At 41.4% G+C, this 288,358-nt stretch overlaps 1 long non-coding RNA gene and 1 pseudogene across 1 annotated transcript; one reads left to right on the top strand and one right to left on the bottom strand.

Annotated features, from left to right (window-relative positions):
* The first annotated feature begins 30,041 nt into the window (after positions 1–30,041).
* Positions 30,042–30,789, top strand: LOC147458083 (uncharacterized). The gene is made up of 3 exons (XR_015188016.1): positions 30,042–30,247; positions 30,338–30,482; positions 30,584–30,789. It is a non-coding gene; the product is annotated as an uncharacterized LOC147458083 (long non-coding RNA).
* A 188,900-nt stretch (positions 30,790–219,689) lies between these two features.
* On the bottom strand, positions 219,690–220,742 carry LOC147458082 (uncharacterized; annotated as a pseudogene).
* Positions 220,743–288,358: the final 67,616 nt, after the last annotated feature.

The following is a 288,358-nucleotide window of genomic DNA, read 5'->3' as shown; positions in this document are numbered from 1 at the left end:
CAGCTTGATAAACCGGCTTGACTTGTCCCCAACAATCTTCCATGTAGTATATAGGACACTCTTCCAATGTATCAAGTCCGTAGGCAATACTAGTGTCTATTTCCTCCTCACAGCCATCTGCATAAGCAATTGATGGCTCGCAACCTACTTGGTTCATAGGGGCGACTCTTGGATGCGGGGGCTGCGGTCCTAGCACAGGAGGTGGTAGCGGTGTAGCTTGTACAACATTTTGAGATCTAGGGACCATGTGTTGCGGTAGTTGCTCAACAGGTGGAGCAGGCATCAACACAGGAGCTCGAGGCGCATCCGTCCAGGCTACAGGTGGTCTATTTGCCATCATACGTTTGATCATTAAACAATCCTTAGCTTGATGACCATACCTACCACATGCGTTGAAAGTTCCATTAAATTTTACTCTAAACGTAGGGCACTCACTAGTGCTATGTGGACCTAAGCAAATGGAACACTATTGTTGCTCCCTTCTTGGATACATGTGACTATTTTGAGGGGGTCGATTATCCTTAAGAGACTCTTGGATTGCCTTGGTGAGGTCTGTCAAGAATGTCTCAAATACCTTTGGCTCATTGGCAATGGGCTTTGCAGTCATGGGTTCATACTCAATGGCTTGTGAGCTAGTGGATCTCGTGTCAGTAGACACCCTCATGCCTGCTATCATCAAGTTGTCCTCTAATTGGATTGCATTGGCAGTGACATCTTCCCAGGTTGTGATACCTCTAATCACTAGTCCATTATAGATTCCTTCATTCCTCAACCCTCGAATGAATCGATCAAGCAGTTGGTTATTGTTGAAGCGCTCATTTACAGGGCAGCGAGAGTTTAAGTGCTTTAGACGACTAATGAAGTCCCTTACTGACTCTCCTTCCTTACGTTCGGCCTTCTGTAGCTGAGATGCTACACCCCAAAGCACACCTTCTCGTATGTACTCCTTTAGAAACAACCTTCGAAGGGTAGGGTAGATTGTTTTCTCATCCACCCTTAGGGTTCTATACCAATCTCCAGCCTTCCCACTTAATGTCAAGCTTAAGGCATTGCACTTATGTAGTTCATTGCGTTCCCCTAAGGAATCACATACTTGTTCAAACACTTCAATGTGTTTCCTAGCATCTTCGTCCCCATTGAATTTTTGCGTGAGTTTGGCAATTTGTACTGCCTTACTTCTAGGCTCTCTATCAGATGCATGACGCATATTTTCCGCGATAGATCGACCTATGGTTTGAGAAAACGCTGCTAAGTCACCTAGGTGAGGAGGTAGGGCCGGTGGAGGTACTCTTGGAATCATATGTGGGAGAGGAACGGGTACCGGTCTTGGCATATGTGTAGATGATGCAGGATATGGAACATAACCGGGCATAGGTCCACTCGGATAAGAGCTAGGGAGCGGCACTCGAGGAGCATAAGCAAGTGGTACAATTGGAGGTGTGGGGGCCATGTGTGCATAAGGGGCTAAAGGCACATATGGTCGAGGCCCCATATTAGGTACTACGACACTAGGTAGTGGCACTGCGCTAACCGTAGATGTCATCGGTACATTCTCTGTCAGGCTTATCCCTGGAGTGAGCACTGGGTTTTCCTTAATAGAGGGTTGAGCCAAGTTAGGGAAGCTAAAGTTTTCGCTCGGAGGCTCAGATTGCATAGAGACCCCAGGTGAAATGACGTAAGATGGGTCCATGGGGCTCATTAGAGGAGTCTCCATTTGTGATAGAGTAGGCTGTTGAGCCTTGCTCGTATCCAGAAATCTCATGGGGCCAGTTGAGAGTATATTTACCCCTCGGTTTTGCCTTTCTGATTGAATAATGCCATGGATAACATTACAGATCATTTTCTGTTGATCTTCGATGCTCGTGGCACTAGAGGTGGATTGTACAATCTCTATCCATCCTACATGGTAGGCGTGGCCAGAGTGTAGATCCGTCAACACCTCAGTGTGGAGGTCATATGTCCAATGATCATTAATGAACAATCCTTCTAGAGTCGACGTGTTAATGGTTTCTTGTGAGGTAGAAGCAATGTTGCTCCCCGTGGTTTTACTTGTCACCAACGGTACTCTAGAGGGAACTTCTGAAGGAGGCAGCTCAACAGGGCCTTCTTGGTAAGAAGTTGGCAGGATATCCACATGGACACTCTTTGGGGGTGTGGGGTCCACGTGCGATGTGAAAGGAGAGTCCACTTCCCCACCCCCTTCGTGTGCTTCATTTGCATCAGGTTCCGAGCGAGTAGCTCTACCTAATGTTTCCATGAAACGGCTAAACATACTAGTACTAGGCTGTGGAGCTTCGGGAGGTGCATGGCCTTCTGTCTCAGTGTTTTGGGTAGGGTATGCTTCCATGATTTCTGAGTCGGAGGAGGAATCACTAGCGGCTATTTTAGGGTCTTGGGTGGTGCTACCTTGTGTCCCTGCTGAGGGTCTTGATCCTATCGTGGATGGGTAATGGGTGTCCGTATGAACAGAGGCACCCTCAATATGCTCGTGTTCTAGCACCCGCCCAGAGCGTAAGTGCATGTGCTTTTGATACCCTAAGGTGTCAAAAAGCTGCTCTAGGAGGCCTTGTGACTAGTTTTTAGCGTGTTTTTTGTTTGTTTTTTTGCTAGATTTTTTAGAGCGTGTCGTGGAATGGGCCGTGTGATAGCTCGAAACGAGCGTATCGATCAGAGGGTCGTGCCGTGCTTTACAACCCTCCGTTTGGTCACTCTATGCCCTCGGAATCCCTAAAACTGTCAATTTCCAGTAGGGAACTAGGCCCAAACTAGAAAGTCTAAGGGTGCAAGTGGGAAGACAAAGGAGGAGAGTGGAGGACTTGTCTCACATGCTCTCATTCTCTCTTGAGGGAGTAGGGTATATATATAAGAGTGAGTCTAGTATACATCATAAGACTGAGGACTGGGGCCTGGGCTTGGGCTTGGGCTTGGGCTTGGGCTTGGGAAAATGATCCCGATCCCGATCTATCTTTTATACAAACCAACCCGCCCGTTTTAAGAGTCACGTTTTTTATTTTCGAAAAATTTCGCCGCCCGCTCACTTGCGTTTTTAATTTCCGATTTTTTATTATTAATTTTTTTTTAAAATAAAAAAAGAAATTTTTTTTCCCTGAAAAGAAACTTTTTTTTTTTTTTATGCAGAAAATACAGAAATTGAAAACGCAGATATGCAGAAATTTCAGAAAACGCAGAAATTGAAAAAACGCAGAAATGCAGAAAATTGAGAAATGCAAAAATGCAGAAATTGCAGAAAAAACGCAGAAAATGCAGAAATTGCAAAAAATTAAAAAAACGCAGGAATGCAGAAAATTGCAGAAATTGAAAACGCCGAACTTGAAAATGCAGAAATTGCGGAAATTGAAAAAACCCAGACAATAGCAGAAATTGAAACTTGACAGCAAATGCAGAAAACGCAAAAAGCAGAAATCTCCACGCACTCCTTCCTTTCCTTTCCTATGATAGAAATTGCACCACAAGGAAGCGTAAAGTGCTAACCGAGCTTAGTGTAGGGCATATCCCCGGCAACGGCGCCAAAAATGTGCGCTCCTTGCCGCACTGTCGAAGCAAGGGACTTGCCAATACACCGTGTGCGAGCCACAAACGGCTCCAAGCACACAACAAGCCTAAACTAGCAAGCTCAAGAGAACAAAGGGTGTGTCACTCACCGCTCTACGCTCGCCTTCGTGGTGGATTCCTCGCCGCGATGAAGAAGAAGCTGCAGTCGTGCCGTGCTCAACCGCTTCGCCGCCGTCGTGCCTTCGTAATGCTCGATCGCACACACACTCTCCCTCTCTCTCTCTCTCACACACACACACACAAGGAGGTGAAGAAGAAGAAGATGGAGATGGAGCAAGAGCACTCTTCAATTGCACAAATGAGAGAATGAGTAAAAATTAGGTTTAGTTGGCTTTTATAGGAGCTCACCCCATTCACACTTGGGCGCCCATGCTTAACCAACTAATCCCTTGAATGTCCAAGTTAAAGTGCGCCTCTCATCGACGATCACTCTACCTTTCCCTATTGGACCGACAAGCCCGGTACCTGACTCTACCAAATACATAATACGCATCCATCGTAGGTGATGGGTGTCCGTGAGCCGTGAGGGTTAACATGCTTTGAAGATTTTCTTTGAGTGCTTTGGAGAATCCTGATGAAGCCTTTTGAAATTCTTCGGACAATAATTGTTTATAACAAAGCCTTTGGTTGCTTTGGCTTCTTTGTAAGTGAAAACAACCTTCGATCATGGGCCTTTTTGACTTCTATGGGATGTCTAGCTCTATTTGGAACTTGAGTCCCATGGGAAGAGCTCCTTGGGAAGCCGCGCGATCGAATGCTAATGCCATTGGGAAAAGAAAGCTTGAAGCCCTTGAGGCAGCGCGGGAATGCTTGCTTGGTAGGCAATGTGGCAATGTTCCAAAGCTTGGTCAAGGGCGAGCCTTAGCAGGCGTGGGAAGGGGGGCCCCATAGGGGCGGAGTTGAAACCTTTGACAGCTGGCATGCAGCACCGTGGGAAGGGGGCCCCAACAAGCATCGGGCAGTTCTAGCAAAAAAAAAGGCACACACGGGTAGGCTGGCAGTTGCCGGGCAAGCGCGTGACTGTGTTCATGGGTATCTACCCAAGCGGACCCACCCGCGGATTAAATTGCAGTTTACTACCACATTTGAAGTCCATTGCCGGGGTGGGACTCCCTTCTTGCGGACGCGCTTCCTCCAAAAAAGGCCGATTTGAGGTCCAATTGGCGTCCGCCCATGTTGCCCACTTTGGATTAGCCAAATTCAAACTTTGGACCCCACAAGCCAAGAATGGCCTTTCTAATTTGGGCTAGCCACCAAGCCCCACGGGCTTACTTGTGGAAAAGCTCCGAAAAAGGAGATCTTAAACTTAAGTCAGTAGGCCTTTTCCCACACAATCTCACACACACACACACACCTAATAATAGGAAATATTGAAGATAGCTTTAATGGAGTTCTTGGGCTCGGTTTGCAGAGCTTGAAAGCTCTATGGGAAGCTTGCGAGGAAGGCTTCAACATGGGATGATTGAAGCTTGATAAGTGCAAGATCGGGAAGATTAATTGAAGATGCAAACAACTAGAAAATTGACACAAAATGATTAGAAATGCAATAATTGGATACTAATCTTCTCCCTAATCAAGCCTATCTAGCCATGGAGGGTAGTGGCCTCTTGGGTGTGCCAAGGACATGCCCACACATAACTAGATTAGGGCCTAATTAGTGAGATGCAACTAGTTATGAAGAATGTTAATCGGCGGTGACAATGAAATGCTAATCGATCTAATGGAGATACTAATGATTATCACACACTAATGCATAATGAAAATCCTAGCTAGCACACCATGGCTCTGATACCCAATGTTAGGAATTGGATCGTGCTAGCTATGGTGGATGAAAGAGAAACATGGTGCAAGTGTGTGAGTGTGTGTAAGCAAGGTTATCACTCAAGTGAATTAGGTTCCAAGATAGAATTAGCTTGGACTCATAAACACAATCTTGAGTATTGACTTAGCTTAGCACAAGCTCACCATAGACAAACATGTAGTGCTATCATAAAATCTAATATCTAACTAACCCAAATGATTTTCTCATATTAAATTGATCACTTAATGTGGGAGAATAAACGGGAACAAGTGTTAAGATATAGGTATGTGCTTATAGATCTATCTCAACACGGGGCCAATGGTAAAGGGGCCCAAAAGGGAGATGGTCTATCAAAGAGCAAGGCTAACCAATGGAGCATAAGACCTTAGGGTTAGCTTCATTGAAGACCTCCAATAAATGTGTGTAAAAGTCCTTTGACCTTAAGTAAGCTAGGGCTGAGCTTGAGGTGGGAACCTGGCCCAAGCTCGAGGTGCTTGTCATGCTTGAGGTGCTTGTCATGCTTGAGGTGTTTTTCATGCTTGAGGTGCTTGATTAAGATGCTTGAGGTGCTTGACTGGCTCCATGCTTGAGGTGCTTGACTTGCTGCATGATTAAAGTACTTGAGGTGCCTTGAGAAGCTTGCCTGAGATGCTTGTGGGAACACCCCCTAGTTCAAGTGCTTTGTCATGCTTGGTGAGTAAGGTGCTTGATCACCTAAAAGTCAAAAGCATTCCTACAAGAGGGGGGGCGAGCCCTTTTCCTAGGGGCTAGAGAGAGAACACCCACTCACACACACAAGGGAAGCCCAACTTGAAGAGGCAGCAAGGACACATGTCAGGCCCCTACCCATGTTACCTTCATGTGTTGCTTGAAGCCTATTGGCTAGGCTTTAAAGGGGTCCAATGATAAATTACATGAATTATCTAATTGTTTTAGCATTTATCAAGTCCTCTCTCTCAAAGGGGAAAGGGGGACACTTGTCCCAAGGCTACCCATGTTGCTTGTAATGGCTCTTGCTTGTTATTGGCTAGGCCTGGAAGGGTCCAATGAGCTTCAGGCATGAGCTACAAGGGGGGGTCGACCCAAGCAAGCTAGGGGGGTGCCTAGGGGGTATACTCACCCACACACACTCACAAGCACTCTCATTGTGTAATATGCAAAGTGCAAGAGCTCCCTCTCCAAGCAAGTAGAGGTTGAGAGCCTACACCAACACTCTTGGCTATGGAGTGCAAATCCAACCAAGAGCCATGCTTCAATGCTTAAGCTTGCCATATCCTTCTTCTTCATTACTATGCTATTATGTATGCTAGCAACAAGAGTATGATAAGTGAGGAACTAATTCTTTCTCCTACGAAATGTTTCTTCTTCCTCTTCCCTACCCTCATTCCCTGCTAGCTCTCTCCACCTTCGAAGGTGTTTGAGGTCTTGGGACTGAGGCTTGGGATAGTTAAATCTTTCTTCAAGTTTATGTTATGTTTGTGGTGCATGAAGCCTTCCATCTTCATGGCATCACCTAGGTCACAAGGAACACAAAGACTGTATTGTAACAAGTCTCTCTTTATGGGAGAAATCATAATACAAATTCCTATTGGAGAGGGGACCGGCTCCACATAAATCCGGTCCTCAACTGTTGTCATTTTCTCTAAATTCTCTCTCTTGCAAAAGTATTGTTCATGCCAAGTTAACTAATTGCTATGATTATGTTGCTATCTTCAATTATGTTCACCCGCTATGCTCACAAAGTCATTTCTCAAAAGTACTCTCATTAATTTCCGCTACTCTCAAATTAAATAGGCCAATTTCATTACATTGGTATCAGAGCATTTGGTTTCTCTTTTCTTGCTTAAGAAGAGAGGTCCTTAAGTAGCCTATAAATGGTTGATGTTGTTAATTATAATAGAGTAAGTGGAACTGGGATCTAATACCGGTTTTGTTAAGCCCACTATGTGGGGGATGGTGCACACCTCGGGAGCTTTGGACTTAATAATGGAGTCTTTTTAGACTTGCCTACGGCTTTACCATTATTGAGCCATAAGAAGTCCGAAAGGAGCTAGCCCTTGGCAACTCTGCTATGTTAGACCTACTCCTCTACTCTCTATAATTAACCACTTTGAGTCGTGGGTGTAGATACTTAAGAGCCGATTTTCAAAGGCTAAGAGGAGTGGCAACTAAGGTTTTGAATTGCCAAAGCATACACTAAGTACATACATAAAATTTTGTTAACATGGCTGACAATAATCAAGAGAGTAGAATGAACATTGATAGCTTTGATTTTGCACATGAAGGTGCTAATGATGATGCTCCCATGTTTGTGAATTATCTTGTGACTAGGTTGCAACAAGCTATGGGCAACCCTACCTTGCAAGCCGAAGTTACTCAACAACTTCGTGCCTATGGAATTTCCCTTCCTCTCCAAGAGGAGAGAGAGCTTAGGAGGCCTCTTGAAGAGACCCCCAAAAGAAGACTCTCTCCCATTCAAGAGGAGGAATCCAAAGAGAAAGAAAGCAATGAAAGTCTAAGTTCTTCTGAAGATGTGGCTCCACGAAGAAGGCGGTCTAGACGATCGCCTACTCCTCCCAAGAGGAAAAGAGCAACCCATAGTCCTTCTCCTCATCACTCTCAAAGGCAAGAGAGGAAACAAAGGAAGAAAAGGGCTAGGAAGAGGTCACCCTCTTCTCCTTCTTCTTCACCTTCCTTCTCTTCCGACGAAAGTTATGGCTATTCTCCTAGAGAATACAAGAGGGGAGGGCATCGCAAATCATTTCCTGCATGGCGAAGGTCACAAAAGCTAAAGAAGTTCAAGGAGGGAGGAAAGAGTATCTCTTTTCTCACCTACGATGGCACCTTTGGTGCTACCGACAAAGTTTTGGCCTTCATCCAGCAATTTGATGCGGCCTTTGAGGACGAGGGCTTCACAGAGTCCTCCAAGCTACGCCATGTAGCTATGCACTTCCAAAAATCAGCTCGTCAATGGTGGGCTAGCCTTCGTGGCAATGGAGAAGCCCCAGAGACATGGAAAACTCTACGAGTTTCCATCATGAAGCAATTTCTTCCAAGCAATACTAAAGATAAAGTTCTTACCGAATGGCACGGCTTGAAGCTCCTCTCTCATGAGTCTATCAACAAGTATGTAGATAAGTTTTGGGATTTACATCTCAAAGCTACTGTCTTTCAAAAGATATACTTTGCCGAGCAAAGACAGCAATTCTGTGCGGGATTACCTGAAGAGATGGCCGAATATATCAACTCTCAATGGCCCGGTACTATTACCGAAGTAATCCACCACACCATGGTTGCTTCACGCATCAATTTCCATCAAGGGGCTAGACGTAATGTCAAGCCCATGGAAAACAAAGATAAAAATGATGCAAAGGGGAAATCCAATGCTCAAAATAATTCCCAAGGCACTTCCAACAACAACAACAACAATCGGTCCAAGGAGAAGGGAGTTTACAAAGGTAAAAACAAACTCTCTCCTGAAGAGCTTGAAGCTTTTCGCAAGGACCATAAGTGTTTCAAGTGTGGGGAGCAAGGACATGGCTATCGTTCTTGCCCCAAGAAGAATACTCGCAATGAGACTCCTAGGGCTTCCACCATCGAAGCTCCAAAAGAGGATGCTCATTGCAAAGGATCATCACTCTCCTATGCTTGGGGAAAGGTACGAGAGCATGATGCCTTCATCTTGTTTGACCCTGGCTCTACTCTCAACTCATATCAATAGAGTTGGCCACCAAGTTGGGCATTCAAGCTTTTGAGATGGGAGATATAGTAACAGCTGATGCAGCTTTCAAGGGACAACAAGCCTCCGTTACTCCCTTGATTGGGAAGTTGAGGCTTCATGTCCAAAGCTATGTCGACAAAGAAGACTTCTTCATCTCTCCCCTCCAACATCAGGATGTTATCCTAGGGGCACCATGGTTTGATCGCATGGCTGCCAACATGAAGTTCCCTGAAAGGAGAATTTACTTCACCTACAGGGGAAAGAACATGTATGTAGATGCTAGTGAGCGTGGTCGCACTATTCCACTTGTAAATCCTCTTTCTTTTGATAAATCAATGAAGAGCTCAGTTTCTGCGTACATGATTTATGTCAAAGAGTCTCTAAAAGCTAATAATGTTTCATCAAATGAAAATGATAGGAATCAAGAAGAGTTAGACTTGTCTACTTTTCTAAAAGGATTCCAAGATGTGTTCATCGATGATATCCCTATGGACCTACCTCCAAAACGAGGGGATGATGACCATCGTATTGAGCTCCTTCCACGAAGCTCACCGCCTAACAAACCTCCTTATCGAGTCTCACAAGCTCAACAAGAGGAGATCATGAGGCAAGTACAAGAGCTGGTAAACAAAGGGATGGTGAGGCCTAGTTCCTCTCCCTTTTGTTCTCCACTCCTTTTAGTGCAAAAGAAAGATGGTACATACCGTATGTGTGTGGACTATCGAGCACTAAACCATATCACTATTAAAAACAGATTTCCCGTACCTCGGGTAGAAGATCTGTTTGATAAGCTACAAGGCTCTACCTACTTCAGTAGGATTGACCTTAAGAGTGGCTATCATCAAATAAGGATAGTGGATGAGGATATCTTAAAGACCGCGTTTCGCAAAACATTTGGTCTTTATGAATATCTAGTCATGCCTTTTGGCTTGACTAATGCACCAGCTACGTTCAATCGTTTGATGGAGAAAATTTTTAGACCATATCGAAAATTCAGTGGAGTGTTCTTCGATGATATCATCATCTACTCCAAGTCTTTGGAGGAACATAAGCAACATCTCCAAGTGATTTTTCAAGCCTTGAGGGAGAACAAACTTTTTCTCAACCAAAAGAAAAGTGAATTCTTCCTTCAAGAGATTCAATATCTAGGCCATATTATCTCTCACGATGGTATTCGTATGGATCCATCAAAGTTAGAGGTAATAAAATCATGGCCTAACCCAAGGAATCTACATGAGCTAAGAAGCTTTATTGGTATGTGTGCATACTATAGACGCTTCATAGCAAAATTCTCTCAAGTGGCAGGACCACTACACGACTTAACCAAGAAGAACGTTAAGTTTGTATGGACTGCTAAGGAGCAAAATGCTTTTGAAAAAACTCAAAGAGAAGCTTACATCCCAACCAGTCCTCGTGCTTCCGGATCTCTCAAAGCCATTTGAGGTCCAATGTGATGCTTGTGGTGATTGCCTTGGAGCGGTTTTTCTTCAAGAAGGGCATGCCATAGCATATGAGAGCCGAAGGCTCAATGGTGATGAACAAGTCTTGGGCATTTATGAGAAAGAGCTTTTAGCTGTTCTACATGCCCTAGACACATGGAAGCACTACCTATTGGGGACTCCATTTATCCTACGAACCGACCACCAAAGTCTCAAGTATTTCATGACGCAAACCAAGCTTTCTGACAAACAAATGAGGTGGGCAAATTTTCTTTCGCAATTTAATTTTCATATTGCTCACATAGCTGGTAAGCACAATCAAGTTGCCGATGCACTTTCACGACGACCAAAAGTTAATGCGGTGTCTATAGCTACTCACAATGATCTATCCTCTATGATAGATGAGTATGCTACTAACCCTGACTTTAGAGACATAATGTCAGCCCTTGCTTTGGGGAAGAAAGAGGAACCATTCACCTTGCAGGATGGTTGTCTTCTTCACGGCAATAGGCTATGTGTTACCCATTCCCTTCGTGAGAAGGTTATGTATGAATCCCATGCTCCTCCATATGCAGGGCATAGAGGTATTCAACCTACTCTCCGAGGAGTAGAGACGTATTTCTATTGGCCTACCATGAAAGTGGACATACAAGAGTATGTTTCAAAATGTGTAGTATGCCAAAAGACCAAGTATGATAGAGGGAAGCAACCTGGATTACTCCAGCCATTGCCTATTCCAAATTCACCATGGGAGAGTATATCCATGGATTTCATCTTTGGATTACCCAAGTCTATCCATGGGAATACAGGAATATGGACAATAGTCGACAGGTTTAGCAAGCAAGCACATTTTATTCCTGTCAAAAAGACTATTAAGGCACATCAAATGGCAACTCTCTTCATATCTCAGATTTTCAAACACCATGGATTACCCACATCCATCGTGTCAGATAGAGATCCTAGAATGACCAGTAATTTCTGGAAAGGTCTCTTTGAAAATCTAGGAACAAGATTGAATTTCTCTTCGGCCTATCACCCACAAACGGATGGCCAAAGTGAGATAGCCAATCTTACGATACTCGATCTACTCAAGACTTATGTTACCAAAGTAGATCAACGCTCACAATGGGAAAAGTATTTACCGCTAGTAGAGTATGCCTACAATAATACTGTACATACTTCTACGGGCAAAGCACCTTTCGAGATCATAGAAGGAAGACCTAAAAGTCCCTTGCTACTGAAAGTACATGGGAAAATCTTCGCCGCCGATGAGTATAGCCGTGACCTACAAGAATCTTTTCAAAAGATTAGGGAGGCTATAGCCATCTCTCAACAAAGGCAAAAAGCTGCTGCTGATAAGCACAGAAGAGCCTTAATGTTCAAAGAAAATGATTGGGTCTTACTCAAGTTTCCTAAGGCTCGATTAAGGCAAACGACGGGCAAAAATCCTACGGGCCATCAAAAGTATTATGCTAAACTAGCAAAAAGATACTATGGTCCTTTCCAAATCTTGAAGCCTATCAATGAGACGGCTTATCAACTCAAGTTGCCCAACCATTGGCTTATACACAATGCCTTTCATGTAAGCTTACTTAAGCCCTACAAAGGAGAGCCACCAATTGAACCAATTATTGAAGACCCTCCCGAAGTTGAAGACCAAGAAGAGGTGCTACAACCCGAAGCTATCCTTCGGCATGAAGACAAGGTACTACGACATGGTAAGATTATCCGACGGTATCTTATTAAGTTCAAAAATTATCCTTTTGAAGATACTAAATGGATGCAAGGAGTACAACTTAAGGATAGTATGAACCTTGTCAATGCTTACAATGCTACATTAGAGTAAGCAAATGTACAAATTTCTTTTAAATAACTCATGTTTTTGTCTTATATGACTAGTCCTCTTTTTAATTGTGCACAAAATTTAACTAGTATGCATGCTTAGAATCATGTTTGTGATGACGACGTCTCTCAAACACCAAGTAGAATTTGTCACTCTACTTTGGGAGAATAAAATGGACTAAAGAGCATACATGCTTGAGGCAGCTATGTCTCCCAAGTACCAAATGGATTAGTCATCCATCTTGGAAAGATGTCATAGCGTAAAAAGGGATCCTTTACCCGCTAAGTACGATTGACTAATGACTAAGCTAGACTTTATCTTTTCTACCTCATAGTCGAGGATGACTATGATTTCAAGAGAGAGGTAATGTCATAAAATCTAATATCTAACTAACCCAAATGATTTTCTCATATTAAATTGATCACTTAATGTGGGAGAATAAACGGGAACAAGTGTTAAGATATAGGTATGTGCTTATAGATCTATCTCAACACGAGGCCAATGGTAAAGGGGCCCAAAAGGGAGATGGTCTATCAAAGAGCAAGGCTAACCAATGGAGCATAAGACCTTAGGGTTAGCTTCATTGAAGACCTCCAATAAATGTGTGTAAAAGTCCTTTGACCTTAAGTAAGCTAGGGCTGAGCTTGAGGTGGGAACCCGGCCCAAGCTCGAGGTGCTTGTCATGCTTGAGGTGCTTGTCATGCTTGAGGTGTTTTTCATGCTTGAGGTGCTTGATTAAGATGCTTGAGGTGCTTGACTGGCTCCATGCTTGAGGTGCTTGACTTGCTGCATGATTAAAGTACTTGAGGTGCCTTGAGAAGCTTGCCTGAGATGCTTGTGGGAACACCCCCTAGTTCAAGTGCTTTGTCATGCTTGGTGAGTAAGGTGCTTGATCACCTAAAAGTAAAAAGCATTCCTACAAGAGGGGGGGCGAGCCCTTTTCCTAGGGGCTAGAGAGAGAACACCCACTCACACACACAAGGGAAGCCCAACTTGAAGAGGCAGCAAGGACACATGTCAGGCCCCTACCCATGTTACCTTCATGTGTTGCTTGAAGCCTATTGGCTAGGCTTTAAAGGGGTCCAATGATAAATTACATGAATTATCTAATTGTTTAGCATTTATCAAGTCCTCTCTCTCAAAGGGGAAAGGGGGACACTTGTCCCAAGGCTACCCATGTTGCTTGTAATGGCTCTTGCTTGTGATTGGCTAGGCCTGGAAGGGTCCAATGAGCTTCAGGCATGAGCTACAAGGGGGGGTCGACCCAAGCAAGCTAGGGGGGTGCCTAGGGGGTATACTCACCCACACACACTCACAAGCACTCTCATTGTGTAATATGCAAAGTGCAAGAGCTCCCTCTCCAAGCAAGTAGAGGTTGAGAGCCTACACCAACACTCTTGGCTATGGAGTGCAAATCCAACCAAGAGCCATGCTTCAATGCTTAAGCTTGCCATATCCTTCTTCTTCATTACTATGCTATTATGTATGCTAGCAACAAGAGTATGATAAGTGAGGAACTAATTCTTTCTCCTACGAAATGTTTCTTCTTCCTCTTCCCTACCCTCATTCCCTACTAGCTCTCTCCACCTTCGAAGGTGTTTGAGGTCTTGGGACTGAGGCTTGGGATAGTTAAAGCTTTCTTCAAGTTTATGTTATGTTTGTGGTGCATGAAGCCTTCCATCTTCATGGCATCACCTAGGTCACAAGGAACACAAAGACTGTATTGTAACAAGTCTCTCTTTATGGGAGAAATCATAATACAAATGCCTATTGGAGGGGGGACCGGCTCCACATAAATCCGGTCCTCAATTGTTGTCATGTTCTCTAAACTCTCTCTCTCTTGCAAAAGTATTGTCTATGCCAAGTTAACTAATTGCTATGATTATGTTGCTATCTTCAATTATGTCTACCCGCTATGCTCACAAAATCATTTCTTGAAAGTACTCTCATTAAATTCCGCTATTCTCAAATTGAATAGGCAAATTCCATTACAAGTGCAAAATGAAGTTGTTGTTTATTCATTCATGAAATGAGCTTTAAGTAGCTCTACAGCCTTGCTCCACAGTATGTGGGATAAATCCACTCTCCTCTCCTTGACTCACACCTTAGGACAAAGCTCACACTTTGCACCGTCTCGTCGTTCCACTCCTTCAGTGTCTCCCTCTGTTTCAGAGCATTCAGCGCGCTCCGAGAGTTTGGTGTCGACGAGACGATCTACACACTCTTCTAGGCACCGACGCTCTAGTGATGGCGGCGGCGATTGTTGTGGAGATGTCGTCGCGCTAATGCCTCGACACCGCCTTGTAGTCATCGAGGCTCCTTACCTTTCCCTTCTTTGCCCACCCCCACACCAACCACGGCATCGCCATGTACTCCAGGTTTCGCGTGGCAATCGGCGGTTCCTGGCTAGACACCACTCCCTACTTCTCTGAAAGTCACCCCAGTCGTCGACACTCCTCGCTTCGAGGCCCAGACTCCACTGGAACACCTGTCGTCTGTGTAAGACCTCGGGTAACTGAACATAGGATCCTCCTACCTACTGCCCCTTATATAGGCCTAGCTCCTAGCTCTTGCCCTAAGCGGATCCCAAGTCCGCACTAGTCCAGTCTAGGCCCTTAGCCTAGGTCCCTGACCCCCTAGGTTGGGCCTTGCCCCGTAGGACCCTTTTCCTGACATTACTCCCCCCTTAAGGAAGAGTTTTCGTCCTCAAAAACACAAGTAGTAATATCTTCTTAAGAATACTGATGTTTTCTTGACGTCCCATACGTGAGCCACTTGTTTGTATGACCGATAATTGGTGCACTAAGGAGGTTCAATGAAACCAAAAGCAATATCTTGGTTTTCAACATTGTTGTCCTTTTGCAACCACTTGGGTCTAAATGGTAACTCCATTTATAACTCACTTGAGTACTGTAAAGGAGGAACCACAACTAAGAATTGTCCAAAGGCATAACCAGTTTGAAGGTACTGGAATAATGCAAGGAAACCTTGGCGTAACTTTCCATGCAGTTGTGAGCCAGATTTCCTACTCGCCTGAGTATCTTGAAAAGTTCATAGATAGGGAGTGTCCTCTTGTTAGGATTCTGAATAGTTTGGAACACAAAGAACTACATGTTCATCCATAATGAAGGTTACTTGCCAACATACTTTTTCAACACAACTGGTTATAAGTCCTTGACGTATGAAAGTATTGACACAATCTCCAACCCCACCACAACAGGTGTTCAAAGTCGAAAACCGTACTTAAGCAAATTCTAGAATAAGGAGAAAATCATCTATTCAAAACTGCGTTGTGCTAACGTATGCTCTTAGCAGATCCTTCAGCACAAGATTACTCTTTGTAATCCACCTATCCCCTTGGATAACTGACAGTACTGAGGTGTGTTTTCCTTACGGTTTACAAACAGTCGTCCCAGATGACTGGTAAACGGGGAACATTGGTGAGGAATCAACAATGTCTGAAATAACCATCGTGGTTAACTTGAAAAAATCCACAAACTCCCAAACCAAGCCATGACCTCTATTGGTGATTAGTAGACCCAAAAGTAATCTCACAGAGATAGTGCACATAGAGTGCAAAATGCTTTATAAGCAACAACCAGAGGAATATGCATGCCGTTCCAAATTAGCCTTTACTAAACACTAGGGCCCATAACACCTAGTGTGCATACATTTATCAAAAAATAACCCGAACTTGTATATCCATAATGATCCTTGCCAATACTTATGGCAAATGCGATGCGCCTAGCACGCATTAAAAGGAATGTAAATAGTTCTGAAAAGAAACTAAATACTTTTAGTTGCAATCTTTCTCAAGCCTTGCTCAAACATCTGAATCACAATAGAAGATGAAACATTGATCACTTCTAGGTACAGACAATGAAACTTTTTCATTAATAACTTATAGCCTTTCTATATGTATAAACAACCATCTGTAATGTTGTTTAGCAGTACTTGTACCGTAACAATTCATTCTAAGTATTCGACAATTTCTGGCCACAAAATTGCTCCTGATATGTCGTGCTAAAAATGGTCTAGAAAACAGATGGGACCAGCACCTAGGGACTTTGTCGTGACACATAATTGAAATAATGGTGCCAGTGTCAGTCCAGAGACTCATATTCTCCACATGTGGAATATGTCTCATGTAAGGATGTGTAAAAAAGAACATCCTTCAAGTACAAGATGTACTTGTGTGTGGAGGTAACTGCAAACACTCTACGACAGGAGTGAGAGGGACCCTCATTATCCTTGCTCCACACTGGCTAAACTTAACTCCTTCAGTTCCTAGACCATGTTGTATCCCATGTGACAACATGTGCCAAATTGAACCCTACAAGTAGGTTCGTAACAGCATAAGGCAGAAAGAGAGATTGGACACTTAGCCCAAAATACTTAGTGCCGACATGCCCTTGGCATGGCTCTGTAACATTCAAGCGTACTTATACATCTTGAAAAACCGAGCAAAGCATACTAAAAATGGAATAACACCAAATCAATAGATGCGTATTTGGAGATTTGAACGTAATGTATAGTTACCTGTATTCAAATGGAGAGGATCGCGTCCCCTACCTGGAAAAACAAACAGCATTGCACTGGGAACCCTGGGTGTTGCCTTTGCAATCCAAGCCCATGGATTAGAATCTACATAGTCGAACCCCTTGGTAAAACTCTTTGTAGAAACTGCTCAACTAGCAGATAACAGTAACCAACATAGTCAACCGTGTACAGAATGATTGGAATCAACTTGAGAAAAGTGTCCATCTACAATCGCGTGTGGTAGATTGCGGAATTCTTTCCTTGAAAGTATAACTGGGAGAGATCAACTGTGATCCTCAATGCAAATCAAAGTGTGATCCTTAATGCCTATGGGGTGATGTAACAATCACCCACCGGATCTTACCCCAAGAAAGTATGTCCATAGACACGCCGTAGTGCTATAGAGAGAGCAAGAAACCACACAAGTAAGATGTCTAGCTCATATCAATAGCCATGCTATCTCAACTGTGTGCTCCCTCTAGACTCCATGGTATAGATCAGCTGATGTAAGTGCAAGAGTATCAAAAACTCAACTTGAGCATCGCACTAGAAACATATAGTGGCAAAATGACACCCTAATCCTCCGAAATGACAAGAGTCTTGCTCATCCATTAACATCGATATGTTCGATGTGTACTCCACTGGGCAAAGACGTCAAACTCGGAGGGTTGTGTGCCCGGGGTGGGCATGGCCCCTTCACTGCTTTAATTTTCAAAGGGGCCCCCTTGGGTGGCCGCATGTGAAAGAAAAAAAAAAAGTCTAAAACCCTGCGCTGCCATGGCGGCCGCCTGCGCTCTGCCTTCTTTGCAAGTCGGGCGCGCTGTGAAGCTCCACAGCTATCGAGCCCATGTCGAGAATTCCTCCCCAAGGCCTTGCGACCCTAACGAACCCGCCCACGATGGTTTTGGTGCAGGTCGCCCTGTGATGCAAGTACATGCAAGAGTCCCTTCCTGTGGCCATACACTGTCGACTTTCCTCCTTGACGTTCATGTGTATACAAGAGACCATGCGCACGCCACAGCTTTTTTGTTGTCATGTCAACCTCGACCTCCCTTTTGCAACCGAGCATGCATGGCATGCAAGCACGCTCTTCCTCCTCCTTCCAGGCATGAGAAAGAGAGAAAGCCTTCATAGCCTTGCATAGGCACACACAGAGAGAGAGAGAGAGAGAGAGAGAGAGAGAGAGAGAGAGAGAGAGAGAGAGAGAACCATGCCTTGAGAAATCCATCTTCTTCCCGCCATGGCTCCACCCTCCTCTCCACCTTGCTCTGATACCAATGTAAGACCTAGGGTAACTGAACATAGGATCCTCCTCCCTACCGCCCCTTATATAGGCCTAGCTCCTAGCTCTTGCCCTAAGCGGATCCCCAGTCCGCACTGGTCCAGTCTAGGCCCTTGGCCTAGGTCCCTGACCCCCTAGGTTGGGCCTTGCCCCGTAGGACCCTTGTCGTGACAGTCTGTACCCCCATCAAGACGCCACTCAAGACCCCTGCCGAGAAACCTAGGTTCATGCATCACAGACGAGAGGGCTTACCATACTTGATCGACATCAGTGGCGGAATCATCTTGGATGACGAAGGCAAGAAGGTGATCTCGCGCTTGCACGGACTTTGCTCTCACGTGTTTCGACACTATATACTAAACACCTGGAGTGAAGTGCCAAATGAATTAAAAGAGAGTCTCACCAGCATGTTGCATGACGAGTTTCCCGTGTCAAGTCGGGATGAGCACTTCAATGAAGACATGATGAAGGTGCGGATGCGTGAATACTGCAAGCACAAGCGTTCTGAAATGCAAAAAGCAATAAATCATGGGTGGAACAGGCTAGATTGGCTAGCCAAAGAAGATTGGAATAATGCAAAGAGAACAGCGCACGAGAATCCTGACAAGTGGAAGCAACAAAAGGAGGTAGCCAAAGCGCGAGTAGAGGTAGGAGCTCGCACCACTTGGGGAGCGGCGGGTGGGCATCATTTAAGGCCGATTTTGTAAGTGTTTTTTCATTTCCCTTTAGGTTTGGTAGTTATTTCTATTTGTACTTTTAACTTCTAAAATAACGTATTCTTTGTATGTATTGAACAGTGGTCGATGACAAGACGTGACCCCACACCGTACGAGCGCGAGTATGCAGGTAGAAAGGGCTTAAACGTCCTTATGGACATTTTTCAGTTCTTGCGGCGGCATGGTTAGTATTTCATTTTACTCTCTTACATTTGTTGTATTTTAATGATAAGCTAAGAAAATAGATTTTTTTGTAATTGTATGTTTATACTTAAAGAAAGTCTTATTGTTTTTTTCTGTAAAATCCGACAGATGCGCCGCTTGGACGCGATGAGATGTCTGATTAGACGACGTCAGTCTAGCCGTAGTCAGATAGCACTAGTTTTCTTTTGTCATAGCATGTATAATGAGATGACGTGTGTACGTCTTTTTTGTAACTATTGAACAACGATGAATTTTCTCAATAATGACAATTGTGTTGTAACTATTACATTTTGGTCAAAGCTTAACAATCAAGTGATTTTGCCTATGATGTGTATAATTTTGTCATTGTATTACTTTAGTCAATTCACTTCTGTCAATGTTGCATCTTTATTCTGGAAACAATACTATGCATGATAGAGCTGATGGTTATATTGTCTTGTGGGTTACTACCATGGGTCTATACCTTACACTTTCCTTCAAGGGTGAATCTGGGCTTATCCTAGATTCATCTAGGTATACTTTATTCTACAAAAAATGTTCAATATGGTTGATGTGCCCTGCCACCCTTTTTTTTTTTTATCGGGCGTCGCTATAGGCGTCTTTATATAAGGTTCTACAAAGTCGCTATCTACATCGCTAAATTAGGACTGTATGCGGTGCTATATGCATCGCTATTTAAAGACGCATATAGCGACGCTCATAGTGATGTTCCCATTGCGACGCTTTTAGCAACGGTGGTAGCGACACCGAGGGGTTAAAAACCCCATTGTATTTTCGTCGCTACAGCCGTCACAAGTGCACATAACCTCTTGTAGTGATCATCTGACAAAGTTGCAGGTTTCACTTCCAAAAGTGCATTCTCGATCTTTCAAGAATAGGATTCCCTGCATTCTATCCTTCCACAAGTCAAAACCAGAGCCGTCAAACCTCTTGATTTCAAGAAAAGACTTTTACTCACTGCGCGTAGACGCATTAGAGCCCATTTTGGTGCAAAAAGGACAAAAACTTCACAGCTGTAATTTTATGACAACTAGCCAAAAACTAAGGCTCAATACTCAATGTAGAAGAGCAAGGGATGGTAATATAGTGTTACCGGCACTTTACCGCAAGTGTACACCAGTAAAGAATGATAAATTTTAGAAGTAAGCTAAAATTCAGCACACAAATAGGACATACAATCCTTGCATGAGTACTCCCACTTCAGCAGTATAACCAAAGTGCATAGGCATCAACCTCAAGTCTGAAAATGGATTAAAAGCTGCTGCAAAATGTATTTTCAGCAACACATAAACTCAATGGCGAGTATCCTGTATGTAAAATACATAAATGTGCGCAACGTAAACTTTGGATGCGTATACACGTGCATTTTTTTGTAATTTCTTGAAATACTCAAGAATAAAGCTCAAAATCTCTGTTCGAACTATCCACAAATTGTAATACATGCACAAATGTCTGCAGATTTATGAAATTTTAGCAAAAGCGTTTACGGTCTTTTGAAATTTTTGCAAATTTAGCAAAACCCCCAATTTCTCTCAACCTGTAAACGCATTTCAACCTATAAAGCATCAATATGCTATGAAATTGATGAAATTTGAGCATCAATATCCCAGTTGTGTCGCAAAAGTGAGACTCTCACAGTCTCAAAACTTTATAAAGAAGCTGTGGACTGTAGTGAGAGAAGAGAGAAAGAGCGTACGATTGAAAATCGTAGAGAGAGGGAGAGGGTGAGCTGAAATCAAACAGAGAGAAAGCACCTGCTATTTTCTTCCCAATGTGAAAACGTGTGCAAACCGATGCTCTTATACTAGTTTGAAGGGAGTGCTTACTACAGGTGAAGGTAGTGTTGGCTCTGTTCTGCAGATGATGAGAGAGAGAGAGAGAGAGAGAGAGAGAGAGAGAAACGTATGCAATTTTTTGGGGTAGCGTGTTAAAATTTATTATCACGCTCCTTTTTAGATGTTATGTTTTTATTGTATATGGGTACAAGTATGAGGGTCACTTTAAGTGACCCTAGGGGTGGTTCACACCCAAAGAATAAAAATATGTACAAGGGTGGCCAAAGCGCCTTTAGACCCCACATGAAACCACTCTAATTTTGAAACCAATTACATAAATGTGTAATGATGAAACTAGTTTTCCTTGATTGGTTGACTATGTATATGGTGAGAAAGTAAAAAAGTGTTAGTGGTGTGGATTTTACCACATGTAATAGCTTAAGATGGTGGCTCCATAGCATATCTTCTCGAAGCTTTCGCCAAAAACACTCTGACCTAGCATCACAAATGAGATTTCACATGAAAAGATGTGTGGAAGTGAAAGTCTCATTTGTGATGTGAGGTCATAGAGAAATGCATTTCGTGCATTGCCATGCTTGTTCCCAATTAAAGATGGAGAGAGATGCATTTCGTGCTTGTGCCCAAGAACAAAACCATACATATGTACGGTGTGGAGTAGAGGGTACCTGCTAGCATAAAATCCAAGAAAAAAAGTTCGTACCCTCTCGCAGCAAACACAATTGGTGCAGCCACCAAAGCAAGCCAGTGACAACGGACGCATGCAAGATAGCTAATTCCACGTCACAAGGTGGTGGGAGCCAAAAGGTGTCGTGTCAAATCTATGTATACAAGGGGGTGCGTTGGCTATTGTTTAGAACAAAAAGGGTGCTCGGGGTAGTAGCATGAGCATCCGTCTGGATGGCATAGCACAATAGCACAAAATGCGAGTCCGATTTGGTGAGGGTTCAAATTTATCGTCCCTTTTGTAAAGCTAAGAGAGTCAAAATTCAAGGGAGGCGAAGATGGGATCGTGAGGAATCTTGATAATGTTTGAATAAAATGTAGAAGATGCCAATATGGTGTGGAGTTGGCACCGTTCTTGATATTTATATTAATACCGTAGGGAACATGCCCTTCCCCCACCATTTTTATCCCCTCCAATGTTGAAGGGGGACTTATGCTTCTCCTCCAATGTTGGAGGGACTTTTATATTGTGAAAATGCTACAATTATACAAAGAAGAACTCATTAGAGATGTTTTATAAAGACATGTATCCTTCCACGTTGCCATGTGTATTGTCCATGTGTCCCTTTGTTGGGGATAACAAAAATTCTTTAGTCCTTGTCACCTTCAACTACAATCTTTTCAATAAAAATGATTTAAATTAATTCCTTTAATGTATACATGATATACTCTAAGTACTTTTGAGATCACATAAAGAGAATCAAAATACAGAATATATAAATGTACCTTTGATATTGATCATTTGCATCAAAGCACAATCTTGGATGGATCCGCTAATAGACCTTCCTTGCATTGTTCCACCACCTTCCCACTAGTATGTGTTCTGCCATCGACATCCCTTCTATGACTTTTGCCAACACGTCCACTATCATATTCACTTTTGCTATCATGCCTACCATTACCTGCACTACGTACTTTGGTTCGTGGTCTTAGGGTAGACTGAATCTGCCATATTGTTGTCCATAGGCTCACACACACACACACACACATACACAAAGTCACATTCTTTGAGACACCCCATTTGGCATACATATTGATCAAAACATGGCCAAGCATGACATCTTTCTCCAAGAGCCCTCACTTTGCATCTGCTAAAAACAACCTAGAGTTTTTTGGTGCTACCTGGCCTTTTGGAGCAAATCTTGCAATCAAGTGAGTGGCCATCACTTTGAATCTACTGAAAATGGACTAGAGCTATCACTTCAAATCTGTTGAAAACAAACTAGAGATTTTTGGCCTTGACCTTGTGGGGAAAATCCTGCAATCAGTGCATTCCAAGAGTTTGTACTCCATACACGAAACTTTTTGAGAAGTCTTGGTGCTCTCTGAAGTGCACCACATTTAGTAAACATGTCAACCAAGGATGACATCTTTTTCAACAACCCCTGGCTAGCAATATCACTGTGAATTTCTATGCTCATATTTGGCATCTTATGTAGAGCCACATGCCTTCAAGATGCATGCATATGTGATTGCATCAAGAGAGAGGCCCTCGCTTTACATCTATTGGAAATAGCCTAGAGATTTTTGGCCCTGCTCATGTTGTGCATATCCCACAATTAATGCACTCCAAGATACGACGTTTCAGAGAGGAAGCTCCTCAAGCACTTTCTGTGCTTTTTGAAGTGCACCACATTTGGCAAACATATCGACCAAGGCATTGCCAAGCATTACATTTTTTTGTAAAAACCCCCGAACTAACAATATCATAGTGAATTTTTTAAGTGCACTCACATATAGAAAACTTGTCCACCAAGGCATTGCCAAGCATGACATCTTTTTCAACAACCCTTGACTAAGAATATTAGCGTGAATTTTTATCCCATATCAACATCCTGCATAGGACCACATGCCTTCAAGATGCACGCGTATGTGATTTCATCAGGAGAGAGGCTCTCGCCTTGCATTCATTGAAAACAACCTAGAGATTTTTGGCCTTGCTCTTGTTGTAAATATCTTGCAATCAATGCATTCCAAGAGATGACATTCCAAACAGGAAGCTCCTCAAGCACTTTTTGTGCTCTCTTAAGTACACCACAATCGGCATACATATCGACCAAAGCATTGCCAAGCACAACATATTTTTGGTAGCAACCCCAAACTAATAATATCATAGTGAATTTTTAATCCCATATCAGCATCTTGTATGGAGCCACGTGCATTCAAGATGCACGTATTTGAGAACCACAACCCATATCAGCATCTTGCATAGAACCACATGTGTTCAAGATGCACATGTAGGTGATTTCATCTAGACAGGGTCCCTCACTTTGCATCCGGCTGATATTTGTTTTCCTGTGCAATGACACAATATTTTTTCCCAATGCCCTACAACCCTCTTTTTTGATTGGCATGATTCATAAGATACATTTAAACAACTTTTGGTTTGTCCAATAACAACCTCTGATCTTGCTCTTAAGGTTACACTATTTTAGAATAAGGCAATTATCATGTGGTACCAAGGGCGCCAGGTATCTACAATGTATGCGAAAAGGAGTGGAAGTATGAACAAAAAATCTTCTTCTACATAAAGAGAGATGCAATAGCCTCATTGACAGAGGCACAATCTTTTCTATGGAAGCTTTTAAATATTACTCTTATTGCACATATGCAAAGTAGCTGAGAGCAACTTGTGCTATCTTTTAGAGCTTTTATTTAACATTCACACCTTGCAACATAACCACAAAATTCTCATTCTAAATACTACCACCTCCATCACATTCAAGCATTGAGATAAAAATGAGGTATTCCAATGCAGAGCATCTTTGCAACCATAAAGGAGAATTTTCTTATCCTTACAACGATCCCATGTTCACCTAGTGCCAGAATAACCAAAGCAATTTATGATTCAACATCTGCAATTGCTTATTGATGTAGGAAAGCCCTGAAATGTGTTGTTTGGTCAAATGTCTTTTGATATACTTCGAGGCATTCTTGTTCAAGTTGCTGTCTCTATCTCCATCACTTTCTCCAACTTCATCCCATATGTGTTGTCAAGGATATGAAGCAATCCACAGGCTTAAATATATTGACTGCATGATAGCAAGTAGTAAGCAGAAGGGAGGAAAGAGCATTGTGTGGATAGATATGAGCAGGGAGGGGATTGTTGTGATGGAGTAATTATCGGCAGTGCGTAACTGAACAGGTCAAAAGAGCAGTGTAAAGAATGAAAGTATTTGTTACTCGTAAATTGATGATGTGTTATGGACCTAGTTTGTCAAAGTGAAAGACTATTTGGCTAAGGATATGTACGTAGCTTTACCAATATGCATATGAATAGTAGAAGGTGGATTTTAGAGGGAAATGATGCATACAGTTGATGTTGATATGTATCTTTGCACTAGCTTCATTCCACATAGAATATTAAGGGATCCAAAAATTGTATTGATAGTATGTTGTGAGCCAATCGCTATCGTCAAGTAGCGAGGTTTGTTCTTCTGCCCATAAGTAAATGTATTTCTTGAGTATGAAAGTTTGGAGTTGTGTTGGAAAATGGTATTGCTAGTGGAATGGATCATCTAGTTCCATGGATGTTGATGTTAATCTCCTAAATACTGTAGGCGTAGTTAGAATTCTTTGTGTAAGAGTGAATAAAATTGTTCAATCATTAAACATAAATGTATGATGATGTTATTGATGTCAACAACGTAACAAAATGGAAGGACACTCTCAAAAATTACATACACGAGAGCTGAAAAAATGTTTGAGAAAGAGTAGAATCAAGAGGTGGACACATTACCCTAAATAAAGAAAATGACTACATACTATATCTTTTTATGGTGTTTTAAGTAATAGTACTTGGAGCACTTAGGGGGATATCTCTTTAAATTATTATATCCTTTGCTAGAGGTTGCATCATGAGAAAGAATTTGTCGTGTCTCTAGTGCAATAGCACTAGTCCTTATGTTAGTTATGTGCAAAATTTGGAACTCAAAGTTTCATAAGAATGGAGGAAAGTAAAACACATCATCTCTCATCTATTTTGGAAGATTGGTGATGTGTGCTCTTTTTCTAGCGTCAAAATTAGTTGTCAAGCTTATGTAAATACGGTTGTTGATTTTGCATTTGATGGAGTATACTATGTAGACTATATGTAGCTCTCTTGAGCTCAATTGGTTTCTTAATGCTACCTTCCTCACCTTGAGCTACCAAAATTTCGTTGAGGCTTCCATAAGGTGCAGGTACACACTTCATCATATCGCCAAGGGAAGGCCCATTGAAATGAGGGAATATAAGCACCTCTAGTGATTGATGAGAGTGTGCAATGGAACACACGCATACCCCTATGGTTGAGGTCAACACTGCTCTCAATGGGGTATAGTGTGTGAAATGGCACACACTATACCCCTATGGTTGAGGTTAACACTGCTCTCAATGGCAAAAGACTTAAATTGTTTCTTTGTCTGACCTTCAAATTCCTTACAGTAGCACATGTTGGTAGACGAAAGGAAATAAATTCCTTCAATATTGCATTCATGGGTAGCTCCATATGGGCATGGCTTTGTCCACGCTTGATAGCTGCAAATGGAATGCCCAATGTGACAAAGCACAATGAGTTCATCACACCCTCATCATAATTTTTTTAAGATGCACACTAGACATGAAAAATTTAATTTCTCTAAGAATCCCCTTCCGAAACTTCTTGCTGAAAAAGGTTTGTGTGTCAATGTTCCTTGCCCAGTTGCATTTTCCTTCTCAATCTTCCTACAATTATACCAATGCTATAATTTTCCCATGCCTGTGTCCTCTAGCAAGTCATCTTGTAGGTCTGCAACACACTTTGGCATGTTCCTAATGATACTTAGGAGATGGTGCTCTACATTGCCAATGTCAACCCCCTCATACTTGGAGACTGTTGAGTAAACCACTTTAGTTAGAAAAGACAGCAAGCGCCGCTCATCTCGCAACGTTGACACAATAATTGGGTGTGCAATCGTTTCTTCACTTCTAGTGCCTATTCAAGATTAATTATGTGTACAAGCAATGAAATGATTTTATGATGTGATGATATAATCATTTGTCACTTCAAAATCTAAAAGTGGACTTGGAATTGATATAGTAACAAGTGATAAAATCACCAGGCATGCCAGACATAGTAGAAATTTCTTTTTAACATGCAATTTTTCAAGCCCCCTTTCATATGCTTTGTGTAATGCGATCAACTTATATAATTTTCCATATATAATATTAACTCAAGAGTATAAACGCAAAAAATGAAATGCAATTTTGAGATTCTAGCAGTCAAATGACATGAGGTTTTTTCTAAGCACTTGTTTTGATAGGCAAAATAGCGCTTGACAAAAAAATAGGTGTTGTTTTTAGGCCTTGATCTTAGTCTAGATACCACTTTAAAGCTCTACATCTCTAAGCTTTTTATAAAAAAAACATAAGCACAAAGAATTGAATTAAAATAGCACCCCTAAGCTTTAGAGCCCTATGCTGTAGACCCCACTTTAGTAATTCTACATCTTTAAGCTCCAGAGCCCCCTTTACAAATTTAACACTCTAAATCCCTAAGCTATAAATCCCACTTTAAAAGCTCTAAAGTTCTAAGCCCTATAACTCTAGCGCCTCGGGGTGACCCTCCCCCTACCTGAGAGTCGATGTAACCTTTTCACTTTCTTTAATTCAGGTTTTTACCTTCTTTGAATAAAAACTCTAGGTCCTCATTGGAGACCTTACTTTAAAAGTTCTAGACTTAGCTTTAAAATATCTAAAAATAAAAATAAAACATATCTAGAGATTAAGGCTCCAAAGGATAGATCCCTTTCTTATAGTTTAAATTAGCAAAAATATAACTTTAGTATATTATCTCAAGTTTCAACATGTGAAAGAACTTCTCAAAAATGAAAAGGTGACTCTTGAGATTTTTGGACCCACCAATAGCTAAGTCTTTATCATTTAACCCATAAAGCTTTCAATGTTTCATGCTTTCAAGGGCAACCCAAAATCGTTTCCTTTGTAAATGAGGATTCGTTTCATATTTCAAAACTCATTTCAAAACTAAAGACATGCTCATCATCATTAGATTTACACACTCTTCATTTAAATGAGTGGCCACTATCTTATTTCAACCAATCACACTTTTTGCCTATCAAAAACATGCTTGAAAATACAACTCAACCTCTTTTCTATTTTAGTCAACAAAAAGAGAAGGTGTCTCTATTATGTCTTTGCCCTGTAGGCAGGCCAACAATGGGAGCCTGATGGTTACTGAAAAGGGAAAGGAAAGAATCACATTAGCTACTTTGAGAAATCTCTAGGATTGCGGTAACACATGAAAGAATTCCTGGTGAAGACAAAGCCTTGGTGACTAAAGCACTAGTAACATGTATAGTCAAAGGAGGTACATAGCTACGAGAAGAAGAGTGGCAGTGTATCCTTGTCTTGCGATGGAGTTTGTAAAATCTTAATCAAGCTGGAGAGTGTTCCCTTTTGCTGTGGACTATCTTCTAGAATCGAATACCTGGTGGTCCAATCGCTCCTACAGCAAAGCTTTTCATGAAGGAGAGCCTAATTAGCTGGCCATATCGTGACAATTGTAAGTTACTCTTCTCGACACTTTCCACATCCCCGATTCCCTGATTGATCACCTGAAAAACCTTTTCTCTATACCTATATTCATCCACCTCCTTTGTTGAGAGACTCATTCCTTCACAAAGGTATTGCTCATCTTCAACCTTGCTTGTCCCTGGTCTCCTCAAGCTTCTTTTGCTCCCTTGACTTCAAGTAAACTTTCACCGATGGCCTCCCTTAGCATGGGAAATATCTCCTTCCTCTCCTCAATTTTGGAGCATTACTTGACCTCTTCTTGTCTGCCACACAGCTTGGTCTCCATGAGCTTCGAGGTGGCAGTTTGTTTCCTTGGCTCTCAAACGCTTCTAAAACACGACTCTATCCCTTTGGTCTTCTTCCCTTTAATTTCCATTCTCTTGTCAGCTTTTTGCCACTTTCTTGTGTGCTTCGACCTCAGTTGGTAAAATTGTCGTTGTCGCAATCATGGCATCCGAGAAAAGATTTCTCATGTGCCCGACATCCTTATTTGGCAGCATGCATGATGATGCGTTATCATCAGCATCCCCCTGCAGTACACCATTGCGGCCATCAAAATACCGCTTCTATTTTTGGGAGGCAGCTTTGCCGGAGACCTTCATTCCGTAGTTGGGAATGTATGGACGAAGCACTCTCAACAAGGACGGACCAAATTTGGCTCTGAGTAACCCAGCAGGTCCTACAGCCTGACGCCGGAGATCCACTTGCGCCATCACGAGAACCTCACGTATGCACGAGAACCCCCTTTCTTGCAAAGAAGCCCTCTTTTTCCTTCATCGTGCACAAAGTGCGGCCGGCCCTTGCTTACCATGATTCTATAGTAGCAATTTTTAACTGCAATTATCTTTGTCCAATGAGGTGCCGCCGAATTGCATAGGTCTACTTGAAGCATCTTTATCATTATGAGACAATCAAGGTAAAAAGTAAAAAGGGAATGCATGTAATTTGCAAATGGGCTATCACCCTCGATTAAAAGAGGCATGCACCGTGAGCGCACTACTTCTACATTTCACCTTCTGCCGTAGAGCGCATTTCACCTTCTCCCGCCATAGCTATAGCTACTTGCAGGCTTGTTCTCTCGCCAGCAGCTCTAATTTTTCATTTCACCTTCTGCCGTAGAGCTTCGCCCGCCATAGCTATAGCTACTTGCACGCTTGTTCTCTCACCCGCAGCTCTACTTCTGCATTTCACCTTCTGCTGTAGAGCGCATTTCACCTTTGCCCGCCATAGCTATAGATACTTGCAAGCTTGACGTTCTCTCGCCCGCAGCTCTACTTCTGCATTTCACCTTCGCCCGCCATAGCTTATATAGCTACTTACACGCTTTGTGACCTGTGCAAACTTGCGCAAGGCGCCTGAAAGCACTGCGAGGGCTCCCCATTGGCTACCACCTACACAGATGAAGGTGCTGTCGCGCAGTGCAACCCCAGAGGTTTCTTGATTCTGCTGGCCTCGCACTCAACTAACTAGGTCGACGTCCCATGAACTTATAACTGGTGAGTCCAGACCGGCCTCATGTTCTCATTCTTTCTCTCCGGTCTGTTGGTTTTATAGGTTTCTCGCTCGAAGTCTAATTCTGCTGCCATAGATGTTCGATTCTCTTGCCCGCAGTTAATTTTTCTTGTATACAGAGCCCGTATACGTACTGTGTAGAAGTTGTGGAAGAGGCTCTGGCAGAGGCGAGTACTGAAAGCTACCACCTGCTGCCACCCCAGAGGTGTCTTGAATCTGCTGGCCTTGATCAGGCCTCGCACTCACACTGATCAGCTTTGTCAATGATCTCTATCCTCTCAGTTTTTGCACGCTCTCACTCAGCTTTCTCTCCCTTTTGGTTTCATAGGTTTCTCGAAGTCTTATGCAGCTGCATGCCATAAATGTTCTGTCTCCCGCAGTTTTTGTTTGTATACAGAGCCCATCCTGTGTATAAGTTGTAGTTGTGGAAAAGGCGAGTACTGAAAGCACTGCGAGGGCTCCTTGGTAGCTACCACCCCAGAGGTTTCTTGAATCAGCTGCTGCTGGCCTTGATCGCAGTACTCAGCTTCGTCAATGGTCTCTAAGGTCGGCGGCTCAAGAAGTTACGGTTGAGTCCAGACCTCATGTGCGAACCTCTGCACGTTCTCATTCTTTCTCTCCCTTTTGGTTTTATAGGTTTCTCGAGGTCTTCTGCTGCCATAGGTGTTCTCTCGCCCGCAGTTTTTGTTGCATACAGAGCCCGACGTAGTGTAATTGTGGAAGAGGCGACTGAAAGCACTGCGAGGGCTACTGCCTGCTGTCGCGCCGTGCCACCCCAAAGGTTTCGATTCTTGATTCTGCTGGCCTTGATCAAGGCCTCTCACTCACACTCTCTACCTTCTCAGTAATTTCTGCACGCTCTCATTCAGCTTGGTTTTATAGCTTTCTCGAAGTCTTATGCTGGCGCCATAGAAGTTCTCTCGGCCGCAGTATACAGATCAGCTGCCCGTCCTGTGTAGAAGTTGTAATTGTGAAAGAGGCCCTGGGCAGAGGCGACTGAAAGCACTGCGAGTATCGCGTCGACGTGCCACCCCAGAGGTTTCTTGATTCTGCTGGCCTTATTCAAGGCATCGCACTCACACTCAGCTTCGTCAATGATCTCTAAGGTCAGCGTCTCATGAACTTACTGTTTACTAGTTTTGTCTAGGTCTTGATCAAGTTAGGGAGAGGACTTAGGAGGTACCATCTTTTTCTAATTTCATCAGGCAATGCTGGTTCATTTCTAAATGTCTTAATTATTTAAAACGTGGAAAATTTGTTTGTTGCTGTTGCCGTGAAAACATGACTAGTCCACTAGTCACAATGAGAAATGAGACAATTAATCAATGCAACAACTTGCAATCTATACTATATATATACTATATATTAAGGAGACTGGTTTTCCAGTGCCACGTGTCAAAGTTTGTTGCATCCGGTGAGTTCCGATTTATATGAGTGAGGGGGAGAGGGGGAGAGAGAGAGGCTGCTGAAGGCGGCCGACCGTACTAGTGAGAAATAAAATAAACTCCTTTCAGCTTCTAGAAAGTTTATATGTACTAGATTGTTCGCCTTGGTAAAATGGTCTTTGATGGCTTCTACAATTCACACCTGAAAAAAGTCCCCTTGTGTTAAGGTGTAAAAGAGTCTAATACGTGTAGTATGTGAGGAATCCATTTAGAGCCAGGTCTCCCCGTGCGCTAAGAGTATTTGTGACATTATGCCTTGAAGATTTTTATTTCTAGTCACACTATATTTATGGTAGAAGTGGATGCGTAAAGTTAAGACCTAAATATAAACACATGGCTTGAGTTTCTTCCAAATATGGAAAGAGCTAGAACGTTGCTCCATTTTGCAACAAGGAGAATATATTGACGGCTCAACTTTGATCATTTGTTGCATTAACTCTTAGAAACACAGCAAAAAGCTTGAATCTGCATTATTTTTATCATCATGGAAGCTCTTCAAAATCCCTTCATTTTGTAAAATCTTCAAAGTTCTTATGTACTGACATGTCTTAACTTACCAACTTTTACTTAATACCACTTAATCTTGTTAGAGTATGCGGAGACTCGGCTCTTACTAGACTGTCTTTTTAAACATGAATGTGAGACGATGGGCTAGTGGCTCAAACACGATGGAGACGAACGAGTTATATCATAGCCCCAATGAAGAAAGTAGCTATGAGAAGATAGATGTGCTGATAGGTCCTGACTCCTTTGGCTGTGGGCTAGTTGACTCTACATGCTACTATGTGCAACTAGAAATAGTATGGTAAGAAGATATCCTTCGATGATCGATAGATGTGCTGATAGGTCCTGACTCCTTTGGCTGTGGGCTAGTTGACTCTACATGCTACTATATGCAACTAGAACCACTATGGTAAGAAGATATCCTTGGATGATCGAAAATTTGGAAAAATATCACTTTGATTGAGACAAGTGAAACCCAAAGGTCCAAAGAATAAAAGGACAAAATAGATGAGAATTTAAATCCCGACATCTAATTTCACACAATGGTTTCTTGGGAAATCTTGATATAAAAATATAGAAGGAAAGAAAGTTTAGTATTTATAATGATCCCTCTTACACGATGTAACATTTAATGGCCTAAAATCTTATTTGTAGCGGAAATTAGCATGAACATAGTGGGCATTTCATTAGAATAGATTCCTAAGGAGAATTACAAGAGTGCTTGGGTGGAGAGAGCAACAAAAAGCATAACACCTAGTTAGATAGCATCGACAATACTTTCAAAAGAGAGAGCAATTAAGCTATTGACAACAGTTGAGGACCGGATTTGCATGGAGCCGGTCCCCCCTCCAAAAGGCTTTGTATTATGGTTTCTCCCATCAAGAGAGACATTGTACAATACAATTCTTTGTGTTCCTTCAAGACTAGCTAGTGCAATGAAGATGGAAGCTTCATACACCAAGCAAAACACTTAATCAAACACAACTTGAATTATCCCCGTTCTCAGACCCAAGACCTCACACACCTTCGAAGATGGTGAGAGCTAGCAGGATATGAGAGTAGATTGAGAGGAAAAAGAAGTATCTTACGAGAAAGAAGTACATCTCCTCACATAATCACTCATATTAGCATAGCTTAGCTTAGTAATTAGCTTGGTAGAGAAGATGAGCATGCATTGAAGCTTGGCTCTTGGTTGGATTTGCATCCACATGCCAAGAGAGTGTTGATGTAGGCTTCTATCTCACAAGCTTGGAGTAGGTGATGAGCTCTCCATTAAAGCTTGGGAGGAGATAGAGTATTTTCCCTTCACACATGGTCAAGTGTGAGAGTGTGTGTGTCAATGCCAAGCAAAAATCAGCCCCCCCTCTCTCATGGGCGAGCCCTAGCTGCTAAGTTAGTCTGGCTTTTGCCTCATTGGACCTCCCCAGGTCAAGCCAATAGGGATTAAGCAGCATAAGTGATAGCCTTCTGACATGTGTCCCCCTTTCCCCTTTTGTGAGAGCTTTAGATAATTAAATAACTAAACTAAACTCTCATTGGACCCCTTTGCCTCCTGGCCAATAGGAATCAGGCAAGCCATGGGGCTCCTGAATGCTCATTGGACCCCTTGGGAGACTGCCCAATAGTCTTCTAGGACACTTAATTCTTATTGGTTTCTTTTATTAAATGTTTTTAAATTAATTAAACTAGATTTACTCTAGCCTAATTCTCATTGGTCCACTTCAAGGGTCTTCCAATAGGAATTGGGCACACCTTGTGGGCATCTGGCCTAGGGAGCTGACATGTGTCCCTCATTCCCTTTGTGTAAAGGGAGCCTGTGTGTGTGTGTGTGGCTTTCTCTCTCATCCCCTAGCTTTGGGGCTCGCCCCCTCCCATGTAAGGATGTAGAAAGACTTTTTGGGCACACACTAAGCATCCAATTTTCCCTAAGGTTGACCTTTGGACACAACCTTTGAATTTTGGAACCTTAGCATTTTGGAAGTCTTAATGGGCTGAACCTTAGGGTCTTTTTAGCCCATTGTTTCACATGGCTCTTTTGCAGATGGCCCCCCCTTTGGATCCCTATTTTCCCTCCTTTGGATCCCTACTGTGGCCGGTCTGCTAACTTAACCAATATTCTAGCTTTTTCTCCCTTGGCACTTCCCCACATTAAATGATCAGTTTAATATGAGAAAATCATTTAGGAGAATTAGATATTGATTATTATGACATTACCTCTCTCTTGAAATCATAGTCGTCCTCGACTATGGTGTAGAGAAGATAAAGCATATGCATGAGTCCTTTTCTTAGCGGGTAGAGGATCCCTATGTTACCCTACGACATCATTCCATAATGGATGACTAGTCCATTTGGTGCTTGAGAGCCTGAGGCTGCCGCAAGCATGTCTGCACATTAGTCCTATCAGTCTTCCATAGTAGAGTGACAAGCTCTACTTGGTGTTCGGGAGACGTCGTCTCCGCAAACTTGATCTAAGCATGCATACTACTTCATTTTTGTGCACAAATAAAGAAAAAGAGAGTCTTATAAGACAAAAAAAATTTTGTTCATTTTTATCATTTTGTACATTTGCTTACTCTTGGGAAACATTGTAAGCATTGACAAGGTTTAGGTTATCCTTTAATTGTATGCCTTGCATCCCTCTAGCATCTTCAAAAGGATAATTCTTAAACTTAATAAGATATCGTCGGATAGTCTTACCGCCTCTTAATACCTTGTCTTCATGTCGGAGAATGGACTCGGGCTGCAGCACCTCCTCGTGGTCCTCGATCTCCGGTGGGTCTTCAATAGTTGGTTCTTGAGGTGGCTCTCCTTTGTAAGGCTTCAAGAGGCTCACATGAAAAGCATTGTGTATGAGCCAATGATTGGGCAACTTAAGTTGATAGGCCATCTCATTGATTGGCCTAAGAATCTGGAAGGGACCATAGTACCTTTTTGCTAGTTTAGCATAGTACTTTTGGTGGCCCGTAGGATTCTTGCCCGTCGTGTGCCTTAATCGAGCCTTGGGAAACTTTAACAAGACCCAATCGTTTTCTTTAAAGGCTTGGGCTCTTCTGTGCTTGTCAGCAGCAGCCTTTTGCCTTTGCTGTGAGATAGAGATAGCATCCTTAATCTTTTGGAAAGATTCTTGTAGGTCTCGGCTATACTCATCTGCAGCGAAGATCTTCCCATGTACCTTAAGTAGCAAGGGACTTTTTGATCTTCCCTCAATTACCTCGAAAGGTGCTTTTCCTGTAGAAGTATGTACAGTGTTATTGTAAGCATACTCTACTAAGGGTAAGTACTTCTCCCATTGGGATCTTTGATCTACTTCCGTTACATAGGCTTTTAGTAGATCGAGAATAGTTAGGTTAGCTATTTCACTTTGGCCATCAGTTTGTGGATGATAGGCCGAAGAGAAGTTTAGCCTTGTTCCTAAATTCTCAAAGAGACCCTTCCAGAAATTACTGGTCATTCTAGGATCTCTATCCGACACTATGGACATTGGCAAGCCATGGTACTTGAAAATTTGTGAAATGAAGAGGGTTGCCATTTGATGGGCTTTGATAGTCTTTTTGACAGGTATAAAATGAGCTTGTTTACTGAACCTGTCTACTATCGTCCATATTCCCGTATTCCCATGGATAGACTTAGGTAATCCAAAGATAAAATCCATGGATATGCTCTCCCACGGTGAATTAGGGATTGGCAAGGGTTGAAGCAATCCAAGTTGCTTCCCTCTATCAAATTTTGTCTTTTGACATACCACACATTTGGAAACATACTCATGTATGTTCACTTTCATGGTAGGCCAATAGAAATATGTTTCAATTCCCTTTAGGGTAGACTGAATCCCTCTATGCCCCGCATATGGGGGAGCATGAGATTCATACATTACTTTCTCACGTAGTGAGTTAGTAACGCATAGTCTATTGCCATAGAGAAGATAACCATCTTGTAAAGTAAATGGTTCTTCTTTCTTCCCTAATGCAAGGGCTGAAATCACATCTCTAAAATCGGGATCAATAGCATACTCATCTATCATTGAAGATAGATCATTGTGAGTTGCTATGGAAACCGCATTCACTCTCGGTCGTCTTGAGAGTGCATCGGCTACTTGATTATGCTTGCCAGCAATGTGAGCAATATGAAAATGAAATTGCGAAAGGAAATTTGCCCACCTCATTTGTTTGTCGGAGAGCTTGGTCTGCGTCATGAAGTACTTAAGACTTTGGTGATCCGTTCGCAGAATGAAAGGAGTCCCCAATAAATAGTGCTTCCATGAGTCTAAGGCATGTAGAACTGCAAGGAGTTCTTTTTCGTATATGCCTAGAGCTTGCTCAACAGGGTCGAGCCTTCGACTCTCATAGCCTATGGCGTGCCCTTCTTGGAGCAAAACAGCCCCAAGGCAATCACCACAAGCATCACATTGGACCTCAAATGGTTTTGAGAGATCCGGTAGTGTAAGCACAGGTTGAGAGATAAGCTTTTCTTTAAGCTTTTCGAAAGCATTGTTCTCCTTAGCAGACCACGTATACCTAACATTTTTCTTTGTTAGGTCATGTAATGGTCCCGCAATTTGTGAGAACTTTTCTATGAAGCGTCTATAGTATGCACACATACCTATAAAGCTTCTTAATTCATGAAGATTCCTTGGTTTAGGCCATCCTTTTATTACCTCTAACTTGGATGGATCCATTTGGATTCCATCTTGAGAGATAATGTGACCTAAATATTGAATCTCTTGCAAGAAAAATTCACTTTTCTTTCGATTAACATAAAGTTTATTCTCTCTTAAAACTTGAAATATTACCTGGAGGTGTTGCTTGTGTTCCTCTAATGAATTAGAGTAGATGATAATATCATCAAAGAACACTCCAGTGAAGGTTCGATGAGGTCTGAACAGCTTCTCCATCAAGCGGTTAAATGTGGCTGGTGCATTAGTCAAGCCAAAAGGCATGACAATGTATTCGTAAAGACCAAATGTAGTACGAAATGCGGTCTTTACAATGTCTTGATCAACTATCCTTATTTGATGATAGCCACTTTTTAGGTCAATCCTACTGAAGTAGGTCGATCCTTGTAGCTTATCAAATAGATCTTCTACCCGTGGAACGGGAAACCTATTCTTGATAGTGATCCTATTTAGTGCTCTATAGTCGACACACATACGATATGTGCCGTCTTTCTTTTGCACTAATAGCACAGGTGAGCAAAATGGAGATGAGCTAGGCCTAACCATGCCCTTCTCAACTAACTCATGCACTTGCCGCATAATCTCCTCTTGTTGAGCTTGAGAAACTCTATAAGGAGGTTTGTTAGGCGGTGAACTTCCTGGAAGAAGTTCAATTGCATGGTCGTCATTACCTCGTTTAGGAGGTAGCTCACAAGGGATGTCGTCAATAAAGACATCTTGAAACCCCTTGAGAAAATTGGATAACTCTAATTCCTTTTGGTTGCTTTTATTTTCTTTTGCTAAAGCATTAGATTCATTTTGAGAATCTTTAACAAAAATCATGTACACGGAAATAGAGCTCTTTATTGACTTGTTGAAAGCTGGTGTATGTACAATGGGAATGGTGTTACCCATCTCCCTAGCATCTATATACATGTCCTTTTCCCTGAACTTAAAGGAGATTCTCCTTTCAGGAAATTTAACATGGGCAGCCAGACGGTCAAACCATGGTGCCCCTAGGATTACATCCTCATGCTTGAGAGGAGAGATAAAGAAGTCCTCTTTGTCCACATAGCCTTGAACATGAAGCCTCAATTTCCCGATTAAGGGAGTGACTGAAGCTTCTTGCCCCTTGAAGGCACTGTTTGCGGGTAGGATATCTCCCATCTCGTAGGATTGTATGCCTAGCTTGGTGGCTAACTCCATAGATATGAAATTGTGAGTAGAACCAGGGTCAAAGAGAATAAAAACATCATGTTCTCTTACCTTTCCCCAAGCATGGCATAGAGGAGATCCTTTGTGGTGAGTTTGATGAATCTCCTCCTCTTGGATTTCAACCAAAGAAGCTCTAGGAGGATCTTGGCGGTTGTTCTTTTGGGGACAAGCGCGGTACGCATGCCCTTGTTCGCCGCACTTAAAACACCGGTTATCTTTACGATAACGCTCAAGCTCTTCAGGAGAGAGTTTATTCTTTCCTTTGTAAACTCCCTTCTCTTTAGCTTTGTTGGGATTTCCCTTAGGAGACTTTTGGACGTTGTCCTTCCCCTTAGGCTCATTGGAACCCTTGTTTTCCGGGGGCTTATTATTTCTTTTACCCCCCGTTTGGAAATTGATTCGCGAGGCCACCATAGTATGGTGTATTACCGCCGATATGGTACGTGGCCTTTGGGAGTTGACATACTCCGCCATTTCTTCGGTTAAGCCCGCACAAAATTGTTGCTTTTGCTCTCCAAAATCCAACTTTTTGAAGACAGTGGCTTTGAGTTGTAGGTCCCAAAACTTGTCTACATATTTGTGGATGGATTCATTGGGAGAGAGCTTTAAGCTTCGCCATTCGGTGAGTACTTTGTCTTTGGCATCGGTGGCCAAAAATTGCTTCATAATGGAAGCTCTTAAAGCCTTCCATGTTCGTGGAGCTTCACCGTTGGCTCGTAGGCTAGACCACCATTGTCTGGCGGACTTTTGAAAGTGCATAGCTACATGGCGTAGCTTAGAGGACTCCGTGAAGCCCTCATCTCCAAACGCCGCATCGAATTGCTGGATAAAGGCCAAAACTTTGTCTGTAGCACCGAAGGTGCCATCATAGGTAAGGAAAGAGATGCTCTTCCCTCCCTCTTTGAATTTCTTCAGCTTGGACGACCTCTTCCATGCGGCATAGGATTTCCTATGGCCTCTTCTTTTTGATGGTTCAAAAGTTGCACCATCACTTTCTTCAGAAGATGAAGAATTTGAAGAAGGTGGAGAAGAGGGTGACCTCTTTCTCGCCTTTTTCTTGTCTTGATCTTTGTCGTCTTCACCATAGCTTTCATAAGAGGAAGAGGATGAAGAAGATGGAGAAGAGGGTGTCCTCTTTCTCGCCTTTTTCTTCTCTTGCTTTTTATCATCCCTCTTTGAATTATGGCGTGGAGAAGAGTGTGATGGTCTTCTCCGCTTTGGTGGTGATGGAGAGCGTTTAGCCCGCCGTCTTCGTGGAGCCATCTCCGTCGAGGTGGCGGGAGACTCGCTTCTTTCTCGTTCCTTCGGTGGAGGCTCTTGAGTTCTCCTTTGGGAAGGAGATGCATCATCAAGAAGTAAGTTCTTGAGCCCTTCATATGGATTCTCTTCTTCTTCCCGAATCGGAGAGAGACCTCTTTTGGTAGTCTCACAAGGAGTCTTCCTAGGTATTCTCTCGTCATGGTGATGAGCTTGGAGAATCCCGTGAGCACGGAGCTGCCGTTGCACTTCACTTTGGAGAGATGGATTGCCCATGGCTTGTTGAAGCCTAGAAACAAAATAATTAACAAGCATTGAAGCATCATTAGTAGCTTGCTCATGAGCAAAATCAAAGTTATCAACATTAATTTCACTCTCTTTAATATTGTCAGCCATTCTAACAACTTTTAGGTGTAAACTTTTTAGGTGTACTTTGGCACTTCAAGCCCTAGTTGCTACTCCTCTTTACCCCTTTAGAAAAAGCACTCAGCTACTGTACCCGCGGCTCGAATACCATTAATTGCAAGGAATAGAAGAGAGGGTCTTTCGACACCAAAACAGCACCGGCTCCTGTCAAGCTTCTAATAGCTCAATAGTGGTTAAGCCGTAGGCAAGCCCCGTAGGACTCCACTATTAAGACCATAGCTCTCGACGGTGATGCCCCGTTAACTGCACAAAGGCAGGCGCACTGCAAGGCTGAAAAATCCCTATTCTACTTACTCACCGGCAATTAATAATACCAACCATTTGTAGCTAGCTTGAGGACCTCCCTTCTTGAGCAAGAAAAGAGAAACCTTGAGCTCTGATACCAATGTAACATTTAATGGCCTAAAATCTTATTTGTAGCGGAAATTAGCATGAACATAGTGGGCATTTCATTAGAATAGATTCCTAAGGAGAATTACAAGAGTGCTTGGGTGGAGAGAGCAACAAAAAGCATAACACCTAGTTAGATAGCATCGACAATACTTTCAAAAGAGAGAGCAATTAAGCTATTGACAACAGTTGAGGACCGGATTTGCATGGAGCCGGTCCCCCCTCCAAAAGGCTTTGTATTATGGTTTCTCCCATCAAGAGAGACATTGTACAATACAATTCTTTGTGTTCCTTCAAGACTAGCTAGTGCAATGAAGATGGAAGCTTCATACACCAAGCAAAACACTTAATCAAACACAACTTGAATTATCCCCGTTCTCAGACCCAAGACCTCACACACCTTCGAAGATGGTGAGAGCTAGCAGGGTATGAGAGTAGATTGAGAGGAAAAAGAAGTATCTTACGAGAAAGAAGTACATCTCCTCACATAACATAATCACTCATATTAGCATAGCTTAGCTTAGTAATTAGCTTGGTAGAGAAGATGAGCATGCATTGAAGCTTGGCTCTTGGTTGGATTTGCATCCACATGCCAAGAGAGTGTTGATGTAGGCTTCTATCTCACAAGCTTGGAGTAGGTGATGAGCTCTCCATTAAAGCTTGGGAGGAGATAGAGTATTTTCCCTTCACACATGGTCAAGTGTGAGAGTGTGTGTGTCAATGCCAAGCAAAAATCAGCCCCCCCTCTCTCTTGGGCGAGCCCTAGCTGCTAAGTTAGTCTGGCTTTTGCCTCATTGGACCTCCCCAGGTCAAGCCAATAGGGATTAAGCAGCATAAGTGATAGCCTTCTGACATGTGTCCCCCTTTCCCCTTTTGTGAGAGCTTTAGATAATTAAATAATTAAACTAAACTCTCATTGGACCCCTTTGCCTCCTGGCCAATAGGAATCAGGCAAGCCATGGGGCTCCTGAATGCTCATTCGACCCCTTGGGAGACTGCCCAATAGTCTTCTAGGACACTTAATTCTTATTGGTTTCTTTTATTAAATGTTTTTAAATTAATTAAACTAGATTTACTCTAGCCTAATTCTCATTGGTCCACTTCAAGGGTCTTCCAATAGGAATTGGGCACACCTTGTGGGCATCTGGCCTAGGGAGCTGACATGTGTCCCTCATTCCCTTTGTGTAAAGGGAGCCTGTGTGTGTGTGTGTGGCTTTCTCTCTCATCCCCTAGCTTTGGGGCTCGCCCCCTCCCATGTAGGGATGTAGAAAGACTTTTTGGGCACACACTAAGCATCCAATTTTCCCTAAGGTTGACCTTTGGACACAACCTTTGAATTTTGGAACCTTAGCATTTTGGAAGTCTTAATGGGCTGAACCTTAGGGTCTTTTTAGCCCATTGTTTCACATGGCTCTTTTGCAGATGGCCCCCCCTTTGGATCCCTATTTTCCCTCCTTTGGATCCCTACTGTGGCCGGTCTGCTAACTTAACCAATATTCTAGCTTTTTCTCCCTTGGCACTTCCCCACATTAAATGATCAGTTTAATATGAGAAAATCATTTAGGAGAATTAGATATTGATTATATATTATGACATTACCTCTCTCTTGAAATCATAGTCGTCCTCGACTATGGTGTAGAGAAGATAAAGCATATGCATGAGTCCTTTTCTTAGCGGGTAGAGGATCCCTATGTTACCCTACGACATCATTCCATAATGGATGACTAGTCCATTTGGTGCTTGAGAGCCTGAGGCTGCCGCAAGCATGTCTGCACATTAGTCCTATCAGTCTTCCATAGTAGAGTGACAAGCTCTACTTGGTGTTCGGGAGACGTCGTCTCCGCAAACTTGATCTAAGCATGCATACTACTTCATTTTTGTGCACAAATAAAGAAAAAGAGAGTCTTATAAGACAAAAAAAATTTTGTTCATTTTTATCATTTTGTACATTTGCTTACTCTTGGGAAACATTGTAAGCATTGACAAGGTTTAGGTTATCCTTTAATTGTATGCCTTGCATCCCTCTAGCATCTTCAAAAGGATAATTCTTAAACTTAATAAGATATCGTCGGATAGTCTTACCGCCTCTTAATACCTTGTCTTCATGTCGGAGAATGGACTCGGGCTGCAGCACCTCCTCGTGGTCCTCGATCTCCGGTGGGTCTTCAATAGTTGGTTCTTGAGGTGGCTCTCCTTTGTAAGGCTTCAAGAGGCTCACATGAAAAGCATTGTGTATGAGCCAATGATTGGGCAACTTAAGTTGATAGGCCATCTCATTGATTGGCCTAAGAATCTGGAAGGGACCATAGTACCTTTTTGCTAGTTTAGCATAGTACTTTTGGTGGCCCGTAGGATTCTTGCCCGTCGTGTGCCTTAATCGAGCATACTTTGTCTATCAAACAATTGTAGGATCTTGCAAAATGAGCACTTATTGCATTTGTATATATTGTCTTGTACGCAAAGTAGGTATGCTTGATCATGCATACACATGATGTTGTATACAACCGTTAAAGTCCCATAAGAAAGACCTTCTATAAGTATAGAGTAGTACGAGATTTCACCTGATAGGCTGTGCGTGCATGGTGAAGGAGGGCCTCTAGTGTCCTCCTCTTGGTCATACTACTATGTCCGAGAATACATCAACGGTGACAGTGGGAAGTTACAAATTGGATTTAGTTCATAATCCTTGGGGAGAACTTAGGACTTTTAAGAAAACCAATATATGATTTAAATAGGAAGGTTTTTCTAGTTTACGATCCCAAAGATATGTAGTTACTTGGTTTCAAACCCGGGGTGCCCACTAGGAAATATATAAGATAGCATGTGTGAACAAAATAACGGATTTATAATTAAGTATATCTACAAAAAAAGAAGTACTTACATAAAGGGTTTTTTAATTGAGAAAGTGAAAGTTCTCATACATAAGAGCTAGTTTTTTTACAAGATGGCATACATAAGGGATACATATAATACTTGCAAATATACAGATAACATATTATTTAAATACCTCTTGTTCGCACGTGCTAAATGCAATTTTTACATAGTGGAATCCCCTGGATTTCAAATAATAAAATCACAACAATATAGAATCATTTGCAATAGTAAAAACCCAAAAATATAGAATCATTCAAATAGAAAAATGGCACAAAACTAATCCCAAAACTATGAGAAGACATGCAAGGCCAATTTTTTTTTCTCTTTTTTAGTATTTTGTTAATTACAAGAATTTTTAAACAGTTCACAAGTAGCTTTGGCATTGAATGCCATTGTGTTGTTAGAAATCTAAGTTCACCTGTTGTCTTTTGCAAATATGAGAAACATATTTAGTTACTGAGTAGGAAATAAGAATTTTATGGGATTCTTGCCAACATAACAACTTTAACATTGAATAAGAAATGAAGTTGATTTATTGTCAATGTTTCGATTTAGTTTGTATTTTAGAAGAGACAAATATAGACTATATTTTTTGTCTCATAACTAACCTATGGTTAGAAGCAAGGGTAGAAATTTGATTTAGACTTTTTCTGAAAGAAATGCAAATACTTTGGTAAAAAAACATAACGCTAGAGACACTTGAATGCACAATTATAAACCTAGTGTTAAGGAATATGCCAACACAAGAGGACCAAGTGGACAAAAATATTGGGTTAAGCGGGTTCGTATAAGGGATACTAAGGGCCGATGGTCAAAACTTAGTACTAGGAGAGGCTATAAAGAATAATAAAACTTATTTTCCTAAAACTATGTTGAATACCCATTTTTTGGGGAGAAGTTACTTTTGCTTGAGATCTAGTAGCATCCACTTTCACCACCTCTATTTTATCCTTTACTCCATTCCCTCTTATGCACCCTCAAATCCAAAAACATGTTATTCTTTCTCTCTTTAATATTATGCTTTTCAACAACATTCTCCAGTCCCACTTGCCTCTAGAACTCTCTGATCTCTCTAGAACCTACAGGTCACATTTAATTCTCTCTCTACATTTTAAGACTCTTTTTGTTTACTTTCTTCTCACTCCTCTCCTCCTTCTTTGAACTTGGTGCAACAAGTTTTCATAGAGTGAGCTTTCTATGTAGCTCTAGCCTCTCTGTACATACTTCTATAACATCCATCTTCTTTAATTATATCTTCAACAAGAGCCTTTTGAAACTAGAATCATTGCAATAGCTTCATTTCTATCTCCAATCAAATTTAATTCTTCCATGGGTTTGCTTCTTAGCATCAAAGCTTCCTCTTAACATAGGGCTTTTGGCGTATACTAATTTGAACAGGTTAGCACCTCTCAGTCGTAAGTGGACTGTAAGCCAACTCGATCTAGAATCCAAACATTTAACAGTAGCAATGGCCAAGATAGGGATGGACAATTGGTTACAAATATGTTCTTAAAGAGGATGTGAATTACCATGATACCCAACGGTAAAGGTCATTGCTACCACCGCATAGGGCATCACGGCCACCATTGGGAAGGCTCCATGTTGGAGCTATGACACCCTGCACATGGAAAGAAGATGGTCAAGGTTCACAATGTGTACAAAGTAGCACTTCTTGATGAGCAGTAACAATACTCAATAAATTTTAACTACTTTATGACTAAGAAAAATCCATTACATGTCTCTGATGGGTGTAGTTCAGGGACTATGTGTTGTTTTAGGCTAAGCGTACTTTAATCAACATTGTGCTTTGTTATACTGCACATAGATATCTCTTTAGCGGGGGTTTTTTGAATTGGCATTGCTAGAGGTGCTTTCGAGTACCTTCAAGGCATTCTTAGTTTGGGAAGTTTGTGTACACATTAGTGTGGCGCGAAAGCTTCACCATTAAGAGTTTCTTTGTAGCATAGGAACGTATATTGTGCTAACACATTGAAGTAGTGGATGGGAGCCAAATTCCTCATCAATAATTGTTTGCTCCAAATGGAAAATTCCCAAGAATTTATTCATTGGCTTCATGTGAATGAGGGTGGCTTTTGATCTTCAATGCAATAAAGTGCACCTATAGCTTGCACAGGGCTACAATTAAAATGTTTTTGCCTTTTAACATGCTCAAGGGGATTTGTTTCATGTATGTGAGGCACAATGGAATTCAAAAATGTGTACTGCAAGAGGCAAGAGTTAACTAAGGTGAGTTATATTACGCACATGAAATTGAGAAATTATGCAACACAATGGCAATACAATTAGGTATTGTGTGGTTGAAGACACAATTGGTTACAAAGATGTTCTTAAACGAGAGGTGGATTACCATGATAGCTAGTAGTAAAGGGCATTGCTACCATCACATAGAATGTACCCACTTCCAGCAGTCCGTATCCAAGCATGACCTCCACAATGTGGCTAACTTGTTGAGTTACCCTCGCGCTGGAAGCAGCCACTTGCGACACGTGGAATACTGCTAGAATTTGGTGAGTTACTAGTAAGAGGCTCCACGTAACTTGTCAAGTGATGTGGTTATGTTACAAAGGCAACAAGTTATTTCCACGTAGATGCACATGTGGCATTTCCACGTAACTAGCCGAGTAATGTGGCAATGCCAACGTAGGCAGGCCACGTAGCTCAACGAGTTACACGACAAAGCCAACGAGATTGTCACATAGACAGGCCATGTAACTCAAAGAGTTACGTGTTGCGGTCCTGAAAGAACTCTCGACAATGACATGGTATACACGTCAGTTGTCCACGTAACTCATCGAGTTATCTGGTCACCACATAACTCAGCGAGTTACGTCGACACATCTTCAATTGTTTGCATGTCAAGCAACTCGATGAGTTGCCTGGAACTCGGTGAGACTTGCAGAGATGATTGAACATGGACCCACATGGGTGTATGGGCTTTTTCTACGTGAATCTTATTGAGCATCTAACTCAAAGAATGTCTGGATCAAATCTCTTTCACTCCTTGTCTCTATATTGAGACTCTTTTTCCCTCTCTCTCTCTCTCTCTCTCTCTCTCTCTCTCTCTCTCTCTCTCTCTCTCTCTCTCTCTCTCTCTCTCCCTCCTCATACAATGTATATAAGAGTCCCTCCACCACATGATAAATATCATATCATTTTTTTGTAAAATTATATACAAATTCATATTCAAAAATTCATCTATTTTAAACCTTCGAGGGCGTTGTCCTTGAACTCCCCCACCAAGAGGGGGATAAATAGTTGTCACTGCCTCCCCTTGGATCCCCTTGTTGAAAAAAATAAAGAGATAGAGAGAGAAAAAAGGAGAGATAAAGAAAGAGTTTTCTTTTTCATTTTAGTTGATAAAAATCTAGTTGTCCATATCTAATTAGAGACCATTATGGTTGACCATATATGCAACAATAAAGATGATGATATAGAAAATAATCTAAAAAACCATATAGATAAGAATCTAGTTAACCATACAAAGAACCATCTAAAAGGGCTTAGAGCAATCGTATAAGCAACCATATAGATGACCATATAGAGGATCATACCATCAACATACAGATGATCATATAGATGACCAAATGTATGCTTATATAGAAGATCGTAGAACTGACCATATAGACTACCATATACATGTGCTCTATGGAAAAAGGATAGCACTATATTTAAATGACCATATGGATGCCAATGTAGAGGACTACATAAATTTCCATGTAGATAGTCATAGAGACAACCATATTATAGACAATCATATGGTAATCCTTGTAGATGATCATATAGAGGCCAATAAAGATTTCCATAGAGACACTATAAAGATGATCATATCCTAATCCGTTATAGAAAGATAACAATGAAGATGATCCTATTGATGACATTAGCCGATCACATTGATGATTCACATAGACAATCAATCTACAAAGTTAACCATGTATATGTCCATGACTCCATGCTGCAGACAATTGTATACATGACTATAGAGAAAACATTGATGCACTTGTAGAGGACCATATAAACACCCATATAGAAACTATATAGACAAGCATGTCCTAATCCATTATAAAACGATACCAATGTAGATGACCGTATAAAGGTCTACATATACGGCTATAGAGCTAAAGGTCCACATATATAAAGGATACCAATGTAGATGACCATATAAAGGTCCACCTACATGGCCATAAATCTAATCACATAGATGAAAATATAGACAACCATATAAAGACCCATGTACATGGCCAAGAGCCAACAATACCATATGATCATATCCTAATCCATGATAGAAGAGCTAAAATGGGTTGTATGAGCCATATGTCCCATTTTAGGACAAATTATGCCCCTTGACCTCCCAAATGGTTCTCATATCCACTGTGAAAAGTGTCATGGTCATCCTTGGTTTGGGCAATCCCGACCTATACTTTGCACTAAAATGGGTTATATGAGCCATATGTCCCATTTTAGCGCATAGTATGGGCCTTGATATATTGCCCATACCATATCGAATGGCTGTGCAAATTTGTAGTGTTGGGGAAGTAGTTCTCATTCCCACCCGTGAAAATTCTCATAGCCATCCAATATGGTTTGGGTGGTCCCAAATTATACTATGTGCTAAAATGGGTTGTATGATTCATACGACACATTTAGCACATATTATTGGCCTTGACCACACATACCATATTGGATGGCTGTAGAAATTTATAGATTTAGAGGAATGGTGCTCACCCCCACCCATGAAAAGTCTTGTGACCATCCATTTTGGCGGTCCCAAACCATACTATGTGATGAAATGGACATACGACCCATTTTAGCACATAGTATGGGTCTTGATCACCCATACCAGCTTGGTTGGCTATGCAACTTTTCAAGGATGGGGATGAGTACCATTGTTCCATACGTGCAAATTTTCACATCCATCCGATATAGTATAGGCAATCAAAGCCGATATTATGCACAAAAATGGGTTGCATGAGCCAAACGGTTTATTTTAGCGCATAGTATAGATCGGGACCGTCCAAACCATATCATATGGCTTTGAGACTTTGTACGGGTGGAAATAAGTACCATTTTCTTACCCATGCAAAGTTTCAAAGCCATCCAAACTTGCATGAGCGGTCAAGGTCCATACTATGCGCTAAAAGGGGTCGTATCGCTCATACGACCCATTTTAGCGCATAGTATGGGTCAGGACCATCCAAACCATATTGGATGGATATGAAAATTTGTACGGAATAAATGAGAACCATTTCTTCACTCGTACAAAGTTTTACATCCATCTGATATGGTATGGGTGGTCAAAACCCATACTATACGCTGAAATGGACCAGAGATGTACGACCCATTTTAGTGCATAGTCTGAGTCGTGACTGCGGAGACCATATTAGCAGATGGCTATGAAAATTTTCATGGATTATGTGAGCACTATTTTCCCACCCGTGTAACATTGCATAGCCATCCGCACTGCTATGGGCGGTCAAGGTCCATAGTATGCGCTAAAATAGGTCGTATGCTCGTATGGACCATTTTGAGCACATAATATGGGCCTTGACTTCCCATACCAATTTGGATGGCTATGTAACTTTGAAAGGGTGGAAAATAGTATTCAAACCACTTGTAAAACGACTCGTGGCCATCTGATATGGTTTGGGCGATCTCGACCCATGTTATACGCTAAAATGGGTTATATGAGCCATATGTCCCATTTTAGCACATAGTATGGTCCTTGACCGCCCAAACCATATTGGATGATTGTTAAAATTTTCAAAAGTGGGTGAATGATGCTTAAAATTATTCATGCAAAGTTTCATAGCCATCTGATATGGTTTGGGCAATCCGGACCCATACTATGTACTAAAATGGTTTGTATGAGCCATATGTCCCATTTTAGCACATAGTATGGGCCTTGACTGTCCATACCATATCCGATGGTTATAAAAAAATTCAAAGGTGAAGTAATGGTTCTCACCTCCTCCTATGAAAATCCTTGTGGCCATGCGATATAGTTTGGGCGGTCCTGAACCATACTATGTGCTAAAATGAGTCGTATGGCTCATATGGTCCATTTAGCACATATTATGGGCTTTGATTGCCCATACCATATTGGATGGTTGTGAAACTTTGCAAGGATAGGAAAATAGTGCTCACCCCCATCTGTGCAATGTCTTGTGGCCATCCAATATGGTTTAGGACGTCATAATAACTAATATCTAATTCTCCTAAATGATTTTCTCATGTTAAACTGATCATTTAATATGGGAAAGTACCAGGGGAGAAAAAGCTAGATTATTGGTAAGGCTAGCAGACTGGTCATAGTAGGGATCCAAAGGAGGAAAAATAGGGATCCAAAGGGGGACCATCTACAGAAGAGCAATGTGCAAGCAATGGGCTTCAAAGACCTAAGGTTCAGCCCATTAAGACCTCCAAAATGCTAAGGTTCCAAAATTCAAAGGTTAAGCCCAAGGGTCAATGCTTAGAAAAATTGGATGCTTGATAGTGTACAAAAAGTCTTTGCAAGCTCCTAAAGAGGAGGGAGCGAGCCCTTTTAGTAGGGGATGAGAGAGAAACACACACACACACACACACAAATACACACTCATGCAAGCCCCTTTACACAAAGGGCATAGTGGACACATGTCAGCTCCCTAGCCCAATTTTCCCACAAGGTGCATTCAAATCCTATTGGATGGCCATAGAGGTGGACCAACGAGAATTAGGCTAGAGTAAATCGAGTTTAATTCATTAAAAAACACTTAATAAAAAAAGCAAATAAGAATTAATCTCTGTAGAAGACTATTGGCCAGTCTCCCAAGGGATTCAATGAGCATTTAACAACCCAATGGCTTGCCTGATTCCTATTGGCCAGAAGACTAAGGGGTCCAATGAGAGTTTAATTGCATTAATTAATTACCTAAATCTCTCACAAAAGGAAAAAGGGAGACAGATGTCACAAGCCTATCACTTATGCTTCTTAATTATCATTGGCTAGGCTTTGTAGGGTCCAATGGGGTGTCAGCATGAGTAAAAAGCATGAGAGGTCGACCAAGAGAGAGAGGGGGGCTGATTTTTTCACGGCAATATCACACACATGTTCACACAATCTCATGTGTGAAGCAAAGAAGACTCTCTCCTTCTCAAGCTTTAATGGAAAGCTCATCACCTACTCCAAGCTTGTGAGAAGAGAGGCCTACACCAACATCTCTTGGCTTTGTGATGCAAATCCAACCAAGAGCCAAGCTCCAATGCATGCTCATCTCCTCTAACACGCTAATAACTAAGCTATTATGAGTGATTAGGTAAGGAGATATACTTATTTCTGGTAACACTACTACTTCTTCCTCTCAATCTACTCTGATACCCCTCTAGCTCTCACCATCTTCGAAGGTGTGTGAGGTCTTGGGTCAGAGACCGTGAGGAATTTGATGTTGTATTTTATAAGTGTGTGCATGGTGCTTGAAGCTTCCATCTTCATTGCACCAGCAAGTTATTGAAGGAACACAAAGTATTGTATTATAAAATGTCTCCTTTCATGCGGGAAACCTATAATGCAAATCCTTTTGAAGGAGGGACTGGAGGGGGGATTGGCTCCATGTAAATCCAGTCCTCAACTGCTGTCAATAGCTTAATTTCTCTCTCTTTTGAGGTATTGTTCATGCCTATCTAACTAGATGTTATGATTTTTGTTGCTCTCTCTTCATCCAAGCACTCTTGGTATGCTCATTAGGAATCTATTCTAATGGAATCCTCACTATGTTTATGCTATTTTCCGCTACACACAAGTTATTAAGCCATTAAATGTTATATTGGTATCGGAGCACACGGTTTCTCTTTTCTTGCTCAAGAAGGGAGGTCCTCAAGCTAGCTATAAATGGTTGATATTATTAATTGCAATTGAGTAAGTAGAATAGGGATTTTCCAGTCTTGTAGTGCACCTGCCTTCTTGCAGGTGCTGATTTGGTGTTGAAAGACCCTCTCTTCTATTCCTTGCAATTAATGATATTCGAGCCACAAGTATAGGAGCTTGAGTGCTTTTCTAAAGAGGTAAAGAGGAGTAGCAACTAGGGCTTGAAATGCCAAAAGTACGCCTAAAAGTTATTAGAATGGTTGACAATAGTAACGAGAGTGAAATTAATCTTTATAGCTTTGATTTTGCTAATGAGCACGCTACTAATGATGTCCCTATGCTTGATAGCTACCTTGTTTCTAGGATTCAACAAGCCATGGGCAATCCATCCCTCCAAAGTGAAGTGCAACAGCAGCTTCATGCTCATGGGATTCTCCAAACTCCCCACCATGAAGAGAGAGTACCTAGGAAGCCTCCTTGTGAGACTTCCAAAAGAGGCCTCTCTCCGATTCGGGAAGAAGAAGAGGATCCGTACGAAGGGCTCAAAAATTTACTACTTGATGACACATCTCCTTCCCAAAGGAGAACTCAAGAGCCCCTGCCAAAAGAACGAGAAAGAAGTGAGTCTTGTGCCACCTCAGCGGAGATGGCTCCACGAAGACGGCGAGCAAAACGCTCTCCATCACCTCCTAAACGGAGAAGACCATCGCACACCTCTCCACACCATAATTCAAAGAGGGATGATAAAAAACAAGAGAAGAAAAAGGCAAGAAAGAGGTCACCCTCTTCTCCATCTTCTTCATCCTCTTTCTCTTATGAAAAAAGTGATGGTGCAGACAAAGAGGAACAAGGTAAGAAAGAGGTCACCCTCTTCTCCATCTTCCTCAAATTCTTCATCTTCTGAAGAAAGTGATGGTGCAACTTTTGAACCACCAAAAAGAAGAGGCCATAGGAAATCCTATGCCGTGTGGAAGAGGTCATCCAAACTCAAGAAGTTCAAAGAGGGAGGAAAGAACATATCTTTCCTTACCTACGATAGCACCTTGGGTGCTACGAGAACAAAGTCTTGGATTTCAATCAACAATTCGATGCGGCGTTTGGAGATGAGGGCTTCACGGAGTCCTCTAAGCTACACCATGTAGCTATGCATTTTCAAAATTCTACCGGGCAAATGTGGTCTAGACTATGGGCAAAACGGTGAAGCCCCACGAACATGGAAAGATTTAAGAGCTTCCATCATGAAGCAGTTTTTGGCTACCGATGCCAAAGACAAAGTACTATCCGAATGGCGAAGCTTGAAGCTCTCTCCCTACGAATCCATTCACAAATATCTAGACAAGTTTTGGGACTTACATCTCAAAGCCAATGTCTTCAAAAAGATAGATTTGGGACAACAAAAAAATTAATTTTGTGCGGGCTTAACTGAAGATATGGAGGAGTATGTCAACTCCCAAAGGCCATGCACCATATCTGTAGTCATAGACCATACCATGATGGCTTCACGAGTCAATTTCCAAATAGGGGCTAAGAGAAATCTTAAGCCCACGGAAAACAAGGGTTCCAATGAGCCTAAGAGGAAGGAAAATGTCCAAAAGTCTCTTAAGGGTAATTCCAAAAACAACAAAGCTAAGGAGAAGGGAGTTTACAAAGGCAAAAACAAACTCTCTTCTGAAGAGCTTGAGCGTTATCACAAGGATAACCATTTTTTCAAATGCGGTGAGCAAGGGCATGCGTACCATGCTTGTTGCCCTCAAAAAAACACCCGCCATGAGCCTCCTAGAGCTACCTTGGTCGAAATCCAAGAAGAGGAAACTCACCACAAAGGATCTACTCTATGCCATGCTTGGGGAAAGGTAAGAGAACATGATGCTTTTATTCTCTTTCACCCTAGTTCTACTCACAATTTCATCCAAGCCTATGAGATGGGAGATATCCTACCCGCCGATGGTGCTTTCAAGGGGCAAGAAGCTTCAGTCACTCCCTTAATTGAGAAATTGAGGCTCCGTGTCCAAAGCTATGTGGACAAAGAGGAATTCTTTATCTCTCCTCTCAAGCATGAGGATGTAATCCTAGGGACACCATGGTTTGATCGCATGGCTGCCAATGTTAAATTCCCTAAAAGGAAAATCTACTTTAGGTTCAGGGAAAAAGATATGTACATAGATGCAAAAGAGTTGGGTAACACCATACCCATTCTACATACACAAGCTTTTAACAAGTCAATAAAGAGCTTTATTTCAGTGTACATGATTTTTGTTAAAGATTCTCAAAATGAACCTAATGCTTTAGCAAAACAAAATATAAATAATCACAAGGAATTAGAGTTATCCAATTTTGTCAAGGGATTTCAAGATGTTTTTATTGACGAAATCCCTTGTGAACTACCTCCTAAATGAGGCAATGATGACCATGCAATTTAGTTCACTGCCTAATAAACCTCCTTATAGAGTTTCTCAAGCTCAACAAGAGGAGATTATGCGGCAAGTGCATGAGGTAGTTGAGAAGGGCATGGTTAGGCCTAGCTCATCTCCATTTTGTTCACCCGTGCTATTAGTGCAAAAGAAAGACGGCACATATCGTATGTGTGTCAACTATAGAGCACTAAATAGGATTATTATTAAAAATAGGTTTCCCGTTGAGACCGCTTTTGGCGTGTACAAAGTAGCGTTTATATGCATGATCATATGTACAAAAATATGTAAATACATGCATTTGGGGGCTTTGCAAAGTGGTTTCAAGTTCAAAAAAAGGTGCAACGTGTGCACATTGTAAATATGCGTGCTTGCGTGTCGGCAGTCGAGCATATGTACATGCCTTGATAGGGTATCGGGGCCTTGGATATGGTTCTAGGTGGCTTATTTTGGCTCTATATAATGTGTTTGAGCTTTATAGAATTTAAATAATGCAACTGACAAGTGTGGGTACTCTCATCCCGCTCGAGAAATTTGACACATGCGATAACTATCTATTTGCGGCGCCTGATCTGCGGTGATACGTGCATCGCCCTAGAAGTGGTCAAAAATGGAATGTGGGGATTTGGAAATGTTCTCTGGGTATCAAGGATCAAGAGTGCAAAATTTGGTGAATTTTGGAGTCCGTTTGGGGTTTTTCCTGTGAGAAATGCCCGTCAGGGGTCAAAACTGGGCCAAAAAAGGTCAAAAAATGGTCAAAAATGGTGTGAAATGGCTTCAAATTGCCACATCACTCACGGTGCCATGATGGTCCAGACTGAGAGAGGACTTTGGAAGAGCAATATTAACACTTTCACTCCTCTGTGTGTGGGAGGGAGCAGCGTTCTTACAGTGGTCTAGTGCAGTCCCGTTGCGTTCGCATCCTATTTTCAAGTGTGTGGAGGAGTGAATGAGAGATTTCTCTCTTCAATTTGCACTTGGGAGATTCTATGAGAGTTCTGAGGTTTCCATGGATGTGTGTGTGCAGGGAATTGAGGGAAGAAGGTGCGGTTTTCTGCAAGACTATGTGACCACGTATCGGTGCCATTAGGGCTAGCGCTACTCCAAAGAGTCCAACATAGTGGAGTTTGGTGAAGATTTTGCAATGGTTTGAGAGTGGACTTTTGTGGCTGGCGTTTTGGGTTTTTGATGGTTTTTCTTGTATATTTTGGTCACCATCAAGCGTGATTTCAAGTGTTGATCACCTCGACTCACCTTGTAGTGTCTACGAGCTGGCAAGGGTTTGTAGGTCAAGGCATTTGGAGTTTGAATTGAGCTTGTGGGTAGAGTTTTTAGGGAGCTTTTGAGTGGTAGTGAGTGAGGTGAGGAATTCAAGTAAACTCCTTGTGTTGTGTTGAGTTGTCTGGGTGTGTGAGTGTGCACACAACATCTTTTGCTCCATCATCCTTTGGCGATCCCGCTGAGGAGCGGAAATTTGCCGATTGTGCACTCGAGGTGAAGCGGTTTTGCTGTGAAGTTCGAGCTTCATTGAAGAAAAGTGGTGGTTTGGTTGAGGTGCAAGACTTCAAATTTTGTGAAATTACTCACGCAAGGGAGAAGGGACTTCAAAGGGATGGCGTATAGTCGGCCAATGTTTACATGGAAGGAGGATGTGAAGGACTGGATTGCGGACTTTGAATGGCATACGCTTGGTATGCACATTGTGAATGATGAAGCAAAGCTTCATGTATTTCCTCTTGCGCTCAAAGGAGAAGCTCGCGAGTGGTTTGAATGTTTAGAGGAAGACAAAAAGAAAACATGGGAGCAGGTGAAGCTGGCAATTTTTGACAGGTTTGGGAAGAAACTAACCGCGACAGAAGCGACGACAAAATTGAGAGGTTTGCAGCAAGATGTTCATGCTAACTTTAAAGAGTTTTTGCAGCACTTCAAATGAATTTGGGTTCAATTAGAGGCGGCATCCCAAGTACCTCCAGGGGATTTCTTTAAAGTGTGTCAGTTCATGGATTGTCTCCATCCAAGTGTAAGGGAGAAGGTCGATCAAGAGGAGCCTGCTACATTTGAAAGAGCTGTGGAAATTGCCGAGGCCAAGAGAAAGAAGATCAAGACAAGGTGGGAGCAAGGCATGACACACGCTGAGCCACTTGTGGTGCAACCAATGGTCCCTGTGACAATGGATGATAGAGTGGAGCGAGTGGTTCAAGGTCCAGATCCTGTTACGACCCGGGTTCTACATTGTTGACCGCTGGGTCAACAACACAACATAACTCAAGTTTCGTACCAAAGTCTTATCTTTTGCGAGTTATGAAATGTTGCGGATTATGGATATAAACATCATTTGTAATGAGTACTTATTCTAGTTTCAGAAGCCGGGGTGCAATGGCACTTCCAGATTATAAATACAAAGCCATTTGACCCTTTTAACCCCATTTTTGGTTAAACCTAAGGTAGCCTTAGTATATAAGGTACCTAGGTCATTTTGTAAAAGGACTTTTATCATAATCAAACTTTAGCACTTCCGTCTACTGTGTGTGACAGAGAAAGAGAGTGAGTGTGAGCTTCATCCTCCCGCTACGCCTGGCTCGCTCAACACATTGGAGATCCGACTGCACCATAGGTGTAGGCTTGAGGAGAGCTATGCGACGACGCCAAGCATTCCACGCGAGACGAAGCGCACACACCGACGCATCTACGAGCTATTTGTGGCCGTAAGTGTATCAAACGATGTCTGTTTTCTACATGGTAGTAGTCTATAGAATTGTGGCGACATAAGCTACGCATAGGTACTTATAAATTTCAGTTTCGGGCACTTTCAAAATTTGGCTTTGTCATCCTACGTGTTTTTCACAGATGGGTTTAGAGTGTAGAAGCTTAGGGATAGGTGTATCCTAGTGAGGGGATGGTGCTCCTTCAGTTTCGTATGATTCTGGCATGACTAGGTGAGTTACCTTCCGTATGTGTGTATGTGGCTAGGTGGTGTAGTTGAGGGCAGTGAGGTTCTTGATTGTGGTTTAGTTGGCCTTCCAGAGTGTTGTATGTGTAGGATGGTCTCAACCTGACAAGCTTAAGAGATTTCCTCCGTGTGCCTATCGTGTCATCTGTGTCCTCGATTGAAATTATGTTGATCTAGGTAGTGTTTGCATGCACTTCATGGGTGTGTGAGTCGCTCCCGTCCAACATTGGCGCCGCTGCCGGGGACACAAGGACCTAAGTAGGTTTCCTACTAACACTCGTGTGATGGTTTCTTGATTTAGTTACGGCTAAAGAAAGCGTTTTTATTAAGTGGATCCGGAAGAGGATATTCCGTGATCAAGTGGATAGCCAGGAAGCGTGTGTCTTGCCGAGGATCTACGACTAGATAGGTTTAGTTAGGATCTGTGGATTAGAGTAGTTGTTGGTGGTCGAGTGATTTGTGAGGTGATAAAAGAGTTTACTAGTGGCAGTGAAGCATTTTTCTACTCATAGATGCAAAACCCCATATGATTTGTAGGAGTAGATTTAGGTAAGTGATCCGATTCTGATCTAGAGCTATTCAGTACTGAATTATTTGCTAAAGTGCTTGATTGCATTTGAAATCACGGAAAAGTGTGCTTTTGAGGGTAAAAATGCATTAAACAAGCTTTTGTAGATATTTTGTATGACTGACTGATGCTGTGCATATTAAGAGCATTTGCAAGGGTTCTGTGAAGAAAACCTGCAATTCTGTAAACATAGACATCCTACGCATAGGATGTCTCAAGGGGGTTCTGGAGACCAAATTTGAAAATTCTGAGTTGACCAGTGTGTTCAGAGGGTAGGTTTTACCCTAGTAACATATTGACTTGGGTGTTTTTCCCTATTTTTGTTGACCAAAAGCCAAAAGGCGGAGTCAGAAAACGTAAAATTTCAGAAAAGGCTTAAATTGAGTGATTTTTTCATGTTTTTGCAATTATGAAGCATACTTGCACTTGCTCAGAGCATAAGGAAGCATCAGGGACACTTCAGTCTCAAAACATCAGCAGTAGACATCCTACGCGTAGGATGTCTACAGGGTGATCTGGTGGAAATTTTGAAAATCTGAGGTTACCAGTGTGTTTAGAAGGTAGATTTTACCCTATTTTCACATGGAAAGTGGAAATTTGACCAAATTTTGATAGATCAAAGCCAAAAGACGAAAATTACCAGACATCCTACCCAAATTGTGCCCAAGGCATAATTTTTGAGACCAAACCATAGGATGACTCCATAGGCATGTTCTAAATGTTGTATTGAATGCATGTGATAAATTTCATCTCATTTGGGTGAGAAAATTGGGTTTTAAGCATAATTTAGCATTTTTGACTGAAAAAGTCAAGAATAGCTAATCTAAGCATAGCATTGGGTTGCTGACATCAAGGGGAAGCTGTGAGTCAAATTTGGGGCAATTCTAAGCACTTAGACATCCTACGCGTAGGATGTCTTCACCATGATTTAGTGCTCCAAATCAACCTCTAAGCATACCACAGTGATCAGCACCTTAAGGAGAGTCTGTGATTTAAGTTTGGGTTCATTCTGAGCAAAAAGACATCCTACGCGTAGGATGTCTAAGGCATGATTTAGAGGCCAAATTCAAACTGTGGACATAGCAGGGTGTTGTATAGCCTTAGGCAAGCCTTCTAGTCAAATTTGGTCCAATTTGGAGTTGATTTGACTTAGGAATTCATCAGAAAAGACATCAGATTTCTGGAACAGATTCTTGATCATTTGACCAACCTGTAGGATGTCTAAGGCATGATTTAGAGGCCAAACTCAAACTGTGCACATAGCAGGGTGTTGTATAGCCTTAGGCAAGCCTCCTAGTCAAATTTGGTCCAATTTGGAGTTAATTTGACTAAGGAATTCATCAGAACATACATCAGATTTCTGGAACAGATTCTTGATCATTTGACCAACTTATAGGTGTTAGAATCAAAAAGTAAAAATAGCTGTGAGTTTAGCACATCAAGGGGAAGCTACAGTGCAAGTTTGGACAAAATCTGAGCAGTTAGACATCCTACACGTAGCATGTCTCCATCTTGATTTAGGACTCCAAACCAACTTATGAGCACACCACTGTGATCAGCACATCAAGGAGAAGCTAGGGTGAAAATTTCAAGTCATTCTGAGCAAAAAGACATCCTACGCGTAGGATGTCTCAAGGCCATTTTTCAAATCCAAATGAAATTCTGAGCATACCATTGTGTTGATGGACTTAAGGGGAGTCTCTGGACCAAATTTTGTTAAATTATGAGCATATAGACATCCTACGCGTAGGATGTCTCCAGGCCAGTTTTAGGGTCCAACTGTAATTTTGACCATACAGGAGTGTTCACAGTGTCACAGAGATCCCAAATCTTCTTCCATTTTAAACTGCATTTCACTGTTTTGGCCTTAACTTTCACAAACGGTATCGGATCGGAAAAGTTTTTATATAAAAACGTAGCCTGAGAGTGGCTCTACAGATCTTAGAGCAGAACTTGAACTTAATGCAGACCCACGGCCACCATTTAGTTCAACTTTGAAAAAAACATCGTTTAAGGCCTCAAAATTCATCCGCAAGTTAGGGGTGTCTAAAAGCGACAATTTGCGAGAATTGTGATGAAACGGTAGCGGTTTTGGACATAGTTTTGAATTTTCCCTAACCAAAGAACTTGAACACAGTGGACTAAGTCTACTTGAACCAAGCAAAAGATCTTAATCCCAGAAATCATGTCTACCCTAGATTCAAATGTAGCTTACACAAGCTTGGAGATCCCGACGATAGAGGAATATCCTCCCACAATGGATCTTCCAAACTTGCAATTGATAAAGACCCATCTTGTTGAGAGAGTTTGGATGATTGTTCATGAGAGTGAAGGACTGTATAGATACATTGACGACAATGAGTTCAATCTTTATAGGTGCTCAGATCCATACCTAGAAGAGATAACGGATTACAAGCTCTTATATGTCTACACATACGGAGTCGACTGTCAATGGAGATCTACAGTTGTCGACAAGTATGGACGAGAATACAGAGTTGTAGAAAGCACAAATCCACAGACTGTACTAGAAAGAGGTGGATATTTGGTCAATGAAGGACCACAAATGCCTCCACCAAACACGAGAATTCCTATAGGAATTCCAAGAAGAGAGCCACCAGGATTCCCTTCAAGAGCGATAATGAGAGAAGGATTGGGAGAGTCTCTGGTTAGACTTGTAGACAATCGATGAGTTAGACCATCCCAAGTCCAGAAATGGGTAAACAGAAAATTCTCCGGAGATAAAGATCCGAGAGATCACGTAGCGGCTTTTAGAAGAGTGATTAGAGCAGAGGAAGTTTCAGATTTTGCGACACAGTTTGCGGGATTTGGATTGACTCTAGAAGATGATGCAGCTACATGGTTCGACTCTGTGGAAAAATGGGATTTTGAGACCCTAGATGAGCTGTTTGAGGAGTTTATTGAAGAATTCTTGCCAAAAGGCATTGATCACAACACTGTCTCGCAAATCCATAGATTCAAACAAAAAGAGGATGAATCAGTACGCAAAGCATCGTTACGGCTCAAGAGATATGTTAAGCTCTGTCCGAGAGCGGAAATACCTACACAAGCACGACTGATGCTGATCTTTATCCAGGGAATGAGACATGGGGGCCTTCAGAAGAATCTGCATATGATAAGGAGGATGACGCTAAACGAGTTGATCAAAGAAGCTCTTTATCTAGTGGATAATTGTGAGGCATACAAAGAAAAGGACTTAAAGAGTCAAGGAGATGACACATCCTCTCAGCACAGTGTTTCACAGATAAGTGAGTCCATTGCCAAGCCAACGACACCTATTGATCAAGAAAAGCTTATCGACGACTTGGTCAAGAGGTTGATTCCTCTTGTAAGGTCTGATTCGGGAGAGCCAAAGTGGTGTGAAATTGAGAGAAAATGGACGAACCATATGGGGGAAGAGTGCTATTATAGCATGGAAAATGCCAGGGAGAGGTATGTACAACCTGTTCCAGAAGCACCTACTCCACCTAGATACATTACGGGGAATGCGCCAGGACTAGTAGGAGTTTTAAGGCCACAGCTTGTCTTAGGACAACAACCTTTGCTGCCAGGTGCTAGAATGCAGGTAGACATGAGATACATGCCAATGATAAAAGCATCAAATAAACCAATGCCAATACCAACTGCAATGTGGTATAGCAACCAACGTGAGTACTACCCTTCGGAGAAACAAAATGTGAGAAAAACACATGGAGTGGTGAGGCCGGTACAACCTCCACCTCCTGGGTTTCAGTCGAAAGAAAGAAGGTATGAAATGGACGAAAGGACGTTGCGATTCATTGCAAATAGCGGCTTATTTAGGTCAAAGCTTGCTTATAGCCAAGACGAAATGCTAAAAGAATCTCCTCAACCAGAGACAGATTGTCACAAAAGTCGTGACAACCACTTGGTCAAACAATGTTCTCATACGGAGATCATTGAAGTAAATGCCTATTTTCTTGAGTGTGGCATCACTCACTTGATCCCCGATTGCCCGAAAAAACCAAACCAAATCAGGAAAAGCACGAAAAATGTATTAGGGATTGTTCAGCTACCTAGTAGCTCAGAAAATGAAAATGTCGTACCAGTTCAAGTGGTTACGAGAGCACAAGCTCAAAAGAAAGCTGATGAGAATCCAGAGACAAAGAACACGGAAAGTGACATGAGTCCAAAGACAGATGATGGACCAAAGACAGACGCACCTAGTCAGAAAACCAAGAGCAAACAAAATAGTTGGAAAGCTAGAAAGACTAGGATGAAAGCACGCAGGGAACGAGAGCAAAAATCCCTAGCTGAGAAGCTTACCGAAGCTGAGGAGAAGATAAAACAACATGAGGAAAAGGAGGACCCTTCTCTTACACAGATGGTTAAACCTCTAGAAGAACCATCCACGAATGAGAAACCAAGAAGTGCTAGTTGATGAGGATCTGTGTTGGTAGAGAAGGTTAATGAGACATTAGATGCCCTATTGAAAGCCTATGATGTGAGGCTCAAAAACGACCAAACCCAAGAACAAAGGTGGATGACATATCCCTATGCGGAACTAGAAAAGCAAAGGTTTGAAATGTGCCAGAAAATGATTCAAACAGCCCAAGCTTTACTAGAACCACCAGTTGCAAAACTTGAGGATGTGATCTGTGTCATGCCTACACAAGTAATCCCACCAAACCAGGAACTAGCCAGATTCTAGTCATGAGCACAGACCAAACCTCAAAGACCCAGCATTAGAACCAAGGATAGTACTGAATACCACGGATAACTCTTCCGAGGGATTTCACCAAGCTATACCTGAGGATTGTAAAGAGATAGATGGTTTTGAAGAATTGTGGAAACAAGTCAGAGAGGCCAATAAAGCCGATGACCTAAGAAGACGAGTAGACAAGACTAGTGATGAACGAGGAGTGTTTCTACCACCAATAGAGGAATTTGAGACTGGATCTCAAATGATTCTAGACGTGCAATCGTGTTGGGGCGACAAAGGATCTGTACAATCTATGGATAGTCAACCCCATTCGCTAAGAACACTACAGTCCTACATGGGAGAGTACGAGACCAAGTCAGATGTGGTTGCAGTCCCATCAAAGAGACTGCCTCCCAACAAGGCCATCTATTCAAAGGGGCTAGTAGATATTCTATCTACCCCAGTCACCTGTACAATAATGTTAGCCGAGTTGCTCAGAATAAGACCAAACATGTGGGCTAATGTGGGTAAATGTCTAGAGAAATTTGGTGTAAAAACCCCAATGACTCAAATCGAGGAAGGCATCAAAGAGCTTGAAATGCCTCAACTAAATACTAGGCCAGTGCCATTAAACAAGGTAGGCGAGTATTACGAGGGAGAAGATGGAAACACCACCCTTCGTATGGAATTCAATGGTGTAAAAACCCTTGCAATCCTTGACAATGGAGATGGTGTGGTCATTGCAACCAAAGAGGTTTGGAAAAAATGGGGACAACCTGCCTTGATATCCACACGAATGACCCTGCAGCTTGCAGACGGACACAAGGAAAGGCCCCTAGGACTGCTAGAAAAAGTACTTGTTACTTCTTGTGGCATTGAATATGAACACACTTTTGCTGTTGTCGACTTTGGCAAGAAGAACAACTATGACATCATTCTGGGAAGACCATTCATGCGACAATTGAAAATTGGGGTTATGACCATATATACCTGAGACATATGGAAACCATAACAAAGGTAAACTTGAGGGACCATAGCTATAGAGATGTGATGAGAACACCGGTTGAGGAGTTTGATTCCGCCACATTAGCAAGATCAGAACTTCCAACTTGGTTAGGTAAGCCTAAAGAACTGTGGATGTGTGGAGCTTCACAATGTGGTAGCTTGAAACGTGAGGAATGTATCCTAGAGCGAGTTATAGAGGATAGGGACTATATCCCAGAACCATTTCCTGAAGAAGAGTTAGAGCCTTTTGGATGGGAACACATCTTGGCTACTCTGGATGTGTGCGCGGTGGAGGATGCTCCCACAACAAAGTTTTGTGATGAAAATGGCTATGATGTCGTTCCTTATTTTGCACTGAGTGTAATCCAGGAAAACAAAGAAAACCAGATATCAACAAGCTCTCGAAATAAGGAGCACACAAAGAAATGTGGAGAATCAAAAGATGAAGAAGACGACGAGTTCTATGACTCTGTAGAACACTTCGAGCTTCAAGAAAATCAACGACCCGGGAATCAATGTCATTGCTACATGAATAAAGTGGATTCCAAAGTCCTCGATGAAGACACAGCCACCACAAGCATCCTCATACATGGCTCCTAATAAGGATGCAAAGACTCAGCTAGGAGGAATACGACCAGAGCAACGAGCTAACAATGCTCTAATCAATGGGCGAGAAAAGTACTCCAAGAAACTACCACCCCCGAGAAAACAGACAGTAACTTTCCAATACCAGCCAAAAAATCAAGGGAAAGTACAAGAAGTCAACCTTGCTGAGGATAGTAGCGATAGTGATGAATCTTACAACATCCCCTATCATCAACTCGGGCCATCACTATCACCAACCCCTTCAGCAACAACCATGACAGGTCAAAAGAATAGGACAACAAGTCAAAGCCAAAAAGTTCGACAAATTTGGATACCAAAAAGCCAGATCGGCCAAAATAGATATGGATCAAGAAGACAAAGATCTCTAATGGCAAATCACAAGATCCAACACCAAAACAAAAACAAGGAAAGCGTGCACAAACGGGTAAGAATATTACAAAGTCGCAAGCTTTCACAACTCAGGTTTGGGCTCCAAAGAAGTTGATTCAAACACAAAAAAATGAGGAATTCATTTGGATTCCAAAACAACCATAGTATCAACTTTCAACGCCTGAATCTCGTCACCAACCAAGCATACAAGGGCTGAAGCAAAGACCACTGTTGACTCACACAACAAAAAGATGGATCCCAAAGAAGTCTCTTCAAACACAAATGAAGCACGGGCAATTATGGGTTCCCAAACGAGCGTCAGCAACAAAACAACCAATAATCGCAAAGAAATGGGTCCCAAAGAAGAACAACAAAACTGCTGTCAGTGCATCGCCGCTTGAATTCTTACAATTCTTCCTACGATTACAGTACAGTTAGAAGAGAGCAAGTCGCTTCAATCAAGCAACGATACAGGAGCTTCAAAGACCATTACATTGCTTAGAATAGGAAGCCTCGCCAACAAATGCCAATAAGCAAATTGCTTATACCCACATCTTGCACAACATAAATCTTTTCCATGCATTGACTGTGTATGCATAATAGGGCTACATTACAAGGCCTGCATAGGCACAACTTTTAATTGCCCAAGCACAACACATACCCTTTGCGATACCCTGTCCTAAAGGATGACTCCAAATAGAAAGGGGGGAGGGATTATGAATGCGGACCTAACATTATGACTATTAGAGGGCAATGTTTTGTGAGATGCATTGAATTTTTGCGTTTTATTGTGATAATTTTTTGACGAAATTTAGATTATATGCCCTCATAGTAGTGTTACAGAGGAGTATGGGGACAAAATCCATATATGAGCCCCTAGGGACATGTGTATAGTGTACATAGCATTTAGATTTCTATTTGAATGATTTTTCTTTTTTTGAGTTGTTTTAAGATTTTCTTTGTTTATTATTAAGAAAAAAAATTTAAAAATCCATAATCCACATGAAGAAAAGACTGACGAGAGGCCTGAGCACTACAAAGAGAAGAAGGTACAGGAAAACGATGAAACTTCACGAAGTATGTCTCAGCAGCCACTACAACAGCCGAAGAACTTGTCACAAAGTAGTGTCAACATGCAACCGACAAGTCATACAGGTCAGAGTCGAGTAGTTAAGCCACAAAATGAGTGAGGTGTTAGTCCCAAAGCTTCAAGTAATATTATCTGTGGTCTAAGCGTCTTAGCTATTCTAGGTATTGCTCAAGCTGGAAGAGTTGATCATATTTACGTTGTGTCGTTCATGCTGGTATAGGTGAGCAAAAGAGTCGAAGTCTAAGTACTTAAGTCTGGTGAAGTGAAGAAGAAGGTCCAAAAGACACTCACGTACTGAGCACAGTGAGATACGAGTGGAGAAACTTCTACATCGAAAACCCTTCTTGGAAAGGTGGAAGCTATTGATACATCTTTTGATGTCACATGTGCTACATTTATTCCTCGAAGCACCCATCATCTCCTTATTTCACATTGCATGCTTTTGTTGAAAAATTTCTCATATGCATATAGAGTGTCCCATAATTGGCACTTGCATAAGGCACTCTTTTCGTGTTTCACCCAAGCACTCACCTTTCATGAACATGTACTTCACGTTCAACTGCTCGACTCCAATAAGAGCGTATACCAAAGGCATTTTTTTCCCACCGGGTTTTTTCCCTTTGGTCATCCAGGTTTTAGACCCTAATCTAAAGACACCTATCACCATCCTCTTGTACATATTCCTTCTACATCAACAATAAGGAAATGCTACTCAAATCAATTGACAAATGAATTGGAGCACCAATTTCAGATCATAGCATACTTCTCAATGGCGAGTCGAAAAATGGCCTACAATGACAAAGCTGCAGATAACACTAAAAACATGATTGCACAGGAACAAAGAAGTCCCCAATGAAGAAGAGCAGACATAAAAGTAATCAGAGGATCTCAAAAGATGAATGGTTACGATGATAGATGTCCGCTCTAATGGATCATAGTTCTTGTTGTGGTTCGACAAAGATACAAGCAGTGCAACAAATGAAGCCAAAACAACAGCAAAGTGTTGACCGCTGGGTCAACAACACAACATAACTCTAGAACAAAGAAGTCCTCAATGACAAAGGAGCAGACATAAGGGTAATCAGAGGATCGCAAAAAGCTTGTCCTTGATAATGTGCATCGAATGCTCGGCACGGTTTTGAACCTCAAATTAGAATAATTAAGTCCGGGATTCGACCTGACACACATTGCCTCACAAGATCAGAAAGCCAATCACTCAATTATACAGATTGTAGAAGTTGTTTCTGAGAATCACAAATACTCGAAATTCACAGATTTGCTGGAGCAAATGATGGATGGAGCTTTCTCTATCCATGATGATAAGGGTCAAGTTAAACGACATAGGGTTCCTTTTGAATTTAGATTTGGCAGTAGACCTATAATGACAGAAACAGATGTTGCACCTCGGAGAGTGAATTTGAAAGACATAAAGTTCTTCATCAATTATGATTTTCCTGAATCACGTGAAGACTATGTACATCGGATTGGACGAACAAGACAAGCTACTGAAAAGGCTATAGTCTATACTTTCTTTACAACAACAAAATGACAGCAAAGACCACATCGCCATTGACAATCAGGTCATGTCGGGGACGACATGAACGCTAAAGGGGGGAATGTTGACCGCTGGGTGAACAACACAACATAACTCAAGTTTCGTACCAAAGTCTTATCTTTTGCGAGTAGTTATTCTAGGTCCAAAAGCCGGGGTGCAATGGAACTTCCAGATTGTAAATACAAAGCCATTTGACCCTTTTAACCCCATTTTTGGTTCAACCTAAGGTAGGCTTAGTATATAAGGTACTTAGGTCATTTTGTAAAAGGACTTTTATCATAATCAAACTTTAGGGCTGTCGTCTACTGTGTGTGAGAGAGAAAGAGAGTGAGTGTGAGCTTCATCCTCCCGCTACGCCCGGCTCTCTCAACACATTGGAGATCCGACTGCACCATTTTTGTAGGCTCGAGGAGAGCTATGCGACGACGCTAAGCATTCCACGCGAGACGAAGCGCACACGCCGATGCATCTATGAGCTATTTGTGGCCGTAAGTGTATCAAACGATGTCTGTTTTCTGCGTGCTAGTAGTCTATAGAATCGTGGCAACATAAGCTACACATAGGTACTCATAAATTTCAGTTTCGGGCACTTTCAAAATTTGGCTCTGTCATCCTACGCGTTTTTCGCAGATGGGTTTAGAGTGAGGGTTTTGAGTCTAAAAGCTTAGGGATAGGTGTATCCTAGTGAGGGGATGGTGTTCCTTCAGTTTCGTATGATTCTGGAATGATTAGGTGAGTTACCTTCTGTATGTGTGTATGTGGCTAGGTGGTGTAGTTGAGGGCAGTGAGGTTCTTGATTGTGGTTTAGTTGGCCTTCCAGAGTGTTCTATGTGTAGGATGGTCTCAGCTTGACAAGCTTAAGAGATTTCCTCCATGTGCCTATCGTGTCATCTGTGTCATCAATTAACATTATGTTGATCTAGGTAGTGTTTGCATGCACTTCATGGGTGTGTGAGTCGCTCCCGTCTAACATACATGATCTTGCCGGTCAGTTGTTGCAAGAATTAAGAATTAACATAATGAATAGAAACCAAAGAGAAGAGCGGCCAGATGGGAGAGGTAGGGGACAAAGGCTACAAGGAAGATGCTACAATTGTGATGAAGAGGGTCACTACGCCCCTGATTGTCCTGAACCACCAAGAGAGAGAAGAGGGATATACCCCTTATATGGACGTGGTCGAGGAAGAATAGAAGAAAATCATCAAGAGAGGGCACTAGAAGCACCGCCGCGGCCGCAACAACAACCACAACCGTTGCCTGCAAATGGAGAAGGTAGGGCTATTAACATCATTACCCTTGAGCATCAAGATGTGGATGTTTTGGCCAATAAGAGAGCTAGGCATGATAGGGAGAAAGAGACAGAAGAAGAGAGGGAAACAAGAGCAAGAAAAGGAAAGGCTAAGGTAGAAGACAAACCAGAAAGTAGCAAGAGGCGGCGAAGAAGGAAAATTGGTCCAAAGGACTACCTCCTTGGCCAAGGTGTTGAAGACTATGATATTGTCGACGACATACAAAATCAAAAAGAAAATATATCTTTTGGTCGATTGGTGGCTTTGAACACTAAATTGAGGAGGCAATGGACCAAGTGTGTGAGTATGCGGCTTCCTTCCAAGAAGGAAAAGCATCAAAGCATGGTGTCATCTTTGAGGGTTGGTCACCCAGTGGATATGGTGCCAATAGTTGAAGCTATGCTGGGAAAGAAGACGGAAGTGCAAGTATGTGTGGATGGTGGTGCCCAGGTGTGTGTCATGACTGAGGCTATCATGAAGGAAGCAGGCCTTAAGATGTCAGTGAATGCTTCGATCCGTATGAGGACGGCCAACCACAAAAAGGCAAGATGTCTTGGAATAGCTGAAGATGTGAAGATAAGAGTCTTGGGGATTGAGTTCTTGGTTGATTGCTACGTGATGAAAGAGGGTGAGAATGTGTATCCAATCATTTTAGGGAGGCCATGGCTTATAACCCTTGGTGCTAAGCAGGATTGGTGCACGGGCTTGATCACCATCCCTGACAAAGAGAAAGGAAGGACCATTATCTACAACATGAAGACACACGAGAGCCGTACACAGCCCCTAGTGGAGATGCAAGATACGGATTCGACGGAAACCACATCATACGATAGCGATGCTTCTTCTACATCATCAGAAGAAAGTGTAGAGGAAGGCTTCATGCAATTATGTCCTGATTTTTTTGGGATAAGTGTTGAAAAGGAAGCATCGATACATGATGTGAAGGTTAAGGAGGAGAAGGATAGTCCATGTGCGCTTCTTGCCGCACTGTCAAAGAAAGGGACTTGCCAATACACCGTATGCGAGCCACAAACGGCTCCAAGCACACAACAAGCCTAAACTAGCAAGCTCAAGGAAACAAAGGGTGTGTCACTCACCGCTCTACGCTCGCCTTCGTGGTGGATTCCTCGCCGCGATGAAGAAGAAGCTGTAGTCGTGCCGCGCTCAACCGCTTCGTCGCCGTCGTGCCTTCGTAATGCTCGATCGCACACACACTCTCCCTCTCTCTCTCTCTCTCACACACACACACACAAGGAGGTGAAGAAGAAGAAGATGGAGATGGAGCAAGAGCACTCTTCAATTGCACAAATGAGAGAATGAGTAAAAATTAGGTTTAGTTGGCTTTTATAGGAGCTCACCCCATTCACACTTGGGCGCCCATGCTTAACCAACTAATCCCTTGAATGTCCAAGTTAAAGTGCGCCTCTCATCGGCGATCACTCTACCTTTTCCTATTGGTCCGACAAGCCCGGTACCTGACTCTATCGAATACATAATACACGTCCATCGTAGGTGATGGGGTGTCCGTGAGCCGTGAGGGTTAACATGCCCCCCTTCCTGATGTAGATTCCGTCCTCGGAAGCTATTGAGTTGAAGCTGGTTCGTCGAGGTGGAAGAGCATTTGAGATGAATGTCCTTAGCCTTCTTCAGTCACTGCAAAATCCAACAACATTGGCACAGTAATTGCATTCTCTTAAAAAGCATATGCAGTTTTAGGTAGACACATTGATTGGTAAAAGAATTTCAAACAATTTGGTAGCAATGAACATTAAATTTCAATGTAATCAAATGCATAAACAGATGTAAAGGTAAAAAATTAAACAAGTCTGGGGTCGCTAATTTGACGGTCGAAAAGCACTAGAGATCGAATATTAATACTATGGGTAAGCTTCTTAATTTTCTGTGGTCAATTAAGTTGTTTAATCGCGAGAGCCAAGTATTCATGTTCGAGGGCTGACTAGAGGCTATATCTAGAAAACCTTGTAGTTAAGCTATCATAAAAGGAATTTCTCATGAAATCATCGCCTGACTGATTACTTTTTCTTTGACCCCCCAAGGTCTTTTCACACTGATTCAATTTTGATGTGTGTGCTTATTTTGTATGCCTTGGGTTTTTTGCTTTTCAAGGAAAAGCGCCCACACTGGGAACCTCTAGGGCTCTAGTACCATAGGCGATACATGTGAGTGAAGTACCAAATCAAGCCGAGATTTCTTTTCCAGCTTAAAATTTTACATTGTGGCACTTTGATTTTTTGTTTGTTCATTTTCAGCATTTTAATTTTGTAACTTTGGGGGGTCATATAACATTGTTACACTCCCCAGGCTCATCACATTAGTAAACTCCCTTAATAATACTTAAGCTAAAGGTCGATAGGGTTAAGCCACTAGAAAGCCCTAGTACATTTCATACAATGCTGCCTAAATCGGATTAAGAACCTAAGTAACCATTGATTATTAGGAAGGCATTCCCCATGGTATTAAGAGAAGATTTCTAATACCTAACTTGGTCAAACTAGCTTAGTCGGACTGCTTGATTTTTACCCCTAAACAAGTGATTATGACAAAACATTACATTGAATTAAATGTTTGATACTAAGCAAATGCACTGAATATTATGCTACCAATCACAATCAAAGCAGACAATCATAGATGCAAAAAGATAAGGGCAATGCTAATGGACAAGAAACACCTGTTTGTGTTGATGGTCGCGCTTGATTTGAAGGTTCCATGAAGGTCCAAATCCTATCAATAGCAACACGTTCCTGTACACACTAGAAAACAAAAGGAATACCTCCAAGAGGCACATTAGTGGGAAAAGAGATCTTTGCTAATCACTCAACTCTAAAACAGAAACACTCCTATCATACTAATCTTACCTGACCCTCCATCACTCAAGTGATGAGGATCAAAGGTGTTTCATGGCATAGGTTTCTGTTTCACTGTACCAGATGTGACATGTGTAGGTCTGAGTCAATGTTTTGACTTTAATGTGCATACTCGTTTGCTAATTGCTCTTGCTCCTTTTTTTTTTTTTTGAGTATAAAGCTTTATATGTACATTCCCTAAGATTGGAATTGAGAGGTCAGGGAAAAAGGTTGAGAGGGAAACAAATGAATGATGACTGTCAGCAAACACTCCCCCCTTCCTTGGGTAGATCATACTGTTTGAAATGAGCTTGCCACCCTTTGAAACCAATTATTCCAGTTGGTAATAGGTGAGGATTTTTGCCAGTAGTTTTCTATTACCCTAGGTGTCTCGTCAAGTTGTAAGGGTGGTAAGGTACTCTCCCAAGATCGAACTTGAAGTGGTTCATTAGGTGATTCTTGAACACTGGGAGGTGTGGATTCTTTTGTAGCTTCATTGAGGTCCATTACTATAGATGGAGGCTGTGTAGAAGCTTTTACCTCTATGGATGTATTATTTGAGGAGCTAGAAGCTTCATGGGACTCCCCCCTTCATGAGCTAGGTGGAACATATCGTTCTTTCTTTGGTACCCAAACTAGCTCGGGAGCGGGTGTGTAGCGTTCTGTGATTTTTTTCTTTCCACGATCATTGATTCGTTTTGGAGCTACGGGATTGGGCTCACTTGGGTCAGGTGATAGGTAAGAGCACAATCTATGTTTTGGCACCCAGATTTGATCATTTCCTTGATAGTAGCCTAGGGCTTCCAATAGTCGTTTAGGGATCCATCGCAACATTTTCTTACTTTTCTTGGAGCGAGTGGTACGTTTCTTACAAGGCTTCTGTTTTTTAGCACTAGCTATGGTCACTAAAGAAGCTTTAGGGACCCACTTGTATGTTTTCTTCGTTACATTAGGATGAGTCTTGTCAGAAGCGATATGCATTGCTTGTAGCATATTTAAGGGTATCGGCATTTCATCCCCCTCAGGTGTTACCCAGGTCGTCCCCCTATTTCCCCAAGTGTCTATGGTTGATGCTAGGTGGACCCAATCCACATTGTCCGACTCAGTCATCCCCGGTAACACATCCATATAAGGAGAATCTTGGCCAATGTCTGTATCCTTCTTACAAGTGTAACAATATTGTAGTGGGGCCGAGTGAACTGTGGTGTCAGAGCGATGATCAATAATGGTTTTACTCCCTAAGGGGTGTACCTTACCAGTCACCAAATCCACTCTAAGGACAGAGTCTTGGAATTGCAAATAGACATGATTTTTAGACCAATCGTGAACCATTTGTGCTTCCCTCATGAATGGTCATCCTAAAATCATTTCATATGACATAAGGTGTTTAGAGAAATCCATTACAATGAACGTATGTCGTACCTTGTGTCCTAGAACTTTGATCTTAAGATCCTTGAGCATCCCCATAGGTTTGGCTATGGTACCATTTGCCATCTTTACCACAATGTTAGTAACACTGAGGCGGGGTTTTCCCATGGATTCCCAACAATCTTTTGTAACGATGCTAACTCCCGCACCACCATCAAGAATTCCCTTTATAGTTAATCCCTTGGTAGTGATGGGTAGGGTCGCATTAGACTCGTCGCCTTCAAAATACTGCCCTAATTCGTTAATGGGTACCTCGATCACAGACTCGTGTCCATCTAAGTCAAGTGATTGCACATGATTTTCCTCATCAATCATAATCGAGTCAGGCCTATTTGGTTGCGCAAACTGCGGTAATCCCGTTCGTAGCTCTCCGTTAAGGAATGCTCGAAGTGCAAGGAATAACTCAGGATCTCCATACAACTTTGCTATGATCGTGGTTCGGACCTCAGAAGACATGAAGTCCACTAGTTTGGCAACATTCATTGGCGTTTTGCAGGGTGTAGGTCCTTGACTAGGAACTGGTGAGGATGGAATCTCATATTCCTCAATGGGATCAGGTATTCCTTCGTTAAACATCCTTTCCAACAAGAAGGGTGTATGCTCACTTTCTGATGTCCTGTCCTCACTCCCTTCTTGGATGTTACTAGATATGGCTAACAGTCTATGGTTCATGTGGGGTGGATGAACTTGCGTGGGAAACACTGTGTCATGAATTTTGATATGCATGGGATGGAACTGGTGAGGATGGAATCTCATATTCCTCAATGGGATTAGGTATTCCTTCGTTAAACATCCTTTCCAACAAGAAGGGTGTATGCTCACTTTCTGATGTCCTGTCCTCACTCCCTTCTTGGATGATACTAGATATGGCTAACGGTCTATGGTTCATGTGGGGTGGATGAACTTGCATGAGAAACACTGTGTCATGAATTTTGATATGCATGGGTTCTGGTTCTAGTTTCCTTTGAGTCTCCTCGACTAAACCTCTTAGATGTTTCACCTGCTCAATCTCGTCTACTGGGTTTGGGTACGTCCCAATCTTCTTTTTACGATTCTTCCCTTTTTGCCCCTGCGGTTTTTCTTGGGGGTCTTGGATTGGATTTGGAAGCACTTGTGGTGTTTTCAGAGGCTCTTTATGGTTTTCTCTTATTCGGTTTTCATTTGGTCCCATGTTACGGTTTTCCTTGTCGGTCTTTCCCTTTGTGGTATTGGTTCTAGTCTCCATTGTCTCGACTGAATCTGAATCATCCTCGAGGTCATTCATATACACGGGGTCATCTCCTGTTCCTATGTTTGTTTTGGAACTTGGCTTTGAATTTTCCGTATTCTGCGACTTCTTCCTTCGTGTCTTCTTTTTCTTTGCTTGGATAATTGACGCGGTATCTCTCTCTTCGAGGATATGGCATGGCCCTTGAAGCATGGACCGTATAATCGCATAAGCGGGTGCGACGGGTGGTATTGGTGATGTCACACTAGCAATTTTGACCAAATTTAGGGGTGTGATTTTAGGCGCATTTGGGTTATAGGGGCATTGGGCAATCAAGTGATCTATGCCACAACGATTACATGTGAGTATTGGCATTGCAGACGTGCTCCCTTGATTCATTTGCATCTGTGCAGCATTCTTTTGCAGCCTAATAGGGCACTCCGCTACTCGATGTGGTCCACCACACTCGTAGCATTGAAGAGGTGGCCTCCTAGCCTGGGTGTTGATATTTTGACCTCTGGATGCGAGAGCAGCAGCTTGATAAACCGGCTTGACTTGTCCCCAACAATCTTCCATGTAGTATATAGGACATTCTTCCAATGTATCAAGTCCGTAGGCAATACTAGTGTCTATTTCCTCCTCACAACCATCTGCATAAGCATTTGATGGCTCGCAACCCACTTGGTTCATAGGGGCGACTCTTGGATGCGGGGGCTGCGGTCCTAGCATAGGAGGTGGTAACGGTGTAGCTTGTACAACATTTTGAGATCTAGGGACCATGTGTTGCGGTAGTTGCTCAACAGGTGGAGTAGGCATCAATACAGGAGCTCGAGGCGCATCCGTCCAGGCTACAGGTGGTCTATTTGCCATCATACGTTTGATCATTAAACAATCCTTAGCTTGGTGACCATACCTACCACATGCGTTGCAAGTTCCATTAAATTTTACTCTAAACGTAGGGCACTCACTAGTGCTATGTGGACCTAAGCAAATGGAACACCATTGTTGCTCCCTTCTTGGATATATGTGACTATTTTGAGGGGGTCGATTATCCTTAAGAGACTCTTGGATTGCCTTGGTGAGGTCTGTCAAGAATGTCTCAAATACCTTTGGCTCATTGGCAATGGGCTTTGCAGTCATGGGTTCATACTCAATGGCTTGTGAGCTAGTGGATCTCGTGTCAGTAGACACCCTCATGCCTGCTATCATCAAGTTGTCCTCTAATTGGATTGCATTGGCAGTGACATCTTCCCAGGTTGTGATACCTCTAATCACTAGTCCATTATCGATTCCTTCATTCCTCAACCCTCGAATGAATCGATCAAGCAGTTGGTTATTGTTGAAGCGCTCATTTACAGGGCAACGAGAGTTTAAGTGCTTTAGACGACTAATGAAGTCCCTTACTGACTCTCCTTCCTTACGTTCGGCCTTCTGTAGCTGAGATGCTACACCCCAAAGCACACCTTCTCGTATGTACTCCTTTAGAAACAACCTTCGAAGGGTAGGGTAGATTGTTTTCTCATCCACCCTTAGGGTCCTATACCAATCTCCAGCCTTCCCACTTAATGTCAAGCTTAAGGCATTGCACTTATGTAGTTCGTTGCGTTCCCCTAAGGAATCACATACTTGTTCAAACACTTCAATGTGTTTTCTAGCATCTTCGTCCTCATTGAATTTTTGCGTGAGTTTGGCAATTTGTACTGCCTTACTTCTAGGCTCTCTATCAGATGCATGACGCATATTTTCCGCGATAGATCGACCTATGGTTTGAGAAAACGCTGCCAAGTCACCTAGGTGAGGAGGTAGGGCCGGTGGAGGTACTCTTGGAATCATATGTGGGAGAGGAACGGGTACCGGTCTTGGCATATGTGTAGATGATGCAGGATATGGAACATAACCGGGCATAGGTCCACTCGGATAAGAGCTAGGGAGCGGCACTCGAGGAGCATAAGCAAGTGGTACAATTGGAGGTGTGGGGGCCATGTGTGCATAAGGGGCTAAAGGCACATATGGTCGAGGCCCCATATTAGGTACTACGACACTAGGTAGTGGCACTGCGCTAACCGTAGATGTCATCGGTACATTCTCTGTCAGGCTTATCCCTGGAGTGAGCACTGGGTTTTCCTTAATAGAGGGTTGAGCCAAGTTAGGGAAGCTAAAGTTTTCGCTCGGAGGCTCAGATTGCATAGAGACCCCAGGTGAAATGACGTAAGATGGGTCCATGGGGCTCATTAGAGGAGTCTCCATTTGTGATAGAGTAGGCTGTTGAGCCTTGCTCATATCCAGAAATCTCATGGGGCCAGTTGAGAGTATATTTACCCCTCGGTTTTGCCTTTCTGATTGAATAATGCCATGGATAACATTACAGATCATTTTCTGTTGATCTTCGATGCTCGTGGCACTAGAGGTGGATTGTACAATCTCTATCCATCCTACATGGTAGGCGTGGCCAGAGTGTAGATCCGTCAACACCTCAGTGTGGAGGTCATATGTCCAATGATCATTAATGAACAATCCTTCTAGAGTCGACGTGTTAATGGTTTCTTGTGAGGTAGAAGCAATGTTGCTCCCCGTGGTTTTACTTGTCACCAACGGTACTCTAGAGGGAACTTCTGAAGGAGGCAGCTCAACAGGGCCTTCTTGGTAAGAAGCTGGTAGGATATCCACATGGACACTCTTTGGGGGTGTGGGGTCCACATGCGATGTGAAAGGAGAGTCCACTTCCCCACCCCCTTCGTGTGCTTCATTTGCATCAGGTTCCGAGCGAGTAGCTCTACCTAATGTTTCCATGAAACGGCTAAACATACTAGTACTAGGCTGTGGAGCTTCGGGAGGTGCATGGCCTTCTCTCTCAGTGTTTTGGTTAGGGTATGCTTCCATGATTTCTGAGTCGGAGGAGGAATCACTAGCGGCTATTTTAGGGTCTTGGGTGGTGCTACCTTGTGTCCCCGCTGAGGGTCTAGAGCTTATCGTGGATGGGTAATGGGTATCCGTATGAACAGAGGCACCCTCAATATGATCGTGTTCTAGCACCCGCCCAGAGCGTAAGTGCATGTGCTTTTGATACCCTTAGGTGTCAAAAAGCTGCTCTAGGAGGCCTTATGACTAGTTTTTAGCGTGTTTTTTGTTTGTTTTTTTGCTAGATTTTTTAGAGCGTGTCGTGGAATGGGCCGTGTGATAGCTCGAAACGAGCGTATCGGTCAGAGGGTCGTGCCGTGCTTTACAGCCCTCCGTTTGGTCACTCTATGCCCTCGGAATCCCTAAAACTGTCAATTTCCAGTAGGGAACTAGGCCCAAACTAGAAAGTCTAAGGGTGCAAGTGGGAAGAGAAAGGAGGAGAGTGAAGGACTTGTCCCACATGCTCTCATTCTCTCTTGAGGGAGTAGGGTATATATATAAGAGTGAGTCTAATATATATCATAAGACTGAGGACTGAGGCCTGGGCGTGGGCTTGGGCTTGGGCTTGGGCTTGGGCTTGGGAAAACGATCCCGATCTATCTTTTATACAAACCAACCCGTCCGTTTTAAGAGTCACATTTTTTATTTTCGAAAAATATCGCCGTCCACTCGCTCCCTCTCACACACACACACACAAGGAGGTGAAGAAGAAGAAGATGGAGATGGAGCAAGAGCACTCTTCAATTGCACAAATGAGAGAATGAGTAAAAATTAGGTTTAGTTGGCTTTTATAGGAGTTCACCCCATTCACACTTGGGCGCCCATGCTTAACCAACTAATCCCTTGAATGTCCAAGTTAAAGTGCGCCTCTCATCGACGATCACTCTACCTTTCCCTATTGGTCCGACAAGCCCGGTACCTGACTCTATCGAATACATAATACGCGTCCATCGTAGGTGATGGGGTGTCCGTGAGCCGTGAGGGTTAACATGCCAAAAATGTGCGCTCCTGGCCGCACTGTCGAAGCAAGGGACTTGCCGATACACCGTGTGCGAGCCACAAACGGCTCCAAGCACACAACAAGCCTAAACTAGCAAGCTCAAGAAAACAAAGGGTGTGTCACTCACCGCTCTACGCTCGCCTTCGTGGTGGATTCCTCGCCGCGATGAAGAAGAAGCTGCAGTCGTGCCGCGCTCAACCGCTTCGCCGCCGTCGTGCCTTCGTAATGCTTGATCGCACACACACTCTCCCTCTCTCTCTCTCTCACACACACACACACAAAGAGGTGAAGAAGAAGAAGATGGAGATGGAGCAAGAGCACTCTTCAATTGCACAAATGAGAGAATGAGTAAAAATTAGGTTTAGTTGGCTTTTATAGGAGCTCACCCCATTCACACTTGGGCGCCCATGCTTAACCAACTAATCCCTTGAATGTCCAAGTTAAAGTGCGCCTCTCATCGACGATCACTCTACCTTCCCCTATTGGTCCGACAAGCTCGGTACCTGACTCTATCGAATACATAATACGCGTCCATCGTAGGTGATGGGGTGTCCATGAGCCGTGAGGGTTAACAGTGTGCTTCTCACTATTGGAGATGGAGATTACAGAAATTGAAAAAAATGCAGAAAAACGCAGAAATGCAGAAAATGCAGAAATTGCAGAAATTGCAGAAAAAACGCAGAAATTGCAGAAAATGCAGAAAAAACGCAGAAATTGCAAAAAATTGAAAAAACGCAGAAATGCAGAAAATTGCAAAAATTGAAAACGCCGAACTTGAAAATGCAAAAATTGCAGAAATTGAAAAAACGCAGACAACAGCAGAAATTGAAACTTGACAGCAATTGCAGAAAACGCAAAAAACAGAAACCTTCCACACACTCCTTCCCTGCCTTTCCTATGATAGAAATTGCACCACAAGGAAGCGTAAAGTGCTAACCGAGCTTAGTGTAGGGCATATCCCCGGCAACGGCGCCAAAAATGTGCGCTTCTTGCCGCACTGTCAAAGCAAGGGACTTGCCAATACACCGTATGCGAGCCACAAACGGCTCCAAGCACACAACAAGCCTAAACTAGCAAGCTCAAGGAAACAAAGGGTGTGTCACTCACCGCTCTACGCTCGCCTTCGTGGTGGATTCCTCACCGCGATGAAGAAGAAGCTGCAGTCGTGCCGCGCTCAACCGCTTCGCCGCCGTCGTGCCTTCGTAATGCTCGATCGCACACACACTCTCCCTCTCTCTCTCTCTCTCTCACACACACACACACAAGGAGGTGAAGAAGAAGAAGATGGAGATGGAGCAAGAGCACTCTTCAATTGCACAAATGAGAGAATGAGTAAAAATTAGGTTTAGTTGGCTTTTATAGGAGCTCACCCCATTCACACTTGGGCGCCCATGCTTAACCAACTAATCCCTTGAATGTCCAAGTTAAAGTGCGCCTCTCATCGGCGATCACTCTACCTTTCCCTATTGGTCCGACAAGCCCGGTACCTGACTCTATCGAATACATAATACACGTCCATCGTAGGTGATGGGGTGTCCGTGAGCCGTGAGGGTTAACAGTCCAAAAGAAATTGTAGAGCCTGCCAAAGTGAATGTAAGGAGAATGCTAGGAGAGGACTTGACAGAAAAATAAAAAAAGGAGTATGAAGACATGTTTACAGAGTTTCCAAAGCTATTCTCCACTGAATATACAGAGTTGCAAGGAGCTAAAGGAGTAGAGCATAGAATCAATCTAAAAGAAGGTGCCAAGCCAAAGGTTCAAAAGCTTAGTAGGTTGGGGGTCATTCATGAGAAGACACTTCATGAAGAGGTGACGAAGCTTTTGGAAGTAGATTTCATCTTTCGAGTGGAGGAGTCCGAATGGGTCTCTCCAGTTGTTATTGTGCCCAAGAAGAACGAAAGATTTAGGATATGTGTCGATTTCAAACCTTTGAATGCTACCACAAAAAGGAATCATTATCCACTACCCTTTCTAGATGAAATCCTCAATCAGGTTGCAGGTCATGAACGTTACTCAATCATGGATGGATTTTCTGGCTACTTTCAGATCTTGATAGCGATTGAAGATCGATTGAAGACGACCTTCATTACTCTTTGGGGTTGTTTTGCTTAAAAAAGAATGCCTTTTGGGTTGGTTAATGCATATGCTACCTTCCAAGGATGGATGAATAGAGCATTTGGTCCCTACTTGGGTAAGTTCATTCGTTTTTTCATGGATGACATTGGGTGCTATAGCTCAAGGGTCACACATTTGGAGAAGTTGAGGTTGAGTTTTGACAGGCTTAACCAAGAGGGTGGGCAACTCAACCCAAAGAAGTGTAAGTTTGCTCAGGCCAGAGTCCATTTGCTAGGACATGTGGTTTCCCAAAATGGAATAGAAGCTGACCCAGAGAAAGTTAAGGCTTTATTGCTTATGGATCCGCCCAGCAACACAACAGATTTGGCATCATTTGTGCATAATCTCAGGTACTTGTCACATTTTCTCTGGATGCTATGTCAGTATGTGTATCCTCTCCAGAAATTGAGTCAAAGAGTTCAAGGGTTTGAATGGAATGAAGACATGCAACAGGATTTTGATGGCATCAAGGAGATATTGTGTGCTTTACCAATAGTGAGTCCTCCCGACTTGCAGTCGATTTTCTATGTATCTATTAGTGTGGGGTCAGTAGCTTTTGGGTCGGTTCTCTTACAAAAGCAAGGAAGGAACTTGAAGCCAGTTTATTTTGAGAGCAAGATGAAGAATGTAAGCGAGTTCTCCTACACGGAAATGGAACAGTGGGTATTCACCTTGGTTCTTGCTTGTCGAAGGTTTAAAACCTATTTGTTGCCCCAAAAGTTCTATGTGCTCACCACATCGAATCTTTTCCCGGATGTAGTACAACATTTGAAGCCTAGCAAGCGCATCTTAAAGTGGACTTTGGAGCTTCAAGAGTATGAGTTTGAGTTTAAAGTGGATCATTCTGTTAAAGCTTACTTGGCAGACATAGTGGTACACAAGGGGGGGGAGCTTCCATCTTACCCAAGGGTTGACAGGGATGATCATGAAGAGGAAGTAGATATTACAGATGCCTATACAATGATGTTTGATGGTTCATACAGGAAAGTTCTTCAAAAGGCAAGTGGTGGGGTAGTCATTAAGAACCCAAAAGGTGATGTAATCTTTTCTAGAGCTTACAATCTTGATGAAGCTGAAAGTAACAATGAGGCCGAGTATCTCACGCTTTTCCTTGGGTTGACGCAGTGTGTTGAGTTTGGACTGAAGAGGATCATTGCAAAAGGGGATGCATTGCTAGTAGTCTGCATGCTTAGATCAAGTTTGTGGAGGCGACGTCTCCCAAACACCAAGTAGAGCTTGTCACTCTACTATGGAAGACTAATAGGACTGATGTGCAGACATGCTTGCGGCAGCCTCAGGCTCTCAAGCGCTGATAGCCGTTTTTCGGCTCTCCATAATTGCCATAGTGAGTTACCTCACCCTACCAAAATCACCCAAACACTGTGGCTATCCCTACCATTTCACTGTACATAGGTGCGTGTGAGTTAGGGGACTTTTCCCATATCTCCTTACGGAAATAAAAAACCCTCAATTAGCTAGTCATTGGACTAGTTGAGCCAAAAAAATAAAAAATATAAGTATATTATGGCCCATGCGTATGTAAGTATTTCTTTGTATATAAGGCCTAAATAAAAGATTTTTTCATAATTATTTTGGTATTTATTTAAATATTTCTACCTAGGCGTGTGTTATTTATGCTCTGTACATTGCCTCACCATTACCACAATTTTTCTTACCATTTTTCATACTCTTTATTCCATATAGAAATAATTTCATGTAAGCTTCTCTTATATTTGGTGTAACTCCACCCTAACAAAAATCCAAAAAAACTAGTTTTATTTATGTGTATATTTTTTCACTATTGTGATTTTTCCCTTCCTACATCTATTTTGTTTTTTTTCTAAAAACTTAGAACACCAAAAATATTTATCTTTTTATGGTAGCTTCATAATGAGAGAGATTTATTTTGACCCCTTTATATTTTTTCCACTTATATTATTTATATGTGACATGTACATATTTTTTAGACCCCTCAATATTTGATTTTCTTAGTTGTACTATTCACTTATATCATGATCTCAACAATATCTTCAATTATAGACCTACCAAATAAGGTCAAGGGTAGGTGGCATGCATACATGCACTATGGAGGGCTCACTCTTGGAGGTATTCAAAAGAATCATCCAAAGAAGGACCCCACAAGGACCTTGTGCAGTGAAAAACAACGGTCGGTTTTGCTGAATTTTTAAAGTTCACTTGCTCTCCGAATTTGAAAAGGTGATACAAACAAAAGTTGTAGCTCGTGGGCTGAGCTTTTGCCTCAAATTTTTTCATATTTTTTTGAGCTACGAGCTGTGAGCTATGATTTTATTAGTGGACCCCAGTTTTCCCATGCTATGCAGCCACACTCTCTCTTCCACTTTATCACTGTCCTCTTTCACACACACTTCTCCACTCATCATCTCCACCTCTCTCACCACTCCTCTCTGCACCCTACTCACCTTCTCCCCAACCTTGAAGAATAAGAGAAACCATGGTGAACTCATACCTCCCACACACAATTCCATTCCAAAATTGACCACCTAGTCTCATTTTTCCTCCTCCAAATTGCCCATATCTATAAAAAAAACCACAAAATTCAGCCTCTTCTCTTAAAAGACAGCATCATGGTGGTTGATTACTCAGCTTCAATTACCTTGTCTCTCAAGGAAGGTCAAGACACTTGGAGCATCAACCTTGTAAGAAATCCACCTTTTCTTACCTCTTAAGAGTTTTTCTTCCTTATTTGTATCCTACATGGATACTCCCATTGTAAATATCCAATTCCATTTGTAAATTAATACTAACTCTACTAACACTAACCCACTATGAAAAGTCCTATTACCTCCATTTCTCTCCTCTCTCTTTCCCCACCAACTTCTTGATAATTCCAAACAAAAGAAATTAGATAAATTGCTGAAATCTAACCCAACCATGGTTAGAGGAGTAACCCTAGCCTTCAAAATTGCTATAAAAGGAGGGTATAGCTAGCACAAAAGGAGGGAGCCATAAGCAAGAGCACTATGCTATAGCTTGAGAAGCCAAGCTCAACCTCTCTAGAAGGAGCTCTTGAGTGGAAGCTCATTGTCTTATGCACGTGCATGTGTTGTAATAGGGGATTAGCAAGGGAACTCTATGCCATTGTAAGAGAGAGAGTGATCATTCAATTGAGAGTAGGAAATCTATCATTTCTCCTACTAGTGTAAGCCCAATATATGCTGAATCAAGGAGGGTGGATTTGGACTAAGCTTGGATACTTTGTCTCCCTTCCAACGTGAAGTAATGGACAACAATGATGCGTAAGTGTCTTGGTGTTTTTTTGTTATGTTCTTGATAGCTTGTCTCTGGTGTTGTCATCAATCTAGGCATAAATGCCACATACTGTAAGAGGGCGACAGGGTGGAGAGGACTCCCGTAGCCTTAAGACAGTGATTGGGGTGGCTTTTCTTGTGATGTGTTGTGGTGAAATTTACGCAAGCTATGTTGAACAAATACTAATCTCACTATGATTTGTCATGACAGATTTGTAAGAAGGTATTAATGCAACAAGCACCCCCTCCCCCTTTCTCTCTCTTTCTTAAATATATAGTTGTGTTTGCTTGATCATTGCCGATACGTTCCAAAAGAGCCCAAGCACTATCTCTCTCTCTCTCTCTCTCTCTCTCTCTCTCTCTCTCTCTCTCTCTCTCTCTCTCTCTCTCTCTCTCTCTCTCTTACGCGTCCTAGTTCGCATCCAAAACTAGGTGGTGCCCCAAATTTTTGTAGGGTTAGGTTGCGGGTTTGTGTGTGTGTTTGTTGTTTTTCCAACCCCAACCCGATTGAGCAGCACGGGAGCCTTGAAGGGTATCTAGAGGTTGCTCTTCTTGTTGCCCGCCCCGGACCACCTCAGCGCCAAATGGACTAGTCATCCATTATGGAATGATGTCGTAGGGTAACATAGGGATCCTCTACCCGCTAAGAAAAGGACTCATGAATATGCTTTATCTTCTCTACACCATAGTCGAGGATGACTATGATTTCAAGAGCGAGGTAATGTCATAATAATCAATATCTAATTCTCCTAAATTATTTTCTCATATTAAACTGATCATTTAATGTGGGGAGGTACCAGGGGAGAAAAAGCTAGAATATTGGTTAAGCTAGCAGACCCTCCACAGTAGGGATCCAAAGGAGGGAAAATAGGGATCCAAAGGGAGGGCCATCTGCAAAAGATCCATGTGCAACAATGGGCTAAAAAGACCCTAAGGTTCAGCCCATTAAGACTTCCAAAATGCTAAGGTTCCAAAATTCAAAGGTTGTGTCCAAAGGTCAACCCTAGGAAAAATTGGATGCTTTGTGTGTGCCCTAAAAGTCATTGCACATCCCTACATGGGAGGGGGTGAGCCCTAAAGGTAGGGGATGAGAGAGAAATCCACACACACACACACAGGCTCCCTTTACAAAAAGGGAATGAGGGACACATATCAGCTCCCTAGCCCAGATGCCACAAGGTGTGCCCAATTCCTATTGGAAGACCCTTGAAGTGGACCAATGAGAATTAAGCTAGATTAAACTTAGTTTAATTAATTTAAAAACATTTAATAAAAGAAACCAATGAGAATTAAGTCTCCTAGAAGACTATTGGACAATCTCCCAAAGGGTCCAATGAGCATTCACACGCCCCATGGCTTGCTTGGTTCCTATTGGCCAGGAGGCAAAGGGGTCCAATGAGAGTTTAGTTTTATTATTTAATTACCTAAAGCTCTCACAAAAGGGGAAAGGGGGACACATGTTAGAAGGCTATCACTTATGCTTCTTAATACCCATTGGCTTGACTTGGGGAGGTCCAATGAGGCAAAAGCCAGACCAAATTCGCAACAAGGGCTCACCCAAGAGAGAGAGAGGGGGCTGATTTTTGCTTGGCATTATCACACACACACTCACACAAGCTCATGTGTGAAGAAAGAATACTCTATCTCCTCCCAAGCTTTAATGGAGAGCTCATCACCTACTACAAGCTTGTGAGATAGAAGCCTACATCAACATTCTCTTGGCATGTGGATGCAAATCCAACCAAGAGACAAGATTCAATGCATGCTCATCTTCTCTACCAAGCTAATTACTAAGCTAAGCTATGCTAATATGAGTGATTATGTGAGGAGATGTACATCTTTCTCGTAAGATACTCCTTCTTCCTCTCAATCTACTCTCATACCCTGCTAGCTCTCACCATCTTCGAAGGTGTGTGAGGTCTTGGGTCTGAGAACGGGGATAATTCAAGTTGTGTTAGATTAAGTGTTTTGCTTAGTGCATGAAGCTTTCATCTTCATTGCACTAGCTAGTCTTAAAGGAACACAAAGAATTGTATTGTACAATGTCTCTCTTGATAGGAGAAACCATAATACAAAGCCTTTTGGAGGGGGGACTGGCTCCATGAAAATCCGGTCCTCAACTGTTGTCAATAGCTTAATTTCTCTCTCTTTTGAAAGTATTGTTGATGCTATCTAACTAGGTGTTATGCTTTTTCTTGCTCTCTCCACCCAAGCACTCTTGTAATTCTCATTAGGAATCTATTCTAATGAAATGCCCACTATGTTCATGCTAATTTCCGCTACACATAAGTTATTAGGCCATTAAATGTTACACTATATTTACACTACGTGCCTATTTAAAAAACCCCCACCCCCATCTGTATGTATACATTTTGATACATTTTGATCTTTTAATAATCCTCTCCAGTTAACTCACGTGATAGCATACACATTCTAAAAAGTGACCGCCCCGGGGAGTGTGCGCGTGACATCTTTTGCTCCATCACCGTTCCATGGGTAGAAGACCTATTTGATAAGCTACAAGGGTCGACTTACTTTAGTAGAATTGACCTAAAAAGTGGCTACCATCAAAGAAGGATAGTTGATCAAGACATTGTAAAGACCGCATTTTGCACTACGTTTGGTCTTTACGAATACATTGTCATGCCCTTTGGTTTGACCAATGCCCCAACCACATTCAACCGCTTGATGGAGAAGCTATTCAAGCCTCACTGAACCTTTACTGGAGTGTTCTTTGATGATATTATCATCTATTCTAATTCACTAGATGAACACAAGCAACATCTCCAGGGAATATTTCAAGTCTTACAAGAGAATAAACTTTACATTAATCGAAAGAAAAGTGAGTTTTTCTTTCAAGAGATTTAGTATTTAGGTCACATTATCTCTCAAGATGGCATCCAAATGGATCCATCAAAGCTAGAGGTAGTAAAAGGATGGCCTAATCCAAGGATTCATTATAAACTAAGAAGCTTTATAGGTACGTGCGCATACTATAGACGCTTCATAGAAAAGTTCTCACAAATCGCGGGACCATTACATGACCTAACAAAGAAAAACTTTAGGTATACATGGTCTACCAAGGAGAACAATGCTTTTGAAAAGCTTAAACAAAAGCTTATCTCTCAACATGTGCTTACACTGTCAGATCTCTCAAAGAGATTTGAGGTCCAATGTGATGCTTGTGGTGATTTCCTTGGAGCTATATTGCTCCAAGAAGGGTATGCCATAGCCTATGAAAGTCGAAGGCTCAACCCTGTTGAGCAAGCTCTAGGCATATATGAAAAGGAAATCCTCGCAGTTCTACATGCCTTAGACTCGCGGAAGTACTATTTATTGAGGACTCCTTTTATTCTGCCGACAGATCACCAAAGGCTTAAGTACTCCATGACACAGACCAAGCCCTCCGACAAACAAATGAGGTGGACAAATTTCCTTTCGTAATTTCATTTTCATATTGCTCACACTGCTGGCAAGCATAATCAAGTAGTCGATGCACTCTCAAGACGGCCAATAGTGAATGCGATTTCCATAGCAACTCACAATGATCTATCTTCTATGATAGATGAGTACGCATAGTCAAGTAGTTTGCATGAATCACGAAAATTTTTATGATCCCTTCCTTCCCATTGCAAGGCAAAAGGTACACATAATTGTTAGTAGTAAGTTGCAATTTCAACGTGTCATGCGTAGAATTTTAGGTCCTCTTAGGTTGGCCGAGATAAACGCTTCAGTAAATCTTTTTATTTTGCCTCTCATTAGGTACGACCTTAGTTTGGACCTCTATATTTTTGTTTTGTTTTAAGCATTAGGTCATGCATAGACCATGGATAATGGCCCAGGAATAGAGGTTTTACCCTTCCATTTCACTCCACACATTATAATAAACATTGCAATTAGTAGGAAAATCCATTTTCAACAACGTTTGGTGTTCATGTTTGGTGCCCAAAGAGTAGGAGAAATTCTCGCATCACCAAACCCTGTCATCCTACCTCTTATTGATTATCATAGGTCGTTTGATGTGAATATCTTTATTTTGTTGTAGAATAGATTGCAAGCTAGAAAACATAAATCTTTTTAAGAAAGAAAAACAAAAACGGGTGTCACTTTGAAATCAATTCAATGGAAAGCCAACGCCAAATGTCTGGGTATCCTCTTTTCTTTGGAGAGCCTGGAGAGGATGCATAATTATTTTTAGCGAATTTCAAGATGTCTTGCCGTATCAAGAGGATAATAACTGATCAAGAACGTGTAGAAATGTTTGAGGTGGTCTTTAGGAAAGATGTTAGCACTTGGTTTGACTCTTTGCCTGAAGAAGTTAAGGGGAATTACACAGAAGTTTTGAATCGTTTCAAGAAATACTTCTTTGATCCCCAAAACACTCAAAAATTATGGCAAGACATTGTTTCTCATAAGTAAAAAGACTTAGATGACTACTACTTGTACAAGCAAGAGTTTCTACGTCTTTGGGCTCTATGGATACGAAATGTTGCTAACCCTGGTGATGGTGCAGAATTTCTAAAGAAAGAGAGGTTCATAGCCGGACTCTTTCCTGACCTTAAGGTAAAAGTTGAGGCGGGTGCACCTGCTACCTTTGATGCAGCTGAAACTAGGGCTGCTGAGAAATATAGGAAACTCAAGTGCTTAAGGGGAGAGGTTCCAATAGAAGGTCTTAGACCCAAAGGTAAGTCACAAGCATCAACATCGAGGGAGATTCCTGAGGTAACGGCGAAAGTAATTGATAAGTTAAACGATTCTTTAAGCAGCCTGTCAATTCACCTTGCACAAGCTGTAGGTCCAAAGGGACAAGCAAAGAAGTCTGAAGAGCGAGATCCACGACCTAGGAGAGTCTTGCAATGTTGGAATTGTGGAGAGTCTGGACATGGGATGTATAATTGTCCTTGGCCCCGTGGGGAGCCAGGGAGACCTAACTTGAATTACCCAGTGATGAATGCAGGTGAAGGAACTGGTCAACAACCAAGGCTTCTACAAAGACCAAATGGACCAAGACCACCTCCACAACGGGTAGAAGGAGTTCCACCATTGCCAGATCCAACTGTGCATGTGGTAGAGGTGACAAACTCAAATGAGGTTGACATGAAAGCAAATGGCATTAAGCGTGGCCGAGGAAAAGGTAAAGAGAAAGAGGGTGTCCCATCACAGAGTGACCATGGACAAGGTAAGAAGGCAAAGGAGACCAAGGAAACCAAGAGGACTCGACGTCGTATCAACCTCCAAGACTTCCCTCTTGGACATGGCATGGCTCCGTACAACTTGTTGGAAGACATGAGAGGTAAGGGTCCTGATATTTCATGGCCTCAATTTCTTGCATTATGTCCACAAGTAAGGAGGGATTTAACAAGGGCAGTTAGCACTAGGAGAAAGGTAAAAGAGAGTGTGCCTGTTGTAAAAATTGCATAAGCTGAAATGAATGAGGACATTACATCGGTGCTAGACTGTTACATCAAAGGGAGATTGGTTAGGAAAGGTCTAGTGGATGGGGGTGCACAAATTTGCATCATGGCAGAGGGACTCATGCAAAGACTAGGCATGCACATCCATGAGACACCTGAAATCAAAGTCAAGATGGCAAACAATAGCAAGGCTAGGTGTGTAGGCATTTGTAAAAATGTCTTTGTAGAGGCCTTTGACATTAAGAAAGCGGTGGATTTTTATGTTATGTCAACCAAGGGAAGTGGTTATCCATTTATCCTAGGAAGACCATGGCTAATGAAAATGCGAGCTTTGCAGGATTGGGAGAGTGGGAAATTAATTTGGGAGAGTGTAGGAATGACAATCATAAGAAGGTTGTCTTTGACATGAAGGAGCAACGCCAAGAGGAGCTCCATGAAGAATCATCTCAAAGTGAGACGGAAGAAGGTTAGACCGATAGCACTTCAGAAGAAGAAAGTAGCGGCAGCATTACTGAAGAGGAGTCTTCCATCGAAGTCATGGGGGTAAGGTTTAAGCCAAGCAACCAAGAGACCTCTTGTCAAGGCTTGGAGGAGGTAGGTCCTCAAGAGAACGAAGGTGTTCAAGATGAAGGGATGCTGGAAGGTATGCTATCAACAACACTTACAAAGGATGAAAGAGAGGAGTTCAAATGTGTGCTAAGGAAGTTTCCTAGGCTTTTTGCTAAAGACTACACTTGCATGCGTGGAGTAGATGCTGTTCAACACAAGATTGAGTTGAAGCCAGAGGCCACACCTAAGGCTCAGAAGCTACGAAGGCTAGGAGTCATCAAGGAGTAGGCTTTACTCAAGGAGGTAAGAAAGCTTCTAGCAGCAGGTTTCATTTATCCAGTGGAGAATTCAGAGTGGGTCTCTCCCGTTGTTGTCACTCCTAAGAAAAACGGAAAGTGGAGGGTGTGTGTGGATTACCGTCCACTCAATGAGGCAACAAAAAGAGATCACTTTCCCCTCCCATTTCAGGATGAGATACTAAATGAGGTAGCTGGTCATGAGAAGTACACTGTGTGCGATGGTTACTCAGGTTACTTTCAAATAGGGATTGCATTGGAGGATCAATTGAAAACAACCTTTATCACTCCTTGGGGTTGTTATGCTTTTAGAGTCATGCCATTTGGTCTGACAAATGCTCCTGCAACATTCCAACGTTTCATGAACATGGTGTTTCAAGCATTCTTTGGAAAGTCAATTAGGGTGTTCATTGATGATTTCTGTATTTATAGCTCAAAATCATTGCATCTACAAAGGGTAGAAGAAGGTTTAAAGAAGCTCTACGACATGGGAGGTCAACTCAACCCCGACAAGTGCCACATAGGTGAGGATGAAGTGATCTTGCTCGGTCACAAGGTTTCCTATAAGGGCATTGAGGTGGATCCTTCAAAGGCAAAGTCTCTTATTGAGCTCCCATCACCGAAGAGTCTTAAGGAGGTCATCTCTTTCATTCAGAAGGTGAAATATATGTCACGCTTCATTCACTTAGCCTCGGAGTTGCTTCATCCTTTGCAAAAGTTGACACAACAAGTAGAATTTGCATGGTCTGATGAGCTTGAAGAGTAGTTTTGTAACATTAAAGTCATTTTGTCAGAGCTACCAACACTCATGCCTCCTTGTTGGGAGTACACATTCTTTGTTAGCTCTAGTGTTGGAAGGGAAACAATTGGTGCCGTGTTGCTACAACAAGATCCCCACAGTACAAGGATGCGACCCATCTACTTTGCTAGTAGGGTCATGAATGCTTTGGAGAGAGACTACACAGAAGCAGAACTCATGATGCTTTCTCTCATGTTTGCGGTGAGAAAGTTTAGATCCTACTTGCTCCCAAAACCTTTTGTTATCCTCACCGCAGAGAATTTGTTCCCTTGGGTGTCATCTCAAATGAATCTTAGTACTAGGATCTCAAAGTGGATTATGGAGTTGCAAGAGTTTCAATACTCTTTCAAGGTAGAAGATAGTGTGCATGCACAATTGACAGGGATTCTCACTTATAGGGTACATGAGAAGGAAATTAAGGTGCCTCAAGTAAAGACCCTACCATTGCCCCCACCAAAAAGTATTCCCAATGCTTTTACCTTGTTCTTTGATAGAGCTGTTCGACGAGCCACAGGGAAAGCAGGAGGAGGGCTAGTGTTGCTCAACCCAAGTGGAGAGGTGGTCATGAAAGAGAAGGTCAATCTACCACGTTCAACTAGCAACAATGAAGCAGAATACGACACACTACTTCATGGTTTGAAGATGTGCATTGGCCAAGGGATAAAACGTCTCATGGTAAAGGGAGATGCACTTCTCATTGTTAAACAGATTTTAGAAATTTGGGCATGCAAGAATGAAAGCTTAAGGACAAAATTTCATGCCATTCGTAAGATGTTTAATCAATTTGAAGAAGTGCAACTATATCATATTCCGAGGAAACAAAATGAAGATGCCGATTTACTTGCACAATAAGCAGTTATATGTGTTGAGAGAGAAGTGCAGGTGATCATGGTGGCTGCTGCTGTGATGCAACCGAGGTACCAGGGATTGGAGTCATTGGCTCCCATCATTGGCTACATTTTGGAGGGTGAGTTTCCACCAGACTTCACAAAAGCTCAGAAGAGGAGACTCATGAAGAAGGCAAGCACGTATCTCTTCCTAGAAGGCTCCCTCTATCAAAGAGGGAAGGATCAAGTGTGCAGAAGAGTACCAACTATCGAGGAAATTCCAGCCATTCTAAAAGGTTTGCATGAAGAGGCATGTGGTGGTCATTTTGCCCAAGAATCAACTGTGAAGAAGATTTTTCTTGCGGGGTATGTTTGGCCAAGCTTGCATGTGGATGTTCAACATTGGTGTAAAAGCTGTCACAATTGTCAGATAAATGGAAATAGAAGGTTGGTGCATGGCCCGAGGCAAATAGTGCTTGCAAATGGACCCTTTGAAAAGTGGGGCATTGATGCTATGGGTCCTCTGCCTAGGACACAAAATGGTAAACTCTACATTCTAGTGGCTGTAGACTATATGACTAGGTGGGTGGAAGCTCAAAGTGTGGCAAGAGTGAATGAGAGGACAGTTAGCAAGTTTGTGTACAATCCCATTTGTTGCAGATTTGGCACACCTAATTTGGAGATTGTTTCTGATAATGGTCCAGGGTTTATGAAGGGCTTGCTCATAGAAGTTTGTGAAGAGCTTCACATTCTACATCGTCATAGCACACCGTACTACCCACAGTCAAATGGTTTGGTGGAGAAGGCTAATGGTGTCATTGCAGGAATCATTAGAAAGATGGTGCAAAACAAGACAAAATTATGGGATGACTTCTTGGATGGTGCCTTGTGGGCATATCGAACCACATATAGGGAAGCCACGGAGTTCACACCATTTCACTTGGTCTATGGTCAAGACGCTTTGCAGCTTATCGAGCTCAGCATTCCAACAATGCGACTTCATGGCAAAGGAGCACAAGATGATCAAGAGGTATGGATGGATCGACTTCTTACGTTAGTGGAGCTTGAGTGGAAAAGAGAAGCAGCGTATGAGTGCTACAAGAGGAAAGCCACACAAGCGAAAGAAACGCACGACAAGAAACTGAAGGACAAAGGCATCAAGGAAGGAGAGCTTGTGCTAAGGTATGACAATCGACTTGACAATCGTTTTGATGCCAAGTTTGAAACTAGATGGCAAGGGCCATACATAATCAAGAAGGCTTTCAATTCTAGTTACTATCAGCTTATGGACTTGAATGGTAAAGAGCACTCCAGGAAGGTAAACGGGTATCGCTTGAAGCCCTATTTGAGTCGCCTTCTACCAAAGGATCTACCAAAGATCTGTCAAAAGGCCACTGTCTCATATAAGTATTGTTACATGAAGCATGAGTGTAACTCTAGCCAAAATTCTGAGGGGCCAAACAATAAAGATCTCGTCAAGGACTCTGAAGCACTCTCTTTGGAAAAGATGCTCTATGATGGTACATGAATATACCATCATCCTTGGGGAGGGCTAATGATAGCCGTTTTTCGGCTCTCCATAATTGCCATAGTGAGTTACCTCACCCTACCAAAATCACCCAAACACTGTGGCTATCCCTACCATTTCACTGTACATAGGTGCGTGTGAGTTAGGGGACTTTTCCCATATCTCCTTACTGAAATAAAAAACCCTCAATTAGCTAGTCATTGGGCTAGTTGAGCCAAAAAAATAAAAAATATAAGTATATTATGGCCCATGCGTATGTAAATATTTCTTTGTATATAGGGCCTAAATAAAAGATTTTTTCATAATTATTTTGGTATTTATTTAAATATTTCTACCTAGGCGTGTGTTATTTATGCTCTGTACATTGCCTCACCATTACCACAATTTTTCTTACCATTTTTCATACTCTTTATTCCATATAGAAATAATTTCATGTAAGCTTCTCTTATATTTGGTGTAACTCCACCCTAACAAAAATCCAAAAAAACTAGTTTTATTTATGTGTATATTTTTTCACTATTGTGATTTTTCCCTTCCTACATCTATTTTGTTTTTTTTCTAAAAAATTAGAACACCAAAAATATTTATCTTTTTATGGTAGCCTCATAATGAGAGAGATTTATTTTGACCCCTTTATATTTTTTCCACTTATATTATTTATATGTGACATGTACATATTTTTTAGACCCCTCAATATTTGATTTTCTTAGTTGTACTATTCACTTATATCATGATCTCAACAATATCTTCAATTATAGACCTACCAAATAAGGTCAAGGGTAGGTGGCATGCATACATGCACTATGGAGGGCTCACTCTTGGAGGTATTCAAAAGAATCATCCAAAGAAGGACCCCACAAGGACCTTGTGCAGTGGAAAAAAACGGTCTGTTTTGCTGAATTTTTAAAGTTCACTTGCTCTCCGAATTTGAAAAGGTGATACAAACAAAAGTTGTAGCTCGTGAGCTAAACTTTTGCCTCAAATTTTTTCATATTTTTTTGAGCTACGAGCTGTGAGCTATGATTTTATTAGTGGATCCCAGTTTTCCCATGCTATGCAGCCACACTCTCTCTTCCACTTTATCACTTTCCTCTTTCACACACACTTCTCCACTCATCATCCCCACCTCTCTCACCACTCCTCTCTGCACCCTACTCACCTTCTCCCCAACCTTGAACAATAAGAGAAACCATGGTGAACTCATACCTCCCACACACAATTCCATTCCAAAATTGACCACCTAGTCTCATTTTTCCTCCTCCAAATTACCCATATCTATAAAAAAAACCACAAAATTCAGCCTCTTCTCTTAAAAGACAGCATCATGGTGGTTGATTACTCAGCTTCAATTACCTTGTCTCTCAAGGAAGGTCAAGAGTGGCGAAAAAATGTACCGTCAAAGCTAGTGGACCGTCAACAAGCGTCAAAATTGACCCTACTCAAGACACTTGGAGCATCAACCTTGTAAGAAATCCACCTTTTCTTACCTCTTAAGAGTTTTTCTTCCTTATTTGTATCCTACATGGATACTCCCATTGTAAATATCCAATTCCATTTGTAAATTAATACTATCTCTACTAACACTAACCCACTATGAAAAGTCCTATCACCTCCATTTCTCTCCTCTCTCTTTTCCCACCAACCCTAGCCTTCAAAATTGCTATAAAAGGAGGGTGTAGCTAGCACAAAAGGGGGGAGCCATAAGCAAGAGCACTATGCTATAGCTTGAGAAGCCAAGCTCAACCTCTCTAGAAGGAGCTCTTGAGTGGAAGCTCATTGTCTTATACACGTGCATGTGTTGTAATAGGGGATTAGCAAGGGAACTCTATGCCATTGTAAGAGAGAGAGTGATCATTCAATTGAGAGTAGGAAATCTATCATTTCTCCTACTAGTGTAAGCCCAACATTTGCTGAATCAAGGAGGGTGGATTTGGACTAAGCTTGGATACTTTGTCTCCCTTCCAACGTGAAGTAATGGACAACAATGATGCATAAGTGTCTTGGTGTTTTTTTGTTATGTTCTTGATAGCTTGTCTCTGGTGTTGTCATCAATCTAGCCATAAATCCCACATACTGTAAGAGGGCGACAGGGTGGAGAGGACTCCCGTGGCCTTAAGACAGTGATTGGGGTGGCTTTTCTTGTGATGTGTTGTGGTGAAATTTACGCAAGCTATGTTGAACAAATACTAATCTCACTTTGATTTGTCACGACAGATTTGTAAGAAGGTATTAATGCAACAAGCACCCCCTCCCCCTTTCTCTCTCTTTCTTAAATATATAGTTGTGTTTGCTTGATCATTGCCGATACGTTTCAAAGCATCCCGAGCACTATCTCTCTCTCTCTCTCTCTCTCTCTCTCTCTCTCTCTCTCTCTCTCTCTCTCTTTCTTCCGTGTCCTAGTTCACATCCAAAACTAGGTGGTGTCCCAAATTTGTGTAGGGTTAGGTTGCGGGTTTGTGTGTGTGTTTGTTGTTTATCCAACCCCAACCCAATTGAGCAGCACGGGAGCCTTGAAGGGTGTCTAGACATTGCTCTTCTTGTTGCCCGCCCCGGACCGCCTCAACGCCAAATGGACTAGTCATCCATTATGGAATGATGTCGTAGGGTAACATAGGGATCCTATACCCGCTAAGAAAAGGACTCATGAATATGCTTTATCTTCTCTACACCATAGTCGAGGACGACTATGATTTCAAGAGCGAGGTAATGTCATAATAATCAATATCTAATTCTCCTAAATTATTTTCTCATATTAAACTGATCATTTAATGTGGGGAGGTACCAAGAGAGAAAAAGCTAGAATATTGGTTAAGCTAGCAGACCGGCCACAGTAGGGATCCAAAGGAGGGAAAAAGGGATCCAAAGGTGGGGCCATATTCAAAAGATCCATGTGCAACAATGGGCTAAAAAGACCCTAAGGTTCAGCCCATTAAGACTTCCAAAATGCTAAGGTTCCAAAATTCAAAGGTTGTGTCTAAAGGTCAACCCTAGGAAAAATTGGATGCTTTGTGTGTGCCCTAAAAGTCTTTGCACATCCTTACATGGGAGGGGGTGAGCCCTAAAGGTAGGGGATGAGAGAGAAATCCACACACACACACATAGGCTCCCTTTAAAAAAAGGGAATGAGGGACACATGTCAGCTCCCTAGCCCAGATGCCACAAGGTGTGCCCAATTCCTATTGGAAGACCCTTGAAGTGGACCAATGAGAATTAAGCCAGAGTAAATTTAGTTTAATTAATTTAAAAACATTTAATAAAAGAAACCAATGAGAATTAAGTCTCCTAGAAGACTATTGGGCAATCTCCCAAAGGGTCCAATGAGCATTCACAAGCCCCATGGCTTGCTTGATTCCTATTGGCCAGGAGGCAAAGGGGTCCAATGAGAGTTTAGTTTTATTATTTAATTACCTAAAGCTCTCACAAAAGGAGAAAGGGGGACACATGTTAGAAGGCTATCACTTATGCTACTTAATACCCATTGGCTTGACTTGGGGAGGTCCAATGAGGCAAAAACCAGACCAAATTCGCAACAAGGGCTCACCCAAGAGAGAGAGAGGGGGCTGATTTTTGCTTGGCATTATCACACACACACTCACACAAGCTCATGTGTGAAGAAAGAATACTCTATCTCCTCCCAAGCTTTAATGGAGAGCTCATCACCTACTCCAAGCTTGTGAGATAGAAGCCTACATCAACATTCTCTTGGCATGTGGATGCAAATCCAACCAAGAGACAAGATTCAATGCATACTCATCTTCTCTACCAAGCTAATTACTAAGCTAAGCTATGCTAATAAGAGTGACTATGTGAGGAGATGTACATCTTTCTCGTAAGATACTCCTTCTTTCTCTCAATCTACTCTCATACCCTGCTAGCTCTCACCATCTTCGAAGGTGTGTGAGGTCTTGGGTCTGAGAACGGGGATAATTCAAGTTGTGTTTGATTAAGTGTTTTGCTTAGTGCATGAAGCTTCCATCTTCATTGCACTAGCTAGTCTTAAAGATACACAAAGAATTGTATTGTACAATGTCTCTCTTGATGGGAGAAACCATAATACAAAGCCTTTTGGAGGGGGGACTCGCTCCATGAAAATCCGGTCCTCAACTGTTGTCAATAGCTTAATTGCTCTCTCTTTTGAAAGTATTGTTGATGCTATCTAACTAGGTGTTACGCTTTTTGTTGCTCTCTCCACCCAAGCACTCTTGTAATTCTCATTAGGAATCTATTCTAATGAAATGCCCACTATGTTCATACTAATTTCCGCTACACATAAGTTATTAGGCCATTAAATGTTACACTATATTTACACTACGTGCCTATTTAAAAAACCCCCACCCCCATCTGTATGTATACATTTTGATACATTTTGATCTTTTAATAATCCTCTCCGGTTAACTCACGTGATAGTATACACATTCTAAAAAGTGATCGCCCCGGGGAGTGTGCGCATGACATCTTTTGCTCCATCAGCGTTCCATGGGTAGAAGACCTATTTGATAAGCTACAAGGGTCGACCTACTTTAGTAGAATTGACCTAAAAAGTGGCTAGCATCAAATAAGGATAGTTGATGAGGATATTGTAAAGACCGCATTTTGCACTACGTTTGGTCTTTACGAATACATTGTCATGCCCTTTGGTTTGACCAATGCCCCAACCACATTCAACCGCTTGATGGAGAAGCTATTCAGGCCTCATTGAACCTTTACTGGAGTGTTCTTTGATGATATTATCATCTATTCTAATTCACTAGATGAACACAAGCAACATCTCCAGGTAATATTTCAAGTCTTACAAGAGAATAAACTTTACATTAATCGAAAGAAAAGCGAGTTTTTCTTACAAGAGATTTAGTATTTAGGGCACATTATCTCTCAAGATGGCATCCAAATGGATCCATCAAAGCTAGAGGTAGTAAAAGGATGGCCTAATCCAAGGAATCATTATAAACTAAGAAGCTTTATAGGTACGTGCGCATACTATAGACGCTTCATAGAAAAGTTCTCACAAATCGCGGGACTATTACATGACCTAACAAAGAAAAACTTTAGGTATACATGGTCTACCAAGTAGAACAATGCTTTCAAAAAGCTTAAACAAAAGCTTATCTCTCAACATGTGCTTACACTGTCAGATCTCTCAAAGCGATTTGAGGTCCAATGTGATGCTTGTGGTGATTTCCTTGGAGCTATATCGCTCCAAGAAGGGTATGCCATAGCCTATGAAAGTCGAAGGCTCAACCCTGTTGAGCAAGCTCTAGGCATATATGAAAAGGAAATCCTCTCAGTTCTACATGCCTTCGACTCGCGGAAGCACTATTTATTGAGGACTCCTATTATTCTGCGGACAGATCACAAAAGCCTTATGTACTCCATGACGCAGACCAAGCCCTCCGACAAACAAATGAGGTGGAAAAATTTCCTTTCGTAATTTCATTTTCATATTGCTCACACTGTTGGCAAGCATAATCAAGTAGTCGATGCACTCTCAAGACGGCCAATAGTGAATGCGATTTCCATAGCAACTCACAATGATCTATCTTCTATGATAGATGAGTACGCTATTGATCCCGATTTTAGAGATGTGATTTCAGCCCTTCACTAGGGAAGAAAGAGGGACCATTTACTTTACAAGATTGTTATCTTCTCTATGGAAATAGACTTATCTTATTAAGTTTAAGAATTATCCTTTTGAAGATGCTAGATAGATGCAAGGCATACAATTACAGGATAACCGGAACCTTGTCAATGCTGTCCTAGAGTAAGAAAATGTACAAATGTTTAAAATGAACAATATTTTTGTCTTAGAAGATTCTCTTTTTCTTTATTGTGCACAAATGTTAAGTAGTATGCATGCTTAGAATCAAGTTTTTGGAGACGACATCTTCCAAACACCAAGTAGAGCTTGTCACTCTACTATGGAAGATTGATAGGACTAATGTGTAGACATGCTTGCGGAAGACTTAGGTTCTCAAGTTCCAAATGGATTAGTCGTTCATTCTGGAATGATGTCGTACGGTAAGATAGGGATCGTCTATCTGCTAGAAAAAGGAGTAATGAATAGGCTTTATCTTCTCTACCCCGTAATCGAGGATGACTATGATTTCAAGAGAGAGTTAATGTCATAATAACTAATATCTAATTCTCCTAAATGATTTTCTCATGTTAAACTGATCATTTAATATGGGGAAGTACTAGGGGAGAAAAAGCTAGATTATTGGTAAGGCTAGCAGACTGGTCACAGTAGGGATCCAAAGGAGGAAAAATAGGGATCCAATGGGGGACCATATTCAGAAGAGCAATGCGCAAGCAATGGGCTTCAAAGACCTAAGGTTTAGCCCATTAAGACTTCCAAAATACTAAAGTTCCAAAATTCAAAGGTTAAGTCCAATGGTCAATGCTTAGGAAAATTGGATGCTTGATAGCGTAAAAAAAGTCTTTGCAAGCTCCTAAAGAGGAGGGAGCGAGCCCTTTTAGTACGGGATAGTGGACACTCATGCAAGACTCTTTACACAAAGGGCATAGTGGACACATGTCACCTCCCTAGCCCAATTGCCCACAAGGTGCATTCAAATCCTATTGGATGGCCATAGAGGTGGACCAATGAGAATTAGGCTAAAGTAAATCTAGTTTAAGTCATTTAAAAACACTTAATAAAAGAAACAATAAGAATTAAGCTCTCTAGAAGACTATTGGCGAGTCTCCCAAGGGATCCAATGAGCATTCAACAGCCCAATGGCTTGCCTGATTCCTATTGGCCAGAAGACTAAGGGGTCCAATATTGAGATTTTAATTGCATTAATTAATTGCCTAAAGCTCTCACAAGAGGGGAAAGGAAGACACATGTCACAAGGCTATCACTTATTCTTCTTAATTATCATTGGCTAGGCTTTGCAGGGTCCAATGGGGTGTTAGCATGAGGGGTCGACCAAGAGAGACAGGGGGCTGATTTTGTCAAGGCATTATCACACACACATTCACAAAATCTCATGTGTGAAGCAAAAAGACTCTCTCTCCTTCTCAAGCTTTAATGGAAAGCTCATCACCTACTCCAAGCTTGTGATAAGGGAGGCCCACACCAACAACTCTTGGCTTTGTGATGCAAATCCAACCAAGATCCAAACTCCAATGCATGCTCATCTCCTCTACCATGCTAATTACTAAGCTATTAGGAGTGACTAGGTGAGGAGATATACTTATTTCTTGTAAGACTACTCCTTCTTCCTCTCAATCTACTCTCATACCCCGCTAGCTATCACCATCTTCAAAGGTGTGTGAGGTCTTGGGTCAGAGACCGTGAGGGAATTGATGTTGTATTTTATAAGTGTGGGCATGGTGCTTGAAGCTTCCATCTTCATTGCACCATCAAGTTATTGAAGGAACACAAAGTATTGTATTGTAAAATGTCTCCTTTCATGGGGGAAACCTATAATACAAAGCCTTTTGGAGGGGGGACCGGCTCGATGTAAATACAGTCCTCAACTGTTGTCAATAACTTAATTTCTCTCTCTTTTGAAGTATTGTTCATGCCTATCTAACTCGGTGTTATTCTTTTTGTTGCTCTCTCTCCATCCAAGCACTCTTGCTATGCTCATTAGGAATCTATTTTAACGGAATTCTCACTATGTTTATGCTATTTTTCGCTACACACAAGTTACTAAGCCATTAAATGCTACATGGGACCACCCAAACCATACTATGCGCTAGAATGTGTTGTATGACTCATACGACCCATTTTGGTGCCTAGTATGTGCCTTGACCGCTCAAACCATATTATATGGCTATGAGAATTTTCATGGGTGAGTAAATAGTACTCACCCCTTCTTATGCAAAGTCTCATGGCCAGCAAATATGGTTTGAGATGTCTCGACCCATACTATGTGCTAAAATTTGTTGTATGAGCCATATGTCCCATTTGAGCACATAGTATGGGCCTGGACTGCCCATACTGTATCGGATGGCTGCAAAAAATCTACAGGGATGGAAAAATGGTACTCACCCCCACCCGTAAAAAATCTTGTGTCCATCCGATATGGCTTGAACAGCCCCAACCCATACTATGCGCTAAAATGGGTCGTATGGCTCATACATCCCATTTTAGCGCATAGTATGGACATTGATTGTCCATACGAGTTTGGATGGCTATGTAACTTTGCACAGTTATGAGAATAGTGTCCCCTTTAAACCCATGTAAAGTCTCATGGACATCCAATATGGTTTGGGAAGTCTTGAACCATACATGTGCTAAAATGGACCGTATGGCTGATTCGGTCCATTTTTAGCGCATAATATGGGCCTTGACCATCCAAATCATATTAGATATATGTGATACTTTGCATGGGAGGAGGTGAGCATCATTTCCCACTGCAGAGGTGCACATCTATCCAAACAAGCATGGGTGGTTAAGGCTTATACTATACGCTAAAATGGGTCGTATGAGCCATACAACCCTTTTTTGCGCATAGTACAGGTCGGGACCGCCCAAACCATGTCGGATAGCCATGATACTTTTCATGGGTGGAAGTGATTACCATTATTCTACTCGTACAAAGTTACACAATCATTCAAACTAATATGGGTGGTAAAGGCCCATACCATGTGCTAAAATGGACCGTATAGCTCATACGGCCCATTTTAGCGCATAGTCTGGGTCGAGACTGTCCAAACCATATTTGATGGTTTTGAAGATTTTTATAGATAGGAACAAGTATCATTCCTCCACACGTACAAAGTTTCACAACCATCCAATATGGTATGGACGGTCAAGGCCCATACTATGCGTTAAAAGGGGTCGTATGAGACGTACGGTCCATTTTAGCGCATAGTATGGGTTGGGACTTCCCAAACCATATCAGATGACTGTGAAACTTTGCGTGGGTGTGGTTGAAAATCAATACCCCATCCGTGAAAATTTTTACAGCCATTCAATATGGTATGGGGATCAAAGTGCTAAAATGGGCCATATGGCTCATACGGCCCATTCTACCGCATGGTATAGGTTGGGATCGTGCAAACCATATCGGATGACTGTGAAAATTTGCATGAGTATGGATGAGAACCATTATTCTACCCATCCAAAGTTACATAGCCATCCAAACTGGTATGGACAGTCAAGGTCCATATTATGCGCTAAAATGGGACGTATGAGCCATATGACCCATTTTAGCGCATAGTATGGATTGGGGCTACCTAAGCAATATTTGTTGGGGTGTAGGCCAGGTGGCCGTGGGAAACCGCCCCTATTTACACTTTCACCTATATGAATATAGGGAGAGAAAGGGAGAGAGTTGACAACTCTCTCACTTTCCTCTCCACTAACCCCAAACCTGCTGTGTACTGTGCTTAATCTCCCCCTTCCCCATTTTCTCTTCTTCCCCCTCTCTTGCACACACTCCATACACGCACACGTGCACACAACAATTGGTATCAGAGCTACGGTAGCGAACGGTACGCGCGACCGCTCTCCGACGATCGACTCGGAAGCGACAGACCTCGCCGGCTATGACGGAGCTCGGAGCTCAAGCTTGAGCTTGGAAATGGCAGCAGATCTGACACGGATCGGAGCACTCGAAGGGGATCTCGACAACTCCCAGCCACCCGGCGTACGCAGCCCCTCTCGGGTGGAGGGAATCTTGGAAGTTTATTTTTGAGATCTCTGTGTGCAGCAGATCTGAAAAGGAGGAGCAGACTCGGGATACACACACACACACTCTCTGCGAGAGGCAATTTGAGGCAAGCAGCAATAGGTCAAGCAACCAGGACTCACAAGCAGAGGAGTGAGATAACCTCAAGACCTTGAAGCAAGGAGCCAAGCAGGTCGAACGACTCAAATTGAGGCAAGTATTGACACCGTGAACAGGGCTTGGGGGAATTGGAATCGAGTCGAAGGAAGCAAGGGAGCACAGAGAGAGAGAGAGAGAGAGAGAGAGAGAGAGAGAGAGAGAGAGAGAGAGAGCAGACATGTAAACAATGCATGGTTGGGCAGTGAAGAAAGTCGCGAGCAAGGTCATGCTGTAGAGCAACAGAGGGCAGAATCGGGTGCATCAGGTGGAGCTTTGCAAGGGGGAGAATCTCGGCAATGAGTGATGCAATAAGGTGCAAACACCTGCAACGGCAAGCAATTAAATCCAGGAGCTCGGCCCGGGAGCAAGGAGCGATTGGGGGATAATTTGAGCGGCTAGAGCATTGGCAAGCTTGGGCATTGAAGTTGCAGGGGAGGGGAAATGTGTATGGTTGTGTGGTGCTCACACACACACACACACACACACACACACACACACACACACTCTCAAAAGAAAGTCCAAGCACCAGTGTGTATACAGGCAGCACTGCCAATGCTAGCGAGTTGAGCAATGAAAAGGAGGAGCAGACATAGAGTGGGCGGTAGTGGACTGCCCTCGCCATTGAGCATTTTGGGGGCTACAGGGAGCTGGCTTGAAGCAAGCAAACACGCACACACAAACGAAGTCTGCATTTCTCTGCAACACGAAGTCGTCAAAAAGCAAAAAAAAAAAAAAAATGATTTTTTTTTGCTTGTTTGTTTGACACACTATAGTGTGTGCAAACACTTGTTCCCACAAGTAGTGGCGAGCCACAAATCAAAGAACATTCATGTTGCAATTGAATGTGTGTGTGGTAGTGTATACACACACACACACACACACTCTCAGGCGTTGGAGTTGGAGCGAGTCCATATGCCTAGGAATCGAGCACACAGCTGAATTGGGCAGCATTTAGCTTGCAGAATTGAGGAAAAGTAGGGTTTTTTTTTTTTGGTAAGTCGACCACAACAGATCTTGCTCTTGACGAGCGACGTGCACCGACATCGGCGTACAACCATTCTCCGACTTCGTCATCGACTTCTTCGACATCGTCACCTGACTTCGACGTCTGCACACCGAGTCCGACAAGCATGAGAGCGATCTTGACAGATCGAGCGAGATCTGCGATCGATACCGATCTGACGCAGTAGAGACCGCTCAAGCATTGACATTTTACGGCTACTCATCTAGCCACTTCCGCCCGGTGGCGGAAGGCGACATCGACATCGACACCACTCATGCGCATCGGCTCGACACTCCTCATTGTGGCAGATCTCCGACATCCGACCTAGACACCGGGAGCTTCCCCACACGAGCGTGTTCTCGCGATCGACGACCGTGGTTGCAACATGCGCGGTTGAGGTACCTCTATCATAGAGGAGTGACACCCGGCATCGGCACCGAGCGCACCGATCGCCCTGTATGACACAGTTTACGGATACGACACCTTTGGCGGCTATTCGACTAGCATATTTCTGCCCGGCGGCAAAAATCGGCACATAGCGACACCGACACGCAGGTTACAGGCTACAAGGGGGTTTTTCAGCCGATTCACTCACAGATTCTGCAGGTTATCAGATACAGCGCTTTCACAGGCGATTTGGCAATCATTTCGACAGCAGATTCTCTGCAGACACATGCGTTGACAGATGCATTTTGTTGTGAGCACACATAGTGCTACTGAGCTCTTTTGAGAGCAGATATCCCCGCAGGGATCACTTTCACTGCATGCAGCAGTTCTTGGCGCATGTTTGAGCGCGACTTTACTCATGTACATTGAGTTGCGGACACTGCCCACTGTACTACGTGTGGAGCCATTTTTGGCTTATTTGGTAGTTTTTACCGGCCGTTTCTGAGACTCGGACCGGAAGAGCCCTTTCTGAGACTGTGGCTAGTCCATTTGTGTTTGCATTAGCATTTGGAGGGTCGATAGCGTGAGGTTTTCTTTGATCTGGGGTGTGCTCGAATGTTGAGACACCTTCGGTGATACAGGTAGCTGGAGTTCCCCTTTTTCGGTACCCTCGCCATAGGATATGTATCTGGACGGTTATTTATGCTTTTGACACCGAGTTGGCACTCACATAGCAGTTGTTTTGTGCAGCAGATGCCTAGTTAGTGCAGTTGGCACATTTATATGCATTTTGAGTTGAGTTTTGACTCCTCATACAAAGGAGACTGTGCCGGATTTACTTCCAGCGAGTCATGCCTTCCATAGTTGGCACTTTTGAGTCTATTTCGGTTGAGATTTTACTCCCGATACAAAGGTTACTCTGCCCAAATTTCTGCAGATTCTCGCCATAGTTTGGCCCCTCTCAAAACCTCTTGTCAGCGATGGCTTATTCTTCAGAAAAGGAGGAGTATTTCATTCGGAAGTTCGATGGCAGTAACTTTACCATGTGGAAAGAGCGCATGAAGGATGTTTTGATAAACAAAGGCCTCTCAGAACCGTTGAAAGAGCGCGTAGAGGATGATGATTATACACAATCTCAATGGGAGCTTTTGGATGCAAAAGCCATGGCTACAATACGTCTACATCTAGCCGAGTCAGTCTTCTTCACTATCATAGGGGAGAAAACAACCAAGGAACTCTAGGATAGCTTATGTTCAGCATGGGAGAGCAAAAGTGCATCCAACAAAGTGTTTCTCATGAAAAATCTTATGAAGCTCAACATGAAAGAAGGTAGCACAGTTTCCAGTCATTTAAATGAGTTCAACTCCTTGTTCAGTCAGCTGACATCTCAAGGGTTTAAGGAGTTTGACGATAAACTCAAGTCTATCTTCTTATTATGCTCTCTACCCAGTTCATGGGATATCTTTTGCACAGCCATTAGCAATTCGGCTCCGAATGGCAAGTTAGAATTCAATGCTATCACAGATGCGTTGCTCACTGAAGAGATTCGTCGTAAATCTCTCGATAATGCTAGTCATGGAGATGCATATATGGCTCGCAGTTCAACAAAGCCAAGAGGATGTGACAGGAACAAATACAAAAGCAAAAGTAGAGAGCGGAATCCTCGTAGTCCTAGCAGACACAGGAACCAAAGTAGAGACCACAATGCCAAAAATGTCGAGTGTTACTATTGCCACAAGAAGGGTCATTACAAAAAGGAATGTCGCAGTTTCCTAAGAGATTAGAAAAACATGCAAAAGGATAATTCTGGCAAAGGCAAAAGTACAGTAAAGATTGAGGAGCTCAATATTGTTGAGTCTCCCATACCTATCAGTGCAGTAGAGGATGCTCCTCCTCCAGTGACGCTCATTATGCCCACAGAGATTCATGCCGAGGTGACAAAAAATGCCTCAGATGTTCTCATTTTCACTTCAGATCTCACTCTAGATGCTTTTGTTTCACAGGATGAGGGTTATGCACAGAATGGATCCTTGATTTTGGTGCAAGTTTTCATGTCACACCACATAGAGAGTGGTTTTTCTCTTATGCATCCATGCATGGAATAGTCAAACTTGGTGATTCCTATGAGCTTGACATTATTGGCATTGGTGATGTGAAACTTCACATGCATAATGGCACTACTTTTATGCTACAGAATGTCAGACATGTGCCCAAGCTTACAAAAAGCTTGTTTTCTATAGGGCAATTGGATGAACTTGGCTACACTACAATTTCTGGTAATCGTTCTTGGATGATCCGCAAGAACAACCTTATCATGATGAAAGGCAATAAAAACGGATCCCTGTACTCTTTGTTTGTTTCGAGTGTTGACGAACACTCTATCTATGTTGCCGAGCTGCCGTCTCCTAAGTTGTGGCATAGCCGGCTAGGGCATATTAGCCAAAAGGGAATGAAAACACTTCAGCGTTTTGGCTTCTTACCTGTGATAGATTACACGGAATTTCCATTGTGTGAGCATTTTCTGTATGGAAAACAGACTAGATTGACATCTTCGCCATTGAATAAGAAACTAGGCGAACCTCTAGACTTGGTGCACAGTGACTTGTGTGGTCCAATGCCACATAAAACTCTAGGGGGGGCAAACTACTTTCTCACATTCATAGATGATTCCACCAGAAAGGTGTGGGTGTATCTCCTTAAGCGTAAGGAAGAATTCTTTTCGACATTCCAAAAGTTCCTCGCCATGGTTGAGAACCAATCAGGAACAAAGCTCAAAGCTTTTCGCACGGGCAATGGTGGAGAATACGTCTCCACAGAGTTCAAGGATTTTTGCAATAGAAGAGGCATTCGGCGGTAGTTTACTACTCCATACACACCTGCACAAAACGGGATAGCTGAAATAATGAATCGTACGATTCAAGAGCGAGTTGTCTCTATGATGTCTATGGCGAAGCTTACTCCAGAGTTCTGGGGGGAAGTTGTTCTGACAGCAGTGCACATCATCAACAAGTCACCTAGTTCTCCTTTGAATTTCAAAATTCTAGAGGAATTATGGACTGGCAAAAGGCCAAGCTATGAGCATTTACGTGTATTTGGATGCGAGGCATATGCACATGTGCCCAAAGAACTTCGTCGGAAGTTAGATCCCAGATCACACAAATGCATCTTTATTGGCTATGGTGCAAATAGAGAGATGGGATACCGTCTGTGGCACCCAGAATCAAACAAAGTCATTCGTAGCTCACATGTGATTTTCAATGAATCAAAAATGCACAAGAAGCCCATCAAAGATGTTGAGTACAGACGTGTTCGTTTTGAGGATGTAGCCTCCGAACCAACTCAGTTCAGTAGTGTTGCACCTACTCCTCAAGTGCAAGATACTACTATTGCTCCGGAGAGATCGGAGTCCAGTAGTCAAGCACTGAGACTCTCTGAGAGAGTATCACGCGCGCCCGAGCGGTTTGAGTCGAGTATACACCACATTTTGGTCACTGACAGTGGAGAGCCAACATTCTACAAAGAAGCTATACAAATGGAGGATAGCGTTAAGTGGGAGCAGGCTATGCAATCAGAATACAATTCGATTGTGGCTAATGAGACATGGGATTTGGTTGAATTACCAAAAGGAAAAAATGCTTTACCTTGCAAGTGGGTATACAAGAAGAAGTATACAACGGAATATCCCGAGCCTAGATACAAGGCTCGTCTAGTTGCCAAGGGTTTCAAGCAGCAAAAAGGTGTGGATTTTGATGAGATTTTCTCTCCAGTAGTCAAGATGACTACACTTCGCACCGTGCTTGGCTTGGTTGCTATCCAGGACATGGAACTTGTCCAAATGGATGTGAATACAACATTTCTTCATGGGGATCTAGATGAAGATGTCTACATGAAACAACCAGAGGGATTCATATGTGAAACCCAAAAACCAACGAGGACAGAATTGGTTTGTAGACTTAAAAATGCACTCTATGGCCTCAAGCAAGGTTCAAGGAAATGGTATCAAAAATTTGACAAATTCATGCAGTCTCAGGGTTACATTAGAAGTCAAGAGGATCACTGCTTATACACAAAAAGATTGAACGATGGTTCTTTAATCATCTTGATCTTGTATGTAGATGATATGCTTATCGCAGGCAAATCAATTGATGAAATCAATCAGTTGAAAAAGATGCTAAGCACTCAGTTTTCCATGAAAGATTTGGGAGATGCCAATCACTTTCTTGGTATGCACATCAAGAGAGACAGGCAATGTGGAATTCTTGAATTATATCAAGAAAAGTACATTCACAAAGTCTTGCAACGTTTTAGTATACAGGGGGGGAATTTATTGAGTACCCCAATTCAAGCATACTCCAAACTTAGCAAGGAAGACTCTCCCAAGACAGTGGCTGAGAAAGAGGAAATGGTGAAAGTACCATATTCTTCAGCAGTTGGCAGTTTGATGTACGCTATGGTAGCCACAAGAGCAGACATTTCACATGCAGTGGGAGTGGTTAGTAGGTACATGGCAAACCCTGGCAAGAAGCATTGGGAAGCAGTGAAGAAAATCCTTAGATATTTGAAAGGTACAACTAGCAAGTGTTTAAGCTTCGGAAACAGTGATGCATCTATCGTAGGTTACACGGATGCGGATTATGCGGGTTGCGTGGATCGTAGAAGATCCACATCTGGCTATGTGTTCATGTTTGCTGGAGCAGCTATCTCTTGGAGATCGTGTCTCCAAGATTGCACGTCTTCATCTACCACTGAGGCAGAATATGTTGCTACGTCTGACGCCAGCAAGGAAGCCATATGGTTGGCTCCTCTAGTGGGAGATTTGGGCATCACAAGGTTTCTGTACTACATTTTGATAGTCAGAGTGCCATTGCTTTGGCAAAGAATCCAGTGTTTCACTCAAAGTCGAAACACATAGAGGTTAGATACCATGTCATACGAGATGCATTGGCTGGCAAGCGTATCGAGCTTGTCAAGGTTCACACTGACGACAAACCCGCAGATGCTCTCACAAAGAGCCTAGCCTCGGAGCGATTTACACATTGTATAGAACTTATGGGTGTAGGATGAATCCTCGGCAATGCTTCATCAATTTTGTATAGACTAACTATACTAATGCCATTATTGGCCACCATGACCTTCAAGTGGGAGATTGTTGGGGTGTAGGCCAGGTGGCCGTGGGAAACCGCCCCTATTTACACTTTCACCTAAATGAATATAGGGAGAGAAAGGGAGAGAGTTGATAACTCTCTCACTTTCCTCTCCACTAACCCCAAACCTGTTGTGTACTGTGCTTAATCTCCTCCTTCCCCATTTTCTCTTCTTCCCCCTCTCTTGCACACACTCCATACACGCACACGTGCGCACAACAATATTGAATGACCATGAGACTTTACAGGGTGGGGGTGAGTACTATTTTCTCATCCATTAAACATTTCAAAGCCATCCAAACTAATAAGGACAATCAAGGCCCATACTATGTGCTAAAATGGGCCATATGGCTCGTACGGACCATTTTAGCACATAGTATGGACCTGGACTGTCCATACCAATTTGGAATATGGATATGAAATTGTGCATGGGTATAGTAATAGTACTTACTTCCACCCATAAAAATTCTCATGACCATCTAATATGGTTTGGGTGATCTCGACCCATGCTATACGCTAAAATGGGTTGTTTGGCTCATATAACCCATTTTAGCGCATATAGTATGAGTCTTGATTGTCCAAACCATATTGAGATGGATATTCAACTATGTAGGAGTAAGCAAATGGTTCGGATACTCATGAATAGTCTAACAATCATCCAGTATGGTTTGGGCGGTCCAGACCCAGACTATGCGCTAAAATAGGTTGTATGAGACATATGTCCCATTTCAACACATAATATGGGCCTTGACTGTCTCTACCATATCAGATAGCTGTGTAACATATCAAGGACAAAGGAATGGTGCTTACATCCACCTGTAAAAATTGTTGTGTCCATTTGATATGGTTTGGGCGGTCCCAAACTATACTATGTCCTAAAATGGGCCGTATGGCTCATACGTCCCATTTTAGCACATATTATGGGCTTTGATCGCCCATACCATATCCGATGGCTATGAAACTTTGCAAGGGTGAAAAAATGTTGCTCACACCTACCCGTACAAAGTCTTGTGGCCATCCAATATGGTTTGGGCGGTTCTGAACCATATTATGTACTAGAATGGGTTGTATGGCTCATACGACCCATTTTAGCGCATAGTATGCGTCTTGACCGTCCAAACTAATTGGATAACCACAAGACATTTCATGGATGGTAAATTAGTACTCACCTCTACCGGTGAAAAGCTTCATAGCCATATGATATGGTTTGGGCGGTCTCGACCCATACTAAGCACTAAAATGTGTTGTATGAGCCATATGTCCCATTTTAGCACATAGTATGGACCTTGACTACCCATTCCATATCGGATGGCTTTGAAAATTTGTAGAGGTGGGAGAATGATGATGATCATTCTCACCCATGAAAAGTCTTATGGCCATCAAGTATGGTTTGGTGGTCGCGACCCATACTATGCACTAAAATGGGTCTTATGGCTCATATGGCCCATTTTAGCCCATATTATTGGCTTTGATCGCTTATACTATATCGGATGGCTATGAAACTTTGTAAAAATAGATGAATAGTGATCACCCCCTTGTGAAAAGTTTTGTTGGGGCCATCCAATATGGTTGGGGCGCGGTGCTACACCATACTCTGCGCTAAAATGGGTCGTATGGCTCATACAACCCATTTTAGGGTGCCCATAGTATGGGCCTTGACCGCCCAAATCATATTGGATGGCTGTGAGACGTTGCACAGATGGGGGTGAGAACCATTTCATTTCGCTTGCAAATTTTCATACCCATCTAAACTGGTATGGGTGGTCAAGGCACATACTATGCGCTAAAATGGGACGTATGAGCCATATGGCCCATTTTTGCGCATAGTATGGATCGAGACTGTACAAACCAAATAGGATGGCCATGCGACTTTGCATGGGTGGGGGTGTAATACCATTACCCGTTCAAAGTTACACACCCATCCAAACTAGTATGGGTGGTTAAGGCCCATACTATGCTAAAATGGGACGTATAAGCCATACGACTCATTTTAGAGCATAGAATGAATCGAAACTACCCAAACCATATTGGATGGTTGTGAAACATTGCATGGGTGGGGATGAGATCCATTTTTCCATCCATACAAAGTTCCACAGCCGGCGGATATGATGTGGTCGATCAAGGCCCATACTAAGCACTAAAATGGGTCTTATGAGCCATACAATCCATTTTAGCACATAGTATGGGTGACAACCACCCAAACCATATTGGATGGCTGTGAGAATTTACACAGGTGGGGGTGAGTACTATTTCTCCACCCGTGCAAAGTTACATAGTCATCCAATTTTAGGGTATGTCCGCTATGTCGGCGCTATTATCCTCAATCGGCTCTATCAGGATGCAGTCGATGTTGGCGTCGCCTGCTCCGTGCTTCAAGCACGAGTCCGCTTGTCCAAACCCATCTCTCCCCTCCATCCCATCATTGAAGTGTTGGATAGACGACCCCTTGATTGTCCTTCCTTGACATAGTCGGCCCCGTCGGTGCATCTGACCTCAATCAGCCTTGTCATCCACGGTGACGTCGTCCTCTTCGTGCTTCACGTACATGTCGGTCCTCGTCAACATACTCGGAGCATCAGCCCAACCATCGGCCCATGCCATCTTGTCAACGTGTCCATGCCCTCAATCGTCCTCTGTTGACGTAGTCGGCCACGTCACGATGGAGTCGTCGGTGGCTCCATCAAGCACCCGTCGGCCCTCAATCGTCCTCTATTTGACGTTATCGGCCATGTCACAATGGAGTCGTCGATGGCTCCATCAAGCACCCGTCGGCCCTCGTCGGAGCACTCGGCTCCTCACCCCACCACCTCGTCGTCGCACCGAGTGTCGTTAGTGAATGTGCCATTTGCACCGTCAACCATCGCATCCTCTCATGGAAAACCTTCTCTTGGCCTTCCCCAAACAAGGGGATTTCCCCCGTTTGTCGGCCCATGGGTTGAAACACATCATCCCGCACCAGGTTTCCTAGGACCGCGGGGTTTATGGGTGCCGTGGGGTTTTTCGAGACCGTGGGGTTGCCATGGTTCTTAAGGGGTTTGCGGGTCTGCATCAAATTGTGTGCAACTATAAGGGTAGTGATGCTCGTTGAGACAGGAATGAGGCGGACCGCAGAGCGAAGGATGGGTGAGGTGAGGCGATGAGTTCCCCGTACCCCTCTTGTGACATTGAGATGCAATCCCCTCCCTTTGGTGAATTCTAAGGATACCTTCTGCCGAGGGGATTGGCTACTTTCGGGCCGTTTTTTGGATCTCACGAGATTCGACACGCTCAGGGTATGAGTGATGATAGGCGATGAGTGACAGCGGACTGTGTCTGGGGCCGGGGCACCGACTATGGCGAGCTCTCGCATGGGCCATGGTGTGATCAAGAAACACGGTGGGTGTTTTACCCACCGCGAGCTACGTACGGCTTGCATCAATACGGAAGGTCCCGAACCTGGGTGCATAAGTAAACCAAAAGCTATTTTTAAAAAATTATTTTTTTGTGATCTTTAAATAAATAGAATTTAATTATTAATTTATACTGTAAAAAATAAAAATTATATTGATTTTTTTTTAAAATTGTCACCTAAATAATTCGGTTGAGGTATCTTGATTTTTAATTTATTTGTATAATTTTTTAAAGAAATTAATGACATGGCTATTAAGGTGGCCATGCATGAATAACATGGTCATCCATGTGGCAAGCTGATGTGGATGATTGATGACATGGAATGCATAGGTGGAAAGATGAGGTGGCGAATGGGATCCCCACATCTGACATGTCATATGATGACATATAATAATTAGGTGGAAAAAAGGAGGTGATGAGTTGGCAAGGTGGCATGCTTGGTGGCTCATGAGGTGGTGATTGATGTGGCAAGCAATACTTACACATGGCATGTGAGGTGGTGGATGAGATGGCACTTAAGGTGAAGTGGCATGCAAGGTGGTAGTGGAGGGTGGTGGATGAGTTGGCAGCTAGAGTGACATGGCAAGCCAAGTGTTACAATCAAAGTGTTGAATGTGGTGATGTGAAGGTGAGATGGGATGATGACATAAACCTTTTGTGATGTGGCGGCCTCCTTGTATGAGGTGGACCAACCAACTAGGATTGGGAGAGTAGGACCAAGCCATGGTTGGTTGACAAGTGTCAAAATTTTTAGGTTTGGTATCTTACCAAACCTAAGGAGGCACACCTCAAGTAAATGGTGCAAGTAAAAAAATTAAAACAATGAAAAAGTGTCAAATTTTTTAGGTTTGGTATCTTACCAAACCTAAGGAGGCACACCTCAAGTAAATGGTGCAAGTGAAAAAATTAAAACAATGAAAAAGTGTCAAAATTTTAGGTTTGGTATCTTACCAAACCTAAGGAGGCACACCTCAATCAAGTAAATGGTGCAAGTGAATAAATTAAAACAATGGAAAAGTGTCTTTCCGTTACTTAAATTGACTTAATCTTTTTTCTATGAGGACCTTACACTAAGAGTTATGACATATATAAAAACCAAATTGAGTGCTACTGTACATTATTCATCAAATTTATAAAAAGAACTATATCAAGGTCCTCTAAGCAGCCTTTGTTTTTTTCTAAGGAAAATCTTTAAAAAAAGAACCGTTGAAGTTTAAATTTGTTTAGATGGTCACATTCCTTGGTTCATAATCTATCAAATGACCGTTCATCTTGCAAAATAATTTCTACATCATTAGATATCTGGTGTAAAAAAAGTAGATTTTTTGTAAATAAAAATTCTATCAAATAAAAATAAATATTAATTATGCACAGATCTAAAAAATTATAAGTAAATCAAGTCAGATTTCTTGCCAAGTGAACATTTGATGTGCAAAAGGGTATGTAAAGAAGAAAAGCCCATAAAAAGTTATAAGTAATTCTTCATCAAGGTCACAATGATGTGACAAGGTGTGACAGACTAAACCAAATAAGTCCTTGCACAATAAAATTTCCATTTATAAGTGAAAAAATGAAGACTAGAGCCTTCCATTGTGTTTGCAACTATGTGCTTTGTGGCTACCAAATCTTGCCTCTTCAAAGTAAGTGCAACCAAGTCAAATATATGTAGGAGTGGCAAAAAAGAGGCTGTTTTTTGGTTGTCTTGGTGGAGGAAACTGCTAAAAGTGAGTACATCTTATCATACATACATCCAAACCTAGTGTTAAGTAATATGCCATCACAAGAGGGCCAAGTGGACAAAATTATTGGGTTAGGCGGGCCCACATAAGGAGTATTAAGGGGTGGTCAAAGACTCGATACTCCATCAAATACAAAAATATGTTTTCTTTCTCTCTTTAATATTATGCTTTTCAACAACATTCTCCAGTTCCACTTGCCTCTATAACTCTATGCTTTCTCCATAACCTACAGGTCACATTTCATTCTCTCTCTACATTTTAAGACTCTTTTCTCTTCTCAATCCTCTCCTTCTTCTTGAACTTGGTGCAACAAGTTTTGGAAGAGTGAGCTTCCTATGTAGCTCTAGCCTCTTTGTGCATACTTCTATAATGTCCATCTTCTTTAATTCTATCTTCAACTAGAGCCTTTTGAAACTAGAACCATTGCAATAGCTTCCTTTCTATCTCCAATTCGATTTGATTCTTCCATGGTTTTGCTTTCCTCATCGAAGCTTCCTCTTAGCATTGGGCTTTTGGCATATACTACTTTGAACATGTTAGCACCTCTCAGTTGTAAGGGGACTGTAAGCCAACTCGATCTAGAATCCAAACATTTAACAGTAGCAATGGCCAAGATAGGGATGGACAATTGGTTACAAATATGTTCTTAAAGGGTATGTGAATTACCATGATACCTAGCGGTAAAGGTCATTGCTACCACCACATAGGGCATCACGGCCACCATTGGGAAGGCCCCATGTTGGAGCTATGACACCCTTCACATGAAAAGAGATGGTCAAGGTTCACAATGTGTACAAGTAACAATATTAATAAATTGTAACTACTTTATGACTAAGAGAAAGCCATTATAGGTCTCTGATGGGTATAGTTTAGGGACTATGTCTTGTTTTAGGCTAAGTGTGCTCTAATCAACATTGTTGCACAAAGACATCTCTCTAGTGGCATTTTGTTGAATTTGCAGAACTAGAGGTGCTTTCAAGTACCTTCAAGGCATTCCAAGTTTGGGAAGGTGGTGTACAAATTAGTGTGGAGCCAAAGCTTCTCCATGAAGAGTTTAATTTTAGCGTAGGAACGTACATTGTGCTAACACATAGAAGTAGTGGATGGGAGCCAAATTCTTACCAATAATTGTTTCCAAATGGAAAATTTTCAAGAATGTATTCATTGGCTTCATATGCATGAGGGTGGCTTCTGATCGTTAATGCAATAAAGTGCACCTATAGGTGTTCAAGGGAATTTGTTTCATGTATGTGAGGCACAATGGACTTCAAAAATGTGGACTGCAAGTGGCAAGAGTGTCCTAAGATGAGTTCTATTATGCACAGAGATTATGCAACACAATGCCAATACAATTAGGTAGTATTGTCTGGTTGAAGACAAGATTGTGGTGCACACTACCACATTTTCAAGGGGCAATTATTAATCAACTTTCTATGCATATGGTGGAAGCAGAGCGCATGCCAATGGGAGCCACACTCAAACTTGCATGTTTGATGCGAGTGATAAAGTTTACGACCTCCTTAAGAATGATAATTGATCAGTTTCAAACTTACAAGAGTTCTTGGTGCTCCAATTAAGGTGAAAACGAGGAAAATTATTTTAATGAAAGAAACCCCTTTGGGAAAATGTAAGGAGATCCATTTCCCTTGATGTATGTTTGTTCAACCAATCTAGGCCTTTGTTGCAATATAACCATTATTGAAATAAATGTAACGCTACTTTTCATTTTTTACTCTATAACGTTCTTCTTAATTGGTGCCATATTTTAAGGGTACAAGTGTTGGCGTGTAATCATGACCTTGCTTTGGTATTACAAATATTTTGTGGGTATTAAGTGTTGATCGAGTAGTTGATTACCTTTTGACAGCTTTTAAGTATATCCAGATGAAAATGTTACATTGTGGCTATGATGGGACTTCTAACTCATACATTTTGCACTTCTTATCTTTCCCTCATTGTACTTCTTCATGCATGTTACATCAAAGAATGCTTTGATTTTGTGCTCTAGAGCAGCTCGCTTGAACCTGCAAAACCACCCCAATGTTCTTTTGCTATATAGATATGGTAAAAGACTACATGACTTCACCCAGATACCTTTTATGAACTCATGGATTACATGTAGTGCATGTTAAAAAGTACTCCATTAATCTTTGCCGAAACTCTTGATAGATGGATGCGCGTTGAGTCTATAAATAACATCTACAAGGCATACAATAATTGAGGACTCATTTGATACACTTTTGAAAGGCTTAACAAGGAGAGAAATATACATGGGATGTTATGGACGTGAGCGATGAAAACATATGCCATTGCAAGGATGTAAGAGCACCTTGAAAGGTGATGAGATAATAGATGGGAAAGTCTTAATGTGGAGCTACTTCTGCCTACTATAGTAGGAGTGGAATTCTTCAAGATTATATTGGGCTTTAGGGAAGATGGAGCACTTTTTGCCTTGACATTGATTCCCAATGGATGGGTAAGACCACAAACGAAACCCCCAACTCATACAAAGATTTACATTCCAAAGGACTTTCTATCGAGTGGCCTTTTGCAATGCCATTTGTCCGCTCCCCCCTCCCCCTTCCCCCTTGAAAGAAAGAAAGAAAAAAAAAAAAAAAAGTTCTCTTCCCTCAAGCTCCTCCGGTACTCCCATAGTTTCTATGATCAACATACCCCTACATGCCACCATGATTTCTAATCAAGAGACAAAGTGCAATCTATGCAGCTAGTTTATATAGAACACCCCCACAATTTACACAATAGGCTCTTGCTTGCAAATGGCTTTATAGCCATTGGCCATGAAAAATTAAAACAGGTTGCAAACCTACTTGAATGAAGAGACTCACAAGCGGACAAAACCCTCCCTCGAAGGCACGCGCGTGTGCACACACACACACACAAAGAGAGAGAGACTATAGTATCATCCAATTTTAGCATGTGGTCCATGGGTAACCCTCGTCATACAAGGCGTCTCTGGCAAGGCGATGAAACGTAGGCGGCGCTGGGCTCATGCCGAGGGGAAGGGAAAGACCACATTCACTCTCGGTAGGGAGCCTTGCTGCAAATGACAGTAGGGAGCCTTGCTGCAAATGACATATATAAAACCAGGTAGCTCCATGAAGCTTTTATATAGGTTTTGTTTAGCCGAGCGCAAAGTCGAAATCATGTCAGCAATGAGACACTAATGTAGCAGGTTAATATGCCAGCTTGACAACTAATTTTATGTGTAGTGTGTTTCAAATGAAAGAGGGCTTGATAAGCAATGCATGTAGGTATTTGGACTCAGTGTCTCCAGTTTCCATGGAGTTTTATCACAACAAGTGCAATCAGGTACAATCATGAAAATGCTAGGGTAGTACAATCATGAAAATGCATCCAACTATCCAGCTCCATCTTGTACTAATTTGCGGGTGAAGGATGTGGTACCTGCATGGGTGGATTTGGAGCAAAGGGAGCTTAAATGAGTGCGGCTGGGTACAATGACTTCAACCAAAACCGGTAAAAGATCCTTTTTGAGAGACACAAAAGTACTTTTGGAAAAGAACCACTAGCTTACTAACCCCACCACTCGATCCTAGTAAACAACCCTAATCAAGTTGAAACTGATTTTTAAACTGTCAAAATAAGTGGACTCTCTATATCCCACTCTTCGTCTAACGTGGTTTTGCCATCCATGGTCATGTTTATTGATTTTGTTTGTATTGTTTATCTCCTTCACACTTTGTCCTCTGGTCCATGGTCAAGTTCATGGCTTGTGTGTATGCAATGCATCGGTAGGTAGGTTTCTGTATAGTGAGTGTAGTGTAATGTGTGTGTGCCCGTGTATAGAGAGATAGAGATAGAGAGAGAGAGAAGAAGAAGAAGAAGAAGAAGAAGAAGAAGAAGAAGTAGATTTTAACGTCGAAGGAAACTATCTCAAGAGACCTCTAAGATCTATCCTACGAGAGTTGAACTCAAGACCTGTTATTCAAGAGGGAAATAGCATAACCAATCTACCACACTTGGGTGATAGAAGGGTTGTACCATTTTCCTCTTTTTATTCACACACTCTGTAACCAGCTTGGACACTCCGAGCGAGAATTCAATAGCAACACATGAATAGAAACTTCATAATCATTGAACTTTAATGGAGAGAGAGAGAGAGAGAGAGAGAGAGTCGACATGGCCCGACGACGTTCCGTGCCTAGAGGTATTGGCCCCAAAGACTGGCGCCCCTTTCGATATTTCTTTTTATATTAAATCTTTGAGCAAAGTACAATTGCCCGCAGGTGCTCGCTCTCAGACTCTACGTCCAGATCCCCTACAAAGTGAGCGCCTTGGGTTTAATTTAAAGGTTACAAGGGCTACTAAAAGCAAAGCCCCAAAAGCATTAAAGTTTCAAAAGCAATTTGACCCAAAAGCATTTTTAGGTAGAATCAGCCAGGAAAAGCAGTCAACACCAATTGCGGAAATCTATACAGTATGCCACATCAATATGTCAGCGCGAAAAGAGAAAATCCATACTGCTGGTCCATGTCGCATGCCGGTGTGAGTTTCGGGCGCCCGTACAACTGCCACATCATCTGCTGCCAAAGGCCGTACAGTTTGTCCGGGTAGTACTGCCATGTCATCAAAAGTGTGTGCAGAACCGAGTTTCAGCAGGAAGTTTCAGCATCACTGACATGCACATCCTATACAAATCGAGCACTCTTTGTCGGTTCAAGTTCACAATCTAACGTACTGTATCAATTATTTTGGCGAACCATGTGGTTTCTTCGCTAGTGTACCAATCTTTCGGCACCAAGTTTAAGCTGTGCGTATTACAATCATTGGCAAAAATGCGTATTACAATTCTTTGCGTTGTCCATGACTACTTGAACGACATGTTCAACACCAATTTCTTTGATTACATTAATCAAGACCGTAGAAATTTATTTGCCACTTTTAATTGCACCAGAACTATCAATCGTCTTTATAAACATTTATCCCCTTCTACAAACCAGCATTACATTGATCAGCGGTCTTCTCTGAACATTTGATCGGTCATTACTCACAATCGTACATCCTAAAAGCGAAATATTCCCAAGTATTATTTTGCCAATACGCTTTTTGACTTCGATGTAACATTTGTCCAAAAAAAAACATTTCTTATCGTGTGATAAGAAGGAGCTGAAAATCCTGGACCAAACTCACCGAATTTCTTCCAAGCAGCCTTCCAATGATTGCTGTCTACCATGACCAAAGCAATGCCATTAAAGAATATTGTTTTGGCGAGTGCAGTTTGTACTTTTTCTAGAGACTGCACTCGAAAGCTTTGGTGTAATGATTTTTGACGCATTTGACAAAGTCCAGCTTCATTCTGACGTTTAAAAGGAACACTCCCTGGAATTTCCTCTCCTTGCACAGGTTGTTCTCCAAGGTTAGTTGGTGTCACTATAAGATCTGTGGAGTTAATATTTGGCTCTGATAACTCTTAACTCGAAGCCACAAAGCTATATATATGTTTTCTCTTGCCACCCTTTTTGGTGAGCTCTTCTCTCAAACGCTTTGCAACTGCAGGTGCCTGAGGATGTTCAGATTTCTTACAACTGTTTTTAGCGCTACCTAGAAAATGATCGTTAATACGTGGTGCACCGCCTGATTTTGTTGTGTGAAAAAATCTACATTGCCACTCCATATATCGGCCGCATACGTTGTGAGCATAATCCCACTCTTTGCCAGGAGCTTTTTTATTCTTTGGCTTCTTCGTACCACTTGTGCCCACATTTTGCTCCATTGCTTTTAAATTAAAATTGAAGACAAAAGAACAAGATGTTCAGTTTTTGAAACATTTTTCTTATTTTCAATATATATTATAATTTAAAAACCATTCAATATGAAAGTAACCATGATGCACAATATGAGATTTTCAATGCAGGCTAGTCAGTCCACATATCTATCACCTATATTATGAACAACCATACACATTACAAGGTAGTCTATGCATGGCATAATAACTATAACAGTGCTATGAATCTCTCTATGCAATTATTATTATAATGATTATTTATATGTCCACTTTGATTTGCAAACAATAAGACACATCTAATTTCAATTGCTACAAAAAAACAAACAAAAGCAATAAAATCTATGATTGGTCATTTCATGCACTAATAATCTATCGTAATACATAATTTACTCTCTGTATAAACCAATACATGAACTAACGTAAATAAATCTTCAATATAATCACTCAATTGAGGACTACTTGTACCCAGTGAAGGATTGTAGCCCACCCATGCAACCAATTCAATATATAAAAGCTATTTTAACCCAATCAAAGATTATACTCTTATATTGTGGAGTGACAAGTTTAAATCAACTCAAATGCAAGACTTCAAGGATCTTTAAATGCCGGTACACTAGTATAGGACATCCGACCCTTGACTATCGACTTGTGATTTACATATGCTCATCTTCTAAAACCAATTACAGCCCTCATTTGGACCAATGGCTTCTTCGCAATGAACATGATTCTCCAAGTTTTCAGTTGTTTTGGTTTTGTACCTTTATGTCGGTAAACGAATTAATTTTTTTTAGAAGTGGTTAATTCAAAATTACGTTCAGCCCAAAAAAAAGGACCTGTGATTCTGTAACCTTAGGTCAACACAAAGAGATTGTTAGGAAATAAGACGTAGCTAAATAGATAATTGAGTAGATTACTTAATGGAAAGAGACAGATTTATATACACGAGATTATAGAGTAGAGAGAGAGAGAGAGTACACATGATATACGCGGTTCACCCAATGTGGGCTACGTCCACGGGAAAGCAGCCACTCAATGGCTTTAGTACTTCAAAACAAGAAGTAGTTTACAAAGGGATTATACCCTTAATGGAGCTCCCGCCTTGCTTCACTCTCACCACCTCACACTCACCTTGTTGCATCAACTTCACACTATGAAATGTGTGTAGAAATGGCCTCCTTTTATAGGCCAAAAGGGCTGCCCTCTCTTATGAGAGACAACCATGTGTAGCTGCCCTTGTGCGGATAAGTCCAAATCGGACCCTCCAATCCGCCCATGTGTGGCCGCCCTTGAGAAGACAAGTCCGCTTTTGAATTCGGCCACCGGCCATTGACTTCCGACCACTGGCCACCAGCCATTGACTTCCGACCACCGGCCATCGGCCATTGCCTACCGGCCACCGGCCAACCGACCGGTTGTTTTCCGACCACTTTTCGGCTGCCGGCCGGCCATAATATTCCGGCGAAAAAGAATATTCCGGCAAAACAAAAAAGTCTCGGGGGCCTCCGCCCCTGAGGTCTTTAAAGTTGCCACTGATTCTTGTTCGTGAAAATTTTGGTTTCCGGTGAGTGATTTTCCTTCACGCACGATGGCTTCTCCTCATAATGGGGGCCTTACAAATGTGCGCTTTTACCACAGAAAATTACAAGGGTAAATCAGGCTCCATACTTAACAATCTCCCACTTGGAGACTGATCTCCAAACCAAACCTGTGACTGCTTTCCATTCTGGCTTCTTATCCTTGAATGCCGATTGAAGATGAGCAAAAGCTCAACTTCCCCTTGTTGACCACCTTTGTAAACATGTCTGCAGGATTTTCACTTGTATGCACCTTTCCTAGCTTTAGCTGTCCCTCTTCCAAAAGAGTGCGTATGAAGTTTTATCTCACCTCAATGTGCTTTGTCCTTTAATGAAAGGCTGAGTTCTTTGCAAGATGGATAGCACTTTGGCTATCACTGTACAAGACACAATTGTCTTGTTTGAATCCAAGATCTTCTATGAATCTGTGAAGCCACAAAATTTCTTTGCTTGCCTCCGTCATTGCTACATACTCTGCTTCCGTGGTAGAAAGTGAAACCAGTTTCTGCAGCTTTGAAGCCCAGCTTACTGTTGTGCCTCCAACCGTGAACACATAGCCAGTAGTGCTCCTTCGAGTATCTTTGTCACCTTCCATATCTGCATCAGCATACCCTTCTAGAAAAATATCAGTTCCTCCAAAATACAAAGCATTTGTTGTTGTCCCTTTTAGATACCTAAGTATCCACTTCACAGCTTGCCAATGCTCTTTACCTGGGTTGTCCATGAACCTACTCACAACTCCCACTGCATGTGCAATGTCTGGCCTTGTCCAGACCATAGAATACATTAAAGAACCTACCGCTGCAGCATATGGAACTTTAGACATATAGGCTATCTCCTCTTGTGTCTTTGGACACATATCCTTCGTTAGTTTAAAATGACCAGCCAAAGGTGTAGAAACTGGTTTTGCATTTTGCATTGCAAACCTTTCTAGTACCTTCTTGATGTAATCTTATTGAGATAGCTTTATTGTCTTCTTCGTCCTAGCCCTTGATATTTTCATACCAAGTATCCTCTTTGCAGCACCTAAATCTTTCATTGAAAAAGATTTGGACAGCTCCTCTTTTAGGTCTTTGATGTCCTGCATGTTAGCACTTGCAATCAACATGTCATCAACATACAACATTAGGATGATGAATTTCCCATCTCCCAAATTCTTCGTGTAGACGCAGTGATCCGAGTTACATCTTGTGAATCCATGATCCAACGTCCATCGATCAAACTTCAAGTACCATTGTCTTGATGCTTGCTTTAAACCGTACAAGCTCTTCTTTAATCTGCAAACCATTTTCTCGTTAACTTTTACTTCATACCCCTTTGCTTGGAGTATGTAGATTTCCTCCTCTAAGTCACCGTGAGGGAATGCCGTATTTACATCCATTTGCTCGAGATTTAGATCATGAACAGCCACAAGGCTTAAGACAAGCCTAATTGAGTTCATTTTTACAACAGGAGAAAATATTTCATTGAAGTCAATACCTTTCTTTTGAGAAAAACCTTTTACCACAAGCCTAGACTTGTACGTTTTCTTCCCACCTTCTTCTTCCTTTAGCTTGTACACCCATTTGTTTTGAAGTGCCCGCTTACCTTAAGGCAACTCAACCAACTCCCATGTTTGGTTGCGATGTAGTGAGTCCATCTCCACTTGCATGCTCTTCGTCCATTCTTCTTTGGATTCATGTTGCATAGCTTCTTCATATGATTCCGACTCTCCAGAATCTGAGATCAAGAGATGGTTGAAGGAAGGAACAAACCTTTCTGGAGGTCTACTTGCTCTTGTAGATCTTCGGGGAATAGGTTGAGGCTCCTCATTTGGTTGACGTTGTTGCACATTGTCACCGTTTGTAGTCCTTGAGTCTTCACCATCCTCAAGCTCCATGTACTCATCACCTGTTTCTTTTGTTTGTTTTCTTTCCAAGTAATCTTTGTACATATTTTGTTCGTTAAAAATTACATCCCTATTCCTTAAGATTTTACCATCTTCAGGATTCCATAGGCGATACCCAAAGTCTCCTTCTCCATAGCCAATGAAGAAACACTTTTTGGACTTTGCATCTAACTTTGATCTTAGGCTTCTATCTATGTGCATGAAAGCCTCACACCCAAACACTTTGAGAAATGCATAATTCACCGGTTTACCTATCCATGCCTCTTCTGGAACTCCCCCATCCAATGCCGTTGAGGGTGACCAATTGATTAAGTACACAGACATACTTACAGCTTTCGCCCAAAGCTCAAGTGGCAGGCCTGCATGTAGCCGCATGCTTCGTGCTCGTTCTATGATTGTCATGTTCATCCTTTCCGAAATCCCATTTTGTTGAGGTGTCCTTGGGGTTGTCCTTTGCCTCTGAATGCCATTGCTAGCACAAAAGCTTTCAAAAGCTTGGCTGCAATATTCGCCTCCATTGTCGGATCTGAGGCATTTAACCTTGGTACCTGTTTCATTCTCCACAAAGGCTTTCCACCTTTGAAATATGGAAAATACATCGGATTTATTCTTCATGACATAAACCCATGTTTTTCTAGTCGCATCGTCTATGAATGTTACATAGTACAATGAGCCACCAAGTGATGGTGTACTTGCAGGACCCCAAACATCAGAATGAACCAACTCAAGTTTTTTATTTTTTCTTTCATTTCCTGATTTTTGAAATTTTACCCTCTTTTGTTTACCATAAACACAATCTTCACAGAACTCTAAGTCCACTTCTTTCAAACCTGGTAGAAGCTTCTTTGTTTGAAGGATTTGCATTCCTTTGGCACTCATATGCCCAAGTCGGTAGTGCCACACCGCACTGTCAACGTCTGTAGTTGCTGCACAAGCTGAAGGTTGAGTGTTAACAGTACACAAGTAAAGTGTACCGACTTTTTCACCCTTGGCAACCACCAAAGATCCCTTTGAGATCTTCCACCGTTTGTTTCCGAATGCAATGTTGTGACCTTCATCGTCCAATTGTCCTGTAGAGATCAAATTTTTGCGAAGAGAAGGAACATGACTAACATCTTTAAGCTTCCATTCATTTCCGTTAGCAGTTTTGAAAGAAACTGTACCTTTTCCGACAATCTCACAAGCTTCATCATCTCCCAAGTATACATACCCAAAATTACCTTTGGTGTAGTCTTGGAAATGTTGCTTGTGTGGTGTCGCATGGAATGAAGCCCCGGAATCTACTATCCAGGAATTAGACACATTGTCTAATGAGAGAATTAGAGCATCTTGCTCTACTTTACCTGCCACATTGGCCTCCGATGTTGGCTTGTTGTCTTGAGACTCTGTCTCCTTCTTCTTCTTGGACCAGCAATCCTTCTTGATGTGGCCCTTCTTGCCGCAGTTCCAACATTCAATAACTGACTTTGTGCGTGACTTGCTCCGCCTTGAGCGATCACGACCCTTTTGGTTTTTGAACCTCTCCTTAAGCCTTCCTCTTGTTTCCACTGATAGTGCAACACTTGATGATTCTCCTGTGCTTCTCCTTCGCATTTCCTCGCTTAGGAGAACACCCACAACATCATCAAACTTAAGAGTATTTGTGCCAGAGATAGAATTACTTATAACCATCACAAGGCTGTCCCAACTATCCGGTAGAGATGATAGTATAAGGAGAGCTCGCACTTCGTCATCGAAATTGATTTTCACTGATCGAAGTTGACTTATGTTTGTGTTAAAGTCATTTAGGTGTTCTGCAACTGAACCATTCTCTGCCATCTTTAGATTGAACAAGCGCTTCATAAGAAATACCTTATTGGATGCCGATGGTTTCTCGTAGAAGTCGTCAAGCGACTTCATCAAGTCCTCCGTGGTCTTCATCTCCGAAACATTGAAGGCCACCATTGACGCCAAGCTTAACCGGATTGTTCCCAAAGCCTTTCGATCAAGGACAATCCATGCTTCGTTTGCCATTGTTGCGAGCTTCTTCGCAAGACCGCCTAGTGGCAAATAGAGGTCCTTCTGGTAGAGATAGTCTTCAATCTGCATCTTCCAATGTTGGTAGTTTTTGCCGTTGAACTTCTTAATCTTGAGCTTCCCTTCCTCCGCCATAACTCCCACTCAATTCAAGGAATCCTTTCCTTGAGATAATTTAGCTACGAGAAAACCTTGCTCTCATACCAGTTGTTAGGAAATAAGACGTAGCTAAATAGATAATTGAGTAGATTACTTAATGGAGAGAGACAGATTTATATACACGAGATTATAGAGTAGAGAGAGAGAGAGAGAGTACACACGATATACGTGGTTCACCCAATGTGGGCTACGTCCACGGGAAAGCAGCCACTCAATAGCTTTAGTACTTCAAAACAAGAAGTAGTTTACAAAGGGATTATACCCTTAATGGAGCTCCCGCCTTGCTTCACTCTCACCACCTCACACTCACCTTGTTGCATCAACCTCACACTATGAAATGTGTGTAGAAATGGCCTCCTTTTATAGGCCAAAAGGGCTGCCCTCTCTTATGAGAGACAGCCATGTGTAGCCGCGCTTGTGCGAATAAGTCCAAATCGGATCCTCCAATCCGTCCATGTGTGGCCGCCCTTGAGAAGACAAGTCCGCTTTTGAATTCGGCCACCGGCCATTGAATTTGGCCACCGGCCACCGGCCATTGACTTTCGACCAGCGGCCATCAACCATTGACTTCTGACCACCGGCCATCGGCCATTGACTACCGGCCACCGGCCACCGGCCAACCAACCGGTTGTTTTCCGACCACTTTCCGGCCGCCGTCCGGCCATAATATTCCGACGAAAAAGAATATTCCGGAAAAACAAAAAAGTCTCAGGGGCCTCCGTCCCCGAGGCCTTTAAAGTTGCCCCTGATTCTTGTCTGTGAAAATTTTGGTTTCCGGTGAGTGATTTTCCTTCACGCACGATGGCTTCTCCTCATAATGGGGGCCTTACAAATGTGCGCTTTTACCACAGAAAATTACAAGGGTAAATCAGGCTCCATACTTAACAGAGATGACTATAGCCGGTACTTGGATACACTCCCCAAGGATTTTCCTATCTAAAAGACCGCGGTTAGCACACATTTACTATATATAATTACTCCCGCCGGGCTTTTTTATTTTTCCGACGAGCTCGCCGGGCTATTGCACATACCCGACGGGCCCGCCAAAAAAATGGAAACCCGGAGGGCTAACTGGCTCTATAGGTTTTTGCAGGTGGGTGAAAGCATGTTAACCTGTCGCGCTTTTTGTGCTAGTTAGCAGTTTCAAGTTAGCACGTCTTCGAAAAGTTGGGCGTCCGGTAAATTTTTTACAAATAATATCAAAATTTGTCGGAGGTTGTACATTTGGATTCCTTGTTTCAAGTGCTTTCTATTGATATATCATATGTCATAGATCTTGGAGATGTAGCTCAAGTTATTGTACTAGTTAGCATATGTCAAAATTGTGCTAGTTAGCATTGTCCGGGACATGAAAAAGCATGACAGGATAACATGCTTTCACCCAGGTCAAAATCAAAGTCACGTTAACAATTAACGTGATCATATGATTTTTTGTGTAAATACTAAAGTTATTGACGTAATCACCCGATCGGGATTGCGTTAATGAAATCCCTGATCGTGTGCAATCGAGGGTATATGGCCTAACCATACAGATATCAGCCTAACATGGCCCCAACTCAAAAACCACCAATGGGTATGGAAAGACCTTAACCCGTGTTGGATCAACAACCTCCATATCCAGGACATAATGTAGTACTTGTAAAGTACATGCATCCAGAGGGATTCATAGAATGAACAAGCACTAGTTCCTGTTACACCCTATGTTAAACCTAGTCCATCTACAGTAATGGTAGAAGGAGATTGGTATAATTCACATCCACCACCAATGGAAGAACCTGTGACTTATACTCCACCAGAGCTTGCACCAATGTACTATGTGGCTAATCAAGGTGTTAGACCTCCTATGGTAAGACCCATGATTAAGCCAAGAACTGGAAACTGTCATAACTGTGATGAAGATGATCATTGGAAAAATGAATGCCCAGAGCCTGACCAAAACCTCAAGCCAGTTCAAGCTTATTGCATACAATGTTGCAAAAAGGGAGTACACTTCCCGGAAGATTGTCCAAAAAATCCTTTAAACAAAGGTAAAAGAGTAGTGAACGTAGTCCATGTGATACTTAGTAGCTCATCTCAGAGTGAACCGATTGTTTCAATCAAGGTAATCACCAGAGCCCGGACTAAGAAAAAGAAACATAACTCCTCTGATGATTCAGAGAATACAAAATTTCCTCTCGAAATACCAAACGAAGAAGAAACAAAAGGTATGAGATGGGAAAACGAAAACAAAACGCTAAAATCAAGAAGAAAGTAAAGAAGCTATTATAGGAAACTGTGAAAGAAACTGGAAGTCAAATCAAGGAAACCACCATGAAATTTGGAGGATCAAGTTTGGTTGACAAAATTGATCCTCCAAAGCAGGTTAAAGCAGGCCAAAACATGGAAAACAAATGGAAAAACTATCCTTCTCCAGACATGGAAGCAGCTAATCTTGAAGCTTGTCAAAATTTGGTAAGAATCACGCAAGAGATTCTAGAAAAACAAAAACCCGAGCTCGAAAGTATGGCAAAACCTGAGGAGCTTGTGGTAAGAGACAATCAAGAAAAATCCGAAGTGGTGGTAAAATCCCACCTTGAAACAAAAGAGCCAGAACTTATAGCGCCGGACAGCGAAGATGCCTTAGATGCAATTCCATTCGTAGAAGAAGACTGGCCAGGACACTTATGGTAAAATGTTAGAGAGATCAATGATGGGAGCCTAACTCTAAAGTCATCTCCTATAGAGGAAGTTTGGTTAGACAATCTACCTCTTGATATGGACATGGATGTACAATCCTTGTATGGGAATTGCGGATTTGAAGCTTCAGGAATGTCTAAACCATTGACCTTGAAAACATTACCCTCTTACTTGGGAGATAATGAAGATGAATCCATGTGTGTAAAACCACTCAAGTTAAAAGAGCGGAACAGACCCTAGAAGTAGACAACATCCATTCAATCATGTCTACACCCATCCAATGCACTCTTACTTTGGGAGAACTATTAAAAATCAGACCATATTTATGGAATGATCTATAGAAAAATCTAGAGAAGGTGGGAATAACGGGGCTAATCGCAAAAATTTGAAAAAATTGAAACACAAAATGGATATCTGTCATAGTAATCAATATCTAATTCTCCTAAATGATTTTCTCATATTAAACTGATCATTTAATGTGGGGAAGAGCCAGGGGAGAAAAAGCTAGAATATTGGTTAAGCTAGCAGATCGGCCACATTAGGGATCCAAAGGAGGAAAAATAGGGATCCAAAGGGGGGGCCATCTGCAAAAGAGCCATGTGCAACAATGGGCTAAAAAGACCCTAAGGTTCAGTCCATTAAGACTTCCAAAATGCTAAGGTTCCAAAATTCAAAGGTTGTGTCCAAAGGTCAACCCTAGGGGAATTGGATGCTTTGTGTGTGACCCAAAAAGTCTTTAAAAATACCTACATAGGAGGGGGCGAGCCTTGGGAGTAGGGGATGAGAGAGAAAGTCACACACTCACACACAGTCTATGTGTGAAGTAAAGAAGAATATCTCTTCCCAAGCTTTAATGGAGAGCTCATCACCTACTCCAAGCTTGTGAGATACAAGCCTACATCGACATACTCTTGACTTGTGGATGAAAATCCAACCAAGAGCCAAGCTTCAATGCATGCTCATCTCCTCTACCAAGCTAATTACTAAGCTAAGCTATGCTAATATGAGTGATTATGTGAGGAGATATACATCTTTCTCGTAAGATACTCCTTCTTTCTCTCAATCTACTCTCATACCCTGCTAGCTCTCACCATCTTCGAAGGTGTGTGAGGTCTTGGGTCTGAGACCGAGGACAATTTATGTTGTGTTTGCTAAGTGTTTTGCTTAGTGCATGAAGCTTTCATCTTCATTGCACTAACTAGTCTTGAAGGAACACAAAGAATTGTATTGTACAATGTCTCTCTTGATGGGAGAAACCATAATACAAGCCTTTTGGAGGGGGGACCGGCTCCATGCAAATCCGGTCCTCAACTGTTGTCAATAGCTTAATTTCTCTCTATTATGAAAGTATTGTTGATGCTATCTAACTAGGTGTTATGCTTTTTGTTGCTCTCTCCACCCAAGCACCTTGTAATTCTCATTAGGAATCTCTTCTAATGAAATTCCCACTATGTTCATGCTAATTTCCTCTACACACAAGTTTTTAGGCCATTAAATGTTACATTGGTATCAGAGCACAAGGTTTCTCTTTTCCTTCTCAAGAAGGGAGGTCCTCAAGCTAGTTGTAAATGGTTGGTATTATTAATTGCCTGTGAGTAAGTAGAATAGGGATTTTTGAGCCTTGCAGTGCGCCTGCCTTCATGCAGTTAACGGGGCATCACCGTCGAGAGCTATGGTGTTAATAGTGGAGTCCTACGGGGCTTGCCTTCGGCTTAACCCCTATTGAGCTATTAGAAGCTTGACAGGAGCCGGTGCTGTTTTGGTGTTGAAAGACCCTCCCTTCTATTCCTTGCAATTAATGGTATTCGAGCCGCGGGTACAATAGCTTGAGTTCTTTTTCTAAAGGGGTAAAGAGGAGTAGAAACTAGGGCTTGAAGTGCCAACGTACACCTAAAAAGTTTACACCTAAAAGTTGTTAGAATGGCTGACAATAGTAAAAAGAGTGAAATTAATGTTGATAACTTTGATTTTGTTAATGAGCAAGATATTAATGATGCTTCCATGCTTGTTAACTATCTTGTTTCTAGGCTTCAACAAGCCATGGGAATTCCATCTCTCCAAAGTGAAGTGCAACGACAGCTCCGTGCTCACGGGATTCTCCAAGCTCATCACCATGACGAGAGAACACCTAGGAAGCCTCTTTGTGAGACTCCCAAAAGAGGTCTCTCTCTGATTCGGGAAGAAGAAGAGAATCCATACGAAGGGCTCAAGAATTTACTTCTTCATGATGCATCTCCTTCCCAAAGGAGAACTCAATAGCCTCCACTGAAGGAACGAGAAAGAAGTGAGTCTCCCGCCACCTCGGCGGAGATGGCTCAATGAAGACGGCAGGCTAAACGCTCTCCATCACCACCAAAACGGAGAAGACCATCGCACCCTTCTCCACATCATAATTCAAAGAGGGATGATAAAAATCAAGAGAAGAAAAAGGCGAGAAAGAGGACACCCTCTTCTCCATCTTCTTCATCCTCTTCCTCTTATGAAAGTGATGGTGAAGACAACGATGATCAAGACAAGAAAAAGGCGAGAAAGAGGTCACTCTCTTCTCCACCTTCGTCAAATCCTTCACCTTCTGAAGAAAGTGATGGTGCAACCTTTCAACCATCAAAAAGAAGAGGCTATAGGAAATCCTATGCCGCATGGAAGAGGTCATCCAAGTTAAAGAAGTTGAAAGAGGGAGGGAAGAGCATCTCTTTCCTTACCTATGATGGTACCTTTGGTGCTACGGACAAAGTCTTGGCCTTTATCCAACAGTTCGATGTGGCGATTGGAGATGAGGGCTTCACGGAGTCCTCTAAGCTATGCCATGTAGCTATGCACTTTCAAAAGTCTGCCAGACAATGGTGGTCTAGCATATGGGCCAACGGTGAATCTCCACGAACATGGAAAGATTTAAGAGCTTCCATTATGAAGTAGTTTTTGGCCACCGATGCCAAAAAAAAAAGTATTCACCGAATGGCAAAGATTAAATCTCTCTCCCTATGAATCCATCCACAAATATGTAGACAAGTTTTGGGACCTACACCTCAAAGCCACTGTCTTCAAAAAGTTGGATTTTGGAGAGCAAAAGCAACAATTTTTGTGCAGGCTAACCGAAAAAATGGCGGAGTATGTCAACTCCCAAAGGCCACGTACCATATCGGCAGTAATACACCATACTATGGTGGCCTCTCGAATCAAGTTCCAAACAGGGGCTAAAAGAAATAATAAGCCCACAGAAAACAAGGGTTCCAACGAGCCTAAGGGGAAGGACAATGTCCAAAAGTCTCCTAAGGGCAACTCCAACAAAGCTAAAGAGAAGGGAGTTTACAAAGGTAAAAACAAACTCTCTCCTTAAGAGCTTGAGCGTTATCGCAAGGATAATCGGTGTTTCAAGTGCGGCGAACAAGGGCATACGTACCGCGCTTGTCCCCAAAAGAACAACCGCCAAGATCCTCCTAGAGCTTCCTTGGTTGAAATCCAAGAGGAGGAGACTCACCAAACTCACCACAAAGGATCTTCTCTATGCCATGCTTGGGGAAAGGTAGGAGAACATGATGCTTTTATTCTCTTTAACCCTGGTTCTACTCACAATTTTATATCTATAGAGTTGGCCACCAAGCTAGGCATACAAGCCTACGAGATGGGAGATGTCCTACCCGCAGACAGTGCTTTCAAGGAGCAAGAAGCTTCAGTCACTCCCTTAATCGGGAAATTGAGGCTTATGTTCAAAGCTATGTGGACAAAGAGGACTTCTTTATCTCTCCTCTCAAGCATGAGGATGTAATCCTAGGGGCACCATGGTTTGACCGCCTGGCTGCCAATGATAAATTTCCTGAAAGGAGAATCTCTTTTAAGTTCAGGGAAAAAGACATGTATATAGATGCTAAGAAAATGGGTAACACTATCCCCATTGTACATACACCAGCTTTCAACAAGTCAATAAAGAGCTCTATTTCCGTGTACATGATTTTTGTTAAAGATTCTCAAAACGAACCTAATGCTTTAGCAAAAGAAAATAAAAGCAACCAAAAGGAATTAGAGTTATCCAATTTTCTCAAGGGATTTCAAGATGTTTTTATTGACGACATCCCTAGTGCGCTACCTCCTAAACGAGGTAATGATGACCATACAATTGAACTTCTTCCAGGAAGTTCATCGCCTAACAAACCTCCTTATAGAGTTTCTCAAGATCCACAAGAAGAGATTATGAGGCAAGTGCATGAGTTAGTTGAGAAGGGCATGGTTAGGCCTAGCTCATCTCCATTTTGCTCACCTGTGCTATTAGTGCAAAAGAAAGACGTCACATATCGTATGTGTGTCGACTATAGAGCACTAAATAGGATCACTATCAAGAATAGGTTTCCCGTTACACGGGTAGAAGACCTATTTGATAAGCTACAAGGATCGACCTACTTCAGTAGGATTGACCTAAAAAGTGGCTATCATCAAATAAGGATAGTTGATCAAGATATTGTAAAGACCGCACTTCGCACCACATTTGGTCTTTTTGAATACATTGTCATTGCTTTTGGCTTGACCAATGCACTAGCCACATTCAACTGCTTGATGGAGAAGCTGTTTAGGCCTCATCGAACCTTCACTGGAGTGTTCTTTGATGATATTATCATCTACTCTAATTCATTAGACGAACACAAGAAACACCCTTAGGTAATATTTCAAGTTTTGAGAGAGAATAAACTTTATGTTAATCGAAAGAAAAGTGATTTTTTCTTACAAGAGATTCAGTATTTAGGTCACATTATCTCTCAAGATGGTATCCAAATGGATCCATAAAAGTTAGAGGTAATAAAAAAGGATGGCCTAAACCAAGGAATCTTCATGAACTAAGAATCTTTATAGGTATGTGTGCATACTATACACGCTTCATAGAAAAGTTCTCACAAATTGCGGGACCATTACATGACCTAACAAAGAAAAGCGTTAGGTATACATGGACTGCTAAGGAGAACAATTCTTTCGAAAAGCTTATCTCTCAAACTGTGCCTACACTACCGGATCTCTTAAAACCATTAGAGGTCCAACGTGATGCTTTTGGTTATTGCCTTGGATCTGTTTTGCTCCAAAAAGGGCACGCCATAGGCTATGAGAGTCGAAGGCTCGACCCTGTTGAGCAAGCTCTAGGCATTTACGAAAAGGAACTCCTTGCAGTTATACATCCCTTAGACTCATGGAAGCACTATTTATTGGGGACTCCTTTCATTCTATGAATGGATCACCCAAGTCTTAAGTACTTCATGACGCAGACCAAACTCTCCGACAAACAAATGAGGTGGGAAAATTTCCTTTCACAATTTCATTTTCATATTTCTCACATTGCTAGCAAGCATAATGAAGTAGTTGATGCACTCTCAAGATGACCGACAGTGAATGCGGTTTCCATAGCAACTCACAATCATCTATCTTCAATGATAGATGAGTATGCTATTGATCCCGATTTTAGAGATGTGATTTCAGCCCTTGCATTAGGGAAGAAAGAAGAACCATTTACTTTACAAGATGGTTATCTTCTCTATGGCAATAGACTATGCGTTACTAACTCACTACTTGAGAAAGTAATGTATGAATCTCATGCTCCACCTTATATATGCGGGGCATAGAGGGATTCAGTCTACCTTAAAGGGAATTGAAATATATTTCTATTGGCCTACCATGAAAGTGAACATACAAGAGTATGTTTCTAAATGTGTGGTATGCCAAAAGACAAAATTTGATAGAGGGAAGCAACTTGGATTGCTTCAACCCTTGTCAATCCCTAATTCACCATGGGAGAGCATATCCATGGATTTTATCTTTGGATTGCCTAAGTCTATCCATGGGAATACGGGAATATGGACGATAGTAGACAGGTTCAGTAAACAAGCTCATTTTATACCTGTCAAAAAGACTATCAAAGCCCATCAAATGGCAACCCTCTTCATTTCCCAAATTTTCAAGTACCATGTCTTGCCAATGTCCATAGTGTCGGATAGAGATCCTAGAATGACCAGTAATTTCTGGAAGGGTCTCTTTGAGAATGTAGGGACAAGGCTAAACTTCTCTTCGGCCTATCATCCACAAATGGATGGCCAAAGTGAAATAGCTAACCTAACAATTCTCGATCTACTAAAATCCTATGTAACGGAAGTAGATCAAAGATCCCAATGGGAGAAGTACTTACCCTTAGTGGAGTATGCTTACAATAACACTGTACATACTTCCACGGAAAAAGCACCTTTTGAGGTAATTGAGGGGAGATCAAAAAGTCCCTTGCTACTTAAGGTACATGGGAAGATCTTCACTGCAGATGAGTATAGCCAAGACCTACAAGAATCTTTTCAAAAGATTAAGGACGCTATCCCTATCTCACAACAAAGGAAAAAGGCTGCCGTTGACAAGCGCAGAAGATCCCAAGCCTTTAAAGAAAATTATTGGGTCTTATTAAAGTTTCCCAAGGCTCGATTAAGGCACACGACGGGCAAGAATCCTACGGGAAACCAAAAGTACTATGCTAAGCTAGCAAAAAGGTACTATGGTCCCTTCCAGATTCTTAGGCCAATCAATGAGATAGCCTATCAACTCAAGTTTCCCAATCATTGGCTCATACACAATGCTTTTCATGTGAGCCTATTAAAGCCTTACAAAGGAGAGCCACCTCAAGAACTAACTATTGAAGACCCACCGGAGATCGAGGACCAAGAGGAGGTGCTGCAGCCCGAGTCCATTCTCTGACATGAAGACAAGGTACTAAGAGGCGGTAAGACTATCTGACGATATCTTATTAAGTTTAATAATTATCCTTTTGAAGATGCTAGATGGATGCAAGGCATACAATTAAAGGATAACCTAAACCTTGTCAATGCTTACAATGCTTCCCAAGAGTAAGAAAATAAACAAAATGTTAAAAATGAACAATGTTTTTTTATGTCTTATAAGACTCTCTTTTTCTTTATTGTGCACAAAAATGAAGTAGTATGCATGCTTAGATCAAGTTTGTGGAGACGACGTCTCCCAAACACCAAGTAGAGCTTGTCACTCTACTATGGAAGACTGATAGGACTAATGTGCAGACATGCTTGCGGAAACCTCAGGCTCTCAAGCGCCAAATGGACTAGTCATCCATTGTGGAATGATGTCGTAGGGTAACATAGGGATCCTCTACCCGCTAAGAAAAGGACTCATGAATATGCTTTATCTTCTCTACACCATAGTCGAGGATGAGTATGATTTCAAGAGAGAGGTAATGTCATAATAATCAATATCTAATTCTCCTAAATGATTTTCTCATATTAAACTGATCATTTAATGTGGGGAAGTGCAAGGGGAGAAAAAGCTAGAATATTTGTTACTATATACATGTGGTAGTGATGTGTGTGAACACACTAGGACCGCCGGGGCATTTTTTCCCTCTTTAGGAGGTTTTTTCCCCCGTGCATTATATATATGCCCATCACTCTAGGGCTATCTATCTTTCCATTGCACACTAAGTAACACACTCTCTATTGTGTGCCTTGCGCTTCCTTCGTCTTCTCCAAGCTGTGTGTGTTTCTCTGCAACCCTAATTCCAACAATTGGTATCAGAGCAGGTCACATCCTCCCGGGCTTAGTCGCCAGCTACTCCAGTACACGCCTGCTCACTTTCTCGGATTTTAGTGAGCTTTGGCAAGTGTCTACTCAGAATTTTGATTTGGGCTCATTTCGGCCTCCGTTTCCACTACAGGCAGTACTGCACAGGCTATTTCGTCATTTTGTGCAAAATTTCTGTCAGTGCCGTTTTTTGCATAACAGGTGCCTTATAGTCTTCTACGGTTTGTGCTATATAGCACAAGTTATTCCCGCTCCGTTTCTCCTATTTTCGGGCAGTTTTCACATGAGGTGCAGCATTTACCATGGCTGGCAACAACAACACAGATGTGTTCAAGATGTTTGCTGCTGAGGACAGGTTGGATGGGGACAACCACCCTATGTGGACTTATATGATACAACATGTTCTTGTGTCAAAGGGTGTCTGGAACATTGTGTAGGGCATTGATGTACGTCCTAGTTCTGAGGATGTAGGCGATGTTGAGGATGTTGCAGGTCTTGCTGCAAGGATTGCAGTTGTTAGAGTTGTTTTGCCTACGGCATAACAAGCTCGTTGGGATGTTAAGGATGCGTAGGCTCATGCATTGATTGCATTGTCTGTGAAGCACACCATTGTTCCTCACATACGTTCAGAAAAATCTGCAAAACAGGCTTGGGATATTCTAGTAGGTCTTTATGCAAGCCGCAATGAGGCTAAAATTGCTTTGCTGCGTAAAGAGCTAGAGTCGAAGATTATGCATGAGGAAGATGATATGGACACTTTCCTTGCTAGTGTCAAGGATATCAATGAGCATCTTGTTTCTGCAGGTGAAGTCATTTCAGACAGTTCCCTTGTGCAGACTGTTCTTGATGCCTTACCAGATTCCTATCAGACTTTTGCTAGCACTTGGAGACTGATGACCCAAGGAAATCTTGAAGTTGTCAAGTTTGATGCATTATGCACATTGCTGTTGCAAGAGTCACTTTCTAGAAAAAACACGACTAGGCAGCGTGCAATTGAATAGGCTTTTATTGCTTCTCAAAGAAAGGGTGGTAACAGTAATGCAGCCACTTCTTATGGTTCTGCTGCGAGTGGCAAAAATTCTGTTCCTAATGCTTCTGCTGGCAGCACTTCGTCTGGCAATTCTGGTGATAAGGGCAGAAAGAAGATGCGTTGCCATTATTGTAAAGCTAATGATCACTTGATCAAGTCGTGTCCTAAGTTGAAGGCCAAAGAGGCTAAGAAGAAAGAGGGTGGTTCCACTGCAAATGCTGGTTCCACTACAAAAATGCAGCCATTGTTGAGTCTTTTGTGAAAGGAGACTGTGTTGCTGATGTTGATGCAGAATGGGCTTTTAGCGCAGAGTGCACTTACAATTCTGCTGTCCATGATGCATGCTTGTCAGTTGCTGCAGATTCACATGTGTGGTATTTCGACAGTGGTGCTACAAAGCACATTACCTCACATCGTGAATTGTTTACCTCTCTCGAGTCTGTCCCTCATGGGAATTCAGTCACTTGTGCCAACAACGCCTCTTATCCAGTTCACGGAGTTGGAAATATTGTGCTCACTGCTGCTAATGGCAGTTCCTTCACACTTGTTGATGCACTTTATGTACCTAGGATCAAGAAGAATCTCTTGTCTGTATCCGCACTTGCTAGACTTGGACTTGTAGTCAAATTTGTGGATGACAGATGTACAGTTCATGATCTCAGTTTTGGTGATGAAATTGTTGCATCTGGCCTTTTGTGTCGTGGGCTATATAAGCTCACTTTGTATGACAAGTGTGGACAAAACTTTGCAAATGCTGTTGCAGATTCAAGGGCTATTTCAGATGTAAAACTTTGGCATGCACGTTTTGGTCATCTGAATTTTTCCAGTTTGCTGCGTTTGCAAAAATCTGATATGATTGCTTCTTTGCCGCCTCTTGAAGCACCTGTCAAACATGTTTGTGAAGGCTGCATTTTGGGTAAGATGCAGTGTTCTAAGTTTCCAAAGGATGGTTCAGTTTGGGCCATAGGCAGGTTGGAGCTTGTGCATAGTGATGTTTGTGGGCCCATGCAAACTCCGTCCTTGGGCAATTACCTGTACTTTGTGACTTTCATTGATGATTACTCTAGGCATGCATGGGTATTTCCCCTTAAAGCGAAGTCCGAAGTTTTTATGTGCTTCAAACAATTTCTGGCTATGCCTGAAAATGTCTTGAAATGTACTATGCGCACCCTCCGTTTCGATTGAGGGGGGGAGTATATGTCTCATGAATTTAATGCAGTTCTGGAGTCGTGGGATAAAACACTAATGTACAGTGCCTTATACGCCTCAGCAAAATGGTGTTGCTGAGAGGAAAAACAGGTCACTGACAGAAATGGCACTGTGTATGGTCAAAAGTCAAGCTTTATCGCATTCTTTTTTGTTTGAGGCCATCATGTGTGCCACTTATGTACTTAACAAGTGTCCTACGAAAGCTTTGCAGTCTATTACTCCATATGAAGCATGGCATGATAGAAAGTCTTCTATTGAGCACATGCGTGTTTTTGGCTGTTTGGCATATGCTTTGGTTCCACAAGTGCAGCGCAGAAAATAGGATGATAAGGCTGTCAAATGTATTTTTGTTGGTTATAGTGCTGAAAGAAAAGGTTACAGGTTGTATCATCTGCAAACAAAACGTATTCTGGTTTCTCAGGATGTAGTGTTTGTGGAAGATTCTGTTCAGCCCTTGTTGTCATGTACCAGAGACAGTAATGTAAGCTCACAGTACATTTATGACACTTTGTTGCCTCTTTTCAGTGGTGGAAATACGAATGTAAGTTCCAATGAGGCAAATGTACAGCCTATGGGGGTTTCTGAAAATGTTTCAGATCAGCCTATTACTGATGCAGATATACATGATGTACTTGATGAGGAAAGGGCTGAAAATGAGCGGGCTAGAGGTATGCCAAAATGGCTGGTGCATACTTTGCGTGATAGTAAATTGGATGCACGCTCTCGCCATGCATCTTATGCATCATATTGTTATGCTTTGGCTGTGTCTAGTTTACATGATGTTGAGGAGCCTCTGTCTTTTGATGAAGCACAGAATTCAGAAAATTGGATGGCTGCCATGCAATCAAAATATGATGCACTTATAGAGAATGACACATGGACTTTATGTGATTTGCCTCCTAGCAAAAAGGCCATTGGTACGAAGTGGGTTTAAGGGTTGAAACGCAAGCCGGATGGTGAGATCGATTGCCATAAGGCTCGACTTGTTGCAAAGGGTTATGCACATCAAAAAGGCATAGATTATGAAGAAACTTTTGCTCCCACTTGTCATATGACTACTGTGCGTTTTCTATGTGCATTGGCAGCTCATTTTGGTTGGGATGTACATCAATTAGACATTGTTACTGCTTTCTTGAATGGTGACATATTTTAGGAAGTTTATGTAACACAGCCTCGCGGTTTTGTCATAAAAGGACAAGAGGACAAAGTGTGCAAATGTAAGAAGGCTTTGTATGGGTTGAAGCAATCTCCTCGTGCTTGGTATGAGAAAGCTGACACTCATTTGGTTAAACGAGGCTTTCGTAACAGTCCAACAGAAAGCACATTGTATCTAAAGCATGAGGATGATGTATTTCTCATTGTGGTTCTTTATGTTGATGATTTGTTGATCATTAGACCAAATGAGAGACATATTGCTGAATTTAAGGCTGATTTGAATGCTACTTTCAAGATGAAAGATTTGGGGCTGTTGCATCATTACTTGGGTATACAGTTTAAGTAGTGTGATGGTGGTATTGCCTTGTGTCAGAAAAGTTACATAGAGACATTGCTATGAAAGTTTGGACTTGAGGATTGCAAACCTATTGCCACTCCCATGGAAACAGGTTTGAAGTCGAGTCAACATGATGCTGGTGACCTTGCTGATGTCACTCTTTACCAAATTTTTGTTGGCTGCCTCATTTATGTATGCAACAGGAGGCCGGATATTCAGTTTGCAGTCTCAGAGGTCAGCAGATTTATGCATAGCCCAGGGTCTAAGCATTGGTAGACTGTCAAGAGGATTTTTCGCTACCTTAGTGGCACTTTAAATCTTTGCTTGTTTTATCCCAAGGGGGAATCATTGCCGCCAGACTATGTGTGAAGTAAAGAAGACTATCTCTTCCCAAGCTTTAATGGAGAGCTCATCACCTACTCCAAGCTTGTGAGATAGAAGCCTACATCGACATACTCTTGGCTTGTGGATGCAAATCCAACCAAGAGCCAAAAGCTTCAATGCATGCTCATCTCCTCTACCAAGCTAATTACTAAGCTAAGCTATGCTAATATGAGTGATTATGTGAGGAGATGTACATCTTTCTCATAAGATACTCCTCCTTCCTCTCAATCTACTCTCATACTCTGCTAGCTCTCACCATCTTCGAAGGTGTGTGAGGTCTTGGGTCTGAGACCGGGGACAATTTATGTTGTGTTTGCTAAGTGTTTTGCTTAGTGCATGAAGCTTTCATATTCATTGCACTAACTAGTCTTGAAGGAACACAAAGAATTGTATTGTACAATGTCTCTCTTGATGGGAGAAACCATAATACAAGCCTTTTGGAGGGGGGACCCGCTCCATGCAAATCCGGTCCTCAACTGTTGTCAATAGCTTAATTTCTCTCTCTTTTGAAAGTATTGTTGATGCTATCTAACTAGGTGTTATGCTTTTTGTTGCTCTCTCCACCTAAGCACTCTTGTAATTCTCATTAGGAATCTCTTCTGATGAAATGCCCACTATGTTCATGCTAATTTCCGCTACACACAAGTTTTTAGGCCATTAAATGTTACAATATCAAAGAGATTCGATCTGCTCCAATGAACAAAGTCAGAGAATACTACGAAGGGGACGAAGGAAACACCACCCTTCCAGTGAGGTATGATGGTATAAAAACCATGGCAATACTGGATAGTGGGGCAGGCGTAGCCATAGCCATGAAAGCAGTATGGGAATCCTGGAGACAACCAACCATTAAACAAACTCGAATGAAATTGACTGATGGACACATTGAAAGACCACTAGGACTACTTGGAAAATGATAGTTAATTTTTGTGGGATTGAATATCAACACACTTTTTCCATAGTAGACTTTGGGAAGAAACTCAATTACAAAATCATATTGGGAAGACCTTTCATGTGACATGTACAACTCATCCAAGATTGGGAAAGCAATTATCTGTATTTGAAGCAAGTGGGATCAATAACAAGGGTTAATCTAAAAGATCACACATATAGAGATGTCATGAAAACGCCCATACAAGAGTTCAATTCAGTCTCCTCGGCTGAAACTAAGCTTCCATCGTGGTTGAACAAAGACACTCCTATTTGGATGTGTGGAGCTTCAGAAAATGGGAGTTTAAAAAGAGAATAATGTGTCTTAAAAAGGGATTTCACAGACAAAGCTTATGTACCTGAACCCTTTCCAGAGCATTTTTTTGAGCCATTTGAGTGGACTCAAATTTTAGCGACAATGGATGTATGTGTAAATACGTCTATGCCTACTCAATTTTTCAATGAGGCCAGCTATGACATAATTCCCATCCAAATGATTTCAACCCTCCACATTGAAGATAAAATTGAGAAACCCAAGGACTTGATGAAAGCTCAACAAGTATTTTCAGACCTTTCCTATGATGCAACAGATGAGTTAGAAGAACGCTCAACTACCTCAAATGATTCAGGATCGGAAAAAGAACATGTGAGAGCTAAGCTACTCATGAAAGGAGGGGAGGAAAAGTTTTTTTCAATTTTCAAACCAGAAATTAAGAAGGAAGAAATGGTATGGACAAAAAAGAGACACCAGAAACGTGAAAGCTAGACCTATGCCATCAGTCTCCAGTAGAACAAAGTTCCTGATGCACATAGATGCACATGATTGTGTCAAGGAAAAATCACCAGCAGATATCCTTCAAATGAAAATCCAAAAATCTCAAAAACGTCGAGAAAAACAAGGAAGGAAACTCAAGCAAAGCCAAAAGAATAGGACAAGGAGTCAACCATGACAAGAGTTGAGCGGAAAAAGAAATATCAAGAGTTGAAAACATCTCTATAGGAGATAGATACGACCGAAATGGAAATCACTGAAGAAGAGGGTAAAGATGTAATGAGTGTTCCATCCCATTACAAGAAATATACTCTCCAAGATAAAAAAATCATAGTCAAACAACCTGTTAGAGAATTAAGAAAATAGGGCGAGTCCTACGAAGGGCCAGAAAATGCAAAAAAGATAGATTTGGCCGAACTAGGAGAAGAGCCTAGTCCTGCCTACATTACAAATGATCTAACAGAAGAAGAAGAAGAAGAAGAGCTTTTCTTAAGCTTACTGAAAGAATACCGAGATATCTTTGCTTGGTCTTATAAGGATCTCAAAGGTGTTGATCTAGAAATCTATCAACATACCATACCCATGAGACATGATGCAAAACCAAGTAGACAAAGACCATACACCTACAATGAAACATTTTCTAGGAAGATCAAAGAAGAGATTGAAAAACTAAAAGAAGCCGAATTCATTTATGAGATTGAAAACACAGATTGGATATCTCCAATTGTGGTATTACCCAAGAAAAATAGAAAATTATGAGTGTGTGTCAACCCCAGGGGATTCACTTACAGTTATGGGGGGACGTGACCTGCGTGTAACCATATAGGAATAACCCCCTATCTACGGACCCTATAATAATAGTCCCAACCCCTATACCCCCCTTTCTACGGTGTTTGTATATTCAACTTAACCCCCTCTATAATATATATACAGATTGTAGATATTGTCATCTGTTTAAAAAATTCTAGAGTTTCATTTGTACATTGCCACTAGTTTTAAAATCTCATCATAAGTATGTCTCCTATTGAGGAGGATTGCTACAAGGGTTGTAAGGCTTCAAAAATGAAAATAAAACTAAAACCTCCATATGGATAAATTATCTAGATATCGATTACAATAATGGCATGGTCTCCAATAAGCATCACCAAATCTTGAGAAAAGTGTCATAGATCTTCAAAGCCCTCCAAAGCTTGTTTTAATCTACAAGAAATCATCGGTTGAAACTAAGCTTCTTTCTAGGAATTTTTTCTTGAAAAAATTGAAGTAAAAGTCTTTTAGATCATTGGTTTCTTTTATGTTTATCAGTATACATATAAATACATGTTAGACTAAATTACTTATGTAGAACATGATACCTTTCACGTAGTCATTGAAGATCTTACAATCATCAGCATCAAGTTGATATTTCCTTGTCTCCAAATCATATGATAAATTAGAAATGGAAATCACTGATTCCAAGGGGACACATTGATTGTCGATAAGGTCATAAGTGTAGCTCCTTGTTCTCTTTGCTTTTTGATACCATGCTAAATGTATCTCCACATTCGGAGGACGATAAAGAAGATCAATTGGACCTCTTACCTCTTTCATAGCATAGCCCATCTTTCTTCTCATTTCCATAATCCTGCCCAAGTACCAGGTACCTTTTGTCACACCATGACTCGTACTCGCAAGTTTTCCTTTCCTTCGACACTCAGAATTCTCCTTTGAAGAGGTGCTTTCAAACAAAACAGCACAGTCTGATCCTACTACAAGGCATCTTCCTATCTGAAACTTTTGTTTCATATCAATTGTTGAGAAGAAAATCCCACTTTTCACCTTGGTAATTCTATCCTTGGACAATGTAGGGTTTCCATTCAACTGACTGACAAGAGTACTCTTGCAGATTTTCTTTCCATCAATTTCCACAAAAGGGGATATGTCACTTGCAATGTTTTTCTCTTCATTGATTATAGAGTCCATAACATGACGCAATTCATACTCAACCACACAAACTTCATCTTCGACACATACACTCATTTCAAATCTTTCATCGGTGATCTCGAGAGAAATATCATCTACGTTATCTATTTCTAAGAGTTCAAGTAGGACACCTGTATCGAATAGATATGAAAGATCTCTTTCTTCCCACCCTTCATGCAACCAAGATTCATCTTGCATACCTAACAAGACACAAATAACCTTCGCTTCTTGTAAACCCTCTTTTAAAGCATGCACTATATGCCCATCTGTATCCACAGAGGTAAAATCTCCAAGATCATCCATGGCAATACCATGTGCATGGTTCATACTAGACCATATGCTTTCTTGTTTGGAGTGGGCAGCTGGAAAAACAAGTGTCTCTCTTGATTTCATCTTGGAAATTCTATTTAGTGCTCCTGCACTACTTAATAAGTCATATCCATCATAAATATTTCATTCCTGACCATGCCACCAACTTTGCTAAAGAAATTCTCGTAAGCATCAGAACCAGTTGAAGAGAATTGAAATTTTAGTTTAGGATGCTTCTCTCTGAATACTTTAACCAAGAGAACCACAAAGTGACATGATAATTGGATATCAAAGAAGGTCTCTCTACTCATGAAGTTTTGTTTTAGAGTATATGCATCATGGTTCATGATCCATGTATGTCAGATCATGGACACATATATAGAGACATTAAAGATTACATTGGAAGAAGATTTTTACATAGTTCACTTATAATGTAAAAAGTGTGTTTCATACCATTTAGTGCAAAATGATTGTCTTGCATACCTGAGAAAGAATGAAACTTTTCCAACGGCTTTGACTCTCTCATACAAAGTGAGAGTTGTAGATAATAATATATCAATATATGTTTCCACTATTGAAAGATACATCTCTGTTGCCAAAGTTCTTTCTTGATGGATACCTCCTTCATCCCTCATAGCTTTCAAACATGCTTGCACTTTTCTTCCTGCAAGTCTTTGTGCGGACCTCCAATTTTGTCGATCCTTTCTCTCAACGTCTCCTTCTTGCAATCCGTGCTCATCAACCTTGAAACGTTGGTAAACAAAAGCCACATGGTTCAAGGTAGCAGGATCCCTACCAAGAACAAGTCTTTTGGATGCATTGTCCAATGGATTAATTAACTTCTTTCCATTGTGAATAAAGTCAGAGTCATGCAGATCCAAGATGTTACCATCAACATCCATGTTAGTTGTTAATGGACAACCTTTCCAAGGGATTGAGAACCTCTTACTTGCAAAGGAAGTGTAGCCCTCAATCATGATCTTCCTCCATCGAGCATCCCCATCGGAGGCATGACCAATCAAAGGGCCAACTACATTCTTCGAATATACATTCCAATATGATACTACTCCATCCCATTGTTCTCTTATGAAAAAAGAGTCAAACCTATTGCAGGTGAGCTGAACTAAAAGAACAAGCTTTGGTAGACAATCAATGAGAGGATTTGCAATCAAAACTCTAGCATAATGTGAAATCTCATTCTATTGGAAAGAATCAACTATTTTGTTGTATCCATCCTCCCCTCCCCAACTCGTACAAGAAACGTTATTCACCTCCAGATGCTCAGAGGAGTTATAAAACTCTTCTTATTCTGGTGGTTCTACAGTTTCATCTCCTGCTGGTATAAGGTTTACCATGTAATAGGGTAGCACATCATAGCCATCCTTATCGCAAAATTTTGTCGTTGGGCTATCTATAACGGTACAGGCATCCAATGTTGCTAGTATGTGTTCCCATTCCAGAGGTTCTAAGGTATCTTCGGGAAATGGTTCCAGAATATAATCCTTGTCCTCAATAGCTCTTTCTAAGACTCATTCCTCTTTTAAGCTTCCACAATGTGAAGCTCCGCACATCGATAGCTCTTTTTCTGGCCCTAACCATGCTAGGAGTTCGGAACCTGCCAATGTAGCTAAATCAAACTCTTCCACCGGTGTCTGGTTCACATCTTTGTAACTATGGTCTTTCAGGTGTATTTTGTTTGTTGTCTCGCCATATCTGAGGTATATGTGGTCGTAACCCCAATCTTGGACCATCTTTAATTGTCTCATGAATGGTCTTCCCAAGATGATCTCGTAATTGTTCTTTTTGTCGAAATCGACTATTGCAAATGTATACTCATACTCGATTCCGCACAAGGTGACAATTACTTTTTCTAAGATTCTTAGAGGCTTTTTCATGAACCCATCTACCAATTGCAATTTCATTATGGTAGCTCTCAAAGCTGGTTTTTCCCATTTTTTCCAGATTTCCTTGGTGGCGATAGCGACTCCTGCTCCACTGTCAAGAATAGCTTTGGAAACTACACCTTGGAATTCTACTGGTAATGTGGTGTTTCCATCTTCTCCCTCGCAATATTTTCCAACCTTGTTTTAGGTACTGGCCTAGTGTTTAGTTGAGGCTTGTTCAATTCTCTGATCCCTTCTTGAAGCGTCGAGGTGGGGTATTTTACTCCAAAGTTTTCTAAGCATTTTCCTACTGTGGTCCACATGTTTGGTCGTAGCCTTAGGAGTTCGGCTAATGTGATTGTGCATGCCACCGGGGTGGACAATAACTAAATTAACCCTCGTGAATCCATCACCTTGGTAGAAGAAAGCCTTTGAGATGGGATTTCTCTCACATCAAACTTGGCTTCATACTCCCCTAGGTAAGAGGGTAGAGTTTTTAGCGAGTCTGGTTGGTTGTGCCCCGAACTAATTGATCCTCAGTCTCCCCCTTGTGAATGCGTATCAAAGTTCATTTGTGATCTTGCCTCAAATTATTCAATAGGAGGTACGATCTCATTTTTCTCTTTTCTCGTGCTATTCATTTGGTAGCTCACCCTGTTAGCTTCGTTGGCATCACGGATTTGCTTCCACAGGTCATCTAGACCGTTACAATCCTTACCCATTTTTACCAATGTTTTAGGCTGGAAACCATCAATTGTCCCATCTGTTGTATTTGGCACTATGATAGGCTCTCCCCTAGACTCAGAGGCATTCATGAGTCTCTCCTTCGTTTCTCTAAAGTTGGTTTGATAGGGGTTGGATCTGGTACTTCGTGCCAACTGACAGGTTTACCAAGCGGGTTTTCTATCAAGGTTTGAGCTGTTTCAATCATCTTTCGACACATTTCCAACCTCTGTTTTTCTATTTCTGCATATGGATAAGTCATCCATCTTTGCTCTTGGGTTTGGTTGTTTTTGAGTCTGGCTTCATATGATTTTAAAAGTGCGTCTAACTGCTCATTTACCTTTTCTGCCAACACTGATCCTCCTGATCCTGTACTTTTGGGTTCTTCTATTTCCTTGGGTGCTATGGTTGCCGCAGTGTGTGAGCTTAGACTAGCTAGATCCTCTAACTGCTCTAATCTATCCTTCATGTGTTTTAACTCCTCGAATAGAGTCGTTTGCTCTCGTTCTCTTCTGGCTTTCATACGTGCCTTTCTAGCTTTCCAAGTGCTTCTCTAATTTTTCACTTCTGAACTTGGGGCATCGGTTTTTGGTTCTTCAATTATGGGTTCATTCGTCATTCTTTGAGCTTAGACTCGTGTCACTACCTGAATAGGTATTACTGTCTTGTTTTCTGACCCTCCACTGGAAGGCACTGCTTCCAGCATGTTCAAGGTAGTTTTTGCTCCTTTGCTCGGGTTCTTAGGGAAATCAGGAATCAAATGAGTAACTCCACACTCGGTGCAATATGTGTTGACTCTAATGATTTCATCATGAGGACAGTCTCTTAGCTAATGGTCTCCACCACACTTGTAGCAGGGTCCCTTAGGCTGTTGAGGTGCTCCTGGAGCTCCTCTTTGTCGGTATGCATGTCTCTGCCCGCCCATGCCTCCGTTGGCTATGAACAACAATGTTCGTTCATCCAAGCTATATCTTCCTTATCCTGCTGCCTGTGTAGTTGTTGGTGGTCCCGCACTTCCCATCATGCTCCATGGTTCTGGCATTGGGGGTTCTTCCATTGGATAATAGACAGGATTTGCAGCATATCGATTGGGATCTTTGTAATATGCATGCATAGGCACCAAAGCCTTCTCTTCTGCTTCGGTTACTGTTGGTGTGTATCTTACGCCGACTGGTCGTAATCCTGGTAGGGGTGGTTGCTGCCCCAACACTGGTTGTGGTCTTTCTATGCCTACAGGTCCTGGTAGGTTGCCTGCTTGATACCTAGGCATCTGTGGAAGTTGAGGAGATGCTACCTGAGCCTGGGGAGCATAAGGTCTCTCTCTCACATATCCCTTGTTATAATAACATTCCTCCGTCACATGGTGTGTCCATTTTTGTTCAATAGCACACCATTTTGCTTGTTTAGCCTGAGGTTTGGCGTATAGGTTAATCTTTTTTAGCACTTCCTCTACAAGCTGCTCCTGGCTTAGAGCTACTTCTCCTTTTGGTGTTTTCTTAGCGGACTTGCTTCCACTTTGTTGTGAGGATGAATCGTCGTCAAGATCCTTGAATTCACCCTCCTTGTAGACCGCACAATTGTCTACAAGGTAAAGAGCCTCCTTAGTTAAATCATTTAACGTCATGCTCCTCTTCATATGTAAGTCCTTCTGGAGATCTGCATTCCTTAGTCCTTGAATAAATATAAGCATAAGTCTAGACTGAGTTGGCAGTTCTTCCATAGGGTAGAACTTAACAAATATTTTTAGTCGTAGGGATTCCTTTTGCACAGACTCCCCTTCTTTCTGTTTGAATTTATGGATTTGTGAGACTATATTATGAGCTATCCCCCTTTGTGAGACTATATTATGAGCTATCCCCCTTTGTGAGAATTCCTCAATAAACTCGTCAAACGCCTCCTCCATAGACTCAAAGTCTCTACGCTCCACAGAGTCAAACCAAGTAGCAGCATCCTCCTCTAGGGTCAGTCCAAACCCTGCAAATTGGGTAGGGAAGTCTAACACCTCTTCAGATCTAATTACACGCACAAAGGCTGCTCCATGATCTCTAGGATCTCTGTTTCCTGTGTATTTCTTGTTTACCCATTTTGGCACTTGAGAAGGTCTAATTCTACGATGGTCTACAAATCTCATCATTGGATCTCCTTGTCCTAATCAATATACCTCCTCTGGCCTTGGGTAGTGGGTGGGTTCCTCTCCCAGTGGTGCTCCTAAGCCGTAATTTCTGACGGTTTTTGCAAGAGATGGTTCATCTCTTCGAACTCATTCTATGGGTTGTCTTCCAGGCTCTGTTGACCCTTGATTTTTTGGCTTACTCTCGTCCTGATACCGTGAATAGAGTGGTGGTTATTGTAAATCCCTTAGCCCTCGTGTGGCTGGATAACCATCTCAGTTTAGGTCTTGTTCCAATGTTGCACTCTGTCAAAGCCATGTCTGCAATGATGGTAGAGTTGCTGGTTGGTTCTGGTAGTTGAACGTCTATTGTCGGGTAGAATGTGAGGTCGCATCATACTCTTCTGAAAAGGGATTTGTCGACTTGCTAGGGGTGTAGGAAACCCTTGGCACTTCCTCGGGGGCATATGTTGATGCTTCTGGAACTATTTCCTTTTCTACCTCCTCTGGGAGAATACGTTTGTATCTCGCCCGTACCTATCAACAAAAACTATATCCTTCCCCATAGCAATTTCATAAGAGAATAAGTAAAGAACCTTGTCTTTGCTTAATTTGTTTGGGTAGGGTTCTTTGCATTGAAAGTAAGAGACTATTTTCTCACTCTCATGCTTGTAAATTCCCACATTCTCATTATAAGTTGAGACCCTGGTTGTTTTCTTATCATACATAAAAAGAGCTTCGGGTCGATCAATGTTTGGAGGCAGCTCTTGAGTTTCTGAAACCATTTTTCCTTTTGCCACATTATCTCCATATCTATTGTAATCCTCAGGGTTACTAACTATCAGATAGTGGTTTCCCTTTTCGTCGCTGAATCTATCTCCATCATCATAGACTCGAATTATCTCCAGTCTCTGAGCAGGTCTTTCTTCAATACAAATACACTTGCGTCCTCAATAGTCAGAGTAAATTAGGGCTCCCCTAGAGTTTGTTCCTTCTAAGAAGATTATAGTGAACTTGGAGTCGTTCAAAGGATTTTGGGAGGTGCTTCCTCCTGGCATTGGTCTTTCATAGGAGAAACCTCCTGGTTGTTGACTACCCATCATGAAGAAGGACTTATCGGATGAAGTTTCAGTATCACTACCCTCCTCAATGATTGGTGCTAATGGATTTATCCTTGCCTGAGTTACACTCTCTTCTGTGGACACTAAGATACCCTGATCTCCTGCCACCTTTTGATCTCTAAGAATGTGTCTTCCTGATCTTAAATTCATCAAACTTAGTAATGCAATTTATCACAAATCCAACCACTCACATGGCAAAGGATGAGTTTCCGCACAACTTCTTGCTTTTCCTCTGAATATACCTGTACACAAGCGTTTAATTTTCGCAATCGAATCAAAGCATTTAACCCCGCTAGAGGTGGTCTTAGTAATGATTGGTATAACTGGAGGGTTAACCCCAACCACTACTATATTTTATACACTTCTGATGTTTTGGATTAGGCTTGCTAATCTGAAAATGTACTTCCCTCGGATGTTGGTCAATTTACATGGAAAGTCTTAATTCCATCTTTGCTCCGTCAAATGGTCAAACAAGGTCCAAACTCACTTCTGAAAGAAGTTTTGGAACCCTCAAGTCAATTGGAACATCACCCTATGTCCTCACTCATATTTTCTCTTCACTAAGTCCCAGTAGACATCCTACGTGTAGGATGTCTCCTGCTATGTTTTGCCTGGGTTTTGCACTATAGATTCCCCTTGATGTGCTAATGTCCACAGCTGTTTTTACTTTTTGATTTGGACACCTAGAAGCTGGTCAATTGATTAAAAATCTGTTCCAGTAGCCTGCTGTTGGTCTGACCAGTCAAATCAACTCCAATTTGGACCAAAATTGACTAGGAGGCTTGCCTTAGGCTATACGACACCCTGCTATGCCTACAGTCAGTTTCTCGCTCCAATTTCATACATTATACATTCTACGTGTAGCATGTCTAACTGATCAAAATGACTTCAAATTCAAAGAATATACTCTTCTTAAGGTGTTGATCACTTTGGTATGCTCAAAATTAGGTTTGGAGTGCCAAATCACACAGAACACATCCTACGTGTAGGATGTCTATATGGTATGTCTGACCCCAAACTTGAGCCACAGCTTCCCCTTGATATCAGCAACCCAAGGCTATGCTTAGATTTTGGTTTGGATTTCAAAAGACCCCAATTTTAGCTATTCTAGCCCTTTTTCAGTCAAAAATGCTCAACTCTGCTTAAAGCCCTTTCTCACCCAATTGAGATGAAACCTTTCTCAGGCACTCAATAAATCATGCAGATTATGCTCATGCAACCATCCTATGGTTTTGGTCTTAAAATAATGCCTTGGCACAATTTGGGTAGGATGTCTGGCAATTTCTATCTATCTGGCCTTATCGTATCAAGATATAGTTAAACTTCCACTTTCCGGGTGAAAATAGGGTAAAACCTACCTTCTCAACACACTGGTCAACTCAAAATTTCAAAATTCATACCAGATCACCATGTAGACATCCTACGCGTAGGATGTCTCCTGGCTTAAAATTTAATTTTTTCCTGACAAAAATGCTCATGATGCTCTGTAGCTCTATCAGAAACACTCATAGAAACTTTTGAACTTCACTTTAGCTTTCAAACACTCTTTTGCGTCTTTTACAACCTTGATGAACCTAACAGCAAGTATAACATGCATGAAGTGCTCTAGATCATAAATCATGATATCCTACTTACCCTACTCCTACTCATCATGTGAAATGGTGATAATGGTGTCTTGGTTGCTTCCTGGCCTCTCTGGACTCTCAAGCTCTCCTTTCACAGCCTCTATCACTCCAACTCCTACTCTCTACAGCACAACTCAACTAATACCTAGAACTATCTAAGTCTACCTAAGTCGAAGGATCTAGGTTAGACACTCACTCCCTATACTCCCTCTAAGACCTAGAGAGTCCTCCACCCTCTGATCCTATCTAAATGTAAAATGAGACTCTGGCAAGCCAGAGAATCCCTATCCTCAAGGACTAGTCTCGGTCACCTACCTAGGGTTTTCATCCCCGGCAACGGCGCCAATGTTGGCAGATACACCGCGACGGACGTCAGCACAGTGAGAACTCAACTAACAAGATTTGTCAGCTAAGGACGAAGCTCGACCCGCAGGCGCGTGGAAGCAAGCATAGGGTGTCAATCTACACTCGATCGACTCTTGACTACTTCCTACAGAGGTATCTACCCAATGTCTAAGCTACAGCCTTCAGGAGTGCATAAGAGGAGGTTTCCTACAATACTTTCAAGAGCCGAATACCCATTAAACATTCTCGAAACGCCACAGAACTTGAAGGAAACCCTACTAACACCAATAGGTCACTCTCCCTAAGGTCCATGAACCAAAATCCCAACCCTAAACACCTGGTGCAAAATCACGTAGGATGTCTAGTCGAAATTTGTAGGTCGTTGTTTCTGAAAACTAAAGTACCTAATGTGTAGCTCTACTCAATGCGAATGCATGGATATGCTGAAATGCGAAAACTGACAATGTATGCTCATCGAATCACCAGATGTAGCTCGTGGATCGAGTTCGCAAAACCGGATCGTACACCCGCAATGTAGGTATCTGTGCGTAGCTCTCGTCGGGGGCGACACGCTGCACTTCTCCGCACTTGATTCCAACCACCGGTGCGCACATAGCGTCAAGATGAAACTCTCACTCTCTCTCGTACACAGTACGCTCACTCACAGACAAAGCTTTTTTAAAAATGACAAAGGTGTTTTTCATTAAGGTCAAAAGTGGTATAAATACCTTACAATCTCAAACCCTAATGTTCCAATTTAACGATCTACTCAATCTAAATGTCAAAAATGGGATACAATCTAGAAACTTCTGTAAGCCCCAATATTTACAAAGGTGAAATGTCGGTTTTTCTCAAAGAATAGTTACAAAAAATAATATTCCACCGACCAATCATTCTCCATAGGGTGTGTCCAGCTGCTAACAGCTCTCCAGAATGGCATAGCAATGAAATTTTTGACAATGAGGAAAGAAGAGCAAGCATCGAAGAGATGAAAAGAAAGGCAGTGGCCGCACATTAGGAGAAGCCTCAATAGAAACAGGCAAGGTTTGAGAGAGAGAAGCACTCTTATGAACAAAGCCGCCAATCTCAAGGCAAGGACCCTGCAAAGTGGGTACCTATAGAAGTAAAAGGACCAAGAACAAAGCACCCTGCACAAAGAGAAGTAGAAGATCCAAAGGATCTATTAGAAATAATGTATTGGGAGGTAGAGACATTGAAGCTAAAAGAAACTCAAGAAGTAGAACAAAATCTAGAGTAGCTGCTACCAAGTAAAAAAAACAAGCAGAAGAAGCAATTGCACAAGGAGAGGCTCAACATAAACAAGGTGACATGTCTCCCCGACCTTCTTCACCTACTATGGAACATCATGACCATCCCATGCCAAGCCCTCGACCATCACCAATAGATAGAACCACACAAGCTGATCCCACTAAGGAAAAAGATCTTGAATAGAAAGAAGAAGCAGAATCTGCACAACAGACAGCTACTACTCAGGAGCAAGCCAAAGCAAGAGAACAAGAACCGGAAAGGGCAGCAAGTCTTGCACAAGAGGAGTCAGCAAGGTTTGAGCAAACAAGGGAAAAGGAAAAAGAGGAAACACCTTCTACCTCCACACAGCAAGAAACCCCGGGGGATTCGGTGTGTTTTTCCGTATGGTACCATGTGAGTGTACAATAGGGGGGCTTTTAGATTTTGTACATAAGCGTATACAATAGGGTAGCCCCTCATTATTTCATACTCATACCGTACACATAAGGGGGGGGGGGGGGGGGGGGGGGGGGGGGGGGGGGGGGGGGGGGGGCTTACATTGGGGCTACATTCAACTACCTGAGCCACCTTAAATACATTATTAAGCCTCTCTCTCTCTCTCTCTCTCTCTCTCTCTCTCTCTCTCTGTGTGTGTGTGTGTGTGTGTGTGTGTGTGTGTGTGTGTGTGTGTGTGTGTGTGTGCGTGCGTGCGTGCGTGCGTGCGTGCGTGCGTGCATGTGTGTGTGTGTGTGTGTGTGTGTGTGTGTGTGTGTGTGTGTGTGTGTGTGTGTGTGTGTGTGTGTGTGTGTGTGCATCGATGAATACTTTCACGGCGTGGTGAAAGTAAGGAAAAACTTGAAATTCTCTCTTTTTTTGGTCAAAATTAGAAGCTTTTGTCGGTAATAACATTAGAACTTATGTGAATTTCCTCGTTTTCTTAAAGCCAAGCTCAAACCCCTCTAATTTGTCGAAATTCCCAAAATACCCTTCAAATTTTTCAAATTTCCAAAGTACCCATGTATCTATTTGGTTGGATTGATCAAACTTTTCTAATTTTCATTCCTTTTTGACAATTGAGATGCATTTTTTAGTGGTTAGCATGTAATTTGTCACATATTACCTCACAAAATAGGCGGTTATGTCCACAAAGATAACACATAAGTGTACTCATCAACAAAATGTCAATCATTGAAGAACAAGAATACATCCTAATTACTCTCTGTCCTGCCGCACATTGGATATATATATATATATATATATATATATATATATATATATAGAGAGAGAGAGAGAGAGAGAGAGAGAGAGAGAGAGAGAGAGAGAGAGAGAGAGAGAGAGAGAGAAAAGAAGAAGAAGAAGGGTTTTAATGTTGTAGGAAACTATCGCAAGATACCTAGCCGACGAGGAGAGTTGAACTCAAGACCTGCTATAAGAGAGAGAGAGAGAGAGAGAGAGAGAGAGAGAGAGAGAGAGAGAGAGAGAGAGAGAGAGAGAGAGAGAGAGAATGTTAAAGCTGGTATTTATTATGCTAGTTCAAATGTAGAAATGACACATCGTGAGAACATAGATTTTCACTCTATATTTGTTTGACCACTTTTCATGGCAACATGATGGCAACAATGTACCCTTATGTATGAACTACACCAAATAATTGGACGATACTATAGTGCTCAAAGGGTGTCCGATACAACTTTAGCTATTTAGCTCTTCTATAGGTAACGCTTAAATTACCTTCTCTACTGGTTGGAAAAAATTATTACCTTCAGTTTGATGACACCATTCCATGAAACAATAGATAGTCTAGTAATGGTTCCTTTTGTGATAAGATCCCATTACCATATTAGAAAAGCTCAAAATATTGTCCAAGCCTTCAAATTTCTCATCAATCCAGTAAATAACAACAATATTATAGGCTCATGTTTGACCTTGCCTCTCTTGGCAAACTATGCACATCAAGGTTGCCTCAATATTTCTCTCTTACTCTGCTAAATCTTCCTCTCTCTCTCTCTCTCTCTCTCTCTCTCTCTCTCTCTCTCTCTCTCTCTCTCTCTCTCTCTCTCTCTCTCTCTCTCTCAAATTTGTCTTCATCTTTGGAGACCTCTACCTTGCTCAAAAGTGTGCTTTACACCGATTGAAGAAAGGCACCAACCAACCTTTCATGTGCCAAAAGGGTGACAGGTTTTGGTTAGGAAAAATGCATTTTTCTAGCCCTGTGCCCCATGCATTGTTCGAAAAAAACCATTTTCACAAATATACAAAAATCCCTCCAAAACAAATCTGGACTGGAAATTTTACGATACTAGCGAGTATTTTTGCAAAATTACACTATCTTTCATGTATTTTAAGCGAAATTTTCTCCTTCTTGCCCTCCCCTCAACCGGCTACTTTGATTTTGCATCCGGATCAAGGCTAAGCTGAGGCACACTTTTCCCGAACACTCCCAGCCTACATGTGATGGACCCCTACTTGCACACATCCCTTTTAATCAAGCGGGAAAAATTGGTCGCCATTGATAGGGGAAATCCCTTCTGAGTATGCGAGGATGGGCGAGCTCGCAGGCTGCAGGGGCCGCCAGTTAGATGAGAAGAGCATGAGGGACAAATTAGGAGCCACATGAAGGGGTGATAAGGGGGAGCCGCTGTGGAGCAGTGAAGTAAGGTTGACTGAGTAGTTGGAGAGAAAGATGACCGCTATACAGATGTACCCATGAGCAAGCTAGTTGATCTGTGTGTTCAGTCATCAATGGATGAGAAGAATGTGAAAAGGTATGCTGAAGCGCTAGTGTTATCTTAACTCAGGCTGTTTGGTTACTTTAATCAACCCTACTATGTGAGGGAGCGTATTTTTTGGAGAAGATGCCTTCGAGATGAAGTTCATTGAACATAATAGTTTACTGTGGGTGAGTACGTACGGTAAGTTTTTATTTCAGTGGATGACTCTTCATTTTAAGATGGTTTACTTACCTTGCATGTTAGCAAATCTTTGAGCTCTTTGCAGGCTACTTGAATCCTCCGTCTTGTTCTTTGTATAAAGTCACTAAATTTTTGCCATGCCTTATTAGAGGTTAAAAATGAGTCTTTCTTTGTTGGTAGATGCTACCGTCTGCATTGTTGAGATCTTCATTCTGAAGCGAACTTGAAGTTTTGATATTTTCTCCTTACTGTAGGGACAGAGTGACACTCCACCTTCAAGAATCGGGGGAACTCTTCAGGTAATTTTCCATCCCGAGAATGCTTTTATATCTGAGTTCAATACTTATACATCAATATCCTATTTTTGATCTCCTTTCTGATGAGTTAGTAGTCTCATGCAAGGGATGTAGCTCACTTTATTCGATCTAGAATATCCAAGCCACCTGTTTTGGTGGGGCATTCGTTTTGTGGCGTGATAGTTCAACAATATCTTGTCCATGTTACGGAATCACCTCTTTTGGCTACTTTGGAAGGTGAATGCAAGATGTCTTATACACACAAGTCTGCTTATTGCTTCAATATTTTGGGTAGAAGTGACATTATTGGTTGAACAGGATGGGAGGAGCCCTACCCGCCCTTAACTAGTGCAGTCTTGGCTTGCTCAATTCCACCTATAGGCAATGGGTAGAGATGTTTTAGCATGAATGGTCTGGCAATGTTTAAATTACGTGGTTAATAATTTCTTTAGGACTAGGTTGCACAAATGAAGAACAGTTGTGGTCTGACATTTTTCCACAGGTCTAGCAGATATTAGTTATAGGAATTGAAACACTATATACTGTATTTGGCCCTCATTTAATGTTTCAACTACAAACTACTGAGGGTCAGCTTTCAGCACACGTAAAGGCTTGAGGCGACACATGTATCACAAGGTTTGGAGTGGTTTTTACAGTATCTATACATTTGTTCATGGGGTATGTAGACAGTGCTCGGTACCTTTGTCATTCGGCAGAGTTGTTACTTTGACTGAGGAGGAGCCTTTGCAAGGGGTCCAATGCGGCAACCAAATCGGCACCAAGTTCTGGGAGGTGGTATGCACAAAGCACGGCATTGATTCCACGGGGTCATACATCGGCGACGCCGACATGCAGCTAGAGAGAGATTGAAATGACGGTGTCCGCAAAGAGACTGAAAATTGCAACTGCCTTCAAGGTGAGTGCCTTTAAGATCTCATTCTATCATTCTTTAACGTATTTTATTCTGTGAAATTTTGTTTTGTCATGCCTTCTTTGCCATTTCTTCGATGTTATAGTTCCATTTATGTCTGGTATGATGAATTTATTGTCAGTTTGTTTATATTTGACCATGTAGCTAGCATGTGCAATCGTCTTGTTTGAAAACAATGTTCAGATCTTTCCTCAGTGAAGGCTTGAAAAAAATGTTCAAATTTGTCCTCAGTGAAGGTTGTCAGGTTTCTTTAAGTGAAATTTTCACCGATGTTGTTCTAACTTCTCTAGATTCCTAGTATCCCCCCTCACTTGGTAGACATTTGCTTTAGATCTACGCTCACCACTGCCAGCCAATGATGATTCCAAATTTATTTCAAGTTAGCAAGGCTTTGCCACAAACTCTTTCTCCAATTAATGTTGATATGTAAAATGTATATTGTTTCTATGCTTGAGATGTTTTTCTATCCACTGTGATGCAAGCTTCTGTAGTGGCAAAGCTTCCTCTTTTCAGACTTCTTCAGCAAGAATGATGACGATGTGAGGAGGAGTTTGTGCTGACACTCACAATGGGAGGCCAGCACCTTGCAAGCGAAGCGATGCATGACTTGTGGTCATGCTTGTGGTGGCCATAGCAATCTAGGGATGGGCCAAGATGCATGACTGCTATTTGCACCGCATAAAAATTCCAGGCTAAGCTCATTAGGATCAGGATGGGCCGACACTCGAAATGGATGAGGATGGCGGCATGATGCATGAAGATGTATGCGCTTGCCACCCCTTATCTGAAATTGGAATCTCTAAACAAATCAATGGTTTTTATTTTTTTTAAGCCATTAGGAATACATATCAATTAGGTGGTACTAGCTGGAAGATAATCAAAAAATCTCCAGAATCTTTGAAAATGCTCTCCGAGGTGAGTACGTAGGTCCTTGGAGATGCCCTGGTGGTGTTAAGCAAAAGAGAATGAAAGCAAAGGTGGAGACTCTAACCGTAGGTTTCAGGGAGGAGCATAGGGCGAGCACTGAGGCTAGGCGTGGCAAGCTCAGAGAGCCGGGTAGGGATGGCGCAAGACGAGCGTTTTTTTTTATAACAAACAAAGTGCCTTCACAGTCTAGGTGCTTCGATGCAATGGTTAGCCAGTATGATTTGTTTATGAGAATTCCAGAGTTCGATTCGCATGCTAGTTTTGCTTGGAAGGTGCGTTGCAAAGGTGAGGCAAAGAACTATTATATAATTGGTTTTAGGAAAGGGGACATAGGTCAGGTACAATATAATGGTTAAGATAATCTTATGAGCATGTTTAGCTCTCCTCAGGTTACAAATTCTATAGTCTCAATTTGTCACATGGTCATATGGCTTGACCGGGTGTGCCATCTTGAGCTATCGATTTTTGCCTTCAGTTCTTCTACCTATGCATATGGCTTGACAGGGTCTCTTGAACTATCCATTCTTACCAAATGTATAGTTGTGCCTCTTTTTACGATAAAAAACATTAAAGTTTTAAGACTCTTAGTTTTTTTTCCATGTAGTTACAAATTCTATAGTCTCAATTTGTCACATGGTCATATGGCTTGACCGGGTGTGCCATCTTGAGCTATCGATTTTTACCTTCAGTTCTTCTACCTATGCATATGGCTTGACTTGGTCTCTTAAGCTATCCATTCTTACCAAATGTGTAGTTGTGCCTCTTTTTACGATAAAAAGCGTTAAAGTTTTTAAGACTATTAGTTTTTTTTCCATGTAGTTACAAATTCTATAGTCTCAATTTGTCACATGGTCATATGTCTTGATCGGGTCTTCCATCTTGAGCTATCAATTTTTACCTTCAGTTCTTCTACCTATGCATATGGCTTGACCGGGTCTCTTGAGCTATCCATTTTAATGTGTAAGATAATCCCTAAATCCCATGTGGGAGCCCAAGATGAGGTGGATAGTGTAAGATAATCCTTAAATCCCATGTGGGAGCCCAAGATGAGGTGGACAGTGTTTGATTTTAATGTGTAAGATAATCCTTAAATCCCACGCGGGAGCCCGAGATGAGGTGGATAGTTTTTTTGGAAAAAGAAATTATGTGATGAAATCCCATGTGGGAGACCAAGAAAAAGGTGTACTCATTTTTTTTGAGAAAGAGGTCTCCGTACAAAGGAGGCTCTGGAGAAATTTTTGAGATTTATATTTTCTGTACAAACTTAAAATTAAATACAGATGGTGTTTTTTTTAAGTGCATTTTGCTTAAGCATAGACGTGCATTCATATCACATATAATTGTTTTTTTTCAAAAAGATTAATCTTTGAATGAGTTGTTTTGTAATGTGTTTTGATTTGATGAGTGAAGTTTTTCATGGTTGCTTAAGATTATGCATTATTTGTTATTTAGAGAACAATCCATTTCATATGTGTGTCTTAAATCCCATGTGGGAAGCTTACTAAGTAGGTGGCTAGTATCATATGTTTTGAGATTGAGATTTGTATCAGTTTACAAGGCAAATGTTATTCGTTTTTTGACAAATTACATTGAAACAATTGGTTTATTTTAATCTAGTATTCATTATATTTGTTGCTTTTCTCTTAAAATCTATTGCAAATGAAAACACACTACAATGTATACTTCTGTTCATTTGCAGTTCAACATGTATTTTTGCAAAAGCATGTGCTTCTAAAATTGTTATGTCACTAGTATACATAAAATAGTGGGTCATTACATTCCGTACGAAATCCGTATGAGGGGGGATGTCTCATTGCGATAACATCCATATCTTGTGCATATGTAGGGGGGTAGGTTATCATGTAAGATACCGTACATAGGGGGTTTCTCTAATTTTGATGCACGCAGGTGACATCCCCCCATTACCGATAGTGAATCCCCCAGGCAAGAAACGGTCGAGGCATCCACGAAGCCTCAAGATGACAAAGCAGAAGAGGGCTAAGCACAGCCTCAAGGGGAGGAGCAAACAATTGCCACATCTCCACCAAGAGAATCACAAGAGATTGTCGAAACGTCTAGGCAGCTATCAAGAAGTGAAGACTGGCAGACCAATGATGAGGTGATTCTACAAGTCAATGAATATGCAAAGCAAATGCAGGATATGATAGAAAAACTCCGATCATCACCACTTAGCCGCAGCACAAAGGCTAAAGAATTGGAGATGGTGATTGATGCTCTCCAAGGAGAGTTAGAGGAAAGACTAAATGTCATCATAGATCTGCAAGGACAAGTCCAGGAATTGAAAGCTGAAACTGAACGACACCAGCTAGCGAGAGACAAACAACAAAAGGAAATGGAGGAGGTAGGTGAACTTCTCATGAAGTTGACAGATGCTTGCAAAATAGAAGACAAACAACTGACAAAGAGCACTAACAAACTTCTAACCACAATTGTGTCAATGTAGAAGATTCAAGTACAGCTAGATGTAGCGAATGCCTCCTTGCAATATTCAGAGCAGAGGATCAACGATAAGGCAACCTATTTGCGATTGATTAGAGAAAATCCCGCAGTTGCCTCGATAAAAGGAACATATGAAGTGTACAAAGCACTTTAAAAAAAAGAAAAAAGATCTCGAACTAGAGCTAAATCTAGAGCAGTCTCAATGCAGAGACGTGGCATTAATGTGGATACAACAATAAGAAGCGTTTCTCAAAGAAATAGCCGAGCTAAAGAGAGTCAACCAGCTGCTGAGAGATGGAAGGCAAGAGACGCAGGAAGAAACAGGTACTTCAAGGCAGCCACATATTGATATTCCCTCAGTCTCTTTCACTGAGATGGAAACACAGCCAGCAGAAGGGCTCGATGGCAAAGAAGATTTTCGAGTACCATTAATAGAAGCAGATGAAGTGCCAATGGTCCAGCTTTCAAAAGCTGAGGAAGATGCACTTAAAGAAAAGGTAACACAAGAGACGGATGAGCAGTGGAAAGCAGCGATGGATTAGGAGTTGAGAGTTCTTCACTTTTTCAATGTTACTCAACTCACTCCCAATCAAATCAATGCACAATGGCATCAACAATCCTTGTCATATCCCTTGATAAAGGTAGAGATGCTCCAGGTCAAGGAAAGACTTTATAGACATGCAAGTAGAAGGCACAGATGAAAACCACCCTAAGTGGAGGAAGAGATGGTTGAACAAGAATCCAAGATACTTGATACTGTTCACAAGAGCACCTACGACACTTCAAAAGGATCCAATTTTTTGTCATGTACCAAGAGTAAGGACATGGAAAACACATGAGGCAATCACAAAGAAGTGGCATACATGGCTAAATTATCTGAGATTGCCAGCTCTAGAAAAGGGAACGCTGACAGAGGACTACATGGTGAAAACCCTAACGGGCGCCATGTCATTCTTCAAAAGTCTTCCTTATCTATCATGTGCTATGCTTTACAAAATTTACCAAATGCTGCTCACCTACATTGAAGTATTCCATGAGCCAAAGTAAGCAAGAGCCCCGTGGATGTCTTTCCTCGAGGGCAATAAGGGCTTATGCTACGATCTCAGTGGTCAACCTTTTGAAGAAGTCCTCTATGGGTTCTACGTAAGTTGCATGTTCTTACCTTCTCATAATATGTTGGCATTTGAGGAAGCATTCTACACAGGGTTTTTCGCTTGGCGAAGGAAGATTTTTGGGCCAGTGATCAACAACCTGACTTCAAGATTTGTAGGCTACTGCGTAGTCGAGCTTAAAAACAAAGTCACTATGCAGCTTTTGCAGGTGCCAGACAAAGAGATAAAAATCATATATGAAAAGTCTCTACATGCACTTAAAGACCGCCTCGCTGACCGTCAACTTGAAGACTATTTCAGCCCATAAAGCTGTGTCAAGGGATGACACAAGTGAAGAGGGGGAAAATTTGTTGAGTCGGGGCGACAAGCTTCCAAATTGTATCAACTTGTCATTACCCACCTTTAGTTAGAGCTCCCAGATTATTAGTTTTGACCATCAAAAACTTTGGCTAAAGTATAAAAGCTAATTTTTGTAAGTTATTTTTAAGTTTTTTATAATGAAATACACAATGTGAGCTAACGGCGCTCACTCCTCTCCTTCTTGTGCTTCCTAATCCCTCCCCAATTGTCACATTGCAGTCGCGTATGTTTCATTGCAACCGCAGGTAAGAGCTCTAGGCATTGACGTAAGCATTTCACAATATTTTGTAGCTTTAGGCATCGCCTACCCATGGCCTAATTTCATCATAAGTAGGAATTTACACTTCAAAATCAAAAACTAAGTATAGGCCGGGTATTGGGACATCATTGCTAAGCATTTGGATGCGTTCTGGGTCAAAAACAACTAGGTCAAAAATCCACTGCTATTAATAATCGTGATTTTTGCACTTGACCTAAAGTGGGATTTTAGACCATAATCATGTATGCTTAGGTCTTATAAACTTGTCCTAGAAGTTCCATTACGTTTGGATGTCATTTGATGCTGTAACGGATGTGATTTGTTTGCCAATGAGCGATTGGCTTTTGGTGATTTCAGTCACTTGAGTGTAGCTTGAGTTAGATGCGAGTTGTTTGTTGTTTTCTAAGAGATTCACAACCTCTTGTAGCCTCTATGCACTAGTCAAGTCAGATTCGTCCCATGGATTGACAATTTAATCATGGTTCTCACTTAATCTGCAATAAGATAGGAGTGAGGTTAGACACACGTCCCACATTTGGCTAGAATTTGCAAAATTCTCTCCAAATGTCAGGTTGGCTGACCAAATGGTGTGAAATATTTTGATCAAGATTATAACTATCTTCCGAGTGATTTGGTGATAACCAAAGCACTGGTGATCAAGATTATAACTATCTTCCCAGTGCTTTGGTGATAACCAACATGCAAGTTACTACCCAAATCTAAGCTACAGACATTATACGCGTATAATGTCTTTCATCTCAGGTTTTGGATTTTTTTCTATCCCAGGTTCCCCTATTTATCAGCAACATGTACATGTGTTTACACAAAAATTTAAAGCTCAAAAATGCTCACAAACACAAAGTTTTGTCTTTTTTTTTTCACAACCACTCTATCTTTTGGCTTTTGGTCCCCAATTCTATGCCAAAATTTCCCACTCAAGGTGTCCCTAGGGTACAAAGACTCTTTTGAACACTCTGGTACATTCAATTTCCACATTTTTGGTCTCTTTGTAGCCTTCAAGACTTTTATACGCGTATAAAGTCTAACCTTGTAGAAATGATATTTTTATGTGGAGAGCCCTCTCAAATGTCTTCTTAAGCTCTCAGCAACCCCCCAATCATGTAGAACATTTTTGTGAACTTTGCTTTGCACTGTTTTGACTAAGCATCAATCTTCTTTCAAGGTTTCAATGCAAACAATCAACTCAAGCAAGTCTTTATTGATGGACAGATCTAGATCAAGATCAAATCATCTACCTAAAGCTATTCCTAAACATAAAAAATGGGATTTTGCCATTGTGAGAAGATAAGCACTTAACTGACACACACGGACTAGCTAATGCCTTTATCACCTCATCAGCCACTCAAAATCCAAAACGAATACAATTCTAAACTAAAACCATCAACACGGGTGACCAAGGCAAGACACACGCTTCCTAGCACCTCTCTATAGGTCCTAACTAAACTAAGATAGAAAAGAATACTATGGCACTCTAGAGGAACTCTCACCTCATAGGATTAGTCTAAGGTCACCTACCTAGGGTTAGGGCTTCGTTCCCCGGTAGAGGTGCCAATGTTGGCGGGTATGCCGCGAGCAGACGCTAGCATAGCAAGAACAGAACCAACAACTCTATGTTGGCTGAAGGTGAAGCTTAACCCGTAGGCACATGGAAACAATAAGATGAGTGTCAACCACCTTCTCGACCTTCTAAGACAATCTCTAATCAAGGAAATCAAATCTATGCGTTCATATGCACTAGTGAAAGCAATCCAACCTACGATGCTCATACCATCCGAAACTAGGCCAAATGCATTCAAAATGTCACAAAAATCACAAGAATAACTTTCCTTATCACAAGATCAATACACTATGGACTATGACTCAATATTCGACCTCTAACTACCTCTTGTGACAATAGCCTATAAAGAAAGGTAGCAAAATACATGTTATCATTTTTCATTGCATATGGTCCTATGGTGTAGCTCTACTCCCCATGAGCTCATAGGTACAAAGAACTCATCAACTAAATACCTGCTTTGCAAGAAAAGTCACTCGTAACCTCATAGGACGGAAGCCCTCGTTGTTGCTAACATGTTCGAATTGCACACTCTTGGCATTGGACGAAAGCCCTCGCTATTTCTCACATTGACGGTGCCACTTTTGTAATGGACCTCCTGTAGAGCACATATGAAGGAGAAGAAATCACACACTATCTCTCTCTATCTCTCTCTCTCTCCCTCAGACACAGTGCAAAGTGAAACACCAGTTGATTAATTCAAAAGTTAGGCTTAGGGTTACAAAATTTGACTTATATACTTCCTCCTTAGAGGCTTGTTCCCACAAAGTCTAATATTGGCTACTCAAATATTACAGAACATATCATTCTGCTTCAAAAATAATGACACAACAAGTTGGGGAAACTTCTTCTGTGTTCTGCCATCAACTATCCATGAAGAAGTTGGATGTTCCAATTATTATATCTAATGAAAAGCTGCAAACACCTACCAAATTGGGGAAGGTCTTTACTATGTCAAAGAAGAGAAAGGAAGACTCTGAAGTGTTCAAAGCAATGAGACAGCTAGACTTTGAACTTGGAATTGTCAAGAAGGCTCAACAAAATGTTGCCATTGAGGATGTAGGGATGGTTGTACACATGTTAGTAGATGATGTAGGGATGGTTGTACACATGTTAGCAGAGGTTCGGAAGTTTTTGAGTAGGCAACAAATATAGTTAGACAATCGGACGCAGTCAGTGTCTAAAACTAGGGAAGCACAAGTGTTATTGCAAGAGCAGGCTGATAGTGTGAAGAATTTGAGCTTGGAGATGGGGAATTTGAAGATCAAGCATAAAGATGAGATGCAAGATGTTATGATGCATCATAAGAGTGAATTAGCAAAGGTTAAAATGTATTTAGGGATGTTCAAAGAATGGACCATGACTTTGGAAGGGAAAGTGAACAATGAGTTGGAGCAATTGGCCAGCAAAAATGTAGAATTAAAGGTGCAGAATATGATGCTTGACCAAAGACTTAAATCCTTGTTGGATATGGAGAAGCAGGTGTTGAATCAAGAGGAGTTAGATGTTAATGCGGTGTTAATGTCAAAAGGAGATGTGCAGGTGCTTAGGCAACAATTGAAGAATGGAATGCAAGAGGCATGGCAAGCAATGAAAGACAAGTTGACTACTGTGTTGAAGCACCCATATGAAATGGTGAGAATTGGTTTTGTCAATGCCCATGAGGCTGATTTGATGATGGAAGTAGATCATCTGAAGAAGGAAAGAGAGTATTGCATTAAGTAGGTCCAGGAACTTAAAGCAAAACATAAGGAAAAGCTGGTGAGGCGGTCCGGGGCGGGCAACAAGAAGAGCAACCTCTAGACACCCTTCAAGGCTCCCGTGCTGCTCAATGGGGCTGGGGCACAACACAACACAAACCAAAACAACAAACCCACAGCCAAATCCCAACTACACAAGGGGCACCACCTAGTTTAAGAGCGAACTAGGACGCAAAAGAGGAGAATCGTTAGAGCAACCCACAAACAAGCAAGGAATTTACACTAACCCTAACACCAATGGAACACTCTCACACACTAAAACACGAGAGAGAGAGAGAGAGAGAGAGGGAGAGATAGTGCTCGGGCTGCTTTGAAATGTATCGGCAATGATCAAGCAAACACAACTATATATTTAAGAAAGAGAGAGAAAGGGGGAGGGGGTGCTTGTTGCATTAATACCTTCTTACAAATCTGTCATGACAAATCAAAGTGAGATTAGTATTTGTTCAACATAGCTTGCGTAAATTTCACCACAACACATCACAAGAAAAGCCACCCCAATCACTGTCTTAAAGCCACGGGAGTCCTCTCCACCCTGTCGCCCTCTTACAGTATGTGGGATTTATGGCTAGATTGATGACAACACCGGAGACAAGCTATCAAGAACTTAACAAAAAACACCAAGACACTTACGCATCATTGTTGTCCATTACTTCACGTTGGAAGGGAGACAAAGTATCCAAGCTTAGTCCAAATCCACCCTCCTTGATTCAGCATATGTTGGGCTTACACTAGTAGGAGAAATGATAGATTTCCTACTCTCAATTGAATGATCACTCTCTCTCTTACAATGGCATAGAGTTCCCTTGCTAATCCCCTATTACAACACATGCACATGCATAAGACAATGAGCTTCCACTCAAGAGCTCCTTCTAGAGAGGTTGAGCTTGGCTTCTCAAGTTATAGCATAGTGCTCTTGCTTATGGCTCCTCCCTTTTGTGCTAGCTACACCCTCTTTTTATAGCAATTTTGAAGGCTAGGGTTACTCCTCTAACCATGGTTGGGTTAGATTTTCAGCAATTTATCTAATTTCTTTTGCTTGGAATTATCAAGAAGTTGGTGGGGAAAGAGAGAGGAGAGAAATGGAGGTGATAGGACTTTTCATAGTGGGTTAGTGTTAGTAGAGTTAGTATTAATTTACAAATGGAATTGGATATTTACAATGGGAGTATCCATGTTGGATACAAATAAGGAAGAAAAACTCTTAAGAGGTAAGAAAAAGTGGATTTCTTACAAGGTTGATGCTCCAAGTGTCTTGAGTAGGGCCAATTTTGACGCTTGTTGACGGTGCACTAGCTTTCACGGTACATTTTTTCTCCACTCTTGACCTTCCTTGAGAGACAAGGTAATTGAAGCTGAGTAATCAACCACCATGATGCTGTCTTTTAAGAGAAGAGGCTGAATTTTGTGGTTTTTTTGATAGATATGGGTAAATTGGAGGAGGAAAAATGAGACTAGGTGGTCAATTTTGGAATGGAATTGTGTGTGGGAGGTATGAGTTCACCATGGTTTCTCTTATTCTTCAAGATTGAGGAGAAGGTGAGTAGGGTGCAGAGAGGAGTGGTGAGAGAGGTGGGGATGATGAGTGGAGAAGTGTGTGTGAAAGAGGAAAATGATAAAGTGGAAGAGAGAGTGTGGCTGCATAGCATGGGAAAACTGGGGTCCACTAATAAAATCATAGCTCACAGCTCGTAGCTCAAAAAAATATGAAAAAATTTGAGGCAAAAGTTCAACCCACGAGCTATAACTTTTGTCTGTATCACCTTTTCAAATTCGGAGAGCAAGTGAACTTTAAAAATTCAGCAAAACCGACCGTTTTTTTCCACTGCACAAGGTCCTTGTGGGGTCCTTCCTTGGATGATTCTTTTGAATACCTCCAAGAGTGAGCCCTCCATAGTGCATGTATGCATGCCACCTACCCTTGACCTTATTTGGTAGGTCTATAATTGAAGATATTGTTGAGATTATGATATAAGTGAATAGTACAACTAAGAAAATCAAATATTGAGGGGTCTAAAAAATATGTACATGTCAAATATAAATAATATAGGTGGAAAAATATAAAGGGGTCAAAATAAATCTCTCATTATAAGTCTACCATAAAAAGATGAATATTTTTGGTGGTCTAATTTATGAGAGTAATAGAGAATATATGTAGGAAGGAAAAAATCACAATAGTGAAAAAAATATACACATAAATAGAACTGGTTTTTTTGGATTTTTGTTGGGATAGAGTTACACCAAATATAAGAGAAGCTTACATGAAAATATTTCTATATGGAATAAAGAATATGAAAAATGGTAAGAAAAATTGTGGTAATAGTGAGGCAATGTACAGAGCATAAATATCACACACCTAGGTAGAAATATTAAAATAAATACCAAAATAATTATGAAAAATCTTTTATTTAGGCCCTATATACAAAGAAATATTTACATACGCATGGGCCATAATATACTTATATTTTTTATTTTTTTTGGCTCAACTAGCCCAATGGCTAGCTAATTGAGGGTTTTTTAAGAAGATATGGGAAAAGTCCCGTGACTCACGCACGCCTATGTACAGTGAAATGGTAGGGATAGCCACAGTGTTTGGGTGATTTTGGTAGGGTGAGGTAACTCACTGTGGCAATTACAAAGAGCCGAAAAACGGCTATCATTAGCCCTCCCCCTGGATGATGGTATATTCATGTACCATCGTAGAGCATCTTTTCCAAAGAGAGTGCTTTAGAGTCCTTGACAAGATCTTCATTGTTTGGCCCCTTGGAATTTTGGTTTGTGTTACACTCATGCTTCATGGAACAATACTTACATGAGATAGTTGCCTTTTGCTCTGGTAGATCCTTTGGTAGAAGGCGACTCAAGTAAGGCTTCAAGCGATACCCGTTTACTTTCCTGGAGTTCTCTTTACCATTCAAGTCCATAAGTTGATAGTAACTTGAATTGAAAGCCTTCTTGACTATGTATGGCCCTTGCCATCTTGTTTCAAATTTGGCATCAAAACGATTATCGAGTCGATTGTCATACCTTAGCACAAGATCTCCTTCATTAATGCCTTTGTCCTTCAGTTTCTTGTCAAGCTTCTCCTTTGTCTGTGTGGCTTTCCTCTTATAGCACTCGTATGCTGCTTCTCTTTTCCACTCAAGCTCAGCTAAGGTAAGAAGTCGATCCATCCATGCTTCTTGATCATCTTGTGCTGATTTGCCATGAAGTCGCATTGTTGGAATGTTTAGCTCAATTGGTTGTAAAGCCTCTTGACCATAGACCAAGTGAAATGGTGTGAACTCCGTGGCTTCCCTATATGTGGTTTGATACGCCCACAAGGCACCATCCAAGAAGTCATCCCATAACTTTGTCTTGTTTTTCACCATCTTTCTAATGATGCCTGCAATGACACCATTAGCTTTTTCTACCAAACCATTTGATTGGGGATAATAGGGTGTACTGTGACGATGTAGAATGTGAAGTTCTTCACAGACTTCTGTGAGCAATCCCTTTCTAAACCCTGGACCATTATCAGAAACAATCTCCAAAGGTGTGCCAAATCTACAACAAATGTGAGTGTAGACGAATTTGCTCACTGTCCTCTCATTTACCTTTGCCACACTTTGTGCTTCCACCCACCTAGTCATATAGTCTACAGCCACTAGAATGTAGAGTTTACCATTTTTTGTCCTAGGCAGAGGACCCATAGCATCAATGCCCCACTTTTCAAAGGGTCCATTTGCAAGCACTATTTGCCTCGGGCCATGCACCAACCTTCTATTTCCATTTATCTGACAATTGTGACAGCTTTTACACCAATGTTGGGCATCCACATGCAGACTTGGCCAAACATACACCGCAAGCAAAATCTTCTTCACAGTTAATTCTTGGGCAAAATGACCACCACATGCTTCTTCGTGCAAACCTTTTAGAATGGTTGGAATTTCCTCAACAGTTGGTACTCTTCTGCACACTTGATCCCTCCCTCTTTGATAGAGGGAGCCTTCTAGGAGGAGATATGTGCTTGCCTTCTTCATGAGTCTCCTCTTCTGAACCTTCATGAAGTCTTGTGGAAACTCGCCCTCCAAAATGTAGCTAATAAAGGGAGTCAATGACTCCAATCCCTGGTATCTCGGTTGCTTGACAGTTGCTGCCACCATGATGACCTACACTTCTTTCTCAACACATGTAACCACTTGCTGTGCAAGTAAATCGGCATCTTCAGAATATGATATAGTTGCACTTCTTCAAATTGATTAAACAATCTACGAATGGCATGAACTTTTGTCCGTAAGCTTTCATTCTTGCATGCCCAAATGCCTAAAATCTGTTTAACAATGAGAAGTGCATCTCCCTTTACCATGAGGCGTTGTATCCCTTGGCCAATGCACATCTTCAAACCATGAATTAGTGTGTCGTATTCTGCTTCATTGTTGCTAGTTGAACCTGGTAGATTGACCTTCTCTTTCATGACCACCTCTCCACTTGGGTTGAGCAACACTAGCCCTCCCCCTGCTTTCCCTGTGGCTCGTCGAAAAGCTCCATCAAAGAACAGGGTAAAAGCATTAAGAATACTTTTTGGTGGTGGCAATGGTAGGGTCTTTACTTGAGGCACCTTAATTTCCTTCTCATGTATCCTATAAGTGAGAATCCCTGCCAATTGTGCACGCACACTATCTTCTACCTTGAAAGAGTATTGGAACTCTTGCAACTCCATAATCCACTTTGAGATCCTAGTACTAAGATTCATTTGAGATGACACCCAAGGGAACAAATTTTCTGCAGTGAGAATTACAAAAGGTTTTGGTAGCAGGTAGGATCTAAACTTTCTCACCGCAAACATGAGAGAAAGCATCATGAGTTCTGCTTCTGTGTAGTCTCTCTCCAAAGCATTCATGACCCTACTAGCAAAGTAGATGGGTCGCATCCTTGTACTGTGGGGATCTTGTTGTAGCAACACAGCACCAATTGTTTCCCTTCCAACACTAGAGCTAACAAAGAATGTGTACTCCCAACAAGGAGGCATGAGTGTTGGTAGCTCTGACAAAATGACTTTAATGTTACAAAAATACTCTTCAAGATCATCAGACAATGCAAATTCTACTTGTTGTGTCAACTTTTGCAAAGGATGAAGCAACTCCGAGGCTAAGTGAATGAAGCGTGACATATACTTCACCTTCTGAATGAAAGAGATGACCTCCTTAAGACTCTTTGGTGATGGGAGCTCAATAAGAGCCTTTGCCTTTGAAGGATCCACCTCAATGCCTTTATAGGAAACCTTGTGACCGAGCAAGATCACTTCATCCTCACCTATATGGCACTTGTCGGGGTTGAGTTGACCTCCCATGTCGTAGAGTTTCTTTAAACCTTCTTCTACCCTTTGTAGATGCAATGATTTTGAGCTATAAATACAGAAATCATCAATGAACACCCTAATTGACTTTCCAAAGAATGCTTGAAACACCATATTCATGAAACATTGGAATGTTGTAGGAGCATTTGTCAAACCAAATGGCATGACTCTAAAAGCATAACAACCCCAAGGAGTGATAAAGGTTGTTTTCAATTGATCCTCCAATGCGATACCTATTTGAAAGTAACCCGAGTAGCCATCACACACAGTGTACTTCTCATGACCAGCTACTTCATTTAGTATCTCATCCTGAAATGGGAGGGGAAAGTGATCTCTTTTTGTTGCCTCATTAAGTGGACGATAATCCACACACACCCTCCACTTGCCGTTTTTCTTTGGAGTGACAACAACGGGAGAGACCCACTCTGAATTCTCCACTGGATAAATGAAACCTGCTGCTAGAAGCTTTCTTACCTCCTTGAGTAGAGCCTGCTCCTTAATGACTCCTAGCCTTCGTAGCTTTTGAGCTTTAGGTGTGGCTTCAGACTTTAACTCAATCTTGTGTTGAACAATATCTACCCCATGCACGTCGGTGTAGTCTTTAGCAAAAATCCTAGGAAACTTCCTTAGCACACATTTGAACTCCTCTCTTTCATCCTTTGTAAGTGTTGTTGATAGCATACCTTCCAGCATCCCTTCATCTTGAACACCTTCGTTCTCTTGAGAACCTACCTCTTCCAAGCCTTGACAAGAGGTCTCTTGGTTGGTTGGTTTAAACCTTACCCCCATGACTTCGATGGAAGACTCCTCTTCAGTAATGCTGCCGCCACTATCTTCTTCTGAAGTGCTATCGGTCCAACCTTCTTCCGTCTCACTTTGAGATGATTCTTCATGGAGCTCCTCTTGGCGTTGCTCCTTCATGTCAAAGACAACCTTCTTATGATTGTCATTCCTGCAAATTAATTTCCCACTCTCCCAATCCTACAAAGCTCGCATTTTCATTAGCCATGGTCTTCCTAGGATAAATGGGTAACCATTTCCCTTGGTAGACATGACATAGAAATCCACTGTCTTCTTAATGCCAAAGGCCTCCACAAAAACATTTTTACAAATGCCTACGCACCTAGCCTTGCTATTGTTTGCCATTTTCACTTTGATTTCAGGTGTCTCATGGATGTGCATGCCTAGTCTTTGCATGAGCCCTTCTGTCATGATGCAAATTTGTGCACCCCCATCCACTAGACCTTTCCTAACCAATCTTCCTTTTATGTAACAATCTAGCACAGGTGTAATATCCTCGTTCATTTCAGCATGTGCAATTTTTACAACAGGAAAACTCTCTTTTACCTTTCTCCTAGTGCTAGCTAACTGCCTTTGTTAAATCCCTCCTAACTTGTGGGCATAATGCAAGAAACTGAGGCCATGAGATATCAGGACCCTTACCTCGCATGTCTTCCAACAGGTTGTATGGAGCCATACCATGTCCAAGAGGGAAGTCTTGGAGATTGATACGATGTCGAGTCCTCTTAGCTTCCTTGGTCTCCTTTGCCTTCTTGCCTTGTCCATGGTCACTCTGTGATGGGACACCCTCTTTCTCTTTACCTTTTCCTCGGCCACGCTTAATGCCATTTGCTTCCATGTCAACCTCATTTGAGTTTGTCACCTCTACCACATGCACATTTGGATTTGGCAAAGGTGGAACTCCTTCTACCCCTTGTGGAGGTGGTCTTGGTCCATTTGGTCTTTGTAGAAGCCTTGGTTGTTGACCAGTTCCTTCACCTGCATTCATCACTGGGTAATTCAAGTTAGGTCTCCCTGGCTCCCCACGGGGCCAAGGACAATTATACATCCCATGTCCAGACTCTCCGCAATTCGAACATTGCAAGACTCTCCTAGGTCGTGGATCTAGCTCTTCAGACTTCTTTGCTTGTCCCTTTGGACCTACAGCTTGTGCAAGGTGAATTAACAGGCTGCTTAAAGATTCGTTTAACTTCTCAATTACTTCTGCCGTTACCTCAGGAAGCTCCCTCGATGTTGATGCTTGTGACTTACCTTTGGGTCTAAGACCTTCTATTGGAACCTCTCCCCTTAAGCACTTGAGTTTCCTATATTTCTCAGCAGCCCTAGTTTCAGCTGCATCAAAGGTAGCAGGTGCACCCGCCTCAACTTTTACCTTAAGGTCAGGAAAGAGTCCGGCTATGAACCTCTCCTTCTTTAGAAATTCTGCACCATCACCAGGGTTAGCAACATTTCGTATCCATAGAGCCCAAAGACGTAGAAACTCTTGCTTGTACAAGTAGTAGTCATCTAAGTCTTTTTGCTTATGAGAAACAATGTCTTGGATAATTTTTGAGTGTTTTGGGGATCAAAGAAGTATTTCTTGAAACAATTCAAAACTTCTGTGTAATTCCCCTTAACTTCCTCAGGCAAAGAGTCAAACCAAGTACTAGCATCTTTCCTAAGGACCACCTCAAACATTTCTACACATTCTTGATCAGTTATTATCCTCTTGATACGGCAAGACATCTTGAAATTCGCTAAAAATAATTCTACATCCTCTCCAGGCTCTCCAAAGAAAAGAGGATACCCAGACATTTGGCGTTGGCTTTCCATTGAATTGATTTCAAAGTGACACCCGTTTTTGTTTTTCTTTCTTAAAAAGATTTACACAATAATGTTTTCTAGCTTGCAATCTATTCTACAACAAAATAAAGATATTCACATCAAACGACCTATGATAATCAATAAGAGGTAGGATGACAGGGTTTGGTGATGCGAGAATTTCTCCTACTCTTTGGGCACCAAACATGAACACCATACGTTGTTGAAAATGGATTTTCCTACTAATTGCAATGGAAGGGGAAAACCTCTATTCCTGGGCCATTATCCATGGTCTATGCATGACCTAATACTTAAAACAAAACAAAAATATAGACGTCCAAACTAAGGTCGTACCTAATGAGAGGAAAAATAAAAGGATTTACTGAAGCGTTTATCTCGGCCAACCTAAGAGGATCTAAAATTCTACGAATGACACGTTGAAATTGCAACTTAGTACTAACAATTATGTGTACCTTTTGCCTTGCAATGGGAATGAAGGGATCATACAAATTTTCGTGATTCATGCAAACTACTTGACTATGCTAAAGGTTGATTCTACACAAAAATACACAAGCCGTCCTCCGTGGGGGCACCAATTTGAGGCCGTCCGGGGCGGGCAACAAGAAGAGCAACCTATAGACACCTTCAAGGCTCCCGTGCTGCTCAATGGGGCTGGGGCACAACACAACACAAACCAAAACAACAAACCCACAGCCAAATCCCAACTACACAAGGGGCACCACCTAGTTTAAGAGCGAACTAGGACGCAAAAGAGGAGAATCGTTAGAGCAACCCACAAACAAGCAAGGAATTTACATTAACCCTAACACCAATGGAACACTCTCACACACTAAAACACGAGAGAGAGAGAGAGAGAGAGAGATAGTGCTCGGGCTGCTTCGAAACGTATCGGCAATGATCAAGCAAACACAACTATATATTTAAGAAAGAGAGAGAAAGGGGGAGGGGGTGCTTGTTGCATTAATACCTTCTTACAAATCTGTCATGACAAATCAAAGTGAGATTAGTATTTGTTCAACATAGCTTGCGTAAATTTCACCACAACACATCACAAGAAAAGCCACCCCAATCACTCTCTTAAAGCCAGGGGAGTCCTCTCCACCCTGTCGCCCTCTTACAGTATGTGGGATTTATGGCTAGATTGATGACAACACCGGAGACAAGCTATCAAGAACTTAACAAAAAACACCAAGACACTTACGCATCATTGTTGTCCATTACTTCACGTTGGAAGGGAGACAAAGTATCCAAGCTTAGTCCAAATCCACCCTCCTTGATTCAGCATATGTTGGGCTTACACTAGTAGGAGAAATGATAGATTTCCTACTCTCAATTGAATGATCACTCTCTCTCTTACAATGGCATAGAGTTCCCTTGCTAATCCCCTATTACAACACATGCACATGCATAAGACAATGAGCTTCCACTCAAGAGCTCCTTCTAGAGAGGTTGAGCTTGGCTTCTCAAGCTATAGCATAGTGCTCTTGCTTATGGCTCCTCCCTTTTGTGCTAGCTACACCCTCTTTTTATAGCAATTTTGAAGGCTAGGGTTACTCCTCTAACCATGGTTGGGTTAGATTTTCAGCAATTTATCTAATTTCTTTTGCTTGGAATTATCAAGAAGTTAGTGGGGAAAGAGAGAGGAGAGAAATGGAGGTGATAGGACTTTTCATAGTGGGTTAGTGTTAGTAGAGTTAGTATTAATTTACAAATGGAATTGGATATTTACAATGGGAGTATCCATGTTGGATACAAATAAGGAAGAAAAACTCTTAAGAGGTAAGAAAAAGTGGATTTCTTACAAGGTTGATGCTCCAAGTGTCTTGAGTAGGGCCAATTTTGACGCTTGTTGACGGTGCACTAGCTTTCACGGTACATTTTTTCTCCACTCTTGACCTTCCTTGAGAGACAAGGTAATTGAAGCTGAGTAATCAACCACCATGATGCTGTCTTTTAAGAGAAGAGGCTGAATTTTGTGGTTTTTTTTATAGATATGGGTAAATTGGAGGAGGAAAAATGAGACTAGGTGGTCAATTTTGGAATGGAATTGTGTGTGGGAGGTATGAGTTCACCATAGTTTCTCTTATTCTTCAAGATTGAGGAGAAGGTGAGTAGGGTGCAGAGAGGAGTGGTGAGAGAGGTGGGGATGATGAGTGGAGAAGTGTGTGTGAAAGAGGAAAATGATAAAGTGGAAGAGAGAGTGTGGCTACATAGCATGGGAAAACTGGGGTCCACTAATAAAATCATAGCTCACAGCTCGTAGCTCAAAAAAATATGAAAAAATTTGAAGCAAAAGTTCAGCCCACGAGCTACAACTTTTGTTTGTATCACCTTTTCAAATTCGGAGAGCAAGTGAACTTTAAAAATTCAGCAAAACCGACCGTTTTTTTCCACTGCACAAGGTCCTTGTGGGGTTCTTCTTTGGATGATTCTTTTGAATACCTCCAAGAGTGAGCCCTCCATAGTGCATGTATGCATACCACCTACCCTTGACCTTATTTGGTAGGTCTATAATTGAAGATATTGTTGAGATTATGATATAAGTGAATAGTACAACTAAGAAAATCAAATATTGAGGGGTCTAAAAAATATGTACATGTCAAATATAAATAATATAGGTGGAAAAATATAAAGGGGTCAAAATAAATCTCTCTCATTATAAGTCTACCATAAAAAGATGAATATTTTTGGTGGTCTAATTTATGAGAGTAATAGAGAATATATGTAGGAAGGAAAAAATCACAATAGTGAAAAAAATATACACATAAATAGAACTAGTTTTTTTGGAGTTTTGTTGGGATGGAGTTACACCAAATATAAGAGAAGCTTACATGAAAATATTTCTATATGGAATAAAGAATATGAAAAATGGTAAGAAAAATTGTGGTAATGGTGAGGCAATGTACAGAGCATAAATATCACACACCTAGGTAGAAATATTAAAATAAATACCAAAATAATTATGGAAAAATCTTTTATTTAGGCCCTATATACAAAGAAATATTTACATACGCATGGGCCATAATATACTTATATTTTTTATTTTTTTTGGCTCAACTAGCCCAATGGCTAGCTAATTGAGGGTTTTTTAAGAAGATATGGGAAAAGTCCCGTGACTCACGCACGCCTATGTACAGTGAAATGGTAGGGATAGCCACAGTGTTTGGGTGATTTTGGTAGGGTGAGGTAACTCACTGTGGCAATTACAAAGAGCCGATAAACAGCTATCACTAGTAATTGAAGAAGAGCAACAATATGCAGAGAAAACTGAGTGTTCAAAAAATCCATTGCAAGAGATGGAGAACAAAGAGTTAGAACAAAAAGTGAGTGCTGAGCCAAAAATGAAGATAGATGGAGATGTGTTAGCAGATTGAAGTGACATTGTGCTTTAGTATTTTCAAACTGAGTAGCATATGTATATTTTTGAACTTTTTTTGTGGTCACATTCTGTTTTGGATAAAGGGATATGTAAATTTGGGTCCGATTTCTACAAAATCCACCATCGGGTTGTGCCATGTGTTGAAAGGGTAATTAATTAGCCAAAACAGTGCTCAATCATATTTTGCTCAATCCAATTCTGCTGAGTTGGTTAGTCAAAATGTTGAGTTGACTATCCAATTCTGCTGAGTTGGTTAGTCAAAATGTTGCTAGGTCGGACTTTGTTGACTCGGATGTATATGCCAAGAATATTTAGTTAGACAGTTGCAACTCTCTTTAAGAGTAGAAGTTGTGGGTAGGAAACACACACACACACACATACACACACAAGATGTATTCAAGCTCTATCAATGAAGTTCTCTTACTATGTCTGAAATTTCTCTTGACTCTGATTTTTGCTCTATTTGAAGTTATCTGACTGTGTTCTCTACTAAGTCTGATTATGGAGTGAGTGTTTCTTCTCTGTTGAGAGCATGTGTGTTGAGAGAGATTATTGTGTTGATGAACCCCAACAATTTGATGCTCACGTTTTTTTCTAGTCACAATGTGTTGGCACAACCGTGGCATCTTGTATGACCTAAGTGATCATGTCACTCCACCCAGCCTATGGAATGAGTCCACTCAAGATGTCAGCAAGGAGGTTTTTGGAACCTTTTTTGTGTTTGTACTAGTAGTCCCACTAAGAAAACTAGGAGGGAAATTGGGGCAGTCATTTGTCTTTATTGGCATTTTGTGAAAGAATGTGCCTCATGCATCCAAATAGGGATCTGCTTGTGTTAGGGTTACAACTTCAGTTTGGGTGGCCGCTTGTGTTAGGTTACACTCACTGAGATATAAATTTGGTCATTCATGTGAAGGAATGGTATACTAAATTTGTTGCATGATAGTTGTATTATGAACCTTTTTCTTCCATCTGAATTTGAAATATTCTTTGTCAAATGTAACAGGCTGCAGTCCGTCCAGAATATCATTGCCAATGATCATATTGTAACTTGGCTAAAAACAAAGATAGACAAAGATAGGTATTCTAGTTGTTCAAGCAGTAACCATAATTTGACCCGATTTTTTATTGGCTCTTTGGATTTGTTAGCACATTTAATCAGAAATGGTTCATCTAGTTTCTCCTAGTAGTTTTTAGGAACAAACCTTTCGTTAAGGAGAGTCAAGTTGGCTCCTGTATCTAGTATAACATTGAGAGAATTTTGAAATTTAGTATTAAAAATTATAGTAATAAAGATTCCTTTTAGTGGTGAGAGATTATTGTCTCCACTAAGAGGTTCTTGAACTTCTTTTTGCTGTGAGGAGATGACTTCCTTTACCTGTTTGGAAATCCTTGCAAGGCTTTGATGATTATTGATAATCAACTTTGTGTTGTGAGATATGTTGGTTCTCATTTCATCAATATCTTCTAGAAGTTTGTCAAGTTTAGAGAGGACCAGACTTGTGTTGCTCGACATTTTTGATTGCGCGTTTGTTGGGTGGAGCCATTCTTCTTGTAGTACCTTATCTTTTCCATTGTTCTGTATAGATGATTCTTTTGAGATTTTCTCATGGGTCTGTTTATCATCAATTGTTTGAGCAAAGACTTTAAGATCTATAGGATCATCAATCCATTGCTGAATCTGTCTGTCAATTAGATTGATCCATGCTTTCTTTATGGCTTCAAGGTTAATTGGCTTCAAATGGCCATCCACCCAAATGTCAACATTCGTCTCACCGGTGGCACGACATTCCTGTGATGACCTTTGATCACTTTCACATGCATCCTTTGGTGCAAACGCCGTGGGCAAGTGAATATGTACGCTTTTGGTGTGCAAAGGACGAGGTGGTGGAGGCACAGGATTTGTGATGTCCGTAAGCACCATGGAAACTACTACATGAGGAAGGAAAGGATGAAAAGAAAGAGGGAGGGAGGGAGAGGGGAGGAGAGAAGGGGACAAGGGAGAGGGATATAGAGAGAGAGGGAGGAGGAGGAGAGAAGGGGACAGAGAGGGAGAGGAGAGAGAGAGAGAGAGAGAGAGAGAGAGGAGGGAGGAGGAGGAGAGAAAAAATGTTTTTTTTAGAGATTTTTTTTGAAAAAGTGGTTTTTTAGTGCTTGTAGGTTTTAGAAAAATGTCAAAAAATGACTCTTTTGATACGTATATATGTTGGGGGGAGTTTAAAGTTTAAAAATAGGTAAAAATGACTTTTTGAAAAAAGTCAAATTTTGGTCCTTATTGACCCACGTTTTTGCTGATGGGCCACACCCCTTTACTCCATTCACTTTCAAAAAGCTAGAGAGAGAAAGTGACCTCCTATGTCCACATCCCACATGTGTCTAAAAAAAAGGCTAGAAAAGCCTACTCAAAACTAGCTCCTTGAATGTCCTTGTTCCCTTAACCCTACACAATATTAGCCTTAATCCCTAAAAATAAGGATTCCTTACAAGGCCCATGCAAAGTCCATATTTCTCCTAATGTCTCTGAATGCAATCCTCCTCTTGAGCTTCTTCAATGACGTGTTGGCATTGAATCTTGCATTGTTTTGATGTATGTACTCATTCAAAAAGATCATTAGTTTACTGGTAGATTATATTCGTGCAACCAACAGACACTTATCTAATTTTTTATAATTTCTCCATCGAAAGTGGCTAATTTAACGATCCCACTCGGTGAGATGCTCTCAATTAAAAATGGACCGTGTCCTTTTTTCTTGAATTTGAGGATGTGTTTTTTTTAAAAGTAGACCAATACAAGATCCCCTTGTTTGAAAATTTTTGTCAACAAGTGAGAGTCAAAGAACTATTAATTTTGTTTTCTCTTTAGAGAATATATGTTCACAATGGATGCCAACCTTTGCTCCTCTAATTGTTCAAGCTTCCTTAATCATTCAAACACTTCATGAACCGTCTATTATGTTCATGTACAACTCAAAGTGTTGAAAGTAAAACTCTATCAATAGTCATGCATCAAGTCCATAGACTAGATTGAAAGGTGACAGTAGTTGAGTCAAATTCCTCTATAGGAGTTGGCTAACATCTATGTAGCTATGGTTTTTCACATTGATCCTTGTTGTTGTAACCTTTTTGTGCCTCAATTAAGTGTGGTCAAAGCCCCAATCTTGTACCATTTAAAGTTGTCTCATGAATGGACATCCCAAAATGATATCAAAATTATTGTCTTTTTCAAAATCTACTATTATAAATGTAGGTTCATATTTTATCCCACAAGATGCTACAACTATTTGTTCCATCATACCCATAGATATCTCTACATAACCATTTGCGAGATGCAGCTTCATTATGGTTTTTCTAAGAGCCGGTTTTTCCCATTTTCCCCAAATTTTCTTTGGTGGCTATGGCTACTACAACCCCACTATCACGTATGGAAATCGTTCTGATTTCTTTGTGTTCCAATGGTAAGGTGGTATTCTCTTCTTCCCCTTCATAGTAATCACCCACTTGTTTACATGTACTGGTTTTGCCTTAGGTTTATCTTATATTATTTTATCCCGTTTAATCATCTAAGGGAATGTCTTCAAGAGGAATTTTCAATCCCATCTTCTCTAGATTTTTGTCCACTTCTCCCCATAGATGTGGTCTGATTTTCAACAATTCTAAGAGAGTAATCATGCATTGTATAGGATTAGACATCAATTGGTGCAAGATTTTAGTGTCCATCATTTTTGGTGTGGCTTTCCACTAAGATGGTACCACCATAACCTCAAATTTGTCTTCATGTTCTCCCGTATATGATGGTGGAGTCTGTAGAGAGTGTGGTTTTCTCTCTTCAGATTCTATAGACCTAGGATCATTATATAGAGATTGTATATCTCTAAAGTGCATTTAGAGATATTTTATAGAAAACCCTATAAGCCCAAAGACCAAAGTGGAGAATTATCTCCCAATCAGTATGTCTAGATCTTACAATCTTTGTAAGCACAGAGCTAAGGATTTTGTTTATGTGCTTTGCTTAGCAATTTTCTTGAGGATGATATGGTGCATATTTGTTATGGATAACTATAAACTTGTTCATCAAATTTTTAATCACCTCATCAAGGAAGTGCATTCCTCGATCATTCACAAGTTCAATAGGAAGTCCATATCTCGTGAATATAGATTTGTACAAGAATACAGCCACAGTTCATGCATCATTCTTCCTAGTGGATCTTGCTTCTGTCCACTTGGTAAAATAATATATGGCTATACTGATATATTGTGATTGATTCTTCTAAGCAGGTGGCTGTATAGGACCAACAAAGTCAATACCCCACATGTGAAACATTCTTGCTCCCATCATTGGTCGCAATGGCATGCTATTTATTTTGGTTGTATTCTTTTCCATTTGGAAAGAATCACATCTTTTGAAAAATTCTTTAGCATCATCAAATAGAGTCAACCACCATATGCTAGACATCAAAATCTCTCTAGCCATGGTTACATGAGAGAAATTACTTCTCGTTAAGCCCATGTGTACATGTCACAAGATAGAGATATATTCGTCTACACTGGCAGTCTCAGCTATTGATCCTTTCCTCGTCAATATAGGTATTTGACAATCATGGTGTAACTTGTAGCTTCTATTTTGATCGCTCTTTGGTGCTGTTTGATTATATCTTCAGAAAATATCCGATTTGTCAAGTACTCAACCAAATCTTTTCTCCAATTATGTGTAGATAATGTCTAAAATAAAGTAGCATCTGGTATGGTTGCTCTCTTTTTGCATTGGGAGCACTTGTCTACATAAGCAAGGACATTTTGTTTCATGTTTGGCTAGTAAACTCCTAACCATGTAAGTCGTTTCAAGGTCTGGTCTAGTACAAAATCGATTCCCACTACCATTGTATGAGTTTGATTCAGGTAGTCTGCTTGTTCCTCCATGATTATGCACAGAAGTAAAATTCTATTTCTATTTTTTTGTTATAATCTAACTGCTAATAGATGGAAAAATCCATGGTTCCCTTTCCTGGTTGTGCCCATATTCTCATTTTTTTTATTGTTGGTCTTCCCCAGGCTTCTCATAATACTTTGGTTTCTATCACAATGCTCATCCCACTGATCCAGTAGATCCATGGTTTTAGCATTATTATATCTCATTGAAAGAGTTTTGTTTCCTTCATTTTCCTCATATTAATCTTCTACTTTGTTCATAGGTACATATTTGACAAGTTTACTTTAAGATTCTTCTAATGCATCTATCCGACCATTTCCTTGATTCCCACTTTTTCTTAAGTGCTTTGTAGATATTTCCATAGATGTGGTCTGATCTTCAACAATTTCAAAATATTATGCTGCATTGAATGGGTACACATGATCGACCATATGTTCTCCACATTTAAAGTGTGCTTTGCTTGGTTTAATTTTGTGGTCTTACATACTATCAATTTTTATTTGTTATCTCCCAAGTATGAGGATATATTTTTGAGTGTTTGGGCTTTAGAAATGCTTGATTGTTCTCATCCCCAATTTGTATTCCATCATTCACCTCTCTTATCTTTTCCCACAAGTGATCATGCCAATCTTCCTCCACTAAGTGGATTCCTTTTAGCCCATCTAGTACTATGATTTCAGTTTCTTTGTTTCAACTAAAGAATCCCTCAATTCTTTAGTATACTTTATTTCCAATGGTTTTAATTTGGTTGCATCTATTGTTGGATTCCCAATTCTTTCTAGTTTTGGTTTCTATGCCTCCAACATTGTTTGCATGCTTCTCACTAAGCTTTGGTAAGATTCTAACTTTGCTGCTTCCATATCAAGAGTGGGATAAGTTTTCCATTTAGTTTCCATGGTTTGACTTGATTTGAATCCCACTTCCAAGGCTGAATTCATGGGTTCCATTCATGGTTTAGGAACTTATTTTATCATGGGTGGCCAGGGTCCTTGGTTTGCAATGAAATACACGTGACACTTCTAAAGGTGCTTGATAAACTGGCTCCACTATGGTATTTCATGGTTTACCATTCTTCCTCTGATACTAGAGATGATGAACTGGCTTCAATGTAAGGTGTAACAAGTACTTTGGCTTGCTTCTCTACTTGTCCTTAAGGATGCATGTACTTGATTGATAATGCATGGTTTCCTAGTAGTGGTATTTATTAACCTTGCATAGGTTATGGTGTCTCCATAACCATGGGTGGCTTTTGCATTTTGCCCATGTTATGCTACTTACACATAGGTTGTCCTTGTGGTCTCATAGGCATGTATTGGACATTATTGGCGTACTTGAGTCAGTAATAACACTCATTGGTCTCATGCTTTATCCATTTTCCCTTGATGGCACACCATTTGGGTGGCCTACTTGGTCCAATGGGTTTCCCTTATGGAAAACTTTTTCTTGGCCCTCTCATCAACATCCTTTGCATGTTGCTCATCATGTCATTCATACATTTGAGCATCTTGTCTAGACATATAAAGGAGTTGTCACAGTGGGTTCTACTTGTGCTGGCATAGTAGATGTAATTTTCTTGCTTTGGATATCTCTTGTAGTGTTCTCTTCATTAGAGATGAGTCACAGTTATCTCCCAAGTTTATCACATCTAAGATACATGCTTCTAGGGTAGTGTGTTTTTTGCTATAGACTATAGCATGAAACTTGTTGTTGTTGAGTAGAACTTTATATAATGAGACAATTCTCTTTTTGGTTGGGATTTCCAATGCTAGACATCTATTAATATATTGTCTTATTCTACTCTCATAATCTTTCATAGACTCTCCTTGTTTTTGTTTAAAGCTGTAGAATTGTGCTACTATACTATGGTTGATTCCCATTTTTGAACAAGCAACACAATGAACCTTTTAGCCAATGCCAAAAATTTTGTAATGAATCTAGGAGGTATGGTTTGAAACCAATGAGGGCGCGCGAGCTTTTTGAAATGGGGCCTCTAAACCCAAACCAATGGGCCTACCCTCACAAAATGTTCGTAAAGAGGTACGCACACTACTTGGGGCACCACCTTCTTTTGGGAGTGGAGAAGGAAACCAATCAAAATAACACTTGCACTCACCCACTCAAGCAACACACTTTGAAAACCCCCTTACTCTATATACACTTTGGACACTTGAACACCATCAACGATTATGCAACCCAATGCCGTGCATCAAAATGAAATATGCAATTTGCGGAATAGCATTCACCTTCTCCCCATAAGAATACCCATAATACATCCAAACTCTTCCTCTCTCAAGCACTCATCAAAAAATCATGCGCACAAGACTTGCCTCTCAAACACACAAGAGAATCACTTACATCAAACTAACACACTTTGCATAGAGAGCTCATCTCCATCTATGCAATGCCGTGACACAAATAAAATCACCATGAGAGATAGCCACGTGCATATGTAATGAAGCAAAAGAGAGTTGGAGTGAGAAATTTCTTTTGACCAATTGAATAAGTGTGGAGAAACAAACCAATGGTAAATTGAGAATAGAACACTTACTTGATTTCTCGCACACCTTTTAAGGGGAGGGCAGACGCTGGCTAACCATCACGAATTGCGACACTTGAAAGTTTTGAAGATGATTTCATGATCATTAACATAACCATGAGAGAGATCATGATGTATTTACAAGTTATTGAGGTGCTACAAATGATTTATTGGGTTGATGGAGTAAGAGATTGTAGAATGGAAAGAGTGGAGAATAGAGTTGCACTTCCTCCAAAGAGGAGGGTTAGGAGGGAGGATGTGAAAGAGGGAGAATTGGGGTTTTCTCTACTATTGATCAAGAAACAACATGAAGCTGAAAATATAGGTGTGTGTCCTTGAGTCTCTCCAAGGGGGGCTATTTATAGTTGTGTAGGAGTGGGATTATGCTACACTTAATTAGAGTAAGTGATTAGACCTAATTAAGTGTCCTTTGACCACTCATTGAATATTGGACATAAAAGGGACTATTTATTCACCAAAAATATCCTTTTAGACCGTGAAGGCTCCATAGGGGTGCATAATGTAGGTGGGCCCCACCATGAGGCCCTACGGGTGGCTCCTGCGGGGTATCTCAACTTGTCTGTCTTGGCATTTAGAAAGCATCTTTAGGTTGGTCCCATCACATGCAAGTGACCTTGAACACTCATTGCTCTTCTAAAAGATGAGTAGGGGAAAAATAAGATCTCACCCTCTTGATTTACTTGATTTACAGTTCCCTTTTGCTGCGAATCTGACAGATTTACACTATTTTGACCATAACTTTTTACCTGTAGCTCGGAATGACATGCTTCAAAAGGCAAAATTGACCTTCTCAACATGTTTGATATGAATTTGGACTATTCTTAATGCCCATGCACCAAGTAATTCGGTTTGGAAGGTCCACACTAGGGTAGGGAACCTTTTGCTTCCAAGTCTTCTTGTATGGGCCCTTTGCTTGTATGCATCCAAGGGGAATCATGCTTTTTCAAAAGGCTATGATGCTTAAACAAATAGAGGAGGGCCCAATATTATTTTCTTGTGAAAAGAATATACAATTGGAGTCTTTTTGAAAGAAGAGAAACTATATGTATATTCTTAAGAGATATTGGGCCACCTATGTAGGGGACATAGAAGACTTGTAGAGAGGGACCATAATCTTTGGTAAAGACAAGTGGAGAGTTGATTTCCATGGGAATTCATCTATATGGGGTGGAAGATGGATATATTATTTTTCTACTACTAATTCACAAGAGGTAAGAAAGTTTGGGGATATATAGTTGGTTATTGTATGCTTATTCTATTTACAAAGAAAAAAAGAAAAGGGTGGTAATATAAATATATGACTAAGGTGACATTTTTGGGAAGAGTATAATGTATGTGTCGCCACAAAGGTTAAACGAAGAGGGAGAATTTACTCTAGATAACTTAATAGCGTAGAAAAATATATACACATATGAGGAAGAGGACGTTGAGTAGGCTGACAAATGTTGCAAAAAGATAGTTACCATTTTATGCCACTCATATTAGCCCTCCCCCAAGCCTAGAGATATTCATATCTTTAGGAGGACGGTGTTGCTTCTTTTTTTTCTTTTTTTCTCTTTTTTTTTGTCATTTTTCCTTTTCCACTTTTGTTTTTTCAATAGGAGGAGTGTCATTCACTCTTTTACTCCATTAGACCTTCTTTTCATTACCTCAATCCCATAAATCGGAGATGGGAGGGTTGCCTTGGGTATGTTCAGATTCCAAGGCTGGTTCTTCTTTGCACATCAAAGCTTTAAAAATAGGTGGAGCATTTGCCAAGCCGAAGGGAGCCATGTCAATTTGGAGCTTAGACAATGTAGGCAGATGACTGCCTATCAACGGATTGATACGTTGAAAGTAGGGCTTTAATCTCTATCCATTGACTCTGGTCTTGTGGAGTTTTCCTGATAAATCTGCTAATCTGTAACTACCATTTCCAAACTTTGTTTTTATCATGAAAGGTCCCTCCCATCTTTGCAAATACTTTTTGTCAAGTCGAGTATCAAGTTGGTTATCATAGCGAAGAAACAACATACCTTCCTTCAATCCTTTCTCCTTGAGCTTCTTGTTGATTTTATCCCTTTGGATTGTCGCTTTGGTGATGTAGTGATCAATGGACTCTTCTCTATATAGCTCAAGTCATTGGAGATCTAAGATCCTTTCATGTAGAACCTCTTTTGGTTTTTTTGCCACTCTTGCAAGAATGCGCAAGCTTGAGAGCTCTACCTCAATGGGGAGAAGTGCTTCCTGTCCATAAACTAGATGAAAAGGGGTGAATTGGGTAGATACCTTGAAAGATGTCCTATACACCCAAAGAGTAGCCGTCAAATGGTGATCCCAATCATTAGGCCGGTCCACAACCTGCTTAGAAATGATCTTACATATCATTCCATTCACTTTTTCCACCAATCCATTGCATTGAGGATAGTAGGGTGTGGAATGCATGTGTTTCACTTTTAACCTCCTCAAGAGATCATTCAGAAGGTCAGCCCTAAAACCCGGGCCTCGATCTGATAAGATTTCTAGAGGTGTTCCAAACCTACTACAAATATGATCAAAAATAAACTTTGATACCTCTTCAGCTGTGATTCGGGTTGTGCTTGTTGCTTCCGCCCATCGTGTCATGTAGTCAACACCCATGATGATGAAAACCTTCCCTATAGAAGTACGAGGTAGGGGACCTATTGCATCCACACCCCACTTTTCAAAAGGGCCATAAGATATTATTGGGACTCGAGGGTCATATGTTAGTCGTCTATCCCTAGTAATTTGTCACGGCTTACATGCCTTACACCAATATTGGACATCACGATGTAAGCTCGGCCAAATAAACCCTGCTTGTAAAATCTTCCTACTTGTAATATCTTGAGAAAAGTGACCACCACAGACATCATCATGACATGAAAGAAGAATTTTCTCTATCTCTTGCACACCTGGTACTCTCCTCAAGACCAAATCTTTCCCTTTGTGATATAAATCATCCCCGATCAATTGGTAAGGTGTGGCCTTCTTAACTAGTCTATGTCTTTGCACCTTGTCTAAGTGTTTGGGACACTCACCTGCTTGTAGAAAGAAGATAATGTCTTTTAGCTCCTCTTGACCTTGATATTTGGGTTCATATAGTTTCACACCTCCTACCGCCATTTGAAGATTTTCATTTGCGAGTAAGTCTGCTTCTTGTTATGAGTTCTCACAATGTGTTGTACCCGTGTTGCTTTAAAACCCTTCATCAAAGCTCTTACACTACTAAGCCACTCAAACAATGTATGATTCTTGCACCTCCAAGTCCCTTGGATTTGCCTGACCACTAGAAAAGAATCACCTTTTATAATAAGTCTTTGTATGCCTAATTCTTTGCATTCTTCTAAACCAAGGGTTAGAGCAGCATACTTAGTCTCATTGTTAGAGTGTACACTGGGTAGAGTGATGCCTTTTCTAACCATTACCTCCTTTTGTGGGTTCAAAATGATGATTCCCCCTGCTGCTTTGTCTTGTTGGCATTGATAAGCTCCATCAAAGCATAAAGTATGGGCATTATCAATATCCTTTACTTTGAACTGTTTTGAGCCTTCCTCTCTTTGTAGTCGTGATCCTTCCCTCTCTCTCACTTTGTAGGTGAGAATGTCTGCAAGTCCTGCTCTTGTGCTATCTTCTACAAGGAAAGTGTATTCAAATTCTTGGAGTTCAAGCACCCACTTTGCTATTCTAGATGAGAGGCTCATGTGTTGTACTACATATGGTAGATTGTGCTCTAAGGTGAGAAAAACAAATGGCACAGGGAGAAGATACGATCGAAACTTCCTTACCGCAAACAAGATTGCAAAGACCACTTTCTCCATTTCAGTGTATCCCTTCTCGGTCGGAGTCATCACCTTGCTTGCAAAATAGATCGGCCTCATGTATGATGTTTTAGGATCTTTTTGCATCAAAACAACACCAATTGCTTCGAAACCTACACTTGGAGTGACATAGTTGGTCTCCTTTGGATCTGGTGGCATTAGGATTGGGAGAGAGCTAAGAATGCCCTTCACTTCCTCAAAACATTTTGCATGTTCCCTCCCCCATTCAAATGTAGATTGTCTTGCCAACCTATGCAAAGGGGCGATGGCTTCTGCTAGGAGATGGATGAAGCGAGACATGTACCTCACTTTGTGGTTGAAGGTCATTAGCTCCTTAGTTGTTGTTGGAGGAGATAATGACAAAAGGGCCTCTACTTTAGAGGGATCCACTTGAATTCCTTGTGAAGAAACCACATGGCCTAGCAAAACCACCTGAGATTCACCGATATGACACTTCTCTGGGTTGAGTTGTCCCCCAAATTGATGGAGCCTCTTAAGCCCCTCTTCAACCTTTTGGCAATGAAGTGATCTACAACTATAAATACAGAAATCATCCATAAAGACTCTTATAGATTTTCCAAAGAATGGCTGAAATACAAATATTGTGAATCTCATGAAGGTGCTAGGAGCATTGGTGAGCCCAAAAGGCATTACTCTGAATGCAAAACATCCCCAAGGTGTGATGAAGGTGGTTTTTGGTTGGTCCTCTTCTGCTATTCTAATTTGAAAATATCTTGAATACCCATCACACACAGTGTAGCATTCGTGACCTGCTACTTCATTCAAAATTTCATCTTGGAAAGGGAGAGGGAAGTGGTCCCTCTTTGTCGCAGCATTGAGGGGTTTGTAATCCATGCAGACCCTCCACTTACCATTCTTCTTGGGAGTGACTACAATAGGTGATACCCATTCGGAGTTGGATACTGGATAGATGAAGCCAGCCTTCAAGAGTCGATTCACTTCTTGTAGGAGAGCCTTTTGTTGCACAGATCCTAGTCGCCTTAACTTTTGAGCCACGGGTTTGGTCCCTGGTTTCAATTCAATTCGATGCTCTATTACATCTACACCTCTTATTTGTGAGTAGTCAGTGATAAACAAATTGGGATACCTCCTTAACATATTGATGTAGGACCTCTTCTCCTCACAAGTAAGATCTTTTGCAAGCATCTTCTCAAATCCTTCTTCAAGGTGGTGGCATCTTTCATCCCCTCGTGTGTGACTGTCTGTTGGCTTTTCTTCTACTGGAACATCCTGAGTGTTGGCATTGAATACAATTCCCATTACCTCCAAAGAAGACTCCTCTTCACTGGTTGATGCATTGGTTGATGCTTCCTCATCACTTGAGTAAGGACTCTCCTCCTCGCCCTCTTCCTGCCGTGGTTTCATAGTTGATATCTAGTTGCTTTCCTTCTCGCCAATCATACACCACCGGTTGACCCTTCTTAAGAATCAAACGACCACTTCCCCATTTTTGATATGCATTCATAGCAATGAGCCAAGGCCTCCCTAGGATGATGGGACAGCCCTCCCCCTTAGCTGCATGACATACATATCCACTCGTGCATCTATGTTACATACAAAGACTTTTACATTTTCAATGATCCCCAAACACTTCACACTTGAGTTGTTGGCTAGCCTAGCTTGACAATTAGAGGACTTTGTAATTTCAAGCCCTAACCTGTTCATTGATTTTTCCGTGATCACACACATTTGAGCTCCACCATCAACATATACATTAGACACCTTTTTACCCCTTATGTAAGCATCCACAATGGGTTCCACATCTTTTTGTAGCTTTGAGGCCACAACCTTAATGGAAAGATTTGCTTTCTTTTTTGGAATTCTTGTACTTACCAACTTTGGCCATTGCCTTCTTACTTTGGCTGATAGGTGTAGAAGTTGAGGCCATGAAATGTTTGGCTTTTGGGTTTGTAAATCCTCCAGGATGTTGTAGGGCTCTAGCTCCTTTCCCAATGGGAAGTCGTTGATACAAATTTCCCTTCGCCTTGATCTTTTCTTCCTGCTACTTTCAGCTTCTTCCATCTTTGACTTCTTCTTCTTGTCCCTTCTGGCTGAATTTGTTCCTTCACTTCTCATGTCTTCATCCTTATCATGTGCTCTTGTGCGTTTTTCTGTCGGCATAACATCAAAGCTTAGAGTATGCTCATCTATTACCTCTTCTAGCTTGATGATGTTCACTCCTCTTTCTTCCTCCTCATGTGGGACGGGAGGTATATTTGCTGGTGGTGGTGGTCGACGAAGGATTTGTGGGCCTTGAGCTAGTTCTTGTTGCACAGTGAGAGGAGGCGATCTGGGGGGATATATGTCTCCCGGAAGTCGCCTTGGATGTGGACAATTGTACATGCCATGGCCCATTTCATTGCAATTCCAACATCGCAACTCTTGAGCTTGTCTTCGTTGATTGCGATTCCCTTCTCTTGGTTGTCGTTGTTGAGGTAGGCCTTGTACTAGATTCAGAGTGAGGTTCTCAAGCTGTTGAGTTAGCCTTTGTAAAACCTCTTGTTGAGAGTTATCTCCTATTTGTGAAGATTGTGCAAGAGGGGCCCTAATTGGTGCTTCCATGGTTTGTGAAGACTCCCTCTCACTCACTTCATTCAAACCCCTTGCTCTATGTGCTTGGAAGTGTAGTTTTCTAAACTTGATGATAGCTACCTCACGTGCTTCTTCGAAGGTGGATGGGAATTTTAGCTCTACTTTAGCCTTTAAAAGTGGATACAAGCCAACCATGAATCTCTCTTTTTTTAGAAAGTTAGGTGCACCACCATGATTTTCTAATGTAGCCTCCCACCTACCCCATAGATTGACAAAGGTTGCTTCATAAGAGGGATAGTCTTCAAGTGATACCTGCTTATGTCCAATAAGACATTTCCATAGTCCTTCAGAAGTATCACCTTGCTCGAACTTGGAGAGGAAGCTTGCTCGCAATCTCTCCCAATTGTACTTGATTTGGGGTTGCAAGGTCTCATACCATGCTTTAGCTTCTGCTTTTAGAACCAACGGGAAGGCTCGTAGCTTTACTTCCTCTTCATCTCTCCCGGATATGAGATGTGCCATCTCCAAGTTGTCAAGAAGCTCTTGCGCATCTTCCCCACTTCTTGCATAGAACGTGGGAAAAGAACTTGACATTTTGTTTAGACTTTTTGAAATCTCTTTTTTTAAAAGAAACTTTTCTCTTACGGGCCGCACAAGATTATTGACACTATAAATCTGATTACATTAAAATGAAGATGTACACATCCATTGTTAATTCGTACTTTATCATAGGTCGAATAAATGAATTAATTGAAGCATTGATTTCATTGAGGCGAGTGGATCCAAATATCCTCCTTATGATAGATTGAAACCTAAACTTAGTTGCAATGATTATATGAATGGATTGCCGAGCAATAGGCCTAAAAGGTTCATTGTTTTGATCGTGATTCATGTGCTACTCCTCGTTGTGGGTTTAAAGACCTCGTTCCTTCATATGGCCCTTGAGCACCCCTTCACCACTCCTTGTTCCTGCCTTTAAAACAAAATGAAAACGTGAACATCAAAAGAAGTTTCATAATTGATGATTGGAAGTATAATTGGATTGGGTGATGCCAGTATTTCTCTATGTAACATTTAATGGCCTAAAATCTTATGTGTAGCGGAAATTAGCATGAACATAATGGGCATTTCATTAGAATAGATTCCTAATGAGAATTACAAGAGTGCTTGGGTGGAGAGAGCAACAAAAAGCATAACACCTAGTTAGATAGCATCGACAATACTTTCAAAAGAGAGAGCAATTAAGCTATTGACAACAGTTGAGGACCGGATTTGCATGGAGCCGGTCCCCCCTCCAAAAGGCTTTGTATTATGGTTTCTCCCATCAAGAGAGACATTGTACAATACAATTCTTTGTGTTCCTTCAAGACTAGCTAGTGCAATGAAGATGGAAGCTTCATACACCAAGCAAAACACTTAATCAAACACAACTTGAATTATCCCCGTTCTCAGACCCAAGACCTCACACACCTTCGAAGATGGTGAGAGCTAGCAGGGTATGAGAGTAGATTGAGAGGAAAAAGAAGTATCTTACGAGAAAGACGTACATCTCCTCACATAATCACTCATATTAGCATAGCTTAGCTTAGTAATTAGCTTGGTAGAGAAGATGAGCATGCATTGAAGCTTGGCTCTTGGTTGGATTTGCATCCACATGCCAAGAGAGTGTTGATGTAGGCTTCTATCTCACAAGCTTGGAGTAGGTGATGAGCTCTCCATTAAAGCTTGGGAGGAGATAGAGTATTTTCCCTTCACACATGGTCAAGTGTGAGAGTGTGTGTGTCAATGCCAAGCAAAAATCAGCCCCCCCTCTCTCTTGGGCGAGCCCTAGCTGCTAAGTTAGTCTGGCTTTTGCCTCATTGGACCTCCCCAGGTCAAGCCAATAGGGATTAAGCAGCATAAGTGATAGCCTTCTGACATGTGTCCCCCTTTCCCCTTTTGTGAGAGCTTTAGATAATTAAATAATTAAACTAAACTCTCATTGGACCCCTTTGCCTCCTGGCCAATAGGAATCAGGCAAGCCATGGGGCTCCTGAATGCTCATTCGACCCCTTGGGAGACTGCCCAATAGTCTTCTAGGACACTTAATTCTTATTGGTTTCTTTTATTAAATGTTTTTAAATTAATTAAACTAGATTTACTCTAGCCTAATTCTCATTGGTCCACTTCAAGGGTCTTCCAATAGGAATTGGGCACACCTTGTGGGCATCTGGCCTAGGGAGCTGACATGTGTCCCTCATTCCCTTTGTGTAAAGGGAGCCTGTGTGTGTGTGTGGTTTTCTCTCTCATCCCCTAGCTTTGGGGCTCGCCCCCTCCCATGTAGGGATGTGCAAAGACTTTTAGGGCACACACAAAGCATCCAATTTTCCCTAGGGTTGACCTTTGGACTCAACCTTTGAATTTTGGAACCTTAGCATTTTGGAAGTCTTAATGGGCTGAACCTTAGAGTCTTTTTGGCCCATTGTTTCACATGGCTCTTTTGCAGATGGCCCCCCCTTTGGATCCCTATTTTCCCTCCTTTGGATCCCTACTGTGGCCGGTCTGCTAGCTTAACCAATATTCTAGCTTTTTCTCCCTTGGCACTTCCCCACATTAAATGATCAGTTTAATATGAGAAAATCATTTAGGAGAATTAGATATTGATTATTATGACATTACCTCTCTCTTGAAATCATAGTCGTCCTCGACTATGGTGTAGAGAAGATAAAGCATATGCATGAGTCCTTTTCTTAGCGGGTAGAGGATCCCTATGTTACCCTACGACATCATTCCATAATGGATGACTAGTCCATTTGGCACTTGAGAGCCTGAGGCTGCCGCAAGCATGTCTGCACATTAGTCCTATCAGTCTTCCATAGTAGAGTGACAAGCTCTACTTGGTGTTTGGGAGACGTCGTCTCCGCAAACTTGATCTAAGCATGCATACTACTTCATTTTTGTGCACAAATAAAGAAAAAGAGAGTCTTATAACACAAAAAATTTTGTTCATTTTTAACATTTTGTACATTTGCTTACTCTTGGGAAGCATTGTAAGCATTGACAAGGTTTAAGTTATCCTTTAATTGTATGCCTTGCATCCATCTAGCATCTTCAAAAGGATAATTCTTAAACTTAATAAGATATCGTCGGATAGTCTTACCGCCTCCTAATACCTTGTCTTCATGTCGGAGAATGGACTCGGGCTGCAGCACCTCCTCGTGGTCCTCGATCTCCGGTGGGTCTTCAATAGTTGGTTCTTGAGGTGGCTCTCCTTTGTAAGGCTTTAAGAGGCTCACATGAAAAGCATTGTGTATGAGCCAATGCCAAGCAAAAATCAGCCCCCCCCCTCTCTTGGGCGAGCCCTAGCTGCTAAATAGGTCTGGCTTTTGCCTCATTGGACCTCCCCAGGTCAAGCCAATAGGAATTAAGCAGCATAAGTGATAGCCTTTAGACATGTGTCCCCCTTTCCCCTTTTGTGAGAGCTTTAGATAATTAAATAATTAAACAAAACTCTCATTGGACCCCTTTGTCTCCTGGCCAATAGGAATCAGGCAAGCCATGGGGCTCCTGAATGCTCATTGGACCCTTTGAGAGACTGCCCAATAGTCTTCTAGGAGACTTATTTCTCATTGGTTTCTTTTATTAAATGTTTTTAAATTAATTAAACTACATTTACTCTAGCTTAATTCTCATTGGTCCACTTCAAGGGTCTTCCAATAGGAATTGGGCACACCTTGTGGGCATCTGGCCTAGGGAGCTGACATGTGTCCCTCATTCCCTTTGTGTAAAGGGAGCCTGTGTGTGTGTGTGGTTTTCTCTCTCATCCCCTAGCTTTGGGGCTCGCCCCCTCCCATGTAGGGATGTGCAAAGACTTTTAGGGCACACACAAAGCATCCAATTTTCCCTAGGGTTGACCTTTGGACTCAACCTTTGAATTTTGGAACCTTAGCATTTTGGAAGTCTTAATGGGCTGAACCTTAGAGTCTTTTTGGCCCATTGTTTCACATGGATCTTTTGCAGATGGCCCCCCCTTTGGATCCCTATTTTCCCTCCTTTGGATCCCTACTGTGGCCGGTCTGCTAGCTTAACCAATATTCTAGCTTTTTCTCCCTTGGCACTTCCCCACATTAAATGATCAGTTTAATATGAGAAAATCATTTAGGAGAATTAGATATTGATTATTATGACACTCTAAGTCTTTCTACACCAAACATAAAAACAATGCGTTGCTAGAAAAAGACTTTTCTATCTATGTGAACATTTACTCTAATGTGTTGTGCAAAATGAAATGGATAGATGGGAACTCCATTGTTCATCACTAAAAAATTTGAAGGTAACTTGGAAATATGTTCCTCAGTGGGGGCACCACCTTATGAGGGCAAGCTTTTTGAAATGGGGCCTCTAAACCCAAACCAATGGGCCTACCCTCACAAAATGTTCGTAAAGAGGTACGCACACTATTTGGAGCACCACCTTCTTTTGGGAGTGGAGAAGGAAACCAATCAAAATAACACTTGCACTCACCCACTCAAGCAACACACTTTGAAAACCCCCTTACTCTATATACACTTTGGACACTTGAACACCATCAACGATTATGCAACCCAATGCCGTGCATCAAAATGAAATATGCAATTTGCGGAATAGCATTCACCTTCTCCCCATAAGAATACCCATAATACATCCAAACTCTTCCTCTCTCAAGCACTCATCAAAAAATCATGCGCACAAGACTTGCCTCTCAAACACACAAGAGAATCACTTACATCAAACTAACACACTTTGCATAGAGAGCTCATCTCCATCTATGCAATGCCGTGACACAAATAAAATCACCATGAGAGGTAGCCACATGCATATGTAATGAAGCAAAAGAGAGTTGGAGTGAGAAATTTCTTTTGACCAATTGAATAAGTGTGGAGAAACAAACCAATGGTAAATTGAGAATAGAACACTTACTTGATTTCTCGCACACCTTTTAAGGGGAGGACAGACGCTGGCTAACCATCACGAATTGCGACACTTGAAAGTTTTGAAGATGATTTCATGATCATTAACATAACCATGAGAGAGATCATGATGCATTTACAAGTTATTGAGGTGCTACAAATGATTTATTGGGTTGATGGAGTAAGAGATTGTAGAATGGAAAGAGTGGAGAATAGAGTTGCACTTCCTCCAAAGAGGAGGGTTAGGAGGGAGGATGTGAAAGAGGGAGAATTGGGGTTTTCTCTACTATTGATCAAGAAACAACATGAAGCTGAAAATATAGGTGTGTGTCCTTGAGTCTCTCCAAGGGGGGCTATTTATAGTTGTGTAGGAGTGGGATTATGCTACACTTAATTAGAGTAAGTGATTAGACCTAATTAAGTGTCCTTTGACCACTCATTGAATATTGGACATAAAAGGGACTATTTATTCACCAAAAATATCCTTTTAGACCGTGAAGGCTCCATAGGGGTGCATAATGTAGGTGGGCCCCACCATGAGGCCCTACGGGTGGCTCCTGCGGGGTATCTCAACTTGTCTGTCTTGGCATTTAGAAAGCGTTTTTAGGTTGGTCCCATCACATGCAAGTGACCTTGAACACTCATTGCTCTTCTAGAAGATGAGTAGGGGAAAAATAAGATCTCACCCTCTTGATTTACTTGATTTACAGTTCCCTTTTGCTGCGAATCTGACAGATTTACACTATTTTGACCATAACTTTTTACCTGTAGCTCGGAATGACATGCTTCAAAAGGCAAAATTGACCTTCTCAACATGTTTGATATGAATTTGGACTATTCTTAACGCCCATGCACCAAGGAAGTCAGTTTGGAAGGTCCACACTAGGCTAGGGAACCTTTTGCTTCCAAGTCTTCTTGTATGGGCCCTTTGCTTGTATGCATCCAAGGGAAATCATGCTTTTTCAAAAGGCTATGATGCTTAAACAAATAGAGGAGGGCCCAATATTATTTTCTTGTGAAAATAATATACAATTGGAGTCTTTTTGAAAGGAGAGAAACTATATGTATATCCTTAAGAGATATTGGGCCACCTATGTAGGGGACATAGAAGACTTGTAGAGAGGGACCATAATCTTTGGTAAAGACAAGTGGAGAGTTGATTTCCATGGGAGTTTATCTATATGGGGTGGAAGATGGATATATTATTTTTCTACTACTAATTCACAAGAGGTAAGAAATTTTGGGGGTATATAGTTGGTTATTGTATGCTTATTCTATTTACAAAGAAAAAAAGAAAAGGGTGGTAATATAAATATATGACTAAGGTGACATTTTTGGGAAGAGTATAATGTATGTGTCGCCACAAAGGTTAAACGAAGAGGGGGAATTTATTCTAGATAACTTAATCGCGTAGAAAAATATATACACATATGAGGAAGAGGACGTTGAGTAGGCTGACAAATGTTGCAAAAAGATGGTTACCATTTTATGCCACTCACCAAGTCAAAGTCTTACTTACCTTCTAGGGTTATCCCAAATCCCTTGAAATGAGTATGAAAATTGGAAATTTTGCTCTCAATACTTTCCTGAAGCTTACTAAGTGGTTATATGGATCCCTAAATCCACTGTATTTCTTGATCTATTTCTGAAAATCCACTGGTTTGACTCTCTCATGATGCTCAACACCTGCTCTCCTAGCTGGTGGTCCTCCATCTAGGCCTTTAAACCAAGTTCCTGGTAGTGGTTACACGTTTGGCCATTTTTTGACTCTAGCCACACGATCTTTCTCTATTTGTGGTGGTTTTTGCTTCTCTCACCCAATTTTGATCATTGAGGTGGGTTCACTATGCTGCATTTCCCTATTGATTGGCCATACTTCCAAAATATCTATCCATTGGTATAAATGTTTGATCCATTTTAGGTCCCATGGCAGAAAAACCCAAATTTCCATGCATTAATCATAGAAGAGATAACAATCTCTTAGCCAAACCTTGAAACTTTTCCTTTGAAGTTGGTTTCAACTTGAAACTTTTCCTTTGAAGTTGGTTTCAACTTACCAAAGTGTTTCCATAGCTCTCCCAAGACCAGTTTCTATTCAAAATTGTGGTTTAACGGCCTTTCAAGATACCTTATGAGTTATGGTCCGGAAAAACTCTGAAATTTTATGGAACAACTCACTGATGATAGTTTAGAGAATGAGATAGATAGAAAATGCACTGTGATTTCTACATTAAACTACTCCTAATAAAAACAATAAGAAGGTAGTAAAATGTGTTTTTCTTATTTTCCTACTCTGACATGGTCCAACTCATCAACCACTCAAAACAACATAATCTATGCCTAAAAAATACTCAGCAAGTACGACTACTCTACACAACTAAAGATGACACTCCTCTCTCCAGGTAAATCTAGAGGAAGTGATGGACAATGATATCCAAGCATTGAGGTTTTCACTAGTTTAGGTCCTTGCAAAAGCACCAAAATGTTGGGGATTGCCAATACTTACTCTATTCTATTGTTACTAACCCCAAATATGCTCCAACAAATCCATCACGCAAAGAAACGGATGCACGTAGAAGAGAAAATTGTTGCAGAAGCTCAAATAGAGGCCAAGGAAAGGATAGCAACAAAGGAAGCTTCTTTGACGGCAACAACAACATGGATCACCTCTGAATATAAATTCCATTCAGGGTAACAGACTTTGACAACAAGACTATAGAAGAGCCCAAAATCGATGTAAGAAAAGGACACAATCAAGTGAAGGCCAAAGTGATGCTTGATTTCGGAGCTCAAGGCAGCTTGATCTCTTACAACCTTTACAAGCAACTTCAACTCGACAACCAATTACAGGAGACGAAACGCAAACTCCGAAGTTATTCAGAACATTGGATTAGGGTAATGGGATGGACAGTGCTCATAGTACAGGTCAACCAACATGTCTATCCACATATATTTTATGTGGTAGAATACTGTGCCTTATTGCTAAGCCAAACTTGGCAGCGAAGATATAATGTACAACTTGACTGGAGTCAAAACACTCTGAGTATAGGATCTGATTCAAAAAAACAAAAAGTTCCTTTCGCTACAAAAGCTGCAAACCAATAATCAGTACTGTAACCGGTGGACAAAGGAAAGCATCCCTTACAAGCAGCCATTGTCCAACAATGGATTCCAAAGAGAAAATCAAGGCAGGAAGAGCAAGTCCTTAGGGAAAACGATGTTACCCACAACGGGGGTTTGTGAATCATAAGCCAAAGGACAGAAGTCACCAAAGTGCACCCCAACAAAACCCACAGATTCAATACAATAAATCTATCAAGAAGATTTGGATCAAGTTTCCAAGAATGAGCAAATAGCTCTCCAACAATAATTACTACAAACAGGAGGCATGAACCAAACTCTTGTAAAAAACAGATATGGGTACCAAAGAAGTTACTCAAGGCTCAAAGCCACCATACAAGAATCTAGATTCGAAATCAACAACCTAAGGCACTATCAATACACACCTTCCACAAACAAACAACGATAAGTTCTAGTCAACTAATACCCAAAGTTCAAATTTGGAAACCTAAGCAAAGAGCAAACTCTATTAACCATCAAAGAAGGAGCAAGAATACTGGAAATCTTATTGTTTAGACGACTTCACCAGGAGCATACATCCATACGAGCTTCAACATCGAATGCCAATAAGCATTAGGCTTATACCCTCCTCTTGCACAGCATTAATTTTTCCATGCATTGCTTGAGTATGCATATAAGGCCACATTACATGGCCAGCATTAGCACTTTTTTGAGTTCCATACAAAGCACATGCCTGAGGGCACTACACTCTCGTCTAGGAGGACTTTGACTAGGAAGAGGGGAGGCATTGGCATTTTCAATGTGGTATCGGCACACTACAAGTGTAAAAAAGGGCATTGTTTTCCTTGATTTTATTGGTTTTTGCATTTGATTGCGAGTATTTTGGTAAACCCGAGTAGATATGCCCTTAAATATTGTGTGATAATAGAGGACAGAGGACAAACACCAAGATGAGCCTCTAGGTGTGTGTATATATATAAAAATCACAACTTTCATGCCAAAAAAAGTAAGAAAATGGAGCAATCTGGCCAAAAATACTACGGATAGATGTTTATAGTGGCTTATTATACTATTATCTAATTATCTTGATTTTTGGAGAATTTTCGGGTCAAGTTAGATATTTCTTTATTTTTTATTATTTTTTTAGAAAAAAAAAAGAAAAATAGAAAAAAATAGGTGGAATGATGACATGGAGACGAAAGAAAAATATGGGGGTGATCAATATGTGAATAACAGCTTATGGTGAAGACCCGAGGGATTCACCATGGAAAACGTATCGCACCACGTAAGTGCAAGGGAGGGGGGGGTTTTTACAAGTTACATAAGCGTATAAGTTACGGGTAGACCCCCAATAATTTATCTCCTAAGCTTAAAAATAAGGGAGGGGGTATCATATTTATAGGTTGGGGGGGCAGTGAGAAAAGGAAAAAATGAGAGGAAGTTTTTGTGTTTCAAAATCATTGCTTCTCAAAAGAGTCTGCCCTTGAACTTTTGAGTCATTAGCTACAAAGATCCATGCAAGAACTAACATTGCTTTGTATCAATTGATTGTTTTGTGATTATAGTTCATTTGTTAAGGGATGAAAGCTATAAAGAGTTTGTATAAATGCAAATTTACATGAAGAACCTAGCACAACTGTATGACCATGTTTTTTGAGTAATTTAGATGGGGCAGAATTGGATGAGTAGTTAGAGTGCAAGCTGAACGGGTACATAGTTTGAAAGTCAAACTAAGACACATTGAGAGTACATCTAGTTATCAACATAAGTGGTTCCTTAGTACGTTGCCAGTCACTATGCTACATGCTCTTTGACTAGTTTTACTCAGTTAGATCATGTGAGACCTAAATTTTATATGTAAGATAGGGGTATGATAATTTTCCACATTGATTGTCGTATAAGCGTAGAAAGGGGGGTCATATTGCCTAATATGAGTCGTATATAAGGGTTTTATCAAAGTTTTCCGCTTGCACGTGGCGTCCCGTTTTATATATAGAGTGAATCCCTCGGGGGTGAAGACGGGGTGCAAATATGAGAAAAGTTGTGGAAAGCCAATTGGGCTGGTTTTTGAACTAAATGAAAATTTTTTTGAGAAACCGGAGTATAAATGAAGAAATTTATTAGCCTAAAGTACATTTCACAACAAGATAGGGACACATGTCAAATTTGGTAAAAAGTGCTCCAGGGAACCCCAATATAAGTTTCTTTGAGCCCCACTTAGTAGCTCATTTTCACTATTACAAGTGAGAGAGAGCTTGGGAGACCTAGAGCGCTCAGTTCTTCTACAACTCCATACGGTGCACACAACACACTGACCGGCGCTAGATATGAGAGGTAGACTCGTTACCATGAGCTTTTCTTGTTCTACACTCCCTTTGTCGTGAAAAATTTCAAAAAACGGCAATGTGACATATAACGCATCAACCACCCAATTGGTAGCTACAAGACTTGACAAGGGGTTGACCCTAACCTAAAAGAACACCTCTATGACCACCGATGTGGGTTTAGGTCAACCAAACAAACCATAACCTCTTCGGGCAAGACAGAGGCTAATCGGGAAGGAATTGCTGAAACGACACGAAACTTCATGAGAAGTTATGTCTTGAGCATTTCTATAAGCCAAGTAAGCCTCCTCCCAAATCGATCATCAAGAAGTGGGTCAAAACATTGGGTAAGGCTTCGAGACCGCAAAGTGTCATTTGGGCCTCACAGCCGCCTAGATGTCCGTTGGCCACCAATTCACAGGTGTCATCGGCATATCATCAACAACCAACATGTAAGGTCAAACGTCAAGAAAAATTGTCGCCGATAGTCTCCTCAGCAAAAGATGCTATTTGAGCGACAAATCGCCAAAAAGGGCATTTGTGAGTTCAAATGATTCATCATGGCCACACGAGGGTGCCCAATAGCATCCACATGCGGGGGAATTAAATATCAAGAAGAATCTTTGTGGGAACAGGTCCACAAATGAAGAAATCTCTTTCAAAGACTGAAATGCCAAGCAGGGAGTTTCAAAGCTGAACAACCGACTTTTAAAAGTGAAAACCATCTAGTAGGGCTTAGAGCACAATCACAAAACACCTCAAGGCATCAAGACCGTTTTTTATCACTGAAGACATTATACGTGTATGATGTCTCACAGTCAGATTTGGCATAAGAAGCACTCACATGACTTCACCAAACCATTCTGCATATCCTACACATGGATCACATAGGATTTCATCAAATTAGGAGCCAATAAGGGTACCCAAGAACCAAAAAAAAACACAAAGTCTCAGTCTAATTTCATTTTTTGGCTTTGGACTTATCAAAAGGGCTTCAAATCATGTGAAATTTTTATACACATCATAAACATAGCCTATATATCACATGCCTATGCTCAAAACTGCATTTTTTTAAAAATAGATATTATGCGCATATAAAGTCTACTTCTGTCTTGCCCGAAGAGGTTAGGGTTTTTTTCACTGCCAATGTCTTAACCCAAGTAATATTAGCCCAAATCTCAAGTCCCATCAAGGTCTGTGACTCTATACCCATCTTACCCCCAATATTGGAATCCAAAGCTCTAGGATTCATATTTGTCTCCAAGCATAGGAGAAGAAGCCCAAATCAAATTCTTGTATCACAGGAGGGTATCCCATGTCAATGTCCACTTACACTTCAAGTCTGATCCATTTGTAATAGAGTAGACATTATATGTGTATAATGTCTCACTGCATTGACAATGAACCTGGAGACTAACTTTAACCCCTCTAAGCCTCCACAACATAATCATGAGAGCATCTACCTCATTTCATCCCATTTGAGTCTCATATACTCAAACTAAGCCAAAATCTAGTTTCAAGTCTATAGAGGATCCTAGTGGTCACAGCCTGCCCAAATAACATCTAAATTGAAATCCAAGCATATACCCATGGAGTACATGATGAGAGTTGTGCACATGTGAAATATCATTCTGTGTTGAGCACTTAGACATTATACGCGTATAATGTCTCACAACATCAATCTGCACCCAAAAGCAATCATAACTATGTGCATTGCACCCTTAGGCCCTAATTAGCATGTTTTCAATTTAAAAGTCATTTGGATAGATAGAATTTGAGAAAATGCAAGATTAGCTAACTTTTGCACTTCAAGTGTCCGCAGGATCTATGGAGGCCAACAAATCACCAGCAAAGAAGAAAAGAATGTCCATAAAGGACATTATTGCAGCCAGTGATCCCTACACACTTCTAGAGGAGACACTCAAGCCAGCTAAGGCCTGGGTAGACGAGGCCACTTAGAAAAGGAAGGAGTGGCAGTATATCAGGGCACTTTCAAAGACCCACAAGGCAACACGTTGGATATCCGAATGAATCCGCAGGAGATGTTAGAATTGGAAAACCAAGAAGAAACCCTTACTAGCTGGAGAGTGCAGACCTCCATAACTTCTTCACAACACCACCAGCAGGAGTGGATTTTCAGAGAGTCTATGAGCTAGTCAGCTCAATTCAAAAAGACGGCAAGGCAGTGATCACCACCTTGGATGGCCAGAAGACAGAAACTTTGATCACACCTCAAACCATAGCAGATGCACTTGGTCTACACAATAAGGGAACCTCAGTTTGGGAAAGGAGAGATGAAGTAAAGGTCTACACCCAAAAGAAGCCTAATCAAATATTTAAAGATTTGGTGGACCCAAGAGCTGCAAATATATGCAAGCTCTACAACCAATACTTCCATGTTTTCAGCAAGAGGCCCCAAAAATAAACCACTCCTCCCCATGCAGTAGCAACAAATATAACATGGGCATTGAAAAGCATCATACCCAAAGAAGTGAACTACGCCCAATATCTGCATGAGCAAGTGGTTGGCATGGGCATGGAAAAGCCTAAGTACATTGGAGGAGGGGAAACCTTGACAAAGATTGCGTATGAAGAAATCGGCACTAGAGGACAATGGTCAGTGCCACCAACACAGAACGAATGGTTCAAGCTAAAGCTAGATACAAAAGACAAACCAATAAGTGCAGTGGCTCCACCAGTCGCCCCAAGTCTAAGAAGAAGGTTGGAAAAAAGTGATGAAGAAGAGCCTGTGGAGCCACCAAAGAAGAAAGGAAAGGTAACAATGGCCAAGGAAACAAGACCCAAGGAAACACACACTCAGAAAGCCGCTCAAATCGAGAGGCTGCTTGAACAGTGAAGAGAGAAAATAGCTCTCAAAGGGGATTTTGAAGAGTACTGGGTGCCAGACCTGGCAAAATCTGGAGGAAGCTCCTCTAGACCTCTAGAGGAACAATTTGATCACTACATTCAGGCGTATGAGGAGACAGAAAGGGTGCTTGAACATAAAAGCTTAGATTCTTTCACTATGGAGGAAGTTCAAGACATCAAGAATAAGTTGAAGGAAACGCTAGAACCTCCAATGAAGAAGGATCAAGAGGGTGAGAGGACAAAAGTTGAAACACCACCTTCACCACCAAGCTCTTCCATTCCTCCTCCAAGTCCAAAACCCTCTACACCCAAACCATAGTCCTCACCAAGAGCAGCAGAAGAGGCCACACCTGCACCTGGGGATAAGGGGAAAGATGAAAGAAACCCATATGAAGACCTCATTCAAGCCGGATACACAATGGTAGAGGCCTCAACAGTCGTTTACAAAACTTTTATTCCTCCATGGGATGCAAAAGAGGAACATGGGAGACAAGAGTTCTCTACCATCCCGTACAAAGCTAATAGAGTTGAAGAGCCAAAGGTAGATCAAGAATCACAAAGAGTAGCTCCAAAAAGATACTCCCCACAACCTAGACTGCTAGGGCTGGTTCACACCCCTCAAGCTCATATATGCAGACCATTAGCCATCCCGTGGAGAGTACCACCAGCAGAAGTAATGATCAGTACGGGACATCAAGTTCCATTTGCTAGCCCTATCATTAGGCCAACAGCTAGAAACCTGGTAGCAGCAAATGAAGATGACATAAGAGCCGCATACCAGATACTGGACAGAGTCACAACGCCATTTCTTACCATTGTTGAAGAGAATAGTATGGTGCATACCAGGGATAGTAATATGCAAATGGAACATGACAACCTTTCGAGCATGGTACAAGATACCCACCTCCCCCCCACCTCAAAGTTGAAGAAGCAATAAAGGAGCTCAAAAATCTCACTACAACACTAAGGGAGGCTGAGAGCAAACGAGACACTCTTACACTAGAGATGGTAGAGGTTTCAAGAGCAGTCAAGGCTCTCCAAGAGGAGGAAGAGAAGGTAGAAAATGAGCTAGAGGCAACAAAAGATGAAGTGCTAGATCTGAAAGAAAAATTGGAGCTTCAGGATTTGACAATCATAAGACTAAGAGCAACACCAAGGGTAGTGCGGGAAAGTGCAGGAGCAGATACTCAAGTTATACAAGCATTGGAAGCAAAAATCACCAACCTGGAGAAGGAATTACGGCTGAAGCAAAGCCAACGAATGCATATGGCAGAAGGGTTGCTAGCCACGAAAGAAAGAATGAAAATCGAACACATAGCTCTTTAGAAAGAACATGAAGAACTCCAAAAGAATCTGGGAACACTGCAAGAGATGATGGTTGACATGGCAGAGGAAGCTACTCAATGAGATACATTGTCCCAACGACAAATCACAGAGTTACAAAGAGAGATAACAAAATTAAGGACACAAGAATCAGAACTAGGGCCAAGTGGAGCAGGGACAAACGCCAGAGATGAGCCAATGGAAATTCCAGAGGGCGCTGAAGATGTGCAGCACCAAGAAGAACAAATGGAGATAGAGGTAGAAGAAACACAACTATTGACTGTGGAGGAGGAGATACGCCTCTAGATTTTGATAGAAAAGTCCATAGCAGAGGACCACAAGGCAGCCTTAGAATGGGAATCAAGAATGCTACATTGTGTAGGAGTCCAAGGGCTGGCCGCAAATGTGCTTAGGGAGGAATGGATGCAACCCATGCTCCCATATCCTCTCCTGAGCTATGAAGTGATAATAATAAAGAAGAGAGAGTTGAAGCAGAAGCTATGGAGCCAATATATGAGGGAGATATCAAGAATACAGAGGATGCAGCAAAAATAGTGGACTCTCAACCAAGATGGAGGAAATCTTGGCTCATAAAGTACCTAGTATTTTTCAAATACTTGGTGGAGGCCCCAAAAATAATTTGGGATGACCTCTTATTCTGCCCCTTCCCTTGTGTCTGCACTTGGGCAAATCATTTTGGAATCTTAAAGAAACATCCAAACTGGCTTAACTACCCCTCTATGCCACCAACCAAGGAAGGAGAGAGAATAAGTGTCTCTTATATGGTGAAAACCCTAAAGGGCACCATTAAGATCTTCACTGGCTCTCCAGACTTGACATGTGTAATGATCAAAAAAATTTGCAAAACCTTGTTGGCTACATTGAAGTGTTTGCACCTTCCAAAGCTACGGACTCAACACTCCTATCAACGGGCGACACTATCACCACAATGACATATGATTTGTCAAAATAGCCTGCCTGTCTTTATACGCAATTGTCGCAAGAGGTAGTTAGAGGTCAGATATCAAGTCACAATCCATAGGGTATTGATTTCATGATAAGGAGAGTATATCTTGTGAGTTTTGTGACATTTCGAATTCATTTGGCCTAGTTTCGGATAGCATCGTAGCTTAGATTACTTTCAATAGTGCATAAGAACGCTTAGATTTTATTTCCTCGATTAGAGATTGTCTTAGAAGGTTGAGAAGGTGGTTGACACCCATCTTCTTGTTTCCATGTGCCTACGGGTTAAGCTTCACCCTTGGCCGACATAGAGTTGTTGATATTGTTCTCACTATGCTAGCATCCGCTCGCGGCATACCCACTAATATGGATTCAACCATTGCTAAATTCTGCACAGCCTTCAATGCCTCCTCCTCTGAATATCCAGCTTGTACTAAAAACCTAAAAGATGACATCTTTTCCTGATCCTCCTGCATATCTGCTGGCAGCTCCACTTTTTTACTAGAAGTCTGATCCTCCAACACTTTTGATCTGCCCAACAAACTTATACATGCTTGCTCATCTGCATCCTTGTCCTCACTGAGAACTTTTTGAGGAAAACTAAATAAAGTTGCTAAGAATGTAGATAACCTTCTATAATTTTGAGCCTTCCTCTTATCTGACATATAAACCTCAGTAAGATTTTGTCATACAGCCAATTAGCCCAATTCACCTTAGCTCCCTGCTCTGAAAACACAATGGATCATAGTTTTCCTTTCACAAACTTTATGAGGAAGCACAATCTCTACAAATACCATTTGAGTTGCTCTCTTCTCACATAGTTTACATTCTTTAGCATATAGTATTTCCTACCACCCTCAGTAGGACCAAACTCTTTCTTCAACAAAGCTTGAGAGCATTTAGGAATTGTAATGATACCTTTTAATGGAAGTTGAAATACCTGTGATACCAATTCAAGGGTGAAAGATAATGTGCTTGAGATCATACCCTTGGTTTTTGTGAGAATGTCCAGCTATGATTTTGCATACTAACTATTTCTCCATTCATCCCATGGCAAAGATGCAAATGCATGTAGCCCAATGCTTTGTAACCACACCACATTAGCCTCTATTTTTAGGTGTAGGGATATCTTAAAATCTATAAATGGATCCATAAGGGACTGTTGTAGCTTTGCTATTCTCAGAGGAGTCTCTGCAGCAACCTCTTCTTCACCTAAAGCCTCTTCTTCCTCTGGGTTGCTTATGTTGACTCTCACCACATGTCCCTTGCACCGCAGTCTCCTTGGTTGTTCATCATTCTCCAACTCGGGCTGCATAGCACTGGTCGGCTTCCCTCTCACCATGGTTGAAGGTAAGTGTATAGTGGGTGTGTACTTGAAGAAATCAGGTGACAACATAAGGGAAGGTTGAGCGCGACAGAGGTGATGGCTCACACCTTCAAATAGTGCACCTTGATTTACAATCACCACTACTAGTACCCGTTTCACGATGATTTCACTTAATGGGGAATCATCCCGCATTTTTTATTTTCAAATCTCCCTTAGTAAAAAATTCGATCCTCAAAAATCCGATCTGAGAAATTTCAACTTCAGACACTCTAAAAATCCGACTTGGTAGCTCTGAACTCTGGCTCCTCTGACGTGCTACTGAACTGATGTGCATTGCACAATTAGATTCAACACTACTATTGATCATATCCTTCTGAAATTGATGAACTCCAAACCTTCTACCCAGACTGCTTTCTGCAAACTCTTCCGATTGAATCAATCCTGCTACAGGCCATTCCAAATGGGGTGATTTCCCTTGGAATTTTTTCAACCTGAAACCATTAGCAGGTTTCTCAACTCTGGTACCAAAAACATCAAGAACTATGAATGTTCATTGTCCCAAATCTTGGACGATCTTATAGGGACCAATATATCTCAAAGTCAACTTGCCTGTTTGTGGCCCTAATGTGGAGTTATACAACATTACCCAATCTCCAACCTGGAAAATTTTAAACTTAACCTTCATACCCACCTAAGCTTTCCTCCTTCTTTGAATCACTTCAGATATATAGGAACTAATCAACTTGTCCTCTTCTAACTGCATCAAATATCTGCTCTTGTACCTAACTGACAACTTGGGACTCATTTTTTCTACAGTAACTCTAAGGCTTGGAACCACAAACTCCATAGGGACCACAACTTCTAGACCATAAACCAATTTGAATGGAGTCATACCTGTGGTAACCTTGAAAGATTTCCTTAAAAACCATAATGCTGAATCAAGCTTCTGATCCCAATCGTTTTTGTTGTCCTGAACAATTTTCTTCAATATCTTCACCAAGGTCTTATTTGTGCTTTCAGCCAAACCTTAGCTTGGGGATGATAAGATTTGGATTTTTTGTGCATAATCATATGAGTTTTTGTTAGCTCAGCAATCACCTCATTGAGAAAATAACTTCCTCTATCATTCACCAACTCCACAGGACATCCAAACCTAGTCATGATGTTATGATAGAGAAATCTAGCAACGTTGTTAGCAGCCAGCTAACACAGGCTACACAGGTTATGCATCAAGTAGGAGATATACTATGGATGTCACAATATTTTCCACTCACTTTGTATAAGTCTTGGGCTCATTTGGAGTTCCAAAGTTGTATATGCTAGCTAGAGGCTCAAGCTTAAAACCCATAGTAGAAGGGATTGTGGTGAAAGCCTTTAAAAGGAATCCTTTATGCAAGGAGGCTTCATTCTTGAGTATCCACTCTTGAGGATCCACTTTTGAGAGCTCTCTCTCTCTCTCTGTCTTGAGTGTTCACTTATCAATCAGCCTTGAGCTTAATGTCCATGCTTAAGAGGCTAGTGCTAATCCATTTGTAATTAGAGTAAGCTCTTTTTTATTAATCTAATTCCTATTTTCTAATTAGTCTCTTCTTCTCTACATTTCATTATGCCACAAAGTAGTATTACACTCTCATTATTCTAGATTTGAGACTTGAGAGAGGTATGTACTTCTTGCTATTAATCACTCCTATTCTTCTATAAGCACTCGATTTGTGATATTTAGCATCACTAATTAGGTTGATTAAGTTGGGTCTTAATCTTGTAATTAGTGTGTGTGCCTTATTGTTTGCTTGTGTGTAGATAGGTTTTATGAAACTCTTTCACCATTCACCTAGTGTGTGTATCTATTGATGAAGTACCCTGATTGACATGTGGTGATTGGAGAGGAAAACACCAATGTAATTAGTGCATGCTTAGCATTAGTGTTCTTGGGGTTTTTAGTCTATGGTAAGTCGGTCTTTGGTGGGCTTGATGTGTGTAGGAGTTGATTGATTAGTGATTAGAGTATGATTAGAGTTAGTCTTGCCATGGTTAATCTCTACTTGCATTGGAGAGGTGCTCTCTTGAATCCTCTATTTCTATTCTTCGATGCTCGTGCTTCCATGCCCTAGCCAGGTTGCCGATCCACGATTTTGATAATTTTTTGTGGGTTGCAATTAGGTCGTTGCTACAATGCCTCCCAAAATTTGGCGTCGTTGCCGGGGATCGATAACCTAAGCTAGTGAGTATAGGATGTTTAGAATAGAGTAATTTCATTACTAATTTCTCCGAGTGTGTGTAACTCAATTTTGGTTTGATTTGATGATGTGTGTGCAAGAACTTGATGCTAATGTTGAGTTATGAATACCCCAAACCCCCAATTTCACTAATTTCATACTAATCCTTACTAATTTTGCTTCATTTCCATGCTAATTGTACTAGTTTCTAATTTTTGACTAACTTTGCTAACATAACCACTAACATTGAAGTGTAATGTATGTTAAATCCCCTTTTAAGAGGTGGAACCATCACTATAACTCAAGTTAATTGTACCAATTTATGCCTAGTTTGATGATTTGAGTGTTTGATTTTGGCCTACGATGGTCAATTTTGGAGCCGATTTGATGGTGCACACACTTGTGTGTGCAATGATGCGTCTTCGCGTGGAGCAAAGGAATATAGCTTGGAGTGTGATTACAATGTAAGTGCACTCACTTGCTTATGTCAATTCTTGATTGATTAATGAGGTTCAAGTTTGCTAATTATTTGCTAAAATTAGGTGTGTAATTCAATTGACCTACACTTTGCACCTAATTTGATTCACTTGGAATGAAATTGATAGTCAAATTTTGACTAATGAACTCTGTGTGTATCAAGATAATGCTTAATTCTCATCAAGAATTCATGTGTGTGCTAATCAATGGCATTACAATTCAATTTGTGGATGAATAATTGGTAGCAATTACCAATTATGATGATTAGTAGACCATCAAAAAATTGGTGTATGCATCATTGATGACTCAATTGATATGCCAATTGGGGATGATTTTGTGTAATACCATTCTCATGTATACAAATTCGATTGGATATGGTAAAATTTCATTAAATTGTGCATTTACAAGTCACCATAATCATGAGCATGTAGCCATGCAAACCAAAATGACAAGCCGGTTTGGTTTGAATGATTAGGGATTTTGAATATGAACAATTCATATTGCATGATTACGATCAATTTTACAATGGTCAATGAGAGAACATATGCAATGGTATTGCTTAAAGGTGTGCTCAAATAATTAGCATTTTGCATTGATTTGGACTTGAAACTTGATTATTTGTGAGTACGTGAATCCAATTTAGAAGCATGTGTCCAAGCAAGTAGGTGATTGAATCAAATGGGAGCTTGATTGAATTTCTGAAAATTGTGAGTTGTGATCGGAGGAATTAAAACCAACATGAACATAAGTGCTAAGTATCGATACACATTTGAGTGGCCTTATATGTTCATAATCAATGAATGATTTGTGAACATTGTAAATGATATTTGATCATTTTTATGATTGTGTGTGCTCAATGTTTAAATCATTAATGAACATGGCCGATCTTGTGCTACGAAGTGATGCTGGTTCTCTCTCTCCAAACTCCCTCATTCTCTCCGACGCCCTAACACTTGCCTCATGCTCACCATTCAACACACACACACACACACACACAACGTTTTTTGAGTTGGTCCAGCTCACAACACACACACCTCATATTTTTCAATAGCATGGAGCTTCCTCATGCTCCACAGTTTGCGGACCCGCAGAGTACCGTGGCTCATTTTTATGATTGTGTGTGCTCAATGTTTAAATCATTAATGAACATGGCCGATCTTGTGCTACCAAGTGATGCTGGTTCTCTCTCTCCAAACTCCCTCATTCTCTCCGAAGCCCTAACACTTGCCTCATGCTCACCATTCAACACACACACACACACACACACACACAACATTTTTTTAGCTGGTCCAGCTCACAACACACACACCTCATATTTTTCAGTAGCATGGAGCTTCCTCATACTCCACAGTTGGCGGACGCGCAGAGTACCGTGGCCATGCGCGTAATGAGCTTGTTGGGTGGATGTCCTGCTGCTACAGGTCGGCGGTTGGCAGGGACTGTCTCCTATTGTGAAGCTGGCTCCTGCATGAATCCTACAATGGAGAAGATGACGGCGATGGTGACAAGCAGGGGAAGACGGCCATATGGCACTGATGCCGGCCTCATCACCCGTTTGCTCAAGCAGCTGGAGTGGATCATCTCAGCCCGAGGGTTGTAAGACCTCATAGGACATGGTGTGGAGGTCCGACAAAATGACCCTATCTGCCTCCTCACCTGCTCAAAATGCATGGCCTGCTTACTAATTTTCATTAGCTTGCTTTGAAAGACCCAGTTGTGCTTGATCTGAATATAATCAAGTTTCACCCACCCCTTGATCTCTTCCTCATTCTCTCGCTACACCATATTGTTGAAACAAATGCAAAAAAACTTAAAAATGAATAAAATGAAATAACATACGGACTAAAGATAAAAGGGTAATTCCAACCAGATGAGAAGCTTCATCTTTAGCTAAAAAGTTCCTGCACGCAGAGTGCCATGAATCCATAGCACCCAAGTCAATCGCTTGTAAGAGTGAAATGAAAACAATTTCTGCATGAACTTTGATAGGAGTGATTGGTTAAAAGCTTATATGTTTGTGCATGAATTCAAAAGATATGTATGCTTTGTGTCATGTTTACTTTTAGGGTTTGATTTGAATGCTAACAAGCTTTTATAGCATTAAAATTGACATCATTTTGAAGCGATGTTGGCTCATGATACACAACCAGGTTTTGATGCCTCAAGGGAGCTTCAAGTCACTTCATTGTATGCTCTTTTCTTTCTTTTCTATGCATGTCATGGGAGTGCCAGCTGGATGTGATCATCAAGTATGTGCCTTGATTGACCAAACAAATGTGACCCTATTGCACTAAAACTTTTCTTGTATACTGGGTTTGAATAAAGTTCTCATTACACAAAGTGGAGACCTCTTTTAGACATGAATGTGACCCTTGTTTGAGAGCTATGTTGATGCCACATTCATGAATGGTCAAGACAAGTGCACAAAAATTGGAGTTGAATGTTACATTTTTAGGTGCTTGATTTGATTGCAAATTACTGCATGGCACTAAAGTTGAGATTCCTTGAATGACCATGAGAGGGCAACAAAACTGGCATTCATTAGCAAAAGTTAGAACCAAGTGATGGGAGACCTTGGGCAGCCACTCAACCCCCTATTTGCCTGGACCACACTGCAACTGGTGTTCATTATAAAAAGAGGTCAGAAGCAAGCGATGAGAGGCTTTTGGCCGCCACTCAACCCCCTAGTTGCCTGGTCTTGACCCCGCTAATTGAAAAAACTCTTGGTGATAGGTCTGGGCATCTTTTGAGAGTTGCATTGCACATGCAATAATGCTTGATCGAGACATTATATGTCCTAAAACTTGGGCTTGACATTGACTGTGCATTTAAGTGCTTGCTCTAAATGAAAAATCCTTGAATAGCACTAAAGTTGAGATTCTGTGAATGATCATGGGAGAGAAGTAAAATTTCGGTCTTGTGATTGAGCATGCTTTTAGTGCTTGTATTGGATGTTCAAATGTTGTAGAGCACTAACATTTGAGTTGTTTTGAAGGGTTGTGGGAAAGAGTGTACTTTCATTGATCGAAGAAGGGGTCATCATTGCAATATATTGCAAAATGTGGCAAGTTAGAGCCATTCCAATTCTTTGGATTAAAAGTTGTAAACATGCTAGCTCATTGCTTGGTCTAAATTAAAAATGTTTTCATTTGAGCTAGTGTCTACCTAACTTTTTGAGAGATTTCAAGTACAAAATGTGAGTAGTGAGAGCCATTCATTTTCATTTCATCAAGTTGCAATCATCTCAAGCTCATAGATTTCTCTTAAAATGTAAAATTTCATGTGAGCTAGTTGTTAGTAGTCAACTTTTTTAAAAGCTTTAAATTGTAAGATTCGGCTTTCAAGAGCCACTTCATTTCATCAAAGTTGCATTATTTTCAGCTCTTGGCTTGTTTTTAATTCCATATTTCATTGAGCTAGAAACTAATCAACTTTGAATCATGCATGAGAGATTGTAAAAATTAAAAATTTGCTTATGTAAAAGCATTTTATTTATTATTGTTGTTATGTATGCATAAATTTGCTACAAAGATCACCATGTGCATAACCAAAGGCACTTTTTTCCCTTGGGTTTTTTCCCTTTGGCAAATTTGGGTATGCAAGACCCTAGCTTTTGGTTTTCATTAATATCTTTTTGTGTGCATTTTGCTTTTAATAAAAGGCTTTTGTAGCTTGTGTTTACACTTAGCTTCAAAAAGCTTCTTTTGCAAAATAAAAAGGATCAAGAGACTTCTCTAAAAAGGGATGCTTGCTCAAGGATGCTCAAAAGAGCATAAATAGGTGTAATCCTTCCATGATTTTTCTCTTTTTTTCTATGCTTGGCTTAAGTATTTTTTTTTTCTAAGCTATGGTTCTTTCATGTTCAAAAGCTAGTCATACTAAAGTTTCAACACTTTGCTTTGTGATTATTAACTCATCAAAAAATTAGGTTTTATGTGTGCTAATCATAGGTAATTGGCATTGACCTTAGGTTAATGTAGTTTCATTTCTCATTGATCCTAGACTCTTAGTGAGTCTTAATACTCCATTCATTTTTAACATGACCTAGGGCTATGATTAGGCCTTAGTCCTTTAGTCCAATTGCCATAAGCATCTCATAATGGAAGCAATAAAAAAGTGCTAAAAAATGAAACGATGAAGCAAAAAAGTGTCAAGAAAAAGTAGCAAAAATGCTATTAGACACATGAAAATCAAAATCTTTATGTTATGTTGTGTCTATGTGAGGCCTAGCGTCTTATTGGCACTTGGCAGGAGAGGGGAATCACCTTGGCTCGCTTGGTCAAGGCCCTAAACCAATGCCCTGGGCTGATAGGGGTAAGCCGTCGCCTTGGTAGGCTAGTAGGCTTTTGGAACACCTTGTTGAGGGTTCAAGTAGCCGAGAGTTGTACCTAGACTTGCCTTGGGATGGTAGCCTTGTGTCATGATTTACTTTTTCCTATGAATGACAAAACAAAACTTTCAATAGCTTCAAAAATCTGTGACAATGTACTAATAGATTAGGAGTTTTTTTATAGCCCATAGACATGATAGACTTGAATGATTTATTAAGATTGGTCACATAGTTTTTAGGCCAGTAAGTTTATGAACTTGCATTAGCATAGGGTCATAATTGATTGCTTGTGTTTCATGCATAAAAGTGAAATTTCCAAGTGGTTTAGTCTTCATGCTAGTTTAGGTGTCTGTTTTGCTTTATGTTGTCTAGTTTTGACCATGATTCACCCATCTTTTAGAAGTAAAAATTTCACTTTGCATGATTGTTCATTGTACTTCATGTTTGTATCCTTGTTGGCCTTTGATGATCATTACTTGTTTTATGTTTTGCAGCTCAACATTTCTTCCATCATGGACTTGCTTTCTACCATGTCACCGCGTTTTGCTTCACCGACACACGAGGACGTGCGCCAAATTAGGAAGGGGGGAATGTTAGCATCGGCTAACATAGGCTACACCGATTATGCATCAAGTGGGAGATATGATATGGATGTCACAATATTTTCCACTCACTTTGTATAAGTCTTGGGCTCATTTGGAGTTCCAAAGTTGTATATGCTAGCTAGATGCTCAAGATTAAACCCATAGTAGAAGGGATTGTGGTGAAAGACTTTAAAAGTAATCCTTTATGCAAGGAAGCTCCATTCTTGAGTATCCACTCTTAAGGATCCACTTTTGAGAGCTCTCTCTCTCTCTTGAGTGTTCACTCTATGGCCTAGTCTTGATCTTAATGTCCATGCTTAAGAGGCTAGTGCTAATCCATTTGTAATTATAGTAAGATCTTCTTGAGTAATCTAATTCCTATTTTCTCATTAGTCTACTTCTTCCTCACATTTCATTATGTCATGAAGTAGTATTACACTCTCATTATTCTAGATTTGAGAGAGGTATATACTTCTTGCTAATAACCACTCCTATTCTTCTATAAGCACACAATTTGTGATATTTAGCATCACTATTTAGGTTGATTAAGTTGGGTCTTAATCTTGTACGTAGTGTGCGTTTCCTATTGTTTGCTTGTGTGTAGATAGGTTTTATGAAACTCTAGCACCATTCACCTTGTGTGTGTAGCTATTGATGAAGTGACATGATTGACATGTGGTGATTGGAGAGGCCAACACCAATGTAATTAGTGCGTGCTTATCATTAGTGTGATTGGGGTTTCTAGTCTATGGTAAGTCAGACTTTGGTGGACTTGATGTGTGTAGGAGTTGATTGGTTAGTGATTAGAGTATGATTAGAGTTAGTCTTTCCATGGCTAATGTCTGCTTGCATTGGAGAGGTGATCTCTTGAATCCTCTATTTCTATACATCCAATTCTCCTACTTCCATGCCCTGGTCGGGTTTTCGATCCATTGATTTGATAATTTTGTGTGGGTTGCGATTAAGTCGCTTCTACAATGCCTCCCAAAATTATCAAATCCGTGGATCGGCAACCCGGTTAGGGCATGGAAGGAGGAGAATTGGATGAATAGAAATAGATGATTCAAGAGATCACCTCTCCAATGCAAGCAGATATTAGCCATGGCAAGACTAACTCTAATCATACTCTAATCACTAATCAATAACTCCTACACACATCAAGTCCACTGAAGTCCGACTTACCATAGACTAGAAACCCCAAGCACACTAATGATAAGCATGCACTAATTACATTGGTGTTGGCCTCTCCAATCACCACATGTCAATCACGACACTTCATCAATAGCTACACACGCAAGGTGAATGGTGCTAGAGTTTCATAAAACCTATCTACACACAAGCAAACAATAGGTCACACACACTAATTACAAGATTAAGACCCAACTTAATCAACCTAATTAGTGATGCTAAATATCACAAATCGAGTGCTTATAGAAGAATAGGAGTGGTTAATAGCAAGAAGTACATACCTCTCTCAAATCTAGAATAATGAGAGTGTAATACTACTTCATGACATAATGAAATGTAGAGAAGAAGTAGATTAATCAGAAAATAAGAATTAGATTAATCAAGAAGAGCTTGCTCTAATTACAAATGGATTAGCTTTGGCCTCTTAAGCATGGAGATTAAGCTCAAGGCTAGGCCATAGAGTGAATACTCAAGAGAGAGAGAGATCTCAAAAGTGGATCCTCAAGAGTGGATACTCAAGAATGAAGCCTCCTTGCATAAAGGCTTCCTTTTAAAGGCTTTCACCACAATCCCTTCTACTATGGGTTTAAGCTTGAGCCTCTAGCGAGCATATACAATTTTGGAACTCCAAATGAGCCCAAGACTTATACAAAGTGAGTGGGAAATATTGTGACATCCATATCATATCTCTCGCTTGATGCATAATCAGTGTATCCTATGTTAGCCGCTGCTAACATACACTCTGAGCTTTATTGTCTTTGAGAGCTACAACTTCAACCCACTTAGTACAATAATCTGTAACAACCAGAATGTACTTACATCCTTTACTAGTAGTGGGATTTACAGATCCCACAAAGTCCATTCCCCACTTTTGAAAAGGTTCCAAAGGTAATATAGAATGATCGGACATTCTATCTCCAAAATTTGACTGACCCAACTTTTGACAAATAACACAGATTTGGGCATGCTCATGGGCATCCTTCAATACAATGGTCCACCACAATCCAGCTTGCAACACTTTATTAGGGTTGTACTAACACTGGGATGTGCTATGGCCTTCCCTTTCACAAATCTGACAATACTGCTTTTCCTTTGGAGCTACAACAAAATATCCGGTTTTCTTCAACTAACTAATCAAATCCTTTTCTTTATCCTTCTTATCTTTTTTCTTCTTACCAATGTGCTACTTCTTCTTATGTTTTCCTTTGCTAGTTTCAACCTCACTATCAGAGGACACCTTTGAATCACTATCTTCATCAGTTCCAGACTCACCATCGAACTCTAATTCTGATTCAGAGCTATGCTTGCTTCTAGTTTTTTGTCCTTGTCATACAGTCTTTTTTCAACTCTTGCTGCAGTTATGACTAAGTTGTTGAATCCACCTGCAATGTCTATGTTGGCCATAGCATTCTTCAATTCTTTTCTCATACCTTTCAGAAAATAACCTGCCACCATCTCATCTGTGGGTCTCTCATTGCTCTGTAATCTTTCTACCAAAACTCTAATATTTTTAGCATAATCTTCCACCAACATACTTCCCTGTCTGTTATCCCTTATTTTCTTTAAAATATCACTCGGAGTTTTCTGTTTTTTTAATCTTTGCAAAAATGCTACTCTAAGCGCAACATATGTTGCAAAATGTGCAATTCCATATTGGCTAAACCAACTCATGACCTTGCCCTCCAGTGTTGCTGCAAATTGCTGCAATTTGATATCATCAATATATACATCCTCAAGTTGAGCCACATGACAATCTGCATTTTCACCTGACTTGCCTCTAAATTTAGCTTCTTTAACCTTAGGGCTACGAGGTGGTTGACCCATAGGGAGAGGCTGAGGTACTCTCCTAGGTCTTTGCCCGGTAGATACATGTAGTGGATCAAAGTGGAGTCTTCTCCTACTTCTTGCAGATCCTACTGTCAAGAGTAGAGCCCCGAAAAATTGCCCTATCTGCCTTCTTTGCTGATGCTCCTGAACTCTCCCCTACCTAATTCCGTGGTTGCACTTCAAAGACATCCTCTTCTACTTCTTCTTCTATCGTTTCTTCATAGTGAAAAGGATCAATGTTCCCCACTTGGGCATGAGCCCTTGTGTAATAGACCCTAGATACCCTTCTTGGTCTCTCTGACATACATCATCAGTTAATGAAACACAAAAACCTACAGCAAATGCTGACACCAAAGAAAATTATACCAAGCTGTAAACACAACAGGATTTCCAAATGTGTTGTGGTTCATCAACACAAGAATCTCTCTCAACACACATGCTCTCAATACAGAAGAAACACTCACTCCATAAATCAGACTTAGTGGAGAACACAGTCAGATAGGTTGAGACATAGAAAAATGAGAGTCAAAAGCAAGTTCAGACATAATAAGAGAACTTCATTGATAGATCTTGAATACATATTGTGTGTGTGTGTGTGTGTGTGTGTGTGTGTGTGTGTGTGTGTGTGTGTGTGTGTGTGTGTGTGTGTGTGTGTGTGTGTGTGTGTGTGTGTGTGTGTGTGTGTGTGTGTGTGTGTGTGTGTGTGTGTGTGTGTGTGTGTGTGTGTGTGTGTGTATTCTACCTAGGACTTCTACTCTTAAAGAGAGTTGTAGGTGTCTAACTAAATATTCTTGGCATATACATCTGATTCAGCAAAGTCCGACCTAGCAACATTTTGACTAAATGTAATTTTGAATGAGCAAAATCCAATTGAGCACTATTTTGGCTAATTAATTACCCTTTCAACACAAATGTCTTGAAATTTGAAGAAGAACAAGATTATTCTTCAAACATTGAACCGGGGAGAGAAGATTGGGAAACCATGGAGCGGCTTTATTACAAGTTGCATAGCAGCTTGTTGAAAGATGAAAGAGATCTCTACACCATTGCTTTTTGTTGTCACAAAAATCACAACAAATTAATCAACAGCACTAGCAAACCTCCATCAAAAAACCCTGAAGGAGTTGTCACAGAATCAATTGACTACAATTGGGAAGAAGACCGGATAGAAACAATTTGGAATATGTCAAATGCAAAACATAGGTCACCAATAAAAGATTATGGAAATGTATTCTTCCAAGGTAATTGGGATCAAATTGATTATTTTTATGAAGAAACTATCTACAATGGTCTTCAAGCAGAAATCATTCCAAATAGCCTTCCATCTTCTCCCAGTACATATGAAAGTCCTTTCAATCTTGAAGATGAACCAGAAATATATGATTCTCAAATTGAAATCCTCTACTTCCATTGCACATGGAAAAGGACGAGCAAATGGAAGAAGCATCTACAAGTGCCGCCCAAACTCAAAAAACTCCCCAATTTGTGTAAGGTATAAAAAAGGTAGGAGATATTACCTTCTACAACATTGATAATCTAGAGCATGATGATATCATCCTAGTTTTGGAATATATGCCTAATTGGATCTATCAACATATGCTATTTGGGTGCATGAGACAACAGGCTACATTAGAAGCTGTAGTGAATGGTTACTGGCATCCTCAAAAGATGGTGGGAAATGCTTCCCCCCGAAGTCAAAATTGATATTATGCAACCTGAAGGACATTCCTCTCCTCTCCTGCTCTTAATTGAAAGTATGTATAAAGAATTCATTGGGGATCAAGAAGATCAAGCAACATTGGCATTACAGGCTTTTCATGAAGCTCAAATCTGTAATTTCTTCTCCATTGGGATTTTTGCATTTATTGCAAAAATTTAATAAATAATGCAGGTAAATACCATTGTGGAGAAATCAAAGCAAAATTTGTGCATAAATTTCCATAAGCTATTACAAAGCTTCTCATTGAGAAATTAGACAACCAAAATCTGAGTCTCCAATCAGCCACACTTGGAGATATAATCCAAACCTTACAGGTAGTAGTACAGGAACTATGTGTTCAAAAGTAGGCACAAAAGGAATTGAAGGACTCAAAACCTTCAAAAAAGTTTTGCAAGCAAAATTACTACTCTAGAGATTTTGGATGCACTAATAAAAAGAAGGAATGCTTGTGCAAGCATCCCAAGAAGGGCAAAAAAGAGAAGAAGTTCAAACAAATACGTTGTTGGGAAAACAAGAGCAAGGGGCACCTCTATAGCTATGTCTCCCAAGAGCGTTGAAGACACAAGATCAACACCACAAACAGTATCAAAATAACCACAACTCAAAGACAAGTGATCTCTTGGGAATTTAGCAGCACACACCCACCCAAAAGACCACCATGAAAATTAGGAAGCACTTACCCTGGCATGGATTTACAGCACACGCCGACCAATGCACTTGATAGAAAGATATTTCACCTTCACCAAATAACTCTTCAAAAACACAATTTTGAAGCGTACACACATCTCCAAACAAGAGAGCTTCCACAATCTACCATACACCAAATTGCCTGCAAGCTGCCATATTCTATGAGCTGTGGGAAATAGACTATATCTCCCAAACCACAACTCCAAAAGGGATGATTTCAAGCCTCAAAAATTCTCTGCATTTCCTACAACAAAATCTCTGAAGACCACAAATTTCAATTCTATGTACCTCTATGTGCAAAATTGGCGTGAACAGCAAGCTGTCATTGCCCCCGACTACGCATAGGAAGTCTATCGAGGGCAAAAAACTGCATCCAAAAGCATCAAGAAGCCACCACGACCCAAAACCTGCAGAATTCTGATATTTGACTGAAATGTTTTTAAGTTTGTACATGAGTATAATTTATATACAAGTCTCCCTTCAAAAAACCCACTCACAGGCACTTACAGTAGCCTGACAATTGTCACTAGACTAGCGACTTGCAGTGCATGTACATGTGCTTACTAAAGCAAGCTAAAAACCTCACAAAAATAAATACCACACACACTTTTGACATCGGGCATCATGTCCGTATGTACAAATTTACAAAATATGGGATTCTCAAAATGCGTGCAACATAGTTTGCCAAACCCTCAGTCTGCTAGAGCATTCATGCTCAGTAGTAGACTATGCAAAATATTATGTACAAAGATACAATCATGTACAATGGAATCAGCACCATATACCCTTACCACGATCAAATGGAAAATTATTACCCCTTGCATCCATCGTGCACACATAATGGCATCCTTCAAAGTCACAATGACAATCATCAATCACTAGCGGGCTCCAACCATCAACGTACATGTCATACAAATCAAAATACCATGGATTAGCATTCTCACCATCATGAGATGTATTACTCACATCAAGACAAGACAAAACATCCACTGTATCCATGTCATCATGGCTGTCCCAACTTTCTAAGATACAATCCTCTTCAAAATCCACACGTGCATGTGAGGTTTTCATAAGCTTCTTCACCCTTGACAATGCATGGCACACACTAACTTGCATCTTCTCATCCATCTCAACTTGTGGTCCATTCAAGCCCCAATCAAGACTACCATCACAATCCACATCGCTCAAACCATCCTCTTGCTCACAATGAAAATCATAACTAGCAGGCAACTCAGTGTCACCAATAGAATCATCAACGTCACAAACGTTAATCTCAGTATCCCAAATGGGTCCACATACCCACAAGTCATCAGGATACCATGTCAACTCATAAGATGGAGGAGCAAAAACATCACCCATGATTCAACATGCGTGTCATTTGTATCACAAGTAACAACATCCATAGGCACATAATGCAAACACATAGAGCTAGATAAGGCCTTAATTTTATGAGCATCCATACATGGAACTAAGTCAGCCATATCATTGCCCTCTTTGTCATACATGCACTCCAAGGTCTTTCCTTATATTTCTTGCACATAACTTCTCATCAATATCTACATTATCAAGAGAGAGGACCTCATCTTCTACATCTGACTCAACCTCATCATCATTGCTACAACCATCATTAGTGACAGAGGAGCTCTTGTGTGAAATGCATGAAGAAGTACACGACTGATTGACACTTTCAAACCATCGTTCTTGCTTCAAGAAATCAACAATGCTTCTCACATCCAACAAGTCTGTGCAAGAAACCTCAATGCCAAGACATCTTGGAAGAGTACCAATAAACAAGAACCTCTCTCTTGTTGCATCCAAAACCATATCCTCAAGAACCTCTAACTCTTGCTTGAGAGAGCAAAACCTCATGTAACGCATGTCCAAGTCTTCTATTTGCTTAGCTTCAACTGTCTCATCGCATCATTCATCCTAATCAATGCATCACTAAGCTTAACGATGGCTGCACTTTTATGTATGAACCATCCAAATTGAAGTTAACTCAAGCCAACAATCCAATCAAACTTGTAAACTGAAGGTCACTTGAAGCAACTCCTCGGTGGCGGGCACCGAAACACTGTTGGGAAAACAAGAGCAAGGGGCACCTCTATAGCTATGTCTCCCAAGAGCGTTGAAGACACAAGATCAGCTCCACAAACAGTATCAAAAGAACCTCAACAAAACCACAACTCAAAGACAAGTGATCTCTTGGGAATTTACCAGCATACGCCCACCCAAAAGACCACCATGAAAATTAGGAAGCACTTACCCTGGCATGGATTTACAGCATACGTCGACCAATGCACTTGAGAGAAAGAGCTTTCATCTTCACCAAATAACTCTTCAAAAACACAATTTTGAAGTGTACACACATCTCCAAACAAGAGAGCTTCCACAATCTACCATACACCAAACTGCCTGCAAGCTGCCATATTCTATGAGCTGTGGGAAATAGACTGTATCTCCCAAACCACAACTCCAAAAGGGATGCTTTCAAGCCTCAAAAATTCTCTGCATTTTCTACAACAAAATCTCTGAAGACCACAAATTTCAATTCTATGCACCTCTATGTGCAAAATTGGCGCGAACAGCAAGCTGCCATGGCCCGACTACGCGTAGAAAGGCTAGTCGAGGGCAAAAAACTGCATCCAAAAGCATCAAGAAGCCACCACGACCAAAAACCTGTAAAATTCTGATATTTGACTGAACTTTTTTTAAATTTTTACATGAGTATAAGTTATATACAAGTCTCCCTTCAAAAAACCCACTCACGGGCACTTACAGTAGCCTGACAACTGTCACTAGACTAGCAACTTGCAGTGCATGTACATGTGCCTACTAAAGCAAGCTAAAAACCTCACAAAAATAAATCCCACACACAATTTTGACATTGGGCATCATGTCCGTATGTACAAATTTACAAAATATGGGATTCTCAAAATGCGTGCAACAATGCAAACATCGATTTTTTTGCAAACATAAGTCCACATCTTCAAAAAATGATAATAAATGCTTTGTTTGTGCAAAACAGGTCATTGGGCCTCTAAATGTCCCAAGAAGAAAAAATTAGTGGCATTCAGAAATATAATCCTAGAAGATGGGTATAGCTACTCAGAGCTATCCTCTTCAGATCTCTCAGAGTTTGAATTCAATATTGCCCAGTTTGCAGCAAATCTTCTTCATCAACAAACAACAACTACAATTTAAACTCAAGTTTTGAGGATTTTCCCATAGCTCTTAATGTAATAAGCTTAAAAGACTTTATTCCTATTCCTTTTTGGTGGTCAAAACTAATAATCTGGGAGCTCTAACTAAAGATGGGTACTGATAGGTTGATAAAATCTGGAAGCTTGTAGCCCCAGCTCATCAATTACAAGGTTTATCCATAAAATAGGAGTTAAAATATTCCCATTTTATCAAAATAATAAGTGTTTTTACAATGAGAGCTTCGAAAAATTATATCCAAGTTAGCTTGCTGCTAACATTCCCCCCTCCTCGCCTGTGTCGTCCCTTAACACAGCTTCATGGGCTGAAATAGTCTTCAGGTTGACGGTTGGCGAGGCTCTCTTTAAGTGCATTTAGAGCCTTTTTGTATCTGATCTTTTTCTCTTTATCTAGAACCTGCAAAAACTGCATAGTGACTTTGTTTTTCGGCTCTACTGCGGAGTAGCCTACAAATCTTGATGTTAGGTTGGTGATCACTGGCCCAAAAATCTTTGTTCGCCAAGTAAAGAACCCTGTGTAGAACGCTTCCGCAAACGCCAACATATTACATGAAGGTAAGAACATGCATCGCACGTAGAATCCATAGAGGACTTCTTCGGAAGGTTCGCCACTGATATTGTAGCATAAACCTTCTGAATTTCTTGCTTCATCCTGTGTTTTTTGCCGTCCATCTCTCAGCAGCTGTTGACTCTTTTAAGCTCGGCTATTTCTTTTAGCAGCTCTTCTTCTCGCTGCACTCGCACTAAAGCCAGGTCTTTGCATTGAGATTGCTCCAGTTTTAGCTCTAGCTTGAAGTCTTTGTTCTGTTTCTCTAATGCTTTGTACACTATATGTGTCCCTTTGATTGAGGCTACTGCAGGATTTTCTCGTATTTGTCGCAAAAAAGTTGCTTGATCATTTATTCTCTGCTCTGAATATTCTAGGTAGGCATTCGCTACATCTAAATGCACTTGAATATTTTGAAGTGACAGAGTTGTAGTTAGAAGCTCGTTGGTAATCTCTGTCAGCTATTCATCTTTAGCTTTGCAAGCATCTGTGAGCTTCATAAGAAGTTCACCCAGCTCCTCCATCCACTTTTGTTGTTTATCTTGTGCTAGTTGATGTTGTTCAACTTCAACTTTCAATATATGCACTTGTTTTTGTAGATCGATGATGACGTTAATCTGTCTTCTAACTCTCCTTGGAGATCGTGAATCACCATCTCCAGTTCTTTAGCCTTTGTGTTGCGGCTAAGTGCTGCTAATCGGAGTCTTTCTGTCATATCCTGCATTTTCTTTGCATATTTGTTGACTTACAAGATTACCTCATCATTTGATTGCCAATCCTCATTTCTTGTGAGCTGCCTAGACGTCTCTGCAATCTCTTGGGACTCTCGTGGTGGCGTTGTGGCAGCCAGTTGTTCTTGCCCTTAAGGTTGTGGCTGACCTTCTTTTTCTTTGTCATCGTGAGGCTTTGTGGATGCCTCGGTCGTTTCGTGTTGCGTGGAGGAAGAAGGTGTTTCCTCTGTTCCGTGTTCCTGTGTTTGCTCAAACTTTGTGGGCTCCTCTAGTGCAGGACTCGCTTCTCTTTCCAACTTTGGTTCCTTGGCTTTAGCTTGCTCCTGTGTAGTGGTTGCCCGTTGTGAGAATTCTGTTGCTTCTTTCTGTTCAGGCTCTGTTTCTTTTGTGGGCTCAGTTTTTGTGGTTCTATATGCTGGTGATGGTGGTGGACTTGGCATGGGGTGATCATGCTATTTTGTAGGAGGTGAAGAAGGTCGAGGAGACATGTCACCTTGTTCATGTTGTTCTTCTCCTTGTGTGGTTGCTTCTTTTGCTTGTTTTTGCTGCTCTGCCATCTCTTTAGCTTTTTGTTCTGCTTCTTAGGCTTCTTTCAGCTTCAATGCTTCTGCCTCTGATACATTTTTTCCAATAACATTGTGGGGTCTGTGGCCTGTTTCCCTAGCATGGTTCTTTGTTCTTTGTCCTTTCAATTCAATGGGTACCCACTTTGCAGGGTCCTTGCCTTGAGCTTGGTGGCTGCGTTCATAGGAGTACTTTTCTCTTTCAAACCTGGTCTGTTTCTGTTGCGGCTCATCCTGATGTGCTGCCACAGCTTTTCTTTTCATCTCTTCCCTTTGGACTCTTTTTTTCTCATTATATCGGAGCTTTAACTACTATGCCGTTCTGGCGAGCTTTCAGCAGATTCTTCATCAGACTTGTATGTTCTCTTGGTAGATCTTGTGGCTTGAGGGGAAGGTTGTGCAGATAGGATCCAAGTGTTCTGATCTAGGGCAGGTGGCATGTTGTCTGCCATGCCGATAGCATGGTAGACAATTCTTGTGAGAACCTCTGGTGCTCCCAGATATGTTATTTTACCTTCTTTCTTTGTCCCTTTCAATGTGGACAACATGTATTACGCGTAGTCTTTAGGTTGCCTAGTTGTTGACTTGGGAGCTTGTGTAAATGTGGTGGCAATCGCATGATTGGGTATTTGTATCTTGGCGATCTCTTGGCAAGGAAGTGGAAGTTTTGGTGATATAATCTTGCAGGTTCTTCCACCAGTTTCTGGATGCGATCAGCAAATGTAGCAGTGGCGGTTTCCTTGGTGAAGGTTCCTGCCGTCTTTCTATCTCTTGCCCTCATTGTCATTCCTTCTGTTGGCAGTTTGAGAGCTTCTACCACTATCTCTTTTGTAATCACCACTTCGACTTTGTTCCCTTGCTGGTCAGAGATTTGGGTGGTTCCATCTTCTTCTATTGTGGACAAGAGCTCACAAGAATTTTGGAAATACACTCCACATGGCTCCTGTTCATAAAACTCTCTGAGCCCCAGCCTTCGGTTGGCTTCTTTGGTCTCGGTCTTTGCGGCAACATCATATACTTCTTTTGGTAGAAGCTGCAGTTCTACCTTATGTCCTTCTTCGCTTTTGAATCTACCTGTGAACATTGTGGTGTTGTTCTCTTCCAATTGTTCTCTTGACAGAAAGGTTGGTTTGGCAGTTTTGACTGAACTGGGGTCCAGTTGGTATGGTGGTAGCTCTTGCAGCTTCTCTTTTTGCAAGAGCTTCTTCTTGGCCTTCTCTGTAGCTTGCACGGCTCCTGTTTAAGTGAATAGAGTGTCAAAGTTAGCAAATTTGGCAGATTCTTCTCTGAAATGTCCTCCAATCTGAAATGCTTACAAATTGAGTCCAATTTGCTTCAAATCAATTTTTGAACATGCATAGATGCATAAAAACATGTAAAGGTCAAATTCATGAAGTCAAAACAAAAATTTGTAACAAAAGTAATAATCACGATTATTTACAACTGAGTAATTTTTTCAACTTTTTGTAAATTTGACATTGTAGGCTTGAAGTATATACCAAATAGATAATCTGACTGAAATATGGGCTCATTTGAGTGCACAGGGTGAAAATGGTGCCAGATTTAGGCTTTAGATCTCTGAAATAGTAGATGTAAGAAAATTTTGTGATTTTGAGGTCCAAATTTGTTAAAACTTAGTTAGTGGGCTTAGGACATCATGTACTTTGGTCCTATGATGGCAAAGTTGCAAATTTTTCCCATCTTGGCCAAAAAGTAAATAATTGCGATTATTAACTTTTTCAACCAAATGAACATTTTTGTGCAACTTGGTTCTAGGCATGGTGTAGACCCTATGTATGTGATATGAGGTGATTTGGATCAAGAAATGTGGCTCATAACTCAGAATTTGTCTTGCAGGGACTTCTTTGCATTTTTTGGCAATTTTCCAAGTTATAATTGATCGTTTTCGCTCATACATGAAATTTGGCATGTAATAGGTGTGTACAAGTGATAGGTGAGGTGATGATACAATTTTCAAGCCAAAATATTGCAAGAGTAAATAATTGTGATTATTTGCAACATTCAACATTTTCTTGCAAAACTTGGAAATTTTGACCTAAACACGTTCTATACACCTAAAACAAGTCCTAAATTGAATTTGGTAACATTTGATCTCGCTGGCATCACTTCGTCCTTTGTCGACTCTAAAATCACCTTTTTTTTTTACTACATGGCCTGTAGAGTTGGTCAATCACTTTTGAGTCTATAAACTTGTCCGCAACATAGTCCTGAAGCAACTCATCCAATTTTGGTCCATTTGGAGTCAGTTTGACCTCGTATGTCGAATTTAATGCTTTGTAGCCTTCGAGCCCTTTTCTGCTTTTTGAGAGCTTGGCTTGATCGATTTTATGAAACCAATCATATGCATTGTTTATAGGCCTTGTAACTAAACTGTTTGTGGAGTCAGAATCCAATTCTGGCATCTTCAAAAAACATAGCTTTTCTACTTGGGACCCCCTCGACCCTTGCCGAATTGTCAACTGTTCATATAGAAGTGTTCTATTATGTTGGGGCATGCCACAATTCAAATCTCATCCGATTTGGTTGAGCTGACAGGCCGCTATGGTCGTTTTTTGGTCGTAGGTCTTCGTGCACTTCTCGGATTCTAGGGTTTTTTTCGAGAGATTTAAACTACCTACCGGCCGTACAAAATGGATCATTGATAAGTATAGAACTTACCCATCATGTCTCGTGTGAGACGGTGCTGAAAACAGGTGACTGTGGACTTCAAAAAATACGAGCAAAGAAGGTCGAAAGGCTCTCTCTCCAAAGACAACAAGTGGAAATGAGGTGATTTTAGCCTACCTTGGGTATCTATACCCGGACTTCCCGAACCATTTTTCCCCAAATTCCCATGTTAGTCCTACTAGGCCGTGAAATCTATGTTAGACTCAAAAATTTCCCCAAGCGAATTCCTGTAGCTCATTCTGCAAGAATTGTGCAAAAGTAGGTCCAACCGCCCAATTTAGGCTTCCCGCTTCCATCTGCCGATTTGATTGAAATCTTTTGTGCTTGTCTACCTTGTAACTTTTATCACCACCGTGTCTTCAATTTTTCCATCTGAGCTCCTTTGTTATTTTTAAATTAGTTTTTGACCTGTTTATTGAGAAAATCAAAGAAAATAACAAAATGCGCTAAAAAAGCAAAGTAAAAATCCAATAATTAAGAAAATCCATTGCAAAACAAAGCTTTATTGTTTTTTGGAGAATTTTTCCCTTTTAAAGTCTCAATATCAAGAAAAATGATAAAAAATAACCAAAAAGGACTATTTTTTTATAGTATATACTATGAATCAAGTCAAAACTTAATTTGTCCTAAAATGTCAAGAAAAAGTAAATAATTTGAGTTTTTGCAACATCTTGAAATTTTTGCCTCAATGTGTCCTTGAGCTTACCCGCTGGTTCATACAGAGTAGTTTGGAGTCTTTTCGTGCTATTTCTAGCCGTAGACCTAAAATTCTGCTACTTCAAATAACAACTCACAATGATTCTTTCGCAGAGAGCAATGTTCTGAAATCCACCTCGGATCTACATACCCTACTCCTAGGTTCTCATGCAATGGGGTTGTGGAAAGTGTCCACAAACACTTGTTTTCTTGTTTTTTATGGTTTTTTGAGCATTGATCTTAAGACTTGTCCCATTTATCAATCATTTTCAAAATCCCAATCAAGTTCTACAATCCTACAATCCTAAAGGCACTCAGCAAGTACAACTTACCTCCAAGCTCCCTCTACACAGCAAAAGACGACAATCTTAAGCTATGCGGTTTCTAAAAATAAGTTTTTACTCTGGGATATCCTAGAGGAAGTTAAAGGATAACTTCACAAGATGCTCGTGTTTTTTCTTAGTTTAGGTCTTTTCGATCCCCGGTAGGGGCGCCAAATGTGGGATGGGTGTCTAACCTCACTCCTATCTTATTGTAGATTTAGCGAGAACCACGATTAAATTATCAATCCATGGGATGAAGCTGAATCAACTAGTGCATAGAGGCTACAAGAGGTTGCCAATCTCTTGGAAAAAAACAAACAACTCGTATCTAACTCAAGCTACACTCAAGTGACTGAAATCACCAAAAGCCAATCGCTCATCAGCAAACAAATCACATCCGTTACAGCATCAAATGACATCCAAACATAATGAAACTTCTAGGACATGTTTATAAGACCTAAGCATACATGCTTATGGTCTCAAATCCCACTTTAGGTCAAGTGCCAAAATCGCGATTATCAACAGCAGTGGATTTTTGACCTAGTCATTTTCGACCCAGAATGCACCTAAATGCTTAGCAATGATGCCCCAATATCCCACCTATTCTTAGTTTTTTTAATTTTAAAGTGTAAATTCCCACTTATAATGAAATTAGGCCGTAGTTCAACGACGCCAAAAGCTACGAAATACCGTGAAGTGTTTATGTCAATGTGTAGAGCTCTTACCTGCGGTTGCAATGCAACAAACGTGACTGCAATGTGACAACCAAGAAGGGAGTAGGAAACACGAGAAGGAGATACGTGAGCACCGTTAGCTCATGCTATGTATTTCATTATCCAAAACTTGAAATTAACTTACAAAAATTGGCTTTTTTACCTTAGCCAAGGTTTTTGGTGGTCAAAACTAATAATCTTGAAGCTCTAACTAAAGATGAGTAATGACAGGTTGATACAATCTAGAATCTTGTAGCCCCGGCTCATCAATTACAAGGTTTATCCATAAAATAGGAGTTACAGTATTCTCGATTTATCAAAATAATAAGTGTTTTTACAATGAGAGCTCCGAAAAATGGTATCCAAGTTAGCTTGCTGCTAACACCAAGGTAGGAGTGGATGACTCTGTCGTATTAGTCATATCTATACACACAGATAGATGATGGTTAGAGTGAAAATATTATAAGGGTCATATCAAAAGGTCGTGTCCTTGTGGATAACGTGTTTTTATGATTTTGTGTTATGTAAGAACTCGTAGGTTTCCAGATTTTTGTTTGGTGGCTCTTGCTCTTTTACTTTTTTATTTTTGTCTTGTGAGTATAAGACTTTATATATACATTCCCTAACATTGGAGATTGAGAGGTCAGAGAGGAAGGTTAAGAGGGGAATGAGTGAATGATGACTGTCAGCAAACACTCCCCCCTTCCTTAGGTAGTTCATACCTTTTGGAATGGTGTCATCACCTTTTGAAACCAATTGTTCCAAGTTGTTATGGGTGAAGTCTTTAACCAATAGTTTTTGACCGCCCTGTGCGTTTCATCTAGTTGCAAGGGTGGTAAGTTACTCTCCCATGATTTTATTTGCAACATTGTTGTAGGTGGTGAACTTACAACATAAGGTGCAAATTCTTTTTTTCTTGTATGGATATGCACAATGGTAGGTGGAGGTTGTATTGAAGCTTCTATTTTCGTATATGAACTATATGAAGAGCAAGAAGTTTCATTTGACTTCCCTGTTCCTGAGCTAGGTGGAGCAACTTGTTCTTTCTTCTGTACCCAAACTAGCTCTGGAGTGGGTGTGTAGCATTCTGTGAATTTTTCCTTTCTACAATCTTCAATTTGTTTGGAGCTATAGGATTGGGCTCACATAGGTCAGGTGACAGGTAAGAGCACAATTTATGTTTTGGCACCCAGATTTGATCGTTTCCTTCATACTAGCCGTGTGCTTCCAATAGTTTTTTAGAAATTCAACGCAACGTTTCTTTACATTTCTTGGGGCGAGTGGGACGTCTCTTACCGGGCTCCTGTTTTTTAGCACTAGCAATGGTCGCTAAAGAAGATTTAGGGACCCACTTGTATGTTTTCTTTGCTATATTAGGATGGGTCTTGTGTGTCTCAAGCTTTATTTCAACTACAAAAGTTGAAGCTCTAGAGAGTTGGGCTATGGGGACATATGGTTCAACCTCCTAGACATGCAATGTTTTGGGCTTTATTTCCTTAAGAGGAAATATCTCAGGGACTATGGCTTGAGTGACAGGGCTAAGAGTTGGTTTTTGCATTGTGACACCCACAGTCCCCCAATCAATAGTGCATTCAGTGGCTATCATCCACGTGCATACTAGGTTTATATTACCCTCCATAGTTCCAACAGGCATGACCAAAAAGTCTTGAGCTACAATCCCATTGTCATAATTGACAAAATTGTGCCAGATACCAAAAATCACAGTTGACACCCTTGACTTGGATAGTATTCTTAGATAGGGATGGATTTCCCAACTAACACCACACTCCGTATGACAGCATATTATATTTAGCACCCGTGTCTAACAAGGCGTTATATAGCACTTTTCCATAGGTGCTATTTAGCTCAATAGGGTATCGTAGAGGTGTGTTAGAGTCCAACCAATCATCCCTTGTTTCAACGTGGAATGCATGTGTAGCTCTTAGTTTGGCCTCTCGTTGGTGTCTTATACATTGTTGTCACTCCTTAGCCTCTGCTTGAGCTTGTATCTTCTTCAACTCATCTTGTGCCTTAGCTGCCTTTTTTTTATGGATGGCATGTAGCTTCTCTTGTCTTAAAGAATCATAGTATCTTTAAATTTGCTCCCATTGAGGAATCCAATGGTTTCAACTCCATCAGGAGTCTTCACACGAATGGTATCTTCTGGGGTGATTTCACATACTCTATATGGTTCTTTTCCCGCATATTTTCAACTTTTTCTTCTCGTTTTTCACTCCATACATAATGAATTTATCACCAATATTAATATCTTTGTTTTTTAGATGATGGTCAAACCTTTTCTTCCTCCTATCTTTCTCCACAAGTGCATTTTTGCACAACCAATTGTCTTTCTTCATCTACCCTCTCAAAGATGTATAAGCGTTCAACTAAAGGGTTACCATCCCAACCTTCTTATGAAGCTACATGCAGACTACGAATTACAAACTCCCATGGCATAACTGCTTCTTGTCCATATATCATTTTGAACGGTGTACAATTAATAGCCACTTTGTAAGAAGTACGGTAAGCCCATAGAGCTGATGTCAGCTCAAATCCCAATCTGTACGATGAGCTTCCACTATTTTGGTCAAGATAGAAATTAAGGTCTTGTTAGTGCTCTCAGCTTGGCCATTTGCTTGTGGGTAATACGGTGTAGAAAAATGGTGAGCTATGATGAGGTTTGTTCTGAGCTCCTTTATCACTCCATTTATAAAATGAGTACCATTGTCACTCACAATCTCAAAGGGACAACCAAATCTTGTAATAACGTTCTCAAAGAGAAACTTGACAGTTGACCTTGCATCATCCTTACATGTTGTCCTGGCTTCCGTCCACTTTGTCACATAGTCAATGTCAACGATAATATATTGAGATTGAGTGTTACGAGCTACCGGACTAATTGGGCCTACAAAGTCTAAACCCCATTTTTCAAATGGTTGAGTCACTTTAACAGGATGTAAGGGCATCTTATCCTTTTGTTGTGTGATCTTGTAACGTTGGCATTCATCACTTCGTCCTGTCCTAGCCTATAGAGAGTTCCTGCAATGAGAGAATAAGGTTCACATTCTTTTAATAGTTTTCAAGCTATATCCTTACGAAGCTCTTTGGGTGGAAAACCATTAACTAGAAAGTTCACAATCTTTTGACTCCATTCAGGCATGGTCTCTACTAGAAATAAGAAAGTACCGGTCAATTCATCATTGACTTCAATAGGGGCTTCACCATTGGGTATGCGAGACAAATGCTCCGCCATGACATGTCTTTTACCAGGGTCTCACCACAATGATAGAATCAAAATCAAGAGACTTCACAACCATCGTGTAATTCTTCCAGTGGAACAAGGTATATTTACTAGATACAACAAGGCTTGATGATCCACATAGAAAACAAACTTGCTGGCAAGAAGGTAGTAGCAAAATTTCTTCAGTGCGTAAATCATAGCTGAACCTTCCCGCTCTGTAGTGGTATAGTTTCTCTCGCCATCATTCAATTGACGACTTGCAAAGCTAATGGCATAGTCTAATTTATGTTCTCTTGGTTGAGCTAGAACACACACAATAGCAAAGTTTGATGCATCAATATGCACATGGAAAATTATGTTCCAATCGGGCACTCATAAATGGGAGTGCTTGTCAAGGTCCTTTTTAATGACTCATAAGCATGGTCACACTCCGCGGTCCAGTGGAACTCCATAAGAAGCTTGTACATAGGACGAGCTATCTCGACAAAGTTTAAAATAAACCGTCGGTAATAACCAGCATGGCCTATGAATCTTTGAACTCCTTTATATTTTGTAGATGGTGGCAAATCAGCAATGGCTTTAATTTTGCTCTCATCTATGGAAATCCCATTTTTTGACACTATAAGCCCTAAAATAACTCCATGTTTAATCCAAAATTGGAATTTGCAACGGTTTAAGAAGATGCGATACAATCTACACTTCTCAAACACTTTTTGTAAACATGATAGATGTTCTTTCCAAGAGGAATAAACACAAAGGTCATCTAAGAAAGCTTCGCAAAACTCCCTCAAATATTCTCTAAAATCAATGTTTATTAATCTTTGGAAGGTAGCAGGAGCATTGGTTAATTAACACTAGGTTGGTAATGGGACACTTTTATGTCCTGTGAAGTGACCATTTTCCTTGAATTATGTCAAGAGAGACGATGATGGATATTCGGTGATGATGAAGTTAAAACAAATGATGTGGGTGACAATGCAGCCCAACTCAAGAGGTGCACACAAGGTCTCAAGGAGACACATGGCTTCTTGATCACACCATTGGAAGGGAAGAATCATGAAATTCAAGCAAGCACAAAAGCAAGAGGCTTGCAAAGGTGCAGCATGTGTATGTTGCTTCACAACTGAAGCTAGAGACAGCAGTGGCTCCATCGAGGTTTCCTGTAAATTGTAATTTTTACTCCTCTTTCAAGTTTTTCGGTTATCTATTTAGTATTTTTGCCTTGTGTGTTGCTTTTGATGACTGTAAGATTGTTGTATGTTCATATTTACAGATGTATTTCCATCCAATTTTGTAGAGGGGGAGCCAATAGAGTCCTTCACAAGAACTTTTGAGGCCATCCACACTAAGCTTGGCAAGTTGCTCTATGCTGGTTGTCAGTCCTCTGAGCTTGCCTCATGTGACATTTTTTTTTATAATCATACTTATGTCACACCTAGGAAAATGGATATGGTAATCTATCTCTGACTCACTCGCCAACCTTGGAGAGTTTGGAATGGCCTAAGCCACACAGTGCCTTGATCGCAGCAACCAAAAGGAGAATTGAGGTGGATGTGCAAGCAGCAATGAAGTGCCCCTATGGTTCCCATAAAGCCACGATAACATGGTTTATGTCTCTTCGTGTGTTTGTGTTTATATTTTGACTTTAGAGTGTTCACAGGACACCAACAATGTGGACTTGCAAAGGGGGAAGTGCGATCAACGGGTTTCTTGCAACAGCTGGACGGGAAACTAAGGTGATCAACCACCAAGGAGATAAAATCAAGTGCTCTCTAGTTGCTGAAAAGGTGGTGTTGAAATACCATATTGCGAAGCAAAGCTTGTCGGTGGTCTTTCCCTATAGAAGATGGAAGCTGATGATGGGAGAATAGGAGGCACTAGACTTTTGCTGCTAGAGAATTAGTTGACCTACAAATACATCTCCACAATGATGCAGTGCACCACATTACAGTGAACAATGTTTCGCATCTCAGTCACCTTTGCAAGTATCTTAATCTTAGATATACCTTGCCCAAGCAATATCTCTTTGTAATCAATGAAAATATTGCTCGCTCCAGAAAAGAGAAGAGCTTTCTATGTGAGAACGTTTGGTTTTCGCGATGTATTTTTGTAAAAGCTTGTAACTGACAAGGATTTTGTCCACATTAATACATACAATGTTTTGAATCTCATTTCTACGCATACTTGTTTATTCTCAACTTGTGCAAGTTTTCGATTGAAACGTGGAATTTATTTGATGTGCAGCACAAATGTTTTCAATGTTGGTGTCTTTCAATGCTTTGTCGCGTGATTTTGTTTAGAATTAAAGTTTTAAGTTATTTTGACATTAATTTAAGTGTTTTTTAAAAATTGAATTTGGGTATATAAGTGACTTTCTAGTTTTTAAACTTGACTTCTCACATTCACAAAACTCTAGCTCTAAGCTCTCTTCACATCTTCTTTGCAAACACACCCATGGCAACGTCTATTGATGCACTTCTCACACAATTAGAAAAGGTAGGACTTGTAGATCGAGCACATGAACTACTCAATGTGTTCGAGGGACAATTGACATGCAGGCCACTGCCAACCTTCATGCAGAGGCATTCAAAAGCTTTCTTGACTATATGACGCAGCACATGGAGGAATATGCCATAATCTTTGAGGGATCTGACACGGAGTGGTTGCTAGTGGATTTCTTGAAGCATCTCTATGCGACTGACAAAAACTTCCGGTTTTTCTTGTTGAGGTTTATTAAAGGCCTCATAGAACGAGACTACAGGATAGAGGATGAGGATGATCTCATGGATTTGGGCATGGGGTGCATAGGCACCCAATTTATTTCATGGGACATGGTGAAGGAGTACGAGCGGAAGTGCGACGCGAGAGAGAGTGCGAGAAGAAGAGCACGAATATATGGTGAACTCGCTCTACTGTAATGTGTAGAGCATAGTGAGTTCTTATTAGGTTTTTACAAAAGAATATGTGTACATACCTGGCGGCCCGCCCACATACCTGGGCGACCACATTGGGCTTTATACCCCAACAACCTCCCACTTAAAGTCCAATGTGGTACTTTAAGTGTGAGAGAAGCTACTATACAAGCTAATATACAAGAGATGTAGAGAAGTGATGTACTACCCTACACCTAACTGCTTGTGAAAATGCGCAAAGCTCTCTGAGGGAAGTCCTTTTGTAAGTAGATCAGCAGGATTTTCTGTGGTGTGAACTTTGACAAGCTGAAGTCGCTTATCCTCAAACATTTCCCTGATGAAATGATACTTCACATTCACATGCTTTGTCTTTGAGGGATAAACTGGATTGCGATCCAATTGTATAGCACTTTGACTATCACAATATAACACAGGCATCTCTTCTTTGATTCCCAAATCTATTACTAGTCGATTAAGCCAAATTGATTCTTTGCATGCCTCTGATGCTGCAACATATTCAGCCTCTGTAGTAGACTGAGTAACACAATCTTGTAATCTAGAACGCCATGATACTGCTCCACCAGCCAATGTAAAGACATACCCTGACGTAGACCTTCGGTTGTCTAAGTCACCTGCATAATCTGAGTCTGTAAAACCCTTTACACTTAGCTCGTGACTCCCATAGCATATGCGCATACTCTTTGTAGCTTTCAGCTATCTCAATATTCCTTTCATTGCCTCCCAATGTTTCTTGCCTGGGTTTGACATGTATCGACTTACTACTCCCACTGCAAATGCAATGTCTGGGCGAGTAGCAATCATTGCATACATCAAACTACCCACTGCATACGCATGTGGAATCTTATCCATTTCAGCATGTTCTTCCTCAGACACAGGACAATCTTGTTTGCTAAGTTTCACATATGGTGGCAATGGAACACTCAATGCCTTTCCCTTCTCCATATTGAAACGTTGCAAAACCTTGTCAATATACTTTGTTTGAGATAACCAAATCAACTTCTTTGATCCATCTCTCTCAATGCGCATACCAAGTATATGACTTGCCTCACCCATGTCTTTCATGTCAAACGATTTTGCCATCTTTGACTTCAAAGCTGAAATTTCTTCCAAGTGCTTGGCAGCAATCAACATGTCATCCACATACAAAATAAGGATCATCCAACTACCATCCTTAGCCTTCTTTATATATAGACAGTGATCGAACTCACTACATTTGTAGCCTTGAGAAAGCATAAACTTGTGGAATTTATGGTACCATGCCCTCGGTGATTGTTTTAAGACATAAAGACTCTTTAACAACTGGCATACCCAATCTTCCTTGCCTTTCTCAACAAACCCTTCTGGCTGCTGCATGTAAATTTCCACATCTAAATCACCATGCAAGAACGTTGTCTTGACATCCATTTGGTGCAACACCAAATCTAATATGGCAACCAATGCAAGAAAGCATCTCAATGTAGTCATCTTGACCACTGGAGAGAAGACTTCATCAAAGTCAATGTCTTGTTCTTGCTTAAAGCCCTTGGAAACAAGCCTTGCTTTGTACTTTCGCTGACTATCATGAGCGGTGATCTTATACCTATAAACCCATTTACATGGTAGAGCCTTTTTGCCCTGTGGTAATTTAACTAGCTTCCATGTCTGGTTTTTATGCAGAGCTGTCATCTCTGACTGCATGGCCAATTGCCAATTCCCGGAGTCCTTCATTTTCACTGCTTCCTTGTAACATGAAGGCTCATTGCAATCAGTCAACATGACATAATTCATAGATGGAACAAACCTATCAGGAGGTCGCGTGATACGTCCAGATCTACGCACAAGAGGTGGCTTAGGCTCAACCACAACCTGTGGTTCCACTCTATCATGTCCTTGCTCCTCTTGAGCCCTGACATTTTGTCTTGCACGTGCAGGTCCATCTTCTTGGAAGACAACTCTTCTAATCTCCTCAACCCTCTCTGGTTTGGAATGATATTTGGCTTCATTAAAGTGAACATCATTGCTGCGGATAAACTTTCTGGATTCGGGATCCCAAAGTCTGTACCCCATCTAACCAGAATTACCATAGCCTAGAAAGATGCACTTTCTACTCTTTGGCTCAAGTTTGTTACTTAATTCCTTTGGAACGTGAGTATATGCCTCACAGCCAAAGACTCTGAGATGCTTGTATGAGGGCATTTTGCCTGACCATACCATCTCTGGCACTGAATCCTTCTGCAAAACCTTGCTAGGAGATCTATTTATAATATGAAGAGCTGTTGATACAGCTTCAGCCCAAAACCCATTTGGCAGCTGTGCATTAGACAACATACTTCTGACCTTCTCTTGTATGGTCCTATTCATCCTCTCAGCAACACCATTTTGAGGAGGATTGTAAGGAGCAGTAAGTTCACGTTTTATACCTTTTGACTCACAAAAGTCCTGAAAGGCCTTTGAAACATACTCTCCACCATTATCAGTGCGTAAGCATTTAAGCTTCTTGCCACTCTGATTCTCCACAAGTGTCACAAACGTTTTGAAAACACTAAACGCTTCATCCTTGTGCTTGAGAAAGTAAACCCATACTTTCCTCGAGTAATCATCTATAAATGTCATAAAGTAAGAAGCTCCCCCTAGAGATAGGTTAGTCATAGGTCCACACAAATCACTATGAACAAGTGCCAACTGTGTATCTCTTCTACTGCTTCTATGCTTATGCGGCTGTTGTGTTTGCTTACCATACAGACAATGTTCACAGAATTCAAAATCATTAAATGAAAAGCCAGGCAAATAACCAGAACGAGTCAAGATTTCCATTCCCTTCTTGGATATATGTCCTAACCAGCTATGCCACAAAGAAACGTTCGGCTGCTTGGTTACATTGATTACATTTTTAGAGACATTTGATACATAAATCATGTAAAGTCCTCCAGACTTTACTCCATGTGCTACTGTCATAGAACCCTTGGATATCTTCCACATGTTCTGTCCAAAAGTGGTGACGTAGCAAGCATCATCAAGTAAACATGTGCTGATCAAGCTCTTTGTAATTGCGAGAACATGTCTCACATTCTTCAGCGTGAAAGAAGAGCCATTCTGAAACTTCAATTGAACATCTCCAACACCTAATATCTCACATGTCTGCCCATTGCCTAGCCGAACATGATCTTTAGTGGTCACATAAGAGGTAAACCACTCCTTGTTTGGAGACACATGAAGTGATGCCCCTGAGTCTATAATCGAGTCACTCAGTGCATTTCCATCAGATGCTGTAAGAAGAGCTGAGTCCATTGTATTCTTCAAAAAATAGATGTCTCCTGACACTAGACTGTCATCCTCTGCAACAGTGTTTGTCACATTTATTTCTTGAATCTTCACTGAGGACTTGTTCTTCTCACCATGGTCTTCAGCTTTCTCTTTGCCTTTTTCTGCTTTCCAGTCTCTGCAGTCTCTTTTCATGTGACCCTTCTTGCCACAATGGTAGAATTCTATGTCACTCTTGCCTTTAGCACTGCGGGACTTGCTACGAGACCGATTCCTCTTTCCACCTTTGTACTTTTCTTTGGTCCTTCCCCTGACAACTAAGGCTGTTCCTTTGCCTTTGTCCATTGTCTTTCTATTGGTTTCTTCAATAAGCAGACTTCCTTCTACACCTGCTATGTTCAAACCATCTGGAGGTGCAGAATTACTCAAATTTGTGTGAAAAGTGTCCCAACTTTCCGGCAATGTGATCAACAGGAATATAGCTCTAACAGGTTCATCAAACTTGACACCTTGAGCTGACGACTGACTATAGATTGTGTTGAATTCATTCAGATGATTGGACATAGGTGTCCCTTCTTTCATCTTCAAGTCAACAAGCTTCTTAAGCCAGTATACCTGTGAAGCTGCACTCTGCTTCTCATAAAGATCACTCAGCTTTAACGATGCTTGATAAGCCGACATCTCGTCTGCTACATTGAAGTAAACGCTTTCTGCCAAAGTCAGCATAATGGTAGAAAGTGCCAATTCATCCATTTTGCTCCATTCATCTTCGTCCATATCTTCTGGTTTTATCCCCTTGAGCTTTATAGGTTTTATCTGCTTCTTTTGTACCAACACGTGCTAAATCTGCTTCTTCCACAATGGGAAATTGGTTCCATCCAACTTCTTGATATTGTAAAGAGCAGTGTCCTGTGATCCAGCCATAGCTACGCTTCATAGTAGTTTACTTTCCTGGGAAAAAATCTGCAGAGTTTCCCCTGTAAACTGACCTCTGAACCAATATCAACCTGTCAAATGAACCAAGAAAGCTTCAGATTATGCAAAAATTTTGGCAGTCTCCTTTGTAAAATGGCTCTGGTGTACTCAAAAAACAGCTCAAAAAACCACTATCTCTCTAACACTGTAAGCTGTGGGTAAACCTGTCCTGCACCTGTACTGTCTCTCACTGTCCTGCATTATCCTGTCACTGTCGTGTAAGCATAGACTGCGACAATGCCTCAATGGCAGTAAAGCAAAGATGCAATCCCAATTGTCTAACTCACAGTCAATACATCCTAGCTGCCTATCTAAGGGTGCTTGAGGGATCGCTCCAAGACCTGTATCACCGAAAGGATCTCAACATTTGAGAATCCCCCAGATCAATAAAACCTCACTCAACCCTCAACAAAAGGCTGCAGTAAATCTGACAGTACATAGACTTCCCACAAAGTCATACATCCACAAATTTCCCACTGTATGCTGTAACCGCTGCGGCGGTTGTTTGCTGCGTGACTCACAGCCAGCAAACCCTCAACACATATACATCATCTCTAACAATACATCCCATGTGGAAGTACCTGCAATGTCAGGATGAAATCTGGAATATCAAGCAGCAAACACAAGCTACCTGATGAACTAGTGGATGTCGCCTACAGTCTGTGTGTAGGTGCGCCCGTGTCGTATGTGACACGCCTCCAAGAACTGTGAGCAGTCCTTTGTTGTGTAGACAGCCACAAATCAGCACTCTAGAAGTGTAGATATCCTCAGCACTTGCAGTCGTAGGCCGAAACCCCAAATTTGCAGAGTCAGATCTACACCCGCCGAGACCACGTAGTCGAAAAATGGCCTGCGCAGAACTTTGTCGAAGCCGAACGGTGGCCGAGATGACCTCAGAATGAAATTATGAGAACACCGAGCCCTTCGAGCTTCCCATGGGATTTGGGGTCGTGTCTTCGCCTGTCGAATTTCACTCCAATCTGAGCAGGTGACTCTGGCTACCTGCAAATGCTGCCCAGAGCCTCGATCTGAGCTCTGATACCAGTTGAAGGAGTACGAGCGAAAGTGCAACGCGAGAGAGAGTGCGAGAAGAAGAGCACCACGATATGGTGAACTCGCTCTACTGTAATGTGTAGAGCATAGTGAGTTCTTATTAGCTTTTTACAAAAGAATATGTGTACATACCTGGCGGCCCGCCCACTTACCTGGGCGACCACATTGGGCTTTATACCCCAACACATGGTTTTGGCATTACTTGTGCTTGAGGGCATAGACAAGGGAAAATCAAAGGAAAAGTTCAACCAAAGACCTCCTGTGACCATTGTGGAGGAATCAAATGAAGATAGATGAGCAGGCCGAAGCATCTATGGCACTCGTACTCTTGCAAGATCCCAGCTCCACTGAGGAGGAAGATCGAATGATAGAGGGAGATGAGGTGTTGGAAGAGGTCCCGGACCTCCAAATTCTCACTTTGCATCCAGTGGTGATGGATGATCTTCAGTTTTTGTTCCTTGACGACATTGCCAAAACGTTAGGACTTAGAGAAGATGAGTCGCTTGCAGTGCTTGCTATGTATGTGGGCATGAAGGATCCCAGTGGAAAGGAAGAGAAAGTCAATTTTCAAATTGACTTTGAAGACCAAGATCTTCTAGGAAGTATCTCTTTCCTTCCCAGTGAAAACGAACAATAGTTGGTGCAAACAGTAGCAAGTACACTAGTGGAAATAAAATCATGTGCGTCTTCTACAAAAGCGTACAGAAGAGCGCATTTCATCCACACAAACCACTGATTGCGATTGGTAGAGATGATCGATCTAGCATCGATCTTACAAAGAAAAATCTTGAAGAGAAGGATGAAGAAACTGAGGTAACAAATCTTAACCTGGTAGAATTTCTTTTATTCCTTACTACAAGTGTTAATATCAATTAAAATTTTTTGGAGACGGTTTATCATGTTGATAAGTTCCAATGTGTACTGGAGATTCATGCAACGTCTCCATGGGTAGGAATAGCTCTCTTTGGCACTACCTGAGCCACCTGGGGCCATTGATTCTTAGGGTTGCTCACACATATTTCTCCAAGAATGGTTCTGCAGAGCTGCTAAAGTGTAACGCATTAAGTGGCATACTCGTTGAAGATTCTCTCACCCTAAACATTCACAAATGTATATTGGCGGCCGAGGGGCAACATTGTATGCCTCTACAGGAAAGCAACCATGCCTCTACATTGTATACCTCTACAGGAAAGCACCCATGCTTGGTCCTCTCCCACTACGCCTTGAGCCTAGGTCAAGGGTTGACAAACCCAGAGGAAATTGTAAAATTCCTTGGTGTCAAGTCAGCCATTCGCCCCATACCCCAAGATGTTATTCATAAAAAAACCAATCGACCATGAGGTAATATCCGAATCAATAAAGAATAATTGTTTTTGTCAATGATTTTTGTCACCATTCAGTACTTGTTTTTTAATTCTTATTGTTCAATAATTTTCATTTTTGCACGCGAGGCACACACATGCACAGAACCTCGATCATGCAGTCACTGAGCGGCCGGGGGGCATGTCTCGGTGATAATTTTGTGAAACGGGGCAATGAGGAGGGGCGTACGGGGTCAAGAAGACCACATAACACATCTGCGGTGTCAAGCGGAATTGGACGAGGCAAAACAAAACCTTGTGCACCACGATGTGTAGGGACAAATTCTAGCATCGGCGGTTGAATGGGGCAAAAAAAAACCCCTATGCGCCACGATGCGTATGGAGCGGTTCTGGCAGTGCCAGAATTGCTCCCTGCACGTCGTGGTGCACAAAGGTTTTTTTTGCCCCGTCCACCCCCGCCTAGCACTGCCGATGCGTTACATGGTCTTCTTAACCCCCCCCCCCCCCCCCCCCCCCCTGTTACCCCATTTTGTAAAATTACCACTGAGACGCGCCCCTCGACCGCCTGATGGCTACATGATCAAGGTTCTGTGCATGTGTGTGCCTCGAGTGACGAGCCGAGAGCCATGGTGGTCAACTTAAATTTAACATATCCAACAATTCAAGTACTTATAAAAAACAATGTACAAATTAAAATTGAACAATTGCATGGAATGGTAGAAATTCGTCTTTTGATATTATAGAAAAAGATTACAAATCTCATCAAGAGAGAGTACATGCGATAAACTACATCTTATGAAGTAATCCTTCATTTCTTAAATTTATTACTAAGGCTAAATCCGTATTTTTGAATGTTACACGTTGGTGCAACCAAAGTTGGTTTGCGTTGGGAAGTGTGCTATGCAGTGCAAAGGGCTAAAGTAGGTATGAAAGTCCTCAGCAGAACAGTGGCAGCGAAAATGCATGATTAAGACGGTTTTTTAGGCCAAGGGGGGCCCCTCCAAAGTGGGATAATGATGACAAAAAACCAAGATGTTCAAAATGCAAAAAATGTGTCCCGAAATGTAGTGTTCAAGATGCTCTACAAGCTCGTCCAGACAGCTCGTCAAACGGAGCCCGGATGTGCAAGATATGGCAAGTTGAAGTGGGATGTGTTTGCAGATCCTCGCCGGATTGGGCAGGCACAAGTGGTTGGTCAAGGCGGGTGTGATATCATACACGGGAAGTGCTCAAGTTGTGGAGCATGCCGGTCTTTTCGGTTTGCCATTCGGAGTTCAGACGGGCAAGTTATGGGTTGAGGAATATTTGCAGGGGGTTGGATACGTGCTCATCGGGCCACGTCGATAGGCATGCTAACAAAGATATTTTTGAGCTTGCCAAGGTTCTGAAAAGTTACATGCGACATGGGGATTCAGCAAGAATTTATGGCTCGCCGATCGGAGTCGAACACATCATGGTACGTCCAATTTAGGCTGGCGGACAATCGGAACGGAGGCGAATCAGTTTTTTTTCCCCGCTTTTGCGACTTGATGTTCAAGGATGTGGGATGGCTGAAATGTGGTGAGGCTCTTGGGATATGAATTCAGCAAGAGAAAATTCAATATGGCAGGGCTGAACGGAAACCCGATGAGGATGTGTGGTCTTGAGCACCGATGGCATGCGAAAGGAAGGCTTGGTGATTAAAGTCTTTGGCTATAAATTCAAAAAGGAAAAAAGGTGACCCCTTAGCTTTGGTGGAGTTTTCTCAAAAGCAAAAGGAAAAAAACTCAGCCCAAAAAAGAAGCTTTTTTTCTTTGCTTTGAAAAGAGAAGGGGAAGAAAAAGGAAGACCAGCGGTTTCGAGATTAGGAGGGCTCCTTGGCTTTTTCTTGGAGAGAAGGAGGAAGAGAAAGAAGGGAAAGGGTTTTCGTGTGCTCGACAGTCGAAGCCAGAACGCAAAGTGTTTTCCGTGAAGCTCCCGAAAGGGCGAGGGCCTGGCAGAGGAAGTAGCTAGTGAAGGCTACCCAGAGGAGGAGTTGTCGCCGATGCCAAGCGAGTGATGAATTTTCTCGTCGATGTGTGTGCCAACGTAGTCAAGTTTGGAGGGAGGTGTGTACCCCTCTATGTTAAGCAGGTGATGGCCTTGTTGCGACCAAGAGCAGGCCATATGGATTTTGTACAGGTGTTTTTGTTTTGAAGAAGAAGCTTTCATTGTCGGTTTTGGCACCGTCTTTCCCCCCTTTCTTCTTTGCTTGTCTCCAGAGTGTGTGGTGCCGGTGTGTGTGACCGTGTGCACCCCCCGGGCCCCCTGTGTGTGTGAGAGAGAAAGAGAGAGAGGTGTCGAGTTGTGGAAGAGCTGGAAGCGAGCAAGATTGGTGTGATCGCTTTCTGAGGATTGTGCAAAACGTGTGTGCATTGGACGAAGTGCAGGCGAGGCCCTGTTAGTGTAAATTGCCTTTTTTGAAGGTGTTTTTGAGAGGACAGGGGTGTTGTGAATACCCTGAGCTATATAGGGGCCATTGCGTGTGTGTCGGGTGTGTTCCCCATTCCCCCTCTCCAACACTTTGCATGCACCATACAAGAGATGCCATCGTGAAAAAGCTGCACCAACATGTCTTCTGCGGCATCTTGTAGAGCCAGTAAAGTTGCATGTGGTATTCTTGTAACAAAGTTGCTATATTCATCGATCATCTCTCTCACCACCCAGGAGAAGGCCGCTTTGGGTATGATTGGCTCACTGCTCTTTTGATATTTTTTTATCTCACGCAGAGCCATTGTGCCTAACTTCCATCTCCGCTTTTTTTGTGTTGTTGGTGGTGGTGGAGGAGCCACCTACCTAGCCCATTGAGGAGGATCATCTTAATATTTTTTCCTCCTCTCCTCTTGGGTTTGTTGCTCTTCAGGTGTCTCCTTGTCCCTTTTTCTTTTTGCAGATTGCTTGGCTCTCTGAAGGATTTTTGAAGGCCTTGAGCTCCTAGCCTTTACCGGTTGGGTGGCTTGAGCTCTATCTTGTGTTGCCTTTCTCTCTACCTCTGCTCATGCTTGTAAGTTGTCCAAATGAGCTCTCTCGGCCTCACCTCTCTGCCTTTCCTCTTTCTCTCTCTGTCTTCTCTGCTCTTCTTGTACTCTAAGCGCTTCCTTCTCAGCTGCCTCTTTCTTTTCCTTCTCCCTTTGCCTTTCCTCCTCTTTGCCTCTTTTGCTTTAGAAACCGGGTCGCCTGGTATAACCTTGATTACTCTTTCTTTGATTCGCAGTGGAAACTTTTGCGGCGTAGTAGTTGGGGTGGCTTGAGAAGTAGTGGTTGTGGCACGAGGCAATTGCAGCGGATTTTCAAGTGGACCTCAATATTCTTCTTCTGTTGCTCTAGTTTCTTGTGTTGCTCTGTGAAGAGTTGAAATCGGTGGGAGATCTGGCAGAGGTGTGCGATTGGCATGGGTTATATCATCGAGATCTTTAAATATGTGTCGCATGTTGCTTAGATCATCTCGATTTGATGGTTGGGGAGGCTCTTGGGTGTTTGGAGCGGGCTGGGGTGCTGGGTTATCCACTTGTGGTTGCGGATGTGGATTTAAAGCTGTAGATTCTGCATGGGATTTGGGCTGTGGATTTTCTGCGGTGTGAGGGGCTGTGGTGCTATTGTTGTGGGTAGTGCCAGTCTGCTCATGTGAATCATCCATGTGGTGCAAGATGTGAGTGCGTGTGCGTTTATGTGAGTGCGTGTGCGTTTATGCTCGAGTGGATCTTCTAGAATGTGCAAACAAGAAATGAACTTCAAATTGTGAGTTTTGACTTATAAAGTACTAATTTATTATAAAAAAAACTTTCTCAATTCTACCATTAAAAATCAAAAAATACTCCAAAATTGTCAAAATTTGTTACATGGAACCACTAATTGGGGCGTCAACAAATCACACGGCATTACACTGTATGCTTAATGTGGGAATGGTTAGTGTCAAAAATTTATTGGTTTTCCACCCAACCGTCTGCCATTTTGCTGCCTTGTCGCCAACCACCATCAGAATCGATCTTTTGCACTAGAAGCATGATATGATTGCGATCGCCTTCACGCTAACCACTTTCTCTATTTTGCATTTCAAGATTCTTTGCACTCTAGTCTTCTTCCTTTCTCTCCCTGCTAAAACTCTATAGAACCAATTGAACATTTCATGTAGGGCATTGCTCCTTTTCCTCCCACCTCCATGCCTTGTATTTTTAAAATACACTGCTTTTGCTTGGCTACTCCATATGCCCAATGAACCAAATGTGTCGAGAAAAAATTAGCTATGGGCAAAAATAATGTGCTGCAAAAATATAAAACTTTAGTTCAAACACTGATGTTTTTTTACTGCAAAAACAAAGTGTTCAACCCACTATGTAATGTGTTATGTGTGTCTCCCCCAAGCATCCACCATTTGTGTTGTGAAACTATTGATTACAAACTTTAAAGTGGATATCTCAGTAGAAGTTAGGTTTTCTTTCAAGAAAACAAAAAATATCATCTACAGACTGCCACACACAAGCACGCTTAAATTCCTAGGGCTGCTTTGTTACCTCTGTAGTTGGTAATGTCACACCTTTTTTCACAATTGGAACTCATTGGGACTTTGGGAGTCAGAATAGTTTGAAAGCATATGCGCTTTACTACCACCCATACATATTTTATTAGGAAAATCATGTGTACTTCCAGATGCCTTCATGTCCTTTGATAGCTCTACTACACCCCCATGCAGGCCAGTGCTTGATAGAATTGATTCAAGTTCTCTGATACACTCTTCCCTTCTTTCTGCAGGCTCCATATTCCAAGCATAATTAATATGGAGCATAAGCAACTTGTCAAGAATTTGTAAACAGGCATGAAGAGTGCACACATGCACATTTATCAAAGGAACTGGTAGAATAGGATCCCAATCTGGATTTTCCATGTCTGATGATGAAGGTGTGTGACAACGTAAGAATAAGTTTCAAGGCCTACAAAGCTTGGAGCTGGTAGAATAGGATCCCAATCTGAAACAATTCTCTTTAGCTCACTGAAATACTTCTGGCGCAACACTAGCAATGCAAGCATTGGATGAATCATCCAATAGCTACACCAACTCCTTTGGTTTGATGATATGCTGCAGCAGAGTATGTCTAATCGTTTCAGCATCGAAATCGATTCCCATCATTGTCCGAGCCAAGTTCCTGCATATTGAAATAATATTACAGCAACCTACAAAAGATGTATGAAATTAGAAGCTTGAATTTTTATTCCTACCGAGTTTGATGGATACGTCTCTTTCGAGCTCCACCGCTTGAAGATAACATAGACATCACATGCCTCTTGCGCTTGCAAATGTGATAGCCCAATGGAATGTGTATGAGATGATTGATTTGCCGGTGCATATTACGTGCAGTATATTGTAGGTGAACATAACTATCTAGACGACGCTCTTGCTCCATTTTTTGATGCTCTCTCTTTTTAATAAGATTTGACATCTCGTCATTTAGTTGCTTCGTCTTCTCATTGGCTTCCTCTTTCACTTGCTGAATGTCTTTCACATACTTCTCTTGCAATGATGAATAGGCAACACAGAGATGTTTTCTTGCTTCCCTTTCATTGACAAAAGCTGATTGTAATCTCCAGCAGTAGCCAAACAGTCCGTCTCTCCCATCTCCAATAAAACGCAGTAGCTCAATGACATTACAGAAAAAAGACTGTGATCCATTGATCATTGGATTGTCAGGGTAAGTATGGCCATCAACCCTTAAGTTGATTGCCTTGCATCCATGGTTCTGTAGCTGGTCTCCAGCATTGGGATTAGATGTGCCAAGTCGCACAATAGTGTACTCCTTCTCTAAATCAGTGTTTAATCGATATCGTTTTGACTTGTTAGTAATGTCTTGCAGTGGTAGGGGATTGAAAGACATTTGTGTTAGTTAATCAAGCAAATTAGTGAGAATGTGTAATGGTGACTGCTATACAAGCAGGTGAAGGTGGCTATGGAGGAAAGAAGTGGAGAGTAATCAGAGATAGGAGAAAAGGATTATGTTGTGGAGGGAAGAAAGAGAGAGAGTGCAGCTCAATCTCCTTTGAATTCAAATTGTTGATCATGACTATACAGAGAGAAATGTTGCTGCACACAGAGGTAATGGAGTTTTCCATTGCACTCAGCTGGAGCTGGAGTAGGAGAAGCATGAGGGGGGGGGGGGGGGGGGAGAGAGAGAGAGAGAGAGAGAGAGAGAGAGAGAGAGAGAGAGAAGGAGGGGGGAGGGAGTGGGGGATAGAAAGACAATAAGGAAGAGAGAGTGGGAGAGTGTACAAATCTGCAACCTTGGAGGATCTGCACTTTTTTAAAAAGAGGCAGCCAAGAATGTTCCTTAATGATTGGAAGAGGAAATGACATGAGAGAAAAGGGGGGAAAGAAAGAGAGAGTTGGGTCACATTTTTGAGAGAGAATGCAGTGAGTGAATGTGGAAAATCTGCTTTTTTGGCGGGGGGAGAGCTAAAAAGTGCCTCCTTTAATGAGTTCTAAGTGAGAGAGAGTGTTTTATATGTTAGAGACAGAAGAGCGATGGGAAAAGGACATTTTAATATTCATTGACACACCTCTCTTTTGGGTTACTAAATAGACTATTTTCAAATTCAAAATATGGAAATGGCTTTTTTTTTAATCTTAGCATAGGCCTTTTTGCCCTCTCTTTTAAGCTTGGTCAAACTTGGCTTAAGCTTTAAGCATTCCCTTAAACTGCCAAATAAAAAGGCCCTCCTATACCCCATTCACTTCCTAATGGTTTATGAGTTGTCTAATGATGTACTTGAACAAATCTATAATAGCATGCCCTAGAGGAGAAATTGTAAGTTCTAATTTTAAATCAATCCCCTAACAGGTTCATCTATTTGAAAATAGTGTCTACCACCTTCGCACCACAAATGAGTACTTTCAAGCCACTTGGAGAGCACTCTAAACCACTTGGAAGCAAATTCAACCCGCTTGAAAACCACTTGGTGATAAATTTTAGACTACTTAACACACACTTTTGGATCACTTGACAAGCACTTTCAGACCACTCGACAAGCACTTTTAGGTCATTAAACAGCACTTTTTGACCATTTGGTAAGCACTTGAGAAGCACTTTTAGGCCACTAGACAAGCACCTTTAGAACACTTACAAAGCTTTTTAGGACCACTTGCAAAGTACTCTAGGACCACCTGCAAAGCACTTTAAGACCACTTGGCAAACACTTCCAAGCTTAAGACAAGCACTTTAAGATCACTTGACAAGTACTTATAGGCTACTTGACAGGCACTAAAAATCTCCAAGCAAGCACTTAGAGACCACTTGACAAGCACTTTCCAGTGCTTTGAGGATAAATATATTACCTGCATAGTAAGAACAATGTTTGTACCCCTAACAAAACCACAATATAATCTAAAATATAAAGATGATTCTAAATCGACACGAGAACTTCCAAGACCACATTCACTTACTTTTGTATGTATTATAGGGAGTATTGGAAATTAGTTACATAGGGAGTAGGAGCTTGGTGTCATGGTAGTTAGCTACACAGGGAGTGTAGGGGCTACAGGCGGTCCTCTATAGTTATCTTCAGCAAAATGGGAGCTTGAATTATTTCTCCTTTTTCCAATGTTGTCTCCAACAATAGTGCAGCTCCACCATTACAAAGACTCATCTCTAGCATCAAAAGGGAGCTCTTTGATAGCTTTTTCTATGTCAGCATTTTTTGCTTGCTGCATCAAAAAACTCAACCACATCCTCTTTTAGGAAACTTTTCCATCACCCCTCATTCTGCCTTTCCAATTCAGGAGTCATGTAACAGTCAATGGCCTAGTAACTTGTGTGTAGGAAAAATAGCATGAACATAGTGAGCATTTCATTAGAATAGATTCCTAATGAGCATAACAAGAGTGCTTGTGTAGAGAGAGAAACAAAAAGCACAACACCTAGTTAGATAGGCATGAACAATACTTCAAAAGAGAGAGAAATTAAGCTATCGACAACAATTGAGGACCGGATTTACAGGAGCCGGTCCCCCCTCCAAAAGCCTTTGTATTATAGGTTTATCCCATCAAGAGAGACATTTTACAATATAATTCTTTGTGTTCCTTCAATACTAGCTAGTGAAATGAAGATAGAAGCTTCAAGCACTACGCAAAAGACTTATAAAACATAACATCAATTCCCTCACGGTCTCAGACCCAAGACCTCACACACCTTCGAATATGGTGAGAGCTAGTGGGGTATGAGAGTAGATTGAGAGGAAGAAGGAGTATTCTTACGAGAAAGATGTACATCTCCTCACATAATCACTCATATTAGCATAGCTTAGCTTAGTACTTAGCATGGTAGAGGAGATCAGCATGCAGTGAAGCTTGGCTCTTGGTTGAATTTGCATCACAAAGCCAAGAGTTGTTGGTGTAGGCCTCCCTTCTTACAAGCTTGGAGTAGGTGATAAACTTTTCATTAAAGCTTGAGGACAAGAGAGAGAGAGTCTTCTTGCTCAACACATGAGATTGTGTGTGTGATAATGACTTGACAAAGTCAGCCCCCTCTCTCTCTTGGTCGATCCCTCTTCCATTTTACTCACGCAGGCACCCCATTGGCCCATGCCAGGCTTAGCCAATGAAAATTGAGACGCATAAGTGATAGCCTTCTAACATGTGTCCCCATTTTCCCCTTTGTGAGAGCTTTAGGTAATTAATTCATGTAACTAAACTCTCATTAGACCCCTTTGTCTCCTGACCAATAGGAATCAGACAAGCCATTGGGCTGTTGAATGCTCATTGGACCCCTTAGAAGATTGTCCAATATTCTTCTAGAAAGATTAATTCTTATTGGTTCTTTATTAAGTGTTTTTAAATTAATTAAACAAGGTTTACTCTAGCGCTAATTCTCATTGGTCCACCTCCATGGCTATCCAATAGGATTTGAGTGCACCTTGTGGGCATCTGGGCTAGGGAGCTGACATGTGTCCCTCATTCCCTTTGTGTAAAGGAAGCTTGTGAGTGAGTGAGTGTGTGTGTTTCTGTCTCATCCCCTACTTGCAAGGCTCGTCCCCTCCTTTGTAGGAGTTTTGAAGACTTTTTGGTATACACACAAAGCATCCAATTTCCCTAGTGTTTGACATATGGACACAACCTCTAAATTTTTGAACCTTAGCATTTTGGAAGTCTTAATGGGCTGAGCCTTAGGGTCTTTAAAGCCCATTGTTGCACATTGCTCTTTTGTACATGGCCCCCCCTTTGGATCCCTATTTTCCCTCCTTTAAATCCCTACTCTACCAGCTTAACCAATATTCTAGCTTTTTCTCCCTTGGCACTTCCCATATTAAAAGGTCATTTTAACATGAAAAAATCATTTAGGAGAATTAGATATTAGTTATTATGACATTATCTCTCTCTTGAAATCATAGTCGTCCTCAACTGTGCGGTAGGAGAAGATAAAGCCTATTCATTAGTCATTTTTCTAGCGGGTAGAGGATCCCTATGTTACTCTACAACATGGTTCCAGAATGGATGACTAATCCATTGGGTGCTTGAGAGCCTAAGCTACCACAAGCATGTCTGCACATTAGTCCTATCAATCTTCCATAGTAGAGTGACAAGCTCTACTTGGCGTTTGGGAGTCGTCGTCTCCGCAAACTTGATCTAAGCATGCATACTACTTCACATTTGTGCACAATAAAGAAAAAGAGAGTCTTATAAGACAAAAACTTTGTTCATTTTAAACATTTGTACATTTGCTTACTCTAGGGAAGCATTGACAAGGTTTAGGTTATCCTTTAATTTTATGCCTTGCATCCATCTAGCATCTTCAAAAGGATAATTCTTAAACTTAATAAGGTATCATCGGATAGTCTTACCACCTCTTAATACCTTGTCTTCATGTTAGAGAATGGACTCGGGCTGCACCACCTCTTCTTGGTCCTCGATCTCCGATGTGTCTTCAATAGTTGGTTCTTGAGGTGGATCTCCTTTGTAAGGCTTTAGTAGGCTCACATGAAAAGCATTGTGTATGAGCGAATGGCTAGGCAACTTGAGTTGATAGGCCATCTCATTGATTGGCCTAAGAATCTGGAAGGGACCATAGTACCTTTTTTCTAACTTAGCATAGTACTTTTGGTGTCTCGTAGGATTCTTGCCCATAGTGTGCCTTAATCGAGCCTTGGGAAATTTAAGTAAGGCCCAATCATTTTCTTTAAAGGCTTGGGCTCTTCTATGCTTATCAGCAGTAGCCTTTGCCTTTGCTGTGAGATAGAGATAGCGTCCTTAATCTTTTGGAAAGATTCTTGTAGGTCTTGGCTACACTCATCTGCAGCGAAGATCTTCCCATGTACCTTAACACTAGGTTGGTAATGGGACACTTTTATGTCCTGGGACACTTTTATGTCCTGTTAAGTGACCATTTTCCTTGAATTATGTCAAGAGTTTCAAAATGGATTTTGAGGTGCTATCTATCTAGAAAGTTGTCTCATGAGCTGAAAAAAACTCGACATTTTTTTGGAATATCAATTCCATCTTTAACCTTGTCCTAATTGCACAACATTTCACAACCTAAACAGTGTGAAAAAACGGGTCCTGTTTTTCCCTTTTTTCAACTTTTTGCAACTATACCACTCTAGAATTCATGTTTGTGAGGTCTATAATGCTAGAGAACTATCTTTAGTACTCCTTAACATGTCCTGATGCTTCTAGGGAGAAATAAATATAAAAGTTGTAAGTTATGACCAAATTACAAAAATTGTCAAATCCTATATTTTAGCCAATTTTAGCTCTTCTATGATTTTTTGGGTGGATTTCATGATATCCAAATGCATTTTTTATTTTCTATGTCGCATATTGTAACATAAAGCTAATATTTCTTCAGTTTTGGGGCACCTAATACCCTATTTTGCATAGTACACAACGATGGTTGATTTTTCCAACTATAGAAGAAAAATGAAACATCTAGTATATCAAGTATAGCTTTTTCAATATTGTTAGTTTCTTGTGACAACTACATGCATTATGTAGGTAATAACCATATCTAGTCATAAGGATCAAATTTGGCTAGATATTGAATAGTTTCTATGGGATTCTACAACGCATAATGTTGAACCCAGTTTTTTCATGTTTGCTGTATTTAGCACTTCATCTTTGTCCCCAAGATTCCCCTTGGTAAGAGATGTATTATTCTTTTGACATGCTCCATGGCTCCTTATGAACATAAAGGACAATAGGAAACTAAGAAAACATGCATATATTATTTGTATTGAGCGTGGCTATAGAAACTTTGATGATAGGTTTGCAGAATGGTAAAAATTCAACTTTTTTGTACCTATTTATTTTGGCAAAACAAAAAATAGTGAGTGAGAAGCAATCATATGTTCTGATCACCAACCCATTGAAGTTAACTTAGGGAATTTATATCAAGTCCTACAAAAATCCCTAATCTTATTTTTATGCAACAAAACGTAAGAAATGACTGTTTTGATGAAAATGCACTGGTCCATCAACTTTGGAGGCTTGGTGTGACCAAAAGATGAGAAATTTTACCAGTTTCTTATTTTTTCCATGTATAGTAGGCCTTGAACTATAACCTCATGAAAGGATTTTACAAAATGAGTGGATCTACTATGGTTTTGGAGGATTTTTTCAAAACCCTGAAAGGACACTTTTATGTCCTGTTAGGTTACCAACCTAGTGTTAAGTAGCAGGGGACTTTTTTATCTTCCCTCAATTACCTCGAAAGATACTTTTCTCGTGGAAGTATGTACGGTGTTATTGTAGGCATACTCCACCAAGGGTAAGTACTTCTTCCATTTGGACCTTTGATCTACTTCCGTTACATAGGATTTTAGTAGATCAAGAATTGTCACAGGTTAGCTATTTCAATTTGGCCATCCATTTGCAGGTGATAAGCCAAAGAGAAATTTTGCCTTGTCCCTTTAAATTCTCAAAGATACCCTTTCAAAAATTACTGGTCATTCTAGGATCTCTATCCAACACTATGGACATTGGCAAGCCATGGTACTTGAAGATTTGTGAAATGAAGAGGGTTGCCATTTGATGGGCTTTGATAGTGTTTTTGACGTGTATAAAATGAGCTTGTTTACTGAACCTATCTACTATCGTCCATATTCTTGTATTCCCATGGATAGACTTAGGCAATCCAAAGATAAAATTCATGGATATGCTCTCCGATGGTGAATTAGGGATTGGCAAAGGTTGAAGCAATACAGGTTGCTTCCCTATCAAACTTCTTCTTTTGGCATACCACACATTTAGAAACATACTCTTGTATGTTTCCTTGCATGGTAGGCTAATAGAAATATGTTTCAATCCCTTTTAGGGTAGACCGAATGCCTCTATGCCCCACATAAGGAGGAGCATGAGATTCATACATTACTTTCTCACGTAGTGCTAGTAACGCATAGTCTATTGCCATAGAGAAGATAAGCCTCTTATAAAGTAAATGGTTCCTCTTTCTTCCCTAGTGCAAGAGCTGAAATCACATCTCTAAAATGGGGATCAATACCATACTCATCTATCATAGAAGATAGATCATTGTGAGTTGCTATGGAAACCGCATTCACTCTCGACCGTCTTGAGAGTGCATTGGCTACTTGATTATGCTTGCCAGCAATGTGAGCAATATGAAAATGAAATTGCAAAAGGAAATTTGCCCACCTCATTTTTTTGTCGGAGAGCTTGGTCTGTGTCATGAAGTACTTAAGACTTTGGTAATCCGTCCGCAGAATGAAAGGAGTCCCCCAATAAATAGTGCTTCCATGAGTCTAAGGCATGTAGAACTACGAGGAGTTCCTTTTCATATATGCCTAGAACTTTCTCAACAGGGTCAAGCCTTCGACTTTCATAGGCTATGGCGTGCCCTTCTTGGAGCAAGACAGCTCCAAGGCAATCACCACAAGCGTCACATTGGACCTCAAATGGCTTTGAGTTATCCGTTAGTGTAAGCACAGGTTGAGAGATAAGCTTTTTAAAAGCATGTTCTCCTTGGCAAACCATGTATACCTAATGTTTTTCTTTGTTAGGTCATATAATGGTGCTGCAATTTGTGAGAACTTTTCTATGAAGCATCTATAGTATGCATGCATACCTATAAAGCTTCTTAGTTCATGAAGATTCCTTGGTTTAGGCCATCCTTTTATTACCTCTAACTTTGATGGATCCATTTGGATGCCATCTTGAGAGATAATGTGACCTAAATACTGAATCTCTTGCAAGAAAAATTCACTTTTCTTTCTATTAACATAAAGTTTATTCTCTCTTAAGACTTGAAATATTACCTGGAGGTGTTTCTTGTGTTCGTCTAGTGAATTAGAGTAGATGATAATATCATCAAAGAACACTCCAATAAAGGTTCGTCGGTGAGGGCTGAATAGCTTCTTCATCACAAAATGCGGTCTTTACAATGTCTTGATCAACTATCCTTATTTGATGGTAGCCACTTTTTAGGTCAATCCTACTGAAGTAGGTGGACCCTTGTAGCTTATCAAATAGGTCTTTTACCCGTGAAACGGGAAACCTATTTTTGATAGTGATCCTATTTAGTGCTCTATAGTCGACACACATATGATATGTGTCATCTTTCTTTTGCACTAGTAACACGTGTGAGCAAAATGGAGATGAGCTAGGCCTAACCATGCCCTTCTCAACCAACTCATGCACTTGCCGCATAATCTCCTCTTGTTGAGGCAATAGGCTAAGTGTTACTAGCTCCCTTCATGAGAAAGTAATGTATGAATCTCATGCTCCTCCCTATGCGGGGCATAGAGGGATTCAACCTACTCTTTGAGAAGTAGAGACGTATTTCTATTGGCCTACCCTGAAAGTAGACATATAAGAGTATGTTTCAAAATGCTTGGTATGACAAAAGACAAAGTATGATAGAGGGAAGCAACCTAAATTACTCCAACCATTGCTAATTCCTAATTCACCATGGGAGAGTATATCCATGGATTTTATCTTTGGATTACCCAAATCTATCCATGGGAATATGGGAATATGGACAATAGTTGATAGTTTAAGTAAAAAAGCACATTTTATATGTGTCAAAAAGACTATTAAGGCACATCAAATGGCAACTCTCTTCATATCTCATATTTTCAAGTACCATGTCTTGCCAACATCAATAGTGTCAGTTAGAGAATAGTGTTAGATAGAGATCCTCAAACGACCAATAATTTTTGGAAGGGTCTCTTTGAGAATCTAGGTACAAGGCTAAATTTCTCCTTGGCCTATCACCCACAATCGGATAGCCAAAGTGAAATAGCTAACCTTACGATTCTATATCTACTCAAGACCTATGTTACAGAAGTAGATATATCTCACAATGAGAGAAGTACCTACCCCTTGTAGAGTATGCATGCAATAACACTATCCATACTACTACAAGGAAGGCACCTTTCGAGATCATTGAAGGAAGAACTAAAAGTCCTTACTACTTAAGGTACATGGGAAGATCTTCATTGTCTACTGACGAGTATAGCCAAGAGCTACACAAATATTTTCAAAAGATTAAGGAGGCTATATCCATCTCACAACAAAAGCAAACAGATACTGCTATAACAAGCATAGAAGGGCCTTAACTTTCAAGGAAAATGATTGGGTCCTACTAAGTTTCCCAAGGCTCAATTGAGGCAAACTATGGTAAAAATTCCTATGGGCCACCAAAAGTATTATGCTAAGCTAGCAAAAAGATACTATGGTCCTTTTCTCAAGGAGATGACCTATCAACTAAAGTTGCCCGGTCATTGGCTCATACACAATGCTTTTCATGTGATCTTACTTAATCCTTACAAAGAAGAACCACCAAGAGAACTAACCATTGAGGACCCACCAAAGATCAAAGATCAATAAGAGGTGCTTCAACCCAAATCCATCCTTTGACATGAAGACAAGGTACTAAGACATGGTAAGATTTTTTGAGAGGATCTTATTAAGTTCGAAATTTATCCTTTTGAAGATGCTAGTTGGATGCAACGAACACAACTTAAGTTTAGTATGAACCTTGTTAATGCACTATTAGCATGCAAACAAGAAGGAACCTCTATAGCCTTGCACACACCACACCGTCAGAAGGAAACACCATAAAGCTACGAAAAACACCTATGTTGAACACCTGTAAAGTCGGGTGGGAAACAGTCCTAACCCAAACCATGATTAATATTGATGAAAATCAAGGCCATAAAGATGAATCTCGTGTTGTGTAGACCTTCATAGAGTATCCATATGCTTCATTCCGACAACAGACGAGAGAGTCACAAGCTTTTGAAGTTGACGTATCTCTCAAAAGCTCCAAAAAAGCTAGACTCTGTTAGCAAAAAAGGTGTGTAGAGAATTACATCTATAAAAAGGGGACTTTTTTGGCTCTTATCCCAAGGGATTTTCTCTCTCCTCTTAGCCCTACATCATTTCCCCCTTTGGGCACCTTTTAATTGATCCATTTTAGGCCTTTTTTGGGTGAAAAATGAGTTTTCGGCCACCTTTTGACCAAGGCAAGTGGGGAAGGGGGATGTCCAGTGGACCAAAAAGGTGGCCAGGCACTTGGGCAGTAGTGGGAACTGAAAAAGGGCGCCCCCTCTCTCCCCCAACACCCACGAGTCCTCATTAGCAAGGCAAGGAGGCTTCATTTGCTCCTTTGATACACCCTTAGGGGGTACCCACTCCCCCTTATACCCTCCAATTTCCACTTGCTCCCCCCCCCTCGCCCCCCCCCATGTGGGATTACTCCATTGCCACTTGGCACCATTCTCCTACCTCCCCACTTAAGCCAATAAATTTTCTGGTTTTGCTCGCTCCCCACACCGAGCAATCTTGGCGGAGGCGTGGCAGGTGACTCCGAGCACCGAATGCGATGTTGTAAAGCCCGACTCGAAGCTTATCACTTTGGCTATTTCCAAAAATCCTCGACCACACTTTTCTAATTAAATCCATCAAATCATCCCACTTGCTGTTCCTTGCATGCATCCACACCCACTTTCTAAGTAAGGAACCGCCCACTTCCAATGCATGTAATTTATGTGTCTGATTCACCGGCTATCAAGCATGATTGAAAGTACTCATTGAAAACCACCTCTTAAGAGTTTGACCAACCCAAAACTCTTGCAAAGGACTAAGCAGAACCAAGCCTTAATACATAAATTTTACAAGAGCACTCTGAAAACTCAAAGCATTATGTACATCTATGTACTCGTGGCTAGTAAGCAAGCTTTTTAGCATGGATTAGGAACTTTATCTTCATCCAAAAATGCCTGACATAGCTTGCCAACCTGCCCTAGCTTGCTTGATCATTCATGACAAGCAAAGGTGTCTAGGGTGAACAACTATTGTATCTCATCTCCGGAAACCTCATCCATATTTTCAGATGTTTCCACATTGTCTCCTATTGACAGCATTTCATCAGTCACAACTGTCATCAAACGTGCCAGATATTTCTTCAATCTATAACCATTGACACGATATTTATGATGTGCACCTTTCAAGTCTACCAATTGATATGTGCCATTTTCAAACTTGTTTACAACAGTAAAAGGACCTTCCCATTTGATTTGAAATTTCTTCTGAAAGGTATTGTCCAATTTACTATTGTATCGCAACACCAAATCACCCTTCTCAATTTTTTTAATCTTCCACGCACTCATTGGCTTTTAGCTAAGCCTTCCTTAACACTTCCTCATAGTAGCTCAAAGCTAAGACTCTATCCAATTGCAAGCATTGTAAATCCAATAACCTTTTTTGCCATGCATTTGTTTGCTCCTCATTTTCCAATGACAACATTTTGAGAGCAAGAATTTCCACCTCAATTGGCAATCAAGCTTCCTTGCCATAAACCAAGTGGTAAGGGGAAAATCCTGTGCTTGTTTTGATAGTAATTCTATAGGCCCATAACACACAAGGCAACTCTGAATCCCAAGTCTTCCCATGTGTCTGAGTCATCTTTGTCAAGATTTTTACCAACTCTCCATTGAACCTTTCATTAAGACCATTGCATTGTGGATAATAGGGAGAATTGTACCTATGTTGTATATTGAGCTTTCCGCATAAGAAATCAAACAACTCTCCTCTAAATCTTGGTCCTCTATCAGAAAGTAACTCTAGTGGCACACCAAATTTGCAGCATGTGTACTCATAAACAAATTTTCCCATCTCTTTACTGGTAATCTGTTTGACAGCCTTGGCTTCTACCCATCGTAACAAATAATCCACTGCGGTCAAGATGTAAGCATTTCTGTTGCTAGTCATAGGTAAGGGTCCAAAAGCATCGCCGACCCCATTTCTCAAACACATCAAAAGCTAGCATTATCTTTCGCAATTCAGGCTTCAAATTTCTCTTTCCCATCCTTTGACAAGGCAAACACGACTTGCACCAATGATTAACATCCCGTTGAATATTCGGCCATTTGTAACCTTCTTGCAAGATCTTATGCAACATGATCTTCATAGCAAAATGGCCTCCACAAGACCCCTCATGATTTTCTTCCAGAATTTTGTAAATTTCTTCTTTCCAAGGTACATGATGCAAAACCAAATCACCTCCTTTCATGTAAAGCACATCATCAAGCATTTTATATTTCCTAGCTTTTCTTATAAACGCATACTTTTTAGAATACGGTAAACCTTCAGGTAGAACACATGTCAATAGAAAGTCCACTTCCTTTGATAAGATTTCCCTCCCATGATATAAAGGGGCATCTACCTTTACCACAAATACACAAGTGATCATCCCTTGGGTAGCATCATGAGCTTCTTCATTTAGAGACCTTTCAATATGCTGCAAACTCCATGCTTCAAGATTTTTTATCAACGCTTTCGCTTTGAAGCATAAATTTTTTAGTTGAGGGTTCTTATTCTTCCATACTCCCAACACTTACTTCACAACTAACAAAGCATCTCCTTTGATTTGCAAGCATCTAATTCCCAATTGTAGCAAATATGCAAACCACCTTCAACAGCCATGTATTCTGCGTCATTGTTACTTTTGGCATCAAGTTTTAACCCTTGCTTCCTCATAAGCTTTCCTTGTGCATCATAAATAACAATGCCTCCTGAAGCAGCATCATGACTTCTTTGATAAGAACCATCAAAGTATAACAGTGAAGCATTAGGGATGGCAAGAGTCCCAACTTCCTTCTTTCGCACCACCTCTTCTTTAACCAATACCGGAGTATCCTTATAAGTGAGCAGATCTGCCAAGGTAGCCCGAGTACTTTCCTCTACCAAAAAGGTGAACTGAAACTCTTGAAGCTCAATAACATATTTCATCATTGTTTTCGATATATTTGAATTATTGAATAGTTGCGAAAGCAATGAATAACTGGTGAGGAAAGTGAATAACTTTTTCAACAAGTAGTGTCTGAATCGTCTACAAGCATAAACCATACTGGTCATCACCAATTCAATTTCTGAAAAATCTCTTTCATGAGGAGTATTTACTCTGTTAGCATAATGAAAAAGCTTCATATACTGAGATTCTTTCCCCCTTTGCAATAACATAGCCCCGATAGCATCATCTCCCACTAATGGGTTAACATAAAACTCCTTTTTCCAATCAGGAGCCTGCATAATGGGAAGCATACTCGAAACCTCTTTAACTCTGTCAAAAACCTCATCACAGTCATGAGACCATTCCAAGGGATCATTCTTGACTGTTTGCTGCAATGGGTATAATAGCTGCGATGCCAAGGGTATGAAGTGAGACAAATATTTAACTTTCTGTATGAAAGTGGCCAACTCTTTGGTATCTTTTGGACAAAGCCTCCACTTTCTCTGGGTCTGCTTCAATATCATTTTTTGAAATAACATGACCAAGAAGCTTCACCCGTGGCTGTGCCAAATGACATTTTTTAGGGTTTAGTTGACCCCCGCATTCATCATACCTTGCAGAAGTCATTTCAAGCTTTTGAACATGCTCTTTTCTTGAACTGTATACATAGAAATCATCTATGAATACTTTGACAAAATTCCCAAGGAATGGGGTAAGGACCCAATCTACTTTTCTTTCAAAGGCTCCTAACCCATTTGTCAACCCAAAAGGAAGGCAACAAAAGCATAAACAACCCCATGGCGTGATAAAAGTAGTCTTTTTTCGATCTTCAGGAGCAAGGATAAGCTGAAAGTATCCAGAATACCCATCACAGACACTGTATCTCTCAAAACAAGCCACTACATCTAACAATTGATCAATAAAAGGCAAAGGGTAAAGTTCTTGCTTGGTCACCACATTTAGTGGCTTGTAATTAACACAAACTCTCCAATACCCATCTTTCTTTGGGGTGACTACTATAGGGCTCATCCATTCAACATTATCCACTGGCACAATGAACCTTGCATCCAAAAGCTTATCCACTTCTTCCTTTAAATCATTCATTTGTTCCTTACCCATCCTTCTTAGTTTCTGCCACATTGGCTTTGCCCCTTCAACTAGCTCGATCTTCACAGGATCCCCAACAAAACCCCTTATTTCCTGATATGTGGTAATGAAAAGATTTGGAAACCTGTCTAACATTGCTAAGTACTCCTTTCTTTCTCCTTGTGTCAGATCAGTATTCAACATATTTTGGATCAACTCTTTCTTCCCTAGCAGTTCCTGTTTAGGTTGCATTAACTCTTCAAGTTGCTCTAAACGGCTTGAAGCATTTATGTTCCCTGATATTTGCAACACTTCACTAATTTCTTTTTGTTCCTCATCCAACAACAAGAATGACACCTCACCCTCATCACTGGAACTCAAAGCAGTGCTACTTTCTGAGTCTTCAAAACTATCATCACTGGTAGTTTCGGACTCCTCATTATCACTCGCATCTTCAAGTGCCATAGGTTGTTTGGTAGTCATATCAAACACTCTCTGTTCACTCTTCTTGTCATGCACCCCGATTGTGCCCTTGCGCCAATCTTGCACGGCGCCAACATCTCTCAACCAAGGTCGTCCCAAAATGAGAGGAAAGGCTCCCAGACCAGCTATCATAACATGAAAGTTTATCATAACCTTCATGTTAAAAACTTTGACTTCCAAATTCTTGATCATTCCCAAAAATTTCACTTTGTCATGGTTTGCTAGTCAAATCCGAAACCCAGAGCTTCCACATGTAAAGAGAACCAGTCTCTCAACACATGACTGTGTGATCACACAAACTTGAGCACCTCCATCAATGTAGGCTTCTCCCATGCCCACATCTTTCTGCCAAGCTTTCACCACAGGAAAGATGTTGGGTAACTCTCCCATAGACAACACTATGACTTGTCCATGCTTTGGCTCTTTCTCTCGATTCACTAACGCCTTCCACTACCTTTTAAGTTTGGGCACCATATTCATCAATTGTCCAAAAGTACAATCTACTTTCCTCCCAATCAGGTCTTCCTTTGAAGTGTAAGTTGTCTGGCCTTCTTCCAATGGTAAATCTGCCACTTCAAATCATCTATGAGGCTTTCTCTTCCTCTTGGATTTTGCATCTTTACCCCCTTTCTCTTTCCTTTCTTTCTGCTAGGTCTTGGTGCTGCATAGCCTTCCCTCTCCCTTTTGCCTGCTGGTAGCACATCTGCTTCTTTCTTTTCGACTTGCACAACACCCACATGACCACCAAAAGTTGAGGCTTGATTTTCCTGTCCAGTACCTTGATCTCCTCGTATATCCAATGCATACTCATTAGCTCTATTATGAATCTACTAAGGAAGTGGGAACATGTCCCCTCCCTTCCTTGCTGGCTTTGTACAATAAGTGCTAATATGACCAAGTTCACCGCAATTATAATAAGTGGGGATGAACCTTCTCTGTGGCTCAAAATTGCCTTGTCCACAACCAGCATTTGCATTAGGCTGAGCTTCACATGCCTAAGCCATTCCCCTACCACGTCCACGACCACAACCACCTCCACCACCAAGAACACTAAGTCGTAATTTCTGCATCATGGTCATCATGTCTTGCATATTTTGTTGTAACTATTCAGTACTAGCAGCCTTTTGAACATGTTGGCATCCAGCTTCTGCCTGATTCTCCTCCTTTTGGCTACCATTATTTTGCTATGGGACCACTTTCCCGTATTCATTAAGCCTTTGAGCTTTCCACTCTTTCTCTCTGGCAATGGTGACTGCCTCCTCGAAGGTGAAAGGTCTTTTTAGTTCAACTTTGAGCTTCAAGCTTTCTTTTAGGTTTACCACAAAGCGGCCCTTCTTTAACATGGATGGGGGAATCTCGTTACCCAAAGCCCGGGCCCATTTATCCCATAAACGGGTGAACTGCATCATCAAATCATCAACACTTTGATTAGCCCTCTGAGTGTACCCCAGAATTTCATGCCAAACTTCATCAAGTATTTTGATGGATCGTTATTGTGCCAAGTGTTAAGTATGGAGCCTGATTTACCCTCGTAATTTTCTGTGGTAAAAGCGCACATTTGTAAGGCCCCCATTATGAGGAGAAGCCATCGTGCGTGAAGGAAAATCACTCACCGGAAACCAAAATTTTCACGGACAAGAATCAGGGGCAACTTTAGAGGCCTCGGGGGCGGAGGCCCCCGAGACTTTTTTTTCTCCAGAATATTATGGCCGGACGGCGGTCGAAAAGTGGTCGGAAAACAACCGATCGGTTGGCCGGTGGCCGGTAGTCAATGGCCGGTGGCCGGTGGCCGGAAGTCAATGGCCGGTGGCCGGTGGCCGAATTCAAAAGCAGACTTGTCTTCTCAAGGGCAGCCACACATGGGCGGATTGGAGGGTCCGATTTGGACTTGTTCGCACAAGGGCAGCTACACATGGCTGTCTCTCATAAGAGAGGGCAGCCCTTTTGGCCTATAAAAGGAGGCCATTTCTACACACATTTCATAGTGTGTGAAGTTGATGCAACAAGGTGAGTGTGAGGTGGTGAGAGTGAAGCAAGGCGGGAGCTCTATCAAGGGTTTAATCCCTTTGTAAACTACTTCTTCTTTTGAAGTGCTAAAGCCATTGAGTGGATGCTTTCCCGTGGACATAGCCCACATTGGGTGAACCACGTATATCGTGTGTACTCTCTCTCTCTCTCTACTCTATAATCTCTTGTGTGTGAAATCTATCTCTCTCCATTAAGGAATCTACTCAAAAATCTATTTAGCTACGTCTTATTTTCTAACAACTGGTATCAGAGCAAGGTTTGCTCGTAGCTAAATTATCTCAAGGAAAGGATTCCTTGAATTGAGTGGGAGTTATGGCGGAGGAAGGGAAGCTCAAGATTGAGAAGTTCAACGGCAAAAACTACCAACATTGGAAGATGCAGATTGAAGACTATCTCTACCAGAAGGACCTCTATTTGCCACTAGGCGGTCTTGCGAAGAAGCCCGCAACAATGGCAAATGAAGCATGGATTGTCCTTGATCGAAAGGCACTGGGAACAATCCGGTTAAGCTTGGCGTCAACGGTGGCCTTCAATGTTTCGGAAATGAAGACCACGGAGGACTTGATGAAGTCACTTGACGACTTCTACGAGAAACCATCAGCATCCAATAAGGTATTTCTTATGAAGCGCTTGTTCAATCTAAAGATGGCAGAGAATGGTTCAGTTGCAGAACACCTAAATGACTTTAACACAAACATAAGTCAACTTCGATAAGTGAAAATCAATTTCGATGACGAAGTGCGAGCTCTCCTTATACTATCATCTCTACCGGATAGTTGGAACAGCCTTGTGATGGCTGTAAGTAATTCTATCTCTGGCACAAATACTCTTAAGTTTGATGATGTTGTGGGTGTTCTCCTAAGCGAGGAAATGCGAAGGAGAAGCACAGGAGAATCATCAAGTGCTGCACTATCAGTGGAAACAAGAGGAAGGCCTAAGGAGAGGTTCAAAAACCAAAAGGGTCGTGATCGCTTAAGACGGAGCAAGTCACGCACAAAGTCAGTTCTTGAATGTTGGAACTGTGGCAAGAAGGGCCACGTCAAGAAGGATTGCTGGTCCAAGAAGAAGAAGGAGACAGAGTCTCAAGACAACAAGCCAACATCGGAGGCCAATGTGGCAGGTAAAGTAGAGCAAGATGCTCTAATTCTCTCATTAGACAATGTGTCTCATTCCTGGATAGTAGATTCCGGGGCTTCATTCCATACGACACCACACAAGCAACATTTCCAAGACTACACCAAAGGTAATTTTGGGTATGTATACTTGGGAGATGATGAAGCTTGTGAGATTGTCGGCGAAGGTACAGTTTCTGTCAAAATTGCTAACGGAAATGAATGGAAGCTTAAAGATGTTAGGCATGTTCCTTCTCTTCACAAAAATTTAATCTCTACAGGACAATTGGACGATGAAGGTCACAACATTGCATTCGGAAACAAACGGTGGAAGATCTCAAAGGGATCTTTGGTGGTTTCCAAGGGAGAAAAAGTCGGTACACTTTACTTGTGTACTGTTAGCACGCAACCTTCAGCTTGTGCAGCAACTATAGAAGTTGACAGTGCGGTGTGGCACTACCGACTTGGGCATATGAGTGCCAAAGGAATGCAAATCCTTCAAACAAAGAAGCTTCTACCAGGTTTGAAAGAAGTGGACTTAGAGTTCTGTGAAGATTGTGTTTATGGTAAACAAAAGAGGGTAAAATTTCAAAAATCAAGAAATGAAAGAAAAAATAAAAAACTTGAGTTGGTTCATTCTGATGTTTGGGGTCCTGCAAGTACACCATCACTTGGTGGCTCATTGTACTATGTAACATTCATAGACGATGCGACTAGAAAAACATGGGTTTATGTCATGAATAATAAATCCGATGTATTTTCCATATTTCAAAGGTGGAAAGCCTTTGTGGAAAATGAAACAGGTACCAAGGTTGAATGCCTCAGATCCGACAATGGAGGCGAATATTGCAGCCAAGCTTTTGAAAGCTTTTGTGCTAGCAATGGCATTCGGAGGCAAAGGACAACCCCAAGGACACCTCAACAAAATGGGATTTCAGAAAGGATGAACAGGACAATCATGGAACGAGCACGAAGCATGCGGCTACATGCAGGCCTACTGCTTGAGCTTTGGGCGGAAGCTGTAAGTACGTCTGTGTACTTAATCAATCGGTCACCCTCAACGGCATTGGATGGGGGAGTTCCAGAAGAGGCATGGACAGGTAAACCGGTGAATTATGCATTTCTCAAAGTGTTTGGGTGTGAGGCTTTCATGCACATAGATAGAAGCCTAAGATCAAAGCTAGATGCAAAGTCCAAAAAGTGTTTCTTCATTGGCTATGGAGAAGGAGACTTTGGGTATCGCCTATGGAATCCTGAAGATGGTAAAATCTTAAGGAGTAGGGATGTAATTTTTAATGAATAAAATATGTACAAAGATTACTTGGAAAGAAAAAAAACAAAAGAAACAGGTGATGAGTACATGGAGCTTGAGGACGGTGAAGACTCAAGGACTGCAAACGGTGACAATGTGCAACAACGTCAACCAAATGAGGAGCCTCAACCTATTCCCCGAAGATCTACAAGAGCAAGTAGACCTCCAGAAAGGTTTGTTCCTTCCTTCAACCATCTCTTGATCTCAGATTCTGGAGAGCCGGAATCATACGAAGAAGCTATGCAACATGAATCCAAAGAAGAATGGACGAAGAGCATGCAAGTGGAGATGGACTCACTACATCGCAACCAAACATGGGAGTTGGGTGAGTTGCCTAAAGGTAATCGGGCACTTCAAAACAAATGGGTGTACAAGCTAAAGAAAGAAGAAGGTGGGAAGAAAAGGTACAAGTCTAGGCTTGTGGTAAAAGGTTTTTCTCAAAAGAAAGGTATTGACTTCAATGAAATATTTTCTCCTGTTGTAAAAATGAACTCAATTAGGCTTGTCTTAAGCCTTGTGGCTACTCATGATCTAAATCTCGATCAAATGGATGTAAATACAGCATTCCCTCACGGTGACTTAGAGGAGGAAATCTACATGCTTCAACCAAAGGGGTATGAAGTAAAAGGTAAGGAGAAAATGGTTTGCAGATTAAAGAAGAGCTTGTATGGTTTAAAGCAAGCATCAAGACAATGGTACTTGAAGTTTGATTGATGGATGTTGGATCATGGATTCACAAGATGCAACTCGGATCACTGCGTCTACATGAAGAATTTGGGAGATGGGAAATTCATCATCCTAATGTTGTATGTTGATGACATGTTGATTGCAAGTGCTAACATGCAGGACATCAAAGACCTAAAAGAGGAGCTGTCCAAATCTTTTTCAATGAAAGATTTAGGTGCTGCAAAGAGGATACTTGGTATGAAAATATCAAGGGACAGGACAAAGAAGACAATAAAGCTATCTCAAGAAGATTACATCAAGAAGGTACTAGAAAGGTTTGCAATACAAAATGCAAAACCAGTTTCTACACCTTTGGCTGGTCATTTTAAACTAACGAAGGATATGTGTCCAAAGACACAAGAGGAGATAGCCTATATGTCTAAAGTTCCATATGCTGCAGTGGTAGGTTCTCTAATGTATGCTATGGTCTGGACAAGGCCAGACATTGCACATGCAGTGGGAGTTGTGAGTAGGTTCATGGACAACCCAGGTAAAGAGCATTGGCAAGCTGTGAAGTGGATACTTAGGTATCTAAAAGGGACAACAACAAATGCTTTGTATTTTGGAGGAACTAATATTTTTCTAGAAGGGTATGCTGATGCAGATATGGCAGGTGACAAAGATACTCGAAGGAGCACTACTGGCTATGTGTTCACGGTTGGAGGCATAGCAGTAAGTTGGGCTTCAAAGATGCAGAAAGTGGTTTCACTTTCTACCACGGAAGCAGAGTATGTAGCAATGACGGAGGCAAGCAAAGAAATTATGTGGCTTCACAGATTCTTAGAAGAGCTTGGATTTAAACAAGACAATTGTGTCTTGTACAGTGATAGCCAAAGCTCTATCCATCTTGCAAAGAACTCAGCCTTTCATTCAAGGACAAAGCACATTGAGGTGAGATATCACTTCAGACGCACTCTTTTGGAAGAGGGACAGCTAAAGCTAGGAAAGATGCATACAAGTGAAAATCCTGCAGACATGTTTACAAAGGTGGTCAACAAGGAGAAGTTGAGATTTTGCTCATCTTCAATCGGCATTCAAGGATAAGAAGCCAGAATGGAAAGCAGTCACAGGTTTGGTTTGGAGATCAGTCTCCAAGTGGGAGATTGTTAAGTATGGAGCCTGATTTACCCTTGTAATTTTCTGTGGTAAAAGCGCACATTTGTAAGGCCCCCATTATGAGGAGAAGCCATCGTGCGTGAAGGAAAATCAATCATCGGAAACCAAAATTTTCCCGGACAAGAATCAGGGGCAACTTTAGAGGCCTCGGGGGCGGAGGCCCCTGAGACTTTTTTTTTCATCGGAATATTCCTTTTCGCCGGAATATTATGGCCGGACGGCGGCCGGAAAGTGGTCAGAAAACAACTGATCGGTTGGCCGGCGGCCGAGTTCAATGGCCGGTGGCCGAATTCAAAAGCGGACTTGTCTTCTCAAGGGCGGCCACACATGGGCGGATTGGAGGGTCCGATTTGGACTTATTCGCACAAGGGCGGCTACACATGGCTGTCTCTCATAAGAGAGGGCAGTCCTTTTGGCCTATAAAAGGAGGCCATTTCTACACACATTTCATAGTGTGTGAAGTTGATGCAACAAGGTGAGTGTGAGGTGGTGAGAGTGAAGCAAGGCGGGAGCTCTATCAAGGGTTTAATCCCTTTGTAAACTACTTCTTCTTTTGAAGTGCTAAAGCCATTGAGTGGCTGCTTTCCCGTGGACGTAGCCCACATTGGGTGAACCACGTATATCGTGTGTACTCTCTCTCTATCTCTACTCTATAATCTCTTGTGTGTGAAATCTATCTCTCTCCATTAAGTAATCTACTCAAAAATCTATTTAGCTACGTCTTATTTTCTAACACCAAGAAAGCTTGCTTCACAAGATTGTAGTCCAAAATCACCCCTGGATTTTGTGCATGCATCAACTTCTCAAAATTGTGCAACCAAACCTTTGCCTCATCCTGTAAACTATATTGCAGCAGTCGCAACAATATAGCTTGGTCTAGTATATTGCATAGTAAGCAATTGACTTCCAGCTTTTCAATAAACATTTGTGCATTTTCATTAGGCAATCCATGAAACTGTGGGAACTCGTCTGCCATGTTTGATTGCCACAAAAACACTTACATGTGACGTCAAAAACTCAAGGGATGTCGATGGATCGCTCCAGTACCTATTCCACCTCACACTGGGTAACCCGGCCCCTAGTGCTCGGCTTCACAAAACCTCACGACCCTCCAAAGGTTGCAATCCAATTATACGACCGCCTCAAGTGTTGTCCACAATTTGCACATACATAGGTGGTTGCCCATCAGGACCCACATCCCTTTTACATTCACTGCCTGTAGAATAGACATATTTCACATGAATTGGAGCATAGGAGCACTTGCTCCTCTGTGGGGGCACAAAAATGATGTTAGCATGCAAACAATAAGGAAAACAAGAACCTCTATAGCCTTGCACACACCACACCATTGAAAGGAAACACCATAAAGCTGCGGAAAACACCTATGTCGATCACCTGTAAATTCGGGTGGGAAACTGTCCTAACGCAAATTACAATTAAAATTGATGAAAACCAAGACTATAAAGATGAAGCTCGTGTCGTGTATACCTCCATAGAGTATCCATATGCTTGATTCCGACAACAGACGAGAGACTTACAAGCTTTTGAAGTTGAGGTATCTCTCAAAATCTCCAAAAAAGCTAGTCTCTGTTAGCAAAAAGGGTGTGCAGAGAATTGCAGCTACTAAAAGCGGATTTTTTTGGCTCTTATCCCAAGGGATTTCTCTCTCCTCTTAGCCGACATCATTTCCCCCTTTGGGATCCATTTTAGGCCTTTTTTGGTGAAAAATGAGTTGTCGACCACTTTTTGACCAAGGCAAGTGGGGAAGGGAGATGTCCAGTGGACCAAAAAGGTGGCCACGCGCCTGGGCAGCAGTAGGAATTGAAAAAGGACGCCCCCTCTCTCCCCCAACACCCACGAGTCCTCATTAGAAAGGCAAGGAGGCTTCATTTGCTCCTTTGATACACCCTTCGGGGGTACCCACTCCCCCCCTTATACCCTCCAATTTCCACTTGCTCCTCCCCATGTGCGATTACTCCATTGCCACTTGGCACCATCCTCCCACCTCCCTACTTAAGCCAATAAATTTTCTGTTTTGTTCCCCACACCAGCAATCTTGGCGAAGGCATGGCAGGTGACTCCGAGCACCGAATGCAACGTTGTAAAGCCGGGCTCGGAGCTTATCACTTCGGCTATTTCCAGACATCCTCAGCCATACCTTTTCTAATTAAATCCATCAAATCATCCCACTTGGCTTTCCTCGCATGCATCCGCACCCACTTTCTAAGTAAGGAACCGCCCACTTCCAATGCATGTAACTTAAGATGTATGAGTCCGATTCATCGGCTATCAAGCATGATTGAAAGTACTCATTGAAAACCACCTTGTAAGAGTTCGATCAACCCAAAACTCTTGCAAAGTACTAAGGAAAACCAATCCTTTATATATAAATTTTACAAGAGCACTCTGAAAACTCAAAGCATTATGTACATCTGTGTACTCGAGGCTAGTGAGAAAGCTTTTTAGCATGGATTAGGGACTTTATCTTCATCCAAAAAATGCATGATAGTGCTACACTAGAGTAAGAAAATGTAAATTTTTTTTTTTGAAAAATATTTTTGTCTTATAAGACTAGTTCTCTTTTTATCATGCACAAATTTAAGTAGTATGCATGCTTAGAATCAGGTTTGTGAGGACGAAGTCTTTCGAATTTGTCACTCTACTTTGGGAGTATGATATGGACTAAAGAGAATACATGCTTGTGGCAGCTAAGTCTCCCAATTACCAAATGGACTAGTCATCCAGTCTGGAATGATGTGGTATGGTAAAAATATATCCTCTACCCGCTAAGAAACATAGACTAATGACTAAGGCTTTATCTTCTCTACCTCATAGTCGAGGATGACTATGGTTCCAAGAGAGGGGTAATGTCATAAAATCTAATATCTAACTATCCCAAATAATTTTCTCATATTGAAATCATCATTTGATGTGGGAAAGTGAATGGGAACAAGAGCTATAATATAGATGTGTGCTTTTAGATCTATCTCAGCATGGGACCAAAAGGAGAGAAGGCTATATCTTATTAAGGGTCCAAAAGGGAGATGATCTACCAAAGAGCAATGAGTAGGTAATGGAGCTTAAAAGATCTTTGGGTTAGCTTCATTAAAGACCTCCAAAGGTTAATTGTTAAAAGTTCTTAGAGCTAAGACCTTTAGGTACTTTAGACCTTAGGCAAGCTAGGCGTGTGCTTGAGGTGCTTGTTGTTCTTGAGCTGACTAAGGTGCTTGAGGTGCTTGTCGTGCTTGAGCTGACTAAGGTGCTTGAGGTGCTTGTTGTGCTTGAGGTTCTTGTCATGCTTGATGACCAATGTGCTTGAGGTGATTGTCATGCTTGATGACCAAGGTGCTTGTGGTTTGCAAGTTAAAGATGATCCCTACAAAGGAGGGGGTGAGCCCTAAAGGTAGGGACATGAGAGAGAACACACACACACACACACACACACACTCAAGGTCATCATCCCCTCGTTTTGGCAGTAACTCCATAGGGATGTCATCGATAACGACATCTTGGAATCTATTTAGAAAATTAGACAAGTCTAATTCTTCTTGATTCCTATCACTTTGTTATGTTAAAACATTAGCATCATTTAGAAACTCTTTGACAAAAATCATGTACGAGGAAACCAAGATTTTCATTGACTTATCAAAAGCAGGTGAATTTACAAGTGGTATAGTACGATCGGACTCATTAGCATCTATATACATGCTCTTTCCCTGTAGGTGAAGTAGATTCTCCTTTCAGGGAACTTCATGTTGGCAGTCATGCGGTTGAACCATGGTGCCCCTAGGATAACATCCTCATGTTGGAGAGGAGGCTTGTTGTCCATTGAAGGTCTAAACTCTACAATTTGGTGAGCACTTTATCTTTGGTCATTAGCAAGGAATTGCTTCATGGTGAAAACTCATAGAGTTTTCCTTCTTTTTGGAGCTTTGTCGTTGCCATGAAGGCTAGCCCACCATTGACAAGCAGATTTTTGAAAGTGCATAGCTACATGATGTAGCTTGGAGGATTCAATGAAGCCCTCATCTCCAAAGGCTGCATCAAATTGCTGGGATGAAGGCCAATACTTTGTTAGTAGCACCAAAGGTGCCATCATAGGTGACAAAAGAGATACTCTTTCCTCACTCTTTGAACTTCTTAAGCTTGTGGGACCTTTTTGAAGTAGGGTACAATTTGTGATGTCCTCTCCTCTTATATTCTCTAGGAGAATAACCGCTGCTTTTGTCAGAAGAGGAGGAAGGTGAAGAAGAACAAGAAGAGGGTGACCTCTTTCTTGCCTTTTTCTTCCTTTGTTTCCTCTCTTCCCTTTCAGAGTGACAAGGAGAAGGACTATAGAGTGATCTTTTCCTCTTCAGAGGACTGGGGGATCGTAGAGACCTCTGTCTTTGTAGAGCCACATCTTCAGATGAATTAGGAGATTCACTTCTTTCTCGTTCATTGGATTCTTCCTCTTCTCTTATCGGAGAGAGTCTTTGTGCGCGTTTGTCGCACGTGTCAATGCAAGGAACTTGCCGATACACTGTGTGCGAGCCACAAATGGCTCCAAGCACACAACAAGCCTAAATTAGTAAGCTAAAAGATGGCAATGGTGTGTCACTCACCGCTCTACGCTTGCTCTCGTGGAGGATTCCTCGCCGCGAAGAAGAGGGAGACGCCGCTACGCCGCGCTCAACCGCCTCGTCGCCGCAATGCTCTCTCTCTCTCTCGCTCTCTCTCTCTCTCTCTCTCTCTCTCTCTCTCTCTCTCTCTCTCTCTCTCTCTCTCTCTCTCTCTCTCTTTCTCTCGCATACACACACACACAAGGAGATGAAGAAGAAGCAGATGGAGATGGAGCAAGAGCACTCTTCAATTGCACAAATGAGAGAATGCGTGAATTTTAGGTTTAGTTGACTTTTATATGAGCTCGCTCCATTCACACGTGGGCGCCCATGCTTAGCCAACTAATTCCTTGAATGTTCCAGTTAGAGTGCGCCTCTCATCGGCGATCACTCTTACCCTTTTTCTATTGGACCGACAAGCCCAGTACTTGACTCTACCAAATAAATAATACAGCGTTCGTCGTAGGTGATAGGAATGTGCGTGAGGGTTAACATGCCCCCCTTCCTGATGTAGGTTCCGTCCTCGGACGCTATTGAGTGGAAGGTCGTTCGTTGAGGTGGAAGAGAATTTGAGATGAATGTCCTTAGCCTTCTTTATTCATAGCAAAATCAAACAACATTGGCACAGTAATTGCATTCTCATATACAATTAAAAACCATATGCAGTTTTTGGCAGACAAATTGATTGGTAACAGAAGTTTGAACCATTTGTCAGCAATAAACATTAAATTGCAATATAATCAAACGCATAAACAATTGTAAAGGTAAAAAACTAAACAAGTTCGGGGTCTCTAATTCAACGATCGAAAGGCACTAAAGATCGACTATTAATACCATGGGTAAGCTTCTTAATTTTCTTTGGTCAATTAAGTTGTTTAATCACGAGAGCCAAGTATTTCATGTTCGAGGGCTAACTAGAGGCTATACCTAGAAGACCTTGTAGTTAAGCTACGATAAAAGGAATTTCTCATGAAATCATCGCCTGACTGATTACCTTTTCTTTGACCCCCCAAAGTCTTTTCACAGTGATTCAATTTTGATGTGTGTGCTTATTTTGTATGCCTTGGGTTTTTTGCTTTTCAAGGAAAAGCGCCCACACTGGGAACCTCTAGGGCTCTAGTACCATAGGCGATACATGTGAGTGAAGTACCCAATCAAGCTGAGATTTCTCTTCCGGCTTAAGATTTTACATTGTGGCACTTTGAATTTTTTTTTTTTGTTCGTTTTTAGCATTTTAATTTTGTAACTTTGGGGGGTCATATAACATTGTTACCCTCCCCAGGCTCATCACACTAGTAAACTCCCTTTATAATACTTAAGCTAAAGGTCAATTGGGACTAAGCCCACTAGAAAAGCCCTAGTACATTTCACACAATGCTACCTAAATCGGATCAAGAACCTAAGAAACCATTAATTATTAGGAAGGCATTCCCCATGGTATCAAGAGAAGATCTCTAACACCTAGTTTGGTCAAACTAGCTTAGTCGGACTGCTTGATTTTTAAACCTAGACAAGTGATTATGACAAAAAATTACATTGAATTTAATGTTTGATACTAAGAAAATGCACTAAATATTACTACCAATCACAATTAAAGCAGACAAACATGGATGCAAAAAAGATAAGGGGCAATGCTAATGGACAAAAAACACCTGTTTGTGTTGATGGTCGCGCTTGATTTGAAGTGTGAACGAGAGAAAGATTCCATGAAGTTCCAAATCCTAACCACAGCAACACGTTCTTGTACACATGAGGAGACACAAAGAATACCTCATTGGAGGCACATCAGTGGGAAGAAAGAACTTTGCTAATCACTAAACTCTAAAACAGAAACACTCCTATCGTACTAATCCTACCTACCCTCCATCACTCGCGTGATGAGGATCAAAGGTGTTTGATGACATAGGTTTCTGTTTCAGTGTACCGGATGTGAATGTGTAAGTCTGGGTCAATGTTTTGACTTTTATTGTGCATACTTGTTTGCTAATTGCTCTTGTTCTTTATTATTTTTGTTTTTTGTGAGTATAAGGCTTTATATACACATTCCCTAAGATTGGAGATTAAGAGTTCAGGGAGGAAGGTTGAGAGGGGAGTGAGTGAATGATGACTGTCAGCAAACACTCTCCCCTTCCTTGGGTAGATCATACCGTTTGAAATATGCTCGTCACCCTTTGAGACCAATTGTTCCAGTTGGTAATAGGTGAGGATTTTTGTCAGTGGTTTTCTCTTACCTTAGGTGCCTCGTCGAGTTGCAAGAGTGGTAAGGTACTCTCCCAAGATCGAACTTGAATTGGTTCATCATGTGATTCTTGAACACTGGGAGTTGTGGATTCCTTTGTAGCTTTATGGAGGTCCACTATTGTCGGTGGAGGCTATGGAGAAGCTTTTACCTCTATGGATGCATTACATTCAGAGGAGCTAGAAGCTTCATGGGACTCCCCCCTTCCTGAGCTAGGTGGAACAAATTGTTCTTTCTTCGGTACCCAAACTAGCTCTGGAGCGGGTGTGTAGCATTCTGTGATTTTTTTCTTTCCACGATCCTTGATTCATTTTGGAGCTACGGGATTGGGCTCACATGGGTCAGGTGACAGGTAAGAACACAATCTACATTTTGGCACCCAGATTTGATCATTTCCTTGATAGTAGCCTTGGGCTTCCAATAGTCGTTTAGGAATCCAATGCAATGTTTTCTTACTTTTCTTGGAGTGAGTGGTACGTTTCTTACAAGGCTTCTGTTTTTTAGCACTAGCTATGGTCGCTAAAGAAGCTTTAGGGACCCACTTGTATGTTTTCCTCGTTATATTAGGATGAGTCTTGTCAGAAGCTATATGCATTGCTTGTAGCATATTTAAGGGTATGAGTGGTGGCATTTCATCCCCCTCAGGTGTTACCCAGGTCGTCCCCCTATTTCCCCAAGTGTCTATGGTTGCTGCTAGGTGGACCCAATCCACATTGTCAGATTCAATCATCCCAGGTAGTACATCCATATAAGGAGAATCTTCCCCAACATCAGTGTCCGCTTTATACGTGTAACAATACTGCAATGGGGCCGAGTGAACTGTGGTGTCAGATCTATGATCAATTATAAACATGTTTCCTAGGGGATGTGCTCAACCAGTTACAAGATCCACTCGAATAACAAAATCTTGGAACTGCAGGTAGACATGGTTTTTAGACCAGTCATGCACCATTTTTGCTTCCCTCATGAAAGGATGTCCTAAGATCATCTCCGATGCCATAGTGTGTTTGGAGAAACCCATAACAATGAAGGTAACTCTTATTTTATGTCCAAAGACCTTGATCTTGAGATCTTCTAGCATCCCAATAGGTTTAACAATAGACCCATTGGTCATCTTCACTACTATGGTTGTGGTCACAAGGTGAGGTCTTCCCATAGTTTCCCAGCAATTTTTAGTCACAATGCTAACCCCAGCGCCACCATCAAGGATTCCCTTCACAGTTAAACCCTTAGTAGTGATTGGTATGGTCACATTGGATTCATCACCCTCAAAGTATTGTCCCAACTTGTTAACATGTATTTTTCTAACAAGGTTCTCATCTAGGTTGGGTTGTGGATCTAAGTGTTCCTCCTCTATTGGCATCTCCCCAGCTCCATCCATTTGTGCAAATTGTGGTAGCCCAAACTTTAGTTCTCAATTGAGGAAGGCTCAAAGAGCTAAGACTAGCTCAGGGTCTTTATATAGTTTGGACATGATGGTGGTTCTAACTTCTGAAGACATGAAATCCTTCAATTTCGCAATGTTTAACAGCACCTTTTGGACTTCAGTCCCTTGACGTGGGGAAGATGGGATCTCCATTTCTTCGATAGGATCAGGTAGTCCCTCTGTAAACATTCTTTCCAAAAAGAAGTGAGTACGCCCACTTTCCCATGACTTTAAGTCACTTTCTTCTTGGATGACACTAGGTATGGCTAAGGGTCTATGGACTTGGTGAGGTTGTTGTTGCGTAGGGAACAGGGTGTCTGTAATGTGGATCTGCCTAGGTGCTGGTTCTAGATCCCTTTGGGTATCTTCTACCAAACTCCTTAATTGCTTGACTCGCTCAATCTCCTCTGTAGGGTTTGGATAAGTTCCTATCTTCTTCTTGGATCCTGGCCATTGTGGCTCATGAAGATCTTCCTTGTTGGTTTCTATCTTAGTGGTCGTTTTGGTCTCCATGGTTTCATCTGAATCAGAATCCTCTTCAGCGTCGTTCATATATACGGGGTCGTCACCAGTCCCTATGTTGGTCTTTGAACTGGGGTCTGAATTCGCTGCTTTTTGCGATCTCTTCCTTCATGTTTTCTTCTTTTTCTGAGATTGGGCAATTGGTGCTGTGTCTCTTTCCTCAAGAATATAATTTTGTTTTTGGAGCATCGATCGTGTGAGTACGTTTACTGGTACCACATGTGTACTTTGTGATGGCTCCTCGGTAACTTCAATCAAGTTTAATGGCGTGATCTTCGGTGCATTTGGATTATTTGGACATGGGGCAAATAAATGATCTATGCCACATCGATTACACATGAGTATCGGCATTGTAGACGTTCTCGCTTGATTGGTTTGCATTAATGTGGCGTTCTTTTGTCGCCTAATAGGACACTCGGCTACACGATGTGGACCTCCACACTCATAGCATTGAAGAGGTGGTCTCTTAGCACTGTAATTGATATTTTGGCCTTTTGCAACAAGAGCAGCTACTTGATATACAGGTTTGACTTGTCCCCAATAGTCCTCCATGTAGTATTGTGGACTTTCTTCAAGAACATCCATCCCATAGGCAACATTAGGGTCTATATCTTCCTCACAGCCTTCCAAACAAGCAATAGATGACTCACAACCCACTTGATTCACAGAAGTAATCCTCGGATGTGGTGGTTGCAGTCCTAGCACTGGAGATGGTAAGGGTGTTGTTTGAACAACATTTTGGGCCCTAGGGACCATGTGTTGTGTTGTTTGTTCAAGAGGTGGGTCTAGCATCAATGTAGGCACTCGAGGTGTGTCTGTCCATGCGAAGGTTGGTCTATTGGCCATCACGCGCTTAAATAATATGCAATCCTTAGCTTTATGACCAACCTTCCACAGGCATTGCAATTCCCATTGAATTTTACTATAAAAGTAGGGCATTCACTGGTACTATGCGGTCCATAGCATACTGAGCACCATTGTTGCTCCCTTCTTGGATACATATGATTGTATTGCAGAGCATGATTGTCTCTAAGACTCTCTTGAATAGCCTTGGTGAGATCTGCTAAAGTCATCTCAGATATCCTTGGCTCCTTAGCAATAGGCTTTAGGGTCATTGGCTGATGCCCTGATGCTTGCGAGCTAATAGATTTAGGCTCAACAGACACTCTTTCTCCTTGAATCATTAAATTATCCTCCAATTGGATCGCATTGGTGGTGACTGCTTCCCAAGTGGTGATACCTCTAATGACTAGGCCATTGTAGATATCCTCATGTCGTAACCCCCTAATGAATCTATCAAGAAATTGATTATTAATGAAGCGCTCATTTGGATTACAACGAGAATTCATATGCTTCAAGCGACTAATAAAGTCTCTCACCGACTCTCCTTCCTCTCATTGGGCTTTCTGGAGCTAAGAGGCTACACCCCAAAGCACTCCCTCTCGTATGTATTCTTTCAAGAGCAGTCTCCTAAGAGTAGGGTAAATTATTTTTTCTTCCACCCTTAGGGTTCTATACCAATCCCCAGCCTTCCCACTTAAGGTTAGGCTTAAAGCATTACTCTTATGCAGGTCATTGTGTTCTCCTAGAGAATCGCATATTTGTTCAAACACTTCGATATGCTTTCTCACATCCCCGTCTCCACTAAATTTTTGTGCGAGATTGGCTATTTGTACTACCTTACTTCTAGGCTCTCTATCAGGCGTGTTACGCATATTCTCAGCAATAGATCGACCAATAGCTTGAGCAATGTTGCCAAGTCACCTAAGTGAGTAGGCACCGTGGGTGAAGGCGCTCCAGAGACTACATGTGGAGTAGGTATTGGCATTGGGCTTGGCCAGTAGGAAGCCCTTGGGTTCCACGTTGGGTACGGTGTTGTGCCATGTGGTGGCCCAAAGTTCATATGTGTGGCCCTAGTCATAGCAAACGTTGGATGTGACATGCTAATGCTAGCCGGTATAGTCCCATGGAAATAAGAACTTGAATGTTGTGGTTGTGGAGCATAGGTAGTTGAAACAATGGGAGAGATAGGGACTACATGAGTGAGATGACCCATAGGTGCATACGATTGGTACACACTTGTAGGTACTGTTGCAGGCATTGAGCTACCATGTAGTGGTGCTTTACTAACAAATGAGGTCCATGGCGTGTTTCTCGGCATGCCCATCATTGGGGTAGGCATGGTAGCCGTGGTGTCATCAAGGGAAAGATGAGCTAGACTTGGAAAGGTAAAGCTATCACTTGTGGGCTCAGATTGCACTAAGACCCTTGAAGAAACAACATATGGAGGATCCATCGGACTTACCGAGGGAGTCTCCATTTGTGATAAGGTCAGTTGTTTAGCCTTTCCTGTATCTAAGAATCTCATGAGACCTGTTGAAGGCATGTTGATCCCCTTGTTCTGTCTCTCTAACTCAATGACCCTATGGATGACTTCACAAACTCTTTGTTGCTGATCCTCCACACTAGTAGCACCCATCGTGGATTGTAGGACATCTAACCAACCCACGTGATAGGTGTGACCTGTGTATAGGTCGGTTAGAGTTTCTGTTTGTAGTTCGTACTCCCAGTTCTCAATTAAGAACGCTCCATCTAGGATTGAGGTGCTAGGGGTGTCCTTTGAGCTAGATGCAATGTTGCTTTCTAGGGGTTGACCCTTAGCAGTTGCTAAGTCGGGAGAACTTGATTGCTCTCTTAGCAAGGATATTGACATAGGGTAGAGTGCACCTCTCATCGGCGATCACTCTTACCCTTTTCCTATTGGACCGACAAGCCCGGTACCTGACTCTACCAAATAAATAATACGGCGTCCATCGTAGGTGATAGGAATGTGCGTGAGGGTTAACAATCTTCTTTTGGAAGTCTCAACAAAAGGCTTCCTGAGCTCTCTCTCTTCTTGGAGAGGTAGGAAAATCACATAAGCACAAAGTTGTTGGGTAACTTTGTCTTGCAAGGTAGGGTTGCCCATAGCTTGTTGCAACCCAGTAACAAGATAGTTCACAAACATTGGGGCATCATCAGTAGCAACTTCATGTGCAAAATCAAAATTGTCAATATTCATTTTAATCTCTTTATTATTGTCAGCCATGCTAATTAAACTTATGTATATGCTACTTTGTGCTTTACTACCCTCAAAAACCTCAGTTGCTACTCTTCTTTACCTTTGAAAATTAGCTCTGAAGTAGCCACACCCATGGTTTAGAGACTATTGATTGCAAAGAGTAGTGGAGAGGGTCTAACATTGCTCGGTTGATTATGGTTCCTATTGAGCTTGCTAGTAGCTCAATAATGGTTAAGCCAAAGGCAAGGCTCAAGAGACTCCATTATTAAGCCTATAGTTCCCAATGGTGTACCTTAAACTAATTCCTTTTCAACCAAGATAATAGATTCCTATCCCACTTATCCTCTTGCAATGAGCAGGTCCAACCTTTCATGGAAAACTTAAGGACCTCTCTTCTTAAGCAGAAAAAGAGAAACCAATAGCTTTGATACCAATGTAATGGAAATGGACTATGAACATTGAGAATAGCGGAATTAATGAAACTATAGTGAGCATTTTTATGAAAATACTTTGACAAAATAGAGGGAGAACTTGATTAGAGGTAGCAACATAACCATTATACCTAATTAACTTGGCATGAACAATACTTTGCAAGAGAGAGAATTAGAAAAATTGACAACAGTTGAGGATCGGATTTATGTGGAACCGGTCTCCCCTCCAAAAGGCTTTTGTATCATAGCTTCTCCCTTAAAGAGAGACTTGGTACAATACAAGCTTTGTTCCTTGAGACCTTGATGGTGCAATGAAGATATAGAGCTTCATGCACCACTATTATGCCTGTAAGTTAGCTAAATGATAGCATTAACTTGTCCATGGACTCAGTCCCAAGACCTCAAACACCTTTGAAAGTGGAGAGAGCTATCAGGGAATGAGGGTAGGGAGGAGGAAGAAGAAGTAACTTACGAGAAAGAAGTTGTTTCATATAATACCATTACTCATAGAGCTTAGCATAGCATAGTAGCATAGTAATGGAGATGAAGAAGATGGCTAGCATAGCATTGAAGCATGGCTCTTGGTTGCATTTGCATTATGTAGCCAAGATTTGTTGGTGTAGGATCTCAATTTCTCAAGCTTGGAGAAGGAGATGGAGTTCTTGCATTTTCACCCAGTGAGAATGAGAGCATGTGAGTGTGTGTGTGTGTGTGTGAGAGAGAGAGAGAGAGTATACCCCCAAACACACCCCCAGCTTCTTTTGGTCGACCCCTTCTTGTAGCTGATCCTTGAATTTGATTGGACCTTGGCAAGCCTAGCCAATCACATGCTTAGTGCATATCAAGCAACAAGGGTAGCATTGGACAAGTGTCCTCCTTACCCCTTTGAGAGAGATAGGGCTTGATAATGCCTAGATAATTATTTAAATAAACTAAATTCTCATTAGACCCCTTTAGAGGTCAACCATTAGGCTTTATGCACCTTATGGGGGCAACATGGGGAGGAGCTTAACATGTATCAATGCTACCTCTTTGCACTTGGCTTGCCTTGAGTGAGTGAGTGAGTGTGTGTGTGTGTGTGTGTTCTCTCTCATGCCCCTACTTGTAGGGTTCGGCCCCCCTTGTGTAGGGATGTTGTTGACTTTTTAGAACACCTCACCCCTTAAGCACCTTAGCCATTCAAGCACCTTTGTCATAAGACATGACAATCACCTCAAGCACCTTAGTCAGCAAGCACCTCAAGCTTGGGCTGGGTTTCCACCTCAAGCTCATCCCTAGCTTGCCTAAGGTCCTAGGTCTAAGGACTTTTAACACTAAACTTTGGAGGTCTTTAATGAAGCTACCCCTAAGGTCTTTTAAGCTCCATAAGTTGGCATTGCTCTTTGCTAGACCATCTCCCATTTGGACCCATTGGCTTGGTCCCATACCGAGATAAATCTGAAAGCACATGTCTATATTCTAACCCTTATTCCCATTTATTCTCCCACATTAATGATCAATTTAATATGAGAAAATCATTTGGGTTAGTTAGATATTAGATTTTATGACACTTCATGTTACTATTAGTTGAATCTTTTCAAGATCAATAGAGATGCCATTTTTGACACTATGTGGCCAATGATTTTTCCTTATCACATTACAAAAACACATTCTTTTGGTTAAGGCGAATCAAGTAAATCCTACACTTTTGAAATATTTTCCTTAAGTGTTGAATGTGGTCTTCCCACAATAGTGAGTGAACACATAAGCCATCCATATAGATTTCTAAGAATAATTGTAGCAGGTATTCTTGGAAAGCATGGCTCATCGATCGTGTTGAAATATGGGGGGAACATTGGTCATGCCAAAATGCACAAGCATGTAGGTGTATATACCCCATTTAGTGGCAAAGGCCATCTTATGTTGGTCTTCAGATTTGATGGCTAGTTGGTTGTATCCCAAAAAACCATCAACAAAGTAGTAAGCTTCTTTGCTTGCACTCTCTCTAACGCATGACCTACAATAGGGACAGGATAATTATCCCTAATGGTGGTAGCATTGACCTTTTGGATATTTACACACACTCTAAGTTTTCCATTTTTCTTCAATACCACAATGATAGGTGACATTGTCCATGTGTTTGATTTTGTACATGAGCTCAACTTACTTTAGCTTATCTATCTCCTCCATGATTTTTTGTGCAAAAGTTTCATTGTAAGTATAAGTACATTGTTTTCTTGTCTTTGCATCATCCTTAAGAGGAATAGAATGCTAGAAGATGTCAGGATCTACTCCCTTAATATCTTTGTAGGACCATGCAAAAGCATCCTTGTACTCAAGCGTATCAATCACAGGTTCTTCTTCCTCAATGGTTAAGTCAGTGGCAATGTACGTTGGTCTTGGTTCTCCCTGCTCCTATGAGTTAACTTATTTTGGTTTTTTTGGCCTGTCATATGACTTTTTTGGTTTTTTTTACTCTTGTGTGGGTCGTTGGCAATCTACCCATTCTGAATTGTGTACTTATAGTGTGATGGAACACTGACATGATTTGTTTAGGCATCCTCCTCACTCTCAATTTTTATTGTCCATAGTTCCTTTAGTGTTTGTTTTAGCTCTTGATAGTTCTTTTTCACTCAACCTTGGTCATTTTGGAGTCTTTTACATTTGGAAATTTTGGTTTGGGTTTGGTATTCTCTTTTTCTTCTTGTCCTCTTCCTTTCTATTAGGAACTTTGATACCTCTTCATGACCTTATTTTGCACACAATCCACTACTCTAACAAGCATTAGGCACTCAATTTTCCCTTTTATGTTGGCATTGTTCTCTGTTAAAAAATTTCTTTGTGTTTTGTTTGATTTGTTTTGTACCTTGCTTGGCATCTGAGCATTTGATTGGGAAAATTAAAGAACCATTCCTTTGCTGCTAAGACTAGGTTTTCATTCTCAAATGTGCTAGTTAGTTCATCACTTGCATCTTCTTGCAAAAACTGAGCTTCATAGAGATCATAGAAGGTTTGTTCTATTTCAAGATATCCCTAACAGAGATTTAATTTCTCTTATACATGTAGAGAGTCTCTTTTTTGGTTATTTTGGCCACATCGTCTTGTATGAGTCAAACCGTCTATAAGGGGACTATGTTATATCTATCCTTATCACAAACTTTGGAAGATGTCACCTCGTTAATACATACATCTAGCGTAGCCTATTTGATTCCATCTAAAAAGTTCAAAGAGACGTTTTGGGAATGGCTTTGGAACATATTCTCATCCAATTTTTCCCTTTCTAGAATACAATCTTCCTTTTGTAGGTGGCCCCACTCGGATGCACCACACATCCAAATGGATTTCATTGAAGCCACTCAAGAATTTCAGACTCTCCCTTGGTACTACTGGAATCAAAAGTCCTCAACCAATGTGCCCGTGACATCCCTATTCAGGAATGTTCTTTGACTTTCACTTTGGTCCTTGTTTGGTCATGCCTTAGGTCATTAGGAAAAATATGAACCCTCTAGGGGCCCTTTGGGATTAAAGTTAATTAGAGGCCAGCCAATGAGAAGAGGGTGGTGGACACACTCTATGCCCTCAAAAATGTAGGGGGACAAAGTAGTCTTACACTTTTTAAATGGGCTCTTACCTAGTGAGAAGGTGGGGTGGCGGGGGGGGGGGGGGCATATGGAACCTCCAACTTCCCTCCTTTTTGATCCGGTTCTGAAAAAATCCCAAAAATTCGAAATTTTTCAAAAATTTCAAAACTCAAATTTCATCTTCTGAAAACCCCCCTAAAACTATTTTATGGTCAAAAAAGCATTTTTTGATCTCAAAAAGTCAAAACGTGCATCCAAAAACCCTAAAATTTAAAAAAAATTAAAAAATTTTAAAAAATCTTTTTTTGCTATCCAGAGCTCCCCTAAAATTAGTTATTAGGCAAAAAGGGATTTTCTCTCTCTAGAACCCCTTTTCCAACCCCTCCTTGGTTGCAACCATCACACTCATCCTCTACTCCAACACTCTCTCTCTTTACACTATCTCCATTGCTGCAGCAAGGAAGCTCCTCTCTCCTCCCCTACCACCTTCCATTGCCACACCAAGCAAGGCTTATCCACCTTCTCCTCCCAGTGCCACACCAAGCAAGGGTTGTCCACCTTCTCCTCCCATTGCCACAAGGGTTGACCATTTTCTCATATCACTTTATCACACCTACATTGTAGCAACAAGCAAGGTTCTTCTCCTCCTCCTAGTTTGCTTTGCTCAACCATGGCCAACTCTACTTCGCAAAGGCGACCAAAGGATGAGGTCACAGCACTTGCATGCCACAACACTAGAGGTGTAGATGATGAGTGGGTGCCACAAGAGTTCACCAAAGGTGCTTGGGTATACATGCAACCATCTGCTGTTGGCCCTCATCGTGTGCGGAATTGTGCAAACTTGGATCTTCATTGGAAAGAAAAGCTCCTTGGCTTCAAGAACCGCAAAGACAAGGGGACCATAGCCATTGTGCAACATGTTTTCTCAATGTCAACCATGCACTTGCAACAACCACCTCGATTTCCAACACATTGTAAGTACATGTTTTGAGAATACAAAGCTAGGTGTGAAATCACAGTGTAATGTTATTATGGATTCATACTTAACATTTGTCATGCATTTATAGTCATATTTCCATCCACGTTGGTGGAGGAGCAGCCACTACATAGTCTCTCCGGCACATTCAATGCTATACATGCGGATATTGGAGCAATAATGTTCCCGCATCTTTGCCCAACCAAACTGGTTCAAAGAAGGATTTTCTTCTATTCTCACTCCTATATTGTCCCTACTTCTACACAAGCATTTGGAACACTTGAACCCATCAAAGTAACTTCCTTATTAAGTATGGAGTGGTCGGTCCCAGATTTGTGGTCGGTAGCATCTTTCAAGCAAAAGATGATAATGGATGTCCAAAACTCTTTGAAATACTCTAAAGCTTCTAGGTCTGTGGGCTTGAGCTGGTGTTTGCCTATTCATTGTTTTGTGCACATTTTTAAAGAGTTTGGATTTCTGGAGACTACCACAATGCTTGTATGTAAAGATGCGCATTACGAGGAATTAGGAAGGCTTTTAGAAGAGGACTGGGGTTTTGTGGAGGGCATGCACAACGGGGACCGGTACCGTTGTAAGGTTGGAGCTTCAGGTATTGGAATGCGCTATTTGAAATCCCACACCTCCTTGTACATACGATTTCACTATGATCGTTGGATGTGCAAGCTTGGAGTGTGGACTCCCTTACAGAGTGTAGACGGCGCTATTGCAAGCTTTGACATTGCAGTGAAGATGCCCAACGATGCTTTGGAGGCAGTCCAAGTGAACAAGCATTGGACTCTCAATAATGTTCGAGAACATTTGGTTATTATGGGTTTTGAGGCCCTTCAACAAGCACAACTTCGTTTACAAGGTCACAAAGTGAGAATCCTTCCACCACATTTTCAATACATCATGGTTTGTCGATCATTAGATGCTTATTGTAATGAATGTCCGCAGATTGGGAAGAGAATGGAAGACAAATTGAAGGTCGAGGAGGACTGGGGGATAGATGGAACTATGCTATCGATCTTATAACTTTGTAACTCTTGCAATTTTCATATTGATCCTCGCTGTAATCAACATGATTTGCTTCGGCAAATCATGCCTTTGAATATAATTTTTTGCATTGGGATGAGAAATCATTTTTTGGTGAAAGTGCCTTTTTTTTTTAATGTCTTAAAAAAAGGGTACATTATAAAAGGGGGGCCACCTAACTCATTCACTATTTTCACTTTTGCAACTCCTGAGCTCCTCCACTCTCTATCCACACCCCAGGCTAAACATGGATGCTGCCACAGCCTCTGCATCTGTACCCACATCCACCCCTTTGTCACGCTTCATCCTCTTCCTCGAGGACACCAAATACAAAGGGAAGTTGGACCTCCACACCTTTTTTACTCGTCTCCCTGACCTTGACGCCACAGTTGCCCTTCACATGGATGCATTTGAGGAGATTTCTGCGTTCATGGAGGAGCACATCATAAAATATTTTGTATCTATCCCCCCACATGCAGGGATCTGGGTGCCTTGCGATCTTTTGCGCTATATACACAAAGGTGATCGCCCATTCGCCAAGCGGTTGCAACGATTCCAAGAAATTGCAACCAATGCAGGCCATTACTTGGACAAGCAAGCCCCTGGGGTGTCAGTGCTCAAGAAGCGCAAGTTGGGGGTGGAGTACCTTTCTCGGCTCGCAACATTTATCTTCTTGGTGAGCGAGGAACCTGATTTGGAGGAGCTCCGCTTACCACACCTTCAAGTTGGGTCCTTTTTCAAGGACACCAAGGAGCAGCAGGTTATCCCCATGAACCCTGCAGCGGAAGGAAAAGCACACCAGCTCGAGTACCCTAGGGGTCTTGAGGAAGTGGTTGAGAAATCCATAGTTGAGGCTGGCCCTAGTGACACTCCAGTGCCACTACCACTAACGGATGTGGCTATCCCAGAGGTAGAAATTATCCGCTTCTCCTCAGTGTTAGTGGATGGGGAGGAGTTTGTGTTCCTGCATGATTTGGAAAAAGCATTTGGCCTGCGCATGGATGAATGCTTGAGCGTGCTATGCAATAGCAGCAAATGTCCCTTAGACAATACGCCAGATGCCCTAGAAAGCAAGCTCTTGCCAGATGGGGACTCTGTTGCTGACACTATTGCAGTTGTGTGTGCGGAGGTCCTGGCAGCAGAGCAGTTGCACGTGGCTGATGAAGATTTCCAAGCCACGCAAGCCAAGGTTGAGGCTGCTAGGATGCCTATGCCATTATGCAACCTCCCATCTGATGATCCAAAGCTTGTATCTGTGGTGCATGGGACCATTGACTTGGATGCAAAGGGCAACAGGGAGGAGGATGACAAGGAGCAGGAGGTAAACTGTATCCTAATTTTCATGTTACTATTTTATCCTTCGTTGTCTTTTTTCTCAACCTTCATCGGTTTATGACAGGATGTTGTGGAGGTTGATGATTTTGCTGCAAGGACGGGTGGCAAGCGGACGGGCTTTTGACCTCAAGCTTCCCTTGTGCATTACCTCAGACAACTCGCCCCTAGCGATGTGGCCATTATCCATAATGAATTTACTCCCCAAGCCCATTTTATGACTTGGTCGTTAAAAGCTTTGAGCAAGTTTTTGTGTTTGAGTACCATTGCTCAAACTGCGCATCAAGTGTTCCTAGTGCGTAGATCCCTTGTATGCACAGCGTTTGGCACTGGCTTTCGTGGTAAAGTGCTTGCCCAGATAGGGATACATGCTTCCATTGGCTCAACTGACCCAAATGCCATAGCGTAGTCCCTCTTGACTGGGGAGTTGCCTTATGCGCAAAATAGGCGCCAGGAAATGGTCAAAAAAATTCTGAACTCCTCAGATACATGATGTAAAATCACCGTGCTAGAAGGAATAAAAAATATTTGAAATTGTCTCTCTATATTGCAAATTCTTTTCAATCTGATTTGTCAATCTTGAAAATTGTTTCAATTGGTGATATGAATTGTTTTTTGACTTTGTTATTTCAAGATATGTAATTGCAGTCAATTTGAGTATAATTGTGATTTTTAAGTACCCTAGGTGGTTAGATTAGCCTATAAGGGGCAAAAAATTCCTGGCCACAAGGGCGCGCAAATGGCCCATCCATCAGTTTTGGATGGGCCATTTGCGCGCCCTTGTGGCCAGGCATTTTTTTGCCCCTTATAGGCCAATCTACCCCCTAGGGTACTTAAAAAGCACAAATTTATTGAAATGGATTGGTTTTGCATCATTCATTTAAATGCAACCTTTTTATGGCAATTCCAGTATATGTTCACACTCAAGGACACTAGAAAAGCTCAAATCAATTATGAAATGAAGTTTCCAGCAAACTATCACTTGCTTTAGCTCTACCTACTACACCCTTGCACCAAAAAGTCAAATTACATTGGACACTTGGTTTCACAATATGTTATTTGTTTTGATATCCTATAAGGAATTCAAAGCTTGAAATGACCAAAAAAAGGTGTCCATAAGGATCCATATAAAATATTGATGCAAAACCAATAGGTTTTAGTAAATTTGGTTATTTTAAGTACCCTAGGGGGTTAGATTAGCCTATAAGGGGCAAAAAATGCCTGGCCACAAGGGCGCGCAAATGGCCCATCCATCAGTTTTGGATGGGCCATTTGCGCGCCCTTGTGGCCAGGCATTTTTTTGCCCCTTATAGGCCAATCTACCCCCTAGGGTACTTAAAAAGCACAAATTTATTGCAATGGATTGGTTTTGCATCATTCATTTAAATGCAACCTTTTTATGGCAATTCCAGTATATGTTCACACTCAAGGACACTAGAAAAGCTCAAATCAATTATGAAATGAAGTTTCCAGCAAACTATCACTTGCTTTAGCTCTACCTACTACACCCTTGCACCAAAAAGTCAAATTACATTGGACACTTGGTTTCACAATATGTTATTTCTTTTGATATCCTATAAGGAATTCAAAGCTTGAAATGACCAAAAAAAGGTGTCCATAAGGATCCATATAAAATATTGATGCAAAACCAATAGGTTTTAGTAAATTTGGTTATTTTAAGTACCCTTGGGGGTAGATAAGCCTACAAAGGGCAGAAAAAGGCCTGGCCACAAGAGCGCGCAAATGGCCCATCCATCAGTTTTGGATGGGTCATTTGCGCGCCCTTGTGGCCACGCCATTTTCTGCCCCTTGTAGGCTTATCTACCCCTAAGGGTACTTAAAATGCGCAAATTTACTGAAATTGACTACAATTACATACAGAACTTGAAATTACAAAGATAAT

Source organism: Adiantum capillus-veneris, chromosome 5 (genome assembly GCF_014529385.1).
Source record: "Adiantum capillus-veneris isolate H3 chromosome 5, ASM1452938v2, whole genome shotgun sequence".
Classification (NCBI taxonomy): domain Eukaryota; kingdom Viridiplantae; phylum Streptophyta; class Polypodiopsida; order Polypodiales; family Pteridaceae; genus Adiantum; species Adiantum capillus-veneris.
Note: the sequence above shows the minus strand (reverse complement) of the source record. Positions and strands in the feature narration are given on the sequence as shown.